The following is a 288,358-nucleotide window of genomic DNA, read 5'->3' as shown; positions in this document are numbered from 1 at the left end:
CTTTTTGAAATAGGTCTTTATCTTTTAACGGCTTTGAAAACACCCTGAAAATGAAACTGGAGGAGTGGGGAGAAAAAAAAAGAAGAATTTGTGCAGTCCGTTCCATTGTTCAGCCATAGAAGACTTGGTGAGACTGTATCTGTTTTGTTCATGCAATTCTAATTATGAACCAATAATGTGGACTAGAACTAATTTTATTAAAACCACTAGTCTGCAATAAAGCAAGCACAAAATAATTTGTTGAGTCACGAGGCCCAGATACAGATTAACTCAAGTGCTCATGTGGGCGGAGAGAGGAAGGCCCATCGCTTCGCATTTCCACTCACTTGCGGGCGGGAGCATGTCTGCGCTGTTCGGTTAGCAAATTGCGAGTAGATGGAAATGTCATCCTAATTGGATTCTGGATAGTGTGAGAGGCAGGCCCATGGGGATGACCGAGCAATAGACACAGCACGCCTCCTTGCCTTGTATCACACACGGGGCGCACGCCCCATATGCCTCCTAGGGATAAGCCCTGGCTTTAGGGAAAGGAATAGTGGCGTTTTTCAATGATATGGGTTTGGTTGCACTTGAGCAAAACAGAGCGGTGTCTTGTCACTCCTGGTGGCATTTGATGCCCAGTTTAAGGCAGGCATGGGTTTTTTAATCTATCCCCATCGTGACTACCTCAGCGGCAAATGTGGAACCAGCATCCCCCAGTTATAGGCAGAGAACCCAGGTGCATCATCGCCTGGCCAGCTCCACTTTGTCCTCCAGACAAAGGCCTAGAACATTCCAGGAAGCCTTCTCTGATAGCTCCCCTCCATTATCCGCACCCCCAACCGGAGTCTCCCCACAATAAGCACTTAGAGCATGCAAAACTGTTGCACAGAGTTTCCACATCCTGCTGGGCACATTTCTGCCATAGCACTTCACACCCTCCATGGCAACTGTTTACTCCCCGGTCTCCTCTTCCAGAGCCTTCGATTTTTGAAGGCAGGGACATTGTTCTTCTCTGGAGCTCCCAGCCTAGCCCAGTGTCTTGCATATGGGCACTTGGTCCTTATTTGTGGGATGAATGTATGGGCAGGGTGAGACCCACTCCAAAACAAAAATAAATAGTATAATAATTGGGATAGTATATTTATCAAGCACTCCGTACATGGCATGGGAATGCAATCAAACTCATCCAGTCTCTTGTTGATTTCATGTTTTTATAAAAATTTTTTATATTTACATTTCTATATAGAGAAATGCATTAATTTCTTTATTTCATGAAAATACACACACACAAATATATATTCAAAGAATGCTATGTGAAATTTGAAAAGGGCACATGATAAACATTGACTAATTACAACTATCTATAGCTTTCATCTATATACACTGACAAGTTTTGATGTGAATTTAATGATGCCAGAGGAGTTATTGGTTTTTTTTTGATTTGACAAAAATAAATAACTATATTAACTGAAACATCCATTTATGCTCAGTTTTAACTTAAGTTTTTACAAACATACTGTCAGTTTTTTAAAATTTTATTTATTTGTTTAATGGAAAGCAATTTTATTTTAAATAGTGTTTTTTAAAATTGAGGTATAATTGACATATAACATTATACTATATAATATAATGTACAGGTGTACAACATAATGATTCAGTATTTGTATCTATTGCCAAGTGATCTGTTGTTGTGTTTTCATATTTTATGCGTTAAAATAGTATACTTTTTGTTATAAAAAATTTCCTAGTTTATATGCTGAAATAAATCTCTGTTTCATGAGATCCATGAAATAAGAAATAGCATCCAATGTTGTGTTAATTTCTGCTGCACAGCAAAGTGATTCAGTTATGCATATATATATTATTTTTCATATGCTTTTCCATGATGGTTTATCACAGGATGTTGAATATAGTTCCCTGTCTGTACAGTCAGACCTTGGTGGTTATCCATCCTATATGTACTAGTTTGCATCTGTGAATCCCGAACTCTCAATCCTTCCCTCCCCCACTCCCCTCCCCCTTGGCAGCCACAAGTCTGTTCTCTCTGTCTGTGAGTCTGTTTCTGTTTCGTAGATAAGTTCCTTTGTGTCCTGTTTTATTTATTTTATTTTATTTTATTTTATTTTTTATTTAATTTTATTTTTTTTCTAAACTTTTTAACATCTTTATTTGAGTATAACTGTTTTACAATAGTGTGTTAGTTTCTCCTTTACAACAAAGTGAATCAGTTATACATATACATATGTTCCCATAACTCTTCCCTCTTGTGTCACCCTCTGTCCCACCCTCCCTATCCCACCCCTCTAGGTGGTCACAAAGCACAGAGGTGAACTCCCTGTGCTATGCTGCAGCTTCCCACTAGCTATCTAAATTACATTTGGTAGTGTGTATATGTCCCTGCCACTCTCTCACATCGTCACAGCTTACCCTTCCCCCTCCCCATATCCTCAAGTCCATGCTCTAGTAGGTCTGTGTTTTATTCCCATCCTACCACTAATCTCTTCATGACTTTTTTTTTTTTTTTTTAGATTCCATATATATGTGTTAGCATACGGTATTTGTTTTTCTCCTTCTGACTTACTTCACTCTGTATGACAGACTCCAGGTCTATCCACCTCATTACAAATAACTCAGTTTCATTTCTTTTTATGGCTGAGTAATATTCCATTGTATATATGTGCCACATCTTCCTTATCCATTCATCTGTTGATGGACACTTAGGTTGCTTCCATGTCCTGGCTATCGTAAATAGAGCTGCAATAAACATTTTGGTAAATGACTCTTTTTGAATTATGGTTTTCTCAGGGTATATGCCCAGTAGTGGGATTGCGGGGTCATATGGTAGTTCTATTTGTAGTTTTTTAAGGAACCTCCATACTGTTCTCCATAGTGGCTGTATCAGTTTACATTCCCACCAACAGTGCAAGAGGGTTCCCTTTTCTCCACACCCTCTCCAGCATTTATTGTTTCTAGAGTTTTTGATGATGGCCAATCTGACCGGTGTGAGATGATATCTCATTGTAGTTTTGATTTGCATTTCTCTAATGATTAATGATGTTGAGCATTCTTTCATGTGTTTGTTGGCAATCTGTATATCTTCTTTGGAGAAATGTCTATTTAGTTCTTCTGCCCATTTTTGGATTGGGTTGTTTGTATTTTTGTTATTGAGCTGCCTGAGTTGCTTATAAATTTTGGATATTAATCCTTTGTCAGTTGCTTCATTTGCAAATATTTTTTGATCATGGTGTATGATCCTTTTAATGTGCTGTTGGATTCTGTGTGCTAGTATTTTGTTGAGGATTTTTGCATCTATGTTCATCAGTGATATTGGCCTATAGTTTTCTTTCTTTGTGACGTCTTTGTCTGGTTTTGGTATCAGGGTGATGGTGGCCTCATAGAATGAGTTTGGGAGTGTTCCTCCCTCTGCTATCTTTTGGAAGAGTTTGAGAAGGATAGGTGTTAGCTCTTCTCTAAATGTTTGATAGAATTCGCCTGTTAAGCCATCTGGTCCTGGGCTTTTGTTTGTTGGAAGATTTTGAATCACAGTTTCAATTTCAGTGCTTGTGATTGGTCTGTTCATATTTTCTATTTCTTCCTAGTTCAGTCTTGGCAGGTTGTGCATTTCTAAGAATTTGTCCATTTCTTCCAGGTTGTCCATTTTATTGGCATAGAGTTGCTTGTAGTAATCTCTAATAATCTTTTGTATTTCTGTAGAGTCAGTTGTTACATCTCCTTTTTCATTTCTAATTCTATTGATTTGAGTCTTCTCCCTTTTTTTCTTGATGAGTCTGGCTAATGGTTTATCAATTTTATTTATCTTCTCAAAGAACCAGCTTTTACTTTTATTGATCTTTGCTATTGTTTCCTTCATTTCTTTTTCATTTATTTCTGATCTGATCTTTATGATTTCTTTCCTTCTGCTAAATTTGGGGTTTTTTTTGTTCTTCCTTCTCTAATTGCTTTAGGTGCAAAGTTAGGTTGTTTATTCGAGATGCTTCCTGTTTCTTAAGGTATGATTGTATTGCTATAAACTTCCCTCTTAGAACTGCTTTTGCTGTATCCCATAGGTTTTGGGTCGTCGTGTCTCCATTGTCATTTGTTTCTAAGTACTTTTTGATTTCCTCTTTGATTTCTTCAGTGATCACTTCGTTATTAAGTAGTGTATTGTTTAGCCTCCATGTGTTTGTATTTTTTACAGATCTCTTCCTGTAATTGATATCTAGTCTCATAGCACTGTGGTCAGAAAAGATACTTGATACGATTTCAATTTTCTTAAATTTGCCAAGGCTAGATTTGTGACCCAAGATATGATCTATCCTGGAGAATGTTCCATGGGCACTTGAGAAAAATGTGTATTCTGTTGTTTTTGGATGGAATGTCCTATAAATATCAAGTAAATCCATCTTGTATAATGTATCATTTAAAGCTTGTGTTTCCTTACTTATTTTCATTTTGGATGATCTGTCCATTGGTGACAGTGGGGTGTTAAAGTCCCCTACTATGATTGTGTTACTGTTGATTTCCCCTTTTATGGCTGTTAGTATTTGCCATATGTATTGAGGTGCGCCTATATTGGGTGCATAAATATTTACAATTGTTGTATCTTCTTCATGGATCGATCCCTTGATCATTATGTAGTGTCCTTCTTTGTCTCTTGTAATAGTTTTTATTTTAAAGTCTATTTTGTCTGATATGAGAATTGCTACTCCAGCTTTCTTCTGATTTCCATTTGCATGGAATATCTTTTTCCATCCCCTCACTTTCAGCCTGTAAGTGTCCCTAGGTCTGAAGTGGGTCTCTTGTAGACAGCATATATATGGGTCCTGTTTTTGTATCCATTCAGCCAGTCTGTGTCTTTTGGTGGGAGCATTTAATCCATTTACATTTAAGGTAATTATCAATATGTATGTTCCTATTACCATTTACTTAATTGTTTTGGGTTGTTCTTATAGGTCTTTTCCTTCTCTTATGTTTCTTGCTTAGAGAAGTTCCTTTAGCATTTGCTGTAAAGCTGGTTTGGTGGTGCTGAATTCTCTTAGCCTTCGCTTGTCTCTAAAGGTTTTAATTTCTCCATCAAATCTGAATGAGATCCTTGCTGGATAGAGTAATCTTGGTTGTAGGTTTTTTTCCTTCATCACTTTAAATATGTCCTGCCACTCCCTTCTGGCTTGTAGAGTTTCTGCTGAAAGATCAGATGTTAGCCTTATGGGGATTCCCTTGTGTATTATTTTTCCCTTGCTGCTTTTAATATGTTTTCTTTGTATTTAATTTTTGACAGTTTGATTATTATGTGTCTCGGCGTGTTTATCCTTGGGTTTATCCTGTATGGGACTCTCTGTGCTTCCTGGACTTGATTGACTATTTCCTTTCCTATATTAGGGAAGTTTTCAACTATAATCTCTTCAAATATTTTCTCAGTCCCTTTCTTTTTCTCTTCTTCTTCTGGGACCCCTATGATTCGAATGTTGGTGCGTTTAATGTTGTCCCAGAGATCTCTGAGACTGTCCTCAGTTCTTTTCATTCTTTTTTTCTTTCTTCTGCTCTGCAGTAGTTATTTCCACTATTTTATCTTCCAGGTCACTTATCTGTCCTTCTGCCTCAGTTATTCTGCTACTGATCCCATCTAGAGTATTTTTCATTTCATTTATTGTGTTGCTCATCGTTACTTGCTTCCTCTTTATTTCTTCTAGGTCCTTGTTAACTGTTTCTTGCAATTTGTCTATTCTATTTCCAAGATTTTGAATCAACTTCACCATCATTATTCTGAATTCTCTTTCAGGTAGACTGGCTATTACCTCTTCATTTGTTAGGTCTGGTGTGTTTTTATCTTGCTCCTTCATCTGCTGTGTGTTTTTCTGTCTTCTCATTTTGCTTATCTTACTGTGTTTGGGGTCTCCCTTTTGCAGGCTGCAGGTTCGTAGTTCTATCTATTTTTGGTGGCTGTCCCCAGTGGCTGAGGTTGGTTCAGTGGGTTGAGCAGGTTTCCTGGTTAGGGGGACCAGTGCCCCTGTTCTGGTGGATGAGGCTGGATCCCGTCTCCCTGGCAGGCAGGTCCACGTCTGGTGGCGTGTATGGGGATGTCGGTAGCCTTACTATGATTCTAGGCAGCCTCTCTGCTAATGGATGGGGCTGTAGACCTGTCTCGCTCTTTGTTGGGTATAGGGTGTCCAGCACTGTTTGTTGCTGGTCCTTGAGAGAAGCTGGGTCTTGGTGTTGAGATGGAGATCTCTGGGAGATTTTCGCCGTTTGATATTACGTGGAGCTGAGAGGTCTCTGTGGACCAGTGTCCTGAGGTTAGTTCTCCCACCTCAGAGACACAGCCTTGACACCTGGCTGGAGTGCCAAGAGCCTTTAATCCACACGGCTGTTCGGCAGCTCCAGACTTCAACCGGAGTCCCTCCCGGCCAGCCGTGGCGCACTAACCCCTTCAGGCTGTGTTCACGCCGCCAGTCCTCTCCCGGCTTCCGTAGCCCGGGCCTCAGCTCCCAGCCCCGCCCGCCGCGGCGGGTGAGCAGACGAGCCTCTCGGCCTGGTGAGTGCTGGTTGGCACCGATCCTCTGCGGAATCTCTCCGCTTTGCCCTCCGCACCCTGTTGCTGCGCTCCCCTCCGCGGCTCTGAAGCTTCCCCCTCTGCCACCCGCAGTCTCCGCCCGCGAAGGGACTTCTAGTGTGTGAGAACCTTTCCTCCTTCACGGCTCCGTCCCGCTGGTGCAGGTACTGTCCCTATTCTTTTGTCTTTGTTTTTTCTTTTTTCTTTTGCCCTACCAAGGTACGTGGGGAGTTTCTTGCCTTTTGGGAGGTCTGAGGTCTTCTGCCAGCGTTCGGTGGGTGTTCTATAGGAGAAGTTCCACGTGTAGATGTATTTCTGATGTATCTGTGAGGAGGAAGGTGATGCCCGCGTCTTACTCTTCCGCCATCTTCTCGCTCCCCCCTGTGTCCTGTTTTAGATTCCACCTATAAGTGATATCATATGGTATTTGTCTTTCAACTATACTTTAATAAAATCTATTAAAAATGGAAACAAAAGCGCATCCAGATTCCCTCGGCCCAGCTGAGGTTCTCCTGGTCTCTCGGCGTCTCCCTCACTTTGCTCCCAGCTCCCGTTCCAGGAGGTGGTGTCTTCAAGTCACCGGAGTTATTGTTTTTAAGGTTTCTTTGAAAGGTAAAGCTGAATATAGGATACTTTGTCTCTATTGCAGAGAATAAATGTGGGTACTGCTATTACATGACAGTGAACCAGAGCCAGAGATTTTTTTTGTCAGTAAATTCAATAATTAATAACAGATGTGAATGTGTGCTAAGGGTTTTAAATGGATTATCTCATTTAATCCTCAGAAAGATTCTTCTAATAAAGCATGTTATCCCCATTCTGCAAATGAGCAGATAGAGGCTGGGAGAAGTTGGTGATGAGATTGGAACTCCAAGCCAGGTCTTCCTGCCCCAGAAGCCAGACCTCTCAGCCACTGCTCTGTCCTCACACTTGGCTACAATGAGGATGCTGATTCCTCTAATTCAACTGCACTTTCCAAAACAAGTTATCAGTCCCAGAATCATAGGGCTATGGGAAATATTGCCCCCCAAATGGAGGGTTCCTTTACCAGTTTTTAGTTTTGTCATCACCCTAGCAAGATGAGATGTTGGCAGAACTGTCCTCAGATATTGTCCTTCATCCATCGTTTGACGGCTATTTTTTTTAAGACAATTTTTCTAGAGTAGTTTTAGGTTCACAGCAAAATATAGAGGATGGTACAGAGATTTCCTCTATTTCCCCTGCCCCCAGACAGCCTCTCCCACTATCAACATCCTGCACCAGAGCAGTGCCTTGTTACGATCGATGAACCTCTTGTACATTGACACATCATTACCACTCTACCTCCATGGTTTATATTAGGGTTCACTCTTGGTATTGTACATTCTATGAGTTGGGACAAAAGTATAATGACGTGTCCACCATCATAGTATCAGACAGAGCAGTTTCACTGCCTAAAATCCTCTGTGATGCACCTATTCATGTCCCCCACTAGCACCCCCAACCCCTGGCAACAACTGATCTTTTCACTGTGTTCACAGTCTTGACTTTTCCAGAATGTCATATAGTTTGCATCGTACAGTATGTATTCTTTTCAGATTGGCTTCTTTCACCTATAGCAATGTACAGTTAAGGTTATCCATGTCTTTTCACCGCCTCATAGCTCATTTCTTTTCAGCACTGATAATATTCCATTGTCTGAATGTCTAAATAAACCACAGTTTATTTATCCATTCACTTACTGAAGGGAATCTTGATTGCTTCCAAGTTTTGGCAATTATCGATAAAATTGTGATAAACATCCCTGTGTAGGTTTTTGTGCGGACATGACTTCAACTTCTTTGGGTAAATACTAAGGAATGCATTGCTGGATCGTGTAGTAAGAGTATGTTTAGCTTTTTATTTATTTATTTATGGCTGTGTTGGGTCTTCGTTTCTGTGCGAGAGCTTTCTCTAGTTGTGGCAAGCGGGGGCCACTCCTCATCATGGTGCACGGGCCTCTCACTATCCCGGCCTCTCCTGTTGCGGAGCACAGGCTCCAGACGCGCAGGCTCAGTAATTGTGGCTCACGGGCCTAGTTGCTCCGCGGCATGTGGGATCTTCCCAGACCAGGTCTCGAACCTGTGTCCCCTGCATTGGCAGGCAGATTCTCAACCACTGAGCCACCACGGAAGCCCTACGTTTAGCTTTATAAAAAGCCGCCAAACTGTCTTCCCAAGTGACTACCGCTTTGCATTACCACGAGCATTGAATGAGAGTTTCTGATGCTCCACAATGCTGCCAGCCTTTGGTGGTGTCAGTGTTCTGGATTTTGATTGACGGCAATTTTTAGCACCTGTGGTACACCTGAACCATGGTGACAAAATAGATACAGCCCCTGACCTCATGGGGCTTACAGGCTAGAAGAAGGAGCAGACCTTAATGGTATAATCATATAATTACATAACCACACACTATGGATGGTTTCAGGATGCTGTGAGAGCACACAGGGGCCTGGCTTGGTCTGGAGCATTTATGATGTGAATCGTTTTCACTTTAATCAAAGTTAAGTACCATTTACAAAGGACACCTGCAATGTGCCAGCTCCTCTGCCAATCACATCCCAATCCTGTAAAGTAGGTATTATCGTGCCCAGTATACTGGTAAGAAAAACTGAGGCTGAGAGCAGCCAGGAAACCTGCCTGGGGTTCGCAGAGGCCAAGCCAGGGTTTGAATGAGAAACAACAGCTCCATACCTCCTGTTTTTTTCTTTATCCTGAACTCCCTCCTCATATTTCAAGGATCTCCGGTGACTATTCACAAAGCCAGGAGAGAGAGTTGGAGATGCCACACTGTCATTGCTCTGAAAATCTGTAGTCGGCCTCTGCCGATCCCTCTCCAACCCAGCCTCCAGGGGCTACCAGGCTGCTCATGTCCCTCTCCTGCCAAACCCTCTGGAGCATCCCAGGCCTCGGTTTAGTACAGCATGCTGGGGACCCTCTCAAGGCTTGGTCCTCTTCCCTTTGCACAGGCTTGCTAGACAAAAGTGCTATGCTGGCTCCTTTGCCTGGGCCAGTGCCTATTTCTTATAACACCCTTGACTCTCTTTCCCCCCTGGCTAATTCTTGTCTCTCAAGGTCATGTCCTCCAGGGAAGCACTCCCTGATTCCTCCATCCTTCAAGGGTCAGCCTGCATGCTCCCCCTGTAGCCCAGCCTCCATCCCACAGACTGGGAATTGTGGGAATTGCCACAATTGTGGGAATTGTCTCCCTCCTGGGCTTGGAGCTCCCGAAGGTCAGGGGCCCCACTATTCCTCGGCCAAGTGCAGTACCTGGCACCCAGAGCTGCACATTAAACATCTGCAAAATGAGGGAATTCCCTGGCCGTCCAGTGGTTAGTACTCCGTGCTTTCACTGCTGAGGGCGCGGGTTCAATCCCTGGTCAGGAAAATAAGATCCCACAAGCCGCGTGGCACGGCCAAAAAAGAAAAAAAAAAATCTACAAACTGAATTAAACTGACTTGTGTTCATGGAGGGAGTAGAAGAAGAAAAGGCCCTTCATTTTTCATCGTATTTCGTAATTTTGGCTGCAGCATGTAGAGTTAAGCCATATTCATCCACAGATACCCAATAACCTCAAATTCTTGACAACTACTTTTCACCATTTTCACTTGCTAAATAGGTGTGATTTAACTGGTTTCCCTTTCCTGGGAATATGATAGGTGTGATTTAACTGGTTTCCCTTTCCTGGGAATATGAATATCCTAATTGCAATAAATTTCAACAACACTTTTTTAATGGCAAAATACTGTCTTTTACATTTTGTCCACAATCTTCATTCTCATTTCATAGACTAGCTCTGTATGTCTTTTATTTAAATGAATAGGTCTCAAGAAAAACATAGAGAATGGCTCAATTATTATGTGTGATAATTAATCTCTGAAATTAAAAACTGTCCTCTGTCCAACTGATTTACAAAGAACCTCTTAACGGGCAAACGAAACTGCTTAATAATCCACCTTCTGACAAATTTTAAAAAGCCAATAATTTTTAGGAGGTGAAAGCTTTTTTTCAAGATAACACATGGCTTCACTTTTTAAATCTTATACCAATGTTCATGTATTAATTATTTTGACATTGTGGTAGTAACCCATTTGAAAAAGTGTTGGAAGAAAGGATTTTCCCAGCCTCCTGTGTATCCCACTCCCCGTCTAAGTAAGCCCGGCCCCCAAAGTCCCAGACTCATAAACAAATCAAGAATCAGGCTAATAACCGAATCCGGGCACAATTACAGGCTTTGGCAGTTCCATAGAAGAGGCACCAGGGGGCACTACAGGACCACATTTTGTAATTCTAGGCGCCATTTTACCCTTGGACTTGGGAAAATAATTTCTTGGAAAAAATATTAACCTTCTGAGCCCCGGACGTCGTTTTATTTATTACTTTCAATATGCTATTGCCACTCATCTTAACTAACCGGGCTTGGAAGGTTATTTTAAAGGACAGTGCCATAAAAAGAAAACACAATCAGGCTTTTTGGCTTTACCTCCCTGTAGAATGTTGTCCCGCGGTGTGTGTGTGTTTGTGTGTGTGTGTTTGTGTGTGTGTGTGTGTATCCAAAATTACAATGTAGGGAGTTCCCCACCCCCAAATCGTGATGTTTCAGGCAAACGGGTTGTTCTCATTAGTACCTGCCTTCATTCATTTATTAATTCAATATCAGCAAATATTTATTAAGTCCGTAATGTGCCGGCTCTGGGCATACCATGAGACTTGAGCCACGTCCCTCCCCCCAGGGTATTATCCAGGGTGAGAAAGCAGTTCTCTTCCCTCCTGGAAGCCAGATTTGTTCTTAGAGCATCAAAATCCCTAAGTGAAAGGTGACACTGCTGTTTTAGATCATTTCTCTTTTCACTGCTCTCCAGAAATTTATATTTTTCAAAAGAAAATAGTTAAATCATTGCTCTCTAGATATGACAGTCTCAGCCTGAGCATGAGAGCTTACAATTTTCATGCAGGAAGTACATGCTAAGTGACTGAATTTTTATTAATCAAATAAAATAGATGCTTGTGAGTTATTGTTTTTATTTTCCTTTCAAAGTTATATGTCGATTAGAATGAATTATGTTGAAATTTAGCAAAAGACACAGGAACATGCCACCACTCTTGCCATCTGATGAGGCATGCTTTCTGGACTCAGCTGGGCCCTGCTTGGCAGTCCTGGCACCCAGGGTTGGTCAAAATAAGATGTAGCCAGTCTGTTTCCTCCTCCTCCCCACTCCATCTAGTCCCAATGGTTTGTAAAATCAAGGTGAGAGTGTACCGTTGACATAGACATTGTACAACCATTAACATTTAATCCTCACAGTGACCCCACAAGCTGCCCCTATTTCCCAGCTGAGCAAACTGAGGCTGGAAGAGGTTAGTTCTTTGCCCAAGGACACACAACCAGTATCCAAACCCAAGTCCATCTACCTGCAAAGATCACGTGCCCTCTGCTGCTCAACATAAACCTCCCAAAGCCTGAAAATGATGGTGCTTGCCCAGACCCATCCCGTCTTCTTCCTGGGCACACAACTGGCCTACATTTCCCAGCTTCCCTTGCAGGAAGGCAGCCTTGTAAGTGGCTTCCAGCCAGTGGAATGTGAGTAGAAGTGAGGTACCCCACTTCCAGGCCTGCCCATCTCCTACACAATCCTTCACTCCCCCTCTCTGCCTGTCTCAGTCCAACAACTAATTTCGAGGCCCTTGGGGATGGGGGAGCCACGGAACAAAAGATGTTTGCATCCCTGAATCACTGCACGGAAGGTACCCACTAGACACTGACTTTAAATGATTCCACAAGCAAGATGTAACTTCTGTTGTGTTAAGCCACTCTGATTTGGGGTTGTGTGTTAGTTAAGCTTCGATACATAATAATATGTATTATTATGATGGCATCCGTGAAGGCTTCCATTCACCCACCCAGGGGCCTGGGGGCCTTGCTCTAATTCTCTGATCATGAACTTGTTACAACCTTCCTGGGTGTCAGTAAAAAAAAGAGCATGGCCACGCCCCACGGCTTGCAGGGTCTTAGTTCCCAGACCAGGGATCAAACCCATGCCTCCTGCAGTGGAAGCGCAGACTCCTAAGCACTGCACCACCAGAGAATTCCTGAACCAAATGATCTTTAAGGTCCTTCCGTGACCTGAGAAAGTCCTGTAATTGTGTGGTGCCCCTCCCTCACCTACTGCAGCCCTACCCACCCCCAACTACACATCCTTATATGCAGGAGCAAAGTTGCCTGGACCAGGAAGGACTTGGCCCAAACTCTCACCCACCCAGGTTTCCTTTTCGTGTGACACCTTTCCTCCATCTGCTGGGCACCCCCTCAGCTGTGCCGGCCACGTGAGATGTAAGATGTACCGTCAGTAGGATGGGTGTCTCCGAATGGCTCACGCCAGGCACTTCATAACCTCCCACTCTTGCCTCCTCCATGGTCTGCATGGGACAGAAGCATCTTCCTCCAAGAGTAGGGCTGACTGTAGACCAAGACCTTGAAAACGGTTGGGCATCAGAATAAAGAGAAGGAATTCTGCTCTTTGAAAGCACTGATTCTTCAAATAGTGTCACTTTGACATCTATAAAACACTATACTTAAGATATTTAAGAGTATCTTCAGTGGCTCCTGTGATATCGCTTTCTGTCACTGAATACGACGTGTGCAAAATGAAGATAATGTTAATAGAGAGAAAGGCAGAACCAAGGATTTTAACCGCACAGACTCCAGGCCAAATCAGGAGAGGAATGTGTTGCTTGCTGCACCTGTGATTCCAGCTGGGTCCCCTATGCTGAGATGAATCTCGCCCTCTTCTGGCCTCGCTTGGCACTTCCAGAGACAAGATGTGAACACTTGCAAATCACTCCTGCCGCTGCCTACCTGTTTCACGAGTTCCACACCTAAGGGCAGGGAGCTCAGCGCCCCTGGGGCTCTCAGTGCCCACGGCAGGGTGTCTTGAATTGGATACCACTGGGGTTTCTAGAAAAACCAGTGAGGGTTGAAACCTGGGTTTTTGAGAGTTGTGATAAATGGGGATGCAGATGTAAAAATCCAGGACTCATGTGCTGGGGGTACTTGCTGTGTGGATGTGTCAGAAAAGAAAAGAGCAAAAAAAAAAAAAGGAGCAGAGGAGGGAAAGTTGTCAGATCAGCAGGGACACAGTAGATGCTCTTAATATTAAAACGTTAAATATTAACCTAAATCTGACTAACAATTATGGTGGACACTGTTTTAGGGCTGGCCACTGATTTTCCTCCTTCCCCTCTGTCTATAACAGATTCTACCTTCTCTGATCTCAGGAGGAAGTGGTGTAGACAGAGGGGGGATGTCTGACCCAGGTTAGGCCATTCATAATCTCTCCTCCCCCACCAAAATCACTGGCCAAATAAAATCCATCCCTGGGGATTTTCTGCTGAAACATGCCCCCCACTGCTTCTACCCTTCCATGCTGTATCTCTGTCCCCTGTAAACTCAAGCTATTGACAGGACCCACAATATGTATTGTTCTAATGCACTAGCACCTGACTCAACCCAAATTATAAATTACCATAATTACCAAGGGTAAAATCCAAGGTTAATGATGAAACAAATTAATGCATACTTAAAATATATAAATGTGTTCTATAACTACTACGAGATGAAATAAGGTTAATTAAAGCAATTTTCAAAATATTAACAGAACCATAGTTCCAGCAAGTGCAGGAACATTATCAGCACATTTGAATCATTAAAGAATTTAAACAATTTATAGAGCCATGGAGAGAGCACTTGTATTTGTGAAGGTCAAAAAAAGGATGAACTCTTAAGCTTTCTTTTGTTGTGTGTGAGCCTATTTTGGTTTTCACATACTGTGACATTATTATAAGATTTAAACTGCTCTAATATTACTTGTAGATTTCTATTTATGAAAGAGGTTATCTTGCTTATAGGAAAAATAATTAAGTTTAACCATTCACAAATGGACAGTTATTTGTAGGTCCTTAAACATGAAGATCTATCCAAGCATGATAATTTGTCATTTTTAGTGCTTATTTGACTGCCGATAAGAGCAAAATTGAGCACAAAATGGCGATTGTTTCTGTAGTGCTGCTGCTGCTTTGATTGATAATGAGAAGATACAGCCACCATTTTTAATTTTTAAAATGCAAGATTATTCTCGAGTAAATTAACCTAATCACACAGCGCAAGTAAATTAATGTCAGTTCATTCCCTAATAGCAAAAATAATATTAACCTAAAGAATCTAAATCCACTTCTGACACATATTCAATTTTTATAATGTTACGTTGACAGTTTTTTCTGGATTGTATGTGGTGGTTTTCAGCATTAGCTGCTCTGCTAATTGGAAATGTCGGGAGTGAGAACACAAATATCCCCGTGGTGTGGAAAAAGGTTGCTTCAGGAATTGATTCAGCTGTATCACAGCTCAGACACCACTTCACTAAAACACCATTGGGTATTTTGCACGGCCAGCCTACCATAAATTCAGCGAGAAAGTCTCAGGGCTTTCGCTCCTGTGGCCTAAGTGGATATTTTTCCTAAGCAGCCCAGCAGCTCTCATTTGGAGAATTCAGGTTCTCCAGCCCTCGATTCCCCCAACACTGTCTGCCCCAGGAGAGTCCAACAGTGCCTGTACCCTCTCTCCCAGCACCCTGAGGGCTGGGGCCTAGATCTTCCCAAAACGGGGCTCCACCTGGGTCACACAGTCTGGAGGAAAGGCCCTGAACTCACAGAGTGTCTCCTCAACCTTAACAGCTTGAGAAGTTGGGACATTTATGTTGCAACCTTGAGAAAGGCAAAGTAAATACAGAGCATGCCAGCTATTTGTTTTCCTGTTGATGAATTCTCCAAGTTCAGACTGGAAGCCCTCCAAGGACTAAAGTCTCCTCCAAAAGCGGAATGTTAACCCTGAGTCCTTTGGCTGCTTTTCCCTCCGGGTCTCTACTTCTTTTTCTCCCACCTAGAAAGTTCCAAAATATCTCCGGTTTTCGCTTGCTGTGGATGCTGCTCAGGGATGAGTCTGCTTCTCTTGATCCCGCAGAACAAGCCAAGGCCAAAGACAGTGAAGGAAGAAGCCAAATGACTACGTGGTAGAGGAACTTTCAAGAACTTCTTGTAGCAAGGCTTCCTAGAGCCCAGCTCCTGCACATTTAGTGAAACTGGCTTGGCTCATGGAAGAGAGTCAGCTGTTTAGAGCCAAACTTCTCGAGCTTTAAACATTTGCCACATGCTCTATTGCAAATCTTATATTATAAATCCATCATCTTCTCCTTGGAAACATAACAAATCAGCCCTACATTTGTTGGTTTGTTTTTCTCTTTACATGAGACATACACAGTTAATAGACCAGTCTAGGTAAGATGATGCTTTTCAATCCCTTAATCACTATTGATTTTTAGCATTTACTCTGTTTTTACCATGTTTAAAAAGTTAAATATAATCTTTTTCTAACCATAAAATTACTACATTCTTTATAGGGAACATGAGAAATGAGTATAAAATTTTTTAAATATTATTTGTAATTTCATCACCCACAGTTAAGTGTTGTTAACATTTCCATATATTCGTTTTTTCCTCTGGTAGCTACACTGTCTGGATGCTGAATTTTTTTTCATTCCATCTTATATCATAAATATCTTCTCAATATTTATTTACTATCAATAATCTTCAAAAATGAGATTTTTAATGACTTCAATACTATTCCATCATTGGAATGTATCCTAATGTTTTTAACTGATCTCCTATTGTTGGATATTATAAGTAGCATTCCAGTAATCATATTTCTATGTAAATCTTTGGCCACATATCCTAAGTATTAATTCCTTAGGATAGATTCCTAGAAGTAAAATTACTGGGTCAAAGTGTAGGAGCAGTGTTAATACATTTTGCCAAACTCTTTTTTCCAAGGAATGCTTATCCATTTGTGCTTCTACCAGCAGTGACTGAGATGCCCCGTTTAGCCGTGTTCTCATCCGCGTGGAGGATTGCTATTTTCCTACCTCGGTCAATACAATAGATACTTCTGGTGTTGAAACAGGTGGTGTGGCCCAGGGGTGAGGAGGGCTGTAGGCTGGGAGTCAGGAGACCTGGGCTTGAATTTAGGCTCTTCCATTAGTTAGTTCTGCAACTCCGTGGAAAACCCTTAGCAGGAAGGATGAAAAGTTTGAACAGTAATGACTGCCCACATGAGATAATGAACATGAAAATGCTTTGTAAATGTAAAACGTTAAGGATTTTTTATTACTTACTGCAAGGCACCTACCCATTGCTAATAGTACCTAAGAAAACTTAGGACTTGAGTATACAAATTATAAATAAAAGATGAAATACTGATTTAAGGTTCCTTTTTAAAACTAAGAGAAGGTGACTTTATTAGCATAATTTCTCACATCTCTTTCTGAGCTCACACATACAAAAATTAGGCGGTATCTGAAATTTCAGATGAGCCTACTGTAATGTGTGAAATAAAGTTGGAATTGTCTTGGGTTATGCAAATAAATGCAATAGTTAACACTTCTATGGAAAGTGGATTCAAATGTAATTGCCATTTAGTTGGAGGTGGCAGAAACTCAAGAAATTTTTCAATGTTAACTGCCGCAACACGGTTGAAAGCAATCCGTCTGATCAGGCTGCTCTGTTCCCATTATTCCAACGCGTCCATATTCTTTCCTCCTCCCCATCCATCTGTAGCTGTATTTCCTTTAAGGTTTACCCAGGATCGCCTTTCTCCTGAAGTCTTTTCCAGGTGCCCCAGAGTGAAAGCTTACCCTTCGCAGGTTTCTTACCTGTGAACCCCACAAGCCAGCTCTGGATTACCCACTGCTTTGTGAGGTCCTTTCATCATTTCTAGTGTGTAAATATTTCCTCCCCAGAGATGCCTTAAACGATTTGAGGAGGGAGATTCTTCCTCTGCATTTGCAGCTCTGTGCACACTCTCGACCCTAAATTAACTTGCCCCTGAGGTTGATAAAGAGAGAAGGTTTTACCCAGGGCCAAGGAGTCACTTTCTCAGTAACTCCACTGGGGAAACTTTCTCTAGACTTTTGTCCCTCTTGGCATGAGGGGGATGGAGGGCAGGTCAGTACCTCCTGCTACATTTCTTCTGGGGATTATTTTTCCCTCATTAATTGCGCCGACAGGATAAGAATAGCTCACAGCCCAGCGGCAAAGGCTAATGTGGACAGTTTCGTTCTTTCATTTTTTTCCTCACCCTATTCTTCCTGAGTCACCCTTCACCTTCCTTGCTAAATATATATCTCCTTTCTGATTAAACATCACTTTTTTTTTCTTTTTAAACAAAACTAAAGAAAAGGGTGCATTTCGGTATAATCATTATGATTCCCAAAGAAATATTAATGTTCTGAGGACAACAATATCCTACTCACATTTTGGAGAGATGAAACTTGATGATGTTTTATTGACAATTCTAGATACATTCCAATTTCCAGAGGCTTAGTTAAGCAATGTGTGATTGCAAGAAACAGAAAACTACCCAAATTATTCAAGTCAAAGGACAGAATGGAGGTAAGGGAGCTGTACCAGCCTTTCCAGCACATCAAGCTTGAAATCTTGTGTGAGTTACAAGAGAGAATACTGGTTTTCAAAGCACCGAAAAGGACTGTGCAGGAGTTGGGTGTTGTTACCATAATAGAGAAGTAAAATTCTTCGCCTCCCTTCAAGCAACGGGTGGAGTTCAGAAAACCTTCCTAGTTATTGAGAAGTGTGGAAGGAAGCTGGTGATGCCTGGTTGCAGCTCTAATGGAATATAAAGATTGCAACCATGTATGTCTACAATTGGGGCATTAGGTCCTGGGCAATGACCCAAGACAACTTTCCTCAGACTTTACAACACAGTTTAAAAAGAGCTGTTGGCAACTGTCCAGAGAGGAGGTTCTGAGAAAGAGCTCAGCAACCCAGCCAAATATAATCGCCTCCCAAAATTAGGTCAAAATTGTCAACGTTAATGGAGGACCTAGACGCTAAAGTCAGAATACTGACCAGTCAGTCTGTAAACAAATTCATTACTGACCTTCTTCAGAAACCAGTCCATGGGCTCTATCTGCTCTACTGGCAATAATGTTCTTAGAAAACATATTAGGAGCAAAAGTTGAACTCTAAGTTTGCCCTCACCACTGCCAAAGGCAATCATTCCACAACCCAGAACTTTCAATTACTTGTGTAATTGTGTACATGCCATTTCACACTTCATTTCCATTTTAGTTCTCTTTTAATTTTAGAATCACCTCAGAACATTTTTCATAATTACTGAAACAGAGATACTAGGTAGGGCTGTAAACAGCTTCCAACCCCTGTACACTGTTCGGGGAACAGTGTACATTTACCCTGGCTTCCAGCCTCAGTCGCACCATCCCATCCCTCCACCTCCCTCCAGTCCTTCCTTCCATCGTCTCAGCTTCCAAAGACACAAGCTGGGTGAGGCTGAGCCCGTCACGTATGTCACTAATAGTGAACAAAAGACGAGGTAACAGTCTACCAAGATTTAGTTCCAGTCATGAAAGAAGTACTGCTTCTGACTATAATCCTGTGTGATAGACCAGTTCCAGAGGTTGAGCTAACAAGATATACCCTCCGTAAGCTTGTAGACGTTGCTTCCCAGGTACCACAGTTGTTGAACCTGAGAAAATGAAAAGGAAGTCCAGAAGTCCCCTTGACTATCAGAAATTCTGCTGCAATCAAATGAGATGAAACATGGGAAAGGACTTTGAAAGTGATAAAGTGTGAGAAAATGTGAGGCCATAGCTCCGCAACAAGAGAGGCCGCAATAGTGAGAGGCCTTCGCACCGCGATGAAGAGTGGCCCCCACTTGCCGCAACTAGAGAAAGCTCTCGCACAGAAACGAAGACCCAACACAGCCAAAAATAAAATTAAATAAATAAATAAATAATGATAATAAAAATAAAGGAATTCCTTTAAAAAATAATAACAATTTTTAAAATGTGAGGCCATAAAAGAAGTATTACAAGAAGTGTCATGTCACTGATTTCGGGCAAAAGTTGAATAAATGCTATCAATAACATTTTGAATTCAAAGTTCAAAAGAGAGAATTAGAATCCAATCAAAATCAGTCTGCAAAAGAGGCATTAGTGCTCTGCAAATGGTCCACGTGCTCCCCGACGTTTCCAACCTCTGTTGCTGTTAGCAGGGGCTGTGTGACTGCCTCTGACCAAAAGACTACAAGCAGAAGGGGTGATGGACTGTGTAGCACTTTGGTCCAGACTTAGTAACAGAAATGAGTCCCCCGACATTTGCCTACTTCTTGCTTCAGTGACCCTGGAAACCAGGCATTGAGATGGAGGGAGCCTGGATCCCTGAGTCACTTGATGAAGGAGTGCCCTCCAACCTGGAAGGCAAACATTAGTATAAGGGCTAAGTCACAAAGAGTCCAGTGTTCACTTAATGCCAGAGCATAATAAAGCCTATCTTTTAAAATACACTGATTTTTCTTTTCTTTTTAATTAAATCTCTTCCAGAACATAGCGTCAGTGCTCTTCAGAGATGCTCATGATGGAAGGAAGTGATTGTAAATTGAGTGATCAATGACTACATCATTGATGATCTAGGTATTAAAGAAAAAACAGTCAACCCCAAATCAGATAATGCTTTATACAGTGAATAAACTTCTAACAGAGTGGTTTAGTGGATTAAATAACACAGCTGACTTTGGCACTCAGAGGTCTCATTCTGATTCAGGCATTTTTTTCTCTCTCAGACCCTAAGTAATTTTTTTTTTTTTTTTTTTTTTTTTTTCGGTACACGGGCCTCTCACTGCTGTGGTCTCTCCCATTGCAGAGCACAGGCTCCGGACGCGCAGGCTCAGTGACCATGGCTCACGGGCCCAGCCGCTCCGTGACACGTGAGACCCTAAGTAATTTAATCTCTTCTCTCTGCTTTGGTTTACATAGAGAAGGACCTTCCTCAGAGGGATTTGGTGAGCAATAAAAATAACTGTAAGGCACTTTTCTGGCACAAAGTGCTGCATAAATGCTTAATGATTTCCCTTAATGATATCATGGAAAGGGACACTATACTTTTAGGTGAAATATTTTCATTTGAATTATAGCATGCAATACTCTAGATGTCAAGGCCTGGTGGATGGCTGAAATAAAGATCTTTTGTTTTTCTGGAGTCTGGATAATTTAATCATTTTTCCTTCATCTCCAAAAATTAAATCTAATTAGACACATCAGGATTCGGATCCAACAGAAGCTAATTATGGCCTATATAAAAAGAGGGGACATGAATGATACAGCCTTCAGGCCATCAGTTTTGCTCATGAATTCTGCTTTAGAGGAAAAACACTCAGTTGGGCTTCTTTTCGTTTTTCTTTCTTCCTTTCTTTCTTTCTTTTTTTTTTTTAATAACTTACTTTGCCATAGAAAATCATAGCCTTATATTACCGAGCTCAGGTCAGAGTCTCAAGGGGCATGTATTCACTTTCCAATGCAGATGGGCATTGTGTTCTCTAGGGCGGGAAAGGGAGCCTTCAGTCAAATATATCCATCCACCATGGAGAGGCCACATTCTTCTCCATAATTATGACATAAGAAGGGAAAAGGCAGTGGCAATTTTTTTTTTTGTACAAAATGTAGTTATAGGACTCTTCTGTCATTTTCTATGTGTGTCATAAAATAAATGTGTTTGAGAAACTCCGCCCTTCAGGTCAGTTTGCAAACCCCTCAAACTCTATTCACGAGAGGCTCCCACCTCTGAGTTATTCCACTTCTCACATGCCAGATGTGCCCTCTGTCCTTCCCACGCACCCCCTCACACAGCTACCATTTACCCAATGCTTCCTTTGTGCCAGACTTTGTACAGTGCAGTGAACATCATCTCCTATAATACATACGATACAATCCAGTAAGGCAGGAGGTATTCGTCCCATTTTCCAGGTGAGGAAAAGACGCTCAGCAAAGTTAAATAATTTCCCCCAAGTCATTCAGCTGGTAGGAAGGGGATCCTGGGTTCAAACCTGGTCCAGCGAATCCAGCACTAATATGTCTTTTTTAATAGCCTCATCCTTTAGCTGGTGAGGAAGGGAACGGGAAGGATGGAAGAAGGAAGGAAAGGGAAGTGAACAAAAGTTACTGCTGCTTCTTTTTCTTAGAAAGAAAGAATGTTTAGAGCTGGAAACAACTCTCCAGATTTTCCAGCCATGTTCCACACTTTTTAGAAAAGGAACGAGATACTCAGACAAGTGAAATGGCATTCACAATGTTATGTAGTACTTTGAATAAGTAAAACCCAAACACGGTGTGTTGGGACCGGAACCTGTATCCAGGATTTCGAACTCCGAAGTCTACCTCTTCCACCATAACATCCCCCTACCCTACCCCACCCCTCCTCTCTTTTTTTTTTAGCGGTACACGGGCCTCTCACTGTTGTGGCCTCTCCCGTTGCGGAGCACAGGCTCCGGACGCGCAGGCTTAGCGGCCATGGCTCACGGGCACGTGGGATCCTCCCGGACCGGGGCACGAACCCATGTTCCCTGCATCGGCAGGCCGACTCTCAACCACTGCGCCACCAGGGAAGCCCCCCCACCCAACCCCTCATTTTAAAAAATAACTCACATTAGTGAATTTACCTCTTAGTAAAAAAAAATAGGTAAATGGTTTAAATTGTTTCAGTGATCTAGAATAGCAGTCCATCATATAACTTTGTGTGGATGGAAAGGCCAAGCCCTAAATTCATTCATTGTTCATTCAACTCACAATTTGGAGCACCTACCAAGTGCAGAGCTCAAGGTCATGGTCAGAATACTGTGCCAGACTGGGCTGATTGGTCCCTGACTACATGAGCAGTGTTCAGCCTGATGAATCTAAAATTTGATGAATTTGACTCTTTCATCATACACCATGGGTGAAGAGAAAAAAAAGTGAAGTTGATTCAAACTGTTGATTTCTATAATAGTACCCTTTCAATACTTGAATCCTTTACCTATTTCTATAGTATCTGGTACATTTTTACATACGGTGAAGGAAGGCGTTTCCTTGTACAGATATTTTTACAAGGAAACTTCTAGGCAGTTGGAATGCACCGCTAAACAAAAAAGTCAGAAATATCTGTCCTCACAGAGATTACATCTTAATTTGGAGAAACAGGCAATGAACAAGTACCACAATGAATAAGGAAATTATATATTATATTAGAAGGTGATGTGGGTTAGAGAAAACAAAAATATCAAAGGATAAGAGGAGTTTGGAATTCGGAGGGGCAGTGGGGCAGACTGCAGTTTTAAAGAGCATGGCCAGAGCAGGCCTCTTGGAGAATATTTGAGTTTGATTGAAAGTGAGTCAGTTAGCCTTGTGGATTTCTGGGGAAACAACATTCCAGCAAGGTCAACAGTCAGTGCAAGGAGATAGCTAGGAGCGTTAAGCAGGCCTGTGTTGCTGAAGCAGAATGAGCAAGAGGGAGAGAGGAGGAAAGATCTCAGAGAGATAAGGCGGTGAGGGTTGCTATCATGCATGGCCTCGTGGTCCACTGGAAGGACCTGGCTTTACTCTAAGTGAGATGGGGCATCCCTAGGGATTGTGGGATGAGGAGTGATATGATGAGACTCAGGTTTTAAAAGGACCGCTCTGGCTGCTGTGTTGAGAAAAACTTCAGGGGCAAGGGTAGAGGCAAGGAGACTGGTTAGGAGACACTAAATATCTCATTGTGATCTTGTGATTTATAATAAGAAATATATATTTGTTTTTCGACCTCTTCCTGGCACAGAGTTCCTAAAACCCTTGGAATTTCTTAAGTGAGGAGAGCAGTACAGGTGTCTTTTGGCAAGTCCCTGGGTCACATAAGGATGGGGGCTGGTCACCAGAGGACCCAACCAGGTGATTAGAGGGTTGGAACTTTTGGAAGTTCCAACCCCCTCTCCCCGCCCCAGACCTCCCAGGAGGGGAAAGGAACTGGAGGTTGAATCAATCACCAATGGCCAATGATTTAATCAATCATGCCTATACTACATGACTTCACTATGAAGCTTCCATAAATGCCCAAAAGGACAGGGTTCAGATTGCTTCTGGATTGGTACACACTTGCAGATTCGGGGAGACTGGTGCACCCAGAGAGGATATGGAAGATCCCTGTGCTTTCTTTATACCTTTGCCCTAAGCATCTCTTCCATCCGTCTGTGCTTGAGTCATATCCTCTTAGAGTAAGCCAGTACCTAGTAAGTAAAACATTTCTCTGAGGTTTATGGGCTGCTCTTACAAATTAATCAAACCCAAGGAGGGCCTCGTTGGAAGCTCCTATCTTTAGGTCGGTCAGAAGCACAGGTGACAACCAGAACTTGAGACTGGCCTCTGAAGGGGGAGGGGGACGGTCTTGTAGGACTGAGCCCATAACCTGTGGAATCTGATGCTATCTCTGGGTAGGCAGTGTCAGAATTGGAATGAATTGTAGGACACCCAGCTGACAAAGCGGAGTTCTTGTTGCATATGTGGAGAAACTCACCCCACCTCACCCCACACACACGTTGGAACTGGGTCCAGAATCTTCACTAACTGAAGTAATCCAGGTGAGAGACAAAGGTGGCCTAGACTTGGGTGGTAGCGGAGGAGGTGGGAGAAATGGTTGGAATCTGGATACATTTTTGAAGGAGTCACAGATTTTCCTAGCAGATTAGACGGTGTGGTGTAGGGGAGGTGAGCAAAAGAAAAGAGTCCGGCATGATGCCAAAGTGTTTTTTTGGTTTGTTTTTTATTGAAGTGTAGTTGATTTAAAATGTTGTGTTAGTTTCAGGTGTACATCAAAGTGATTCAATTTTATATATATATATATATATATATTATTTTTCAGATTCTTTTCCATTATAGGTTATCACAAGATATCCACTATAGTTCCCTGTGCTATACAGTAAATCCTTGTTGTTTATTTTATATATAGTACTGTGTATCTGTTAATCCCAGACTCCTAATTTATCCTGGTTTCCCCTTTGGTAACCATAAGTTTGTTTTCTACATCTGTGAGTCTGTTTCTATTTTATATATAGATTCATTTGTATTATTTTTTTAGATCACATGGGAGTAATATATATATAAAAGATATTCAGCTTTCTCTGTCTGACTTACTTCACTCAGTATGATAATCTCTAGGCCCATCCATGTTGCTGCAAATGGCAATATTTCATTCTTTTTTAACGGATGACAAAGGTTTTAACCTGAGCAGCTGGAAGGCTGAACTTGTCATCTCCTGGGGAAGACCAGGTGGCACACGTTTGCAGCAGTGAAATCAGGAGTTGGGTGTGGTTGTGTTAGAGGCATGAGCCTGTCTTAGGAGGAAAGTCTGGGCTGGAGATGTGAATTTGGCTGTTACATTCTACCAAAACCTCAAGACTGGACGAGATCACTAAGGGGCTTATGCTGTCTGGTAAAGGCTGCTTTACCATTCTTTGGAGAATTTCATTTCTCCAAACTTGTAAGAACAGGGAGAAATGATTAAGAGCAAAAGGATTGTTTGACAATGATTTATTTTTCTGAACAGCCCCACAAAGAAAAACAAAGTCGTGGGAGCACATTTAATTTTTAATTTTATTTTTCTCAGTTATGGTAACAGATTTTGGCCAGGGGACCCAGGCCTCTACAGAAAACTCACAAATGTGAGGGCAAGAAGCAAGCGTGGAATTTCTTGTGTACATGAAAACACTGGCACCAGGCAAAACCAGACAGTGCAGTAGAGTCCCAGAGGCCACACTCTTCAATTACTGGGAGACTAAGGTTCACATCTGCACAGTTTGGCCCAGCATCCAACAGCCCCAGACACGAGGAGAGAGGGGACACACAGGTCCTTGGTGAGTGGGACACCTAGTTAAAGCCCATGTAACTATCACACAGGTGGATATTTATGTTAAAACGTCTGCCCTTCTAAAATCTACCATTGTTACCAATGTAAATAGGAGGCCAAGGCCCTCCCACTATCCTAATCGCCTCCAAATGGTGAAAGTGGCTGGATTGTGGAGTGACCAGTGTAGAGTCATTCATCACTTCATTCGTTCACTAAGTAGCTATGGAAAGCCATTTCAGCTCCATCCACCAACACTGGAGAAGTGAGCCTGCCCTGTAAGAGATAGCTGGCACCTGCCCCTGGACGCCTCGTACAATTATTTGCTCAGCAAAGGAACAACCTTCTCTCAATCGTCTTTCCACTGGTTTCACCTCTGCATCCTGCCATCCCAGGCTGCCGACACAAACAACGGAAACTTTTGGGCAAGGAATTCAGCAATATTCAGTTTACCCTCCTAAAGTAAATGTGCTCTTAGGACCCACTCGATTGCTGCAGTTGGTTAAGAGCCACTGTATGGATTTGCTTTATCCGAAGAGCTGTAAGCCGAGCGGTCAAGGATTCCACGCTGCAGGGCGATGCAATTAGATCCCAGCGTTCTTTGGCTTTGAACCCTTCCCTGGTGAGCACTTGGGTGCTTCCTTCCCTCTATAGTGCTCCAGTTGCTACATATCAAAATGATATCTCTTTTTTTTGGTTAAATTACACAAGCCTAGGTCTACAAGTGTCCAATAACCCAAAGGTTGTGTGCCAGTGAACCAATCTCTTCTCGCTTTGTGAATTTAAATTCCCCTGTAAGCTATAGATGGGAACACCATGTGTCTCTATTTCCACAAGCCAGTCCTCTCTTTCCAAGCAGTCCTCCAAGGAAATTCTTATTCTGCTGGCATCAATGCGGCTGCTGTAATTGCTCATAAAGGCATCCGCGGGACTTTGTGGCTGGCGCCTTTACTAAGCTCTGTAATTAATTCTTGGAAAGCCATAGAAGGAGCTTGTTTAGAGCACCGTTAAATCAAAAGCAGGCTTCCTGTTGGCCCGCTCAGATGGAGCCCTGACAGTTTAAAACAGATAATGAACCAGGCTAAAGAAACCTCCGAACAACCATTCATTCCTCCAGCAGTTGAATCTATGCGCCACCCAAGACATAAACAGGGCACGTGGGTCATAAGCGGATGCAGAGACCACGGTTCTTCCGACGCACAGAGGGACTTCGAAGCATGAACTTTTTTTTTTTTTTTTTTTTTTTTTTTTTGCGGTACGCAGGCCTCTCACTGCCGTGGCCTCTCCCACTGCGGAGCACAGGCTCTGGACGCGCAGGCTCAGCGGCCATGGCTCACAGGCCCAGCCGCTCCGCGGCATGTGGGATCTTCCCGGACCAGGGCATGAACCCGTGTCCCCTGCATCAGCAGGCGGAGTCTCAACCACTGTGCCACCAGGGAAGCCCTGAAGCGTTAACTTTTAACTATTGGCCAAACACTTCGCTGCTTCACATGATTTTTTTTTTTAACGCATTTGTTTGCTTGTTTGTTTTGTTTGCTCATGGATGCTGAGGTTATTTTGGTAAAAACAATTTGGAAAGACGTGTGGGTGTGGCGTGTATCATCAGCTGAAGGGGCAGACTAGTCAAGCTGGTTGATGGCCCTGGTCTATCTGCATGAAGTCAGCCTGAATAATAATAATAGTAAAAGCTGCAATTTGTTGATTGACAGTATGTCCCAGCAGGCTTTGGCCCTTGTGCACAGGTTCTCCCAAGGGCTCTAAGAGGACAGAATTATCGCCTTCTTTGTACGGAGTGAAGCCTGGTGTTACAATGTCCTTGTGCCCCACAGATGGCTTCATGAGAATAAGGCAGACCATAGCTTCCTTTCTCCATGCCTAAATAAAACTGCTTCTGTAAAAGCACCGTGCCTTGTACACATTAAAGACTCGATAAATGTGCTTATTGACTCAGTGAAACTCACACTTAGTCACTAGTTTTAAAAGGGAACTGCCATTTCTCTACAGTAGTGGTTCTCAACTGGGGGTGATTTTGCCCCTTAGGGGATATTTTAAATTGTCACAGCTGGAGAAGGGGGTCTTGCTGCTGGCATCTAGATGGTAGGGGCCAAGGATGCTGCTGGACATTCTCAAAATGTCAGTGGTATTGAAGTTAAGAAATCCTGATCTATAGCCAAGGTCATCCAATAAATTGATCATCATTTTGTTGATTAATATTTCAATTATAAAATATCAAACTGAGAAAAGAAAATGATGAATCCCGTAGGCTCTGAATTGCATACCAAAATTGGCCAAAGATGTGTCTTTATGTTCCAAAATCCAGACAAAAATCTAGCACAAATATTAATACCAGTACCAGGTATTAATACCAGGTACAAATATTAATACCAGAAAGATAAGGGTGCCAAGCCCAGTCTTGTGTATAGAAGTTAATTTTGAGTTATCATGTGAAATGAAAATCCAGCCAATAAAGCAGTATAAAAATTGGCTGCCCTTAAGGCCTGTACCAAATCAGAAGAAAATTTCAACAAATTCCAAAGAACTGATATCATAGAGACAGTGTTGTCTGTCCACAATAATGTAAAAATTATAAACCAATAATAAACATGAGAACAAAAATAAAAGACCTGTTTTTGGAAAGGAAAAAATAGACACCTAAATAATTCTTGGATTAAGGAATAACTCATATGACTTTATCATTTGCTTTTGTCACTTAATAATCTATCATAAACATTTCTCATATACCTTTAAAATATGTTCTAAAATGTGGTTTTTTGGGACAGCATGATATTCTAAAATATGGATGACAGTTTATTTAACTGATCACTTATTTAGGCACTAAATCTAATGTAAATTTAGAATTTACATTATTCTCAATTTTCAACTATTATAACTATTGCTATAATGAACTTGAAACTTGAAACATTACTATTTTTACTTCATTATTCACAGATATATTTTGCACCATTAAGTTCTTCTTATATTTCCTAATTAGAATGTTCCCAATTGGAGACCAGCTATACAACAACTTCATCTGAAGGAAGAATAGCCATAATTTTTTAAAAAGAAAGAAACCCTGCATTGTAGATCTTTCTACAAATACTGGATTGCTCCAGGAAAATATCAAGCCAGGTGATAATGGTTTGTGTCACCATTTTAGAAAGAATTAAGAAAACAGCAGTACTGGGAGTTCCCTGGTGGCCTACTGGTTAGGATCCCAGGTTTTCCCTGCTGGCCTGGGTTCAATCCCTGGTTGGGGAACTGAGATCCCACAAGCCACGTGACACAGCCAATAAAAAAGGGGGCAGTACAGATACTGCATTACCAGATGCCACCCTTACAATTTGTAGATCTCACACGTCAATATATACATGAGATGTAGAGTTATTTCCTCTGCAGGCTGCCTCTAAATTGAAGTAAAAACTGTATTACTGAAGCTGGGCCAGCTAGAACAGCAAGAACAATAAATCAAACAACAACATTAGTTTCATTTAACACTGGGAAAACAAGCGTTTCTAGATAACTACATATCATGTAAGACAATTCTGGAAACAGGAAATAAATGGGTGAAACTAAAACAAAGAAAATTGGACAAGCTTCATCAGGACTGAAAATATTGGCAGTTCCAGAACAGGGATATTAGCTGAATGATGAGGTGAGATGCATGTGAATATTGACACAGTCCACACTGTCTGAACTCAGGGAAGCAGCATGAAGCTCCTGTTAAAAGCCCACACTCCAATCAAAATGCCTTGGCTTCATTTTAGTGGTAGAGCTGGGTGGCCTTGGCCAAGTTCACCAACCCTCGGTCTCTACATCTCTAAAGTGGCTATAATAACATCTTGTACCTCTTAGGGATGCTCTGAGAATTGAATGCAAAAACCAGTGTAAATAAAGGGTTTAGCATAGTGCCTAGCATATTTGTGTGTGCTCAGTGAGTGTTAGCCATTATTACATGAACTTCAAGAGATTAAGAAAAGCCACATGGCTAGTTGAGAAACAGGAGTAGGAACTAGATGTTTTTATTATGCCTCTGTGATAAACTCTGTAGTTCATTTTAACACAAGGATGTAAACTGGGTTCTACAAACCACTTTGAAAACATTCTAAATTCTGAAGTACTATGAATCTGTGTGCAAGTTTCTAGCTTAGATTTTAGTTACTAGAATAGATATTTAATTTGTCATGGCCAGTCTTATCGTGGAGCTGAGACCTTTAGGCATGGATGCAGTTAGGCCAGTGACTTTGAGGGACGTGAGACCAGGTCACCTGGGCCACCCCTGATAGGCTGCCTCTGATTGGAAGTTGACTGCATTCTTTCAAATGGTGAAGATACAGATGCACTCTCTGTGATTTGGCAAAAAGTAATAGAGTTGATTTATACTTGCCAAATGCATTCCCTTGATAATGGCTAGATGCCAAAACAGTGTTTTCTGTTTTGTTTTGTTTTTTTAAGGATTTGACTTTGAAATATGGAAATTCCCATGATGAGAGGCCACTCAGTAAGAACGGATGATCCTGAATAATTACCAACAACTGAGAGTTCCTCTCCACCGAGTCAATAAAACCCCTCCAATTGGAGATGCCTTCAATTTCCTTTTAGTCAGAATTCAGCCTGTCTATAATGGACCATTTTTTACTTCATCATTTCCCCAGTAAGTGTTTTAAAGCATCCTATTTATTTGCAAAACTAACCAATAGGTAATCATCTTTTCATTTTGAAAACAAGTCTGGTTTCTTTGCTCTCAAATCTTAGAAATTATGCATGGGCAAGGTTTATATTTCCAGAGATTTTTACCTTGGGGGGAAAAAACATCTGACCCCAAATGCTGCTTTTGGAGTAACTATCTCCCCCTGAAAAGGGACATCTTTCTGCATGGAAATGAGGGGGAAGTGAAGTGGATGTTCTAGGGCTTTCTCTTTGGCCTCTTCAGTGTGGTTAGGTCCATTTGACACCACTAGCTATCGGCTGGATACTTTGCCTGGGCAGAGAAATGTATTGTCTATTTTAATGCTGACCTATGATGTTTTATTCACATTTTAAATCTTTTATCACCTGAGGCTCCCATGAGATTTTTGCCTTTTGTTAGCATTTTTTCTGATTGGTATTGATTCTCTATTTTGCCAAAGGGTTAGGAAAACTCCTGCCCTGTTGGCATGAATGCAAAAAATCTTGACTGCTGTTTTCCTCCCCACAAGAGAAGTATCTGTATCCATTTAATTATGTAGTTGATTTTTAAAGTAAGAACGAAAGAAGCGAGGATCATCTTTCATTTAAATTCAGCTTAGCATGTTCTCAGAATGTTAAACATTCTCAGTTCCTTCAGTTATTGAAATGGGTGTTCTCATCTAAAAGAAATCAGTGCCTTTGGTTTTACCTAGTCTAATGTCACAAGATTTTATTGTATACTGTTTCCTTTCTACAGACAGAAATAGAGTCCATAACGTCAAATACTGTCAAAAAGAAATAAACGTGCTCTGTGGGAAAAGTAATAACTCCTAGACATTCCAGTGGCAGAATAAATCCCATACGTTCCATCGGACGTCGCCTGCATATAATGGTGACTCCAACTGCCTTAAACACCCAAACAGAAGCAGCTCCTGCATTTTATATCTAGAGGATACCAACGTGTTCTCTAGCAATTGAATTTTAATATAATAAAAAGTGTTATTCACAGGTAAGATCAATAGAGAATAGGCAGGAGTATATCTAACAATTCATGTTGTCAAAGGCCAAAATATATGTATCCAAAGACAGTTGACTAAACTGGACAGAAATGTTTTTTCAATAGGGAATGACCTGCACTGGGCCACCCAGAATTCCAAATCTCATGGTGCTTCCTACCCCAAAACAGCCTTCCCTTCACACATAGGCATCCCCATCTGTGGACTTGGTTTTCCAGGAGCCTCCACTTTTTGGAAGTCCGAAGCTCTGAAACTTCAGTTTACTGGATGGTACTGTGGCAATTTCAAAGGCTTCTTGGGGGGAGGAGTTACAAGGGAGAAGCCTGAAGAATAGAGGCCGAATCCTCCTGCTGACAAAGAGGAGGTTCCTTTGCACACATGGAAGGGAAGTTGCCAGGCTGCTGCTGTCTTTGCTCACCTCCACCCCAAGGAGCAGACTCAGCTCTTAGGCTCTCTGGGAATGGTGAAAGTTTCACAGCGTGGCCTATGGCTCCCAGTTCTTCTGGGTCTCTCCCCAAAAGCTGCAGCAGAGAAGTACAGAGGTGAGGCCTATGTTGGTCCCAGGACAGGCAGTTGACTCCGATGCCTGCTGCTTCTCCAGCCTCTCCTGGAAGCAGGGAATGCCAGGATACTCCCTTCTGGGGGCAACTCCAATGTCTCTGCCAGCTTTGGGGAGCTCTGGCCCTCCCTTCAAGGGAAAAGGTTGAGTCCTCTAATGTATAGTGGAAAGCGGGGCACAGAGATCTGAGCAGAGCTGGGAAAACAGGCATGAATGTTTCTACCCACATCTACCAGACAGATGTGGCTCCAAATGTGTAGATTGAAGCCACAGAAGTACTGGGGGAGACGCATTATGAGTGATGCTTTCCTGCTATTTTGCAAATTATTTTTTTAAAATTATTTTAATTTTGGCGGCGTTGGGTCTTCGTTTCTATGCGAGGGCTTTCTCTAGTTGCGGCGAGTGGGGGCCACTCTTCATCGCAGTGCGCAGGCCTCTCACTGTCACGGCCTCTCTTGTTGCGGAGCACAGGCTCCAGACGCGCAGGCTCAGTAGTTGTGGCTCACGGGCCCAGTTGCTCCGCGGCATGTGGGATCTTCCCAGACCAGGGCTCGAACCCATGTCCCCTGCATCGGCAGGCAGACTCTCAACCACTGCGCCACCAGGGAAGCCCTTGCAAAATTTTTTGATGGTCACTTAACTGCTCCAGCCTTACTAGCTTAACTGCAGGTTACAATTTTTACTGAGCCCAGAAACCCTTGAAAACTTACCTGCCCAACTGAAGGGCCTCACATCCTCCCCTACTTCCATAGTTATTTCTGAAAATCCCCAATTAGTGTCACATTTTCTCAGAAACAAACACACCTGTGTTCTCCAGGGTGTGGCATCCTCGTGGGAGCCCTTGAGCCACTAGAGAGATGAGCTGCCTCCTGGCCTCGGTTGCTGTGCCCCCAAGAGAGCACAGTTTCTCAGCCACACTACTGGGCACCGTTGCCCCTCAGCCCACCAGATGCTGGCCCTGCTTTCCTGACAGAAATCCAGAGATGCCCGTATCCCCAATTTAGGACTTAACCTTCACAAAGATCCACGCTGGAAAACAATCCTTTCCGCATCTGCCTGCATCCACTCTCTCCATAAGAGTCTCTGAAGCTCTTGGACTTTGGCAAGGATGGAATTTGCCTGGGGAGTCTGTTAGAAATGGAGGTTCCTGTCCCCCACCTCCACCCCCGCAGCCCCACGAGAGATCCTAATCCAGTAGCTTTGATGAGCTGATTTTAAACAAGCTCCACAGATGATTCTGAAGCAGGCAGTCTGGATGACACTTTGAAAAACCGGTTGACTAGACAGAAATGGTAGAGAACATGTGATGGTGAGTAACACACACTAGGTTATATATGGAGAGGAAGCCAGAGAGCATTTGGAGAAACTCCATAGTAAAGAATGTGGTGGGTAAAAATGGTTAGTACATATAGGGCTAAGAGAGTAGAAAAGAAATAGAAAGCATTAAGACGGCAACCCTGGGAAGCAATCAGAACTCAGGGATTGTACAGGAAATTAGAGCAGCACCACCAGCCCCAGTTTCTCCCCACTCGCAGACAGGGCACCAGGAAAGAATCCAGCGACCACCCCCTTCCCACTAACCAAGTCCTTCTATGTGCTTTTTCAAGCCAGCCAAACACAGCCAGCAGAAAAGCAGTGTCTGTTGGAATGTTCCGTCACATGAAGGGGGAAATGACAACCTTAGTGCAAAGCAGTTTTAACATGGCATTTCCAATGTGTCTTTTCACCTGTGATGGAACCTTAGCTATTTGTGCAGCTAACCCTCTGCTGCCAGTACCCTCACCCCACCCTCCTCTTCCCGTCACTCTTTAATCCATCTTATCCTCTCTATGACCAGAGTAGGGAATGACTTCCTGTAGACTAGAAAACAGGCCTGAAAGAAGGAAAAGACAAGTTGATTTGGGAGGGTTGGCATTGTTTCACATCCCAGAACACACTCAATGTACTGAAAAGTGGTTTTCCATCTCTGCCAGAACTGGATGAGCACGGAGACACACAGTTGCCCCCCATTCTTCTCTTTGTGCAGGACATTGTGACTGACTCTTCCCAATAGCCACTCACTCCCAGGCCACTCACCCCCTCAGCCACTTAGCACATGGCATTCCTGTCCAGCCCAAATGGTGTCCAAAGTTTGTCCCATAAGACTAGAGCAGTGCAGGAAATTCCCTGTCAGTCCAGTGGTTAGAACTCCGTGCTTTCACTGCCGAGGGCCCGGGTTTGATCCCTGGTCGGGGAACTAAGATCCCACAAGATACGTGGCACAGCCGACAAAAAGAAAGACTAGAGCAGTGCTGTCCGGTAGAAACATAAAGCATGCCACAAATGTAATTTTTTTTTTTTTTTTTTTTTGCGGTACGCGGGCCTCTCACTGTTGTGGCCTCTCCCGTTGTGGAGCACAGGTTCCGGATACGCAGGCCCAGCAGCCATGGCTCACAGGCCCAGCTGCTCTGTGGCATGTGGGATCTTTCTGGACCGGGGCACAAACCCGTGTCCCCTGCATTGGCAAGCAGACTCTCAACCACTGTGCCACCAGGGAAGCCCCACAAATGTAATTTTAAGTTTTCTAGTAGACACATCTTAAAAAGTGAAAAGAAACAGGTGAAATTAATTTTTAAAATATATTTATGTAACCCAATATATCCAAAAATTATCATTCAAACACATAATCAATATAAAAATTATTGAGATACTTTACATTCCTTTATTTCATACAAAGTCTTCAAAATTTAGTGTGCTTTTTACACTTATAGCAAATGTCAATTTGGAATAGTCATATTTCAGGTATTTAATAGCCACATGTGGTTACTTCTACCATAATGGACAGTATAAGGCTAGAGGGTAGGACTTCAATCCCATGTTTTAAAATGGGATGGGCAGAAGGGGGTATTCCAGGCTATGATAAGAAAACATATCACCCCTGTGGTTGCTGGCAGCCATCTTAGGACCATGAGGTAATCCAGACTGTATCCTTGGGTCCTCGATCATGTCACTAAGTTTTGCTGCTTCAGGGCCTGCCTGCCTCTGAACTTCTAGTAATGGGAAAAGATACATTTCCTCTAAACTTAAGTCATTTTGAGTCTGCCTTTCTGTTACATGTAGCAAAAACATGCTAATCTACATACCCCTCCCATCCATGTTCTTGCCACAGAGGAGTGTTCCAGCCCTTGGTGTGATGGATTTACTTGCCATTCCAAGCAATTGGATACAAGCCAAACACATTTCTCCTCCAGGTTATAAATTGGGAGAGCCAATAAAACTCTAAGCCACCTATTTCCCTGAAGAGTTACTATTTTTACTGTTGTTTAAATACTACTGCAGTTGATCTGTTCTTAACGAAGTTAAGATAGCACTTCATATTTAATATTTTAGAAGCAAAAGTAGACTCATTTCCTCTAAGTGCTGTTTCAAACGAAATGAGTCCATTGTTAAATATAGACATGATCACAATAAAATAAAATTACTTAGGTCTAAAATAAAATTGATTAGTGCAAACTTGATGGGGTTATATAGACAGGAAGAGTCCCTCCAAAGTCTTAGATGCAAAAGTTACATGGAAGTCTGAAACTGAAATACAAGTAGTGGGAAAGTGTTTAATGATGGTATCACACCTGGGGTGAAATGATGCCAACAGCTCACTACTTTTTCCTGCAAAATTACCAGAATAAATACATGTCAATAGTGCTATTTAAACATGTACAAAACACTTACATTAAAAGGAAGAAAGATCTAAACAACCTAAATTTATACCAGAAAGAACTATAAAAGAATAAACTAAACTTAAGCTAGCAGAAGGAAGAAAATAATAAAGAGTAGAGATGAACAAAATAAAGAATAGAAAAAAAATAGAAAAATCAACTAAATCAAGTTTGTTCTTCGAAAATTCAACAAAATTGACAAAACTTTAGCCAAAGTGACTAATAAGAGAGATGACTCAACCAAAACCAGAAATGAAACAAGAGACAGTACAACTGATTCTCTAGAAATAAAAAAGCTTATAAGAGAGTACTTTAAACATTTGTAGGCCAACAAATTAGATAACCTAGATGAAATGGATGAATTCCTAGAAACAAAAAAGCTACCAAGACTGAATCATGAAGAAATAGAAAATCTGAACAGATCTATAATTACCAAGGAAATTGAAACTGTAATCAAAAAAACAACCAACAAAGAAAAGTTTGGGACCAGAAACCTATTTTAACTAATAAATAAGTTCCAAAAAATTTTAGGATACAAAATCAACATTCAAAAAACCAGTTGTTTCTAAATGCCTACAGTAAACAACTGGAAAAGGAAATTTTTAAAAAATTCCATTTACAATGGCATCAAAAACAATAAAATACTTAGGAATAAACTTAAGGAGGTAAAAGACTTGTATACTGAAAACTACAAAACATTACTGAAAGGATTTAAAGAAGACACCGATAAATGGAAAGACAAACTATGTTCATGGACTGGAAAACCTAATATTGTTAAGATTCAGTAGTATCCAAAGATAGCTACAGATTCAGTGCAATCCCTATCAAAATTCCAATAGAAATAGAAAAATCCATCCTAAAATTCATATGGAATTTCAAGGGACCCTGAATAGTCAAAACAATCTTTAAAAAAAATTCTTGACTTCAAAACTTACTGCAAAGCGACAGTACTCAAAAAATTGTGGTACTTGCATACAGACATATAGGTCAACAGAATAAAACAGAGAACCCAGAGATAAACTCTAACATTTATGGCCAAATGATTTTCAACAAGGATACCAAGACAGTTCAATGGAGAAAGGGCATTCTTTTCTACAAATGGTGTTGGGAAAACTGGATATTGAAGAGATATTTTTACACCCATGTTCAGAGAAGCATTATACACAATAGCCAAGGAGCAGAAGCAGTCCAAGTGTCCATGGACAGATGAATAGATAAATAAAATATGAAATACACATATAATGGAATATTATTCAGCTTTAAAAAGGAAGGAAACTTGGATGCCTGCTACAATATTGATGAACCTTGAGGACATTATGTTAAGCAAAATAAGCCAATCACAAGGAGACATAAGATTCCACTTATCTGAGTTATTAGAGTAATGAAATTCTATAGACAGAAAGTAGAATGTTGGTTGCCAGGGGCTAGAGGTAGGGGGATGGAGAGTTACTGTTTAATGGATACAGAGTTTCAGTTTTGCAAGAGAAAAAGATTTCTGGAGATGAATAGAGGTGATAGTTGTGCAACTATGTAAATGCCACTGAACTGTATACTTAAAATAGCTAAGATAGTAAATTTTATGTTAGGTGTATTTTATCACAATTTTTTAAAGCTTCAAATCATGTCTTAGTTCCTGTAAGACTCAATCATCGTAATTCAGTAAGTCCATTTCAAATATTTACTTTGCTTTGTTTTTTGTCTTGACCCTTAATCAGAGCTAGTACCCCTTTAAAATATGGAGGGGCCCAAACAAGATGTTTATACAAACTCCGGACAGAAACAATATAGTCCCCAAACCTGGATTATTTTCTCAGGAAAATTCCTGACCTCTAACACATCAACACCTTCCTCTTTATATCCGTGTACCTTGTTCAGTCAACATTTATTGAGCGACAGTTATGAGCTGGGCATCAGGATACAAGGAAAATCAGGGATTGAATCTATCAGGTTTCCTTACAAGAAGCTACACTTGAGCTAGATCTTGAAGGATACGTAGAATTTGCCAAGTTGCAAAAGATGGGGAAAAGCATTCTTAAAAGTAGAGACAGCAGGTGCCAAGGCATTTAGCTGTAAAAGGGCAGGGTCCATCCTGGGAAATGGGAGACATTTCAATGTGGCTGAATCACTAGGTGGATGGCATGGAGTGTGGAGGCATGAAGCCAGTGAGACAGGATTCCTGCTCTCTGCCTTTCCAATATAATGAAGGGTTACCTCTGGGCATCTTGCATGCAGTTCAGCAGTAGTAGAACTAGGTATTCATCTCTCTGGTGTTGGGCAAAGACACGAGGAAAAGCATCTTGGTCCAGGCACAGAAAATGCCTGCACACATGCCACCACTCCCTACTCCCAACTCCACAGCAGGCATGACTAATCAATGATAGCACTCTCCCTCTGAGGCCACACAAGGTCTCAGTACCCTTTTCACAGTTCCCAGGCAGGTATACCAGTGGATCGGGAGGGCACATTAGATAAAACAAGTTTCACATCCCTGTCTGAGGGAACAGCTTTTTTGCATGATTTGGCTAAACCATGTCGAATATACAGCAAACAAAAGCTTTCTCATTGTCAGCTCTCAGGAGTTTACGGTTTAAAGCTAGAATATGTAGATAGATCAAGACTGAATCTTCTCATGCTGAAGCTTACTTCTAGCTTTTACAGACTTACATTTTGAGTACCTTCTATGTGCCAGGTTGACATTAACACCACACATATTTGCCACATGTACTATTCACAACAATCCAGCAAATCGGGTATCTTTATTCCTGTTTAAGATGAGGAAAATGTGACATAAATATCTATATAATCTATCCAAGATCACAAGGTTAGAAAGAAGCAAAGTGAGGATTTGAACACCTATGGCCTTTCTACCACATTGTATTGCCACTGCATTATGCTAATTAATTACAGAATAGGTACTACTTTATTGTCTCATTTTACATTTAGAGTATATTTGGTCAAGAAGTCAAGAAATTGTTCAAAAAAATAAGAATGTTTACAAAGTCAAAAAATAGAAATCAAAGGGATATTGGCCACAAATTCCAAGGCTGTTTTATGCATAAAGCTCAACAAAATTTAGTCAGTAGGAAGGTCACGTATGACACGTAGTTGTTCATCTTGAAAACTTCTGATGGGGTCAGAGAAGTTCTTGTTCTGAGAATCATCATGATATCAACAACTTTTCCCTCTGCAGTCAAGTAGGACATGATGCTCCTTCTGTCGTCAGCATTCAACTGCTGGGTCCCAGGGGACCATTTCTTGTCTAAAAAGAGAAACGCCAGAAGGTTCTTGCTACCAATGGGTAATTGCTGTTATCTGTACTTGAGTCAAATTGATTTGAATTCAGTACCTGTTCATTACTCTGAGGAGAATTTCCTTCTGAGTTGAGGATGTAAAGATGGTTCTTCCCAAAGATCTTACTCTAGGCAAGGTTGACCTTCCCAAGGTGCCTATCCTAACTTGTGCATTTATTGGACAATAACTGTATCTGACTTTTAAAAAATCTTTCTTTTGAAAATAAGTTTTATTGCAGCAGAATTATTTTATAATGCTTGCATTGAATTTTCCATTCTCATGAAAGTATTTGCCATGTACTACTAAAGAGAACACTATTAATATAATTTCTCTAAAAATTTGGATTATTATCCAAGTAGTTTTCAAATTCTCATTTTATATAAACATTCATCACCACAAATAAATAAAGGGATCTCTCAACATTTCTCCTTACTTTGAAGAAGCTAATGAGTATTTGGCAAGAAAGCAGTACAACTCATGTTACTTTCCCGTAGGGCTTCAGGAGTAAATATTTTCCACTATCAATAACTACAGTCACAAATGCAATCCAGAAATCACTAAATCTGCATTGCAGAGCTGATTAAGACACACCAATGAAGCAGTAAGGAGGACTGGTTTTCTTGCAGAGATGATGAGAATGTATGAAATCAAGGAGTTAAAATGATAAATCAGGGGCCACTGGCTCACTCTAAAACCAACCACAGTTAGAGGGGGTCCTCCTGGGGTAATGCAACATGCCATAGACTAGGAAAAGAACATTTGTGTTCACCACCCAGCTCCACCTCTTCTGATCCATCTGATTTTGGACTCTGATCAGTGAAATGGAGATGAAAACATCACCCTGCCTTCTACCCCATAGCATTGCTATGAAGAGCAAATAAGATAATGCATATAATGTGCTCAATTATAAACTGCTCTACTGAAGGCAGAGTTATTTAGACCTTTGCAATAACTGTTAGCATTCACATTACATTAAGGAATGCTAGAACTTTATATATTCAATTAACCTTTCAATAGTTTGCATTCACGCCTCCATCTCTGTACACCACGACACTTTCTAAAGAATGTCTCAACTTTGAAGTTGACAGAGCATGGAGATAAACTCACAAAGGAACTAAAAAACAAACTGCCACATTCCATGGCTAGCCTATAAGTACTATCACCCCTGACTACATTCATTTACACGATAGATACTTCCTCCAAAATTGCCTATAGAAGGGATATTTTGAAAATCAAATCACATGTTAAATATATAGGGTTAGTTCATTTTCAAAGAACCTGCAGCAGTAAATCCTTTGGAAAGTGAATTATTATCCTTAATCTATCTGTTGTGTAAATACAGATTTTTATATTTTGGGTTTGCTTGAACTATATATACACTTGAACTTAAGGGGCCCCAGGAGTGATTTATTCCTCAACTTCAGCTAACAAACTGCTGTTATCAATGCATGATTGCATTGGCAGCAGCAATTGGGATTAAGAAGGAAGGCAGTGGATCAGGCCTCCAGCACCATGTGTGGCAATGACTCACTCAGGATTCTAACACACTCCATTGTGGTCCTCAAGAAGAGGATTTCCACCCGTTTAAATGAAAGACCATCTCAGTTATAACCACCTAATATATTACATTAATTTCAAATAACATAGTTTTCTTAACTACTGGCTCCCAGGGACAGATATTTTATTTCTTATTAAGCATATAACTTACCTGTGTAAAAGTATGACATGCAGCTTATAAGTGCTACATAAATATGAAGTAACAGAACAAATATTCAGACAAAAAAAAAACCAGTAAGCACCTAAAAGATTATGTACTTATTCTAAGGGTTCAATAATATTCCTTTATTAATAACTAATTATGCATCACATCTAAAACACAAATTCTCAGCCAGACTGAATCAACATTTCAGTAAAGCAAATGTTATAAATATGAATGAATGAATGTACATCATTTTATTGAGTCCTCTCCCTCTTGCATCTTTCTCTTTCCAAAACATTTTATCAATGTGTCCTGCTGAAGAATTGTACACTGGTCTTTCAGCGGGGTAAATCGAGGCACACATTGTTTTACAGGCACCTGGGATTTGTCTGAATCAAGTATGGTAAGACAGGCAGACACAGAAAAGACTGCCATAAAGGAAGAAGGTTTTTTTTTTTTTAAATAAATTTATTTTTATTTATTATTTTTGGCTCTGTTGGGTCTTCGTTGCTGCACGCGGGCTTTCTCTAGTTGCGGTGCGCGGGCTTCTCATTGTGGTGGCTTCTCTTGTTGCGGAGCACAGGCTCTAGGCGCGTGGGCTTCAGTAGTCATGGCTCGCAGGCTCTAGAGCGCAGGCTCAGTAGTCATGGGTCACGGGCTCAGTTGCTCCGCGGCATGTGGGATCCTCCCGGACCAGGGCTTGAACCCGTGTCCCCTGCATCGGCAGGCGGACTCCCAACCACTGCGCCACCAGGGAAGACCGGGAAGAAGGTTTTTATACTTACAGAGCCTTAGAAACAGGAGGCATAGCATGCCATACAGGGCCACGTGGGGAAGCCAAGGGTGAGAATGGTGCTATTTCCCCAGTCAAAAAGAAGGTGGAGAACAAGGTCCCTAAAGAGGCTGCTGCCCAGGGGGCCAGGGAGGGGCCAAAAGCCAAGGCCCCTGCTTCTCCTGAGGGTGTTGCATCCAAGATGGAGCCTGTACCACTAGCCAGGAACGCAGAGGCCCTCAAGGGCCTGAGAAGGCCCAGCATTCCCACCAAGTCTTCATCATCCAAGGTGGCCAGTAAGAAGGCAGAAGCCGAGAGCTAGAGGCGTGGTGGAGAGAGATTGAGATGCTAACTTTTTTTATTCCCCTAAACACCATCACTCTATTTATTTCACTATAACCTGTTTATCGATAAAGAATTTCTCCCCCTCCACACACCCACACAAAAAGGTCAGTAGGAAGCACAGAGAGGGAGAAACATGGGCAAGAGCATTTATTGTGGTTTCTGCAGGAAGAAATGGACAAGACAAGGTAAGCAGGTTTAGTATTGGCTAGTTTGAATAATTTCAGTGGTCTCGAGGGTGTAGGGCTATCTCTAGCTGTCTGGCTCTGGGGTGATGAGGGCAGGGGAAGAGTGGTTCAGTGAGTAAGAACTCAGTAGAGGCATTGTTTGGGGATGTGGACTCTGGATTGGTTGGTTTGCGTATGAAAGGCAGGCTCACAGGTGAGGTGTTTGCTGTCGCTACACCAGCGATAGCATTAGCTGGCTCTGGGAAGGGCAGCCTCTCCAGGGTCAGCAAAGCTCCAACATGTCAAAGCACCAAAAATGCAGAATAAAAAGACATGACTAATAGACATACCAACTGTAATTCTCTGGAATTAAACAGGAAGTGAGAGGTAAGGTCCAAACATGCATTTTACCCCCTCACTTCTCCTGAACCCGGGAAGACTCTTTCTGAGAATTTCGTAGAAAGGAAAACTGAAGCATAGAAATGAAATCTTACTTGTCTAAAACTTTTCACTGAATAACAATAAAACCTTTCATTTGAGCTGATAATACATGGAAGTCTTCAAAGTAGAGTATGTATCAGTCATTTCCATAAATGTGTTGTGAATTTTTTTAAATTTTATTTATTTTTTTTATGCAGCAGGTTCTTATTAGTTATCTATTTTATACATATTAGTGTATACATGTCAATACCAATCTCCCAGTTCATACCACCACCACCACCACCACCCCACCCCCGCTTTCCCCCTTGGTTGTGAATTCATTAGAGTTAGGTTTGGCTACATGTGGCTCACAATCAAATTAACAGCGGCCTAAACAATGTAAAAAGCTTTGTCTTTTTCGTGTAAGTGAAATCTAGTAGCAGGCAGTCCGGTCAGCTATGGCACTTTGCTCCACTGAGTTCTCAGGGGGCTCATTTGAGCTGAGGCTGAGCTATCCCAAGATCTTCTTTTGGTCCCCATGTTTCAGGCAGCAGGATGGAGGAGGGAACAAAAAATAAGAGAGTAAGGGACTTCCCTGGTGGCCCAATGGTTTAAAATCCACCTTGTAATGCAGGGGATTTGTGTTTGATCCCTGATCGGAGAACTAAGATCCCACATGCCACAGGGTGCCACAACTAGAGAGAAGTAAATAAATATTTTTTAAAAAGTAATAAGAGATGGGCTTCCCTGGTGGCGCAGTGGTTGAGAGTCTGCCTGCCGATGCAGGGGACGCGGGTTCGTGCCCCGGTCCGAGAAGATCCCACATGCCGCGGAGCGGCTGGGCCCGTGAACCATGGCCACTGAGTCTGCGCGTCCGGAGCCTGTGCTCCGCAATGGGAGAGGCCACAACAGTGAGAGGCCCCTGTACCGCAAAAAAAAAAAAAAAAAAAAAAAGGTGATTCCCAGATTTACCACATGACACTTTAGTTTTATCCTTGTTGGCAAGAACTTAGTCACGTGGCCATACCTAGATACAAAGAAACCTGAAAAATGTAATTATTTAGGTCAACTAAAAATCAGAATCTCTACTGCTCCAAAAGAAGAGAAGATTGAACTTAGGAGAGAACTAATGGTCCCCATCCCAGCATTCTGTATTGAATTTCTGCCACCTATCCTTCCAAATTCCCTTCTCTTTTATGCCATCACCAACACCTCCGAAAGTGGTAGTCCAGAGACTTTTCAAGCCACAAATCTGAGTGTCAGCCTAAGTTTCATTTTTTTTTTCTTTTGTTCTCCACATTCAGGCCAAAACTAAGTTTGGCTTCTCCTACCTCCTAAATGTCTCTTGAGCAGTTTCACATAAGAGTTACTACCATATGAAAATGTAAATTGGTGCAACACTGTGGAAAGGAGGTTCCTCAAAAAACTAAAAATAGAGTTGCCATATGATCCGGCAATCCCACTGCTGGGCATATATCCAGAGAAAACTCTAATTCAGAAAGATACATGCACCCCAGTGTTCGTTGCAGCACTATTTACAACAGCCAAGACATGGAAGCAACCTAAATGTCCATCAACAGATGAATGGATAAAGAAGATGTGGTACATATATACCATGGAATGCTACTCAGCCATAAAAAAGAATGAAATAATGCCACTGGCAGCAACATGGATGGACCAAGAGATTATCATACTCAGTGAAGTAAGTCAGACAGATAAAGACAAATAGCATATGATATCACTTACATATGGAATCTAAAATATGACACAAATGAACTTATCTATGAAACAGAAACAGGCTCACAGAGAGAACAGACTTGTGGTTGCTGTGGGGGAGGGATGAATTGGGAATGCGGGACTAGCAGATGCAAACCATTATGCATAGAATGGATAAACAACAAGGTCCTACTGTATATATAGCACAGGGAACTATATTCCATATCCTGTGATAAACCATAATGGAAAAGAATACGAAAAACAACATATATATGTATAACAATCATTTTCTGTACAGCAGAAATTAGCACAACATTGTAAATCAACTATACTTGAATAAAATAAATTTTTTTTAAAAAGAGTTACTACTACCATAACTTCCTATTCCTATTGTGTCTACCATCCTCCAGACTTACTGCCCATACTCCCTGCTCAATATTCCACAAACCTATTCCAGATCATACTTCTCTCTGCAGCAGGAGCTATTTTTCAAAATGCTCACCATGTCTCTTCCTATCTATAGCCCTTCAGGGGCTCCTCTTGGCTTTCAGCATAAAGTCCAAATATCCTGGCATTGAATATTAGGCCCCCCATGATGTGTGGTCCGTATCTGTCTCTCTTGCCTTGTCGTCTGTCTCCTACACGTACAAGCCCATACTATTGCACAACAGCTACACGAGGTCTCAAACCCACCATGCAGTTCAGTGACTCCATGCATTTCTGCATGTTGTGTTATCAGGAGTGCCCTTCTCCTTTCTCTCCATCTTTGGGCTCCTATTCATCCTTCAAGACCCAGATCTAGAGTATCCATCTGTCTTAGCCTGTTTGGACTGCTATAACAGAATACCATAACTGAGTGGCTTATAAACAACAGACATTTATTCCTCACAATTCTGGAGGCTGGGAAGTCCAAGATTAAGGTACTGGCAGATTCAGTGCCTAGAGAGAGCCACCTTCATGGTTCATAGACAGTCATCCTTTTGCTGTGCCCTCACATGGTCACATTCATGTTGCTCTACCCTCATGACCTAATCTTCTCCCAAAGGCTCTACCTCCTAATACCATCACCTAGAAGGTTAGGTTTCAACATATGAATTTTGAGAGGACACAAACATACAGTCTATAGAATCATCTTTGGGAAGTGTTCCTGGACCCTCACTTCTGGAACTAGATGATGACTGCTCTCTTGTTGCCATCCCAACCTTATAAATACCCATCTGCCACATTATGGCACAGGGATTTGATTACACATTTCTCTCTACTATCAGGTTCTGAGTTTCTGTAGGACAAGAATTGCATCTTACTTATATTTGTAGAACCAGTGCTTGACAGCATCTAGTGAATAACAGGTCTTCAGTAAACATCTATTAACTAAACAAATCCTTTGCTGATGGGGAGACGCTCCCTGAGCTTGGAGCCCCTGCAGCACACAAGCATGCCTGCATTCATGTGTCTTTTTGCTCTTGAGTGCCAGTTGGCTGCTTCTTTGGCCAGAATCTCTACTTGAACTGTGCTGTGCATTACTCAGACAGCCTGACCCAAGAGACAGCTATTTGGGGGGCACAGCCATTTCCTTCTGAGCGCTCATTTGTAAAACAATCCACCATTTCTTACCAGCTATGTCAAAGTCAAATTATGACCCTAGTGGATGCAAGATCCAGGTTTAGTTTTTACCATGAGGTTTAATGGTGACCCCACCCTGAAATGTACCAATGTGAAAACACCAACATACAGAGGTTTGTGACATCAGCTAGTAAGATTCAGATTCTAGGTGAATTCTGAGTCTCCTGCCCTGAGCTAGTCTTTGGCACTCTTTCAATCCATTCAGTAAAGTGACACTAGGGTGAGGCGTTTGAAGTTATTTAAACGGTGTGTTAAGACCCTGTGACAGTTTCTGATGGTGGGTAAGCAATGGGATGAAAGGTGGTCAGGGAGGCTCTCAGGAAGGAGCCCTGAAGTAATGTCATCAAGTACGGAAGCACCCATGGAGACCAGCTGCTATTGAGCTTGACAAAATGGTCTTCGGGGGCTCTGGATTGGAATCCCCATCACGGCTTTGCCATTTGCCAGCTTTGCAGGGTCGGCCAAGTTACTCCACTGCTTTATGCCTCTGTTTCCTTATAATGTGGAGACAATACAGACAATACAGACAATACTTTGTTGTGAATATTAAATTAGATAATTTATGTAAAGTGGCTAGCACAAGGCCTGGTCCACATTAAGTGCTCCATAAATGTTAACTTTTAATTCTTTTATGATTAAGAGAGAAGAGTCAGTATTATGGAGCAGACTGCCTGGGATCAGACCCTAGTTCCACCCTTTCATACCTGTCTGCCCTCGAGCGAGTTATTCAACTTCTCTGTGCCTCAGTTACCACAACTGTAAAAGGGATGTAATATCAGGTTGTTTCAAGGAATAAATGAGGCAAGGCTGTAAAGTGTTTAAAACAATACCTGTCACATGAAAAAGGAAGCCTTCAGGGTGGTGCTCTTTCCAACGGAGCTTTTACAAGTAGGTATACAGGACCTAGGTAGTAATATTGGTGGCAATAACAAGGATTACAGTTAATACTAGTAGTACTAGTAAGCAATAGCAGCAGCATTACTTTTTACTAATTAAAAACAACTGACATTGACTGCATGCTAGCTCTATGCTTGCATTCATGCTAGTCTGGAAGTTTCTCCTTGCCTATCTTTTCCCCAGCAAAGCTCCCTGAATCCTCCCCAGGAAGCTGACACTGAGCCCAGCCAAGGACAGGTCACATCCCTTAACTCACCAGTATATTACTATCCCTTAGCACAATGCCTGGCACGTAATAGGTGCTCAATAAATACTTGTTCCAGGCATGAAGGATAACAGGACCACCATGTTGCACAACATGGGGGGCAGTCCATAACCAGCACACTGTCCCTACAGCAAGGCTCTATGAAATTTAACTTTGTTTGTGCAATAAGCTCCCTGTGAAGGGTACCCTGCATCCACCGATACTAGTGCCTGAGTATGAACTGTTTTAGGATCATGGCCTCAGAGTGGTTCATCAAGCAAGAACAGTATCTTAATTACTTTATCACCACTTTCTGGCCTCTAGAGTTGACAATCCAAAGTGACTGTAAAATGTAAGTATTCATATTTATATGTTGGTCACTTAAAACCAGTGATTATTAAGTCAATATTTTGTCAGTGATCTGAACATTTTTTTCTAGCCCTCCAGGAAAAGTTTTAGTATGATTCTGTGAAGCATCAGTTACAACCAGGCAATATTGTCATGTATATATTGTGCCGTTCCACCTCCAGCTCTCTTTCCAAAAAACATAACCTATAGTTTGGTCTCCACAAGTTTATTTATATATCCCCCCGACCCCCTTTCACCTCAAGAACTTTGAAAAACTATGTGCCCCAAGCACAAATTTAAGTAGATGCTTAACATTTTTCATAAGTCTAAACAACAATTTAAACTTTGTAACTACAAAGGATGTAATTTCTGGTCATTGGAAATACTGAGATTTTTTTTAAGTGTGACATTACTCTTTCATATGTATCCAATGAAACTTAAAAGTCATAGCAATTTGATACCAACAAATTACCCATTTGAAAAATATATGAACAACCTCTTATTTAACAGTTAGAATATTTATACTGTTCTTTTTGAAACTGTAATTCATAACACTTTCCCCACAGAATTTTTCTATGATTTAATTTTTTACATTTTTATTGATTATCCTGTCATACTTTTCAGCAATTAAGATGCATATATGAATTGTGATTTAAATTGGTTTTAATTTCCAATGACCATGACTTTCCAAGTGTTAAATATTTTTTCTAGATTGAGCCTTCATTACAATTATTATGAGTACAAAACTAAGCAAAACTAATGTAAACATAAGTTTTGATTATTAATTATTAAACATAAGAAGCAAAAGTTTTCTGGAAGCCATTTCTTCAATGAGGTTAGTCAGAAAGTTGTAGGGCCTTGCTTAAAGGAAGCAACCCAGGTGACACTTTTGTGCTCCTTTGCCATCTCTTCTTGCTAGAATGGAAACCCCATGAGGAAAGACTCTTTACTGTTTTGTTCCATCTAGAACTGTGCCCGGAACATAGTAGGTATTCAATAAATATATGTTGTCAAAGGAAATTTTTTTTTGTTTGATGTCTCAGAGGCTTTTATACCATAGGCAATGCACTTTAGTAAGATTTGGGGTAAAGGAAAAAGAAAGAAAGTGCCCTTCTTTTGTAGAGTGGGAGAAGGATGCTGGGAATAGGAGATATAGGAGAGGATAAATCACCCAGAACCCAGATGAGCAGGTCAGTTTCAGAAAATCATCAATAGGGAAGCTGAGGACACAGAATCGATTCCATTGACATTTCAGTGCCCAAGTAACCTCTACAAAGTCTTCATATACCTCCCTGGATATGCAGGACCCAGTCTGAAGATCTCTGGGCTTCATAATATTAAAGATGTCATGCTATTGTTTTAAAAGAGAGAAGTGGGTGTGTTGGCATCAAGAAGAATAAGGAGAAAAGCTTCTTTCGATTATAATCATTTCAGGCTGGAAACTTCCCCAAAGAAATGTTGAAAGAAATGTTGGAAGAGAAATGTATGCTTTCACTAATTTCACAAAAGAAAACCTTGGAGAGCAAATATATGGAAGGATGTGGTTATCTCACCTATCATCATATCAAACATCTAAGGAGCCCACATCAGTGAAGATAAACTGAAATTATGTTAACTCTCAAGATACTAAAACACACACATACATATGGTTAAGATGCACAAACTCATTCACACATTCAAATCTTTATGGAGTGGCCAGGGACAGTGATAGGTGTCAGGATGTAGCAACAAATCAAGCACAAATGGCCCCACCCTCATGGAGCTTAGAATCAAAGCCAATGTAGCCAATGTTCTAGGCACTGTGCTATAATTTGTTTTCAATAAATCATATTTCAGAAACAAAAAGAAAACTCATGATTTGCATTGGGGAGGAAGAAATAATATAAGAGAGTAAAAGTTTTCTACTATTTCTTACACTTCTATTCAAATTCAGTTTTTCAAGGTAAATTATTTACAATTCATTATACAGTGAAGTGCCTCAGATAATTTCAAATTCACTGTTTGGAAGCTAGAAAGATGAACTGAATTCAATTTTCAGTTTTCACAGGGTACAGATAAATCTGTTAACATCAGATGGTTTAACAGCCTGAGCTGGTCTTGCTAAACCATCCTCTTCCTTTTCTCTAATCCCCAGACAACATCATGACACTCTAACAAACCAATTCTCAATGGCCTTTCAAAACTGCATTAGTTGTCTTTCCTCTCCCCTAACACACACACACACACACACACACACACACACACACACACACTCTCTCTCTCTCTCTCGCTCTCTCTCTCTCTCTCTCTCTCTCTCTCTCTCTCTCTCTCTCACACACACACACACACACATACAGTTTAGGAAGACTGAAAAAACTGAAGGCGTATTTTCCATAGCACTTCAGCTCATGGTAATAACTTCAATATAAATGTTGACTCACAGGGAAACAGTAGCCAACTGGAATTGTAGCTTAAGAAATGAAATAAAAAGCAAGACCTTATCTGCCGATACTAGTTCTTTTTTGTGCTGCTTACAGGGGTTTATCCTCACCATTGAGATGAACACGTCTTTTTGACAGCATGCAGCATAATCAGGAAAACAATTCTAAAAGTCCTCTAATTAAGGGTGACATTTTCACCAATGAAGGTGAACCCAGGTCCAGCCCAAGAAGTTGTGACAGACACAAGTCCCCTCCCAAATGAAGTGAAAACGACACCTCTAGCCGCTTCTCGTGAGGCTTCATAATAAATGTCTGCATAATCCACGTTCTTTTCTATAGACCTCCTATCCCCAAGCAAGGGATGTGTAACTGAACCTTCAAGCAGACATAGATGATGATTTTAAACTTTGATTAGGAGCTTTTGAAGATAATTGTCTCTTCCTGTTTCATCCTCTAACAAGATCTCCCCTTCTTTAATTTGGTCACAAAGTGGTTTCCTTTTAAAAGAACTGTTTGACTTTCAGAAAACCCACAAGAAGAAACAATATTCACACACCACAGAAAATGGGTACTCAGCTGCTAATAAATTTCACTGTCCTCTCATCTCCAAGCCTTACGCCATCAAAAAAGTAAAAAGAAAAAAAAAAGCTAATCAGAAATCTAAACTCTTATAGTCCTTTGGAATCAGTCAGCTCTTGTTCAGAAAGGGAGAAGGAGGACAGGAGAGGGGCAAGGATGCCAGAGGCAGGGTTAAATACTCAGTCGTCCCCACCCTCTAAAAAGAAGTCATTTACGTATTAAACACCTAGGAGCACAAGCGTTGGTACATGACCTGGTTCAGACTCTGCCCTGCCTCTACTGGATAGACAGGCTAGCTTTACTTCACTTGTCAAACCAGAGTTTTATCCATACAATGATAGTGTGAGGACAGTGCCCAGCACTCAGTAAGCGCTCAATCACTGTGGGTAGAAATGTTCCTAACAACAAATCTCATAAGAATCCATAACCTTATTGATGATTTACCATATACCAGGCACTAAGAATTTTAATCTATTCAACAGTTCTGTGAGGTAAGTACTATTGTTATCCCTGTTTTAATGACTAGAAAGCTAAGGAACAGGGATGTAAAAGAACGTTCCCAGAGCCACAGAACTAAGAGGCTAAGCCTACACTTGAACTCCAGCTGCCAGGCTTCGAGCGGTACAGTCCGATGGACCTTGCTGCGATGATTGAAATGTTCTATAACCCAAGCTGTCCAACACGGCAGCCACTGGCCACGTGTGGCTGCTGAGCACTTGAAATGTGGCTAGTGTGACTGAGGAAGTGAATTTTTAATTTTCTTTCATTTTAATTAATCTAAATTTAAATAGCCACACATGATTAGTTGCTACTGTGTTGGACAGCCCAGCTCAAGAGGCTACACTGTAAACTACCAAAGATTAGGTACATCCAGTGTGGGCATGAGACTTCAAAAAAGATAGTAATAAAATAGTGATTAATTTATTTATACATGTGGCTCTAATGTGGGAGAGTATGATCTCATTACTAGTAATATACTATTGCCATGGTCATATTCTATTTACCTTCTTACCACGTGGCAAATTAATGTTTTATCACAATAGCATTATATTGTGTTTAAAAAGTTAAAAAATCAAAACCTATTAAGTGAAAGTTCCTCTCTCCACCACCTCCACCTATCCCATCCTAATCCCCTTCAGACCAGAACATACCAACTCTATGCCTGTTTTGAGTATATATGTACATGAGTGCACCTAGAAGGATCAAAATAGAATCAATTTCCTTTATTGTTCAATAACATTTTCTTTGCTGAAAATTACATCTCATTGATCCCTCCATGTTGATTGCATGCATATCTACCTTACTCTCTCCTAATAGCTATTTCATTGTACAGCAATACCGTAATTTATCAGGTCCTCTACTGATGGACATTTTGGTTAATTCTAAATTTTTGCCTTTAAAAATAATATTGCAACAAGTGTATACTCACCATGGAGTTGCAGCTTTGTAAGACTGCTCCCTAAAAATGGTTCAACAGACACTTTCATTTGCCTACCCAAAAGACACACCCTCCCCCATCTTTTCTTTGCTAACAGAATAGATTTGGATCAGGGTCCACCTCAACTCCTCCTGAGTCAGAATTAAGTCCTGATTGGTCCAGGCCAGTCACGTGGTCCCATTCCCATTGGCAGTCATTGATTAATGGCTGGGCATCCAACTAGATTCTGCCCAATGGGAAACAGCAGAAGGTGGCTGGGCCTTTGAGAAAACAAGGGGCTCAGGGACATTCTCTGGTCACATCCAGATTTGCTGTAGCCTTCACACAGCCATGAGAGGACCTAGTCTGAGAATGAGGCAAAGGAGCTGAGAATGGCAGAGGGGAAACATGAAAAAACCCAAATCCTTAATGCACTGTTTAGCTGCTGAATTAACCATCCCTGAAGCCTCCCTCCTTCTGGGCTTCTTGTCAAGTGAGAGAAGTTATTTTTCCATTCAGCCACTTGAGTTTGGGTTTGTAATACTTACAGCCCAAACTGTCTTAACCAATGCAAATGTGATTGTTGGTTTGAAAGGATATGAAAGGGGTTTTATTCTGATAAGTACCCTAAAGTCATTTCTGTTTAAACTTTTCATAGCAAAAATATGGAAAGGACCTCATTGGCTTGGATGCATCTTCCATCCTCTAGAAGGGGAGCTTTACTGCTACATTCGTCCAAGCATATTTGAGAAGCTCTTCCATCAGTATCCCCTGCCTTCTGATGCACACAGATGATACTGTAATAAAAATAAAATCAGAAATCTGGCCAGTCTAAAGATAGGAACTTTCCAGAGCTGTGCTTCCTAGCCTTTTTCACATCATATTGCATATAGTAAATGATAATATTTTAGGGCACATGGGGGTAGATGGATAATGCTGCTCACAGCCAACAGTTTCCAGACTAGGGGTTCCAGCTGCCTGGTCTCCCTGAGAGCAGAGGAGAACAATATTTGGCCCACTTGAAACCCACTCATGGAACACTGGTTCTGAGTAATACTCTAGAGAGATTCATCATATTTCATTGATTCTAAGCAACATATTTTTTCACATTTTATCTCTGAAATTAAGATGCATCTTACAACTGGTAACACGTTATAAGTGCTGTCAGCCAAGCAGCAGGCATCATTTCATTGACATTTTCTACCTTTGCACAAATTCAATCTGAAAATCTTCTTTTGGCCCCTTCTGGTAAGGTCAGGAAAACCCCAGCATCATGGGAAGTTATTGCTAACTGGGTAGAGATTTTCAGTTTGGGGTGATGAAAAGTTCTAGAGATGGTTGGTGGTGATAGTGGCAAAACAGTGTGAATGTATTTAATGCCACTGAAGCGTACACTTAAAAATGTGTACTGAAAATGAAATGGTAAATTTTGTGTTATTTAAATGAAAAAAAAAATTTTTTTAAGGCCCAGCATCAACCTTGCACAAAGGGTATCAGCTGCTTGGATGCAGAGACAACAGTGGGGCACTCTTCTAAGAAACACTGCATCTTGATTTGTGCTCTTATTGGCACAGAGGATGAGACTGTGTGAAAACATTAGCCATTAAGAACTCTGAGTGTGAAGTTCCAGGAACATCTTAAGCAATTTATCTGATAGTTTTTCTTGTTATGTATGCACAGGAGGACATGAGACAACAAAACTTTGTTCTGGCAATTCCCTATTTGACCCCGCAGATGCACTCTCCACCCTTTCCTACCCGTGGGAGGCTGAGCTCTATGGACTGACTCCTAATCCTGAGTATTTACTCTCCTGGCTCCCTCCCTGCCGGGCTGTGGGTTGGTAATAGCTGCGTTCCTTCACCAAAGGCCCCAGTTCCTGTGGGGCAGCTGTCTGCTGCAGCCTCAGCCCTCGCCAGGATCTGTCCTTCACCCCTTGCGGCCTGGGAGTGGTTGGTACCTGCTTTCCACCACTACCAGCCCCAGAGCGCTTCACCCTTCCCTACTGGCTTCCCCCAACCCTGCCCACACCCCTTGTAAGTATTCTTTTCATCAAACCCTCTACAGTCCCCCACCTTTTGAGGGTGCTCCTTGTTTCTGGCTGGGGTTGTTTTTTTTTAAATCTATATCTTAATCTAAAAGAGACCTTTAAAATTTCTTTGAAAATCTAAGCGTTACATAAGCACTGTGTCAGTTTAACTGGCAGCACTTTTTCTTTCTTAGTGACCCATAAATGATGGTGCGTCTTGAAATTGTTGACTTCTCAGATTTGCTGAGCTAGGGTAAAATTTCCAATATGCCATAAAGGGTTAAAGAGATGTTTCTAATATTACACTTCCGGAATTTACTTGAGATTATAGCCAAGCAATTCAATATTTCGAAATATCACACACAGTGCAGTTTAGTGCCAATTTTATTCCCTGGGTAAGTACGACCAACAAAATGTATGCAAGGGCCTCAGAGCAGCCTGCCTTGGAAGGTTGCCCCAGGTCAGCTGGCCTTCCTGCCCTCATCCTAAACCCATGCATACCCCTCCTGTGTAACCCACTGGCTCTCACTCTGTCTCCTGCACTACTCTCATAGCTTACTAACTGGCTCATCTACCTCTACACAATCTACCCTCTTCCTTTTGCTTCCAGAATCTGTCTAAGAAAGCAGAGCTCATCAGGCCTAAGATCCTTTAGTTGCTTCATGGTTTTCAGGCTGAAGTTCAAAAATTTAAACATACCACACAAGGCTCTTCATGGTCTACCCCTGCCAATCTCCTTAGCCTCCTTTCCTGTCACTCACACATGACATTTACGCCTGCCACACATAAGGACTTACAGATTCCTAAACACATCATACTGTTGCACATTTCCATGAGTCTGTACTTGCTGTGCCTTTGAAGTAGAATGCCCTTCCCTCCCTTCATTCAGCTACCTCCTACTTATCCTACACCATTCAGCTCAGTTATCACCTCCTCTGGGAGGCCTTCCTGGATGTTCCAGGTTAGTGAGCAGTGGTTCCCAGCACTCTGTGCATTTTGCACTACACTGAAACTGCTCACATCCAGGAGTTGACTCATGGTAGGAACTCAAAGTTGTTAAATGAATGCATTAATATAGTTTAGTTATTTTCAATTTTTTATTTTGTACTGTATCACCCAGCACACTTTGAAGAAACTGCTGTTCTCTTTTTTTCAGCATTCAATTCTGTCCAGTAGCGAAAGTGACCAGAAGACTCAAAATAGTAAAATAATCCTCAAAGCAGTGCTACCACAGAGCCCTGGAAGATTTGCATTGAGCTATAAACCCTGATTATATTCAATGCTTCTAACTTTGAACCTAGACTCCCAGGCTTTGTCCTATGCTGTAACCAATTAGGCAACTGAATGATAGTACAGCACTGCTGCTAAGATTATAGGCTCTGATCTAGACTGCCTGGGCCTGGGCCTTGCTTCAGCCACTGACTTTGTGCCATGGGCATGTTATTTAATCTCTTTGTGCCTTAGTTTCCTTATCTGTAAGATGGGAATGATATTAACAGAATTGACCTCAGAGTAAATGATCTAACATATGCGAATGTTTATAATAGCATCTGGCACAAATGAAGAACTATTTAACTACTAGATTTTTTCCCCTATTAAATGGCAAAAAGAGAGACATGTCTGAGGAGCAAAGCAGACAAATCATTTCAAGAGTGGCTTTTTTGCTGTGCTGAAGTCAAAGCTAGCTCTCCTAGCACCCACTTAATGAAGTCACAGGTCAGAATCATGAGACGTCTAATATTACCAGGGGTCTGCTGAAGACACACCGTCCTCCTTCCATCTGGTTCCACCAAGGTGACCAAAGCGACACAGGTTTTTATTCCTGACACATCACATATAGTAGTGTGAACAATTAGTTCTGCCTTTTTCTTTTCCTGCCCACAGCTTTTGTTTGTGTAAGGTTTCTCTGTGTCTGTAGCAGTTATGCCATGAAAGCACCCTGTATGTACTGCCTGCATGAATAAGAATAATTTAAGTTAAGTAATGAGAAGTTTAGCAAGGGTCATTCCTGAAATCACATGTGGCCTAGATGGTAGACTCCTCTGGCTCCTGGGGATCCCAAAAAACATGTGTCCACCCACCAACCCTCCCCTCCACTCTTTGAAGCATGCTGGGGGAGCACTTAGGAGTTCTTTGGAATAAATATTCTTAGAAATGCAAGGTTACCTAGAATCCTAGACTTCTGCTGCTGGAAGCTGGGGTTAGATACTACATTCAGGTGCGGAATCGTTGTGGCCTAGTGATGTGTTTCCCCAGCTCCTCACGGGAAGATTTTCTAGCACCCTCACATTTCCCAACCTTTGCACTTGAAAATAAAATGCTCTTTTTAAAAAGTGAAAGGTACCAATGTTTAATAATATACAGTTTCTGTTGCACCTCGTTTGGTTCATTCACTTGAAAATTGAAAATAAAGTCAGGAGGCCTGGGCCATGCCAAGTAGGCTGCCAGTGACAGTGTTCTTCAGCCTGGCGAGCCAGGTTCCACTAGCACCCTGCCTCCCCAGCGCTCCCTGTTCTCCCTTGCCTGGCATGCTTTCTCTCGCTTTACTTTATATTTTTATTGTCTGCTTCTGGCACGAGAATAACCTCCAAGAGATCTAGGATTCTGGCTTATTTTGTTCACTGCCCAATCCTTAGCATCTAGAATAACACCTGATACTCAGGAGGTGACAAGACACAGGTTGCTGAATGACCAAGGTCAATGAGAAAACGCCAAGTTTATGGTCAGAACCCCCAGAATGCCAGTTTTCCTGTTCCTACCCCATCAACGTCATCACCAGAGTATACCACAGCCCTCCCGTCTACTCAGTCCTTTAACTCACTGAGAATCACAGGCAGGAGACAAGACAAAAGATTCCTAAGCAAATCATTTAAGCATAAAGTGAAAGCAGACATAATCCCATCAGGGGGCTCAAAACCTTACACTTCTTTGGAGGGGAGACCCTGATCTCATCTCTTTGCTTGGATGACTGCTCTCCCAGTCAACTACTCCACAACCCCACCCTCAAAAAGAGCCACCTGCATTCTCCTGAAAGGTTGGTTTAAGTTTTGTTGGAGGTTAGTACTTTCAGAATATCTCGTGGACATATTCAGACACAAAGACAGGGGCAAGAATCCTTTTTACAAGTAAGCACATATTACATCTCAAATGAATACAAGTACATGAGTTCGAAACACTTTATTTTACTGCACAGATATAATTCAGCCATCTTTTGGGTAAAGGATTGAGAAACTGAAGTAAAATGATGATGGAAAGGTGAGAGAATGGATAAGAGCCATGTAAAAGAGAATCCAGAATGTCTTAGGATCAGGACACATCATTCCTGTGAAAAACAAGTACTAAGTCCTACCATTAAGCTCTGATACCAAGCAACTGAATACTTCCCACCCCCCAACCCCCATTGATCCTCCCTCCATGAACACCCTCTCCTGATGGAATACACACAGGTAAAAAGATGGTGGCTTTTATAAAATCAAGGACCTCTCAGAGACACAAACAGGCAACCCCCCAGGCTTCTGAAGAATCCTACATCAAAAGTGAGTCCTTCCTTCACTTGACTGTCAGCAACAAGGCACAGGAACCGTTTCCTTTTTACTCACCACCCTGTGCCCTGTGCCTGGCACCCAGCAAGCACTTCAAGCATATTTGTTAGATAAATAACTTTGTTGATATAATTTTTGTACTTCTTTGAATCAATCAGCTCTCCAGCCAAAAGCTCATAAAATCAAAATAGGGCAGCGTCAATGGAACAGGACTAGAAACCAATGCCAGTCACTGGCCCATTGCAAGGGGCACGCTATTGATAGGAACTCCCTAAACCAGAGCCCACATTCCAGTAATGAGAAGAGCAGTGTCTCCCATGCAAAGTGTCTCTACAGCCCCAATGAGTAAATATTTCCCCCACTTGCCCCCCACCCAGCTGCCCTTCAAAATTCTTTCTTGAAAAAAGTGCTTCCTTTCCATTAATAAAACCTATTTTTAAAAATAAAAGTGAATTGGACCTGAATCGGAAACAGAATTGAGAATAGATCGCCAAACTCAATCCTTGTAGGATCTCATTTATCTCACAGGTCACTTGAGTAAAAGGACCATTATCCATGGCTTTTGTACAAATACATTTTCTTCTTCAAGGGTAGAGAGTTTAAATTCCTGTAAGGCACTGCGCACCCACAGACTCAGTTATAACCCTGTGGCTCTCCTCTCCTCGCTCAGTAAGTGAAGTCCATCTTTTGAGCACCTTTTAAATAACCTTGAAAAGCCCAAACCTTTTTTTTTTAAACCAAGAACTCTGCAGTCAGAAGTCCACCAGGGCAAGATGAACGAAGGGAGATTCGGATTTTGGTTTAATCCACCAACTTGAAGGGAGTTGGCCACGTTCCCCGAGCAGTACTTGGACACCCCGCTCTGGTGTTGCCCCTCCCCCAAGGGAAAAGCGCTGCGACGTGGCCACCAGAGCTACCCGTCTAGCCCGTCGGGTGTCGGCGGACGCCCTCACGGCGGGTGGTGGTGGTGACGGCAGCGGCGGCGGCGACCACAGTCTCTAGAGACAAAGTTCTGTAGTGCACTGACTTCTATCATATTCAGAGTCGGAGTGTCTCAGAACTTTGCCTCAAAAGACCAAACAGCCTGTCTTCCTCCAGAAGTTTCTTCCTGCAGGTGTGCTTCCCCCTACCCCCAGCTAAGACAAAGAAGAATAACTCGTTAAAAGCAATTTAGCTCAGGATGCGACAGATAATGGAATGGGTCATTAATTATGGAAAGTTACTGCCGCAGTCAGCAGGAGCAAATGCCCAATAGAAATGGTGTTTTAACAGCCCGGTACAACAAATTCTGGTCGCAGTGTCACAGCAAGCGGGCTGCAGGAATCACACACCCTCCCCCGCCTTCCAACCCATCCCAGATTAGAACCTATTCCCGGTCGAACCCCACCTCCTCCTCGGTCCTGCTATTTAAACTTTTGCAAGCAGCTAACTCACTCCATCTAACTTGTGGCAACTTTTTACCTTCCCATCTGGAAAGCTGGTGGGGGAGGGGGGCTGCACGAAGACGAATTCTCGGAGCTGGAAGAGTTAAGGGCGGGGGCGGGGGGGAGATGAATACAGGCCCGGGAAATGCCCCGCGGACGGGACCGCGCAGGAAAGCAAGGCAGTGCGGGGCCTCCACAGCGGCTCCCCTTCCCCCAGCCATTCCCAACACTCTATTCCCGGTCTTCCCGCAGCCCGCGCCCAGCCCCAGAACTCGAGTCTATGCAGTCTTCTCCCCTCCACTCCACCCACCCACTCTGTAGGATTCTCCCTGCCCCAGTAGGCAGCGAGCTCCCCGCGGACCCCGTATGCACACAACCTTCCCCCTTGCACACAGTTCCCAACACCATCCCTCCGTTCTGATCCCCCGCCCTGTACCCCCTGCCCCTGCAGTCTCTGCGGCCACCCTCCCTCCCAACTCCGACAGCCCACTCCCCCTACCTACCGCACCTGAACAGCTGTTGCACCCGTGCAACAGGTCTGGAAAGTGTCTTCCCCACCTTTCCCCCCAACCGCTCGCCACCGTCCCCTACCCTACGACCCCCGAGACTTAGGGCCGGAGGGGCAGTGGGGTGCACAGGCGGCTGCCGAAGTGCGGGGTGCCCAGAGGCGCCGGGGACTGGGGGCGGGTGGTCGGACTCCGGCCTCCCAGGGCCGGGGCGCCCTCCCGCGTGGCCCCTCCTGCGCCCGCCGCAGGCTCCCCAGCCTGCCCCTCCAGCACCGGCAGCCAGGCATTCCCGGGCAGGCTCCCCCCCTCGCGCTCCGCTCCGCTCCCTTCCATCTTGACTTTTGCCGACGTGGAAATTTTGGGTTTGGAGACGACCTGCGCTCTTATTGGCTGCCGGCGGGCGGGGTCGGAGGTCACGGCTGCTCTCGCTATTCCGCGCCAAGGGGAGCCGCACAGCGGCTCGTGTCAAGTCAGCAGGTTCCCTCCGCCTCCCCGGGGTCACGTGCGCCCCGGGCAGGCCCTGGAGCCACCTCCTTATGCAAATAGAGCTGCCGCGCGGGGCTGGGGGCGGGGCGGAGGCGGGAGTGGGCGGGGCGCTCGGGCGGGGGCGGGGCCACGACTCGCCGGCCGGACCGGGGGAGGGGCCGGGAGGGGCCGGGAGGGGCGGGGTGCTCCAGGTGCCCACCTGGCTGGGCGTCCCGGCCCGCCCCCTTTGCCACCCCACTCCACCCCGGCCCCCCTACCCCTTCTACCTCTAGCGAGTCTGCAGGACCTCGTCCCCGGTCAGCCCCACTGGGCCTGAGGAGCCGGGTTTTGTACGGTGCCCCTCACTGCCCGCTTCCTCCGGAGTCCCTTCCACCAGACCCGAGCCGAGCCCGGTTGGGCCTCACGTCTCCTGGGCCGCGAAAGAGGAGGCAGCGAGGCTGCCTGCAGGGCAGAGAACGAAATGGAAACCTCGGGGAGGGCAGTTTCCTCCTTTGGCAGGGAGTTGAGAGAACTAATAGCGAGATTCCCGGTAAGAGAATTCTAGGACAAAGCAAAATCAAGAATTCATCGGGGTTAAAAGTACTCCCTTTTAATTAACTGCCTTCCACCCCACCCCCAATAAAAAAGAGGCCAAAATACTAAAAGTAAAAGTACTCCTCCTGATTTTTTTTTTAATTTTTAACACGTCTATAAGGACTAACCGAAAGGCCGGTCCATCTCCACCCCGTCCTCTGCTGAGTACTGGGCAGCCGAGAGTGGAACACAGGACGCGTTCTCCTCTCTACATCCGGATGGAGATGTGACTTGAGGAGCTCAGAATTTCGTGAGAAGTCACGGGGCACGTAAAAGGAATCAATTCTTAACGTGGTTCCCCAAGCATGCCAAGAAAGGTGCTTTTCTAGAAAGAAAGGGAATCGATGAATGGCCCACATGACCAGGACCTCTTCCTTCCCTCCCCCTTCCCCGAGGAAAAGAAAGTAACAGCAATGCAAAGGTAGAGCCCATTTTATAAATGCTGACTCTGACGGTTATTGTAAGATCTGCCAGCTTTTAGTCACCAAGAAAAAGGAAAGGGGCTGCATTTTTTAAAATATAAATCTTTCTCACAATTGGCCTAGTTATTTTTTCCTTCCGATAATAAAATATCTGTATCATCTTTATCATGTTTCTATCATAAGTCTGACCGAATGATACAGAAAAGCAAAAGATACATTTTCATGGGAAGATTCTTACCTGTAAAATTCTTCCCATCCTCTCTTCTTAATTTACTCTCTCCTCCCCATTTCCCCCATAGAAAGATAAATCATTGCTCCTTCCAACTGTTTTATCCTCAAGGATCTTTTCCACTCTCCTTTCTCTTTGCTCTGCACATTTGGTTTATCTGACCCTTCCCAGGTTTGCAGGGGCCTCTCCCCTGGCATTGTCTCGTCCAGCATCGCCCCCCACCCCTGCCCCCAGCCTCCCATCCTCGGCCAAGGCCTGCCGGCAGTGCTTCCTGGGCCTCGGAGTTGGTCCCGGCTCTGCCGCTTGTTCTGTTGTGTGCACTGGAATATTGATTTTTCAGTGTGTGCGCGCCGGCTCTGTAAAAATCAATATTTCAGTAGCTCGAGCACAGCGCAGGGCAGTGTAATGGAGCCGGCCTGCTGATGTAACGTGCGGGGTCCACCCTCAGCAATTGAGATCAGTCAGAAAATGGCAGTGTGTTTTCCTATTTCATTGTTTGCTTCAGAGAGAAGGAAGGAGTTTGCATATCGTTGTGTACATCAAATTCCAGGACAGAGTAACAGTGCTGTTGGGTGACATGCAAACCAAGTTAGAAAGTTATGTTCTTAGGCAAAAATGTGATGGAAATGTCCGATTATCCGCTCTAAGAACTCCTACAGTAAGACATTAGAGAAGGTGAAGTTATTGTCTGCCTCGATCCTACCAAATTCACAATGAGAAAATAAAAACAGGCTCACTCCAGGAAAGGACTAGAGTTCACCTTTTAATACTGAATATACGGATCATTATTAATCTACAGCCCCTAAAATATGCTTTTGATTAATGAAGACAAGAGATTTCTGGCATGATTTGAAGAAAAAAAATAATAGTTGTACCAACTTGGGGTCCATCCTCATGACATTTGCAGCAGATGTGGAAAGATGCTGGGCTTAGAGTCAGGCCAGTGGGTTCTGGCCAGACATGCCCCACTGGGGAAGCCTTTCTAATCTTTTCACTTCTCTGAGCCTCAGGGACTTTAACTACAAATTAAAGGGTTATGCTAAATGACCTCTAAATACTCTCTAGCTCTAACACCTAAGATTCTACAGAAAAAAAAAAAAAGTATATATATATATATTATAGTTAAAACCTTCAAAAACAAAAATATTTTTCTTATTTCACAGATAAGAAAAATAGACTAATACCAGAAGTGTTACAGAAACAGAAGATAGATACGTTCCTGCTCTTAGTTGTATATTTTACTTTCTTTTAAATCATATTCCAGTGCAATCTTATGAGGGTAATTTGGCCATTTTTAAAAATGCACTTCTTTTGACCTAGCATTTCTAAGAGTTTTTCCTAAAGAAATTATTAATATCACTGGAAAGATGTTTATCACTGCCAATTTTAGAATATTGAAACATTAGAAACAATGTAAGTACCCAATAATAGGGGATGTATTAGATAAAATATGGTATTTATTCAGTGGGACACAACTATTTAATATGATGGTGTTGAATGGATATTAAAATAATATCAAAGATTTGCATTTATTGAAATGCATGTACTGTTTAAATCTCTATCTATGTATATCTCATCATGATAAAGGAGATGGGCTCTGGAGCCAGATGGCTTGAGTTCAAATTGTCGTGGTCCAAGTGTGGGTTGGAAAAGAATTTCCAGACACAAGGCAGAAGATAGAGTTTATTAAAGAGAAGGGTCACTGCAAGAACCGTTCTGCAGGCCGACTTCCTGGTAGCCAGGGAAGGTTGACAGTGAGCTTGGGTTGCTTGTCTGTTTTTATAGCCAGGGAACCTGCAAGTCATCTGCTGACTGGGCAGAGTATATATACTTTCAGTGTGCTGAGCGGGAGAAAAACGGGGCAAATGTCTTTCCTTATATGGGATGGGAAAGGGACAGGGCATGCTGCTTGGGAGGGGTCTCTGGTTCATTTCAATGGTCACATCGTGACAGAGCGATAGGAGTCCTGTAACTATTTGTTCCAGCAATATTGGCCCTTTGAGATTATCTTGTTCTTTGTCCTTGGAGCACACCACACAAATCTCTGTCTATCACTAACTAGCCGTGTGGCTGTGATCAGCTGTAAACTAAGTATATTAGTTTCCTATGGCTGCTGTAACAAGTTACCACAAACTTGGTGGCTTAAGACAACACAGATGTATTATCTAACAGTTCTGGAGATAGTCCCAGAATGGCTTTCACTGAGCCAAAATCTCCCCTGTGGAGGCTCAAGGGGAGAATCTGTCTGCTTGCCTTTTCTAGAGGCTGCCTGCATTCCTTGTCCGGTGGCCCCTTCCTCCATCTTCAAAGCACAGCCCTCCAATATCTGCTTTTGTCATCACATCTCTCGGTGGACTCTCACCCTCCTGCCTCCTTTTGAAAAGGATCTTTGTGATTACACTGGGCCCACCTGGATAATCCAGGATATTCTCTCCATCTCAAGATTCTTAATCATCTGAAAAGTTCCTGCTGCCATGTAAGGTAACAGATTCACAGGTTCCAGAAGTTAGGATGGGGACAACTTTGAAGCCATTATTCTATCTATCACCGAGGGCTAAAATCAAGATGTCAACAGGGTGGTGGCCCTTTCTGGAGACTCTAAGGGAGAATTTGTCTTCTTGCCTTTTCCAGCTTCTAGAGGCTGCCTGCATTTCTTGGCTCATGGTCCCCTTCCTTATTCTTTAAAGCCAGCAACGGCTGGTGGAGTCTTTTTCAGACTGTATCACTCCCACACTGACTTTTCTGTCTCCCTCTTCTACATTTAAGAACCCTTGTGATTACATGGAGCCCAGCCGGGTAACCCAGGATAATCTCCCTATTTTAAGGTCAGCTCGTTAGCAACCTTAATTCCATCTGCTACCTTAATTCTCCTTTGATGTGTAACATAACATTACTATGCATTATTAATGACAATATAGAGTACAACTCTCTTTGCAACATTATTGCAAGCTATTTTTTAAAATCAGTTAAATAAATGAGAGGCCAGAGTTCTTCCCACTTAAGACTACTTTTAACTTCCCAGTGGAGGGCTATCTTGTATCAATTCAAGATACAGGGAATTACTGCAGGACTTTATAGATGGGAGGAGTGGGGAGAGCAATAGAAGGATTTCACTTTTATCAGGTTTTTATTTCTTCATTCTCACCATCAACGGAGTATTGAAAGGGTCAATGAAACAACATCAGGTCTATTACCGTAGCCTTAGCTGGTCTCTATAATCCATCCTACGTACAGTTATCTTCCTAGAGCACAACTTTGTCCACTCCTTTAATAGATGTATCTATTATGTGCAAAGCATTGTACTAGACTTGGGAGGGGATTTAAAAACAACCAGAATAGCTGCTTTTCGGGCTTCCCTGGTGGCACAGTGGTTAAGAATCCGCCTGCCAAAACAGGGGACATGGGATCGAGCCCTGGTTTGGGAAGATCCCACATGATGCAGAGCAACTAAGCCTGTGCACCACAACTACTGAGCCTGTGCTCTAGAGCCTGCGAGCCACATCTACTGAAGGCTGCACGCCTAGAGCCTGTGCTCCACAACAAGAGAAGCCACCACAAGGAGAAGCCCGCGTACTGCATCAAAGAGTAGCCCCCACTCGCCGCAACTAGAGAAAAGCCTGTGCGCAGCAACGAAGATCCAACCAGCCAAAAATAAATAAATAAGTGACAGCCATAAAAAAGAATGAAATATTGCCATTTGCAGCAACATGGACAGACCTAGAGATTATCACAGTAGGTGAAGTAAGTCAGGCAGAGAAAGACAAGTATCATATGATATCACTTCTATGTGGAATCTAAAGAAATGACATAAATGAACTTATTTACAAAATAGAAACAGAATCACAGACATAGGAAACAAACTTATGGTTACCAAAGGAGAAAGGGGAGGGGAGGGATAAATTCGAAGTATGGGATTAATAGACAAACATTATATATAAAATAAACCAAGGTCCTACCATATAGCACAGGGAACTATATTCAGTATCTTATAAACCTATCATGGAAAAGAATCTGAAGCTGTACACCTGAAACTAACACAATATTGTAAATCAACTATAATTTAATAAATAAAAATTTAAAAAGAAAACCTAGTGAGATTTGGACATGCAGAAATTATAATAATAAACATTTAATGAGTGCTTACTCTGCATCAGGCTCTGCTCTAGTACTTTGCATATAATAAATGATGTAGCATACACGGTCCAATGAGGCTTCACTATTATCCCTCTTTTGCAGGAGAGTACACTGAGGTACCCAGGATCAAACAACGTGCCAGAGGTTGCCCAGCTAAGAAGTGGAGACCTGGGATTTGAACCCAGACAATATACATCTAGCGCCCACACCTTTAACCATGACACTCGACTGCGTTTCAGGTGAGAGGAGAGAACCTTCCAGGAGGCAGGAATAGCAGAAACAGATAGGAGAGCAGAAGTACAAACATAAGGGGAAGGGAATAATGCAGGTAGGTACTTTGAATGCCAGAATAAGGGCTCTGAACTTGACTTAGGAGGCTTTGGGGAACCAAAGGTTCTTGAGAATGGGGCTTTGTCATGGGATTCTGTGGACTTCCAGGTACTGCAGGGATGTAGGGAATTACCGTTGAAAGCATGGTCCGTTCCTCCAAGACAGGGTGCTGCTCTTCCCCTCCTAAAGGACAAATCACTTTCTACCTAGTACTCAAGTTGTGGTGTATAGACTAGAGGCTCCAAGGAGGAGCCTCTCATTCTCATTTTCTATCTCCCATGGCAACTGGCGGAATGCACACTTTAGGCACTTGGGTATTTTTGGAATGAGTAGGTATTATACTAGGTTTTACCATATCAAATTGCCAGTATGTAACCCTTTTTGACCTACAAAAATGGCAATTAATTATGGTTTCAACCTATTTTAAGGTATTTAATTACAATTATACACAGAGGTTGACTAATGTTAAAATTCAAGTACACTACTGTTAAAGACATTAAAATAGGCATTAGAAAATGTGTACAGGACTATTGTTTGGTTACAAACAATGTTGTACAGAATTTAAACCAGAATATATGTATATGTATGTAAATATTATACTATATTGTGTATATACACGTGTATTGGGTTGACCAAAAAGTTCATTCGGGTTTTTCCATAAGCTCTTATGGAAAAACTCAAATGAACTTTTTGGCCAACCCAATACATATATTGTATATATATGTATATGTAATATACATATATATTAGCATATTGTAGAATATGTGTAGAGAGAGAGAGAGAAAGAGACATAAAGTCCTGTCTACAGGTTATTTATGGAAGGAATATTATCCAAGCGATCTGATCCTGAGGTCAAATCAGAAGCACAAATTCCATTCAGATCAGGTTTATAAACTTGAGGGAAAGCTCAGTACAGTAGATCAAAAATGAAGGGGAAGAAAGAGAAACAAGAAAATTAGATAAAGTTTATCCAGTAGTTGATGTCTGATACAGTGTTTCATAGAGGATTCTTTCTCCATGGTAAGAAGTCATTTTTAGGGCTTCCCTGGTGGCGCAGTGATTGCGAGTCCGCCTGCCGATGCAGGGGACGCGGGTTCGTGCCCCGCGGAGCGGCTGGGCCCGTGAGCCATGGCCGCTGAGCCTGCGCGTCCGGAGCCTGTGCTCCGCAACAGGAGAGGCCACAACAGTGAGAGGCCCGCGTACGGGAAAAAAAAAAAAAAAAAAGAAGTCATTTTTAGCTACTTTCAACCAAGAAGTTAGGAAATTTTAATAGTTAGGTCTGTGTCACATTAGAGATGACATCACCAATCAGAGGAAAAAGATGAGCTGATGTCAGTGTCCCTCATAAAGCCAAAGAGATATGCCCACCCGAGAACCTTCTTGCTGACAGGGCTGCTTCCACAGAGGGTCAAGCACCAAAGCTAAGCCCCCAAGGGTGGCCGTCATCTGTACAGCTTACATAATGGCAGTGAACAAGTGACTCAGACAGCATGAGTAAAGTGTGTAGCGTGCAGCCCAGACTTTGCAGCCACTGCCAAATTTCCAGCGAGGAGTTTACATGTACACAAGAATCACAGTTCAAGGAGAAGGGGAATTTAAAGTAGATTGAAACACAACTCAAAATCCTGCCCAGCAAGTCTGTCTTATTCCATATGTTTGCTTAGTTAAATTGAACAGGAGTTTGTCAAAGACGATTTATTCCTGAAAGCAGCTCAGACCTGCTTGCTGCTTGCTGACTCTCCTGAAACAGACCTATTAGTGGGAAAGATCTTTCCTAAAGAGTCTTTTCAAAATGAAGTGCTCTGAACTAAATATTCAATAGAGAAAATTATTTCCAAGGTAGAGGAAGTAGAGAAGCTTGAATGGACTGTGAATCACTTAACTTTCTATTTGCACACAAAGAATCCTCGCTCCCAAGGTCTGAAAGTAGAGCCAAATTGAAGGTCAAATGTTCCCCCTAAATTCAAACAACTTTGATCAAATGGCGTCAGGTGTTATCTTGCATTTACAAATCACTGGGAAATTCTGTTACAAATCTCAAACGATTTAACTTTTCTAACACCATAGTCAGAAAAAACTCAGCCTCTAATCTTTAAACTTCATAATCACTATGGATGTTACCCCTCAGATGCTGATCTTATAAAGTGGAATCTACCATGTGCTTCCTAATATAAGCCCCCTTAACAGCACCTTTTGAAGATCAACCTCCCACCCTGACCAAAACCACACATACAAGTACCCTCAACCTTTCTTTAAATCCCTCAATTTTGTGTCTGTGGAAATACAGTACATTCCTAATAGAATTGGTCTTTTTCTCCAGGTTCTCAGGAGTTTTCTTTTCAAGGGAAGAGAGATTTGGGGGATCAGTTCTCTGAGCTGGGGTATCTTGCAGTCTTATCTTCAGTTGCTTGCAATCCTACAAAGCATGGTGGCCCCTACCGGGCACCCCAGTTGCTTACTCTTGTTTTGTTCCCTCCCCTCAATTCAGTTCCTCCTGCTCTAACATGAGAGAGAGACTGTTTTTCCAGAAGCCCTTCTTTCTTGGCGATATCAGAAACCCCAAGGACTCAGGAAAGCCATCGAGCACAGACTCATAAAAGGAGAGGTCAATTCTAAGGTCTTAGAACCCTCTCCCTTGATTTTCAGGCTCCTGGATACATCATTTCCTGTTCAGATTTCCGTTGGGGCTAAGAGATCTGGACAAGTGCCCTTTTCCTGGCCTTTATAACTTTCCTCTTCTCTGTTTCTCTCCGCTCCAAAGAGCTTTTTTTCTCCTTTAGTGATAAAATAATGATATAGCCACCCTTCTGGAAGAATGCCTGGAACTCTATGAAATAACATACCCACCTCTGCACTCAGGCTCCCCACCTCTCTTACCTTCCTTCTGATCATCTAACAATATATGTTTACTCAATGTTTTTTCTCCCCACTCTCCCGAAACTGTAAGCTGCCTGAGGGTGGGGACTTGTCTTTTACTGCTGTGTCCCCAGAGGCCAATACACACATACTGTAGGCAATCTATGAATGAATAAATGTGCCTAGATTGGATGATATAAATAAAGAGAGTGAAGAACAAACTTACATAAAACAACTTTTCCAGTACTTTTTCATGTAACAGTGTAATGAATATCTGGCAAAGGGTTATAGAATTACCCAATAGGTATTAAAACTGTCAAGGACATTCTGGACCCATCCCTCAATAAAGCAGGGAAAAAAGGGACTTTTGCTTTCAGACATATAGTGTAGCCTGACATTCTTTGGGGGATTTTTTATTTTTTAAAGAAATAATCTTTAGACAAATATGTGAAGCATTTTTATTTAAAACAGAGAATACGGAGTAATATCATCAAACAATGAGTTTTTCTTTCTTTGAATACCTCAACCACCAACAACCAGCTATACCTCTTAAAGTCATTTGATTATCTTTCTGGAGAAAAGTCACTTTCACCAAAGATCATATGAAGAGTACATGTGACTTTTTAAGCAATATCCTTTAAACTATTGGCTACAGAATCATACGGTACTTTCTAAAAGGTTCGGAACTAGTCAGAAAGCTTGTTTCTCTAAAAAAATGAAAGAAGAGGAAAGGAAGAAGGATATGTTACAACCTCATTTAAGCTTCCAGAATGAGTCACCTCTTATAATTTTATTTCTCCATATACTGTCAATGCCACACTAAAGTGTTTGATTTACTCAGGATCAAGGAATCTCTTGTTAAATCAAAAGCTGATAAGGGCATTATAAATGTAGCTCCATTCAAATTTACTAACCTATACAGCAGGGATAATTCTGCTCTGGATTCAATTTTGCATATTAAGTATGAGTTGCACTATTGGAGCTGGTAGTGATCCTCAGGCTTATTTCTACCCACTGATGGGATTTTGATTGCAAGATTCAATGACATCAACACTCCAACCAGTGGAAGAAAGCCTTTCACACGAGGCAGAACACACCTGTTCCAGTGTTCTGCTCTTTCCGCCTGGAATTCCAACTTTCTTTTGAATTACCAGGCACCATTCAGTTGCTTTCTCCTTTATGCTTCAGTAACACTTTCACAAATCTCTCTAGAGCACCTATCAAAGTGTTTTTGTTTTGTTTTGTTTTTTTGCGGTACGCGGGCCTCTCACTGTTGTGGCTTCTCCCGTTGCGGAGCAGAGGCTCCGGATGCGCAGGCTCAGCGGCCATGGCTCACGGGCCCAGCCGCTCCGCGGCATGTGGGATCCTCCCGGACCGGGGCACGAACCAGTGTCCCCTACATCGGCAGGAGGACTCTCAACCACTGCACCACCACGGAAGCCCTATCACAGTGTTTTGAGATCAATAATTTACATCCAGGATCACAGCTAGCCCATAGGGCTAGCTTTGTATGAATAAGAAAAAGACACCCATTCCTCCGGGAGAGTCAGATAAAGATGGGATAACAGCAACTATGTATTTTTACAAAGTTCCGGAGAAAAATTAGGGCAGAGAGGACACTCATCTTCCCTATTCCTGTGCCCACATTTCCACCACAAAATAGGAGAGGGATCTGTCAACAACAATATTTTTCATCGCTTAGTTCGATTGCAAGATATATCTTGTTAACAGTAGTGAGAGTTTTCCTGTAAAGACCGAATGTCTTCCAGAATAAATGGAACCTGGTCAACATTTTGCATGAGAGAGATATTTTTAGAGACAAGACATGATTTTCAAGTGTGTGCTCTGCTGGTTGTCAGCTATTCACTGACCTCTCACTGTTTTGGACTTGGTCTTCTATCTTGGGCGTTCCACGAAAACAAGAGGGAAAAATGGAATGGTGCTTTTCTCTTGTGCCTGAGACTGTCTAAAAATACCCTTGATCTATTCTCCCTCCTGCACGCTCTTCGGAAAGTGGAGAGGGAAGGAAGAGAGGAGTGAGAAGGGGCTGAGAGGCATTTCCTACTGGGATCTCAACAATATCCTGACAACACAGTCTGGATGCGTTGGAGCACTGCTTGCTTTTCTCCCTGATCTTGGCCAGTAATGGTGATAGCCGCCAATGTGTACTCTCTCTGGAGAGTCCTCTTCTCGGTAGGCTAAAGGCTTACCGCGACAGAGGGGAGAGCTACACAAGCTCTTCTAGTCCCATTTTCTTAACCAAGCTTGAAGCACTTTGATATATACTGGTATGCATACTAGTATGACCAGGAGTGCCTGTTTCAGGGAATCTTAGGTTTTAACCCTAGAGATAATCTATCTCAGTGTTTTCAAACTTCTTTGACTTCACCTCATAGTAAGAGGTGAAGCATTGCACCTCTCATTGCAACGTTGTACACACGTAAATATATAAATATAAGTTTATATAGTTTATATAAACTATAGGGGCTTCCCTGGTGGCGCAGTGGTTGAGAGTCCGCCTGCCGATGCAGGGGACATGGGTTTGTGCCCCGGCCCGGGAAGATCCCACATGCCACTGAGCGGCTGGGCCCGTGAGCCATGGCCGCTGATCCTGCGCGTCCAGAGCCTGTGCTCCACAGCGGGAGAGGCCACAACAGTGAGAGGCCCGTGTACCACAAAAAAAAAAAAAAAAAAAAAGGTTGACATATATAAACTATAGTTTATGTGTACACACATAACTATATAAACATAGGTTTAACTGAAAAGCTTTTGGAAACAATATTTAGTCATATGGCATGTAATGCACCCTAATATTTTCTATGCTATTATATATATATATATTTTTTAATGCTGATCACAACTCTCTAGATTGATTTCATGATTCACTAATGGGCTGGGGCCGACAGTTTGAGAATCACCGATCTACTTTAATCCCCTGCGTTGCAGAGCAGGAAAATCAAGGTCAAGAAAGGTTAAGCAATCTGGACAAGCTTACACAGCCACTGCCTGCTGGCAGAACCAGGACCAAAACCCAGGTAGCGAAATCATCTAACTTAGCTAATTATTAATGATAAACACTCTTCTTGCAAAAGGATGAGCAAGTGTTGTGCTAGTACTGTGAAGGGTGCGTGCTATTACAAAACACGTAGCTCTTCTTTTTTAACAGTGGAAAATTAAAGTCACTCAAAGAAGAACTAAATAGAATGTCACCCCCCAAATCCTCACACACATATCATTTTCAGTAGCAGACTTCAGTTGTCTAGAGGGCTAAGTCTTTCTACATATTTAAACACACACATCTTTGTGTGTGGTGTCTCTGTGTGTGTGTATGTGTGTGTGTGTAGTGGGTTTGTTTGTTTTACGAATGTTTGAAATTACATCTGCTGCTTGGCTCCAATTTGCTGGCTGATGTACACTTCCTCTCACTGAAATCTATAATGCAATAGAAAAAAACCTGAGCAACCAGTCCTTCCAAAGATCTTTAGTGAAGCCTGCTTGGTCAAAGAAGCGCTGGTGGGCATCTTTGTGATCTCAGTTACACTAGGGGACTCTATGGAGGTATGAATAAGAGGGTGGGCTGCAGCTGGGATCTAGAGACATCTAGTAATAGTACGAGTCTAGAACAGGCTCAGCAAAGCTCAGCAACCTCACAGCCCATCATTCTTGGATGGTTCGCCCTCAAGGGCTGTATGCACAGTAACTGCAGTTGACTCTGACCTCATGACCTCTCTAAGAGTAGTATATCCATTAAGATAAGTTAGTCTTTAAAAACGAAGCCCTAAATTTCAGCAACCAGCATACTTTCCTTCAATAAGGCATGCGTGCTTTCCTGTTCCACTTATTTTTATCCTGGAGTTTTTTCGTTTTTTGTTTTTTTTTAAGAAAGCCTACTCCAGCCAAAGCAAATACTATCTCTCTCTCTCATTACAAGCAAGACTGGTCTTCAGCCTGCCCAGGATACGGAACTGAGGATGCAGCGGGCTGATTTTGCCCATGGCTTTTTTTTTCATTGATATGGTACCTGTTCCTTGGTTCATGTGTCAGCTGATGAAAGCAGCAATGACCTTTTCCAACAATTGGCCTCTGTCTTTACATTGGCTTTCTGCACTTGACTAGGAGCCATGAAGATCACCTTAAGGGCACCTTTCAACCTATTCCTGTGAAATGGCAACAGAACAGAAAACGACACTGAGCAATAGACACAGGTATAGGGACAGGTATAGAGGAACAGAGGTATACAGGTATAGAGGAATAGATACAGAAAGGGACACTGAGGAATAGATACAGGTCCTTTTAGCTTGTGAATGTGAAAATTTCACAGGTCCCTTCTGAGCATGTTCCAGCTGGAAGCAAAAAAACACTCTGGGATAAACATGTGGACCACATATGCAGAAGCACTGAAAATTAGGTATGAAAGTTATCTATGCAAAATTACCACAAAAGTTCCTGCTGTGATCATTATGAAATTACCTTGGAGTGTGGGTTTCTGGCTCACTTTCCAAGCTATGCAATTTCTTTAATAAAACCCCTAGGCAACATTATACCCTCTCCCGTTGGTCTTACCTCAGCAAAGCACAGTAAATGTCATGAATCTTCCAAGCCCTAAATGCTAGGACAACTGTGTAAGAAATGATTCCCTTTTGGCGGGATAGGAAGAATAAATCAGAGGGTTTGATTATAATCTTTAAAACTCAATTTTTAAAAACTGGTATGTTTCTGTACTTTCTAAAGACAGACATCTTAAATAGTGGTTACGTTTGTTTTGGCAGACACATGGGTGACTCTTGCAATGGACAGTCTTCCATATCCGTATTTATGACAAATATGTTGGAATATAATCCATCCCAATGTCTATGAAGGGATCAACATTTACAAGTTATCATTTCCCTCTCATTATGTTGCTTTATTTCTTTTCAAAGACAGACATAGAAATTGTCATGAGATGGAGAATAATCAATACTCAGAAGAAAACATAATACCAACTCTTCTACCTGAAAAAAAGTATGGTATCTGTAATGTTTGTTTCATTTCTCACCTACTCTTTGAGTGATGCAATGTAACTCATCACAACTCAATACAATCAAGGAGGTGGCATTTCACAAGAATGACTACTAGTATGGCGGAGAGGAGGTTCCAGAAGTCAGATCCGCTACTGATGACAGTAGCAATTCAGTAACATTAAAAAAAAATTAAGTACCATTTCCAAAATGATAGTTACCTTTAAAGAAATAATATTATCTTTTTGTTGACTTTCATGCTCTAGTTCATCCCCAACAGATAGATGCAGTGAAGAGCCTATATCCATACTGTGAACAATACACTTCCTTTAATGTCAGTCCCAGGTGAAATGAACCCAACCAGGAAGAGCACAACAATCTGTCCAATTTTAATAATCAACAGTTCTCCAAAAAGCAGACTTGTGATTGTTGTTATCCCGGCAAGTTGGTCATTTACAAATGAATTGTGTCCAAAAATTTCAACTGTATATTTGGATTATAGAGTGTCAAGTATAGGTGCTCATCTAGGCAATATAAAAATGATAGGTTCCCGGAACAGCCCATAGACATCTGTTTCCTTCATGTTTTGCTGATGGTGTTGGGAGAGACAAAGAAGGATGGGGAGGATTCAAAGAGTAGTAGTCAGACCTGGGAAGACAATTTGTGGCACAAGATCCCAGAACAATCTCCTGATGATTTCTACCACTTCCAGAAGGGAAAGCAGGAAGGAGTGAAAGAAGGAAAGATGGAAAGAAGGAAGGAAGGGAGGAAAAGAAAGAGGAGGGAATAACCATACCAGCCACGGTCCAACCAAGAAACAGAAAGCACTCGGAGTATTCTGGTTTCTCAAGAGACAAAAATGCTGAGTAGCTACTAGGAGGTAGTGAGGCAACTCAGAAATTAGGAGCAGCAGGAAGTTACTACCATCCCTGGAATGCAGGGTCAAAAAGAGGAGGTGGAGTTAGCAGAATCCAGAAGCCAGATCACCCTGTGGAAGCTGGAACCACAGTGGGCCTGTCCATTGGGGACTGGAGCCATGGAGGAGCTGCCGTAGCTGCCATCAGAGAAGAATTTATGGATTCAGGGAAGGACAGAAGAAATACCATGGCTTCTCCCTTTCTCCCACCATGATGCCTTCCATTGACCTAACCCAGCCAGAAACCAGCTGACACAGAATCCTAGGAAATTCAGCCTGCAGAGATCAGCCTCCTGTGATGCAGAGCAGGGAAGGGCAAGAAATGGATCTGAGGATTCACAAGCCAGGCCCGACACACTAGCCAATTCACTAAAAAGAAAAGGAAAAAATCGAATCCCAGTCCTAGCAGATTCAACAAGAAGGGGTTGCAAATGTTATTAGCTCTGAGAACAAGGACCACACATGATCTACATAGAAAGCGAAATTAAGATACAACAAAAATAACACTACAAGACATCAATATGAAGGATGCCACAAGAGAAACCATGACACCTGCCAAATGAATGATCATAAGAGGGGAGAGACCATGTTGGCCTGGAAATGACTGGGTTCTTCTTTAGAAAGAAGGAAAATCAGTATGAAATCAAGGCTTCCAGGGCAGAGCGGGTACCATCTATGGAGAAAAACAGGTGTTTTACTGGGTCAAACACCGCATACCTGCAGTCAAAAGATAAGTGAAACCAGGGGAAAGGCACTGGACTCCTTGGAGGGGGAGGAGAGCAGGTGAGTTACTCATGATCTTACCAGGATGGCCCTAGTCTAGGCTAGAGCCATACTGTATTTAATGACTAGGTGCCATCCCATTGTAAAGTTTGACAATGAATGGAAAGACAAAAAGAAGCTCTCAGGGTGGCAGGTTTCCGCAAAGGATCTGGTTGTAAAGCGGAGGAAAGAGATAGTAGAGACCAACACCTGCGACCAAGAAACTGCACAACAAACCGTCTACCAGTCTCCACTCTCCCCCAACCCCCCCCCGCCCGCCCGCCAGCAGGCTGCAAGCTACTCGGGGAGGAACTGCACCTCATTTGTCTTAGTAGTTCCGGGGCCTCAAACAGTGTCTAGCACACAGTAGGTGCTCACCGCATAGTGGTTACACGAATGAATGGGCCGAGGTGCAACCTGGGTACACTGGAATAGCAGATGAACCGCAGAGGACACGTGACCAACGCTCTGAAATGATGTGGCAGCGTGCTGGCCTGCTGGAAAACCCCAGCGGCAGCCAGACCAGTGTGGGCAGCTGCAGTCAGAAAATGAGATGGTTCTTGGGAACAAATATGCAGAGTCATAAATAGCACAGGCCTATGCAAATGGCCACAGCTGCCCAGCAAAGGGCTGGAGCGCATCTGGCACACAACACGTTCCTGCCGCCCAAATTCTGCCTGGCAAATCCCACAGCTCACAGAGGGGCGGGGGCTGCCACCCAGAGGGGAGACCCACTGAGTGGGGAGAGGATGGTCACCACTGTAGTAAGGCTTCATAAGGCTGCCCCTAACAATTGCCCTAAAGAGCCTGTGCTTCCAGTATTACTGCCCGTGGAAGTGTCCCAACCACTGAGCTGGTTTCAAAGACGCATTAAGAAATAACCAGTGTGTACAGTTGTTAGGTACCATACGGCAGCTCTAATGTAGGAATTTTTAGTGTGACCTTCTATGTCTAAGTGTACCAGACCTTCTCCTTTTGAGGGGTGCTTTAGCAGAGAATATGGCAACCTGCGATCGTTTTCTGATTTGTATTGTCTCCCTAAAACCTCTCACCCAGTCCAGGATGCGGGTTAGGCCCTTAACAAAACCAACAAGAAAACAGTGCTATTTATTAGCCTTTTAAGAGAAAGAACCACACCCGATTTGTATTTGTCCCAAGTTCCCTTTCCCATAGTCAAGAATCTAGCCCAGTGCCTGCTTGTCCCAGAGACTCAAATATTTGTTGAATGAAATAGTCCCTTCGGAGAAGTTATAACAATTCTCTAACTTAAATTTTGAAAGAAACTGAAAACTACCAAATACATTTAATTATAATAACAATACTACCACCAACGACAATGAAAATATATTGAACACAGTTTGTTCCAGGAACCATGCTAAGCTATGAAACAGTTGACACACTACCTGGCACACTCTCCAGCCAGGAACAGAAACTGCTGGTGGATGTAATCAAAGCCTCAATCTTATTTTTATTTATTTATTCCCCACCTTCCACAAAAGATTTGAGGTGACCTACAAGATACATACATCAAATAAGATATTTAAAGTGTTCTAGTTTCTGGCGGCTGCCATAACAAAGTACCACCAGTTAGGTGGCTTAAATAACAGAAATTTCTTGTCTCTCAGTTCCAGAGGCTAGAAGTATGAGATCAGGTTTTGGCAAGGTTGGTTCCTTCTGAAGGAGCTTGGGAAGGGTCTGTTCCAGGCTTCTCTCCTTATTTCTGGTAGCCACTTTCCTTTTGACAGCATAATTCCATCTTCACATGGCATTCTTCTGGTGTGCATGTCTATTTCCAAATTTCCCCTTTTATATAAGGACACCAATCATATTGCATTAGGGACCCACCTTACTCTAATATGACTTCATCTTAACTGATTACATCTGCGATGACCTTATTTCCAAATAAGATCACATTCAGAGGTACTGAGGGTTAGGACTTCAACACACGAATTTTGAGGGGATACAATTCAACCCATAACAAAAAAGGAAATGAAGAAATCATGGGGGAATTCTCAGCAGACAGAACACATACAGTTATCTATTCATCCTCCTAAAACCTCACTAAATTAATTAAGTAAAAATAAAAAGTTATTTATCCATGTACAGAAAGAAGCTCCAGGGAAGACAACAGTAGATAGGAGATGGAGGGTAGATAGCAGAAAGAGGAGAGGGAACTGACCTGGCAGAAAAGAATGAAGTTACAATTCAAGGCCAATAAAATGCGAGGCATTTTATCACTCCACAGCATTCCAGAGACCCTGTACTGGGAGGTGCCAGATGCCGGGGAAGGCAAGGGTCAGGCGAGATGCTCGACACAGACATGGGTTTACAGTCTGGATTCAGAGGCACTTGGGCCTCTTCCCCACCCCACACAGCCAGATGACGATGTTTCCCAAGCAGCCTCCTAAAAGAACCAGGAGATTTATTTTTGGAGAGATCGAGATGGAAAGGTCCAACTCAGAGAACACCAGGCTTATCAGAGGGCTGGGATAGGGGGTAGGCACAGAGCTAAAACCAGGGATATTAATGAAAACCCATAGACGCTGTGAACTATCAGCCCCCTTCCCCTACCCAGATCTTAGAACACCTGCAACTGGAAATATAAATACAAAGACAGGAGGCTGGAAGATTCTACACTTGGAGACCCAAACAGCATCAGGGGAATATCTTGTGATGATATTTAAGTTTCCCCAACAAAAGATTGTCTTCATGCCTGGTTATACTGTAGTGATTCCTACCAGTCACCAATTCTTGCCCATGTTTATAGAACTTAAGTGAGCTTTTTAAAAAAAATTTTTTTTTAAATTTTTATTTATTTATTTATTTTTTTTTAAAGTGAGCTTTTAACATCTCACTCTTAAATACGAAAGGACAATCAGACACTAGAAGAAAGTCTATGAAAGCTGGACATGACATGAATAAACAAAGGCACCAGGAGGAAACAGAGAAAATGAAAGGAACCAAAAAGCATTTTTAAAAAATCAGTAATTAATATCCTCAGGGAGATTAAGAACAGAATTTGATAGAAAGGAAACAACTGGAGAATAAGTAAGGCCTCTTGGCAATTAAAAATATGATAAATTAAAACTCATTCAAAACATTAGAAGACAAAGACAAGAAAATCTTTTAGAAAGTAGAACAAAGTGTCGAAGAATTAGAAAGTAGGAAAGAAGAGATAAGGAAATAAAGAGATGAGAAAAGAAAAGGATCAATTTGGAAATTCTAACATCTGCATAATGGGAGTTGCCAAATAGCAATAAAAGAAATGGAGGAAAGAAAATTATCAAATAGCAATAATAACAGTAATAATAATTATGAAGGGAATTTTTCTGGAAGTGAAGGAAACATGTCTCCAGGTAGTAATGATCCATGGAAAACCTAGCACAACAAATGAAATACTCACAACCAAGGCTCATCATTCTGCGATTTGAGACCTCCAGAACTAGAGAAGACCTAAATTTTCCCAGAAAGACAATACAGGCCACATAGAAAGTATTGGAAAGTGAATGACACTGCAGGTAACATAGTGTAGTTAAGAGTATAAACTCTGAAGACAACTACCTGTACATGTAACCCAACTTATTAATTGTGTGACTTTGGGTAAGTTACTTGACCTCTTTTGCCTCTGTTCTCCATGTCTAAAATAGAGACAACAAGAATCCTTCCATATATATGGGCTCTAGAAGACAGACCCCAAGGGGAAAAAATTGAATTGATATAATTGAGTATATAGAAAACATTACTGATAGGCATGCAGTAGAGACAGAGCATTCAGGGGAGTGGTTGATGAAATAAAATTTTTTTTAGGCAGGACAAGAAAATTTTTAAACATAAAATCTCTTTCTGCCCATTTGAGCCACTAACCCCCTCCTCTGCATTATACATTAACTAGCTTCCCTTAGAAGACATAGGAATGCATACACACACACACACACACACACACACACACACACACACACACACACACACACACACAATTTTCTCCTGGCGCCAGCAAGGTAACTCCTTAGGAGATAACATTCCTTTCTCAATCCTGTAAGGGGTCAGAATAATCCACTACTTGCCTTGTTGGACTATGTAAACTGTCAATATGTTACTTTGATGTATAACCCTTTGTCTCAAAAACTTATATAACTGTGCCTTGACCTCAAACAGGCAGAACAGTCCTCAGAGCTTTCTGAAAGACTGTCTCCCGGGTTATAATCCTCAAGTTGGCTCAAATGAAATTTTCCTTTTGTTTCTTAGATTGACTACTGATTAATTTTTCAATGAAGGGAGGGAATGTAAAAACAGAAAACCAGGCAGATTAAAAAGAATAGGCAGCTTTCAACTCCAGGAAAAAAAAAGAGGACAAGTCATAGTCATTGCTTGCTCAGAAGCAAATAAGATTTGTATATAGACAAAATGATGTAAATGCTAACTAAAAATTGTGATATAACTGAGTTAGGGAAATAGGGAGAAGGGAAGGGGTAAGACTAGAGTGGAGAGAGAGAGCTCAGTCCTCATTTACCAAGATGTTAAAGTCAATAGTTCATATATAAAACTGACAATTAAAGAAATAGCAAGCAGAGCAAGTTATTTCTAAACATGGAGATAAACACCTGGGGATGCAGCTAAAAGAGCTGAAGGTGATTTCCTCTGAGAAGTGGGACCGGTGAGCTGCGGAGAGATAAAACAGGAAATTTCTAGTTTTTCATTTAGTACTATTTGACTTTTTAAAACCACATATATCTGTTACTTTGATAAAATATAAATTTTAACTTAAAAAAAGAAAGAATAGAGGGAAATAATTCAAATATTAGTAGCAGTTATATGTGGCTAGTATGATTACGGATGATTCTAATTTCTTTCGGGATCCTTTTCTATATTATCCAATTTTTTAATAAATAATATGTATTACTTTTATAATTTAGAAAGTACATTTTATTTTTGAAATGAAATAAAAATAAGTGAAAAGAAAGTTTGTGTAGTTTGATGTAGCTTAAAAAATGATTTTCCAAAAAAGGTAAAATCATGACTCCTATAAAAATATACAATGACACATGTCAAAGATTAATTAAATGAGGGAACCAGTAAGATATTACAGCTGGTTCAAAGGAGAAGTCAAAGAACTACAAACTACAAATGCAATAAAAACTGTTGAAATGAATTTGCAAAAAGTGGTCTCTCCATAGAGCAAGAATCAATTACATTCTGCAGACAAACTATTTATATTTTTATGGACAAGAATTATTCACATTCCTATCAGTTTTCTATAAATTTTTAAGGAGTTGTAAAATAAGCCTAGTCAAAGATAAACAGGGATATACATTCCTATAGGATCAGATAATCCCAGAGGTTTTAGCGTTCCTTTGAAAGGATATCCAGTATCCTTGCCCATTTGAAAGTCTCAAAATTTTTCCTTACATGTAGTTAAGGGCTAATTAGTCCACAGAATCTTGTGTCATAAAGTCTCATATGATTGTTCAAAAGTGGGATGCAAGATTGGTTTGAGTTCATAGAAGCCAAAGTGAAAAAGAAATGGTTATAAGTTTACTGGGGTGCCCAGAGGGGCTTAAAATGTTTTGAAACTGAAGAAATTTCATTTTATCTATTTAACTGCTGACAAAACTTTTCTCTGAAGAAAAGATCAATTTGCCTTTGTAGCCTGCTTCCTTTGTTTGGGTAAAAATTACCAAAATGATCCCTTTATCCAAAAGTAAAGCATTACCCACTCATTGTTTTAAAACAACAGCCTGTGAGGTTGCTATTAACTCTGAATGCTGTTCGATTAAGTGGTGTGTTTAGTGAGGGAAATTGGATTCTTTTTTTTTTTTTGCGGTACACAGGCCTCTCACTGTTGCGGCCTCTCCCGTTGCAGAGCACAGGCTCCGGATGCGCAGGCTCAGCGGCCATGGCTCACGGGCCTAGCCTCTCTGCGATATGTGGGATCTTCCCGGACCGGGTCACGAACCCATGTCCCCTGCATCAGCAGGCGGACTCTCAACCACTGCACCACCAGAGAAGCCCTGGATTCATTTTAAGTAATATCATGTTATTGGAGAATTTTAAAATTATAATTCCTTTCTATATGGGTTTAGACTAAACTATTTCTGAAAATTGGTTTTGGGAATGGATGTGTGTCTTGTTGTACAAGTCTTTGCTCCTGTGAGACATAAAATTGGATGTTGCCAGGAGGCCTATCCTTCTGACCTCTTTATGCCAGATTGTGAAAAGAGACTAAACTTGTCTAGACTGAATTTACAAGAGACACACACACTGTTCTTAAAATGACCCAGAATTTTATCATTTTAGTCTTCCCCACCTCCCCATCTCCCCTAATTCAGGTATATCACAATTTTTAGATATAATCAATTATTGGGATTTCCTTATTCAAGCCCAAAAAGCAAGACCATATACTGCAGGTGCATATTTCCCTGTTCCTATAGTTGATCATCCTGGGACAGGAAGGGAACACACCTCAGACAATCTTTGTGAGTGTGAGGGGCAGAAAATGATCAAGTCTTCCTCTTCCCAGAACAAACCTCAGAAATTGTGTTCTTTTTCATATGTATAAGGGAAAATTAGAACTTGAATATCTATCAGTGAAGGATTGGTTTAAAAAATTCAATTATAGTAAATCCAAACAGTGAAGTACTAGGTAGACATTAAAACAAATGTAGCAGGTATTGTTGAATTGACGTGGAAAGTATTTTTCTCTCATGCAAAGGGCAGGCAGTACAGAGCTGGTGCAGCTGCTCAAAGAACCAACCACCTTCCATCTCCCCACACCATCATCCTCCATGTAAGGTCACAAGATGACAGCTGTCCTTCCAGGCTTCACACCTAAGCTCCAGGCAGCATGAAGAAGGAAAAGGCAAAGTACAAAAAGCATAGGCCAGCTGAATCTTTTTTTTTCTAACCAGGAAGATGATAGTGTTTCCAGAAGGCCCTCCCCATGTACACTTCTGCTTATACTTCACTGTCAACATTGTGTCCATTACTGTTGTGACATGATTAGCTGCAAGGGAGGCTGTGTGATTTGTTTTTCAGTTGGACACTGTTGTTGTTTTGAATGCAGTCAATGGTACAGACCAGGTACCTGGCAGTGTCTGCCCCAGGAGTGTATCAAAAGAACGTACACCAAATAGTTAACAACGTTTGCCTCTAGGGTTAGTATTCTAAGTGATCCATAACCTTCTCCTTTATGTTCTTTTGTATCATTTGGAGCTTTATCATTCTGTATTATTAGAAATCCAGAACCTCAGGTACCACTACAGACCTACTAAATCAGAAACTCTGGGACTAGTAATCTACTACTAGGTTTACTACTTCTCAAGGTGATTCTGAAACTCTGGGAGGACTGAGAAAGACTGTACTATATCATTAAAAATTAGCAAAAAAAAGAGATATTTGCATTTTGAGAGAAAAAAATTGTGACAAGTCAAGGATATCACTCAAGCAAACAAGTGTTTTTTACAGTAGAGCTACAAATACAACCTAATTAATGAATGTGTCAACTCTTTCTTCCTTCTTTTGAATCATTAACATTTATTCTGGCCTTTAGCAGTAAGAGTTTTTCAAAGCTGACATTCAGAAAAAGAAAAAAAATCAACCTTGTGTTTTGATTAATTCCTCTACATTTTTCGTTTTAATTGTCAGGGGATGTGTAAATGAGTATGTAAAGCTCATAGCACTTCAAATGACACCTCATCAGATTGAAAATAGAAAGTTCCCAGTCACTAGATAGAGAAAAAAAATTTTTTTTCTTGCAAAAGTTTCACATCCTTAAGAAGATCCTGAATTACATCACTGTAGCCACAACATGTAAGAAGTTAATAGACTCAGGCTTCCCTGGTGACACAGTGGTTAAGAATCCACCTGCCAATGCAGGGGACATGGGTTCGATCCCTGGTCCGGGAAGATCCCACATGCCGCAGAGCAACGGGGCCCGTGAGCCACAACTACTGAGCCTGCGCGTCTGGAGCCTGCGCTCTGCAACAAGAGAGGCCACGATAGTGAGAGACCTGCGCACCGCGATGAAGAGTGGCGCCCTTGCACAGAAACAAAGACCCAACACAGCCAAAAATAAATAAATAAAATAATAATAATTTTTAAAAGACTAGAACTTCACATCGAATTTTAATGATTAATTCCTTTTATTGTGAGATTTCACACTCAGAACTAGGATCTGAGTCAAAGCACAAATTTCTAGGTAAGACACCCAGGGCCCGGGGAAAGTCGGCCTGCATAGAGATGTTCCTGACCTCTCTTCCTGTGGTTTATCTTCTGGGTATTAATGAATCTTCAGCCACCTATGTGACCATTACACATACTTCATAAATACAAAGTGCTCTCAAAAAATTCCAGTGTCACAAACATCCTTGTGGAAATTATGCCTTCCAATGTTTGCTTCTTGTCTTCATTTTTCTAAAATGAAATAAAATATTCTTATATGTTCACAGAGATTTAGACTCCTGAGTGGTATGACTGACAGTACTCTTAAATATTTCCAAATTTGAGTGGACAGAGGCAAAACAAGGCAGGAAAGTTGATGTTGGATAAAAACTAAAGATGTCTCACTGTAGAGAACCATTTGAATCTCTCGAGGACCAGCTGACAAATATCTAAATACAAACTAGGCCCTTTTGCCTTGTAAGTTGTTTATACTTTTTTCTATAGTTTGACTGAATGAGGGCATCATTCATGAAGAATAGATTAGTCATAGATTGAGGAAAAGAGAATCACAGTGGCAAATGCTGTCAGATTCACATCACCCCTTTGAGAAACACCATTCCAGGGGCAGCCAATCAAGCTTAATAGTTAAGTATGTGGGCTGTGCCATCAAGCAGCCTTTAGGGGTCAGAGATTTGAACCTCATGTCTACTAACTGCTACTGCAGTGTGACTTTAGGGCATTCCACTGGCCCCTCTATATGTCAGTATCATCATCTGTAAAACAGGAATAACAGGTCAATTCTGGGGATGAAATGAGTCCCATATGCTAAGTTGTGTTGGAATGGTGCTTGGCACATGGTCAGCCCTCGATATCAGCTGTTGTCCTTATTATGTCTGTATAGTTATTTCAATATCAAATAATACTTTTTAATAAATTCAATTTGAATACATTTAAATATTTCATATCATTTAATATTAAATTAAAATCAATTTAATGATAGCTTAATTTTTAAAAATTATGCTCTCCTTTGGGGCCACTGGATTCTCTTAAACATGACCCCTTTCCTCCCCCTATTCCTTAGATTTTTCTAGAATCTGAAGCCTGAAATAAAGCTGAGTAAATCTTCTATGGGCAAGTTGGGGAGACCAAGAAAGAAACACACGAAACACACCTACAGTGGCAGACATACTCTAAGGTGACCTCAATTAGTCACTTCCCTGTATAATCCCCTCCTCTTGAGGGTGGGAGGCACTTGTGACTTGCTTATGATCAATGGAATAGGGTAATAGAATATGTCCCTCTCATAACTGGGGAGAGGAGAGAGAGTGAGAAAGAGAGCATAAGGGAGTGAGTAACTCCATCTGGAGCCACAGAGACTCTCTCCGGCCAGCCTTGAAGAAGCAAACTTCCCCATTGTGAACTGCCTATAGAGAGGACCATGGGCAGGGAACTGCAGACAACCTCCAGGTGATAGCCAGTAAGAAGCCAGGGCCCTCAGTCCTGCAGCCACAAGGAAGTGAATCATGACAACAGCCCAAATGAGCTTGCAGCAGATTCTTTCCCCGAGCCTCCCAAATGAGAACACATCCACCAACACTTTTATTAGAGCCTGTGAGAACAAGCAGGGGCCCAGCTAAGCCATGCCTGGACTCCTGACCCATGGAAACTGTGAGATAAAAGTATGTATTGTTTTAAGTTGCTAAATTTGTGGTAATTTGTTGCAGAGCAATCAAAAATAAATACACCTGGGCTTCCCTGGTGGCGCAGTGGTTGAGAGTCCGCCTGCCAGTGCAGGGGAAACGGGTTCGTGCCCCGGTCCGGGAAGATCCCACATGCCGCGGAGCGGCTGGGCCCGTGAGCCATGGCCGCTGAGCCTGTGCGTCCGGAGCCTGTGCTCCGCAGCGGGAGAGGCCACAGCAGTGAGAGGCCCGCGTACCACAAAAAAAATAAAATAAAAATAAATAAATAAATACACCTGCCTTCACCTGTGACTCTCATTATAGGTTAAATTGTGTCCCACCAAAAGATGTTGAAGTCCTAACCCCCAGTACCTGTGAATGTGACTTTATTTAGAAATAGGATCTTTGCAGATGATCAAGTTAAGATAAGGTCATGAGTGTGGGCCCTTATCCAATTTGCCTGGTGTTCTTATAAGAAGAGAAATTTTGGACACACAGACATCTACAGGGGGAAAATGATATTGAAGACACTGGGAAAAGGTGGCCATCTACAAGCCAAGGGATGCCTGAGGCTACCAGAAATGAGGAAAGAGGCATGGAACAGACTGTCCCTCACAGCCCTCAGAAGGAACCAACCATGCTGACACCTTGATTTTGGACTTCTAACCTCCAGCACTGTAAGACAATACATTTATGTTGTTTGAGCTGCTTAGTTTGTGGTACTTCGTTTTGGCAGCCCTCAGAAACTTGTATGGTTCCCAAAGGCAGGAGGAAGATGGAAAGGGCTGCTTTCCAATCATGGATGAGGAAAGACTGGGAAGGAGAATAGAATTCCTCCACTCATCCATCCATCCATCCCTTCAATAGATGTGGAGGCTTTACTTTGCCAGGTGGCCTGCTGGGCATTCCCTGTGTGCCAGGTGGGCACCATGTGCTATGCAGTGGAGTTCTAGAAATCACAGCACAGCCCCTGCACTCAGGAGCTCACCGTCTAATGGAAAAAGGGCACAGAGAGCACAATTCAGTTTGACATGTGCTAGAGCAGAAAATGAGCATGGCTTTGTGGTGCTTAATCCTACCTGGATGGGGAGGGGTAAGGAAGACTCCCAAGAAGAGGACCCTGGAAGAGGGAGAGGAAGAGGAGAAGGGAGAGGGTGATCTAAAGACAGGGAATCATATAAGAAAAAGGATGAAGGCATAAAAGAGCAAAGACATTCCAAGAATTCTGACACTGCATGGCTGGAGCAGAGGGTACTTGCGAGAATGAGGCCACACGTGCTGTGCTACAGGGTCTGAACCGTGTCCTGAAAGCTTGGGGGCCACTGAGGAGCCTTACTTCTGTAAGAGCCACTTGTGGCTCTTGCTCACTCGAAATGTGGCCAGTCCAAATTGAGATGTGCTGTGAGTGTAAAATAGACACTAGATTTCAAAAACTTCTTCCTAAAAAAAGTTTAATATATAACATTACTCATTTGTTGTATTAATTGTATGTTGAAATAATATTTTAGATATATTGGGGTCAATAAAATATATTATTAGGACTAATATCACCTGTTTCTTTTTTAATAGGACTGCTAGAGAATTTAAAATTATACACGTGGCTTACATATTTCTACTAGACAACATAGGTCTAAGCCAATCATGGTGGTCTCATTTCCTTCCCTAGTAAAGGATCTAGGAGGGTGTGTGCATTTAATGCCATTACGACCAATGAAAATGGGGGAGTCAGTGGCAAGGCTTCTGGGAGGCTCTTCCTCTCTCTTCAGATAGAACATAAGACAGAAAGCAACATTCCTTTTTCTGCCATATACTGTCATCACAGTGTGCAGCCTGGAACAATGGCAACCATTTTGGTACCTTGAGGGCATCTGGCTTAAGAAAATAAGTCAGAATAGAAAGACAGAGAAAAACTGTGTCCCTGATGACACAACTGAGTCTCTGAACCCATAGAGTTTTGTTTTTTGTTGGTTTTTTTTTGCAGTACTCAGGCCTCTCACTGCTGTGGCCTCTCCCATTGCGGAGCACAGGCTCCGGACGCGCAGGCTCAGCGGCCATGGCTCACGGGCCCAGCCGCTCCACGGCATGTGGGATCTTCCCGGACCGGGTCATGAACCCGTGTTCCCTGCATCGGCCGGCGGACTCTCAACCACTGCGCCACCAGGGAAGCCCACCCATAGAGTTTTTATGTTAAAATTATGGTTTAATGTTGAATAAAGAAATATATTGTTAAAGCCAAATATAAATGGATTTCCTGTTGCTTGTAGACAAAAGTATTCTAACTGGTTCATCTAGCGACAACAGTGTCAGAAGGCTGTTATCTCTGTGTATGGTACCTCTCTACTTCATTTATAATCTGAAAAATAAGGGGGACATTTGAGAAATACTTGGATAATTCTTTTCTGATCTATCCCCAAATATCACCGTCCTTCATGTCTGTGGAAAAACAAAAATCCTCAGTGGCTGAAATGGCTTGGTAGGATAATACCTTCCCTGACTAATACTCTATTTTGCTTTTTCTTTCTTTTCTCTTTTTTTTCCAAGATGTAAATAAGGAGTAAGCCTGGTCAGGCAATAGAGGATTGATTCATTTATGTAGTAACACATACGCAGTTACCCTGAGTTCTGTAAATGGTAGGGAGGGAGCCATTTCCCTGGCCAGCCGCCAGTCTCCAAACCATGCAGAACTTGGTAGCCATTGTCTTTGAAAGCAGCTTTCTGTGGCTTCATGGAGAAGGAAGCTTGATGTGATAATCACAGTCTGCTGCATTTTTGGAACCAATATTAAAAATCTAAATTTCACAGATCTTTTCTCTGGTACTTGATTATATACTAATATGAAGATTTTAGTGTACATGATTCTGACCCACCAAGGAAACTGTTTTATTTATCTGCCTCCTCCAAGGTCTAAATATAATAAGCTGCCAACATCAGAAGTTGGAAACTGCTGGAACGCTGGTCAATGCCTGAAGCACGTAAGAGAGGCAAGGAAAAGGAAGAAAGTTTTTAGAACAGTGCTGGCTACAGAGAAATGTGTGAGAGTGAAGCAGGAGAGAGAAAACAGAAAAGGTGTGGGAACACTGTGTTGAAGCTGAAAGAGACCTTTGAGCTCATTTGGTCCAACCCCTTCCCTTAAACATGAGGTAATGGGGCCCAGAGAGGTGCTCTTGGCTCCTTCCTTTTTCCCTTGTACAGGCAGTGAACGCTGGCCTCGGACCATCCTCTACGAAACACAGGGCTGCAAAGGTGGGGAGACGCAGGCAGCCCTGCCCTCCTGGGCTCTCAACACCAGCCATTACAGAGTCATTATCTAATCCAAGTTTGAGTGGTTTTGGTTTTGTTCTCATCTTGTTGTTTTTTTTTTTTTTTCCTGCTAAGTCACTGCCTCCCTCTATCTCAGATATGAATCAGTACTGGCTCTCAGACTGGTTCTGCTTTATGTCTGTGCTGGTGGGGTTTGGTCACCATTAGATTAAGAAAATAAAGCAGTAAATTTTTGCTCAGATATTATTGTGGGAAAACTTGCTCTTACTCTCTTTTTCTCTCCTTCTCTCTCTCTCCCTCTCTCCTTTCCTTTCCCCTTCCTTCCTTCCTCCCTTCTTTCCTCCCTTTTTTCCTTCCTCCATACATTATTTCTCTGGGATATTTACCATTTTTTACCATATTTACCATTCTTCCTGAACCTTGGGAACGGCAAAGAAATTTCTTGGTTGGAATCACGATCCAAACAGAACTACTACAAACTTAGGATTGAAGGGATGAGTGCCAGCCACTGACCCTTTTCTCACTCTTGTCTGGAATTTTTACTTGAAATGTAACTATTCTTCGGAGAAACATGAAACAGGACAAGTTTGCATCTTTTGCCCCTTTCTGGAGCCTGGAATGATAGATGAAGTTACAATAGCTGAAGGGGAGAAAGACCCAATACATTTAGAAGGCCACACAAAGGATGATTCCAGAGGAAGGTCAGCTGTGGTGGAGGCCCCCTTCCTCCTCTCCTTCTCTGACCTTAGAATCCAGCACCTCCCTCTCCCCCAGCTCCAGCCCCGACCAGCAACAAAAGCCAGGTCTGGACCTCAAGCAATGAAAACCTGGCCTGGAGGCCAGCAGAAGAGCAGGATCAGGAGGGTTAAGCCAGGCAGGGACAAACAAAACCAGTGAATAAGGGAAGAAAGGAAGGAATAAAGGGGAGGGGAAAAGGAGAAGAGAGAAAGGGTTTTCCCTTCAAGAAACTTCAGGGAATCATTCTGGATCCTCTGTGTGTCCCACTCACCACACTGTACCCCAGCAAGACAGCTTGGCTCTTCAACATATTCCAAACCCATCAAACTCTTCTCCCCAGTCCAATGCACCATCATCACCCAGTAGAGGCAGAGTCTCCTAAATGGTCTCCCAGCTCCCACTCTTTCCACCTTAAAATGCATTCTCCATGGAGCAGTCACAGTGATCTTTTTTTTTTTTTAAAAATAAATTTTATTTATTTATTTATTTATTTATTGGCTGTGTTGGGTCTTTGTTGCTGCACACGGGCTTTCTCTAGTTGCAGTGAGCCGGAGCTTCTCATTGCAGTGGTTTCTCTTGTTGCAGAGCACGGGCTGTAGGCGTGGACTTCAGTAGTTGTGGCACATGGACTCAGTAGTTGTGGTGCACGGGCTTAGTTGCTCCGCAGCCTGTGGGATCTTCCCGGACCAGGGCTTGAACCGTGTCCCCTGCATTGGCAGGCGGATTCTTAACCACTGCGCCACCATGGAAGTCCCACAGTGAACTTTTAAAACCATAAATCAGCACCAATTTCCCCAGCACTAACAATGCTCTCTGTGATCTGCCCTCCCCCCTCAGACCCAGTTCCTCCCCAACCTTTTTTGTAACCACTTGCTCCCTAGCTCACAAATCCAGCCACATTTGCCTCCTTTCTGTTGTTTGTAAATCAAATCATGTTCTCACCTCAGGGCCTTTCCAATTGCTGTTCTCTCTGCCTGGATTGCTCTCCCTTCAGCTCCAACCATGGCTGTCTCTTCCTCATTCTTCAAGCCTCATGTCAGTGCAAATGCTCCCAGGTGGCCTTCTCTGACCACCTGGGCCAGACTCACTCTTCTTCATTATTTTATATCACTCATCACCATTTGAAGTTATCCTGCTGATTCTTTATTTTCTTTCTTAAAACGTTTTTTTTGGTCTGTTTTCCTACAAGACTGCAAGTTCTAAGACTGTGCAGGGACTCTGCATGTCTTATTTGAAGCTCTCTTCTTGGAGACAAGAACAGAGCCTGGCACAGAGTAAATGCTCCATAAGTGTTTGTGGAATGAATGAGTGAATGAAGAAATGTGTGTGGGGGTCTCTCAAGAGTCCAGAGGTAAGGTCCCAGACTAGGGTGGCCAGATTTTGCAAATACAAATACAGAGCACCCAGTTACACTTGAATTTCAGATAAACAAGGAATGCATGAAATACTAAATTTGTATATGTCCCAAATACTGCATGCATTCCTTGTTTATGTGAAATTCAAATGTAACTGAGTGTTGTGTATTATATCTGGCAGCCCTACGCCAGACCCTCTGCGGAGCTCGTGTGAATTGAGCAAAGCAAAGGAGACCTCAAATCTCTGCCTTGTAGATCCTTATGGGTTGGAGTAGACCTGAGCTGTTTTGTTCCTTCTTCTGAACTTTGTCCATGTGTGTACTATTTGGCTAATAGTAAGATGGTTTGGGTAATGTATTCACCACCCCTCCCTTCCACCCTAAAGGGTGCAGAACAGAATATACAACAGTAGACAACAGAGCTAGGGAACAGATACAGCCACGGACAGGTGTAGCTTGTTTCACATTGATCCAATGAGCCCAGCAGACCCTCTGCTAAAGGAGGGCTGTCCTTGCTGTAATTCGTTCTCTTCTCATAAAGGAAAGAAATCCTGAAGGTGATTGGTTTTTTGAAAAATGGAATAATAAATTAAATGTTTTCTTAAATCTTGTGATTACAAGAAAAGCTCACATATCTCACAAAAAAAAATTTCAGCTCTTTCAGTCTCAAAAATACCAAACTTTATGGGGAAATCAAATTATGTACATTCCAGTATTATTCTCTTGTGTCCATAAAACTGTTTCAGATATGTAAAGTGCATTTTAAAAGTTGCATATATTTTCATTTCCTCCAAAAGTTCAAGTCCAAAGGATAATTTGTTTCCCATAGCTTCAAAATATTAGAAATCATATGGATCTACTGAGAAGTTGTCCAGTCGCAAGGCCTCCAGGAAGCAGTGGAAGGGCCCTCAGGCTGAAAAGGGCTACGTGGACAGGAGACATTTTTGCACCTGGAACAGATTGGGTCAAGTCGCTTCACATGTTGAAGGAAAGCAAAGCATGAAATGCTCTGCTTTGCATTGTTTTAAAGCGCTACAATGCATTGAGTTCATTCCTAGCTGTAAGCACTTAATCCGGAGGGAGCCCAGAGTCTTTTTGTGTCTTAATAAATCTCATATAACCGAAAAATACCTTTAATTAATGCAAAATAGAATATTGTTAAATACATACCTATGGGTGTTTTGTTTCGATTGGGGTTTGAGGCCAAAAGGGCAGCTAATTAACAAGTGTTCCTTGGACCAATCTTGCCATTTCCAAGGACTTCAGAACAATTCATACCTGTTATCTCATTGTCTTCACAGTAACTTTTGGTTTGGGCATTGACATCCCCCCCTTGCAATCCTATGGATGGGGCAAGTGCCTGACAAACCTAGTGATCCGCAGTAAGTTAGAAGCGAAAACCTCCTCTTCCCCATAATCGCCTATTAGCTGGAAACCAACTCAATACTTCAGTTCAGTGGGGAACTGAGGGAGCTACAAGGGTGATAACACTCATTCTATTTACCTATCAACCGCATTGAACATCTTCCCTTTCCCCATTAACAACATTGTTATACGTTTCATATTTATTTTCTTTTATGCATCTTATTTCAAAAAGAATCTGTGGGGCTTCCCTGGTGGCGCAGTGGTTGAGAATCCGCCTGCCGATGCAGGAGACACGGGTTCGTGCCCTGGTCCGGGAAGATCCCACATGCCGCGGAGCAACTAAGCCCGTGAGCCATGGCCGCTGAGCCTGTGCGTCCGGAGCCTGTGCTCCGCAACGGGAGAGGCCACAACAGTGAGAGGCCCGCATACCGCAAAAAAAAAAAAAAAAAAGAATCTGTGATAGTTGTAGAACATGCAAAGAAAAAATACATAATTTTTATTGTAAATATATAAAATATACAAAGATATAAAAAAGCATCTAATACTTTTTTGGTTTTGGATCTGAGTACATAAAACTTTCTACAGCAGAGGTTTAGTGATGGGTTAACCTATAAAATACCAAATTAGTATTCCGTATTGAGAAAAGGGACCTTTGGATGCTGGCTGGTTGAAAGATGGTACAAACAGAGAATGGACACATCCCTCAAAATAAGACTTTACAAATATATGCAAACATGTACTGCTCCTTCATTGCAATAAAGATATGTAGAGCGTCTGGGCAGCTACACAGATAATAGAGCCAGAGCTTTTGTACTGGGATTCCTGGTAAAGCTCAGTTTGTTACCATTAACTCATCTCAGTTTTCTCATAAAATCTAGCATTTTTTCCAGTAAGCCAAAATCTACTTCTGGTTAAATTCCTTAGATAAAAGGTATAGGTATACCACAGAGCAAAAGTCCATTCCTAGAATAATTGTATGTCAACTGAAATTTTATGAATTGACCTGTATTTTAAATGTGTATGATGAAATGAGAAAGAAGGAGTTTGGTAAGGAGTCCACTGTCTAAAGAAGCCCATCAGTGAATCTTTTTTTAATCTACATGTCATATAATTTTAAAATTTTATTTGATAGTATTTTTTTCTTAATTTCATAAGTAACACACACATGTTGTAATAAGCCAGAGAATACAGAGAGGTACAAAAAAAAGCTAATAATCTTCCCAACAGCTCCCATTTCATCCCAGGTGATTAATACAGTCTGGTGTGGATCCTTCCATACTCTACTGATTACAATATATACAAATACACACATATACTTACTGAGGGTTGGTGGAATTTTAGTTCTTGTTTTCACTCCTTTGATTAAAACAAGTTCTATTTTACACTTTACTCCTTTTTTTTTTTCACTTACCTATATAGTACAGTCATCCCTTCATTTCAGTACTCGTGATTCTGTCTTATTGTGTTTGCTAACAGCCATACTTACCAAATATTCCACAGGGAGAACATCTAATGATTTGCTCAACCATGCCCCTTTAGATAGACATTCTGTTTTTTCCTTGTCTTTTTTTATTTTTTTAACCACTGCAAACAATGCTGCGAGAAGCATTCTGATATGCTTTTCCTCAAGGACCAGCAACTCTTGTGCTTACTTTCCAAGTTTAGATTTTTTCATATCAGTTTTCCTTAAAATAATTAGAACTGACTTTAATAGAGCATAGAAATATCTTGGAGCAAACTACCATCCCTCCTTTTTAAAATGCATGTTTTTACGTCCATTGAGCACCAACAGGCTGCCAGCCAGCTTTCCATCTAGAACTGGTGCAGCAGCTACTCCTCCGTGGAGCAGGAAGTGTTTGTCCTGCAAAGCCTTGATCATCCCCTGGCCTCGCCACACTGGGAACAATTTTCCCCATTTGCAGGCTCTATAACTCGTTAGTAAACTTTCAGTATTCTGGAAACTAACAGAGATGTATAAAAGTCTGAATATTCAGCCTCAAGACCACGTTAGTAATGGCGTCCTTTGTAAAACTATCAGCTATTTATTCAAATAGGGAAATGAAACTCCAGCAATGGTTTGTATATTTGTTGTGTGCAAGAATGAAGGGTGTCAGGATACTGGAGAGAGCTATATGGCACCAAAAAACCTGATTTTGAGCCTATTATATATAAACTTTTATTATGATAATACATGGGACACACTTTAAAAGTTATCTGTGGTTTATCTGAAATTCCAACTTAACAGGGTGTCCTATATTTTCTCTGAAAGAAGAAATTTACTGCCTCTCCCCACCTCGAACTTTCTTTGCTTTAGTCTCTGTCAGAACCATACAGCAGAAGGATTCACCTTTCCCCGCAGACTTGGGCGTGTTCATGCCATGACCCCAGCTCCTATTGGTATAGAGGGAGCAACTAGTCCCAAAACGTTTTGCCTAAATGCTAAGCTCACTGATGGTTATCTTACATCTACTATCCTTACTTTCTGGGTTGAGGGATCTCTGTATTCCCAACCGCCTCCCTCTCTTTGACCAGGAAAAATGGCCCAGTCCCTGACTTCTGTCTGACTTCTCTTAATTGCATACCTTCTGTATTCTCCTGCCTCTTCTGCATTTCCAGTGTCTGAATGGTTTTCATCTCCTAAAACTTCAAGCTAAGATCATATAATCAGAAGATCCAAGTTTTGTTACCTGCACTCTATAAACAGGGAAAGTTACCACCTGAGCCTGTTTCCTATCTGAAAAATGGGTGTTGGATTCAGTTAGGAGTTACTCAAGACAATTTCTAGCTCTGATGCTCTGTGGCTCTGAAGGACTTTTCCCCTCCAGATCTAGTTCTCCTGGCCACAGCCCTCATCTGAGCATCCCTCCTGGCCCTGCCACTGCCTGTATCCCAGCTTGACAGAAACCATTTACATGGCTCTGAGGGTAGGGGCATCAATTCCTGCTCTTCTGAACACTGTACTCAGCTAACATCATAGATTGCCAGTCTTTAAAACTAGCACAGTGCCTAACCGAAGAAAACACTCACCTTTTTGTTACAGATGGTCAATGCAGAAATTTCTAACTGTGTAAATTACTGTGTTTTTTTAAATCAAGCTATTTACATATTAACACAGTTCAATACTATATAGCTGTAACAACCCTAAAGTGGGTCGATTTTCACTATGTAAAAATCTTTATAAGAAAATGTGACCATGAACATAAATATATGCTTTAAAAAAATAACCATAAATAACAAGGTCATACTGTATAGCACAGGGAACTATATTCAGTATCTTGTATTAAACCATAATGGAAGAGAAGCTGAAACAGAACAAAAACTTAGGCACAACCATCTAACTTACAGTTTAAAATCTGGAAACCACTAAGTACGTTTTGTGTCCACTATGCTAAAAAAAAACAAAAAAAAAAACAGATAAGATGTGTATGTATACATGAACGATGAGAAGAAAATTGAAAAGAAAGTAAACAAGTTTAAATTTTTTTAAAGAAAATCGCTCGTATAAACTTTTAAAGAAAGTTTCTATGGTTTAATCAGTATTTTAAAATCCAAGTTCTGTGGTGAAAATCTAGAAGAACAAGTCTGATGAAGCACTTCCATTTCTTGCAAACATAACCTTCCAAACCACAAGACTATTTATCTTTTTTATTTACATGTAGAACATTGTTCAGAAGCATGTAGAAATTTATACTATGCAATGATAAAGTGAAACACATTCGCTACAGGAATTAGAGAATCAAAGGAATGGTCCTTACAAATGATCTAATCCAGTGTTTTGTAAACTTGTTTCTCCTGACCCCCCCATAAATATTGGGCTGGCCAAAAATTCATTCGGGTTTTTTTCATAAGATCTTACGGAAAAACCCAAACGAACTTTTTGGCCAACGCAATACTTTCACAAGATAATACTTATTCTTAGTATATGTGAAGCGATCTGATACTTCTATTCTATTCCTTTATTTATTTATTTTTTTGCGGTACACGGGCCTCCCACTGTTGTGGCCTCTCCCGTTGCGGAGCACAGGCTCCAGACGCGCAGGCTCAGCAGCCATGGATCACGGGCCCAGCTGCTCCGCGGCATGTGGGATCTTCCCCGGACCGGGGCACGAACCCATGTCCCCTGCATCGGCAGGCGGACTCTCAACCACTGTGCCACCAGGGAAGCCCTCTATTTCATTTTTTAAAAAATGGTTGTGACCTACCTTATTTGTTTCATGACCCATTAATGGATCATCACCCACTAAAAAAATCCCAGCTCCCTCACCTTAAAAATGGGAAAATCAGAGGACACTGTGGTAAATAACTTGATCAAGGTTAGTTCAAGGTAATCACATAATCATGAGAAGCATAAAATATCCTAGTAAGTACATGATTCTATTCAATCAAAATACTAAATGGGGAATGGCCAATAGGATGTGTTGGATATATTAAATCAATTCCTTAAAACTTAAAAGGAACATCAAAAAAAGGAGAAGAGGTCCACTACATAACCAAGTACCTGTTATGCATTAAGCACAAATCCAAGCAAAAAAGAAGAAACAGAATCAAGGTCAGAATCTATCAAAAATATCATCAGGACATTTTTCGCTTGTTCCCTTATCTCTGCCTATAAAAAAACTATTTTGCCCAACAGAAAACAGAAAAACAATAGAGAAAATCAATGAAACCAAAAGTTTCTTTGAGAAGATCAATAAAATTCACAAACCTATGGCCATATTGGTCAGGACCAAAAGGGAGAAGATACAAGTTGTTAATATCAAGAATGGGAGAAGTGAATATCACAATATATTCTACAGATATTAAAAGGACAATAAGGAATATTACAAACAACTTTATGTCTATAAATTCAACAGTTTAGATGAAATAGAAAATCCTTTGAAAGACATATATTACATAAACTTAGTCAAGAAGAAATAATCTTAGTACCTGTATCTATTTTAAAAATTGAAATTGTAGTTAAAAATCTTCCCACAAAGAAAACTCCAGGCCTAGATGGCTTCATCGGTGAATTCTACCAAACATTTAAGGAAGAAATAAGATCAATCCTACAAATCCTTCCCCAAAAATCAAACAGGAGGGATTAAACAAAAGAATTAAAATTAAAACAAAGAAAACTAAAGACCAAAATCCCTCATGAGCATAGAAGTAAAAATTCTAAACACGTTAGTAAATTTAATTCAACAGTATATTAAAAGGATAATACATCATGACCAAGTGAGTTTATCCTGGGAATACATTACATTCGATATACAAAATCAATTGTACTTTTATATACTAGTGACAATCAGAAACTGAAATTGAAAAATAATACTATTCACAATAGCATAAAAATGTGAAATATTTAGGGATACATCTGACAAAAGATAGGTAAGACCTATACACTAAAAATGTAAAACATTGCTGATAGAATTTTTAAATACCTAAATAAATAGAGAGTTGATGAGAGGATTCAATATTGTTAATATGTCAATTTTCCTCAAATTGTCTATAGATTCAATGCAATTTCTATCAAAATCCCAGCAAGCTTTTTTTGTAGAAACTGACAAACTGATTCTAAATTCATATGAAAATGAAAAGGACCTAGAATGGCCAAAATAAATCTAAAATTTAAAGGGATAACACTCTCTGATTGTAAGAATTGTTATAAAGCTACAGTAATTAAAATAGTGTGTTTGGCATAAAGACAGACAAATAGATCAATGAAAAAGAACAGAATCTAGAAATAGACACACACATATATGGACAACTGATTTTTGACAGGTGCAAAAAGGTAACGCTACAGAAAAAGGATAGACTTTTCAGCAAATGATAGCCATTTCAACAAATGAACAATTAAATATCCATATGAAAAACAAAAGTGAACTTGGATCTATACCTTGCACTACATATAAAAATTAACTCAAAATTTATCATAGACCTAATATAAAATCTAAACCTATAAACCTTCTATTAGTTGAGGCCTGTGCAGGTCCCAACATGTCTATGGTTTGGGGTTGCTATCTGCCTCATAAAGCAAAGTAGAGGGTTTGTCTTCTGGGAAGACAAATTCGCCTTCTCCTCTGAAAAAGCCTCTTACATAGTTGGCTTTGTCATCTTCCAGGAAAAAAAGGGCAGGACTGAGGCCTCATGAGTCTGGGTTTTCAGTTGAGGGAGAGAGAGAAGACAGGGGTTATAACCAGAAAGTCCAGAGTGGGGTGTCATTACCTCCAGAACTTGTCATTGTTAACTCAACCTGGGCTTCATGAGTCATAGAAGTGTATTCCTTAACAAAATAATAATTTCAGAAAAAAAAAAAAACTTCTAGAATAAAACATAGGAGGAAATCTTTGTGACCTTGGGGTAGGCAAAGATTTCTTATGACAACAAAAGTATATTAAAAAAGTATAAAAGAACAAATTCGTCAATTGAACAGCATTAAAATTAAAAACTTCTGCCCTTCTGTTAAGAGAATGAAAAGGCAATCCACAGGCTAGGAGAAATTATTTGCAAAGCACATATCAGACAAAGAACTTATATCCAGAATACATAAAGAACTTTCAAAACTAAACAATAAGGAAAAAGCCAATAAAAAGTGGACAAAAGATTTGACCAGATACTTCATAAAAGAAGATGTACAGATAGCATATAAGCACATGAAAAGTTGATCAACATCATTAGCCACTAGGGAAATGCAAGATAAAATCACAATGAGATATCATTACACGTCTATTAGAATGGCTAACATTAAAAAGACTGACATATCAAGTGTTGGTAAGGATGTGGAGAAACTGGAACTCTCTTGCGCTACAGAGGAAATGTAAAATGGAAGAACCAATTTGGAAAATAATTTGTTTCTTGACAAGTTAAATACCTACTTTTGATCCAGCCATTCTTCTCTTAGGTATTTACCCAAAAGAAAAGGAAATATGTGTCCATACAAAGACTTGTATATGACTGTTCATAGCAATTTTTTCAGTAATAGCCAAAAACTGTAAACAACCTAATTGTCCATTAACGAGAGCCTGGATAAACAAATTGTGCTATATCCATGCAATGGAATACTACTCAGCAATAAAAAGGAATGAACTATGATTCAAGCAATGACATGAAGAAATCTCAAAATAACAGTATAGAGAGGAAAAAAGCCTTATAAAAAGAGTACATATTCTGTGATTCCATGTATATAAAACTAGAGAGAGAAAGAGAGAGATGCAGCCACCAACGAAAGCAATCATCTTCAAGAAAACATTCATTTCTCACTGGTGCCTTATGGTTTTATTTTAGGGGAATCAATAAAAGTACCAAATTCTTTCTCCATGGTGGGCAGAGGCCAAGAACTGAGCCTGCCCTGGAGCCCCAGCTAATACCTGGGTTACTGGAATAGAAGAAAACCAGTGTTCACAACTTATTGCCTTACTAAGACATAGTACATGTCAGGCATTGTGCTAAATGCCTCAGATAATGGATGACTAAGATAAACCTTTTGCCCTTGAGACCTCACAGTCCAGTTACAGGACAGACCAGTAAGCAAATACATAATTATAATAAAATGTTATCACATTACTATTCAGGGGGCAATATTAGAAGTGAGTATAAAATGCCTTAAAAATGTAAAGAAACAATCTAACCATGTAGCAGATTAAAAGTATTAGGACTAAAGGAGCAAATATTAGAATTGAAAGTTAAGAAGATTTTCCAGCTAACTTTAGAGTCTCTGAGCCACCCATGATGAAAACAGCTTCTAAATAAAATCCAGCTAGTATTTCCAGGCCAAACTACAGCCCCTTCTTTTCCCACCTATGCCACTTTTTCCACTTCTGTTTCTTTCCAACCGGGTTGTTTCCCATCATCTGTCAAGTAGAGACACTTTAGATATGCTGGCCTATCAAGGGAGAAAGGGAGCTGTATTAGCAGAAGAATGTTATCTTTACTTCCCCATAGAAGCCTCTGGGATCTTTGCTATTCCTAAAAAAGATCCAGAAAGCACACAAACAGACTAACAAACAAAAAGTAAAATTAGGTGATTTGGGTAATACCAGCATATCTGGTTCTGAGGGCTCTTGGACAAGGGAGGAATCTATTCTCTTGGTTGAATTTGGGCACTCCTGGCTCCTGACACAGAAGTATACTACAAACTCTGACCATAATCATTCTCCTAGTGTTTGTCTGTGTTGCAATGTTTACATGTATAATCTCCAGAATCTTTACTGCTGTTCATTGTCTCATCAAATGAGCTAACAAATGATCACCCAGCAATAAGATCTAGAAAATCTGGCATCTATGAAAGTTGAAACAGCCACCCACAGAAACCTCTGCACAATCAGAACTCAAGCAGTGGTAGAGACTGTGGATCTGTATGGTGTGGGGAGAAGGGAGTGGAGTCAACAAATGGAGAATAACCAGTACACACCACAGTGAATATCTGTTGAATAAATAAATGAACCCAGCAGGGTACATGGTAATTAATGTATGGTAATGAATGAATAAATAAGTTATAATGAATGTACATTCTTTCTACTTATGCTTTTGTTGGAGGCGGGGTGTCATAATTAGTAAATGTCAATTTTGTTCCTTGGCTTATAACTTCATCTTAAGCCAAGACTGATAAGGAACTCAAAAAATAAGGAAAATTGGACATGTTCTGGAGATTTCTTACATATTGTCTCTTGTACAATTTGGCTTTAAGCCTGGACTTAAGAGTTGTGGCACAAATAATTCTTTACCCCACTCCCAAAAATATCACCAAACCAAGGCTTTGTGTCTAGGAAGCTTACCCTAATTCCAAAAGCTACGCAGATCGCATTTTCTGGAAGGAGTTGAAAAGGTTTGCAAATTTGGAAAAACCACCAGGTAGATTGCCAAATAATCCCTTTGTAATGGTCTGTTTTGAATTATACAGCCTAAAAAAAATGTGAGCTGATGAGGGTTAAAGCCAAGGAAGCAAATTAAGTTTTGGAGCTATCTGTCATATGATAGATACTCACCAATATAATTGCTAAATACCTCTAGTACTGAAATCAGATAGACCTGGTTTTGAATCTCATACTCTGGGACTTTGAGCAAGTTACTGACTCCCATGCCTCAGTTCCCTCATCTATAAAATGGGAATAACATCCACATTTCTTTTGTCTATTATTGTTTGGCAACCAACATTCATCCCCACCCCTTACATGCTCTTCCCCATATCCCAGGACTGAAAGGCTTGTAATTATATGTCTCAGACTCCATTTGTTTCATGGTTCTCAAAAAGAAATACATTCTGACAGTGAGTTGTAGGACCTTCTGTAAGATTTGGAAGTTCGGGGATTAGCAGATGTGAAGTCCCGCAGCAACTTCTAAGTTTTCCTTTCTACTTATCAGCCTGGGTGCTGCGGGACCGCTATGACCAGGTGTGACCACAGGCAGCATGTTCTTGTACTTTCCTGATCTGGGTGGTACCAGAAGCTTCTTGTGGTAAGACTGCTGTGACGAAGCTGAAAGCTAGCAGTTGCCTCTCCTGACTTCATTTGCAATGTCAGCCTTCCAACTTCTTTTTATAAGCATCTTATTCCTTCTGTTAAATCCTTTCCTACTTGAAATACCTAAGGTGGTTTCTGTTTTTCTAACTGAACCCTGAATGATATCTACTAGAGTGTAAGTTTCATACCCAAAGAGTGCCTTTTGCGTAAATGATCCTTGAATTAAATCACTTCCCTTGGCATGTATATAACTGTGAATGTCCTATAAAATTGAAGACTTCAGAATTCTTCACAGCAATGAATAAATTTGTTCATTATCCTGTTGGCACCTTAATTAAAATCATTTATTTGTTTAACATAACCATTTCTAACACCTTAGTTATAGAATCGTATCATATAAAAAATAAGCTGAACTAGGTTTCTTGGTAAGAAAAGTACAATTTATAAAATTCAAACATATATTTAGAAACCAAATGAAATTTTTATTTACCAAAAGCCACTAATAGCCCATTCCTTAAGACAGAAACTTTTACTTTAAATGATTGGTTCTCTTGATGGGAACGTAAATACTTCACATGTTTATTGTTCTCCCATCTAGTTTGATATGCTGTATGTAAAGTAACAGAAATGTATTAATAACTTTTACATTATTTTCATTAAAAACGGAAGAAAGTCAGACAATTTGTTAGAAACACAGTCATTCTTTGCTGACTCCGCTAAACTGTAGTGGGATTGAAGATGGCCTCTCCAATACCAAATCCCTCATTCCTGGTCTCCAGCACTTTCCATGAGTATTGAATAGTATATTTGAAAATACTCCATGCTGTATTAATTCAGCATTCCCACCTCTCCTGGATAAGATTGTAACCTTCTTGAAGGCAGGTTTATCCCTTTGGGGAAACTCTTGGCATGGTGTTCTGCATACTAAAAAATATTATTGAGATCACATCTCGTAGATTTGCAGAGAGAACCACCCACTGAGCCTCCAGTACCACTTCCTTTAGTGCTTGAGCTTTTCAAAGCCAAGTCCAGTCCTTGCTTGCCTCAAAAATCTAATTAATCTTACCTCTTAACTAAATGCAACTGATTACATGGCACTTTGTAAACATCCAAGGTACTCCCCAAAAGGTAAACAGCAGTAATATTCAAGATCAAAGTCTCAGGTATGGGGTGCTGCTATTATGGTCTGAGGGTCTTGCCTACCTGAAAGAACAATAAACACAGGCAGTTCCCCCAAAAATTAAACATAGAATTTCCATATGATCAGCAATTCCACTTCTAGGTATATACCCAAAAGAATTGAAAGCAGGGACTCAAAGAGATATTTGTACACACATGTTCATAGCAGCATTATTCATAATAGCCAAAAGGGAGAAAGAACTCAAATGTCCATCAACAGATAAATGGATAAGCAAAATGTGGTGTATATATATATATATATATATATATATATATATATATATATATATATATGTACATGGAATATTATTCAGCCTTAAAAAGGAATGAAATTCTTATACATGCTACAACATGGATGAATGTTGAGGGCATCATATTAAGTGAAACAAGCCAGTCACAAAAGGACAAATTCTGTATGATTCTACTTATATGACGTACCTAGAGTAGTCAAACTCATAGAGACAGAAAAAAATGTTGGTTGGCAGCAGCTGTGAGGAGGGGTAAGTAGGGAGTTATTATCTACAGAGTTTTTGCCACAGAGTTTCAGTCTGGGATGATGAAAAGTTCTAGAGATGAATAGTGGTAACAGTGTGAATATACTTTATGCCATTGAACTACATACTTTGAAATGGTTAAAGTGATCCATTTTATGTATATTATACCACAGTAAAAAAATAATTTATGGAAATGCTTTTATATCATGTATTTGTTCTCAAATATCCTGTGGGGAAGCAGAGGAGATATTAGGATCCTCCATTGCTAAGATACGGAAAGTAAGGCTCGGAGGGATCCACTGACTTGCTCTAGATGTACCTAGAATCCCCTGGGAATCTTGTCACAATGCAGAAGTCGGATTCAGTGGGTCTGCATGGGGCCCAAGACTTGGCATTTCTAAGCTCTCCCAGGTGATGCTGGGAGTCAACAGACCACAGCCCTGGGTCGGGACCAGGAAGCAGCAGGACTGAGACTCAGAACCTGATTCTTTAGACTCATGATCAAGAATTCTTTAAGCTCTTTCAGGGAGTCCCTCAGAAATCACTCCACCCTCACAAGGAGCAAAAGAAGAAAGGGCCCACTGAGAACCAGATAGATTCTCATCATCCCCATGGACTGATTAACTCAGAGATTTCCAGATGATCATAATCAGACTCACCTGTTTTTGTGAATGCTCTGGAAACACGGGGAAAACCTAAGTTACACCCTCCTTTGATCTTACACACATTATTTTTCTTAATGCTACTTGAATGTTAGCTAAAATAAAACTGCAATAGAAACTAATTTGATTGTACACTAGTTGAACTACTTACTTAAAGCTTTCCTTAACAAGACTATGTGTCAGGTATATTTCACCTAGGGCAGAAGTTCTAATAGCAAGATGCACATTAAAAATACCTAGCACATATATTTTTAAATATTTTTGCCCAGGATCCACCCCCAGAAAGATGATTTGATTGGTCTGACCGATTTTTGTTTAATTTTTTTAAGTTTCCCAGGTGATTCTAATACCAGTCAAGGCTGGAAACCATTGACTTAGGATGAAATAGCAGCCCAAATTCAAGATATTTAATAAATTGCATTAGTCTCTATTCTTGGTGAGATTACCAGACATCAGAAGAAAGGTCTGGTATATTTTGTTTGCTCACGACAAATGCAAACAAGACATTTCAGACATTTTATTGGGTCTAAATGTACTCCAGGAGCAAACTTTATGTGAAATAATGTAAGATTGTTAGCAATTATAGGTCCCTCGCAACACAAAGGTTAATTTTAGCACAATTAAACTCCCAACTAGACCCGCCATTCTATTTAAAATCATGGTTGAGCTTACCAACTTAACTCAATCAATAGCTACTTTACTTCCCCTCTAAAAGAAGACTTGCCACAATAGCCATATGGATGGTACCCTTCTTGCTGGTTATCAACACTCATATTCAGCCATAGTTTGGATACTGCCAACCAACATTTCCAGCCAAGGACACTTCAGGATAATGTATATAAATTGTGCCTTATTGATCACAGAACATCTGCTGGCACTTAAGCATGTTGACATATAAACATGAACACAAGTTTGCAAGTTTGCAATTCTGATTGTTCATAAAATGATAATTTATAATAAAATGAACACTGTTGTGCTTTTTAAAAATCACCTTCATAAAGATAAAGTGATATAAGCAGGAGTTTTTAATTACAAAAACCATTAAAAGAATGTGAAGTCCTAAGGGTTTTTTGAAAATGATTTATGGAAAGAAAATATTATTTTTCTTTTACACTTGATACCATTTGATTGCATTTTGCCTCTTATACGATGAAAACTAAATTTGCCAAGTCATAATGACTGAAATCAGAAATTATAGTGTAAGGAAACAGTGTTTTCTTAAGATAGGTATGTATATGTATATCTTTTCTTATTTTAAGATTTCAGGAGTCCACAGTAAGATTAGTGCAATTGATTTCTTGGGACACGTTTCCCAAAGATAGATCAGCATCCGCATAGCAGTGGGTGGTTGTTAAATAAAACACATGGTCAAAGTCTCAACCCCTGTCATGAGGTGACTGCAGTTAATATTCTTTTATTAAGACTGAAAAGCTGCAGCTTTTCCCATTAAAAAAAAAAAAAAAAAAAAGATAAACCAGGCAAATAGTGAGCAGGTGTTGACCTGCCCTGCTGCCATTCAAAGTCTAGGAACAAGCCAGGTGACCTCATCAGAGGGCACCTTCCTAAGTCAGGGAAATGAAGAATGAGTTTCAAGAGAAACCTAGGAATGATTTGTTCCCAGGTGAGTGTTAAGGAGAAGCCGTCCTGTCACTCACTGCCTTTGCTCCGTTCCCATAGCGAGGGAAAAGCTGACGCTCAGGGAGGGCCCGGAATGGTCTAGGACTATATGCTAGAAAGAACATATGCCACGTATGTTATATAACATGAATAATATTTTGAACATATTGATGGTGTGGGTTTTTATTCCACTCCCACAGTCACGTTCCCTGCAGACATTCCAGAGCTCCAGGAAAGACAGAAAGGAAATGCCATCTGGGAAGGACAAGAATACAACCCAGAGGGGTGGATGAGCCAGAAAGGATGGGAAAGTAAAAGAGAGACTTCCAGTTCTGAAAGAATGGGGGAAGCAAACGATCGGACCCATGGGTCCTGCCCCTCCTCTCACTCTGGACAGAAATCTTGGCACTAGGTGGAGTGGGCTTTTGATAGTTAGGGTGGGGAGTTGGAAGGCTTCAGAACTTGCTTTTTACAGGGACTCCAGGAAGTGACTCATAGGACTGGGTATCACTATGCCAGCGGAGGGTAGCACAGCAGGGTCAAATTGCCGTCCTGCAAAGCAGAGAAGGGTCCTGAGTCAGTATTCCTGCACCTCCCTTGGTTCCTGTGCAGTGTGGGGAGTGGAGAGAACAGGCCTGCCAACGAGCTGAGGTGTTGAGGGCTGAGTCGACCCCACCAGAGAGGTCATAGCTGACCTTCAGAGAGGTCTGCCAGGCCAGAGAGAGCCAAGGTGGAGAGCTTGTGAGAGCAGAGGCCTGGCAGACCACTGAGCCACAGAAGGCAGCAAGGGGACCCAAGTCATGCTGTCCCGTACACTACCCACTAGACCAGGGTTCCTCACCTCAGCACCATTAACACTGGGACCAGATAACTCTTTATTGAGGGAGGCTGTCCAGTGCACTGCAGGATATGCCAGCAGCATCCTTCGCCTCTACCCACTAGATGCCAGCAGCTCCCCCACTCACGATCATCAAAAGTGTCTGCATATATTGTCAAATGTCCCCAGGGAGACAAAATCACTGCCGATTAAGAACCACTGCACTAGACCTACACACCAGCTTGGAGGGGAGGAGGAGGAAAGAGACTCTGAAAACTGAGCATCCATCCCAGAGCTTGCAGTTTCACACTGAGACCTTACAGCATGAGGAAACTAAGGTACCACCATTGGCAAGTTTAAGGAGCCAGGCCCTCCAAGCCACACACCCATCCCTGAGCTATCCCACAGAGTGGAAGCCCAAGACCAGTAGAAAATACAGGAAAATAGAAAATAGTAACTCTGGAAGTATATGTTATCATTCCATTTTTACAGGTGAGGAAACTGAGTCTCTAAAGTTCAGCAATCTGCCCAAGATCAAATATCCAGTTAGTGGCAAAGCCAGTATGCAACCCCCAGTGAGGCTGCCTCCAAGATCACTCTCTTCCAGGTAAGCCAGGCTACAGCTGCTTCTCGAACACTTAATATATATTTCAGTGTCATTTCCAGAAGACATGAACTCCTGTGGGTAAGGAATGATATATGCCTGGTTCTATACCAAGCATTTAGTTTGTGCTCCATAAATATTCATTAACTGAATGAATGAAACCCTCTCCTGCACCCTTCAGCTAAGTAGGAGTATTTTCCAAGGCCAAGTTACACCTGGGAAAACAAGAACGGAGATAAAGCCTCAGCAAAAGTTGACAATTGCAGGACCAGTGTTCTTTCTCAGGAGGTCCTTGAAAGAGGCAAGAAAATGTATGCTGGCTTCCAATCAACAGCACTCATGCGTGTGCCAAGAGATAAGCTCCACAAGCTTGCGGAGAAGGGAGAGATGGGAGGGGAGGGGAGGAGCCAGGCAGGGTATGATGGAGCCTAAGTGGGGATTGGGGTTCAGTTTGGAAGGACTGAGAATATGAAGGAGGAAGAAAAGTCCAGGGTTGAGTTGGTATAAGAAGTAAGAACAAAGGGGAAAAGGCACAAATGAGTAAAACAAGGAGAGTCTAGGCTAAGGGGAAATGTGGGAGAGATGGGTCTGGCATAATGAAGAGCTGATACCGGGAAATAAGGTTGTGAGGGAGGGCAAACTGATGGGGAACTTGAATTTCAGGCAAAGACATTATACAGTGGACTCCTGAATAACAACAGCAATGACCATGAACATGGACTGGGGAGTCAGCAAAGGTAGGCACTGCTCTGAGCACTTGATGGAGATCAACTCATAAAAGGGAGGCTGATTTCCCACCTGAGGAAATCTGCGGGAGCTCAGCAGGCCCTCCAAGGGGCCGCAAGCCCCATAATTTGTAAGTGATGCGGCTGGAGGAGAATCCAGGCTATATTTCCCAAGAACCCGCACTCTTAGCCACCAGGCTACACCACTCCCCGACATGTGATGAAGGCAAAATTAGCCACTAAAGAGCAGACGAGCACATCCAAGCCCCTCTTTCATTTCTCCCCCCGTGTAGTGCCTGCCCAAAGTCGTTCTAAAAATAGTTAATGGGGTCAGAGTAAACTAGCAAAGCAAACTCTTCATGATGAGTCAGCACCGGGGAAACCAATGCTGGGGAAGACGTGACACATTGTCATACACGGCACAAATAGCGACAAAACGAAGAATCAGTCACTCAGAACCACCCAGTTATGAAAAACAGTGCCCCACCACCCAGACCACATGGCACACAAAGCATTAACACCTGCATTATTGAAACTTCAGTCCTTTCGCCCTACTGTGGAAGCAATCAGCTTTGTCTATTCACGGTCCTGGGATCTTTCCATTGGCATATGGGTTGTGTCCAATCCTTCCCCAGACCATGCAAAATGTCTTGGTTCCCGGTAACCTGTCTTAATCTGGGGAAATTCACTTTGTTCTAACAGGTTGCTTTAACTAAATACCTAAGGTATAGTCTCACTAAACCACTCGGGAAGTATTTTGCATTTGTATTGTATTTTTTGCCTTAGAAGTCACTGCAAGTGGTTCTTTGCATTTTCTTGTTCCCTGAAGCAATTTCCTCTGCTAGTGTAGCAGTCACAAAACATTTTGTTAATTTTAAAGCTCGATTCTTTTGTGAAACTGCGGATGCCCCTTGTGTTAAAATACTGACTGTTAAAAAAGGGCATTACCTGGTAATGGGAACATATTAGTTTTAAAAGAAAAGTCCACTTGGTTCTTGCTTACATAGATCACCTACAACCTACAAAGCTGAGCATGGAGAAATGTACATGAAACACTTTTCATTTCCCACCTGTTTTTGTGCTCAATGATTTCTCATTCTTAGATTATTCAGAATTCATTTGATTTGACTGTTTCTTGTGAGTTAAAGGGCCTATAGTCCTCTTCCTCTAGGCTTTAGAGGAAAAGAAGGGATAATCCTGGCTCTTCAGGACCTTTTCAGGATCTCCACTCTAGTTCTTCACCCAGCTTTCTGCTCAGGTGAAGCTGGCTCTTCGGTGGGAGTTTGGGAACTCAGTCCTTTGAGGTCAACCTGGCTCTGCACGTCCATCCTCAAGGACCTCACCTTACCAATGCAGGCTCCAGAGAGCATCCTGTTACTCCTCCAATGGGCCAGCCAATAACCCTCATTTCCAGGAAGGGAGTTTGGGGAACGGGTAAGGTCAGAAAAGCAGTTCATCATTTATCAATATTTATTTATTATTTTTAATAGATCTTTATTAGAGTATAATTGCTTCACAATACTGTGTTAGTCTCTGTTGTTCCACAAAGTGAATCAGCCATATGCATACCTATATCCCCATATCCCCTCCCTCTTGCGTCTCCCTCCCACCCCTGTAGGTGGTCACAAAGCACCGAGCTGATCTCCCTGTGCTATGCAGCTGCTTCCCACTAGCTACCTATTTTACATTTGGTAGTGTATATATGTCGATGCTACTCTCACTTTGCCCCAGCTTCCCCCTCCCCCTCCCTTGTCTTCACGTCCATTCTCTATGTCTATGTCCTGCCCTGCCACTAGGTTCATCAGTACCATTTTTCTTTTTTTAAGATTCCATATATATGTGTTAGCATGTGGTATTTGTTTTTCTCTTTCTGATTTACTTCACTCTGTATGACAGACTCTAGGTCCATCCACCTCACTACAAATAGTTCAATTTCTTTTCTTTTTATGGCTAATATTCCATTGTATACATGTGCCACATCTTTTTTATCCATTCATCTGTCGATGGACATTTAGGTTGGTGCCATGTCCTGGCTATTGTAAATAGTGCTGCAATGAACATTGTGGTAGATGTCTCTTTTTCAATTATGGTTTTCTCAGGGTATATGCCCAGTAGTGGGATTGCTGGGTCATATGGTAGTTCTATTTTTAGTTTTTTAAGGAACCTCCATACTGTTCTCCATAGTAGTTGTAACAATTTACATTCCCACCAACAGTACAGGAGGTTTCCCTTTTCACCACACCCTTTCCAGCACTTATGGCTTCTAGATTTTTTGATAATGGCCATTCTGACCTCTGTGATGTGATACCTAATTGTAGTTTTCATTTTCATTTCTCTAATAAGATGTTGGGCTTCTTTTCATGTGCCTCTTGGCCATCCATATGTCTTCTTTGGTGAAATGTCTATTTAGGTCTTCTGCCCTTTTTTTTTTTTTTTTTTTTTTTTTTTTTGAGGTATGTGGGTCTCTCACTGTTGTGGCCTCTCCCGTTGCGGAGCACAGGCTCCGGATGCGCAGGCCCAGCGGCCATGGCTCATGGGCCTAGCTGCTCCATGGCATGTGGGATCTTCCCGGACCTGGGCACAAACCTGTGTCCCCTGCATTGGCAGGCGGACTCTCAACCACTGTGCCACCAGGGACTCCCCTTCTGCCCATTTTTTAATTGGATTGTTTTTTTTTTGATGTTGAGCTCCATTAGTTGTTTGTATATTTTGGAGATTAATCCTTTGTCCATTGTTTCATTTGCAAATATTTTCTCCCATTCTGAGGGTTGTCTTTTCATCCTGTTTATGGTTTCCTTTGCTGTGCAAATGATTATAAGTTTCATTAGGTCCCATTTGTTTATTTTTGTTTTTATTTCCATGACTCTAGGAGGTGGATCAAAAAAGATCTTGCTGTGATTTATGTCAAAGAGTGTTCCTCCTATGTTTTCCTCTAAGAGTTTTATAGTGTCCAGTCTTACATTTAGGTCTCTAATCCATTTTGAGTTTATTTTTGTGTATGGTGTTAGGTAGTGTTCTAATTTAATTCTTTTACATGTAGCTGTCTGGTTTTCCCAGCACCACTTATTGAAGAGGCCATCTTTTCTTCATTTGTATGTTCTTGCCTCCTCTGTTGTAAATTAGGTGATGATATGTGCGTGGGTTTATCTCTGGGCTTTCGATCCTGTACCATTGATCTATATTTCTGGTTTTGTGCCAGTACCATACTGTCTTGACTACTGTAGCTTTCTGGTATGGTTTAAGGTCAGGGAGCCTGATTCCTCCAGCTCTGTTTTTCTTTGTCAAGATTGCTTTGGCTATTTGGGGGTCTTTTGTGTTTCCATATGAATTGTAAAATTTTTTGTTCTAATTCTGTGAAGAATGCCATTGGTAGTTTGATAGGGATTGCACTGAATCTGTAGATTGCTTGGGGTAGTATAGTCATTTTCACAATATTGATTCTTCTAATCCAAGAACATGGTATATTTCTCCATCTGTTTATGTCATCTTTGATTTCTTTCATCAGTGTTTCATAGTTTTCTGAGTAAAAGTCTTTCACCTCCTTAGGTAGGTTTATTCGTAGGTATTTTACTCTTTTTGTTGTGATGGTAAATGGGATTGTTTCCTTAATTTCTCTTTCTGATTTTTCACTGTTAGTGTATAGGAATGCTAGAGATTTCTGTGCATTAATTTTGTACCCTGCAACCTTACCAAATTCAATGATTAATTCCAGTAGTTTTCTGGTGGCAGCTTTAGGATTTTCTGTGTATAGCATCATGTCATCTGCAAACAGTGACGGTTTTACGTCTTCTTTTCCAATCTGTATTCTTTTTATTTCTTTTTCTTCTCTGATTGCCATGGCTAGGACTTCCGAAACTATGTTGAATAAGAGTGGCAATAGAGGACGTCTTTGACTTATTCCTGATCTTAGTGGAAATGCTTTCAGTTTTTCACCATTGAGTATGATGTTTGCTGTGGGTTTGTCATACATGGCCTTTATGTGTTGAGGTAGGTTCCCTCTATTGCCCATTTTCTGGAGAGTCTTTATCATAAATTGGTGTTGAATTTTGTCAATAGCTTTTTCTGCATCTATTGAGACGATCATATGGTTTTTATTCCTTAATTTGTTAATATGGTGTATCACATTGATTGACTTACATATATTGAAGAATCCTTGCATTCTTGGGATAAATCCCACTTGATCATGGTGTATGATCCTTTTAATATGTTGTTGCATTCTGTTTGCTAGTATTTTGTTGAGGATTTTTGCATCTATGTTCATCAGTGATATTCGTCTATAATTTTCTTTTTTTGTGATATCTTTTTCTGGTTTTGGTATCAGGGTGATGTTGGCTTCATAGAATGAATTTAGGAGTGTTCCTCCCTCTGCAGTTTTTTGGAAGAGTTTGAAAAGGATCAGTGTTAACTCTTCTCTAAATGTTTGATAGAATTTGCCTGTGAAGCCATCTGGTCCTGGACTTTTGTTTGTTGGAAGATTTTTAATCACAGTTTCAATTTCATTACTTGTGATAGGTCTGTTTATATTTTCTAATTCTTCGAATTTGTCCATTTCTTCATGGTTGTCCATTTTATTTGCATATAGTTATTTGTAGTAGTCTCTTATAATCCTTTGTATTTCTACAGTGTCAGTTGTGATTTCTCCTTTTTTCATTTCTAATTTTATTGATTTGCATCCTCTCCCTTTTTTTCTTGATGTGTCTGGCTAAGAGTTTATCAATTTTGTTTATCTTCTCAAAGAATCAACTTTTAGTTGTATTGATCTTTGCTATTGTCTTCTTCATTTCTGTTTCATTTATTTCTGCTCTGGTCTTTATGAGTTCTTTCATTCCACTAACTTTGGGTTTTGTTTGTTCTTCTTTCTCTAGTTGCTTTAGGTGTAGGGTTAGATTGTTTATTTGAGATTTTTCTTGTTTCTTGAGGTGAGATTGAATTGCTATAAACTTCCCTCTTAGAACTGCTTTAGCTGCATCCCATAGGTTTTGTGTCATTGTGTTTTTGTTGTCATTGGTTTCTATGTATTTTTTTTATTTCTTCTTTGATTTCTTCAGTAATCTCTTGGTTATTTAGTATTGCACTGTTTAGCCTCCATGTATTTGTGTTTTTTTACAGTTTTTTTCTGCAGTTGGTTTCCAATCTCATCGCGTTGTGGTCTGAAAAGATGCTTGATACAATTTCAATTTTCTTAAATTTTCCAAGGCTTGATTTGTGACCCAAGATGTGAGCTATCCTGGAGAATGTTCTATGTGCATTTGAGAAGAAAGTGTATTCTGCCACTTTTGGGTGGAATGTTCTATAAATATCAATTAAATCTATCTGGTCTATTGTGTCATTTAAAGCTGTGTTTCCTTATTTATTTTCTGTTTAGATGATCTGTCCATTGGTGTAATTGGGGTGTTAAATTCCCTTACTATTATTGTGCTACGGTCGATCCCCTTTCATGGTTGTTAGCATTTGCCTTATGTATTGAGGTACTCTTATGTTGGGTGCATAAACATTTCTAATTGTTATATCTTCTTCTTGGACTGATCCCTTGATCATTATGTAGTGTTCTTCCTTATCTCTTGTAACAGTCTTTATTTTAAAGTCTATTTTATCTGATATGAGTATTGCTACTCCAGCTTTCTTTTGATTTCCATTTGCATGGAATATCTTTTTCCATCCCCTCACTTTCAGTCTGTAAGTGTCCCTAGGTCTGAAGTGGGTCTCTTGTAGACAGCATATAAATGGGTCTTGTTTTTGTATCCATTCAGCCAGTCTGTGTCTTTTGGTTGGAGCAGTTAATCCATTTATATTCAAAGTTATTATGAACATGTATGTTCATAATACCATTTTCTTAATTGTTTTGGGTTTGTGTTTGTGGGTCTTTTCCTTCTCTTGTGTTACCTGTCTAGAGAAGCTTCTTTAGCATTTGTAAAGCTGGTTTGGTGGTGCTGAATTCTCTTAGCTTTTGCTTGTCTGAAAAGATTTTGATTTCTCCATCAAATGTGAATACGATCCTTGCTGTGTAGAGTTAATCTTTGTTGTCAGTTTTTCTCTTTCATCACTTTAAGTATATCCTGCCACTCCCTTCTGGCCTGCAGAGTTTCTGCTGAAAAATCAGCTCATAACCTTATGGGGATTCCTTTGTATGTTATTTTTTGTTTTTCCCTTGCTGCTTTTAATATTTTTTCTCTGAATTTTTAGTTTTGGCTGCATTGGGTCTTTGTTGCTGTGCACGGGCTTTCTCTAGTTGTGGCAAGCGGCGGCTACTCTTTGTTGTGATGCGCAGGCTTCTCATTGTGATGGCTTCTCTTGTTGCAGAGCACAGGCTCTAGGAGGTGGGTTTCAGTAGTTGTGGTACACAGGCCCAGTAGTTGTGGCTCTTGGGCTCTAGAGCACAGGCTCAGTTGTTGTGGCACTTGGGCTTAGTTGCTCTGCAGCATGTGGGATCTTCCTGGACCAGGGATCGAACCCACGTCCCCTGCATTGGCAGGTGGATTCTTAACCACTGCACCAGCAGGGAAGTCCCTATCAATATTTATTAAGCATCTACTACATGCCTGGACCCTGCCTTCAAGGATCCACTATCCAGCAGCTCTGAAATCCTGCAGCAGATCAGCCTTCCCTACTGGGCAGATCCTCAGAGGCTCTCTCTGTAAATTGAGCTATGGGACCACCATGGACATGGGGACCCACCCCCGCAGTGCTGCCTACATGGCAGAAATGCCCAGCATGCAATGCTGCATGACCTCAGGCAAGTCACCTCACCTCCCTGAGCATTGGTATCCTCATCTGCAAGGTTGGGTTGGTAAGAGTACCAACTTCACAAGCTTGTTGGAAAGGTTCAATGAATCCTCACACTTTGTTCAAGGCCTGGTACATAATACTAGATGCTCAGGTGACACTCGTTGTTATATTGGTTATCCATTCAATTTACTGCATGGTAGTGAGCACCATCTGTGGCTGCTTATTGGTTGCTAATTAGCAGAACATGGGACTAGTGATGTTTTAAGACATGAAACCTGCGAGATCCTCCAGGAACCAGATTTGCTCTGCCTACCCACAACAGTACCAGACTCACGGGCCTGTAAGCACGAATGTCTGAATTGAGAGCTGGGACCACATAGGTCACTGTTGAATGCCACTGTTGCTGCTACTGCTGTTGTTGCTTTGAATTGACCTTGAGGGTTGTAAGGCAGGACCCACCTGTATGCTCCAAGTCCCACACCCCTGTTGCCTCACCCTAGCAGCTTCCACATTACCTTTACACCCTGTGCTGAAGACTTTGGAAGTCTGGCAACACTCACTTCACTGAACATCCAAATGTGCCCATTCAGTGGCAGGCAACCTCTAAAGGTCAGATTGTTAACACCATCAGGATTCTTTAAAATCCCACCACTTTGTTTCCAAGGCAGAAGTGGCATGGTGGGAGGGATGGATTGGGAGTTTGGGATTAGCAGATGCAAACTATTACATATAGAATGGATAAACCACAAGGTCCTACTCTATAGCACAGGGAACTATATTCAATATCCTGTGATAAACCATAATGGAAAAGAATATGAAAAAGATTGTCTATATATGTATAACTGAATCACTTTGCTGTACAGCAGGAATTAACACAACATTGTAAATCAACAATACTTCAATAAAATAAATTTTTTAAAAAATCCCACCACTGGGCTTCCCTGGTGGCGCAGTGGTTGAGAATCCGCCTGCCGATGCAGGAGACACCGGTTCGTGCCCTCGTCCGGGAAGATCCCACATGCCGCGGAGCGGCTGAGCCCGTGAGCCATGGCCGCTGAGCCTGCGCGTCCGGAGCCTGTGCTCTGCAATGGGAGAGGCCACAACAGTGAGAGGCCCGCATACCGCAAAAAAAAAAAAAAAATCCCACCACTTTGGCCACAAATGAGGAACTGCTCACCTACCTACTTCTCACCTCTGAGCGAAGGCTTTGGCTTGTTCTACAGTGTGCATGACATTTGGACTGAGGGGACAATGCTATAAGAATGACGGGAAGGCTCCCTTACCTACCGATAAGGTGTTTTCTCTGTGGTTCACAGCAGACCTCAAATCTGGGGAGGGATTTTTCTCCAGACGTGGATAAGAGGCCATTCTTGTTGTTCACTTTCCTGTAAACTCTGGCTGATATCTTGCCAATGTATCAGGATGCTTCCCTGCTCCAGATGGGCAGGAAGCCAAGAACTGCAGTTTTGTGTTTGTGCAGGCACAGATAGTTGAGGAAAAGCCCTGAAGCAAATGTACAGCAGAGATCTCTCCAGCGCCTGTTGCAGAGTGTTTTATTTCTGAGCAACAGGACAAGCCCAAGGCAAAATTCAGTTCAACATAAGAAATGTGCTTTTCCAAAAACCATAGTCCTGCTAGGCAACAGGCTCATCCAGAAAATGATGTGGTTGGTCCCCACTGGGCAGTGGTGTTTCCTCAAGTTGTGCCATATGTCCCCTCTCCTGCCTGTGACCTGGGTGACCCTGGAAAAGCAAAATGATTTTTAACATCAGCTTATGTCCAACATAATCTGGAGGGCAAATCTTCTGCTAACAACAACATGACAGAAAGGTCACTTGACTCCTTCCAAAGTCCAACAGAAACAACATTTGCATCATCAGAGCTCTCTCCTATGTGAGCCCACATGCAAAAGAAAACACTTCTTGTTCATCAAATAAGACTTTGGTGAGTCAACTGGAGTTGATCGCTTTGCCTGTGAATTTAGATTGTAGTTAGTGTTTTTTTTCCTTCAAGCCGCTAAGCTTGAATTGGATGAAAAGTGTGACTCATGAAATAGGTTTTACTCAAGGGATTTGGGGTCTTGATTTCAAATGTATGCTTATGTGTATGGGAACGTTGTGAGGAAAAAATAAAAGTACAATCACGGGTAAATATTCAGATTAGAAATCCAGAATACATTCCAGCTGTAGGATTCTTGTTGTTGTTGGCTGGTTTTGTTCTGGGGGTGAGGGAAGTGGTGCAGTCTATCCAAACCAGCCCCATGTAACGACAGTTCCCACAGGATTTGTTTTTTTAACATAACAACAAATACTCATACATTTTGAAGTGAGAGTTAAATACTGTGTCTTTATTTTGTTTAGCCAAGCTGTAGTTTAACTCTGCCTTTTTTCAACTCTGGTCTTCTAACCTTACCAGTGGTCAGAGTTGAAGGGAAACCCTTTGTTTTTGCTGGGAACCACATAACTTACATCTGCTTCAGGAACATTCAAGGGTTTCTTCTGACAAACACATCTATACTCCACCCTGCCCCACCCTGGCCAGGACACATAGATTTGGTTGGTTTACATTGGTTAGCCTGATGGAGAAATGGAAATACGGGTTAGGATGAAGACACCAGGCAAGGACCATGTTTGATTCCACCTTAGTCCTCAGAGTCTGGATGGAAACTTCAGAGCTACCAGCCTCTGCAAATGTCCGGGATCTGATAGCACTCCCTATGGCCCTCTGTCTGCCACAACTTCAACCCAAAAGCAGTGGGGAGAAGCCAGGATGAGAGAGACCCAGGGCATTGGAAGCTTTTCTGGAAATGTCTCCTCCCATTCCCTGATTTGGGACCCTGGCTCCAGTCCTCATTTGAATGCGGGTGAATTAGACCACCTCTCACATTCCTTCCAATGCTAAAATTTGTTCAAGCTTGAGTTATTTTTCTAGACTCTGAGGCCTCAGAGACCAAGCAGGATGATGATAACTGCTCCAGGGTTCAGAGCTCAGGATCCCTGTGAATGAAGTCTGGAGGCTGAAAGGTGCAATTGCCAAGGAGGACACAGAAATGTGATTTTTCTTCAAGTACAAAATTATAAATTGGGAAGATGCCTATCTACTCTAGAGAGGTGTCATGCTGATTAAGTGAGATAATGTATAAAGTACATAGTGCAGTCCCTGGCATACAATAGGTTCTCAATGATGGATGGTTGAAATAATGAGTGAGTGAATGAAACTCTCAAGCAAGCAACTTGCCCCAAGGCCTCAGTTAGCAAGGGACAGATGGAGGCTGTGACCCTACATTCTCTGATTTCAAGTCTAGTTATCATTCCACCGATCATCATACCTACTGATATGTCCCCCAAGTTGGTTGCCTGGTACTTCATCGTGGTCATTCCAAAGTACGAGTTCTGCTTAGACATTCATTACAAATTACCTGATTCAAGGTAAGGACTTTAATCATAATGTTGGATTCACTCAGGTGATTGGCAAAAATTGATGATATCCAAATTGAACACAAGACACTTGCACCTTCCTACTGTATTAGGCCCAGCATTCATACCTTCACTTATTCCCATTAAGCATTTATTGAAAGCTTCCTTTGAGTTAGCACCATGCTCTAAAGATAAGAAATCTTGCATTAGGGCTTAATAAAGAGTAAGGCAGGATCCACAGACAGCTGGGCAGATGAGACAGGCAGACACACACAAGAATTAAGGAGCATTGCAAACATGTAATGGGCCAAAGAGAATTCTACAAATCAGGCCGGCACCGTGGAACACCAGTAAGAGGGAGCTCCATGGGGACTGAAATATGGGCTACTACTGTGTCTTGAAGGACTTTAGCGAAGAGGAGGGAAGGACATAATAAGGGAGGGAGAAGCCTACATCAAAAAGAGAATTCTCTGCCTACCAAAATGGTGCTGATACTTAGAGTTTTCAAGTGTTATCAATATCTTCTTACACAATGGTTCTCAACATGTGAGAATCACCGGCATCAGAATCACGTGGGGGCAGGGAGGGGTGGTGGAGTATAACAAAAAAATATATTGTTCTTTGTCCCTGGTTCTTGGCACAGAGATCCTAAAAAATCTTGGAATTTTCTGAGTGCTATCATGTTTGATATTCATAACAAACCCCTTTTGAACCATACTTGAGTATGTGCTGGCAACACCACTCTTCATGGGCCCTGAGTTTCTGGGGAGGGGCTGGCCTCAACAGAAAGACTAAACGTGTTTAGAGGACTGGAACTTGCAGTGCCACCCTTGACCCCCTGGAAGGGAGAGGGGCTGTAGATCAAGTTCAATCACATACAGCCAATGATTTAATCGATTGTGCCCACTGACGAAGCCTGGAGAAGAACTCTTGAATAATGAGGTTCTGGGAGCTTCTAGATTTGTGAACATTTCATGTGCTGAGAGGGTGGCACACCCAGAGAGGGCACAGAAGTTCTGTGACCCCCACTTCCTATTTACCCTATATATCTATTTGTCTGATCCCGAGCTGTGTCATTTATAATAAAGCAGTGCAGTCGACCCTCCATAACCGCAGGTTTCACATCAGCAGATTCGACCTGCTACTAATTGAAGGTCAGTGGTTGGTTGAATCTGCAGATGCGAAACCCCGCACATAGGGAAGGCTTACTGTAGTCACTGCCCCCGCGCCATTTTATGTCGGGGGCCTGCACGTCGGTGGCTTTTGGTACCTGTGGGGTCTCCTGAAACCAGTCGTCTGAGAATACTGAAGGACGACAGTAATCGTAAGTACAGGGCTTTCCAGAGTTTTATGAGTCATTTCAGTGAATTATCGAAAATGGTGGGGGGAGGGGTTTGGTATGAGAACCTTTGAAATTGTAGCCAAATCGTACAGAAGTGTGGGTGGCCTGGGGACCTGGACTGCCAACTGGCATCTGAAGTGAGGGCGTCTTGTGAGACCAATTCCTTAAACTTGTGGAGTCTGACGCTAAGGGCAAGTAATTTATGCAGAATAGGAGGAACCTGTCTGAGAGCCCGTGTTGAAAAACAGTATATGGGTATTTATTCAAATTCTAATTCCTATGCCCAGAGTACTATCGACGAAAATTTCAATCTAAGAGAGAAATGAGAAGTTTTATTCGCACCAAATTGAGGATTATAACCTGGGAACAGCCTTTCAGAAATCTCGGAGAACTGTTCTGCTCATTTGAGGTCAAAGCACAGTATTATAGGTTTTTGAGACAGAGGGCTGTAGATGTAGATAGTTTGTACAATCCAGATCTGCAAGTACCAAGTGATGGGTGGTCATGACCTCTTGCAAGATTAAGAAGGAATGTTATCTTTAAGGAGCTGTCTTGTTGGTGGTAGGAGAATGTTCTTTATGGTTGAGCAGGTATTTTTGCCAATGGGAAGTTTGGTTGATGCTTAATGCAGATACACAATGCACAGCAGAGGGGGGAGAGAAAGCCAAAGAGCAGAGAAAACTTTTTATGTTTAAATTTTCCTTGACTTGCCTTAGAGTATGAATTTTTATTTCATGAGTGCGAACTGCTTAATCAGACTGTGGGTGGGGCAGGGGAAGCTCCCGGGGTAATGGCGAGGCACGCTAGCCTTTGAGAAGCGCTGTCACAACTTCTGCTTTGGCAACCTCCATATCAAGCCCAGAGTTCATTTTGCCAGAGACACTAGGCTCTGGACTCTGGCAGTTAACCAGCTTGCCAGGTGTACTGCCTTGCTGGAATTGGAGAGGCTGAACAATGGACACTTCTAGAGTTTGGGCCCTGTCATTTCAAGAATCACCTTGCTCAGGGAGCTCACGTGGCCCACTTCTATAATACATGACTCCTTTGGGGTTGGGGGGTGGTTGTGAACCCAACAGGAAGAGAGGTGGGTTCCTCAATTTAGTCCCTTTCCCAAATCCTCTCTGGGCTAGGAAGCAGCCCTGAGATTGCAGAACTGGGGGCTTGTGTCTGGAGCCTTAAAGTGGCTTCTCCTCCCAGAAGGAATGCCCAGGGGTGAATCTGCTGTGTGGGAGCCCATGAACGCAGACCCTCATCTCCATGTGGCAGGAAAGGATTTCCTTGGGCCCAGGAGTTGGGGGGGGCACCAAGACATTCCTATCCCTGGTCAACATCATCTACGTGGATGCATGTTTTTAATACAGTAAAAAATAAAAATAAAAGCAAAATACTCAACAAAAAAATCAACTGCAATCCCACCACACCACGATGACCAGTTGGTACTGATATCTCCTTGCTGTCTTTCAGTACACATTTTAAAGACATGGCTGAGTGCTGTATTCATGTTTATGATTGGCTTCCAGGGCAGTAAATAGAAAAGCACAAAGTTTCTTCCTCAGCTTTCCTCATGGAAGAATATGCTGTGTTCAGTATCCAACAGCTTTGTTCCTTCTGCCATGGAAAACTCACTCTCTTGAGGAAGGCTTTTTTTGATTTTTATTGGCCTCTTAATCTTTTTACTACCACAGTAATACCTATTCATTTTTTATTAAAAATCCAAACAATATAAAAATGTATAAAGTCTCTCCCTATCCCACGTTTGATGTGTATGGTTCCAGACTCTTTCCTTTTCATATTAAAACATATATGATCTATACCTACATTGTTTTTAACCTGCAAAAATGGAATAATAATGTAGATTCTGTCTGATGACTTGCTTTTTTAACCTACCAATATATTGTGGATACCATAGATGTTTTTAGTGAGAAAAAGAGAAAGCAGAAATAAAAACTGGGCTAGAAAGTGAAAACAGCCTCTTTAATCTAGATGCCAGGAAGAAAGTATGTACTGGGTTTGCTATGCTAATTGAAACCACAACCCAAGACTATTATATATTTTGTCCTAAGTATGGGATTGAGAAATGTAAGTACGTGGATTGCCATTTCTTAAAGCACCCAGAACAAATAATAAATATATGGAAAAGGGCCTAAGAAAAGGTTCACATAAGTCTTAATCGCATACTGTGCTTCAATATGGCATCAACCCGAAATTTAACTTTCTCTTAAATAGACTATACTGCTAGAAAACAGTGAACCTCCAAAATTACAGATATACATTTTCCTTTTAAAAAATACAAAAGCAGTCAGTTAGTTCTACAGATATGTATTGAGTGTCTATGTGCCAGGCACCGTGATAGGAGATGGGATATATGAGTGAATAACAGCCAAAGATGATCTCCTCCACTCCTCACTCCTCAAGATCAGAGGAGTGGTGGTGTTGGGACAGACAGCTAACTATGAGCATACTCAACAGGTAAATGACCTTGTACGTTAAAAGATAATATATGTGATGGGAGGAAAAAAGAGCAGCGCAAAAGGTATTGGAAGTTGGTGCAGAGAGGTGGGGCAGATTGGAGTATTAAAAGGGGTCATTGGAAGAGGCTTCATTGAAAGATACTCTTATGAGAAGATGATGTGTGAGCAAAACCCTGAAGAAGTTGAAGGAGTGGGCCAAGCAGATAAGTGGGGGGAGCGGAAGGTGCCTGGTGTTTGTTTGTTACACGTTGAATTGTGTCATCCTCTCCACCCACCCCCCACCCCCTCCACAAAAAAAAGATCTGTTGTGACCTATTTGGAAATAGGGTCTTTGCTAATGTAATCAAGTTAAGATGAAGTCATTAGGATGTGCTCTAATGCAATGACTGATGCCTTTGTAAGAAGAGGGAAATTTGGACACAGATGCTCAAGGAGAACACCATGTGTAGACACACAGACATGGAGGGAAGATGGCCACGTGAAGATGGAGGCAGAGATTGAAGGGATGCTGCCACAGCCAAGGGACGTCTGGGCCACCAGAATCTGAAAGAGGCAAAGGAAGAATCCTCCCCTAGAGGTTTCGGAGGGAGCATGGTCCTACTAACACCTTGATTTAGCACCTTTGGCCTCTGGTCGGGGAAGCAAGTGGAGGGGTCATTCAGAACCCAGTCAGTCTAGAGAAGGACTTGGATTTTCTTCTAGTGAAATGGGATTGTGGGCAAAGGAGTGGCAAGATCTGACCTGTGTTTTCAGAGGTCTGTGTTGCCACTGTACCCAGAATAGACTAGGTGGCCACAAGGAGACACGTTAGGAGGGTTTTGCAGTGATCTTTGTAAAAGGGTCTGTGGTCACAGTGAAAGGGACAGGAAATGGCCAGACTCCCCAGGTACTTTGAGGATAGGATTTCCTGATGGGTTGAATGTGGGGTGTGAGAGGAAAAGAAGGCCAAGGATGAATGACATTTCCTGAGAACGACATAATAAGGACAGTAGCTCACCTGGGCCGACCTGGCACTGTTATCACTCAGGCAGCACCAAAAACCAAACCAACAAACAAACAAAAGACTACAGACACTGAAGAAGTAATTACCATTGTTTACACTGCCCAAGTGAAGCTTTGAGCAACTTTAGACCTAACCCTCGGAAACCCTATTGGGCATAAGGGTGCTAATTTTTAAATAATTCTGATTTATTGAGAACTCATTGAAAAACCACCTTTTTTGGTACTTTTGATTTTTTCTGGAAAACGAAAGTGCAAATACATGGTTGTCCTTATATCTTTTCATGCCTTGATGAGGAAAATTCATCTCAAATGTACATGGTGACTTCTCTGAATTTAACAGAGAATGGTGAAATCTTTTCTGTCATTTTATGACGATGCTAATGAGGAAGTAAATCCAGATGTGCATGAGTCAGTTAAGGTATAGGGCACCTGAATTCAGGAAACGGCTATGAGCCCCTCCTGCTGCTGCTGGGAAAGGTTTGGAGGGTACAGAGATAAGCAGGATGTGCCCCCATTTGGGGGAGGGAAGGTGGAGAAGTCAACGCACAGAGACATGCAAGCAGGATGTATGAAGTATAAATAAAAATTGTGGTGGCCCCAGAGGAAGAAATAATTCATTTTGAATTGAGATTTTTGGTTATGTTACATATTAGAGATGATACTTAAACTAGGTCTGAGTGTATGAGGTGCCTTGAGAGAGGCAAAGAATGTGGGAAGAGTATGTCAGGCTTTGGGGACACCTTGAGCAAAGGCAAAGAGGCTTGAGAATAAATTAAGTGTTTGAGGATGATCAGAGATCTGAATGGAAAATAAGTTAAAGGATGTGGTGGGGGAAGAGGCATGAGATATGCCAGACATGGTGGACAATTGTCTACCTGCTGGTGCCCTTTCTCGGAAGCTAACTCATGGGCTGGCCAGCAACCAATCAGGTGCTTGGTCCTGTGGTCTTGAACTAAGAGACTCAGAAGCTACAGCCTAGAGATGCTGGCATTGACCTTTGAGATGTCATGTGACGTCAGAGGAGCCATGGCAAGCCAGTGGTGGAGAGGGAGAGAGATAATGAAAGAAGGAAAAAAATAAGCAGATATGAAAGACACCAGGGTGGCCCCCATGCAGACAAGTTGTCTGACCATTTTTCAATGCCTAGGAGGCCCACTTGTACTTCCTGCAACTAGATTTGATGAGATTGTCCTATGCTTTTATAATGGATCCTTTTTTCACCTGAGATCATTTGAATGAGCTTTTGCTTCTTGCTACCAAATAATCCTTAAGACAGGCATTGTAAGGGTAGTGAAGTGAGAAGAGGGGCATTGAATGCTGCACTTCAGAGTAAAGATTTCATTTCTGTAAAATTCTCCCCATGCCTCTTCACAGTAGAAATCAGGGTGCCACCACCCATCCAGCCCCTTCCCCAAGTCCTCTCCACATCTGTTCCTTGCCTTGTCTCTCACAATAAGTGCTGTAGTTTCAGAAACTATGTCTGTAAGCTGAGCAACTCATCTGTTGGGCCTTGGAACCAATCAGACAAGTTTCTCCCAACATGAAAGTAACACGATTGGCCCTTATGGGCATTGGCAACCCACAATGCTACTATACCACTTCACCCCTTTAATAATATATGGCCTCACCTTAATCACCCCAAATCATATCCCTTCCCAGTTTTTTTTCCCCTCTCTTTAGATCAAAGCCTTCTAAATTTGCATGGCTTATCCTATCATCCAAAGTACCCACTTTAGATTTATACTTGTGAACTTGACATCCACAAGCTATTAGAATAAAAACCACTTGTAAGCAAAGATTTACAAGGAACAAGAAATTCATGTTGCATTTTTCTCTCAATGCATATATTATACTTATATTCTAATTTAAAATTAAGCCTTTCCATGATTAATTTTTGCTATAACATGCTCATTGAAACAAATCAATCAACACAAAAGTGGTTTATAAGAAAATGAATAGACTTCTTTCCAGCTCTGCTCCCACAGCCACCACAAGAGAAAATCAGAGTTAAAGGCTGGTGTGTATCTTTTTGTCACTAGGTTCACACAAACATATATTCACAATGTGGGATTTGCACCTTAAAAAAAACAACAGCGTCATATCATACAAAGCACTCTGCAAACTTTTTTTTCTCATAGCAACATTATAAACATCTTCTCGGGCAATATACATAGATCAAACTTGTCTTCTTAATAGTTGTGTAATATTGCATTGCATGGATGAATCATAATTTATTCAGCTGTTCTCTATCAATAGATGTTGATATTTCATTTTCATATTTTTGCTATCTTTCATACATCTATTCTCATTTACTGGGACATTTTCTGTCTGTAGAATAGATTCAGAGTAATATGCTTTTTAAATAAAAATATGTTGCCGTTAAAGATTTATGACCACTGTAAAGTAAATTACTCATTTTTATCTTCTAGAAATAACTTCATTACATCTCTAAGCCTCATACTATATCATAGAGATTGGTAGCTGGGAGAAACTCACTTTTTTTCCTCTTTTTTTTTTTTAACATCTTTATTGGAGTATAATTGCTTTACAGTGGTGTGTTAGTTTCTGCTGTACAACGAAGTGAATCAGCTATACGTATACATATATCCCCATATCCCCTCCCTCTTGCGTCTCCCTACCACCCTCCCTATTCCACCCCTCTAGGTGGTTACAAACGAGCTGATCTCCCTGTGCTATGCGGCTGCTTCCCACTAGCTATCTATTTTACATTTGGTAGTGTATATATGTCCATGCCACTCTCTCACTTCGTCCCAGCTTACCCTTCCCCATCCCCGTGTCCTCAAGTCCATTCTCTGCATCTGTGTCTTTATTCCTGTCCTGCCCCTAGGTTCTTCAGAATCTTTTTTTTTTTTTAGATTCCATATACATGTGTTAGCATACAGTATTTGTTTTTCTCTTTCTGACTTACTTCACTCTGTATGACAGACCCTAGGTCCATCCACCTCATTACAAATAACTCAATTTCATTTCTCTTTATGGCTGAGTAATATTCCATTGTATATATGTGCCACATCTTCTTTGTCCATTCATCTGTCGACGGACACTTAGGTTGCTTCCATGTCCTGGCTATTGTAAATAGTGCTGCAGTGAACATTGTGGTACATGACTCTTTTGAATTATGGTTTTCTCAGGGTATATGTCCAGTAGTGGGATTGCTGGGTCATATGGTAGTTCTATTTTTAGTTTTTTAAGGAGCCTCCATACTGTTCTCCATAGTGGCTGTATCAGTTTACATTCCCAACAACAGTGCAAGAGGGTTCCCTTTTCTCCACACCCTCTCCAGCATTTATTGTTTGTAGATTTTTTGATGATGCCCATTCTGACTGGTGTGAGGTGATACCTCATTGTAGTTTTGATTTGCATTTCTCTAACGATTAGTGATGTTGAGCATACTTTCATGTGTTTGTTGGCAATCTGTATATCTTCTTTGGGGAAATGTCTATTTAGGTCTTCTGCCCATTTTTGGATTGGGTTGTTTGTTTTTTTGATATTGAGCTGCTTATAAATTTTGGAGATTAATCCACTGTCAGTTGCTTCATTTGCAAATATTTTCTCCCATTCTGAGGGTTGTCTTTTTATCTTGTTTATGTTTTCCTTTGCTGTGCAAAAGCTTTGAAGTTTCATTAGGTCCCATTTGTTTATTTTTGTTTTTATTTCCATTTCTCTAAGAGGTGGGTCAAAAAGGATCTTGCTGTGATTTATGTCATAGAGTGTTCTGCCTATGTTTTCCTCTAAGAGTTTTATAGTGTCTGGCCTTACATTTAGGTCTTTAATCCATTTTTGAGTTTATTTTCGTGTATGGTGTTAGGGAGTGTTCTAATTTCATTCTTTTACATGTAGCTTTCCAGTTTTCCCAGCACCACTTATTGAAAAGGTTGTCTTTTCTCCATTGTATAGTCTTGCCTCCTTTATCAAAAATAAGGTGACCATATGTGCGTGGGTTTACCTCTGGACTTTCTATCCTGTTTCACTGATCTATATGTCTGTTTTTGTGCCAGTACCATTGTATCTTGATTACAGTAGCTTTGTAGTATAGTCTGAAGTCCGGGAGCCTGATTCTTCCAGCTCTGTTTTTTCTCAAGATTGCTTTGGCTATTCAGGGTCTTTTGTGTTTCTATACAAATTGTGAAATTTTTTGTTCTAGTTCTGTGAAAAATGTCATTGGTAGTTTGATAGGGATTGCATTGAATCTGTAGATTGCTTTGGGTAGTAGAGTCATTTTCACAATGTTGATTCTTCTAATCCAAGAACATGGTATATCTCTCCACCTGTTTGTATCACCTTTAATTTCTTTCATCAGTGTCTTATAGTTTTCTGCATACAGGTCTTTCATCTCCTTAGGTAGGTTTATTCCTAGGTATTTTATTCTTTTTGTTGCAATGGTAAATGGGAGTATTTCCTTAATTTCTCTTTCAGATTTTTCATCATTAGTGTATAGGAATGCAAGAGATTTCTGTGCATTAAATGTGTATCCTGCTACTTTACCAAATTCATTGATTAACTCTAGTAGTTTTCTGGTAGCATCATTAGGATTCTCTGTGTATAGTATCATGTCATCTGCAAATAGTGACAGGTTTACTTCTTCTTTTCCGATTTGGATTCCTTTTATTTCTTTTTCTTCTCTGATTGCTGTGGCTAAAACTTCCAAAACTATATTGAATAATCGTGGTGAGAGTGGACAATCTTGTCTTGTTCCTGATCTTAGAGGAAATAGTTTCAGTTTTTCACTATTGAGAATGATGTTTGCTGTGGGTTTGTCATATATGACCTTTATTATGTTGAGGTAAGTTCCCTCTATGCCTTCTTTCTAGAGGGTTTTTATCGTAAATGAGTGTTGAACTTTGTCAAAAGCTTTTTCTGCATCTATTGAGATGATCATATGGTTTTTCTCCTTCAGTTTGTTAATATGGTTTATCACATTGATTGATTTGCATATATTGAAGAATCCTTGCATTCCTGGAATAAATCCCACTTGATCATGTTGTATGATCCTTGTAATTTGTTGTTGGATTCTGTTTGCTAGTATTTTGTTTAGGATTTTTGCATCTATATTCATCAGTGATATTGGCCTGTAGTTTTCTTTCTTTGTGACATCTTTGTCTGGTTTTGGTATCAGGGTGACGGTAGCCTAGAGAAACTCACTTCTGAAAAATGTTTGCCTTTTCCACCGAGTGTTCACTGCTGCTCTGTGCTGTGTACTATGGCAGAATCAACATCACAGTAACAACTATTTTTAAAAAAGAGTAGGCGTTCCCTCCTTCTGGAAATTCTCTCTCTGTGGGGGAATGAAGCTGAGATCCATCACTGGATTTAAATGAGCAAAGCAAAGGAGGAGTCGGGGAGGAATATCCCTGTAATTTCTCCCACATCCCTCAACATAATAGGCCTTTTCTCCCAAACATGGGCCAAATGCAAAAGTGGGTTCTTTAAAAGTGTTCCTACTTTTGCCAAGGATGACCAGAAGATGGTTTCTTTTAAAGGCCACCTAGTTCCTAGCATTTGCTAAATTAAGCTTCTAGCTTTAGCCACAGGGAATGGGCCAGCTTAGAAGAAAAAGGTGCCACATCGTCAGATAAAGCCCAGCCTGGTACCAAACTCTTCAACGCCCCATCTAGGATGAGGCTCCCAGCTGTTCAGACCCATCCTCACATGCTGAAGGGGTCAAGCTAAAGCTAATGGGAGCTGCAGGATATTGCAAACCACATTGCAGTGATAAAATTTTAAACCCTCTCCTAACACCAAACCTAGCTAGGTAACTGCTGAAACCAGCTTTAAGAGATTACCTGCAGTGCTCCGTGGACACAGACACTTTCTGGAGCTATGTGGTCATCTTTTCTAGATGAGCCAAAAAGAAGACTGGGAAATTCTATCATTACTAAGTTTTTGGTGAAATATGTACGAGGATGGGAAATGAAGATGACACAGTGGTTACGATGGAAACTTCCTCCCTTCCTGTCTCCCAGCAATTCCCTTTCCAGGCACAGGGGTAGTAACATCAGGTTTGGTTCCCTGAATCCCTGCAGAGCGCAGCTGCCTTCCAGCACATTGATGGCTGTTGATACCACACATGCACACACCATCCCTGGAAGCACATCTCCCAGCGATCTGTAGCAAATGCTGGGAACTAGACTGTGAAATTTTCACCAGATACACTTGGTGTGATCATCTGTTGCCCTGCAGGTGCAGGAGGAAGTACACAAAGTACCACTTAGGTTTTAGGAGAAAAACCTAAGTAGAGAGGAGGGCAAGGAGGAATAGAAGAGGTGAGACAGTCGGATACCGGAGACACAAGAAGGCACTGACGATGCAACCCTGACCCTGACTAGCTTCTACTCCAGGATGTGCTGGAGATGCTTTCTCCAGAAAGCCCTCCCTCTTACCCCAAGATAAGTTGGGGTCCCTCCAGTGCACCCACAGCACTGTCATGCCATTCACTAGAGGACAAGGCCCGTGCCTTTTCTTGCTCACTCCTACATTGCAGCATCTGGAACCTGTCTGGAACAGAGGAGGTATGCATTGAGCCAGGGTACCAGAGAGGCAAATGAAGGGCTGAGGGTGGTGCCAATGAGCACAAGAAGATACAAACAAAGTCCCCAAATGTAGGAATATAGCACTGATGAGACACTTAACTTGTAAATCTTAGTTTTGTATATGTATCGGTCGGCAAAACAAAGCAATAGTATAAGATATACTTCTAAGGATAGGGCTTCAGAAAACTTCTGAAAGAGAGCTCTATGGGTGGGTGGGTGGGTTGGTTGGTTGGTTGGTTGGTTCGTTGGTTTTTACTACTATCATCCCCAAAGAGTCAGAAATTTTGAACTCATATATTTAATCTTGGCACTTCCGAGCAAGCTAGCTTACTTGCTTGCTTCTCTTCTTTCTTTTCATCCTTTCTTTTTTTCTTCCTTCACTCCTTCTTTTTAATCTTTCCCACCTGTCCAGCATTTAATGAGAACCTACTATGTGCCAAGCACAATGAGACATACCAAGGATATAGTAATGGAGAACATAGCCCCTGACCTAGAGGAAGTTTCAGTCTAATTTGTATTAGTGAGGATAGGCTATCTTATGCTGAAATTAATAAATATACCCTGAAACATCAGTGGCTTAGCACAGCAGAATTTCATTTCTCACTCCTACAAAGTCCTGTGTAGGCCAGTAAGACTCCTGTCCATCCAGTGACACAGGGATTTGGGCTCCCTCCATATTGGAACACCACCATCTCACACATGGCTTCCAGGGCCACGAGAAAGGAAGAACAAGCATAGAGGTGGAACACTGGTTTTTCAAGGTTTGGATGCAAAATGGCCTATTAGTCCCACTTACAGGGCATTGGCCTGAAGTGGTCACATGGCCCCAACCTAACTCCAGAGGAGGCTGGGAAATGTGGGGAGCGCGTGGATTTTTACTGAGTATTAAATATCAGTGTCACACTAGCAAAGACACAGACAAGGAAACAATCATTTCTACACAGTGTGTTGGGGGCAGTGATCCAAGTATGCACAGGGCACCAAGAAAGCACAGATGAAGGACCTTCACCTCAGCCTAGGAAGGAGCAGGTAAAGCCTTTCTGAGGAGATGATACTTTCCCTTCTCTTCAGCATGTTTTCAGATCTACAGTGTTATTTTAGAGCATAGCTCTGCACTACACAAAGACCCGAAATTCAAATTATAGTCTATGTCATTTTAGAGATACATACTGAAATATACACAAATGAAATAATAAATTGTCTGGAATTTGCTTCAAAATGACTGGAGAATTGAGTAGGTGTGGGGAGAGCTGAAACAAAATAGGCCATTTATTAAAAAGTGGTGAAACTGGGTGATGAGTACATTAGGTTCTTTATACTATCCTTTCTACTTTTATTTATGTTTCAGATTTTCCGTAATAATTTGTTTAATTACATAGCCATTGGGTAGATTACAAGTATAGAGTGTCTTGTTACAAACCACACTGATGTCACCTAAATTTTTTGATTTAAACAAGCTATTACTCTAGTTCCCCTCCACCCTGGATCTCAAACCTCAGCTTCTCACTCCTTCTTTGCTGACTTGCTTTTATTCACATCTGCCTTGCTGTCTGCAGCCATTTCCATTTATACAGCTTGAGGCTTGAACCACTTTTTAGCTGAGGGAACTTAATTCACAAAGAGGCACCGACCCGTCCCATCATGCTTCCTTTACAAGAAAAAGCCCTTTTGATAAACTTCTGACAGCCTCTGCCTAGATGCAGTCTCAATTGATTATGTTGATACAACCTAGTTGAAGAAAAGCAGCTCTAAAATTTCTGCACTGGCCCTAAATTTCAAGAGCAGGCAACTTCCTGTTTAGGAAAGTAAAGAAGTGGCCCCAGACTCAGCGAACTCTATGGCTTCCTCCACTTAACAAAAACCTGATTCATCTTTGTGCCCCTGACACCCAGCCCTGCACAAAGTCTGCCACAGACTGGGAGCTCAGGAAGTTCTTGGTGAGGAAATGTGTCTGGTCCCCTCAATACTCCACTTTCTCCAAGATACTCCGGAGCAGCAGGGCGCTCACTGGGTCTACCTCTCTCTGTAACCACACTCGTCCGCTCACACTCAGTTACTTTTCAGCTGCTGCCAGACACAGAGTCCCCGTGTACACTCAGCCACCCACTTTCCTGTATTCCCACGCGGCCAGAACGTCACTCAGAGACACTCCCAAGTTGGTGCCGCATTGTCTCTAGCTTTATACTCCACAGAAGGGCTTCTCTCCTTTCACAGGTTATTATTTTAACATCTCACTATTTTAGAAGCCTTCCATTTAAAAAATAGCCAATAGCCAGCCTCCTCCTCCTACTGAAGCCCCATGGTCTACTGCTAACGCGTTCTCACATTCCAGCAGCTCACTGGGAAGCGGGAGGCCACGGAGTTTCCTACACCTATGGCAAGGTTCTTGGCTCTGCATTTTTGGTGGCATTTCATATCTAGAAATACATCTGGAATCAGTCCAGTGCATTAAAGAAAGAGCTTTAGTCCTTATTTGTAACTTTGCTTTTCCCTCCTACTAGCCCATAAACACTTGGGCCAACTTGCTTCAATTCATTGCATTTTACAAAAAAACAAGAATAAATATTTTGCTTCTAAGTTTTACTGGGAATGAGAAAGGATTCAAATTATTCTTGACATATCTTTAAGAAAAAAAAGTTTTAACCTTAGCAGAAAATGTACTTTTGTGAGATTTCAAGAGGTTTACATTTTTCTTTTGAGCTTGTCTTATTTTAAATGTTTTCCATAAGGATCGTGCATTATTTTGTAATTTTTAAAAATGTAATTATCTCTTTCTTTTAAAGAAGCTTTCTCAACCTTAGCACTGTCGATATTTTGGACTTAATGATTCTTTGTCAGGGGTGTGGGGGCATGTCTACTGCACTGTAGGATATTTGGTGGTATCCCGGGCCTCTACCCACTAGATACCACTAGCAGCCACCCAGTTGTGACAATAACAAATGTCTCCAGACATTGCCAAATGCCGCCTGTGGGGGAACGAAGCTGAATCACTTATTTACACATCTACTGTTTTAAAGTAAAGATTCGGGGTCTTGGAGGGGTTTGGGAATCTATTTAGGTAAATGAGTATTCACTAGGAAAAATGTCATCAAGCTGCTAAGATTAAATACGTTAAAGATGACAAAGCATTTCTGAACTACACACAGATTGCTGAAAGCCCGGCAAGACAGTCAGGGGTTAATGAAATGACCCACTGGGGACAAGCAGAACTGGCTGAGAAGCACCAGCAGGCCCAGTTTTCCTACAGAAGTTGGAAAAACGTCAGAAGTAGTGGAACTGGGCTCCTGTGCTCACCAATTGGATGCCATTGCTTCCCAGAAAAGGATAAGCCGGAGGGAGAGAAGAGGAGGCAGTTTTATTTGAGGGGTGCAATTTAAGCAGCAGCATGGTAAAATTGGTATCATCAGAATGGAGTGCTTTGCTCTTAACCCAAGCTGAGCTGGAAACCCCTGTAATTCAACATCAACCATTCTCAGACTCACCAGTCTGTTCTCCAGTCTCCAAATGCAGCACAGCTGTTGACTCAGCGTCTTCCGATGGCAAAAGCCCATCACAGTTTTCCCTGTACAGGGGCAGTGAATATATGTTGCAAGGATGAGTTAGAAAGAGAAATTCATCCTCTGACTCTCACCCCCGCGGGGAGAAAGAGAGCAAGAGTATCTGCAAGCACCTTGAGAGACTGGCCAGGAGAGGAATGGAGTGTGGGAAAGGCAGAGAAGACAGTGGATTCCCCTAAGACAGAGAACAGGATAGAGTTTGGCCATTTTAGGAAGAGCAGATGTGACTGAATGCAAGTTTGTGTGCCCAACGCACAGTGAGGCCAAACCAAAACCTCGGAGTTTGGAGCAGAGAAAAGGTTATTGCGGGGCCATGCAAACCATGGGGTTTGCTCGTGCCCCCAAAACCCCAAACTCGCTGAAGGATTTCAGGAAAACATTTTTAAAGGCAAGGTTGAGGGAGGGGCGCTGTTGGTTGTTGCAGACTTCTTGGAGTAGGAATCCTTTATTCTTGTAGCAGTCCACGTAGCTAGGTCAGGTCACAGTGTTCCTGTAAACCTCCAACAAGACAAGTGTTATTCTCTGTTCTGCAGCTGATTATATAAATGGAAAAGTGTTGTATGTACCCTGAAAGGTCAGAGCTTTGAGAATGGGCTATCCTATATATTTCAGGCTATAGGCAATATTCTTAACTCAAAGCAAAAGCAATAGAATACACAGGTTAAAGTAAAAGAAACAGATCTAATATGGAGTCAGATTTATTCTTCCGTATTACACAGACACTGGCCTCACCCTTGCAGCAGACTTTGGAGGCACCACCTCAGTAGTGTGTGCCTGGTTACCTGGCAACCTTAAGGTAGCACCTGGAATTGAGCACTGGGGTTCCTCTGAGCTGCAGCAAAGGCCTCTGTACCCACCTAGTCCAGAAACAGTAAAGCTTCCTGCCTTTCAACAAGCATAGCAGTGGTGGCCAGCGTGGAGTAAAGATCTCCACATTTGGGGGCAACCTAGGATGAGTATCAGGAAAAACTGTGAAAGACTGAAATGGGCAAAAAACAGTTACTAGGTGTCATGTCTTTCATTACCTTTGAGCTATTTTACAATTCTGTACTTGTAGAAAACGAGTAGTATTAGGGGTTGATTTGTGTTGCCTCAAAAGATACGTTGTAAGTCCTAACCCTCAATACCTCAGGGTCACTGCAGGTATTATTAATTAAGATAAGGTCATACTGGAGTACGGTGGGCCCTTAATCTAATATGACTGATGGCCTTATAAAAAGAGAAAAGACATAGAAATAGAGACACATAAAGGGAGAACGACATGTTGTGATGGAGGCAGAGATTGAAATGCTACAGCTGCAAGCCATGGAATGCCAAGAATTGTCAGCAAACCATCAGAAGCTGGGGAAGACAGGAAGGATTCTCCCCTACAGTATCAGAGGGAGCTTGGTCCAGCCAACATCTTCATTTTGGACCTCTAACCTCCAGACTGTGAGACAATAAATTTCTTTAAGTCACCTAGTTTGTGGTACTTCTTGTGCAGCCCTAGGAAACTAATATAGGTTGTAATGCAGATGACTCTTGTCCACTGAAATGCAAATGAATTTTGTCCAGTGAAACACAGCTGATTATCCCTCAGTGGATATTGACCAGTTTTATATCTATTTGTAAATCCATTTCATCATTCCTGATGGCCTGTATCTGTGTGTGGTTTTTAAAATTCTCCTTTGAACCTGTGGTAACATGTTATTTCCTCATTAATTAATGAGTTAAATAAAATCTTTCAAATTGTTCATTTCATATTTACTGAATCATGATTTTACCTTTATTTAAAAACTCTCTTAACAAGGGGAAAGGCTCCTCAAAACGTTCCCAAGATGAAGCTTCTTTTAACCATGGTCACAGGGAGACAGAATCATTTAATTTCACTTAGAAAATAGGAGCAATGAGACAATGATTGCACCCAAAGTAGAGGAATAGATTCAAACCCACAACATGGAGAAATTGGGTCCAGTGGCCAGAGAGTTACCTGAAAGCCTAACTCAGAAGCTGTTGGTTTGTTTTATTTAGTTTTGATTCCCAAAGAACAGTTTCATTAGTTATTATTGGCCTAACTTTAAATCTGTCTTTTTCATCCAAAGCTTCATTAAATCTCTACTGGGCCAGGCCCAGAGAGTCTTTTTTTTTTTTTTTTTTTTTTGCGTTATGTGGGCCTCTCACTGTTGTGGCTTCTCCCGTTGCGGAGCACAGGCTCCGGACGCGCAGGCTCAGCGGCCATGGCTCACGGGCCCAGCCGCTTCGCGGCACATGGGTTCCTCCCAGACCAGGGCACGAACCCGCGTCCCCTGCATCAGCAGGCAGACTCTCAACCACTGCCCCACCAGGGAAGCCCCTCAGAGAGTCTTTGAGACTAAGCCCACTTGCCATCCTCAAGGAACTCAGAACTAAGTGCTAAATACAATACCTGTCACCAAGTGAGAATTCAGTGCTTATTGAAGATTTCCTCAAAAAGTGAGATGAAACATACATCACTAGCTATGGAGGACTAGTAAGTCAGGTTTTAATTATATTATTATACAACAATGTTACCAAGCAAGCAAAACATTTTACGAATCTCTGTAGGTAGAAATTCTATACAATGTTTAAAAAATCATAATGCAGCTATGCAATAGAACATTTTACTAGAATAAAGAGACTAAACTGGAAATAGATAAAATTAGTGGTTTTTTTAAAACAAGCCAGACAGCAATTATATATTTGAAAGAGACTGTACCTTCTGAAAATGAAGAAACTATAGCAGGCCTAGGCAAAATTCTATTTCTATAATTTGTGTTTTCTTGCCTTTTCTTTAGTACTTTTCCTCCTCTCCCTCCTGAGGATACCCATAATGCTCAGCCTGTATCCTCAAAGGAGTCTATTGCTCCTACAGTCCATTATCCCTTTTTAAACAGCAGCTTTTAAATAATTGTTATAAAATAAACATGTAAATTCATACTAAGGTGAGAATGACTAACAATACACAATGAATGATCACTTTGGAGGGATATATACATTTTACTGAGGACAGTTTAATCCAGTAAGCACGTGGGAAATATCCTCCATGTCCAGCATTATGTTATTGCTATGAGCTCTGTGTGATAGAGTCTTGCTTCTGGCATAAGTGACCTAAAGTTAGGCTGAGTTTATAGCCTACTTGATCTGTCTGACCTAAACAAAACTCAGTCTTCTCCCCACAAGCAGTTCATCATCCTCCATCTCAATAAATAATATCCAGCATCATTCAGGCACTCAAACCAAAAATCTAGGGTGGTGTTCATGATTCTTCCCGTGACTCACCCTCTACATCTAATCCATCAGTGTCTTCTCTGCCTCCAAAATATATTCCAAGCCCATACACTTCTCTCCATCTCCTAGTCTAAGCCACCATCATCTTATAACTGGACTAGAAATGTCCTTGCAACCGGTCCCTGTTTCCCTGCTTGCCCCTCTACAATCTGTTCTCAGCAGCCAGAGCAGCCTCCTGAAAACTAAAATTATGTCATGGTGCTCTCCTCTGATGACTTCCCATTGCACTGGACATAAAATCCAGACTGATTACCTTGACCTCAAGGCCCTGCACGATCAGGCCCTACCACCTCTCTGACCTCATCGTCTGTCTTTCTTGCCCTTGTTAACTCTGCTCCAGCCACACTGTTTTACTTTCATTTATCTGAATAAGGCAAATTGTCCTGCCTCAGAGCCTTTGCACTTGCTCTTCCCTTTGCCTGGAAAGACCTTACCTGGGCTTGCCACACGATTGGCTTCTTGTATCATTTAAGTGTCAGCCTAAATGTCACCTCCTCAGAGAGTACCCTCATAATGTAAAGAGCCCCTCCTAACTGTGCTCTGCTGCACCACCTTTTTTAGTTACTCATCACACTTGGCATCATTTAGGCCCCCTTGCTTGCTTATCCGTCTCCCCACATGCCCACTCTCCTATAAACTCCCACTAGAATGCAAGCTCTGTGCAAGCAATGATATTGCCTCTGTTGTTCCTTGTTACATCCCAGTTTATATCAAGCACAGAGAAAGTGCTCAATAAATACTCATTGAATGAAAATGCAAGATAGAAGATTTCAGGAGGGAAGTCCTTCATGGCACCTTTTAAATTACACCTGTCTCTGCAGTCAGTTCCTTTAGTGGGCAAGCTCAGCCAGCCCTATGTGGAAGAGAGATTTAAATGGTATCTTCCAAGTACAGGTAGTTTTAGAAACTACAAGGAAAGAAAATACAATAGACATAGTTCCAGGTAATAAACAAAGTCATGCAGGAAGTGTTGTGTGAAAGGATGGTCAGAGTCACCATTCTGGATAGAGAAGGAAAGAAAAACATCACCAGGACCTCACTCAATTCAAGAAGAACATTCAATTGTTACCCATCAATTGATGGGTAACAATTTTTTATTCTTAAAAAGAGTCTCCTTATAAACAATATGAAGCATACACAAAAGTGTAGAAAGATAGATCGATGATAGATATACACACACATATACAGTATACCTATAAACTCTAATGGCCCTGTGTCTGTTTTTGTATGACTCACAGGCTAATGGCTTTACATTTTTTGATGGTTGAAAAAAATCTAAAGAATAATATCTCATGACATTTAAAAATTATATATAAGTTAAGTTTATGTCCCTAAATAAAGTTTTATTGGAACAAAGTCATGCACATTCAACGAGCATGACTCCAGTGGTAGTTGTGACAGGGATTATACAGCCCTCAAAGTCTAAAATATCTACTATCTGGCCCTGGGAAATTGGAAATTTGTAGACCTCTGACTTAAGAAATGGAAAGATACCATTATCTTTGAAGCCTTGGGGTATCCATCCCTCCTGATTGCCTCTCCCTCCCTCCTTCCTTCCCCACAAAGAAGTCACCCTTCCTGAATCATGTCTTGTTACTTTTTCATTTTCAGTTTTAATGTCTGTTTGCTAAACAAAATATCACTTGGTTTTTTTGCCTGTTTTTGACCTTTGATGAAAGAATTCATGGTTGCCTTTTTTCTCTGTTCATTGTTACACCCCAGTTTATATCAAGCACAGAGAAAGTGCTCAATAAATACTCATTGAATGAAGATGCAAGATAGAAGATTTGGGGGAGAAGTCCATTTTTCACTCAATAATGTGTTTTTGAGATGCATCCATATTGACCTGTGTAGCTGTAGTTCATTCATTCCATTCCACTGCCAAATGGTCTTCTATTGTATGAGTATACCACAACTTAAGTATTTATCCTTTATCCTATTGGTGGTCATTTGAATTATTTCCAGATCTTTGCTGTGAACATTCTTCTGCATGGCTTCTGGTGCACAGGTGCAAGAGTTTCTCAGGATTTATCTAGGAGTAGAATTCCTGGGTATGCAAACTTAGGTAATGGCAACATGTTTTCTGAAGTAGTTGTACCAATCTGTTCTCTCATCCATATATCAGAGTCCCTATTGTGCTGCCACAGTAAACATTGTGAGACTTTCAAATTTTTGCTAACTTAGTGGATGTAAATAGTATCTCACTGTGGTTGTAATTTCCATCTCACTGATTATTAAGAAGATTAAACATCTGTTTATACTTCTTCTATAGAATTCCTATTTGTGTCCTGTACCTATTTTTCTATTTGCAATTTATCTTTTTCTGTTTTCCTCTTAGGCACACAGTGTATATTCTAGATGCTAACCTTATGTCAGTTGTATGTGTACAAATATCTTCTCCCAATTTGTGACATATATTTCCAGTCTTTTTATAGAATCTTTTGATGAGCATAAGTTCTTAATTTCAGTGCAGTAAAATGCATTCATCTTTTCCATTATGGCATGCTTTTTTAGTCAAAACTCCTGATGCATCTTTTGTAATTGGTAAGCCGTTCCTTTTCCTTCAGCCTATGTACCATCAAGGCTAAGACATGAGGTTTAGTGTCCCAGGGAAGAAAAGGGCAAATCCCATTTAGAGTAAAGAAGGAAAGCAGAAGGAAATGATATAAGGACATAAGGGAAGGTTCCCAGCAGGCAGAATGAGGAACCTGAAGTCCTTCCAGAAGTGATGATAATAGAGATTTGGAAAGAAACAGGTAAAGAGAAGACTCTACCTGAATCTCTCAAAGACTAAGCACTGCCTCTCCCTGACCTCACACTGGCCATATATTATTGTACAGAATAAGAGGAAAGCTGAAAGTAGATGAGGCTTGTGTCACTGCTTCTGCAGGACTGTGGGAGAAAGCCACTTCACAGGGTATCCCTTTGCCAAAATGGGGCAGAAAGCATCCTGAGCCTCTCCTTGCTCCCTTGTAGCCTGAAAGGAATTCATATGATACGGTGGGCTCTGCATTGGTTGATACAGAAGCTAGTTGACCGCTGAGCTCCAAAAGGACTGCCATAGTGCTGGCATGGCTGGTGTCAAAGTGATCCATAGCAGAGACCACAGAATAGACACTCCAGGCCAGTATTTGATGAAGAACAAGGAAGAGAATCAGAGTATCTGCAGAGCCAGCTAGGGCCAGTGTGAAGCTTAGTCAGCAAAAAGTCTACCAGCTCGTGATCAAGCTGAGATTGGCCATGAGTTATGTCAGCTGCAGCCTTCAACATCCTGCAGATACCAGCAGGATGCCTGGCAACAAGGTGGAATAATGTGCAATTCTGAGGAGGCCAGTGCAGGTGCAGACAACAGCACAGGACCATCACGTGAACTAGCCATTTTCCCCAATGGCCATGAGACACATAAGCCTTCCCTATACCTGACACAGTTTTGGAGAGAGAAGGGAGGAAAGCTTTGAAAAGAGAGAAACAGCTCTGATAAGGGAATTGATTCTTGAATTTGACTGACTAAAGACCAAGCCAACATAAAGAGTTATGTTTCATTAGCAAGTTTAAGGAACTCCTTCTCACCCATGCACACAGCCATCAGCAAAATGGGACCTTGAGACTGAGATGAGGGCAGTTAGAGAAAACAACAGAAAGCTACTTTTTCAAAAAAGAAAAAAAAAAAGCTACTTTTTCTTTTCTACACACTTGAGTGCTACAATGTACAATTCTACTCCGCTTCAGTGATTATTAGTATTATTGTGGTCCTTATTGTTTATGGGGAATCCAGGCATGCAAAGAAAGATTATAGTGCAGTCTAAATACAGTTATAGAGCTATGTACTACAGAGTCCACAGAGGAGGGGGAAATTAGCTACATGTCTTGGTTTTCTATTGTTGTGAAACAATATTACAACAAACTAAGCAGATTAAAACACACATTTATTATCTCACAGGTTCTGTAGGTCAGGAGTCAGGACACGGCTTCATTGGGTCCTCTCTAAGGCCTCAATCAACGTATTGGCCAGGGATGGGTCCTCATTCAAACATTCAACTGGGGAAGGATCTGTGTCTAAGCTTATGTGGTTGATGGCAGTGTTCCATTCCTTGTTGGGTGTTGGACTGAGGGCTTCAAATCCTTTTAGGCTGTCAGCCAGAGGCCGCCCTCCGTTCCGCACCACACACAGCTTCCCAGCATGGCTGCTTGCTTCCTCAAAGCCAGCAAGGGAGATGTGACAATCTCCCATGCAAAACAGATGTGACAGACAATCTTATGTAACATCATGCAAGTGACTTCCCATCACCTTTGCTGTATTTTATTTGGTTAATCAAGTCACAGGATCTCCCTACACTCAAGGGGAAGGAATTTCAGAAGGGCATAAATACCAGGAGACAGGATCAGGGGAGCTACCTTAGAGTCTGTCTGCCATACTACAAGGCGAGTGGGTGGGAGAGATCATGCTAGATGTAACCTCTCAGAGGAGACACAATCTGAGCTGGCTTTTGAAGAAGGTTAAGGGCCCAGAAATTGCTTGGCAGACCCAGAACCTAGCAGTATATCTAGCCCCAGAGGAGACAACAATAAACGTTTGTGAATGAATATCGACATCAGGAGAAAAGTCTGGTCACCCTGGTAAGAAAGAAGACTGTGTTCTGCATAAGACAAAAGGAAGAAAAATATTTGTCAACTGTCGTCTCAATAGCAATAAGTAACATTAAAGGCTTTCCAAAGGTTTTAAAATAGGAGGGGCCACTGCATTAATGGCTCAGCAAGCCTCACCAGGAGAATGCAATGAACTTCAAGGGCACTAAAAGGACGGGAGATGATCTAATGCAGGAAGCTCCCCAAATACTATATTTATACAAATAATAAATAGGTTTCAAGAAAGGGGAAACCAACTAATGTTGATGACTAGAGAAATAATATTACAACTTCCCACTGCAGTAGCATCTTTCATCTGGGATCCTAAAAAGCTTTAAGAGTAATTAAATTTGGGTGCTGCGTAAAATTAGATCCATTTTTTAAAACAAAAATATGGATTGTATGCCCTTAATCAGAATTAGCACATAACGCTCTCAAAGATAACAAAGTGCAACCTGGATGGCAGTTTATTTTGAAGAGTGTTTTGTAATTGTTTCCAAGTTTCTAAATTCACAATTAGCTGAGTCTAAAGAAATGCAGGGTGTGGCCATATTTTTTTCTGCACATCCAAAAAGAGGCATCAGTTTTAGTGCAGGCAGAGTATGGAGGAATTGATGGTTAGAAATAATCCAGGTGGAAAACTGCCGTGCTTGACAGGAAGCAGCCTGCTGGTGGAGAGGAGGCTTCAGCAAAGCTCCATAGAAGTAGTAGTTACAGGTTTACCAGCGGGGGCGAGCCCAAGTCGGTCTGTTACTCTACACCTAAGAAGCATATTTTGGAAGAACTCAAGCATGAGAATGACTCATGGCAGCACAACTGATGGACGATGAAAGCGAGTGGGTATTCTCATAAATGTAGAAATAATCAGAATTGTGCAGTAGTCATGTTGTTCGGTGGTGTCTAAAATCTACTGGCAATCAGCAAAGTTGGCTGTTTCCATTTTCCAGCAAATAGTTAGGAAGATTCTGGAAGGATTCCAAATACATGAAATGGGTACAAAACCATAGGGACTTGGGAACAGCTGAGTTAGTGTTATGTTGAAGTGTGGTCACAGCTTGATTTATTTGAAAATATTGATACCAGTCATTGAAGGGCATCTGTCAGTAGGTGGACAGTAGCCTCAAGCTCTCTGTAAAGTCATGCTTTCCATTTGAAGATAACACTAATTGCATTCGTAAAGCATCTGGTATGTGTCTAACCCTTCTTGGCTTTGAAGTATTATTATTCAGGTGCTCCTGCGTCTTAAAAGCTCTATGTTTATCATGTCATTTCTACATCCAAAACATGTAATTCCAGTTTTAGTTGTGTTGGAGCAAGCCCTGTTCCTAGCTGGTGATCCCAATATGCTTCAGTATTTTGCCATCTTACCATTTTATGTAAAATGAGGTTCCCGAGGCAATGTTGAATCCACTCAAAACTGGGGTTTCTTTGGGCAGTCTCTCAGGGAAGCTGACACCCCTGCTGGGTTGCTTAGTGGTTGAGACAGGCAGTTTCATTCCCCCAAAGTCAAGTATAATTCACTCCCTTCCATTTTCTACTTTTCTTTCAAAAGGTGTCCATCAGTTTTGCTATTTCGGCAACAGGAGGTGGAGACAGCTTTCAGGCCCCAGTTTTCTAGATGATGGCACAGGACCATCATGTAAATAAGTGGTACGAAAGCACAGAGCACCTTGACCATCATTCTGTTCAGAACAGAGCTCTGCCACATCTGTAAAAAGGCCCATCATCTTGTGAGCTTGAGTGACAACTGTCCTTGTATATAAAGAGGATATGAAAGGATTAGGAAAATAGACACCATTTATTCATTCCCTCCGACCAGAAGAAATGGCTTCTGAGAGTGAACTAGAATAATCTGAAGAAATAGAACTAAAGGTTAGACAGGGAGACAGTTATGACTGGGGGAAGATACTAAGTGAAGTTTCAATCAAGTCCCAGATTTGATTTATCAATGTGGAGTTCTGGATGGGCATCTGATACCGAAAGACAGAGAACCATAGCTTCAGAACCTGTTACTGATCTGGACTTAGCCCTAGGGCCATGCCTGTCTCCAAAGTGTTCAAGTCCTATTTGTTCTATAAGATCCACCTGCCACTGATACCTTCACGAGGTTTCTCATCTATGAGTAGTCCACCTTTCTCTGAACTCCAACAGTTTATATGTACCTCCCTTGAGACACTCAACCCTATGTCCATGCTATTTTAGCAGTTTATGCACATGTCATATCTTCTTTCCAATTAACTTGAGGCCCCTAGCACTGTGCGTTACACATAGTAGGTGCTCAGTAAATACCTTGGAATAAATTAACTTTTTGATACTGATTAAAATACACTGGCCTTTCATCCCACCACCTCCAGTTCTAACTTATGAGGTGATACCTTTGTGCTTGGGAGAGCTGCCACACAGCTAAATACTTTTGGATATATTGTGATGTTCTTTCTGGAGACCAGATATACCCAGGTTTCAGCCCAATTTCAGTTTTTAAAAATGGGATCAAGACCACTCATCTTTCCAGAAATAGATGAGTCTCAGTCACAGCCACTGGTATCCTGCTTTGTAATGATCTTAAGCCTCTTTCAGGTGTGCCTATTCTATATGCACAGTTTCATAAGCTCTCCAAGGACAGGACTGTGTCTATTTCGTTGGTGTAATTGTTGCTCACACATACTACCTTCCTGGTAAGGATCTCTGCCCACACTAGGCAAACACTATCAATTGACAAAGAATATCATTTTATTTTAACACAGATATGAAGCACTCCATTCCAAGAAATCCCTTGAAACAAAAGCTGCTGAGTTAGTTAGACTCAACACACACGCCTTTACCTGCGTCCTCAGTCCATACAAGTCATAGGCTTCATTTCCCCCCTGCCTAGAGTCAACAGTTTCAATCATTTTTTTTCCAGAAAGGAAAAAAGAAGACACACACACACATGCAAAAATTGGTTTGCCATTTGCAAGCTGAAGATGGCAATGAGGGGATTTTCTTTGTTAAAAATAAGCTGATAAGCAGCTTTCTCCATCTAGGTAAGCTATCCATTCCCATGAGTTCTTCTTTGCTCCTTCCTCTACAAGAATCCATTTACTCTGGTTCATTTATAGAAGGTTACTGTGGTTTTTCCAGGAAACTACTGCCTGACAGAAGAGGTGAATTTTCTTGTGTACAAAATTAAGGACGATTTTTACAGAAAAGACATAAGAGTCTATTAGCCATATTAATATCTTTATGATACCTGGGCTTTCCCAACAACAGTTAAGTGTTGCCAAACTAGCTTTACTTTGTGTTGGCAGAGCACACACCATAATATATAGTTCTTCTTGTCTTGGCAATAAGGCTGGCGCTCTCCTGCCAGAATCGACTCTAAAGGAAATGGCCAAGAGACAATAAACCCATTCAAGTGCATTAGCAGTGTCTCCAGTGGGGATTTTTCAATTTTTAAATTGATAACAAACTTTAAAACCACCCTATTTTAAGTAGGGGAAGATTTATTTTCCAAAAGAAGATGTTATATTTACCAATATATTTCTGACATCTGTTTTCAACAAGATGTATTATATTGCCAGGTTATTGGGGCGAAGGAGGTTAGAAAAAAGAGAGAGGCATCTTCCTTTCAAAAGGATATAAATGCATGTTGTTGTAATTGATTGGCTTCATTCAGTCAGCAGTTTAATTTGTGGGGCTTAAGCACTTACATAAACTTACATTACTGCTAAGGTATTGTCCCCCTGGTTACACACATTTTGTTTATGACAACAACATGTCTGTGAGTGAATTAAAAATTACAATTTCTAGCAGCAAACCTTATACCCTTCAAAAACCAAAACCAAAAAATCCTTGAAGAACCACCCATAAAAAGCAAAAACCTGTTTGCTAACACAAAGTTTAATATTGGCCAGAGTTGGAAAAATCCTACTTAGAGGGGGAAAAAAAGGAGGAGATGAGTATTTCTGGTTGCAGGAGGCTGTAGAATTTCAGGTAAACTCACCAGGTACTTGTAGACTATACTGAATTCTAGAGAGAGTCGAAGAGCCCCCTGCTGGCTGAAAAAGGAAGAGCCATGAATGAGCACCAAGGCAGTCATTTTGAGACACCCCCGTTTTCCCGTTTCATTCATGCAGCAAATATGTGTTGAGGCTTGCTATGTGCCAGACACTGTTCTAGGCTCTGGGCATAACATGTTAAACAAGACAGACAAAGTCTTTGCCTTCTTGGAGGCCTTACATTGTAAAAGGGGAGACAGAAAAATAAATATGCAATATCATGTCAAGTAGGGAAAAATACTATCAGAAGAGCTGTGCGTTACAACACAGCAGGGAGAGGAAGTAGAGAGTGATGGGAGGAGGATGCTATTTTGGACAGAAGACTGAACATCTGAACTGAATGAAGCTAAGGAGGAAGTGGGAGGAAGATCTGTGGGAGGAGCATTCCAGACAAGGCGCCAAGCCAGGTGGGCTGCTCTGGGCCTGTTAGCAATCCAGCGAGAAGGCCACGCGGCTAGCGAGTGGGTTAGGAGATGAGCCCAATGATACAGAGCCTTGCATGGTAGGATATTTGGATTTCACAGGAATACACTGCAGAGTGTTGAACAGAGAATTAAGTGAATCTGCTTCTCACTTTAAATAGGTCATTCTGTGTACAACAAGGAGAATTAACTGCACCTGTGAAATCTGAGTGGCCCATTAAGAGGCTATTTACACGCTATTTCAAACAATTCAGTCCATGAATTTTACCAGATTCCTGCTATTTACAATGAAGTTCAAAGAATAAGAGATGATCTCTGCCCTCAGAGAGCTTTCAACCAACTTGGGAAAGTAAGATAGACACACATTAAATTAAATTCACAAGAGCTAGGAGGCAGTGAGTGTTTGCTGAGTGGTGTAGGCAAAAATGATGATGATGAAGATGATGAAGCTGATACCCTCAGCAGCCAAGCACCAGCTTGAGGCAGTTTAGCCTAATGGGTAAGAGCCCAAGCCCTGGAGCTGGGCTGCTGGAGTTCTTCATGCTGGCACTACCACTTACTAGCTGTGTGACCTCGGGCATGTTACTAACTTCTCTGTTCTTCAGTTTTCTCATCTGTAGAATGGGTCTAATAATGGTACCTATTTCATAGGATTGGTACAAGAAATAAATATCTTAATGTTATGTATAAAGTGCTTAGACCAATGCCAGGCAATTTATAAATACTACATAAATGGCAGTAATGTCTTTAAAATCACACTTTTATTATCTTTATTGCTGCAGTAGTCCAGCTGTGATGTGATGACTTGGACAAATATCAGCTGTGGCAATGGAATAAAAAGGGCAGCTAGTTTAATGACAATAAGATGGTAAATGAGCTGTATGAAGGGGTTCAAAACGAGTGTAGATTTCAAGCATGACAATTAGGAAAAGAGTAAAATGGGGAGAAAATGAGAAGTCAGGAAGGGGAATTGGTTTGAGAGACAGGCACGTTTGATTTGAGGCATGCTGAGTTTGAAGTGGACAGGCAATTAGGGCTGGCAGACTGGAGCTCAGGAGAGAGAGAAGGGCATCCAGATGGGTTTGGAATCCCTTGCTATGAGGACTATCCTTGAAGCCATGACTGACATAACCAAGAGAGAAGGGGCTGAAAGAAGAGCTCTAAGAAGGAATCTCAGGAGACATGAGCATAGTTGTGGACAGGAAAGAGGCCAGTGGAAGAGAGGGAAGAATTAGAAGGTCAGCAAGAGAAGCAAATTATTGAGAAAGACGGAGAAGCCACTGCCAAATACTACTACAAGGTAACGAATGACTAAACATGCCTTTGGATGAGGTATCAATGAAGTTATTGATAAGAGTCATGGAAACGTGCAGGTCATCCTGAAGGCATCTGTTAAGTGTCAGTCAGGAATGCTATGCCACCCAATTTCCCCTTCAGGACCCAGGGTTTTATTCCCCAGAGAAAGCTGCAGGCTGACAGCTCCCAGCTGCCTCGCTGAGGAAAGCCATCTTGTCTAAGGTCATGCCCCTTCCTGGGGCAGCTGACTCGTCGACCTGGAGTTATGAAAACCCAGTCCTTTCGCACAAATACGGACAACTCGGAAGAGTCATCCCAGTTTCAGAGCTCGCCGTGGAATCAGCTGAGACCAGCGTTGTGACTGCATCGTGGCCCAGCCTCTCCCTCACCCAGTCTTTCTGCCTTCCCTTCGCCACACAGGTGTTGCTGCTGGGAACACCCCCAGTAAACTTCCCACAAGCTGCTCTCCATCTCACAGTCTGCTTCCCTGGGAACCCAACAGCTGCGCTGTATTATGAAAGCCAGTAAAAATTAAAAAAGGAAGAGTTGGACACAAGGAAATCAGTATATAAATAGTATTTAACAGATGAATGAAAATAGCTTCTTCTAAATAGAAATTCTGAAATTTAAAGGAGTTAAATCTGAGGAAAGTTCGTAGGAATGGGCTTTTCTCCAGAACCACAAACCCATCCAACTTGCAAAAATGAGATGGTACCATTTGCCTTTGGTGAGAACAAAGTGCTGGCTTTCATAACCCGATTGATGGTGCTGTCACGTGTACAACCTCACAACCTCTTTTCATCTCCACACCCTTGTCACTTTGCTGCCATCTGGAGAGAGGATTAATTTCAGTTGTCCCCCAAGGAGATTAATGTATCGCATTGGATTCCCACACGCAAAGGGATACCACTTCCTAACCCATCAGCACTAATCTGGCTTCAGCAACTGCTGAAAGACTTCCCTGCCCTCATCCACCATCAGGAATGCAGTGATCTTCGAAAGTCACCCTCATTCTCTTCATAGCTGGGGAACATGGATGGGGTGCAAAAGCCCTTCCTGCTGCTCCCAAGAAGGAAGAACCTCTGAGAATCCTGAGACACTGTCAATGTTACACCTTGCAAAGTTCCCTCTCGTATCGGGCTGTCCCACTAGACTTGCTAGGGCTGAGAGGTCTCTCCGTGAGCCTAGTGGGTCTTCCCAGAAAACAATAGAGGTGGGGTCTAGGGGAGTGAATTCCCCTTTTTATGTAAGAGAATGTGCTTTCACACAACTGGGTACACTGTCCAACCTCAGAGATGCTGTGAAAGGCTGCGGTCGAGCCTGTTTGCTCCCCACTGTACCCCCGAGAACCCAGCGAGATGCCTAAACACATAGTAGGTGTTGACTGAATGAATGAATGAATGGAAAACTGGTACAAGGTGAATTACGAATGAAGTAAACAAAATAACCAGCAAATGTAGATTATAAAGGCTGCCAAAGACAGCTTGACTGTATGTAAATCCTGACTAAATTGGGCCCCTTCCTATCACCTCAGTGTACATCAGTCCCTATAGCTCTCTCAGTGATCCAGTTGCCCTTGGTAGATACTTAACAAAAACCCTTTGGACTGAGTTAAATTACAATGAGACCTTATTAGTGGTGTCCCAAATGCCTAGGCTCTTATTTAAAAAAAAAAAGCATATTTATTGGTGCCAGTACCTCGGAAGAAGGGGATTTATTCTGCACAGAGGATATGAGAATTACAGGCAAAGAAAAACAGGGACATTTTCTAATAATGAGAAGAAAGGAATCCAAATGGTAAGATTTTAAGAAACACAAGCAGTGTTCCACTTTAATGGAACTAGTCTGTTTAAAGCTTCAAGACATGGCCTGAGGGACCTCCATGAGTACCTCAGATATTTGAACCTAGGCAGTTTGACTCCAGGGTCCATGCTTTTAACCTCTGCACTCTGACACCTCCTGGAAGGACGAACGTTCCACCTTCTTCCCCCTTTCAACACACAGGTACATCCAGTATTATCTAGTTTTTATACTCTTTAGAGAGAATGCTCCTGGACAAAACCATATGACATGTTTTTAAGTGCGATTGGTGTCTAAGACTACACCTCAGCATTGAGGTTCTAAGGAACAGTACTGTAAACATGTGGGTGTTTAAAACAAAACAAAACAGAAAGTGGACCGTATCAGAGGACGGCAGTTTTTGTCTGTTTAGTTCACAGCTAAACCCCAAGAGCCTAGAATAGTGCCTGGGATATGGCAGGCACTCAGAAATATTTGTTGAACTTCTGGTTGAACCAAGATGAGATACGCAGCCTCTTTTATACAGGTACCACATAAACTTTATAACACGTTTAAGATCTAGCCCGCAGGACACAGTTCCTTGGAAGAATCCAAATTGCTGTCTCACTTCCTATTTGTCTTATATTTTATATTAGAATCATTCTGTGAGATGATCAAGGCAGCTTTATGATGGTTAAGGAGTATCTCCAAAATCACACAACTTGCTAGAGGAAGAAATAAGTAGCACTAGAACAGAGATCTTCTCGATTGACCTGATCTGGGTGTAACTGATGTTTTCTTAGCCCCATAAGCCCAAGTTCAAGCAGATATGTTAGTCACCCGATGACTTTTCATTTACATATCGAGGCAGGACTGTCTCGTGGTTAATAGGCATGGGCTGAATGACCAGACTTAGGTATGTTTCTTAATGCCTCTGAGCCTTGTTTTCCTTATATGGAGAAAGTGGGTACTATGATATTTGCCTCTGTCAGGTTCTGGTCAGGAGAGAAAACCACTCCAGAAACTTCAAAGAGAGGGCACTTCCCATGGAGAATTGATTACCTGGATGATGGAAGGGCTAAGAAGCCAAATAGGACGGGGAGGCAACCCAGACATTAGCTGCTTCAGGAAGCCACTTGCACCCCCTTGTAGATGTTAGAGCAGGTAGTGATACCAGCTGAGAAGCCAGGGCTAGAGGGAACTGGATCCATGGAGGAGACCCAGCTGTTCCCAGAGCCACCACCTGCATCAGAGCAAGAAAGGAGAAATTCCCTCACTTCTTCTCCCTTCCTGCCCATCAGCCTTTACCATTGCCTATTATTGGCTGAACCCAAGAAGCTAAGGAGCCTGAGAAATGTGACACAGAGCAGAGCAGGAAAAGGGCAGAGACTGGGTCTGGGAGCAGCAACCAGCTCAGGACCTCATGGAGCTGCTGTGAGATTTAAATGAGATATAAGTAAAGTACGTAGCACTGTGCCTGATATGTAACAGTGCTTAATGAAAGTTATCGTTGTTATTATATATTATAGGCCTTGGACTAGGCATGGGTAATAGAAAAGATATAGATTCTTCCACCCACAGCAAGTAGCCCATTTTTTAAGCCATGACAGATACTTTGGGCCTCTGGAATGAAATCCTCTAGTGGGTGTTATCCCACCATGATGGTTCAAGTGCCAACATCAGAGCATGAATATCATCCCCTCAGGCATCAATGATTAGGGAGAAAAACAGGCTGATATTGGCTTATAAATGTTTTACTTTCCTAGAATAAAAGGGGTCATTAACAATGCACAGCATTCTTACATGAGACACAAAATGATCTGTCAATAAAATAGGCATCAGCTCAATCTTCTTCCCTGATAAGAGGGTGAGTCAATGAATGTACTGTTTATACAGCTGGCTGCATGTCTGATTTTAAAGTATTTGATACTTTCCTAAAAAGGCAGTGGTGTTACTGTTAGAAGTTTATTTTAAAGAAGAGTTTTCTCAAATAACGCATGCTCCCCACACTGCTGACATGGAACCTTGGATGAAGGGGTTCATGTCCCTGATAACGAGCAGAGCCCATGGATGGTGCTAATTAGAGGCCAAGGAATCTTGTCTCTCTATCTCTTCCTTTTTATTCCAGGCCTTGGCATCACAGAATATCAGTGCTGGAACTCAGAAAACACATTAGCATGTCTCACTAAGATGTGGAGACCCCTCTGAAAACAACAATGCCAAGTACTGCCAATATTCGTTGTTAGTAGAAAGATAAGGCAGAGATTGAGATAGTGACTTGACCACGGCAAGGGGGCCCAACTCCACCAAGGAAGCATCTGATACTCCCCGCCATCTCGTCCTGTCTCCATCTACTGTGGGACGTGTAGAAAATAGGCTGTGGGGAAGATTCATACTCTTTGTGTTTGAAGTAATAATGCCATCTTAAATATCAGGCATCCTGGAGCATTTTAAGTAGGTAGGAAGGTACCAGAAGGTATCATCTGTATGTTCCATACAATGACTAAATGAAATAGCTGAGAGCTTTAAATTCATCTCTAAAAGAGCACGAATGAAAATGCTATTTTATACAGAGAAATAAAGGGAAAGATGCAGTGAGGTTCCCAAAATTACAGGTAAAATTGAGCTAAATTAATAACCTCTTTCCTATACAAAGTGAATTGGCTTGACGACTCAATGACTCAGAAGTCACCATAGGTTTAAGACAATGGAATGGCTTTGCCATTCTCAATGCTAATCAGAAACCTCTCAAAAAGGAGAGTTCCTGAACACAACAGATTTCATTCTGGTATTGTTTTCTGGTTCTGTCTTTTTGGTCCCCATTATAAGTGATATCACTGTTCCCACTAGTTAGGCATGAGGTACTGCCAACCCATAATTACAAATCCCCCCACAACAAGCCCCTGGGCCAGCACTCTGTTACATCGAGCTGTCAGTGGGTTTCATCTCCGAATTGTAATGGCATTGTTTGCTTTATTTAGGCTTGGGTGATACAGGATGGATGCCCTTCTAGAAAAGCATGTGCATTAAAGATGGCAGAGCAAGAGTGATTTATATGGGGTATAACTCCTTAGTCTGTCAAAGACTTGGCAGAACCTTTCTGGGAAAACTAATTGCAGCCAGTTCCTTCCAGTGCTTGGAGATGAACTATAGGCATCTCTGCCAGCTATCATAAGATACAATCTGCCAACCATAAGAGGACAGGAAACCAGATTCCTCATTCTCAGCATTTGTACATGCCTGACAATGCTAAGTTTCTCGTGAACCAGTTATTCAGATTTGAAAGTCCCCTTGACAAACACTCACCATTTTCCTTTGATCGCTACAAAATCACATGACCTTTCTGAACCATTTAAGATGCATTACAAAAATAATTTGTATCCCACAGCCATGCTGATACAGATGCTGTGATGTCAGGTCTGTGATGCCCTTGAGTTCCCATCAAGGGTAGAGATGCAGGCTGCTAATTCGATGGGAAAGGTGAGGAAAGGGTCTGCCCCAACATGGGAGACGTTTTGCCTGAGTTCGAGAGTTGTCCTGTCATTGACTGTTCTCCCTACTCTCCTTGTTGGGCTTCTTTCTCCCCTGTCCCCTCTCCCTGATCCTCCTCCCATTAATCTGAGGACTGTACTGGACTCACTGCTCATCCACCAAAGTTGGCAGCACCAATGTTAAGGAAAGTGGTACGGTGTGGAGCATGTCTCCCTATGAAACCCAGAGTCCTCAGAACATCCCTGGGTTCTCCCTGGAAGAGGCCCCAATTCAATCCTGTTGGATCATCAAGGCCAGTAGTTATCAATAAGGATGACTTTTCCCACAGGGGAAATTTGAGAATGTCTGGAGAAATTTTTGATCATCACGACTGGGGGTAGGGAGTGTTACTGGCATCTAGTGGGCAGAGACCAGGGATGCTGTTAAACGTCCCACTATGCACAGGACAGACTCCCACAAGAAAGACTGGCATGACCCAAAATGTCAATAGTGCCAAGGTTGAGAAATTGTGATCTAGATCTTAATCAAGGGGTGCAAATGAGGCAGTTCAGGCAAGTATCTCTCTCTTCCAATTGGTACAAGCCCTGCACAGAAGCTTCACCCCATGCAGGAGCTCTGTTTAGGCCCTGCATTTGCCTGATTCAGCAGATCACACTTTAATAATGTAATTCAGTTCTTCCTCATTTTTTTAATGTTATTTGGGCCCTTTAATATAATTTGGCAAGCTATTATAGTTGTTACAGCTGCTGGTTTTGCCCTCAATACTGATTTCACTTATGACCTCAGCTGGAATAAGATTTAAAGTTTGAGATGATGTAAGTGAATAAGGATTATTAGATTTATTCATATGGCAATTTAAATAAGAAACTGCCTGGCTTAGAATAAGTGGTAAATGAAAAATGCTAGTGATTTATAGACCTGTCCACTTTAAAGATTTATATGATGTGTGGGATGATTAAGTAAGAGACAGGCCTGATTATATGAAATATGTAATTTTTGTAAATGCAATATTGGAAGCAAGCTGCTAAACAGTGCTGCATAGCAATTTTTATTACACGATTATCATAAACTGGGATGCAGAGTCATGTGCGATTTACGCATGGAGTCCTTGCTCTAATTCTTTATAGCTGAATAGAAGTGTGTTCATAGGCAATGCATCTAACTTCAGCCCCAAAACATCAGTCAAGTCGGTACCCCAAAAGGTGAGGCAGGCTGGTGATTTCAGACCTGACTCAGTGACTGCCCGGCCTGAGTGATTCTCTCTTTTGTAAGGAGCTCTGCTACGTTGTTCAGGTAGCAGCAGCCAAACTTATGAGATGGAGTTTGTCCTATTTTATTGAGACACTTTGGTGAAAATACTCATGACTCCCAAGTTCTACAATCAGAAAGAGAAAGGTTTCAAGAGCCCTTGAAAACTCTGAGGGCTCAGAGGTGATTCACCCACATCTCAGGTTACTTCCCCTTCCAGGAGCCCCAGGACCCTGTGGAGAGAGTTGAGGTCCAGTGCTTCTCCGAGGCTTTGTACACAGCTCCAGAGTCAGCCAAGGGATTGCTCTGGAGGAATGAACAATGGTTTGAGTCTTCTTTCTCAGGAGTGGGGAATATGTACGAAATATTATTCATATTTAAATTATTTTCACAGCTGCTTGGTACAAACAAAAACAAAATAAAACCAAACACCTATCCTAGGAGAACACAGAGTCCTGACTAGCAGTCATATTTCTTCCACAAATTGATGTTGGACCTTGGGTAAACTGTCCACCTCTGTAAACTCAGGGCTACAGCTTCTATATCCACTTCTCAGGGTGGGTATGAGGTGCTAAAGGGGGTAACTGAAAGGAATGCCCTGTGTGAAGCAAAGGGCAACCTACAAATGCAAATAGAAAAGGAGGCTCAGAAGACAAAGTGGGGGCTTCCCTGGTGGTGCAGTGGTTAAGAATCCGCCTGCCAATGCAGGGGACACGGATTCGAGCCCTGGTCCGGGAAGATCCCACATGTCACGGAGCAACTAAGCCTGTGCGCCACAACTACTGAGCCTGAGCTCTGGAGCCCACAAGCCACAAGCCACAACTACTGAAGCCTGCGTGCCTAGAGCCCATGCTCCATCACAAGAGAAGCCACCACAATGAGAAGCCTGTGCACCGCAACGAAGAGTAGCCCCCGCTCGCCACAACTCGAGAAAGCCCGCGCGCAGCAACAAAGACCCAACGCAGCCAAAAATAAATAAATAAATTTATTTTTTTTTAAAAAAAAGACAAAATGGAGGCCAAAGCCAAACAGGAAACACCTTCATTCAATAAATATCCATGGGGGCCCTTCGAGTAACCAAGAGGAGCAACCCAACCTGGGGGGAGCTCAGGGCTGAGTTTGGGGGTTATCTAAACTCCGCAGTGTTTACACAACAGATTAAGTGCTGAGGAGGAGTATAATTCAGCTGGGGAGGTGGGAAGTGTGGGGTAGCAAAGTAGAAAACTTCACAGAATAAATAGCATTGAAACCAGCTCTTGCAGAATGTAGAAGAATTAGACAAACAGAGAAAGGAGACTCCTAGTCCATCCAGATGTGTGACCACGCTGGCCCTGAGACCACTGAAAGGAGGTGGAGAAAATGACCAACATGCAGTTGATTTGCTATCAGGAACCAGGAACACATGTATAGTCAAGCTTTGTGGAGGAGAGTGACACAATGTTCTGCAGATCTAGAAACTTCAAAGCTGGCAGGGATCAGAAATTCTTAAAGTCCAACCTCATGTTGAAATTTAATATCCTTCATTAAAAATGTGGAATTTGGGGGCTTCCCTGGTGGTGCAGTGGTTGGGAATTCTCCTGCCTATGCAGGGGACACAGGTTCGAGCCCTGGTCTGGGAAGATCCCACATGCCGCGGAGCAGCATGTGGCAGCCTGTGCGCCACAACTACTGAGCCTGCGCTCTAGAGCCCATGAGTCACACTACTGAACCGGTGTGCCACAAGTACTGAAGCCCACGAGCCACAGCTACTGAGCCCGCGTGCCACAACTACTGAAGCCCGCACACCTAGAGCCTGTGCTCCACAACGAGAAGCCACCGCAATGAGAAGCCCGCACACCACAACGAAGAGTAGCCCCTGCTCGCTGCAACTAGAGAAAGCCCGCGCGCAGCAACAAATACCCAACACAGCCAAAAATAAATAAATAAATTAAATAAATATATTTTTTAATGTGGAATTTTTAACAGATTATAACAACTGTACTCACACCACTCTTTCTCTGATATAATGTTTGTACCATTTACTGATCAAGTATAATTCTTTTCAACTTTTAATGTGGCCATGGATTTTTAATAAGTAATCAGAATTCCCCAATATTGTGATTTTTTTAAAAAATTTATTTATTTATTTATTTTTGGCTGTGTTGGGTCTTCGTTTCTGTGCGAGGGCTTCCTCCAGTTGTGGCAGGCGGGGGCCATTCTTCATCGCCGTGCGCGGGCCTCTCAGTATCGCAGCCTCTCCCATTGCGGAGCACAGGCTCCAGACGCGCAGGCTCAGTAGTTGTGGCTCATGGGCCTAGTTGCTCCGCGGCATGTGGGATCCTCCCAAACCAAGGCTCGAGCCCGTGTCCCCTGCATTGACAGGCGGATTCTCAACCACTGCGCCACCAGGGAAGCCCTCTATAGTGATTTTTAGTAAGTATTTTTCTTTCATTTAGACAGTAAATGTTTTGGTCCAGGATCCTGATAAACTGATTATTATTTCTGAAAGACTCACGTTGCCCATCTTGATTAAATGTGATGGCATAAAGAAAGACAGGATCTTATTTATGCCAAATGAATTGATTTTTTTAATTCAAAAAAATGTATCTAATCTTTTAGCTCTGGATTTCTTTTAATAACCTTGGAATCTTATGCCCAGTTTCTCTAAGATAGGAAAATAACAGCAAAAGGAACCCAGGCTGTCAAATTATGGCTATTCTCACTCAGAAAAGAGAATTATTTTTAGTTGCTAACTGGAGACATTGTCGTGGAGCAAAAAGTATAGGTCAAGAGAGAGAACAAATTAAATAGTAAAGTGCATTTGTTTCTTGGAACTTTATCACCACTCCTTTTTTCAAAGCCAACTTATCCAACAAAGGTAGGCTTTAGATTTATTTCCTAATTACTACATTAACAGATTCCCTAACATTTTCCTGATGAGTTTTATGAGTTGATTAATAAGGCAGTCATGGTTTGGGAAAGCTTTTCTGTACCACTTGATATTGATGTCATCTATAAAAAGATGGCCAGCCAAGCACCTGATATCCAGTAAAGTCAGATTCAAAAACTGCAGTCTTAGAAAGATAATGGAATGACCATGACCTCAAGTACTTTGAGCCAAATAGCAACTGTCAACCCCTGATAGCAGTATTTGACCTCAGAGGTAGGTGACAGAAACCAACCTGAAACAGCCATTTTCTCAAATTCTGTTAAGGATAGTAAACCATGTTGGGAGAGAATCACCCACTTGAGTAAGAAAGCCTCTTGTAATCAATGACCTAGAAACAGGCACCATGATTTGGGTAGAAAGTATCAAAGTCCCAGGGATTCTGGGATGCTGGAAGTTTGTTACTCTGGATCGAGTGCCTACTAAATTATCACAGAATTTTTGCTTTTGGTGGTTGAGATTGTTTTGCTTTATTTTGATTTATTTTTAATTCTTCTCAAGGAAATGGTAACATACATAAAAGTAGAGAAAACATTATTAAATATCCCTACCTACCCATCATGGAGCTTCAATAATTACTGACTCAGGGCTACTTTTGTTTCATCTATAGCCAGACATAATATCATTTCACCCACAAATTTTAACTAAATATTTATGTGCATGTCTCTAAAATACTTAAGTACACATTTCTAAAAATAAACTTTAAAAACCCCACAAATCCAAAACCATTATCACCACTGAAACATTAACAATAATTATTTAATTTCATCAAATATCCACTCAGTGTTCATTTTTTCCAGTTGTCTCCTAAATGCTTTTTACAGTTTGTTCGAATTGTCCAAATAAGGTCCATATGTTGCAGTTGGTTGCCATGACTCTTGTGTCTTCTTTAGTCTATAGGTCCCTGTCTCCCCACTTTGATTTTCCTGGCCATTCACTTATTGAAGACACAGTCATTTGTCCTAGAGTTTCCCACATTCTGGGTTTTGCCCTCTGTGCCCTATTATTTTCTGAGAAGTGGTGGTTAGATTGAGCCTGATTAGATTCAGGTTTGATTTTTTGACGAGACCACTTTATTAGACGTGTCATGTACTTCCATCAGAATCGTCATGGTATCTGGTTGTCTTTTTCTGTGATGTTAGTGGTCACTGATGATCGATGGTCTCTGTTAATATAGGGTGTTTAGAGAAAAGCACTGAACCAAAACATTCAGAAGGTTTTGTTTAAAAAAAAACAATAAAAATAATTTTACTCTGTGCCAGGCACTGTGTTTTGCAGCACACAGTGCCTCATTTAATCACTAGGACACCCCTATGAGGTGGTGCTGGGGGAGGATTTGAATCCCAGTTGGTCTTCCTCCAAAGCCCATTCTCTTAGCTGCTACAGAAACAAATCACCTTGCAGGTCCCATGGGCTACAAAAGGAGAAACCCTTGCACCTTAGGTAGTACAAATAATTAAAAGAAGTGGGGGTAAACCGCAACCCCAAAACGGTTGAATCTTTAAAAACACACTATACATTTGTTCTTTTAAAGATAGATCATAGCACCAAGTAACTTTATTAACTGGCAAACACAATCATTGAAGGGGCATATCATCTGATGGTAGATGAGAGTTCAGCTAGAGTCACAGTGTCATCATGGTACCGACACAAAAGAGGCAGAGGGGTTTTGGACAGCCTTCCTTGAATAGGGCTGAAATAGCAGTTTGAATGTCACCAAAATGACTAGATGCTATGATGTGCTGTTTAAAGTCAGCTCCACCCTTTACACAAATCAACTTAGAGTTTTGTTACCCACTCTCAGTGCACAAGTATTGCCAAAATTGGAGTCATTTCATTAATCTCCCATGCCAGGGAGAGGCGGCTATATATCACTCCAGGTTACATTGACAGGAAGACAATAACATTACATTTCCACCGTGCATCAAATAGCATTTCTCTCAATTCATTTGCTATCAGAGTCTCTATAAAAATGCCTTATAACTAAAGTATGTCTATCTTTTAGTCTTCAGTAAGACTGGCTTCCAGATAAACATTTTATTTTTTTAATATAAAGGAAGAAAAGTATGGAAGCTTCACTTCAAATGACATCTGTAAACAAATAAAAAGATTAATATATATTTTTTAAATGCTTGTCTCATTCCCATCAGGGAGAAGAGAAGGAAAGGGGGGGGGAGGAAGGAAGGAAGAGAGGAAGGTGAGGGAGGGAGGAAGTCTTAACAGTATTTAGGATGCTGGCTATTTTTTTTTTTTTTAAAGTATTTAGGAAATGTAGATAGGTGTCAAAAACAAAGCTAGGTAACAAGATAAAAAGTGATGCTTTATCATTTCAATTTATTTTTGAAAATAAAATGACCAAGCAAATTCAAAATTCCTTCTCCTTCCTATGTCTTCGTTTCTCACAGCTCACATTAAATCAGCAGTGCACTTGTTTAGGATTCTAATTTGAGACCCTGGGTAACTTACAAGCTCTAATGAGTGCCCCCAAGTTCCCGAATAGCGGTTATTAACAAGCAACTGTCATGGTAGAGATTTCTGTAAACTATTCTCTGAAACAGTATTCCTTCCCAGTTATTCTTAAAAGTAATTTAAAATCAATCATGTTTGATAGGAGAAGGATTGTTTTCTAATAGAGTAAGGCATTATTAGAAATAGGAACGGGATCTCAAAGAATGCATTTGTAAAATAAAAATCGGAGGCAAGAGATCAGCATCATGGGCTTGTGCTATCACCATTTTACTGTTGTTTCTACAGCCCAGAAGTCTTTACATTACCCAGATCCACGTATTTGGTTCTTTCATCTCACATAACTCATTATGCTACCAGGTGTTTCTGTAACAATTTATTAAATGTTACTCTTTGCCAACAGTTCTGGTGCTCTGTGAGCCAGTTTTTTGTGTCTTAACCCCAAGAACCATTTAATGTCACAAGATTGTGAACATACACTTCAATAAAGTTAAATGTCTCTTAACTGTGCGCTGAAGATACCATTCAGAGAGTAAAGGGCTCGCAAACAACACAACGGACAAGAAAACAAAGCCGGGCTGGTTCAGACCGCGGGGCGCAGACCAGTCGCTGCAGACAAAGGAGGGCCGACGCTCCCCTGGCGCATGCGCTGTGCCAGCAGGATCAGGTGGCGCCCGTCAATGAAGTTGAAACAGCACCGCCAGGCTGTAGCCCGCCAGTCCTGGGTACAAATGCTGCTCTGCTACTCACTAGCTGTGTGGTTTGGGGCAAGTGGCGTAATCTCTCAGCCTCAGGTGCCACCTGGTAAAGTTATTGTGAGGGCTATAGAGAAACAGCAAACAGTATAGCTTCTTGTTATGTGGTAGATGCCCAATAAATGGTATTCGTTATTACCACACACCTTCATAGCTCTAATCATCATCCCAAATATGTAAGGGACATCACCATGCAACATTGCTGTCTGTAGACTGATCATGTAGAAAACTAAATTGAAAGACAAATTTAAATAATACCCATCCCTCTTTCAGAAATTCTTTTAGAATTTGGAACGTCTAAAAATGGAGTCGCGTAAGTGGGTTGTCCGCTCTTGTGCTTTACCATGCCTGTGTATTCACTGCTCTCTTCCTCTGTTCAAATAAGAACAGAAATTCAAATCTGTGGGTGTACTAAAAGAGCACAGGTCTTTAAAAAGCAGCATGGGTGAGTGGAGCAAACTATTCAGCAGCCAAAAAAATCTATATATAGAGCTCTGAACTCAGAGCCACCCAAAATTTCATTCTAACCTTAACATTCTGAATTAATCCATCCTAAATCAACACTTCAGAGGCAGACATAGAAGCCAAATATAATACTTCCCACATACCATCCGCTTTGGAATGTTGTTCAAATATTGATGAGTTTCTAACTCAGTGTGTCAGTATAAAGATATTATAGGCTACATCCGAAAGCCAGACTTGATGGGGGTGGGGGGAGGAAGGGTCAAAGACAGATATTTTCTATACACATTTCCTTTCTGAAGCTATATGGGAATGTCAAATAATATCACAGATTATTCATTTTACTTTTTTTCCTCCCCAGGAAAGGATATTTCTGGGACTGTAAAAGTCTGTCTGCAAACTGACCTACCCTGAAGACAGCAAAAAAATCTAAGAAAATTAAAATACAACAGTGCATTCCAAGTCCAAAAATACACACAGACATTTAGCTAGCCCCAAAAAAGAAAGGAAAAACACCAAAAAACGAAACAGCCTATTGCAAAGAAAGGTATTTTCCTGGGAAAATTCTGCATCTGTGAGGATAATGGTCAGGCATTTTTCCCTATCTTGCTATTCCTTAAACATGGGCCTGCCAAATACTGTCCTTCCCCTGCTGCAGTTACTAACACACACACACACACACACACACACACACACACACACACACACACACACTCTCTCTCTCTCTCTCTCTCTCTCTCTCTCTCTCTCTCTCTCTCTCTCTCTCTCTCTCTCTCTCCCTCTCTCTCTCCGTCTCTCCCTCTCTCCCTCTCCCTCTCCCTCTCTCCCTCTCTCCCTCTCTCCCTCTCTCCCTCTCTCCCTCTCTCCCTCTCTCCCTCTCTCCCTCTCTCCCTCTCTCCCTCTCTCTCTCTCTCTCTCTCTCTCTCTCTCTCCCTCTCTGCCCTGGACAGAATTAGTCTTAGCTGGACCCTTAACAAAAGGAATCATGTATCCTACCGCCTTCCCAGGAAGGCTAATGACAAGGACCTGTATTTATGCTTGGTGAGGTTGGCATGGGCTAAAAGAGGAAACATCCAGGCATGGATGGTCTGGTGGGCTCAGAAACATTTGTAATTAACACAAGATTAAGTGTCAGTAGTTTATATTTGGAGAGGAGGTGGGTAGGAGGGAGAAAACAACCACAAGATGTAGGAAAGTTCAGGAAATGTAAAACAACCGGGGAAGCACATACCCCTTTTAGAAGACGGACATAGTCCTCCTCTGCTGTGTCCAGGGTTTCAACAAGCCTCCACCACATACAGTACTTAAGAACCGCCAGATGGAACTAAAAGAACGGTGGAGCTGTTGCAGCATTTTCCCATGGGCTGCGTGGATGCCGAGGTAAGTGCCTGGAGTGGTTGTTACCTCTGGGAAATCTGCCTACATGGGCCCAGGAAGTCACCACCTCCTACATCAGCTCATCCGTCCTTAGTTGTTAGTTCTGTACAAAGTTGTCGTCTTCAGCCTGCCTGGTAAAGAGCCCCTGAGGTTTCTCACAGCACGCCTGCAGTAGCCCATCACTTACCCACATCCAAGCTTAGTCCAGGGGCCTTAAGGAAGCCCTTGGTTCTCTGGTCAGGACCAGCCTCACCTATAGGTCTGTCCAGGTATGATTTTAAGGTAATATGAGTAGTTTCCTCCCCCACCTTCAGTGCACCTCACTCATCTGCCCCAGCTAAATGCTTCATAAAGTCGTATCTTTGAATCGCCCTGTCCAGAAGCTTCCTTTAAGATGAAAATACATTAAGGCAAATTTTTAAAAAGCATTTTAGCTATGTCAGTTCTCTGAGGAAATGGGAGGCTGGGGGAGAGGGAGGAAGGAAAGCTGCCTACGGAGGCGTGGGCAAAGTGGGGCACCCAGGAGAGGCTCTGGGCAGCCCAGGAGAGTGGGGAGCTCAGAGCTGAAAGAATGGGTTTAGGTGACAGGTGATTAAAAGGAACTGCAAGTGTGAGAATTAGGGCAGACAGGGGAGGCTGCATTTCTCCTGTCTCTTCATTTTAGGCCCTAGCTAAAGTCCAGAAGGCTCTGGAATAGGTTGGACAAGCGTCTTATAGAGATTTTCCATTCTCCCACAACTGGTCTGTTTTCAGTGATCGAAAACAGGGGTTGGTAAACTATGGCCCACAGGCCAAATCTGGTTCAACACCTGTTTTGCCCCTATGAGCTAAGAATGTTTTTTTTTTTTTCATTTTTTAATGATGGGGGATAAAATCAAAAGAATAATGCTTCATGACACATAAAAACTATATGAAATTCAGATTTCACTACTCATTAAGTTTTATTGGAATACAGACACTCTCATTTGTTTACATATTTTCCATTCTCAAAACCTAATATATTTATTATCTAGCGCTTTACAGAAAAGGGTTTTGGATCCCTGATCTAGATCATGGTTAAGGGCATGAGCTCTGTGGCCAGTGGTCCAGGTGGATTCACTGACACTGATTAAATTCTCAGGCAAGTCATTTACTTTCCTTTTCTGAAAAATGGGGACCAATTCTTGGCGAGTGAGGGTAAGAACCAAACTAAGTGCTTAGCCCAGAGTCTGGTGTATGGTAAGCATTCAATAAATGTTAGCTACTTTTGTTTTAATGTGATTAGACACTAGCACATAATAGTATTCTTCCACACCTGCCTGTCCTCCATTCCAGGTTTAGAATACATCTTGTTCTTGCACAAGACTCTGGAAAGTCATTCAATTCAGTATAGCCGCCACTACCAAAAGATTTCAGGAAAAGCAACTGCATAACAGGAGTTGACAGTCATTTTGCACCAACAAGTAACCCCTAGAAATTCAACCTTCTACTTATTTCCCATTACTTAAGTAAAAGCAAATAAATCATCTTATAACCACTTTAACAGAAAAAGTTAATTAGGGCAGAGAAGTGATATGACTCACAAATAATTCTAACAAAGTTACACCGACTCGGGCAACGTGAGCTGAAATGAATCACTGCTTAAGGAGCTCGCTCATCTTGGCAGAAGCAACCAGCTGGAATTTAGGCACCTTGGGGTAGAAGCTCATTGCTTCAATTCAAGAATTTCCAGTTTTTTAAGATGCTCATTGGTGTCATCTGAGGCATATGTGAAGGATTAAAGAACAAACGTTGGAAGAAACAAAGCTGAGAGTACTTGAGGGTGAAAAGGAAACGGGAGACTTATTGAGGGGACGAAATGAAGAGCGGGTCAGCCCCTGATGCAGGCAGATGGGTTACATTGCCCTCTGCCAAATGCTGACCTCGTAGGAACCACCAAACACTGCGATGGAGGTGGAATGGCCTTAACTTTCCAGGCTTCTAGGCTTTGGGTTAAAATAGGAGAGCGTGGAACAGAATTCTAAGGACCTGGGTCAGTTAACCATTTTTGTAAATTCTAACAAGAAATGTGCCAGGCCGTCTGCTCAGTATTTTGTATGCATTATCATATTTAACCCGTGCAATCCATTTAGATAGGCTGCCTTGGCTACATTTTACAGATGAAGAAACTGAGGATTAGGAAAATCAAACAGCTTTCTAAAAATCACACCCCCAAGCAGCAAAACCGGAAATTTTTTAATTTAAACTTTTTGACTTAGCAGTACATACATGTGTAACTATAAGGTGTATAGTGAAAAATAAGCAAATAAATCTCTTTTCTTCCCTCCCCCAATGGAGGAAACTGCTACTGCTTAGTTTCTTTTGGATTCATCCAAAGAAATTTCACACAAATGTGTGCACACATGATCTTTCACTCATACGGGGTAGAAGAGTAAACACACTGCCCTATAGCTGTTTCTCCCCCTCAACCCTGAATAATATTTTTTAGAGAACTTTCTGTGTCTGTGTATGTAGAGCTGAAACTTGAACCACACTACCCAGCGCCCAAATATGTGCTGATGACCATTTTGCCAGATCGCCTCTGGGCACCAGTGAGGAGGTAAGCTGAAGGCATGGGTGCCAACCTCAGTGTCTGGGCTTGTAGGGGGAAATTCTCATTGAGCATTTGCTGTTTCTAGGATGTGGCGGTAAATCCAAACATAAAAAGGAGCAAGACCTAGTCTTTTTGTCCATTCATTTGAGGTTAAGAAGCATGTATCTGCTATCATTCAGGGAGTTACCCAGCACAGACAGTCACTGAGGTTCAACGGGAGAAATCTGGGAAGGTGAGAACCATTCAGAAAGAAAGGGAGGAAATGCAGGTGGGAAAGGGAATGGCATGAGGAAAGGGAAGGCCGGTGGCTAGGAGGCAGGTTTGAAGGCCCACGGGGAAGGTAGAGCCAGGGCAGGTGGAACCAGCTTTTTGGCCGTGGTGTGACCACACACTGTTGCTTGTGGGATGTACTGGAAGTACTTTGTTATTAATAGCAGAAAGGGTCTCAGCTTTGTCTCCACTTAAAACACTAAGCCGGCTTCCAACTGCAGTGATTTTATAGGAGGTTTATACCCCACTCCCAGTTCAGGTAGAAATCATTTGAGAAGCTTTTCCACTACTCTTCCTAAGGCTGAGAGCCCCACCTTGCCCCAGATATTCTGAAGGTGTATTGGGGGAGTGGCATACTGATATTCCACATCTAGCTTGGAGAGGCCTACCCCAGTGTTTCCCTTCTTCACTAGAAGTGTGGTGAGCTTCCTTGAGTGCAAGCGAGAGACTGTGATCCATAGACAGTTTGGGGAGATTGTGGACCCCGAAATCATTTGCAGATAATGAAAGTCAGAGCTACAGCTTCCATCAGATTTTTGACAGAGACTCTAGATCCGCCTGGATTTTGCACCTAAAGACTCTTTTTGATGAAATAGAATAGAAAATATCAAACCCACATAAAATGGGTTTCTCATACTGAGTCATGGTCTAAAAAGTTTGAAATCCAGAATCTGCTCTAGAATATATGCTACTTTCCAGAATACAGCAACCTATTCCTGAGAAATCCAAGCAACCGGACCATGCCCAGGTATACAGACCTCACATTCAAAGGAAGTTAAACCTCTTTAGGAGAGCCACACGTCATGAAGGCCAAGAATAGAAGGAAAAGCCACGATTGGTGACTAAGAGCACTGAGGGAGTGCGTGGGGACACCATACTTCAGGACTGGATGACAGAGAGTTGGCATCTAACAAGGCAGCATTGGTAATTCAGGCAATCCAACAAGAGAGAAATAAATGGGGCCCCTATCCACATCTAGCTTATGTGCAGCTATAGTTGACTTGAATTTGACACAGGTGGGCCGGCCTTCCTGGGCTTCCAGCTCTAACGTGCAGAGGAGTCACCTGCATGACTGTCAAACATGGACTCCCGAGCCCTATCTCCAGAAATTCTGACTCACACAGGGAAGGGAGAGAGGGAGATGGTAATAGTTCACAGCCCACCCATACCTGGAAACCACTGGAAAAACAAAACATTCCATTTCCATGATGACAGGGCAATTTCCGTCTATCAGTAAGTATGCATTAAGCAACAGTAAGGAACTAGGAGGGCACTGGGCACTGATAGTTTTTTAAAAATATATCTTAGGGCCTTGTGTTAAGGAGCATGTAAATGAACTCGTGTGTGTGTGTGTGAGGACCACTGTCTGCCTAACTAATATGTGTCTTAAACCATAGTTGGTTCTTTTGACAGATGAAGTGTGTATGTGTGTGCGCATGTGTGTAATTTAATTAGGAAAGGCAGGGAAATGGGGAACTTGGGAGAGGGAGATGACGAATGGATAAAAGCACACACGTCCTTTCCTCTCCTATAACATTTCTGGAGCAAGATTAGATTTCCTCTATGCTTCTACAATTAAAAAAGGATAGTGGGGCTTCCCTGGTGGCGCAGTGGTTGAGAGTCCGCCTGCCGATGCAGGGGACATGGGTTCGTGCCCCAGTCTGGGAAGATCCCAAATGCCGTGGAGCGGCTGGGCCCGTGAGCCATGGCTGCTGAGCCTGCGCGTCTGGAGCCTGTGCTCCACAGCAGGAGAGGCCACAACAGTGAGAGGCCCGCATACCAGGGGAAAAAAAAAAAAAAAAAAAAGGATAGTGATGTGAATGAGGTCAGGGAGTTCCTCAGAGGCCCTTTCTTAAATAGTAGCAGGTGGAGTAACAGGCACAGAGCAAGATAGTGGAGTGTCAGATCAGGACAAGGAGGTCACATATCCAGGGCTGCCATGAACAAGAGCAGAGAGATGGCCATTACCTGCCTGGAAATATGTGACTTAAACTATAGTTGGTTCTTTTGACGTATCACGAAACAGAGAAACTTTAGGATTCATTTTACAGTAGAGGAACTAAAGGTCAGCTATGGTAAATTATTTGTTTAAGGCCATATGTGTGGAGCCAAGACTTGAACTCAAATCCTCTTTGATGACTATATTTGACCTATACTGTTAATTACAAGTGTGAATGGCTGGCTGGCCACATATGTAAAAATAAACAAAGCTAAGACCAGCACTTACAGTACAGTGCATACCTGGAGCATGGTAGGCACTCAATTATCTCAAATATATTACTGTCTTCTTTAAAAGATACACAGTGTTGGGTCAGATGGCTGTGAAGGGCCCAAGTCTAGCACCTGATGGCTTCTTAGTGAAACATGGCTGGTAATCAAACAAGCTGTATTGATCCCTTATTTATGTACTCAGAACAATAATAATAAAGCTAACAGTTACTGAACACTTTCAAGGTGCTGGACACTTGCTTTACATATATTAACTTAATCATTACAACAAGTCGATGAGGCAGGAACTGTCATTATCACCATTTTACAGAGGAGGAAACTGAGGCCCAGAGAGGTGAAATAACACAGGCCCTTTCTTCACAGAACTTGTAATAAAATTTTGAGAACAAGTAAATTCTAACTTATGGCTGTTGGGTGGGATTTCTTAGTTCAATAGGAATTAAGGATTATTAGGGTAATAGGAGTTAGCCCTTCGGAAAAATCATTATAAGCTGCAGAACTGGAGAAAACCTCATGGTGGGAGTGAGATTATTTGCATCTTAAAATACAGGCAAGACTAAGAGGTAGGAGAGGGAAGCATAAGGGATAAGGGAAACAGCATAAAGGAAGGCATAGGGGCCTGGATGCAGAAGGGGATGGTCAGGGAGCCTTCCTGCCTGGGATGGAGTCTGTACATCAGGGATTAGTGAGGAGTTAGTTTGGATAATAGTTGGTGGAGTCAGGTGATAAAGGACTTACACCAGGCAAGGGAGTTTGGCTGATTATTTAAGAAGCATGTCTGTCTTCTTGAGTAGGAAATAGCCCAGCAAGGGCTATAGAGGACATTAGCTTGGCAACATCCTGTAAAAAGAATGAAAGAGGGACTTCTCCGGTGGCACAGTGGTTAAGAATCCGCCTGCCGATGCAGGGGACACGGGTTTGAGCCCTGGTCCAGGAAAATCCCACATGCCATGGAGCAACTAAGCCCGTGCACCACAACTACTGAGCCTGAGCTCTAGAGCCCGTGAGCCACAACTACTGAAGCCCATGTGCCTAGAGCCCGTGCTCCACAACGAAGAGTAGCCCCCACTCGCTGCAACTAGAGAAAGCCCGCGCGCAGCAACGAAGACCCAACACAGCCAAAAATAAAAACAAATAAACAAATAAGTTTATTTTTTTAAAAAAAAAGAAGAATGGAAGAGGGCAGCAGCTTGAATGCCAGGAGATCAATATGGCAGCAGCTGCATTAAGCCAGGCCTGGAAGCAGTAGAAATGGAGAAAAGAAGACACATCTGTGAGACTGTTATTAAAAAGTGAATAACCATGCTGAGTTCACCCGTCAGCCAGGCCCTGTGCTAAGAACCTGAGAGCTCATCTTGTGGCATTGGCACAGCAACCCTGACATCAGGGGTGTTATTGTCCCCATTCTGAAGAAGAGAAAACCAAGGTCCTGACTCCGGAGCTTGTGCTTCTAGCGACATGAACAGGCTCTGGCAGCAAATAGTTGCCTCAACTTCTTAGCAGGAATGACTGCTTTGAATGGCTTCAAAGCCGGTTGAGGGCAGGGAGGCAGGTGGAAGTGATGGATTCTGTTTGGGGTTAGTTGGGTCTGAGCATACAGTGCATTTGTGCAGAGAGTTTAAAATACTAGATGAAGAACAGGGCTCATCTCTGAGCATTGAGTCCAGCTTAAAGATGGTGACTGTGCCTAGGACAGCCCTGCGAGCCTTCCTTGACCATGCTTAACCTTCGCATCCAAAAATCTCATTTGATGTATATGACAGTCCTAGAAGTGAGTATTGCTTAGTCCCTGTGAAAGGTAACACACTGCAACTTCAGAAGCTAGCCGGTAGAAAAGCTGGGTTAGACCCCAGTCAAACACTTCCTATTCCAGAAACTGCACACATCAGGACACAGGCTGGCTGGACTAGAAATGAGCGATCCTTTCTCTGCTCCCTTCAGGGACTTTTCACTGCAGGCTGCGGATTAAAAGGAGTCAGAAAACAGAGTAGACAAAAACACACCTTTTCTGGAAGAATTCTGGCTTTCTGATCCGGGTGTAGTCAAGAGAAAGTCTTACTAAAGCAGCATAGCGCAGAAAACCGTATGTGTAAATTTTCTTCCCTTTTATTGAACATTCTCATTCCATGATTAAACAACAGCTCTTTTAAAATGTAGACAGCATAAACTGTGACAGATTTGTCCCTGTCTTGCAAGTATTACCCCTTCAGGAGCCTTTGGATCATCTGGAAAAGTAAGTTTGCCAATCCACCAGCAGATGTCTCTGTTTTTCCTAAATGAGTAGCGCTTGCTCTGTTCTCAGCCACTACATTTCAGGTCCAATTAAAGAAAACCCTTTCTCAACTTGTCCCCAGAGATCGCAACACGCTTTTGTCTAAAAGCAAAGAATTTCCTTCCTCCTTAATTTTTAAATGAGAAATACAATGAGTTAGTGTCTATATCTCCTAAAAAGTCAGCATTCAAGTCTCATTTGCGCATATCTAGTAAATCTTATAAAACCAAGCTTATACTAAAGAATATGCTATCCTCAACTTTAGTCCTTACTATAAATCCTACTCATTGGCAAATTTTGCTACAACTGGCAGAAGTAGCTTAAGGAACGTAGATTCATCCCAAAGATAAAAGTTGAAATTCTGGGCTCTCAAAGTAAAAGTTTCTGAATGGACCACCTTTTGTTCATAATTTTAAAAACCCAGCTTGAGTAGAGATGGAACACCCTCTTTCGAAAGTCCCTATAGTAGAAGAGCTGCCGAAAAAGAATTTAACCTTATGATGGAAGTAATTTTTCATTTAAAATATTCCCAAAGTGCCATTCAGAGGTTCTGTTACTTCCTTCCTGCTATGCCTTTTCCCCTCAAGAAATCTGAATTTTAAAATTAAATAAAAATAATAATATTTGCTGAGGCTTTTCTCCCTGAACAAATTGGGGTCCCATCTTTAATAAATCCACATGGGCTTTGAGAAATGGCTTCATCGTGTCAAAGAAGGTCAGTCCTGCTGGAACTCTTTTCGGTAAGCGTGACCCTCATGAGACAGGGAAACCTTCTCAACCAGAACCTCTGAATGTCAAGTGCCAAATACTCAAAACCTGCCCCAGGCAAACTGTTCCCGTCAAGATTCAGGTTTCTATGGTGACACATTCTTACATCCTGACCACTAAGGCAAACTCATCGATTCCTATTTCATCACTTAAAAACACACGTCCACATAAAAAGGGGCACGTTAGGAAGAGACTGACCCTAATGGAAATAAAGCCTCAAGAACTTCCAATAATTATTCAGATCTCACAATTCCACTTAAAATTCTGATTCAGTTCAATGAGTCAACTTATATTGAAAAACACATTTTCAAGTGAAAGGCACATCAGCCCAAACACAGCTCTTTTTCCAGCAGAATCCTGGCCTGAGCCTCTCATTACTTACCTCTCCGGGATGTAAAAGAGATTCATCCTTGGATGCGGCATTGATGCAATTATCCTATGCTAAGCATATCTAAATTTCACTTTTTCACAATGTATCATTCTCCTTTGTATTCAAAGGAGACATAGAATACCCTCATTCTGGCTCAAACTGTACTAATGAGTGACCAGAATTCACTGCCATGTTGGATGACAGGGCCAGCTGTGCATTAGATATTTCCTTTCACTGGAAATAACAATGAGAATGTGTCAATCAGCTGGTATTATGCCACCAATGGCATCTCACTATCACCTCCCCTTTTTTATTTTTAGCTGTTATGTGACAGGTGAATACCATCCATCTATTTCAAATGCTGCTCCCCTTGTTGAAGCTTTTAGGGGAATTTAGAGCTGGTAAAAGGTGCTAGCAATAGAGAGGGTCACAGCTCACACGGCAGAGCTGCTCCCAAAGTCAGGACAGGCCTAAGAAGACTTGGGGGGAATGGAATGGAAGGCCTTCTAGCTCTGTAGCTGTTATATAAAAGGAATGCATTTCTTCATAGCAATCTCCACTCATGGCCAAAGGGCAAAGGGGCTGGAGACCTAGCAGGGAGGAGCCCAGGGGAAGGATATGAAGTTGTGTTCCCGGTAGCCAGGCAGGCCCCCTTAGAACCTGACTCTAATAATACTTGTAGCAGCGTGGCCTTCAGCAAGGCACTTAAACCCTTGGACCTCAGTTTCTTCATTTGTTAAATGGGAATAACAAAATCCATCTTGCAGGTATAACTGATACTTTTCTGCAAACAGTAAATGGATACATTTTTCAGTAAAGGTTTTAATGAAGTATAACATATATTGCTACATAGAAAAGTTGCACAAATCATAAACTCAATGGATTTTTTTTAACACACCCAGGTTAAAAAAGAAAAAACATAGCCAGCATCTCCCTCCCTCCCAAGAATAACCATTTTTTAAATTTAATTTTTAAATTTCTTATACAATTTTAAGATTACTTTCCCAATAGTTATTACAGAATATTGGCTCTATTCCCCATGTTGTACAATACATCCCTGAACCTATCTAACACCCAATAGCTTGTACCTTCCACTCTCCCACCCCTATATTGCCCCTCCCCACCGCCACACTGGTAACTACTAGTTTGTTCTCTATATTTGTGAGACTGCTTCTTTTTTGTTTTATTCACCAATTTGTTGTATTTTTTAGATTCCACATATAAGTGATAGCATACAGTATTTTTTCTCTCTGACTTATTTCACTTAACATAGAGTCCTTAGAGTCCATCCATGTTGCTGCAAATGGCAAAATTTCTTTCTTTTTTATGGCTGAGTGGTATTCCATTGCATATACATACTACATCCTCTTCATCCATTCATCTCTTGATGGACACTTCGGTTACTTCCATGTCTTGGCTATTGTAAAGAATGGTGTTATGAACATTGGGGCACATGTATCTTTTTGAATTAATGTTTTTGATTTTTTCAGATATATGCCCAGGAGTGGGATTGCTGGGTCGTATGGTATTTCTATTTTTAGTGTTTTGAGGAGCCTCCACACTGTTTTCCACAGTGGCTGTACCAACTTACACTCCCATCAACAGTGCACAAGGGGAATAACCACTATCTTGAAAAATAACACCATAGACTAGTTTTGCCCGAGTTTGAACTTTATATAAATGGAATCATACGTGATGTATCCCTTGTATATGGCTCTTTGCACTCAGCATGACATTACCTGAGAAACAGCTGTGTTGCTGTGACAAGCAGTAGAGGCTGTCCCTCCTCACTGTTGCAGACTTTTCCATTGTATGAATAGACCACAGTTGTTCAAATCATATTCCCTTGCAGTCTGCTTCCTCCAAGGCCAAGCCAGGTGGTGTGCTTGTTCGGTTTTTTTAAAATAACAGCTTTATGAAGGTATCATTCACATACCATATAGTTCATCTGTCTAAAGTGGCTTTGAATATATTCACAGAGTTGTGCAACAATCATCACAATTTTTGAACATTTTCATCACCTCAAAAAGAAATCTAGGGCTTCCCTGGTGGTGCAGTGGTTGAGAGTCCGCCTGCCGATGCAGGGGACATGGGTTCGTGCCCCGGTCCGGGAAGATCCCACGTGCGGCTGAGCGGCTGGGCCCGTGAGCCATGGCCGCTAAGGCTGCGCGTCCGGAGCCTGTGCTCTGCAACTGTAGAGGCCACAACAGTGAGAGGCCTGCGTACCGCAAAAAAAAAAAAAAAATCTAACCCTAACCCTTTAGCAGTCTCTGCCCACCTCACCCCCCACCCCACCCCCGCTACCCATCCCAGCCCTCAGCAATCACTAACCTACTTTCTGTCTCCATAGATTTGCCTTTTCTGGACATTTCACCATGGCTTTATACTGTGGCAAACATGGCAGGGACTGCCTAGAACACAGAAGCCAGGGAGCAACTTTGAATTTTAAATCTGTCTTATCTTTATGTTCATGAAATAAGACAGTGTTCATGAAAGCCAGATATAGTTGAGAGATGAAAATTTCTAAACTCCTTTAGCTCCTATTTAATATACCAAGAAGGATTAAAGGGGTGACAGAGGAGGGAAGAGAGGCAATCCATTCTGTGTCCCAACCTTCCCGCCTCTCTGGGCTCAAGTTGCAAAGGGCAGAGGGGACTCTGTGAAAGGGGACATTGAAGGGAAGGGGGGTGTCGCATGGCATCCTCCCCCTTCCTGCTAACGGACAGTCTCCCCAGGCCACCTTCCTAATGCGAGTGCACATCAAAATAAATTCATGCTGTAGCAGGGTTAGCCTGACATTTGCTTCCCCAGCTGCCCTGTTACCCTGGAGCTCAGACAGTATCCAGAGGTTCTCAAATGTCCTTGAGGTGAGTGTGGAGGATGCAGGAGGGAGCCGAGGGTCTGGCTAAGGAGCTTGGCATTTGTGGCCCCCATGGTAGGAGTGAGGAGACGCTATAGCTATGGGTCAGAGGGTAGACTCTAGAGTTGTTCCAAGTGGGAATCACAGCCCAGATATCAATGGGATCCATACCACTCCCCAAAAGAGACAGGGTCTGCTCAGCAGAGACGGTCACCATGCCCTGAAGGAGGTACAGTTCCAGCAGTGGGTACCAGCAGATTGGGGTATGGGACTGGACCAGCCAAACATCACTGGACACCCAAGGGTCAACACCAGGCCACGGCCCCTTGCCTCCTCTCATGCCATGAGGTTTCGTAAGCCATCTGTCCCCCACAGAGATGGCACCTTGGAGAGTTGTTGAGGTGATGTAGAACTCTGACCATTTTATCTAATAGATAATGGGATTTATTTTTTAAAAAATAAAAAAGATTGATTCACTTATTGAATTGGACTCAGGTTGGCCTTAAATATAGGAGTTTTCATATACTTGGTAAAATGGGGATAATAAGATCAGATTAGTTATAAAGAAACAAAGATACTACGTTTTCTTGCATATATGAGTGTTAATAGTGTGAAGTCTGCAACCTTGATGTAAAAGATGTTTTTGGAATTAAAGTGTTGAAAATGCCCAACATGTAAGTACTCAGTAAAAAGTAGGTATCACTATTAGTATTATTTCACCGTCCTCATCATCATTACCACAATAACTCACATAACCCAAAGCAATTCTGTTCTCTTGGGCATATTAGAATACCACCTCCCAGCATGTTTTTTTAAGAGTTTGTGTTTGCTCCCCTTCAAGGAGCAATTGATGATGGCTGTGTTAACCCTACAACCTTCCCAGGCTCCACCTTTACCCACACCCCTTCTTCCTTTGCCTTCCACACCTCTAACTCCTCAGCCCAAAGCATCTTGGCTTTCTTCTGGGGAATGTGGTGGTCTACAGCTAGGGCACTTCACTCAGTTAAAGAAAGAAACCAGAGGGCTCCAAGAAAGGGGAGCTAGAGAGAGATGTTCCTTTAAGGTATGTGTGTGTATGTGTGTGTCTGTGTGTGTCATTACCAAGGCTTCTAAAACGTCAGCAAGTGCAGAAAAAATGATGTTAAGTTACTTTTAAGCATTAATGATAGCTGAAACCCAGAAAATCTTTAATCATCTGCAACTACATTGAGCTTAATGTATATATTTGCTTAAATAAGTCATTGCATACATTACCTGGACTATCATGCCCTCCTTTCGACTCCATCTTTGAGCATCATAAATTTGTAATCCTTCTCTCTTTTTTTTTAATTGCAATATAGTTGATTTACAATGTTGTGTCAGTTTCTGGTGTACAGCAAAGTGATTCAGTTATACATATATATACATATTCTTTTTTATATTATTTTCCATTATGGTTTATTATAGGATATTGAATATAGTTCCCTGGGCTATTCAGTAGGACCTTGTTGTTTATCTAGTTTATATATAGCAGTTTGTATCTGCTGATCCCAAACTCCTAATTTATCCCTCCCCCACCCCCTTACTTCTTTGCTAACCATGTTTGTTTTCCATGTCTGTGCAAACTCTTTCTCTTTTGCCTGACCTTTGAAGGTTACCAAATTTCTATTCCCCATTCCTCTTTACCACCACATTTGCTGGGATGCAATATAATTCACCTTGGCAGATCCAAAATCATCTATTCCCTATATCCCTCTTAAAGACGCTTCCACTTCCTGTGCCTAGGGTTGCCATATGCTCAGGATTTTCCAGTACAACCCCAGTGTGGAATCTCTCTTCCATCAGTCTTGTGAATTCACTCATATTTTCCATACTACCCCAATTTGGGGTTCTGAAAACATGGTCCATACTCATTCCAAAAGAGGCCAGAGCAAGTTTCCCATACAAAGAAAAGGGATGGATTTACAGAACCTCATCACAGTTCCCTGCTATTCCCTAGGGTGGATGTTGAAAAGCCCACTTTGTGAACCCAGCTGGTCAGAAAATCAAACCAAGAAACCAGAGCATTTAATTTACTGGGGTGTGAACTGGAGCATAATGAGTTACTTGGTGCTTTTCGGTTACCCACAGACAGAGCCGGACTCAGCAGACAAGGCATCATCCCTCGCTAGTAGCTCCTCTGTGAGCAATGGAATATTGCACCAGCTGACTTTTCTTTTCCATCAAATGGGGCCAACACGGCTGTTATAAGACATAATTGCTATTTACAGAGAACCTCAGCATCTTCGATGAAAGGTGTCGGAGCTGGGTAAAGCTTGTCCAAGACGAGCTACCGCCTTGATTAGTGGAGCCCAAGGAGGAAAACTATACCCCATGTCATCTGAGAATTATCCTGCCTGCTGGGAGAAGCAAGGTTTCACTTTACAGAGGACTTGCAGGGATTTTTTGTCCTTATTTGAATAGTATTTACAATCCTGGAAGTTCACTCCAGGTCTGAGGTTAGAGGAAATCCTCCAACACAAAGGGAAATCCAACTCATTAGAACTGTAAGGCATTCAAATCATTCTTTCCATGTAGCCAAGCACAGAGTAAGTGCTCAGTAAATATTTACTACATGGCCCAATAAATTACTTTATTTACTCAAATCTGTCCTAACATCCATGAAACAGGTCCCAAGAACCAGCTTGGCATAAGTTTCAAAGCACAAAAAGATGAAGAATCCTACAAAATTACATGATTATTTTGAGTTACAGAAAATGTTCATGCTCCATTAAGAATAATTTAGAGAGCCACACATTCCTTCAGGCTGAAGACGGCATGCAAACAACAAGCTGATACATGGTTCAGATTATATTATTTGTGTCTAGAGACGCTAAGTCATGGGACAGATGTTTAAACAAATCCATCCAAACTTACACATCCTCATGAGTGCAAACCTGAGGAGTCTACCCTCTTCTTCTAACAGCAACACCATTGCTCAAAGCATTTAAAAGTTCCTCTTTAGAAACTTTATATGGAGCCTGAGGCCTAGTCTTTTTAATATCTGTTACTGTGACAAATCTTCATATTTGGAGGGTAAATTTGATTCTTTTAGACAGGTAAAAGGCATTAGGAACAGATGGGTGATTGAGTATTCTAGGTTTAAAGCCAAAAGGAGGATGTGATTACCATGTAACGAGACAGTTTTCTAACGTAGCTGATAAACTGGCCCTAAAAGCAAATCACAAGGAGCAGGTCCAGAAATGGTTTTTGAGGGTTGATTTAGTCAGTCTACTGACTTCCAGAGAGGAGACAAAACCAGAACAAAGAACACATCATAAGTGTCATTACACCAAATACTCATGTTTTAGGATTTATCATTTACCATGAGCTTCAGCATAACCCTCCTTCACCCTTCTTAACTCCCACTGTCCCAGGTCTCAGTACAGGTCTGTGATGTGTACAACCTTGAAAAGCATCTAGGAAATATAATATTGATACCATTTTTTGTAACGTTCTACAATTAGTAAAGTATATTTTTAAATACTTAACAATGAAAATGTATCAATAGTCCTCAGTTTTGGTAAGTGTCTCTAGCAGTTAAGCAAGTCTCCCCAAATCCACAAGAGCCTCAAGGTAAAGTATGCAATTTAGAGGTAAATGTGACAACTCAGTATCAGGAACAGGGATGTGATCTTTCAACTAGGTTACATAGGCGTGAGTGAAACCTCCTTATCCCACACAAATGCTAGGCCAACAGAACAAAAGGGGAAAACAGGAAGTTAATATACCACAAGAAATGTAAAACCCTAATTCCAAATTATCTTTGTTACTATCATTAGAGTCATCATTTCTTTCTTTTAAAAAAAATATATATATATATTTATTTATTTATTTGGCTGCACCAGGTCTTAGCTGCGGTATGCGGGATCTTTCAGTTGCGGCATGCGGGATCTAGTTCCCTGACCATGGATCGAACCCGGGCTCCCTGCATTGGTAGCTTGGAGTCTTACCCACTGGACCACCAGGGAAGTCCCAAGTCATCATTTCTTAACAGTTCTTACCTCCCATCCTTTTCACCCAGACATAATTGTGGCATCAAATATCTACAACCTACAAGATACCTGTGAGCAACCAGAAGAACTTCTAGGCCACCAACACTCCCCGAGGACAATTTTGGAAACTATTGGAGGTGAGGATTTAAGTAGTGTTTTCTGGTGGCACCAGGTAGAGTGGTGCACATGGGAAAGTCTATGGCACTGGGTTAGTATTACCTTGAAGAGACAAGTCATTCCCCAGTGGTTGTCAAAATATATACCAAAGATCAAAATAATAGCTCTCTTCATGCATATAGCTGTTTGCACGTGGAATTTAAATGGCACCCATTCCTTTTCCATAAGTGATAGGACATAAATGTCTCCTAGTGTGACTAACTGTCCCTGTTTGCCTGAAACTGTTCTGGTTTTAGCACTGGAAGTCTCACATCCCAAGAAATCCCTCAATTCCAGGCAAATTAGAGCAAATCATTGATCACAGGAAATAGGTGCCTGTCTGAGGCCATAAGATATATTACAGCTGCCCATGAGGAATGGAAGACAGTTCTCCTGACATCATCTGTCAGGTCATCTTGTCTATTTAGCTGGTGCTCACCTCCAAAATCTAATCTTCCCAAGCTTGTGACCTAGCAGGTTAAGAGAAGAAAACAAAGGCAAGTTCTAGGCCCCAACTTCACCATGATGCCTGGGCCATACTGCGCTTGCCACCCTGGGCCTCAGAGCCATCAAGTGTAACTAAGGAACTTACACATCATAGTTTTCAAACACCAGACGATAATTTGATTTTCATGGGTCATGAAATCAATTTATTGGATTACGAATAGCATTTTTTTTCTTTTCTGGAACTATTTTTTTTTTTAACTTTATTGAAGTATAGTTGATTTACAATGTTGTGTTAATTTCTTCTGTACAGCAAAGTGACTCAGTTATACATATATATATTCTTTTCCATTATGGCTTGTCATAGGATATTGAATATAGTTCCCTGTGCTATACCGTAGGACCTTGTTGTTTATCCTTCCTATATGTAATAGTTTGCCTCTAGTAATCCCAAACTCCCATTCCTTCCCTTCCCCACCCCCCTCCCCCTTGGAAACCACAAGTCTGTCCTCTATGAGTCTGTTTTTGTTTCATAGATATGTTGATTTGTATCATATTTTAGATTCCACATATAAGTGATATCATATGGTATTTGTCTTTCTCTTTCTGACTTATTCAGTTAGTATGATAATCTCTAGGTCCATCCATGTTGCTGCAAATGGCATTATTTCATTCTTTTTGATGGCTGCATAATATTCCATTGTATATATGTACTACATCTTCTTTATCCATTCATCTGTCAATGGACAGATTGTTTCTATGTCTTGGCTATTATAAATAGTGCTGCTATAAACCTAGGGGTACATGTATCTTTTTGAATTATACTTTTGTCTGGGTATATGCCCAGGAGTGGGATTGCTGGATCATACGGCAACTTTATTTTTAGTTTTTTGAGGAACCTCCATACTGTTTTCCATAGTGGCTGCACCAATTTACATTTCCCACCAGCAGTGTAAGAGGGTTCTCTTTTCTCCACACCTTCTCCAGCATTTACTTATAGACTTTTTAATGATGGCCATTCTGACCAGTGTGAGGTGGTACCTCATTGTAGTTTTGATTTGCATTTCTCTAATAATTAACGATGTTGAACATCTTTTCATGTGCCTATTGGCCATCTGTATGTCTTCTTTGGAGAAATGTCTATTTAGGTCTCTGCCCATTTTTCGATTGGGTTGTTTGTTTTTTTATTGTTGAGTTGTATGAACTATTTGTATATTTTATAAATTAAGCCCTTGTCCATCACATCATTTGCAAATATTTTCTCCCATTCTGTAGATTGTCTTTTCATTTTGTGGTTTATGGCTTCCTTTGCTGTGCAAAAGCTTGTAAATTTGATTAGGTCCCATTTGTTTATTTTTGTTTTTATTTCTGTTGCCTTGGGAGACTGACCTAAGAAAACATCAGTACGATTTATGTCAGAGAATGTTTAGCCTGTGATCTCTTCTAGGAGTTTTATGGTACGAACAGCACTTTTAATTTTTTAAAATAAAACAGAACAAAACAAGTATTGGATTGGCCAAAAAGTTCATTCGGGTTTTTCTGTAAGATGTTACAGAAAACCACAAACAAACATTTTGGCCAACCCAATAGAAACTACTAGAGGACATTGCACATGGCAAGGAAGTGTTGTTTGTAAAGCGTGTTTCAGTTATATGTGTCCATGTCTAACAGGTCTATGTCGAATTTATTGCTTGATGTGGGTTGCAGGCAAACATTTAAAGCCAACAGGTAGATCATCTCCAACTTTCCTGCTGGCTCTAGAATTTTGCAGTCCTACAGAAGTCATTTTTTTTAATGTGTATACATATTTATTGGATCTCATTATCTTTTTTATCACAAGTCTTTTTTTAATATTATTTTACAATCTACTTTTTAAAAAAAATTTATTTATTTATTTTTATTTTTGGCTGCGTTGGGTCTTCATTGCTGCTCATGGGCTTTCTCTAATTGTGGCGAGGCGGGGGCTATTCTTCGTTGTGGTGCATGGACTTCTCATTGTGGCAGCTTCTCTTGTTGCAGCGAACGGGCTCTAGGTGCGCAGGCTTCAGTAGTTGTGGCACATGGGCTCAGTAGTTGTGGCTCACGGGCTTAGTTGCTCTGTGGCATGTGGAATCTTCCTGGACCAGGGCTTGAACCCACATCCCCTGCATTGGCAGGCAGATCCTTAACCACTGCACCACCCGGGAAGCCCCAGAAGTCATTTTTGTAAGTGGTTTTTCTCTTTTATTATTGTAAAAGATCCTAGAATAAAAGTTATTGTTGCCCTATTCATAGCACCCAGCATGGGGCCTTACAGTTAGTTCACTCCCAATAAATGTTTCTTATATTCCAGCACACTCAACAAGAACACACTCCAACATGAACTTTGGTGCTATCTTTCATCTCCAACAGAAGCGGAAGTCCCAGAGCTGGGTGATTGTACCAACCAGCAGGAAAATAGCCTCTTGAATATCATTGCCTTTCAGCTTGAGAGAATTCAGAGAGCTCCATAAATGACACAACCATGGTGGCAGCAGCCTCTGCAGATGCAGACTTTGACACTGAGATACAGTCCTGGTTTTGGGAACAATCTGGTTCAATTTCTGGAGGGATGAGCACTCTAGCAAGGGAAGAGAGGAGGAGGGGAAAAATGGGGAACAGATACATTCTAGAATCAAAAACAGGTACGCACTAACTACACATCAGCAATCACTTCTAGGAGCATGAAACTTGACAGGTACCTGCAAACTGCTAAGGAAAAGAACAAGTATAATTTTATGGATTGTCACTTTGCAATAGCAGGATATAGAAAGCATGAAATTTAGCAATTTTTACATCAGAAATCACAATTAGGGAACCATTTTGTTTTCTAGTCCCCCCTACAAAAAAAAAAAAAAAAAAGCTGTGCCAGAATTTTTACATAATTAGGGCTTCAAGTAAAATTTTCGGCCTCCTGAAAGAAAAATGTCATTTCCTTTTTTGTTGTTTTGGGGTTTTTTTGCGGTACACGGGCCTCTTACTGTCGTGGCCTCGCCCGTTGCGGAGCACAGACTCCAGACGCGCAGGCCCAGTGGCCATGGCTCACGGGCCCAGCCGCCCTGCGGCATGTGGGATCTTCCTGGACTGGGGCACGAACCCGTGTCCCCTGCATCGGCAGGCAGACTCTCAACCACTGTGCCACCAGGGAAGCCCTCATTTCCTTTTACGTCACATTTCTTTCCTCAGTTAATTCTGATGTTAGTTGAAAAGATGGAAATAGAGAAGGTCCAGTCTTTAAAAAATTAGGAAGTGATATTTCTTTTCTAAAAAGCAAGAATGGATCAGAAATTAAAACTTAACATTTTACTCTGAAGTCTAAACATAGGCTACATCAGGAGCACGGCTGGTCATGGGAGAGGCTCCTCAAATGAGGCCCTGGGACCACGCCCCACACAGGTGAGGGCAGTCCATCTGAGTAAGAGCAATAAAGTAATACGGAGTGTGCTGACCAAGGTTGGGGGTCGTCCATGCAGGTAGGGAGGGACCCGCAGTATAGACACAGGTGAGATGCATTGGCTCAGGGCGGCAGGCAGATGGGCTAAGCTAGTCAGGACTTGTGGTCCTGTCCACAACAAGGCATATGGACAGGACACACATGCCCAGGGTACCAGTCAAGTCAGCCAGAACTCAGGACGTTTGGAATTGCCACAGCTGAGAACTGGCCACTCTTCTTTCTACTGTCGGTCCTTTCGATTATGTTCCTCAAATCTAGGCATAAATTAAACAACTTCAAAATTAATCCAACAAATCTACAAAACTGGCACCGAAGTTCCTCATGGTCTGTGATGACACTAGACTCCAAATTCCCAAGAAAAGAACCAGCTCGTCTCTCCCAGCAACACACACCTCCAGCCCAAGCAGAATGGTGTCCTGAGTCACTTATCCAGTGGGCCGTGGCTGAAGAGGGAACGGAACCCGTGGGACTGGCGTGGCTCCTTAGCCAGCGGGGCTCAGGACAGGCAGGTTCCCCAAACCTGAGTGACTCTTGCTGCTTCAGGAAATTCAATCCCAGAGGAACAAAGAGATTCTGGCGCAGGGGAACAATACAGGTAGCAAGTGAATAAAACCAGGGCACAAGAGGGAGGCTTAATTACAGGGAAAAGACGGCAGTAGCCCAGTGTGAGGGGTACAGTGAGGGGAGGACTGGGGAACACAGTTGAACAATCGCCTCGTGCAGAGACACAGCCCCAGAGCCCTGCGTGGGGTAGCCAATCAATAAAGATTGGCTGGCTGTTTAATTAACTCAGGAGCTTATTTAGCTAAACCAGGTCCTCCTGTGCCTTCAAGGAAATGGCCCTCCTGCATCAGAATCACGTGAGAGTGTGTTTAAAATGCAGATACCAGGCTCCAGAGGAGCCAGAAAGAATCCTGAGCTCTAGGGTTGGGCCCAGGAATCACCCTTTGGGCTGCACTGCTGTGGATGTGGGCCATCTTGATCTACTTCAGAAACTGTTGCATCTTGGATCCTGTTTGCAGGGAACGTCAGGTTAAAATGAATTCTTCTCCAGTTGAACAAAATAGAGGCACTGACAGTCTTCATATAAAGGTATCTATCTGGTGTGGTTTGTCTGCTGTTCAGTGAGATGTGGTCCATGTGTGGAGGTTCTCTCGCTCCCTGCCTGTACCCTGGACGGGTTTTCCCAGACTCTGTCTTACACACGGGCCCCAGCTGCAGGGCTAGCAGTCCCAGTTTCTGCCGTAATCCCAACGGCAGGATCTCAGCCCCACCTTCTACCCATGGTGGCTGATAATTAGGTCATCCTTTCCAGACCTGACATCCTGGGCCCAACCAGCCCAGCTCCTACTTGTTCCCTGAAGATGCCCCGAGCCAGAGTGCCAGAAGTGAGCCCTGTGGGTCCACCGATCTCTTAAGTCCCAGCATCTTACCCACCTTGCCATATCGACCCAGACCACAGAAATGGCTATTGCCTTCATTTCCCTTACTAGTTTCTTCCTCTATCAAATATTTATTGAGTACTCACTGTATACCAGGCACTGAGGAACCAAAGTGAGAAAGTCCTTGGACTCCCAAGAGTCTTCAGTTCTCCAAATGAGTATTGGTTGTGGTTGTTTTTTTCAATTTTCTGTTTTCATTTTGATAATCTTTTTAAAATTGATATTCTGCCATATAGAGTTTATATTTATATTCATAAATATATTCTCATCAAGTGAATGCCGAATGATACCATGTTATGATGAACAATGAAGGATCCAAAATAATTTAAATAATCTAAGTAGTTAGAATGCCCAGTGTTTTGGTGTCCAAACTGAAAGAAAGCTTGTAGTAGTGAGAACCACATTCTCATTCTGTTCATAGAGTCTGTTTTGCACCTACGAGCTTGTAAAAGTTCATTTATTGTGAATGTAGCAGTAAACGAACAATGAAGAACTTTTCTGTTCCTCACTGTGGCTATAATGCAATTAGATATTCACTTAATGCAGATTCCCAGGATGTGGCAGTGCTAACCTTACTTATGAATGAATGAGATGATTCCACAGAGTGATCAAGTGGCATTTCATTAAAATTGGCATTTCAGGAATGCTCAAGGGTAGAATTTTAATTAACTATGAGGTCTAATTATTCTGCACTAGCAAATAAGGCCTGGTTAACTGGCATTCTCTGCTTTAGCATTGAACCCAAAGGCCAAAATAAATACAGAACTGGACCTCAGACCACATGTTCCTACTGTTAAACCCAGCACAACCAGTTAGTTTCAGAACAATAGCAGCATCTGTTATATTAAATGACCATGGCTTACTTGAATAATATTGGTTTTGCAGATGTGTTTGTGCTTCACTCATATATGGGCTCTTTTTTTGTGATAATATAATAGCTAGTACTTATGGAGAGCTTACTGCAGGCCAGGCACTGTGCTGAGCACTTTACATGGATTAGCTCATTTAAGCCTCACAACAACTCTGAGATGGGTCCTATTACCCACATTTTACCAACAAGTTAACTGAGGCACAGAGAGATTGACTTGCCTGAGGTTACCACCAAGGAAATGGTGGCTCTTGGATTTGAATCCAAGTGGGTCTGGCTCCAGAGCCTGTGTTCTTAACCACAGCAGTGTACTGTTTTACAATTATATCATAGAGGGATTAGCATATGGCATGGAACATACAGTTGACCCTTGAACAATGTTGGGGTTAGGGGGTGCCAACCCCCTGCAGAGTCGAAAATCCACTTATAACTTTATAGTCAGCCCTCTGTAGATTCAACCAACCTCTGATCATGTACTGAATAATAATAAGTACTGAAGTGGGTATTTATTGAAAAATAGCTGCATAGTGGGCCGGCACAGTTCAAACCCATGTTGCTCAAGGATCACCCATATATATTACATACATAAATAGAAATATGGAATTATGTAAACACTATGTGCAAAAGTTTACATAGCTTCGTATTTTTACATACTTAGTAGTTACAATAAAAACCATTTAATCCAATACTCAACTTCTGAGAATTTCTTTTTTTATTGAGGAACAATTGACATATAACATTATATCACTTTCAGGTGTAGAACATAATGATTTGTTATTTGTATATATTGCAAAATGATCACCACAATAAGTCTAGTTAACATAGAATTTCCTTCTTGATTGGCAAAAAAAAAAAAAAAAAAAAGGTCTGTAGTCTATCCAAGTGAAAGAAATCCTGGTCTAATGGTTTCTGCTCAGGCTAACTGGCGCCCAGCCTAAATCTCAGTGGTGACTTTACATGAGGAAGGGGCTCTGATATCCAGCTTAGCTCTGCAAGTCCCCCTGTTCCCCACATGTCCCTCTCCTCACACTCCGGCCCCCAGTCCTCCCCAGGGAGGTCCTGCTATGCACAGACAGACCCCCGAACTCATCTACTTCACCAAGGTCCCGAACATTCCCAGTGCCTGGACTCCTGTGAAGGATTCTGCTCTTAGGTCAGACCTCCTGGTGTAAATGGAAGCCGGAGTCACAGCTGACTTGGCAGTCTTTGAACCCGATGTGTTGCCCAGCCCTGCCCCAACCACTTCTGCAGTGCCAGTGAGTCCCCCCACTGTCCCCCACAGCTGACCCCTGACCGCGGGTTGTCTAGCAGGATCAGCTTCCTCACCCTCCTCTCTCCTTCCTGCCACGTTCACAATGCTGCAGTCCAGGTGTTTCTCCTCAGGCTCAGTCGAAGCCTCAACCGCACCTGCTATTGCACCCCCGAAGTCTCCAGTTCACCAGGCCACTCCTACAAAAGGGAACTACGCTATTAGAACTGCCTTTTAAGGGAGTCAGGAAGAGGCAAGCGATAAATGCTTCTGTTCTGCCCAAAGCCCCATGAATTACCATCCTCCCTCTTTGCAGTGCAGAAGATATGAAGCATAATTACAAGTTAATGAGACTGACTTTTGCATGTGACCTGGGAATTATGAAATTACAGAGATGAAAGTGTCCTCAAAGTTAGATCATTCGGTTACAAGTGACACACTTGTTTACAAATGCAAGCACTTGGGCTTCCCTGGTGGCACAGTGGTTGAGAGTCTGCCTACCGATGCAGGGGACATGGGTTCGTGCCCCGGTCCGGGAGGATTCCACATGCCGCGGAGCGGCTGGGCCCGTGAGCCATGGCTGCTGAGCCTGTGTGTCCGGAGCCTGTGCTCAGCAACAGCAGAGGCCACAACAGAGAGGCCCGTGTACCGCAAAAAAAAAAAAAAAAAAAAAAAGCAAGCACTTTTACTAGAAGCCATCGTTTCAGACTTAAACCTTGGAAACCTTGGTGATCTTCATGCACTCGGTAGAGTCCTATTCACTGTCCAGTCCCCAACTTCCTGAGTGACGAGAGGTGGGCACAGTAACAGCCAAGTGCCGTCCTGGTCCCTGGGTCACAGCTGCGGGACTGAGTTCTTGAAGTCAGCAGTCCTTGTGATGGTCCAGTGGTCCGCCTTCCTGATTGTGGCACAAAAGGTGGCTCCCTGACAGGCCAGTTTGTAAGTGTGTTCCAGAAGCCATTCGTGCAGCCTGGAGCCTGCTGCTCTAGCCTTTCGTTGATTTTTAAAAATTATTTTTATTTTTATTTTTTTTTTGTGGTAAGCAGGCCTCTCACCGCTGCGGCCTCTCCCGTTGCAGAGCACAGGCTCTGGACGCGCAGGCTCAGCGGCCATGGTTCACGGGCCCGGCCGCTCCGCGGCACGTGGGATCCTCCCGGACTGGGGCACGAACCCGTGTCCCCTGCATTGGCAGGTGGACTCTCAACCATTGTGCCACCAGGGAAGCCCCCTCTTTTTATTTTTGCAAAGTTAAAATCATATTGTATATGCGCTCTGTTTGTCTGCTGTCTTCACTTATCATTATGGCAGGCATCTTCCCGTTTCAAATTTCATAATCATAATTTTTGCAAAAGCATATGTCATCATATTGTTGGCCCTAACTTAGTAATTCATTTTCCTTTTGTTAATTCAGGTTGAAAGAGCCCCTGTTAGCACAAAGCCAAAGAAGCTTCCATTTGCTATTAAGAATGGAATTGGGAGTTCTATTTGGAGGACATTTACTATAAAAGCTCTACATGACTCCCCGAGAGTGAGGCCAACTCAGCTGGAATAAGCACCCACTGCAGAAGGCTTAGGGGCTTGTGGAAAATTCCAGAAGCTGGAGCTCCATCCTAGAACTGGGACTAAGGTAAGAGGAGAGAGGTGCCCACCTCACGTGCAAAAACAAAATAAAACAACAACCGAAAAGCACGAAAGCAGAAACCTCTACATGACAAATTTGACCCGTAATGAGTTATGTTTAATATTGCTTATCCTTCACCTCTTAGTTGCTAGCATTTAAACCTTTCACATGAACAAAACTTTTTTTCTTTTTTTTTGGCCACACTGCATGGCTTGCGGGATATTAGTTCCCCAACCAGGGATTGAACCCGGGCCTGTGGCAGTGAAAGCAGCAAGTCCTAACCACTGGACTACCAGGGAACTCCTTTTTTTCTTTTAAAATAACTTTAATCATTACTTTTTTGTTATTGTTTTTTTTCATTGATAAAGGAATAATGCTTGTGGTTGTTTTTAAAAAATTGAAACAGAGCATATTATCTCAGATCCCCAGAGATGTGTCCTTTATCAAAAGCAGACATTTCTAATAGTTCCTTCCACGTCCTTCCAGAATTTTCCTTTGTATATACATGCATATTGATATGTGCATGTCCCTTTTTCTTGTTTACATGAATGAGGACACACACTATATTGTGCTTGCTATTTTTACTTGATTTCAGATGGCAGATTGATCCATCTTGGCATATATAGTCTACTTCATTATTTTTTTAAGAGGTAAATCATTTTCCACTATATGAAAGTGGTATAATATATTTAACCATTTCCCCATTGAGAGATATTGTCACAGTTTCTAGATTTTTGTTTTTGTGGTGTATGACAAGTAATGTTGTCACCATAACATTTTTTTGATAGATTCAGAGCAATCAGAAGTCTTAGATTTCCTGGGCAATCTTAATTTAATATAAAAAGTTATTTTTAATAAATAATTTATATAGATTCCCAAAAGGCATTTGACAAAACCTAACATTTTATATCCAATTTTTAAAATTCTCAGTAAAGAAAATAAAGTTTCAAAATTTTCATATTTAATAAGGAAATAATAGTTTTCCCATTAGAGTCAGGAAAAAGACAAAGACACCCACTCTCCCCATTATGGTTTAGTATTGCTCTAAAATTAGTAGTCACTGCAAAAGAAAGAAATAGAGGTATTAACACTGGAAATAAGGAGGTAAAATTATCCTTATCTGGGATGATGAACTATATAACTGGAAAAACAGAAACAGAAAATCAACAGAAAAACTATTACAGACAATAAGAGCATTCAGTAAGGTGGCTCTTATATGCTCTCAGTGACTGGTAAACTGGCACAGCCCCTGGAGGCGAGGGGGTGACATTTTGGACCATTTCTAGTAGATACACTTATTTTCATGAAATCCTTGATCAAATAGATGGATGAGCTTTGTTCAGTGAAGAAAAGCCTATTGATCGACAGGAGGGGGGAAAGAAACAACACTGTAGTTTTTTTAGTGTTTTTGTTGTCACTGTTGTGCTTGCTCTTGTTGTGTTTTTCTTTTTAAGTGTATAATTCAGGAGTTTTTCTTCACAAGGTTGTGCAGACATCACCACTATCTAATTCCAGAACATTTCTTTTTTTTTTTTTAAATACAGCAGATTCTTGTTAGTCATCGATTTTATACACAATCAGTGTATACATGTCAATCCAATCTCCCAATTCATCACACCACCACAACCACCCCCCTGCCGCTTTCCCCCATTGGTGTCCATACATTTGTTCTCTACATCTGTGTCTCAACTTCTGCCCTACAAACCGGTTCATCTGTACCATTTTTCTAGGTTCCACATATATGCGTTAATATACGGGTTTTTTTTTTTTCTCTTTTGGACATACTTCACTCTGTATGACAGTCTCTAGATCCATCCACGTCTCTACAAATGACCCAATTTTGTTCCATTTTATGGCTGAATAATACTCCATTGTATATATGTACCACATCTTCTTTATCCATTCGTCTGTTGATGGGCATTCAGGTTGCTTCCATGACCTGGCTATTGTAAATAGATCTGCAGTGAACATTGGGGTGCATGTGTCTTTTTTTTTTTTTTTTTTTTTTGGCTGTACGCGGGCCTCTCACTGTTGTGGCCTCTCCCCATTACAGAGCACAGGCTCCGGACGCGCAGGCTCAGAGGCCATGGCTCATATGGCTCATAGGCCCAGCCGCTCCGCGGCATGTGGGATCCTCCCGGACCGGGGCACGAGCCCGTGTCCTCTGCATCGGCAGGTGGACTCTCAACCACTGTGCCACCAGAAAAGCCCACATGTGTCTTTTTGAATTATGGTTTTCTCTGGGTATATTCCCAGTAGTGGGATTGCTGGGTCATATGGTAATTCTATTTTTAGTTTTTTTAAGGAACCTCCATACTGTTCTCCATAGTGGCTGTATCAGTTTACATTCCCACCAACAGTGCAAGAGGGTTCCCTTTTCTCCACACCATTTCCAGCAATTTTTGTTTGTAGATTTTCTGATGATGCCCATTCTAACTGGTGTGAGGTGATACCTCATTGTAGTTTTGATTTGCATTGCTCTAATAATTAGTGATGTTGTGCAGCTTTTCATGTGCTTCTTGCCCATCTGCTTGTCTTCTTTGGAGAAATGTCTATTTAGATCATCTCTGCATTTTTGGATTGGGTTGTTTGTTTTTTTAATATTGAGCTGCATGAGCTGTTTATATATTTTGGAGATTAATCCTTTGTCCATTGATTCATTTGCATATATTTTCTCTGATTCTGAGGGTTGTATTTTCATCTTGTTTATGGTTTCCTTTGCTGTGCAAAAGCTTTGAAGTTTCATTAGGTCCCATTGTTTATTTTTGTTTTTATTTCCATGACTCTAGGAGGTGGATCAAAAAGGATCTTGCTGTGATTTATGTCAAAGAGTGTTCCTCCTATGTTTTCCTCTAAGAGTTTTATAGTGTCTGGTCTTACATTTATGTCTCTAATCCATTTTGAGTTTATTTTTGTGTATGGTGTTAGGGAGTGTCCTAATTTCATTCTTTTATATGTAGCTGTCCAGTTTTCCCAGCACCACTTATTGAAGAGACTGTCTTTTCTCCATTGTATATCCTTGCCTCCTTTTTCATAGATTAGTTGACCATAGGTGTGTGGGTTTATCTCTGGGCTTTCTATCTTGTTCCATTGATCTATGTTTCTGTTTTTGTGCAGTACCATATTGTCTTGATTACTGTAGCTTTGTAGTATAGTCTAAAGTCAGAGAGTCTGATTCCTCCAGCTCCATTTTTTTCCCTCAAGACTGCTTTGGCTATTTGAGGTCTTTTGTGTCTCCATACAAATTTTAAGATTTTTTGTTCTACTTCTGTAAAAAATGCCATTGGTAATTTGATAGGGATTGCATTGAATCTGTAGATTGCTTTGGGTAGTATAGTCATTTTCACAATATTGATTCTTCCAATCCAAGAACATGGTATATCTCTCCATCAGTTTGTATCATCTTTAATTTCTTTCATCAGTGTCTTATAGTTTTCTGCATAAAGTTCTTTTGTCTCCCTAGGTAGGTTTATTCCTAGGTATTTGATTCTTTTTGTTGCAGTGGTACATGGGAGTGTTTCCTTAATTTCTCTTTCAGATTTTTCATCATTAGTGTATAGGAATGCAAGAGATTTCTGTGCATTAATTTTGTATCCTACAACTTTACCAAATTCATTGATTAGCTCTAGTAGTTTTCTGGTGGCATCTTTAGGACTCTCTATGTATAGTATCATGTCATCTGCAAACAGTGACAGTTTTACTTCTTCTTTTCCGATTTGTATTCCTTTTATTTCTTTTTCTTCTCTGATTGCCATAGCTAGGACTTCCAAAACTATGTTGCATAATAGTGATGAGAGTGGACATCCTTGTCTTGTTCCTGATCTTAGAGGAAATGCTTTCAGTTTTTCACCATTGAGAATGATGTTTGCTGTGGGTTTGTCATATATGGCCTTTATTATGTTCAGGTAGGTTCCCTCTTTGCCCACTTTCTGGAGAGTTTTTATCATAAATGGGCGTTGAATTTTGTCAAAAGCTTTTTCTGCATCTATTGAGATGATCATACGGTTTTAATTCTTCAGTTTGTTAATATGGTGTATCACATTGATTGATTTGCGTGTATTGAAGAATCCTTGCATCCCTTGGATAAATCCCACTTGATCATGGTGTATGATCCTTGTAATATGTTATTGGATTCTGTTTGCTAGTATTTTGTTGAGGACTTTTGCATCTATATTCATCAGTGATATTGGTCTGCAATTTTCTTTTTTTGTAGTATCTTTGTCTGGTTTTGGTATCAGGGTGATGGTGGCCTTGTAGAATGATTTTGGCAATGTTCCTTGCTGTGCAATTTTTTGGAGGAGTTTGAGAAGGATGGGTGTTAGCTCTTCTCTAAATGTTTGATAGAATTCACCTGTGAAGCCATCTGGTCCTGGACTTTTGTTTGTTGGAAGATTTTTTTATCACAGTTTCAATTTAATTACTTGTGATTGGTCTGTTCATATTTTCTATTTCTTCCTCGTTCAGTCTTGGAAGGTTACACCTCTCTAAGAATTTGTCCATTTCTTCCATGTTGTCCATTTTACTGGCATAGAGTTGCTTGTAGTAGTCTCTTAGGATGCTTTGTATTTCTGCGGTGGCTGTTGTAACTTCTCCTTTTTCATTTCTAATTTTATTGATTTGGGCCCTCTCCCTCTTTTTCTTGATGAGTCTGGCTAATGGTTTATCTATTTTGTTTATCTTCTCAAAGAACCAGCTTTTAGTTTTATTGATCTTTGCTATTGTTTTCTTTGTTTCTATTTCATTTATTTCTGCTCTAATCTTTATGATTTCTTTCCTTCTGCTAAGTTTGGGTTTTGTCTGTTCTTCTTTCTCTAGTTCCTTCAGGTGCAAGGGTAGATTGTTTATTTGAGATTTTTCTTGTTTCCTGAGGTAGGCTTGTATAGCTATCAACTTCCCTCGTAGGACTGCTTTTGCTGCATCCCATAGGTTTTGGACCATCATGTTTTCATTGTCATTGGTATCTAAGTATTTTTTGATTTTGTCTTTGATTTCTTCAATGATCTCTTGGTTAATTAGTAACATATTTTTTAGCTTCCATGTGTTTGTGTTTTTTACGTTTTTTTCCCTGTAATTGATTTCTAATCTCATAGCGTTGTGGTCAGAAAAGATGCTTGATATGATTTCAACTTTCTTAAATTTACTGAGGCTTGATTTGTGACCCAAGATGTGATCGATCCTGGAGAATGTTCCATGCACACTTGAGAAGAAAGTGTAATCTGCTGTTTTTGGATGGAATGTCCTATTAATATCAATTAAATCTATGTGGTCTATTGTGTCATTTAAAGCTTGTGTTTCCTTATTAATTTTCATTTTGGATGATCTGTTCATCGATGTAATTGAGGTATTAAAGTCCCCCACTGTTATTGTGTTACTGTCAATTTCCTCTTTTATAGCTGTTAGCAGTTGCCTTATGTATTGAGGTGCTCCTATGTTGGGTGCATATATATTTATAATTGTTATATCTTCTTCTTGGATTGATCCCTTGATCATTATGTAGTATCCTTCCTTGTCTCTTGTAACATTCTTTATTTTAAAGTCTATTTTATATATTTTATTTTATATGAGTACTGCTACTCCAGCTCTCTTTTCATTTCCATTTGCATGGAATATCTTTTTCCATCCCCTCACTTTCAGTCTGTATGTGTCCCTAGGTCTGAAGTGGGTCTCTTATAGACAGCATATATATGGGTCTTGTTTTTGTATCCATTCAGCAAGCCTGTGTCTTTTGGTTGGAGCATTCAATCCATTCACGTTTAAGGTAATTATCAATATGTATGTTCCTATGACCATTTTTTTAATTGTTTTGTGTTTGGTTTTGTAGGTTCTTTTCTTCTCTTGTGTTTCCCACTTAGAGAAATTCCTTTAGCATTTGTTGTAGAGGTGGTTTGGTGGTGCTGAATTCTCTTAGCTTTTGCATGTTTGTAAAGCTTTTGATTTCTCCTTCGAATCTGAATGAGATCCTTGCTGGGTAGAATAATCTTGGTTGTAGGTTCTTCCCTTTCATCACTTTAAGTATATCATGCCACTCCCTTCTGGCTTGTAGAGTTTCTGCTGAGAAATCAGCTGTTAACCTTATGGGGATTCCCTTGTATGTTATTTGTCGTTTTTCCTTTGCTGCTTTCAATAATTTTTCTTCGTCTTTAATTTTTGCCAGTTTGATTACTATGTGTTTCGGCATGTTTCTCCTTGGGTTTATCCTGTATAGGACTCTCTTTGCTTCCTGGACTTGGGTGGCTATTTCCTTTCCCATGTTAGGGAAGTTTTCGACTATAATCCCTTCAAATATTTTCTTGGGTCCTTTCTCTCTCTCTTCTCCTTCTGGGACCCCTATAATGCAAATGTTGTTGTGTTTAATGTTGTCCCAGAGGTCTCTTAGGCTGTCTTCATTTCGTCACTTTCTTTTTTCTTTATTCTGTTCTGCAGCAGTGAATTCCATCATTCTGTCTTCCAGGTCACTTGTCCGGTCTTCTGCCTCAGTTATTCTGCTATTGATTCCTTCTAGTGTATTTTTAATTTCAGTTATTGTATTGTTCATCTGTTTGTTTGTTCTTTAATTCTTGTAGGTCTTTGTTAAACATTTCTTGCATCTTCTCGATCTTTGACTCCATTCTTTTTTTTTTTTTTTTTTTGGTGGTACGCGGGCCTCTCACTGTTGTGACCCCTCCCATTGCGGAGCACAGCCTCCGGACGCACAGGCTCAGCAGCCATGGCTCATGGGCCCAGCCTCTCCGCGGCTTGTGGGATTGGACTGGGGCACCAACCCGTGTTCCCTGCATCGGCAGGTGGACTCTCAACCACTGTGCCACCAGAGAAGCCCTGCCTCCATTCTTTTTCCGAGGTCCTGGAACATCTTCACTATCATTATTCTGAATTATTTTTCTGGAAGCTTGCCTATCTCCACTTCATTTACTTGTTTTTCTGGGGTGTTATCTTCTTCCTTCATCTGGTACATAGCCCTCTGCCTTTTCATCTTGTCTCTCTTTCTATGAGTGTGGTTTTTGTTCCACAGGTTGCAGGATTGTAGTCCTTCTTGCTTCTGCTATCTGCCCTCTGGTGGATGAGGCTATCTAAGACGCTTGTGCAGATTTCCTGATTGGGGGGGACTGGTGGTGGGTAGAACTGGCTTTTGCTCTGGTGAGCCAACTTCAGTAAAACTTTAATCCACTTGTCTGCTGATGAGTGGGGCTGGGTTCCCTCCCTGTTGGTTGTTTGGCCTGAGGTGGCCCAACACTGGAGCCTACCTGGGCTCTTTGGTGGGGCTAATGGTGGACTCTGTGAGGGCTTCTGCCACAGAGTACTTCCCAGAACTTCTGCTGCCAGTGTCCTTGTCCTCTCAGTGAGTCAGAGCCACCCCCTGCCTCTGCAGGAGACCCTCCAACACCAGCAGGTAGGTCTGGTTCAGTCTCCTACAGGGTCACTGCTCCTTTCCCTGGGTCCTGATGCTCACACTGCTTTGTGTGTGCCCTCCAAGAATTGAGTCTCTGTTTCCCCCAGTCCTGTTGATGTCCTGCAATCAAATCCCACTAGCCTTCAAATTCTGATTCTCTAGGAATTCCTCCTCCCGTTGCTGGATGCCCAGGTTTGAAAGCCTGACGCGAGGCTCAGAACCTTCACTCCAGTGGGTGGACTTCTGTGGTATAAGTGTTCTCCAGTCTGTGAGTCACCCACCCAGCAGTTATGGGATTTGATTTTACTGTGATTGTGCCCCTCCTACTGTCTCATTGTGGCTTCTCCTTTGTCTTTGGATATGGGGTGTCTTTTTTGGTGAATTCCAGTGTCTTCCTGTCGATGATTGTTCAGCAGTCAGTTTTGATTCTGGTGTTCTCGCAAGAGGGGTTGAGAGCACATCCTTCTAATCCGCCATCTTGAACCCGTCTCTTCTTGTTGTGTTTTAATGTGGGTTTTTTTTTTTTTTGGCTGTGTTGGGTGTTCACTGCTGCACACGGGCTTTCTCTAGTTGTGGCGAGCAGGGGCTACTCTTCGTTGCAGTGTGGGGGCTTCTCATTGCGGTGGCTTCTTTTGTTGTGGAGCACAGGCTCTAGGTGTGCAGGCTTCAGTAGTTGTGGCACATGGGCTCAGTCGTTGTGGCTTACAGACTCTAGAGCGCAGGCTCAGTAGTTGTGGCTCACAGGTTTAGTTGCTCCGTGGCATGTGGGATCTTACCGGATGAGGGATCGAACCTGTGTCCCCTGCTTTGGCAGGTGGATTCTTAACCACTGCACCACCAGGGAAGCCCTTTTTTAAAAAATTGAGATATAATTGAGTGTTTTAGTCTTGAGAGCTTTGAAATGGTCTGACTGTGTCTCTACTCATCAGGTGACTTTACAGGTCAGTATTCTTCAAGTCCTGTGTCCAGGTACCAGTTCACATCACTGAACATGGTGAATTCCCCTGGCACATAACCTGGGACCCACCTAGCTTTCCCGAGGATCTTTAGGGATCCAGTCTAATGGAGCGACACTGACCCAAAGAGCTTAGTTCAGCAGGAAGGAGAGAGAGAGCCCATGAAGTGGCTGTTCCACTTGTTTGGGCTGTCTCCTCACCCACACTGACTACTGCCCATGACAACACGGTTCCACTCTGAACCTCATTCACCTCTCCTTTATGCTCCTCCTCTGAAGTTCACTTCTAATATACTGAGGGGTGCTTGAGTAATTCCAGTGAACGGGAAAATGCAAAGAAATAAGGACATGTGTGCTACCAGCAGAAAATTCTACATTTAAAGTCAGTAACATTTTAACCTTAAAATTACCCAAGACTAAACTGTATTGAACAATTCCCAAACCCTAGTCTATCAAGAGGGGCTCAGCTACTGCTCCTGAATCACTGGGGAGCATCTTTAAATGGAAGAAATTCTGATTCACTCCCAGAAATTCTGATTCACTGGCTCTGGGGTAAGACCTGGGAATCTCTATTTTTAAGATATTCCCCAAGGGACTTCCATGGTGGCACAGTGGTTAAGAATCCGTCTGCCAACGCAGGGGACACGGGTTCGATCCCTGGTCCGGGAAGATCCCACATGCCGCGGAGCAGCTAAGCCCGTGCACCATAACTACTGAGCCTGCGCTCTAGAGCCTGCGAGCCACAACTACTGAGCCTGAGAGCCTCAACTACTGAAGCCCACACACCTAGAGCCCATGCTCTGCAACAAGAGAAGCCACCTCAGTGAGAAGCCTGCGTACCACAATGAAGAGTAGCCTCCGCTCACTGCAACTAGAGAAAACCCACACGCAGCAACAAAGACCCAACGCAGCCAAAAAAAAAACAAAAACGTTATAAGATACTCTCCAGGAGGGACTTCCCTGGTAGTCCAGTGACTACGACTCCACACTCCCAATGCAGGGGGCCCAGGTTCTATCCCTGGTCAGGGAACTAGATCCCATATGCCACAACTAAGAATTCGCCTGCCACAAGTAAAGATCCTGCGTGGAGCAATGAAGATCCCACGTGCCGCAACTAAGCCCTGGCACAGCCAAATAAATACATAAAAATGAATATTTTTTTAAAAAAGATATTCCTCAAGATAATTCTGATGGGCAGCCAGGTTTGGCAAACACAGGCATAAATTATTCAGTTACGCCTATATTATTGTGAACCATGTAACAGTCTAATAAATTTGGATGTGACCCTTTGGGTGAAAAAAAAGTCCCAGGAAAAATTGCCATCATAAAAGAATTAAATTAATCCTCAAGAGTGAGTAAATTAATCCCAGTAAACACATTTCAGTCACTGCATTAAGTAAAAATTTTGTCTGCCTAGTCAATAATAAAATAAGCAGAGAGAGCACATTTTAAACCCTGCAGGAGACATTATAATTCAAACAGTAGCCTAGATCTGATAGATTTTTTTTTTTTTTTTTTTTTTTTTTTTTTTTTTTGCGGTATGCAGGCCTCTCACTGTTGTGGCCTCTCCCGTTGCGGAGCACAGGCTCCGGACGCACAGGCCCAGCGGCCATGGCTCACGGGCCCAGCCGCTCCGCGGCATGTGGGATCTTCCCGGACCAGGGCACAAACCCGTGTCTCCTGCATCGGCAGGCGGACTCTCAACCACTGCGCCACCAGGGAAGCCCTGATAGATATTTTATAGACAATCAATTTTATTTCATTCTGCTTGAGAAATGAATAAGGGCCTACGTTCCTATTTGGCAACATCAGGTTTTTTTAATTGAATTGGAAGCATACAAGGTTGGTTAAACTGATGTGAATTTCTCCCTCCAGGTGAGTATTAGCAACCTCTTAACTAAAAACACCAGGGCACGTTTTCTCCCTGGGGTAGGCCACTTCACGTGGTCTTCCGGCTCTGGCTCCCATGCGCAGTTCTGCAAGTATCTTTTGCTGAGTCTTGGTCCTGTGAAAAGTCCGGCTCTCCAGAAAAGGCCACGTCTGTAGATCTCGGGTGCAGGCAGGACGGAGTTCAGGTCCTTCGCAATTTCCTCCTGGAGAAAATCTTGCAAAACCTCAGGTTCTTCTCTTTCATCAGCTCATCAAGACCACAACAAAAACTATCTGCAGACAGTAGGTGAGTTTGTGAAAACGCATCCATGCAGTGTGGATGTTTTTCATGTTTGTTTGTTTTTTCTCCCATCCTAAATTGAGTAAGATTTTTTGTAAAGGATAAAATCAAGTCAGCCTAGAGAACCTGGATTTGACAAACGTATGGAGAGATTCATACGAAGAAGGAATCTAGACTGAAAATTAGGCATTTGGGAGTCTCAGAAAGTTTCGGGACAGGGCAGACCAACTTCACGCGAAAATGTACTAAAGAAACTGGGAGCTGTCCAGAGAAACTGGTTGTCAGAGTTAAGGCCAAGATTTTTCTTCTAAGAGAAACAGAGACTTTAAAACGTTTTCCCCATTTCCCTGACCCATTTCACCGCGGGCTCCTTACACTGCGTTTTTCATTTGGCATCAAGATGTAGTGAGAACCTCCGTGGGATTTAACTGGCATGCCACAGCTGGCCTCTAGAGGGCGCAGTGCATTAAAGACCTTGGGCTTCCCGGGAGGAAAGGGAAGAGTGTTGGGGATTAAAGATCAAGCCCCCAGACCCAAGGTTCGGCCCCTGAAAGCCACTCTTTTGGAGAGAGTGTCTCCAGAAGAGAGAAAACTAAGATACAGGAAATTTGAAATCTGTGTGCTCTATTTCAAGACAAAACAGAAAGAGAAAGATACCTGCATGGGGTGTGTCCTACCGCTGCCCCCAGCCCAGCCCCTTGGAACAGTGATCAGTGCAGTGATCAGTGCAGTGATCAGTTCAGTGCAGACTGTCCACTGCTGGCTGAGAGCACTGTTGCTTGAAAAGAGTGCCCTACTGTTTTGGGGTGGAAAGAGAAGGGTCTCTGAGCAGGCTCTATCTCGGAGTGGAGCCACAGAGGGGCAGTGACACCGACATGACAGCTGACCTGCCCAGGGAATTGTGCTCGGGACCCGCAGCTGACGATGAGGCAGGGGAAGGGGGAATGGAAAAGAAAGAGCAATTCTTGAGACTCTTCTAAAGAAGAATTTGCAATCAAAGACAAAAAAAGGGGAAAAGTTTAAGATGCTAAAACTACAAGGTTTTTCAAAGGGTGTCCTCAAGCATCAGAATCTTCTCTAGAGCTTGTTAAAAATACGAAGCCCAGGGAACACCTACTGAGCCTTGGGAGTGGCCAGGGAGTCTAAATTATTTTTTACAGCCCGAGAAGTTTATTAGAAATGTTTTTATTCAGTGTTTATAGATTGTGTCACAAATGGACCTAGCACCTGCTGATCCTCTCCCCCAACCCCCCCCCCTTTTTTTTTTTTTCGCGGTACGCGGGCCTCTCACTGCTGTGGCCTCTCCCGTTGCGGAGCACAGGCTCCGGACGTGCAGGCTCAGCGGCCGTGGCTCACGGGCCCAGCTGCTTCGCGGCATGTGGGATCCTCCCGGACCGGGGCATGAACCCATATCCCCTGCATCAGCAGGCGGACTCTCAACCACTGCACCACCAGGGAAGCCTTCTCCTTTTTTAAAAAATTGAATTATAGTAGATTTATAAGATTGTGTTAGTTTCAAGTGTACAGCAAAGTGATTCAGTTATTTTTTCTGATTATATTCCATTATAGGTTATTACAAGATATTGAGTACTTCCCTGTGCTATACAGTAAATCCTTGTTGCTTTTCTGTTTTATATATATAGTGTGTATCTGTTAATCCCATACTCATTTATCCCTCCCCCGCCTTCCCTCTCCCCTTTGGTAACCTTAAGTTTGTTTTCTATGTCTATGAGTCTGTTTCTGTTTTGTATATAAATTCATTTGTATTATTTTTTAGATTCCACATATAAGTGATATATTATTTGTCTTTCTCTGATTGACCTACTTAGTATGATATTCTCTAGGTCCATCCATGTTGCTGCAAATGGCAATATTTCATTCTTTTATGGCTGAGTAATAGTCCATATATACATATATATACCACATCTTCCTAAAGCAACCATCTGTTGATAGACACTGGGTTGTTTCCATGTCATGGCTATTGTAATAGTGCTACTGTGAACACTAGGGTGCATGTATCTTTTCAAATTAGAGTTTTTGTTTTTTCCAGATATATACCAAGGAGTAGGATTGCTGAATCATATTGTAGGTCTATTTTTGTTTTTTTAAAGAACCTCCATGCTGTTTTTCATAGTGGTTGCATCAATTTACATTCTCACCAATGGTATATGAGAGTTCCCTTTTCTCCACATCCTCTCCAGCATTTATTATCTGTAGACTTTTTGATGAAAGCCTTTCTGACTGGTGTGGATGATACCTCACTGTGGTTTTGATTTGCATTTCTCTGATGATTAGCAATATTGAGCATCTTTTCATGTGCCTATTGGCCTTCTGTATGTCTTTGGAAAAATGTCTATTTAGGTCTTCTGCCCATTTTTCGATTGGGTTGTTTGGTTTTTTTGATATTGAGTTGTATGAGCTGTTTGCATATGTTGGATATTAACCCCTTGTCAGTCACGTTGTTTGCAAATATTTTCTCCTATTCTGTAAGTTGTCTTTTTGTTTTGGGATGGTTTCCTTTGCTGTGCAAAAGCTTTTAACTTTGATTAGGTTCCATTTGTTTATTTTTGCTTTTATTTCTTTTGCCTTGGGTGACTGATCTAAGAAAATATTGCTACAATTTATGTCAGAGAATGTTTTGCCTGTGTTCTCTTCTAGGAGTTTTATAGTGTCATGTCTTATATTTAGGTCTTTAAGCCATTTTGAGTTTATTCTTGAATGTGGTGTGAGGGAATGTTCTAATTTCATTGATTTACATGTGACTGTCCAGCTTTCCCAACATCACTTGCTGAAGAAACTCTCTTTCCCATTGTATATTCTTGCCTCCTTTGTCATAGATTAATTGATCCTAGATGTGTGGGTTTATTTGGGGCTCTCTATTCTATTCCATTGATCCATATGTCTGTTTTTGTGCTGATATCACATTGTTTTGATTACTGTATCTTTGTAGTATAGTCCAAAGTCTGGAAGAGTTATACCCCCAGCTTTGTTCTTTTCCCTCAGGATTGCTTTGGCAATTCTGGGTCTTTTGTGGTCTTTCTGATTTTTCTTGTTTCTTGAGGAAGGTCTGTATCACTATGAACTTCCCTCTTAGAACTGCTTTTGCTGCAAACCATAGATTTTGTAAGGTGGTGTTTTCATTTTCATTTGTCTGGAGGTATTTTCTGATTTTTTTGGTTTCACTGCTGACCTGTTGGTTTCTTTTAGTAGCATGTTGTTTAGTCTCCACTTGTTTGTTCTTTTCCCATTTTTCTTTCTGTGGTTGATTTGCAGTTTCATTCCATTGTGGTCAGAAAAGATGCTTGAAATAATTTCTGCCCTCTTAAATTTGTTGAGGCTTATTTTGTGACCTAGTATGTGGTCTATCCTAGAGAATGTTCCATGAGCAATTGAAAAGAATGTGTATTCTGTGTTTTTTGAATGTAGTGTCTTGTAGATATCAATTAATTCCAACAGGTTTATTGTGTCTTTTAGGACCTCTGTTGCCTTGTTGATTTTCTGTGTGGATGATCTGTCCATTGATGTTAGTGGGGAGTTAAAGTCTCCTATTGTTATTGTATCATTGTCAGTTTCTCCCTTTATGTCTGTTAGTATTTGTTGTATATATTTAGATGCTCCTATATTGGGTGCATATATGTTAACGAGTGTAATATCCTCTTTTAGTATTGATCGCTTTATCATTATATAATGCCTTTTTTGTCTTCCTTTATGGCCTTTGTTTTAAAGTCTATTTTGTCTGATATGAGTTTTGCTACTCCCACTTTCTTCTCATTTCCATTTGCATGAAATATATTTTTCTATGCCCTTATTTTCAGTCTGTGTGTAACTTTTGCCCTGAAGTGAGTCTCTTATAGGCAGCATATTGTAGGTTCTTGTTTTTTATCCAATCTGCCACTCTGTGTCTTTTTATTGGAGCATTTAGTCCATTGACATTTAAAGTAATTATTGATAGGTATATACTTACTGCCATTTTAATCCTTGTTTTCCAGTTGTTTTGTAGTTCTTCTTTGTTCATTTCTTCTTCTTTTTGTTTTTCTTTTTGTGATTTGATGATTTTCTTTTGTATACTTAAGTTCCTTTCTTTTTTGGTTTTTGTGAATCTGTTGTCTGTTTTTCATTTGTATTTACCATAGATTTCAAGTATGTTGACCCATAACTACATCTACTTGCTTTAAACGGATAGTCATTTAAGTTCAGACACATTCTAAAAGATCTACATTTTATATTCCCCTCTCCTACATTTTGTGATTTTGACATCCTATTTTACATCTTCATGCTTATCCTTTTACTGTTTATTGTGGTTATAACCTCTTTTATCATTTTAATTATTTTTTAACCTTGGTACTGACTTATTTAAGTGATCTTCAATCCTTTCATATATTGCCTTTTCTATTGTGATTTTCCTTTTCTTATAGAGTCTTGCTTCTTTCCTTTTTTTTTTTTTAGGACTGATTTGTAGGTTTAATGAGATTATATCAAGATACTTTATAATCTACAAAGCATAAATGTATATAATGATAGCTACTTTGTATTGAGCATCCTCAAATTCTACTACCCTACAATTCTAGGAATAGTAGTGGAAGCTTTACGTATATAATTAATACTATCTTTTAATCCACAACACAACCCCCCACTGTTGTTATGATTATATTCAATATATAAATCAGTTAATAATCAGCTCAGAGAGGTTGGTTGGATTGGTTTGCTAAGATCAAACAAATAGAAAGGGGAAGAGAGTCAGAATTCAACTTAATATTACTTCCAAATAGAGGCCTACCTTTCCTTTTAGCATAGAGCTAGGAAAACATCTTATGTCCTTAAGAATAGCAGGTGTGATTAAGAAAAAGGGGAACTGGGGTTGGTGGAGGGTGGGTAGGGGGTGGGGGAAGAACCACTGAATAACCTGCCCCTAGAGCAAAGCTAACAAAGAAAACACCCTGCTAAAACTTGTGCCTGAGTTTTACAAGAGACTACCTGAAAATCCCTGGACTTCATAATACATCGTTTTTTTTATGTATCAAATATAAGGTGCAAAGTAAAAAATAGATGTTTTTGAAGCTAGAAGAGCCATCCCAGCCAGATCCAAACTTAGTTATCATGCACATACATAAATCAAAAATGACATGAAACAGGAAAAACCGGACTTCCTTTGCATTCAGAAAAGCCAAGAAGCAAAGAAAATTCTTTTTAGAAATTCAGAAAAAAAAATTTTCATAGTAGCTAATATACCTTCCTTACGCATTAAGACATATTTCTGTTCATAACCTTGATATAGCCATATTTTTACTCTTTATAAAAATCAAGTCTCCCAGTAAAAATGGTATTTTACCACACTAATCTTTAAATTCCATCACTGAAAATGTAATTGGTGTGTACCAATTTCTAACCTCTTGGAACATTCTGCAAAATGGATTTTAGTCACTAGAATGAATAATTGCTCAGAAGAGCAGCACTGCCTCAACTGTGTTATGATTTGGTAGGCAATATTCTTATTTGCCAGTAAAAAGGAAATCTCATAAGCAGAAACACTGGACTCCTTGTGGTTCCATCGATCGAGAGAACGTTTCTGAGCAGCTTCTAAGCAAACATTTCTTAACAGGTTTATCACAGATCTGGGGTCTTCACTCCTCATAATGACACTGCCAGTTACAATCACGTTAGCTCCTGCCTCTGCGCATTTATGGATGGTGTCAGGACTTACTTCACCATCAACCTCAGTGTCCAAAGATGGGAACTGGGCCCTCAACCAGTGAACCTTTGGCATCATATCTTCCATGAATTTCTGCCCTCCAAACCAGGTTCCACTGTCATAACCAAGGCCATATCTATCTGATCAGCCCATGGTGCCAAATACTCAGCTGTAGTTCCTGGTTTGATAGCAAGGCCAACCTTCATTCCATTCTCCCAAATGTCTTTGATCAAAGCCCCCGGGTTCTCAGTAGCTTTGAGATGAAAAGTATATTGATTGGCTCCTGCTACAGCCGTTGGTTTCACCCACTGTTCCGGCCTGGACACCATCATGTGCATGTCAAAGAAAGGGTCCTGGCCTAGCTGATTTCGGAGGCTTTCTACCACAGGGTGACCAAAGGTGATGTTGGGAACAAAATGCATCCAGGTGCAGATAATCGGCCCCAGAGTCCAGCATCCAGAGGCACTTGGCCCCTAAACTGGCCAGGTCGCTGTTGAGGATGGATGGGCCAGTCTTGCAGCCGGATGCCCTTCTTTCCTATTTAGAGAAAACCCTTCAATATTTCTTTTAGTGTAGATTTAGTATTGCTGAATTATTATAGTTTTTTCTTGTCTGAGAAACTCTTTACCTCTCCTTCTATTCTAAATGCTAATCTTGATGGGTAGAATATCCTATGTTGCAGGTTTTTTGAATATATCATGCCAGTCCCTTCTGGCCTGCAAAGTTTCTGCAGAGAAATCAACTGATAGCCTTATGGGGGTTCCCTTGTAACTGACTCTTTGTTTTTCTCTTGCTGTCTTTAGAATCCTCTCTTTAACATTTGCCATTTTAATTATAATATGTCTTGGTCTTTTTGGGTTCATCTTGTTTGTGACCCTCTGTGCTTCCTGTACCTGGATATTTGTTTCCTTCTTTAGGTTTGAGGAGTTTTCAGCCATAATTTCTTCAAATACATTTTTTGATCCCCTTCTCTCTCTCTTCTCCTTCTGGAACCCCTATTATGCATAGGTTGGCATGTTTTATATTATCCCATAGATCTTATATGTTGCTTACTTTCTTTTTTTTTTTTTCATTTGTCTTTCTGTCTGCTGTTCTGATTGGGTGATTTGCATTATCCTATCTTCCAGATCACTTATTCATTCTTCTGTGTCATTTAGTCTGCTATTCATTGCTTCTAGGTTGGTTTTTATCTCAGCAATGGAACTGTATATTTTTTATTGGTTCATGTTTATAGTTTCTAGTTCCTGTTACAGTGATCTGTGTTTTCTATTGATAATCTTTCTTAATTCAGTTAGCATTTTTATTACCACCTTTTTGAACTTGGGGTCTAGTAGACAGGTGAGCTCTGTTTCATAATTTGTTCTTTCAGAGGATTTCTCTTGTTCTTTTGATTGGGTGTAGTTCCTCTGCCTTTTCATTTTACTTAACTTTCTCTGTCTCTATGAATTTAAGAGAAACAGTTATCTACTGTGGTCTTGAAGGGGTGTTTTTATGTGAGAACATCCCTGTGTAGACTACGTATGTCCCGCGTTTTTCATGCAAGGGCTGGTTTTGGTATGGACACCAGTCACGTCTTTCCTCAGGGTGTGCTGGCTGTTATCCCCTGGACAGGGGGTGTGGTAGGTGTTGTAGTATCTAAGGCCTGTGCAGGATATGAGATGGGGCTTCCTCTCTTGACACCCTGGCAGGGGTGGGGTCTGTCCCCTCAGTTGTTGGATTAGAAGCCCTGAGGGTTGGGTTCAGTCAGGATCCATTGCCCTTGAGTGTGAGCCCTGCCTCAAAGGAGGTGATGCTGAAGCAAGTGAGGACCTATGCACTGCCTACACAGGCAGCTGCAGTTCTGCTCAGAAGCTGCCCAAGGTCACAACCCTTTCTTTGTTGTGTTTGTCCCAGATCTAGTTCAAGGCTCTGGTGTGGAGTAGCCTGGGGCTGGGGGTCGGGGCATAGTGGCTGCAGGAACTGAGGTGGCTGTGCTGCCCCCTGGGATCTGGGCTGCCTCTGTGGCAAACTTCTCCCAGGATGCATCTGCCCCAGACCTAGCACTAAGCTGCGGTGTGGAGTGGGCAGAGCCAGGGCTCTCTGGCTGGGAGAGAACCCATGCAGACTCCTGAGCACGCTGACAATGGCCATCACTGCTGAGGGAGTCTAAATTTGTAACAGGCTCCTGGAGGGACTCTGATATACACTGCAATTTGAGAACTATTGAATTGTACTTGTTCCAGAAAAACTCCTCACAAACACCTGTATTTCCCTTCTTGCAAATATAACTCTTTGTCCCATCTGCTCTAAATGGCAAAGCAGTATTCACTGTTAGCTTGTAAACATACTTCACATACGTCTTGGAAAATCTTTTAATCACTTTACTTTCTTTTCTCTGAGCACCTCTTTTTTCTTTGAGCTTTGGAGTGCCAAACTGAGGTCAGTCCTAAATACATTTTTGACCAACATTAACATCAAAAGGACTTCACTGTAATCCAGCATCTAAGCCATTTTCACCATTTATCTTCAGCCCAGTATTACCAAGGAGCTGGTCAGTGGATTGAGAACAGTTTACCACACTGACAAAAAGATCAGGGTTCACTGAGGCACCAGACCTGCTTGTGGGCCACAGGCACTCAACTTCTTCTCCTGCCTGTTCCCTGGGAAAGGTGGACATGAGGAATCCCTCTAAGTCTTTGGGCAGTGAGGGGGGCCCAGGCACTTGCCCCTGACCTAGAGAAAAGCTTTCGCATCTCATGCCTTTTCCTCTGAAGTTCAGTCTGCCTGGAATGGCCATCCCCGCTTGCCGTGCCCATAAACTCCTATCCACCCTTCAAGTCCCAGCTCAGAAATGTGTAGTGATAATAAAAACAATCATCATCAATCAGGTTTCCCTCTTCTGTTCTATCCTAGCATGGTATAATTTCCCTTTATAGCACTCATCAAATCTGTAATGATATAGTTGTGTGAATATTTTATAAGCATATGTGTATCCTGGTTGACCAAAAGCTACATGAGAGCAAAGACCATTTGCCTTCTCACACTTGTACTTATAGCCTATTACCATGTCTGGCACATAGTAGGTACTCAGTTAATATTATTGGATGAATGAATTGATAGGTGTACATGTATTGAGGACTTCCACGGTGTCAGGCCCTGGGCTAAGTGCTCCTGATATATGGTTTGTTTTAATCTTGCCAGCAACCTTCTGAGGTAAGTAGTAGTATTACCTCTGTTGAATAGATAGGAAGTTGAGGCTCAACGATGTCTTGAGAATTTTTCAGGGTCACACAGCTAATAAGTAGGAGCACTGGGATTTGATAATAAGTTTGTGTACCTCTAGACCTCAGCTCATCTGAAATGGTCACCCCCCTGTTACCTTCTTGGACACCCAAATACTAGTTAGTTGTTTCTTTGCTGTTTTTTTCTCATATCGTGTCAGCTATTCCTCTATTACCACACTTACCACGTTACATCATCGGGATTTAAATATGTGTATCTTTGAACTCCATGAGTGCATGGACTTTATTCAACCAGCAGGCCAATTCCAACCACCTCGTCCATAGCCAGGTACAATTACAATGCCGGACAGTAAGTGCCCAATTAACCCAGGATCAGTCTCTGTCAATACCTCATTGTCCCCTCCTGATAAAGAGAACAGATGCCATTAACGTAGGTTGACAAAGTAACCAAATGAACAAACAGCTCAGAGGCAAACCAACCATATATGGAAACTTGACATATGAGATAGTGGCTATGGGAAAAGGATGGAACCAGGACACTTGGTTATCCACATAAAAAGGAGTGAAGGGCTTCCCTGGTGGCGCAGTGGTTAAGAATCTGCCCAGCAATGTAGGGAACACGGGTTCGAGCGCTGGTCCGGGAAGATGATGCTGCGGAGCAACTAAGCCTGTGCGCCACAACTGCTGAGCCCACAAGCCACAACTACTGAAGCCCGCATGCCTAGAGCCCGTGCTCCGCAACAAGAGAAAACACCACAATAAGAAGCCTGCACACTGCAATGAAGAGTAGCCACTGCTCACCTCAACTAGAGAAAGCCTGTGTGCAGCAACAAAAACCCAATACAGCCAAAAATAAAATAAATCAATTTTTTTAAAAAAAAGTAAAATTAGATTTCTATCATACACCATACACAAAAATTAATTCTTAATGGATTAAAGACTTCCATATGAAAAACTAAACTTAAAAACATGTAAAATGAGTAATTGCAGTGGTAATTAGGGAAATAAAAATTAAGACCATGATAAAATAATCATTTTAAAACCACTAAATTTGCAAAAATTAAGAAATCTGATAATAGTGTTGGTAAAGATTTGGGTCACTGCTGGTAGGGATGTGTGTGTGTGTGTGTGTGTGTGTGTGTGTGTGTGTGTGTGTGTATAATTTTAGAAAAAAGTTTGGCAATATCTAATAAATTGTTATAGTTATACTATAGCATATGCAGTTTAAAAAAAAATGATCATGTGCAGTTCCTGTGGAAAACAGCATTACAGTTCCTCAAAATGTGGGATTACCATATGATCCAGCAATTCCACTTCTGGGTATATACCCCACGGAAAGGAAAGCAGGGACTTGAGCAAATATTTGTACAGCCATGTTCATAGCAGCATTATTCACCAGAGTCAAAGGTGGAAGCAGTCCCAGCATGCATCAATGGACGAACAGATGCACCAAACGCTGTGTGTATATATGTATACATACAATGGAGTATTATTATCCCTTTTAAGACCATTGGTTAATCGATGCCAGCTAGTGCTGGACCTCCAGGATGGTGAAAGTTCTGGAAACTCTGAATGGGAGGAAAGGCTGAATGAGATGGGATGCTGGTCTAGAAAATGCTCATGGGCTTTTGGGACAGTCTCGTTTAGAAGCACAGCTACTACTCTTTGCTTGGCTGAAGCACTGTTCTCTTCTCTCCAGGAAGTTCATTCTCTTCGATTAACTGGGCCACCTCAGAAGGATCCAGATCCACAGAATCAGCCTGAAAAAGGAAAAGCCAAGTTGGAAGACACATGAGACCTAACTTCAGGTATTAGAAAACCTGTCTTATAGACATGCATTCACTCTGGGCCATTCAGAGAGGAAGCTGGGTATTTCGAGGCCACGGGGAAACCGTATAAGCTTAGATCTGGGCAAGCATCCACGAGGTAGGCTGCCTGTGAGGTCCTGGGCAAGGTCAACCATATAGGCTGTCAGAGGTTCCAGGACTGGAGGCTGGGGAAAAGAGAGAAGATGACGGCTAAGGTCCTCTCTCACTCAGTGACGATAATTCAGATGCATCCAAATGTTAGACACCCCACCCGCCAGTAACAGCGCTCAGTCCTAGAACCACTCAGTCGACATTTTTTTTAAATTTATTTATTTATTTTTGGCTGTGTTGGGTCGTCGTTTCGGTGCAAGGGCTTTCTCTAGTTACGGCAAGTGGGTGCCACTCTTCATCATGGTGCGCAGGCCTCTCACTATCGCAGACTCTCTTGTTGCGGAGCACAGGCTCCAGACACGCAGGCTCAGCAGTTGTGGCTCACGGGCCCAGTTGCTCCGCGGCATGTGGGATCTTCCCAGACCAGGGCTCGAACCCGTGTCCCTTACATTGGCAGGTGGATTCTCAACCACTGCGCCACCGGGGAAGCCCCTCGACATTTATTTCGAGTTGAATTTTCTAATTGTTCCGTAACCCATTCTGATCTAACCATGAACCATTTTAGCCCTTTGAACATAATCTGTGCTCCGTGGAGAATTAAAACTGCTACCAAGGCTTAGGTTTTACTATTTATAAAGCAAGCCGTGCATTTCGCTAATAAAAAGCTGCTTAAAGCAGATGCATACATTTTGTTTTCTATGTTCCAGAAAGGTCATTGTTTGCTACCTCTTCTATAAACGAGCCTACCATCTTTTCAAGGTTCTCTCCCACATGCATTTATAAAGCACTACCATGTTCTGCCAACAAAAGTTCTGGAAGCTCACAAGATACTGAACTTGAAGATTTATATAAACAGCCACAGGCAGGTCTTTTTTGATACTGTCCAAGACACAGTAATGAAGAGGGGATCACAAATAAGTCAGCTAAGTACAGTCACTTTAAAACCACAGATGGGGGCTTCCCTGGTGGCGCAGTGGTTGAGAGTCCGCCTGCCGATGCAGGGGACGCGGGTTCGTGTCCCGGTCCGGGAGGATCCCACATGCTACGGAGCGGCTGGGCCCGTGAGCCATGGCCGCTGAGCCTGTGCGTCCGGAGCCTGTGCTCTGTAATGGGAGAGGCCACAGCAGTGAGAGGCCCGCGTACCGCAAAAAAAAAAAAAAAAACATGGATGGTTTGGATTGGCATCCTGTCAAATCCTGGCCCAATACTTCTAGTGTGTATATGTATAGCTGATTCACTTTGTTATACAGCAGAAACTAACACAACATTGCAAACCAATAATATTCCAATAAAGATGTTAAAATAAATAAATAAATAAAAATAAAAACAAATACTTCAAGCGTGTGCTCAGTCAGAACAGGTACAAGAATTAAGTAACCACTTTGTACCCACATTTGCATATTGCAGCCCGTGAGCAAGTTGGCTCAGGTTTGCTTCCTCCTCTCTTTGGCCATTGGTTTCCCCTGCCCAGGATCAGTTGGCTGCCAGGCATGACCTGAAGGGTTACTTCATCGCTGTCATTTGATGAGTTACTGACAGCATGTTTGAAGTTGTCCTTTCATTCTTGTGAGGCCACTTCTTTCTGTTGTGGAATCACTTCTCCCCTCAGAACATACAAACCTACACTACCTACACATGCCCCTGAACCCGTGTGTGGAGACCCTCAGGAAAGGGGAGCAATCATGACTTTGGTCTTAGGAGCATCTCACTACCTTTTTCCTCACCCAGAGTGTGAAGCCAGGAAAAGAAGCAGAGGCCATCTTTAGAGACGGAGAAAGTAAGGAGCTGACTGAAACTCACAAAGAACTTAGCAGTGAATAGTGCAGACTTTAGCACCTCGTTCTGAGTGGGCAGTGCCAAATATGGACCTACTTTTTAAAGTTAATAGTGACTATGAGATAGGGGCTGGCTCTCAGTGTGACATAGGGACTGAGGCTGCTGCTAACGAGGGAGCATCAAAGCAGTGTATGGGGAACCTAGATGCCAGTGAGCTTTGCCCTTAACACACCAGGCTGCCGTGTGACCCCCAAACAGAAAGGTCTGAACCAAGGGCTGGGGTCCACCGAACTGGTCCAGAGGTGGTGCTGAGAGAAGACAGAGGGACACAAGTGGAGGTGAGAGGGGGGAAGACCTAGGTGCCCAACGTCCAGGATGCTTTCATACCCAAGCACAGGGCTGAGGACACGACCTAGAGAGGAAATGGCACAGGTAAGAAAAAGAGGCAGGAGGGTGCTGGCAGAGTTAGAGAGTAGGGCGGTCGCATTGATATTCTTAGAAAACAATTTTTAAACAAAACCAAGTATATATTTCTGGACCCTGAAGTGGAAAGGAAGATCCTCCCAAAACAAAAATGGGAGTGGGTAAGATCAGGAGGCAAAAGGGCTGTTAAAAGCAGTGACTTGGTCTAGTTTTAGCTAATTATATACTGAGATGAAACAGATCCCACGTCACCATGGGGGGGATGGAGCTGGAGCCCCCCACCGGGCTGGCTGGTGGTGGCCTGGTTCTGAAAGCTGGGCCAGTGAGCACGCAAAGCCCCCTGGAGCCGGTACTGACAGGCCAGGTAGCAGGGGACACGGGGACACGGAAGCCTCTGGACACTGTGACATGTGGACAGTCAGCTCTACTTGCCTGGCAGTTTCCGGGCACTACCCCCTCCCCACCTTCAGCAAGCTATTATCAAGAGAAAGGAAGGCTGTGTTCAGTGATCCTAGGGAAGGTTTTCCCTTTTCTCATGCAGAAAATGAAAAGGAAAAACAAGCTGAGTCATCAGGAAAAAGAATTATAACCTGATACTAAGTTTAGTTGAAACTTTTTTTTTTTTTTTTTTTTTTTTTTTGCGGTATGCGGGCCTCTCACTGTTGTGGCCTCTCCCGTTGCGGAGCACAGGCTCCGGACGCGCAGGCCTAGCGGCCATGGCTCACGGGCTTAGTTGCTCCGTGGCATGTGGGATCTTCCCGGACCGGGGCACGAACCCGTGTCTCCTGCATCGGCAGGCGGATTCTCAACCACTGCGCCACCAGGGAAGCCCTAGTTGAAACTTTTGTGAGTGTTCTAAAGAGAACAGATGAGAGACACATGGGAACCACTGGAGAAGGAGGCCAGGAGGGGAACTCAGGTAACCTAGGGACAGGGATGTGAACATGGCCATGACCCCCTTTTTCCTAGGGAGACAGGAGCAAACTGTGATCTGGGCCTATTGGCACGGAACGGGGCTCTGCAACCTTCCCTGTTCCAAAAATGGTGGGGTGTCTGGTGAGTTCAAGATCCAGCTCTCCCCCCCGCCCTTGGCTTGTCCACAGGCAGAGTCCCTTCCCTCTCTCCTTTGCTCCTGCCCACCTGCCCTGGAGCCCCCCTCCTCCCCACTGCTTACCCAGCACCCCAGCAGCTCTCAGTGCCCAGCAGCTCACGGATCTGTCCTCTAAGCCCACCATTTAATCATAACAGGTAAATCTCAACACTTTACTAGGTGCCAGGAATGGTTCTAAGTGCTTTTGCATATCTTAGCTCCTTTAATCTTCATAAACAATCCTATAAGATAGGTATTACTTTTATTCCTCCCTGGGAAGACAGAGGCACAGAGAGGTGGAGTGACTTGCCCAAGGTCACACAGCTAGTGAGCAGCAGAGCTAGCATTTGAACCCTGGAAGTCTGGCACCGACATCTGTGCTCTCAACTGCTCCATTATCCTGCCTCTCAATGCCAGCCTGTCCTAGGATGCTGGATGTTAGGTTGTATAAGTTAATTTTTAGGTTAGGCCAGTGAGGCCTTTCACAAGCATACTCGGCCCTGCTTAACTCCTGAGCCCATCAGGACCAAGGCAGATGACCTCCAGGGTCCTGGGACCCTGCCCAACTCTGGCCAGGCCCCTTCCCCTGTATCCCCAGCAAATCTCTGACCTGGAACCACGATATACTCTGGCTGACCTTCATTACTGCCTCTACCTAGAAGCTCCAATTACAGCACACACTTCATAGAGCTGGGTCCTCTCTTTAACAGTGAAATGGCCCAGGGTTTCCACTTTCCCCACACTGGATTGCTAACTACTCTTCCTCCTACCAGCCTCCTCCCACTCCCCACAAGTCCCTGCTACCCTGCTGAGTCCACCTAAATGGTGAGGGCAGGCACCACCTTTGTGCCATGCTTCTGGCCTCAAAGGTGCATATCACACAGCATTTTGCATGGCTGGTTGACTGGTTAAAAACTTAAAAAGCAAACTAGTAAGTGAAATGCATTAAAGTGGCCACAGGAAAGGAGTTCTGTCAAATCCCTGACCTTAGAAAGTCAACCAAGGAGTCTGCTAGACCCTCTCTCCACGTGACCTCTGTGTTTAGCATTATCTAACCACGCTGACATGTGGGTGGTGGGACAGAGCCTTCAGCAGTGTGACCCAGGGAAACATGAAGGGGGACCTCGACATGGTTTGGGGGCCATGCGGAGTAAAGCAATGAAGAGCAGAGAGGAATGATAAGCAGCTCTGGCTTACACAGCAGTATGGTGCTTCTCTAAGGTTTCTCACAGGTGTCCATCAAACACTTAAGATTGAGGTGATGGGTGAAATTGATATTTGCTTCTTTGACTCAAGCATTCATTCCCAAGGACGTAATCTCAACTCAGAGTTTCCAGGTGAAGCTTTGCCAGAAATATTGCCAACTCTGCTGTCCAGGGATTTTGCAAGAATATGGTTAACTTATGGCCACTAAGTGATAATAGAAGCTTCTGGGGACTGTCAGGTCAGTTCCAAACAGCTAGGAAACACATAGGTATAAATTAATTAGTAGTATTTTAAGTAACCTAGACACTAAACAATATTCTCCAAAGCATGTTCTAATAGATAATTAGAATAAGTATAAAGAAAAAAAATATTCATAGTCAAATAAACTTGGGAAATACAGAGTTAAAGCTAAACAGGCTTTTTGACTACACAGCTTCCCAGGGGCCTTAGCACGTGAGTGAGCACTGCAGTCTGCAGCAAGGGCATCCATCATATGCAGCTTTTCTCACACTTTTTGGTCACCAGCCCCTCTGCCCCCCATTTTCTTCCCCTCATAGGAATGCATGAACTTGGTTGCCCAGAACAGTGCTGCTTTAATGTTAACTGAAAGTAAAATGGTTAGACCACCTCGACCTCTATGAGAAGTGTGCTGTTGGAACCCTATTGGAATAGGCAGTGGTCATCAACAGTGGCTAAAATCAATAGATGAAGGGCCCACAGGGAACATTATCATATATGGATCAGGCTGAGGCCAACTGAACCCACCGATGAGTCTGAACACCACAAAAAGAGAGGCACTCCTAGTGATTAGAACAGGTGTTGCAGCAAAACAGTACATGAATGTTCATAGCATCACTATTCACAGAAGTCAAAAGGTGGAAAAAACCCAAATGTCTATCAACTGAGGAATAGATAAATAAAATTCCATACAATGGAATATTATTTAGCCATTAAAAGGAAAGCAGGGGACTTCCCTGGTGGCACAGTGGTTAGGAATCCACCTGCCAATGCAAGGGACACGGGTTCAAGCCCTGGTCTAGGAAGATCCCACATGCCGTGGAGCAACTAGGCCCATGTGCCACAACTACTGAGCCTGTGCTCTAGAGCCCACGAGCTGCAACTACTGAGCCCATGTGCCACAGCTACTGAAGCCCGTGTACCTAGAGCCCATGCTCCGCAACAAGAAAAGCCACTGCAATGAGAAGCCCGCGCACCATAACAAGGAGGAGCCCACGCTCACCGCAACTAGAGAAAGCCCACATGCAGCAACAAAGACCCAACACAACCAAAAATTAATTAATTAATTAATTTTTTTTTTACAAAGGAATGTAGTACTGACACATGCTACAAACATGCATGAACCTTGAAAACATTATACTAAGTGAAAGAAGCCAGATACAAAAGGCCACGTATTACATGATTACATTTATATGAAAAATTCAGAGAGACAAAAAGTAGATTCATGGCTGCCAGGGGCTGGGGAGAGGGAGATGGGGAGTGACTACTTAATGGGTACAGAGTTTCTTTTTGAGGTGACGGAAAAGTTCCAGAATTAGATAGTGGTGGTAGTTGCACAACATGGTGAATGTATTAAATACCACTGAATTGTACACTTTAATGTGGCTAAAAGGGTAAATTTGATGTTATGTGTATTTTACCAAATATAAGAGAAAGAGAAAGCGAGGCAGGACATACCTCCTGATGGGGTGTAACAGGAAGTTCACAGCACCTCCCATGAGGTAGTCTTGCCAAAAAAATCCAACTTGGTTATGCCTCTAGAGCCAACTACCAGTTTACAGGAAAAACAAGGGGAAAGAGGAACATATTCACAACTCCATAGGGAGGCATTCAGCAAAATCCAAAATGAGGGACATCTAGGGAACAAAAGACCAAGTTTTTTCACAAATAAATGAAAACAAACAGGAAGGACGAATAGTCAGATTTTAAAAGATTTACAAGACCTAACACCCAAATGCAACATGCATGTTTGGATCCCACTTTAACAAATCAACTATTCTTTAAAAGCATTAATGAGACAACCAAGAAAATCTGATGAATGACTGGATTTTTTATGATCTTAAGGAATTACCATTAAATTTGTAGGTGTGATAAGGGTCTTATGGTAAAGCAAAACAGAAAGATTTTATTTTCAGAGCTATATACTGAGGCCTTTACAGATGAAAAGATATGTCTGGGATTTGCTATAAAGTAATTCTATGTGGAGTGGGAGGAAAATGGTAATACAGAAGAAACAACATTAACCATTAATTGATAATTGCTTGAAACTGGGTATTCTATCTAATTTTGTATTAAGTTTGAAAATGTCCATAATAAGAAGTTTTTTAGAAAATAAATTGCCAGGGAGACTTCCCTGGTGGCACAGTGGTTAAGAATCTGCCTGCCCACACAAAGGAGTGTACGTATCAGGACCCAGGGGAAGGAGAAGTGAACCCAGGGGAGACTGAACCAGACCTACCTGCTACTGTTGGAAGGTCTCCTGCAGAGGCAGGGGGTGGCTGTGGCTCACAGTGGGGACAAGGACACTGGCAGCAGAAGTTCTGGTAAGTACTCCTTGGCGTGAGCTCTCCCAGAGTCTGCCATTAGCTCCACCAAAGAGCCCAGGTAGGCTCCAGCCTTGGGTTGCCACAGGCCAAACAACCAACAGGGAGGGAATCCAGCCCCACCCATCAGTAGTCAAGTGGATTAAAGTTTTACTGAGCTCTGCCCACCAGAGCAACAGCCAGCTCTACCCACCACCGGTCTCTCCCATCAGGAAATCTGCACAAGCCTCTTAGATAGCCTCACCACCAGAGGGCACACAGCAGAAGCAAGAAAAACTACAATCCTGCAGCCTGTGGAACAAAAACCACATTCACAGAAAGACAGACCAGATGAAAAGGCTATGTACCAGATGAAGGAACAAGGTAAAACCCCAGAAAAACAACTAAATGAAGTGGAGATAGGCAAGCTTCCAGAAAAAGAATTCAGAATAATGATAGAGAAGATGATCCAGGACCTCAGAAAAAGAATGGAGGCAAAGATCAAGAAGATGCAAGAAATGTTTAACAAAGACCTACAAGAATTAAAGAACAAACAGAGATGAACAATACAATAACCGAAATTAAAAATACACTAGAAGGAATCAATAGCAGAATAACTGAGGCAGAAGAACGTATAAGTGACCTGCAAGACAAAATGATGGAATTCACTGCTGTGGAACAGAGTAAGAAAAAAGAATGAAAAGAAAAGAAGACAGCTTAAGAGACCTCTGGGACAACATTAAACACAACAACATTTGCATTATAGGGGTCCCAGAGGAAAAGAGAGTGAGAAAGGACCCGAGAAAACATTTGAAGAGATTATAGTCGAAAACTTCCCTAACATGGGAAAGGAAATAGCCACCCAAGTCCAGGAAGTGCAGTGACTCCCATACAGGATAAACCCAAGGAGAAACACACTGAGACACATAGTAATCAAACTGGCAAAAATTAAAGACGAAGAAAAATTATTGAAAGCAGCAAGGGAAAAATGACAAATAACATACAAGGGAACTCCCATAAGGTTAACAGCTGATTTCTCAGCAGAAACTCTACAAGACAGAAGGGAGTGGCATGATATACTTAAAGTGATAAAAGGGAAGAACCTACAACCAACATTACCCAGCAAGGATCTCATTCAGATTCAATGGAGAAATCAAAAGCTTTACAGACAAGCAAAAGCTAAGAGAATTCAGCACCACCAAACCAGCTCTACAACAAATGCTGAAGGAACTTCTCTAAGTGGGAAACACAAGAGAAGAAAAGGACCTACAAAACCAAACCCAAAACAATTAAGAAAATGGTAATAGGAGCATACATATCAATAATTACCTTAAATGTGAATGGATTAAATGCTCCAACCAAAAGACACAAGCTTGCTGAATGGATACAAAAACAAGACCCATATATATGCTGTCTACAAGAGACCCACTTCAGACCTAGGGATACATACAGACTGAAAGTGAGGGGATGGAAAAAGATATTCCATGCAAATGGAAATCAAAAGAAAGCTGGAGTAGCAATACTCATATCAGATAAAATAGACTTTACAATAAAGAATGTTACTTCAACACCCATTTATGATAAAAACTCTCCAGAAAGTGGGCATAGAGGGAACCTACCTCAGCATAATAAAGGCCATATATGACAAACCCACAGCAAACATCATTCTCAATGGTGAAAAACAAAGCATTTCTTCTAAAATCAGGAACAAGACAAGGATGTCCACTTTCACCACTATTATTCAACATAGTCTTGGAAGTCCTAGCTATGGCAATCAGAGAAGAAAAAGAAATAAAAGGAATACAAATCGGAAAAGAAGAAGTAAAACTGTCACTGTTTGCAGATGACATGATACTATACATAGAGAGTCCTAAAGATGCCACCAGAAAACTACTAGAGCTAATCAATGAATTTGGTAAAGTTGTAGGATACAAAATTAATGCACAGAAATCTCTTGCATTCCTATACACTAATGATGAAAAATCTGAAAGAGAAATTAAGGAAACACTCCCATTTACCATTGCAACAAAAAGAATCAAATACCTAGGAATAAACCTACCTAGGGAGACAAAAGACCTGTATGCAGAAAACTATAAAACACTGAAGAAAGAAATTAAAGATGATACCAACAGATGGAGAGATATACCATGTTCTTGGATTGGAAGAATCAATACTGTGAAAATAACTATACTACCCAAAGCAATGTACAGATTCATGCAATCCCTATCAAATTACCAATGGCATATTTTACGGAACTAGAACAAAAAATCTTAAAATTTGTATGGAGACACAAAAGTCCCCAAATAGCCAAAGCAGTCTTGAGGGGAAAAAACAGAGCTGGAGGAATCAGACTCCCTGACTTCAGACTATAGTACAAAGCTACAGTAATCAAGACAATATGGTACTGGCACAAAAACAGAAACATAGATCAATGGAACAAGATTGAAAGCCCAGAGGTAAACCCACACACCTATGGTCAACTAATCTATGACAAAGGAGGCAAGGATATACAATGGAGAAAAGACAGTCCTTCAATAAGTAGTGCTGGGAAAACTGGATTCCTACATGTAAAAGAATGAAATTAGAACACTCCCTAACACCATATACAAAAATAAACTCAAAATGGATTAGAGACATAAATGTAAGACCAGACTATAAGACTCTTAGAGAAAACCATAAGAAGAACACTCTGACATAAATCACAGCAAGATTTTTTTTGATCCACCTCCTAGAGTAATGGAAATAAAAACAAAAATAAACAAGTGGGACCTAATGAAACTTCAAAGCTTTTGCACAGCAAAGGAAACCATAAACAAGATGAAAAGACAACCCTCAGAATGGGAGAAAATATTTGCAAATGAATCAATGGACAAAGGATTAATCTCCAAAGTATATAAACAGCTCATGCAGCTCAAAATTAAAAAAAACAAACAACCCAATCCAAAAATGGGCAAAAGACCTAAATAGACATTTTTCCAAAGAAGACATACAGGTGGCCAAGAAGCACATGAAAAGCTGCTCAACATCACTAATTATTAGAGAAATGCAAATCAAAACTACAGTGAGGTCACCTTACACCATTTAGTATGGGCTTCATCAGAAAATCTACAAACAACAAATGCTGGAGAAGGTGTGGAGAAAAGGGAACCCTCCTGCACTGTTGGTGGGAAATTAAACTGATACAGCCACTATGGAGAACAGTATGGACGCTCCTTAAAAAACTAAAAATAGAATTACCATATGACCCAGCAATCCCACTACTGGGCATATACCCAGAGAAAACCACAATTCAAAAAGACACATGCACCCTAATGTTCATTGCAGCACTATTTACAATAGCCAGGTCATGGAGGCAACCCAAATGCCCATCGAAAGACGAATGGATAAAGAAGATGTGGTACATGTACACAATGGAATATTACTCAGCCATGAAAAGGAACGAAATTGGGTCATTTGTTGAGACATGGATGGATCTAGAGACTGTCATGCAGAGTTAAGTAAGTCCAAAAGAGAAAAACAAATATTGTATATTAACACATATATGTGGAACCTAGAAAAATGGTACAGATGAACCGATTTGCAGGGCAGAAATAGAGACACAGATGTAGAGAACAAACGTATGTACACCAACGGGGGAAAGCGGCAGGGCTGGGTTGTGGTGGGATGAATTGAGAGATTGGGATTGACATGTGTACACTGATGTGTGTAAAATGGATGACTAATAACAGCCTGCTGTATATTAAAAAAAAAGATACTAATAGGGAAGGACTCTAAGACACATCAATAAGTAAGAAAAACAAGGTGTAGAACAGAGAGTTATAATATGCTGCATTTGCATAAAAAATAAGAATGATTTTTCTGCTTTTTGAAAAAAAAAAAAAAAATTCACCTGCCAATGCAGGGAACGCAGGTTCAGTCCCTGTCTGGGAAGATCCCACATGCTGCAGAGCAAGTAAACCCGTCTGCCACAACTACTGAGCCTGTGCTCTAGAGCCCACAAGCCCCAACTACTGAGCCCACATTCCACAACTGCTGAAGCCCACACCCCTAGAGGCTGTGCTCCGCAAGAAGAGAAGCCACTGCAATGAGAAGCCCACGCACTGCCATGAAGAGTGGCCCCTGCTTGCCCCAACTAGAGAAAGCCTGTGCGCAGCAACAAAGACCCAACGCAGCCAAAAATAAATAAATTAATAAATTAATTTTAAAAAAGAAAGAAAGAAAATAATTGCCAAGCAGCAGATGAAAAGAACTTAGTCTTGGACATGAGGTAATTATCTAATCATCAATCCTCTTTGTAAATGTAGGATGTTAATATTGGACCTAAAGTTTGTAAGATCAGGATTTTTCAATATTAATGAGGTTTTTTCTTCCAGTTTTATTGAGATATAAGTGACATACAGCACTTATACAGATAAGCTTAAGATACATAGCATAATGATTTGATTTACTTACATGGTGAAGTGATTATCACAACGTTTAGTAAACATCTCATATGGATACAAAATTAAAGAAATAGAAAAAAAGTTTTTCCTTGTGATGAGAACTCGTAGGCTTTACTCCCTTAACAACTTTCATCTATAACACACAGCAGTGCTCATTATATTGATCATGTTGCACATTACATCCCTAGTGCTTATTTATCTTATAACTGGAAGTTTGTACCTTTTGACCATCTTCCTCCAATTCCTCCTCCCCTCACCCCTGGCCACTGGTAACCACAAATCTGATCTGTCAGATCAGGACTTTTATCCTTTGTGCCATATTTTAGGCTAAAAATTATCATTCTCAAAATGCAGAATGGAGGTTATTTACCTTTAGAGTCAAGAAAAGTAAAAACAAAAACTAGAATTTTCAGTACTTACTGTGCACAGTGTTTGAAGTGTGCTACATGTATTAATTTCTTGTTCACAATCTTCTGCTGGCTTCCCATCCCACTCAGAGTAAAATACAGAATCTTCAGCATGCTATGATGTCCAGCGTGAGCTGGCACCGGATACTGCTCTCCCTACTACCGCATGGCCTCCCCTTATTCCTTGAACACAGTTGGTGCTCTTCTGCCTCAGGGCCTTTGAACTTGCTATTCTCACTAGCTGTGTTATGCATTTCCCCACACTGAACTGCGTGGTGCTCTCCCTCACCTCCTGCAGGTCAAACTTCCCATGTCTCCCTCCTTATGTAACGTGGCTGTGTGCACCGTACACCCACCATCACTCTCCTCCCCTTCAATCCTTTTTCCCTGCTTTATTTATTTATTTTTCTTAGCATGTATCACCCTCTGATAAATTACTTATTGTCTGTCTGCCCCCAGTGGATTACAGACTCCATTAAACCTGGGGCTTTGTTTTATTCACAGAAACATGTTCTCAGAACAATGCCTGACACATAGTAATGTTCACTAAGAATTTATTGAATGAATGCATAAATTTAGTCCATATAAAAAGCCATTAGAGAAACATACCCATGTATCTTTGGGGGCTGAAATATATGTGTCCATAGTGGCCAAGACCCTCTGGTTTATCTGGATCTAGTTAACCTGGGCCAAGATGTCCAAGATGCAGAGCAGTGTGGGAAGATCTGCCCTCCTGGTTCATTCCAGCAGGGACAGCTAGAGGAGGTGGCCTGCAGCCCTCTTGAGGCTGGGATGACTGCTCTTTTCCTGAGAAGAATGAGATTAGGTGAAGGTCCCACTGAGGGCTGGCAGCATCTGCTGGAAATAAACTTGGAAGAAGTGACATAGCTGGATAAAGTGGCGAGTCATAAGAATGTTATGGAATGTTCGAGGTTCCCAAATGAATGTGTCTTCAGGGGAGATCTGGACAATACACAGATGGACTGAAATTCTAAGTGGCAAACTTCCCACTGAGCAGTACTCTGGAGGAGGAGGACTGGGCCCTGAAAGCCATCGAATGTATTTTGAAGAATTTCACTCCGACCTGAGATGATCTCTTCAATTATTCTTCAGGTTGCTGTTCAAAGAAATCTGGGTTTTCTCCAAAGGAAGCCAGGTGACCAGGTTTCCTTTCGAACCCAAGTCAGGCAACTAACCATACTTCAGAAGCTGGACTCTGTGTCTTATGCCTCCACCCTAAAACTGCAACAGAACTGAGCTTCCATATGTCGTAGAACAGAGTAGGGAGCTTATCTGCTTAAGAAACAGCATGGTTGAAATAATGAGACTGAGAAGGAAGCTGTGTCTCATCTTACCAGCTGCTTACTTCCTGAAAAGCTGTACAAGAAAATAACATGTTCATGATCGGAATGTTTAAATCAGCTAGGTGATCCTGCTGATTAAAAGATTCCTATGGGAAATATTTTGGTAAAGTAAATAATCCTTAGTTTATAGATTCAAAAATGAAACACATTTCTAAACTTCCCGTTTTCACACAGCCAAGTCTCTCTTTACATCAGCCTGTTTCACCTTTGAGAGCCACCTGGCTGAATTTCAGTATCAGTTATGCCAAATAACCATCTCTTGGCTGTGAAAGGATTTTCCTGCAGCCTCTCAAAGACAAGGACAGATGGCGTTCCATTGGGGGTAGTCCCAGCTCTTTGTTTTAGCAAATATTGACACTTCTGTAGGAAACAGATCCAGATACTGTTTCTTCCTAACTCATTCTGGCAGTCCTGAAGGTTTGGAGATATGTAGTGCAACGGAATTGGTAAAGTGCACTTACCACTGAATTAAGAAAGACATACATCAGGGTGAGTCATGTTCATGGTTAATTGATGCTTGTAAGAGTCACAAAGTAGTAAATAACACACTGTGATCACAAAGCACTTTCAAACAGAAATAAGACAGAAAGGGAGAAAGGAGACAACTGAAGGAAAATGCACTTCAAAAAAATTCCAATTACGGCATGAAACTTTTTTTTTAAGATCCTTTCTAATCTAGATGTTAGTAACAGCAAGGTTATGAGAGTTTTATTCAGAAAATTAGGGAATATTTACTGTAATTCAAAATTAGGACATACTGATGAAAAGGACTGAAAGTCATCATACCTGGTCCTTTCTGGAGAGTAATTGGCTGACTATATCTAACTCCACCAAAAGTTTATATTCTTTCACTCAAAAATTTTGGGGAATTTATGCTATATAAATAATCAGATGTGTGCCCAAAATTATGTCTAAAAGAAGTTTATTGTAAAGTTGTTTATAATAGTGAAAATACATGACAACAACCTAAACGTTCATCAGTAGTAAACTCTTTAACTAAATCAAGGCACATCTGTGTTCTGGGATATTTTGCAGCTTATAAAGATGACAATGTGGAACTATATTTGCTTATAGTGGTTTTTAAAAAGCAGTTACAAAAACAATTTGTTACAAAAACAAATTATTTTTATAAAAATTGTTATATAACTTACATATGGTATTATATAAATTCTCAAAATTATTTTTATAAAAATAATATAAATACAGGTGGGTATACTCCATTAGAAAAGTAGTTATCTTGGGTGGGGAAATTCTAGGTGATTTCAAGTTCCTATTTCCTTTCTCTCTTATCTGTTGGTGTTCTTTTACAAGGAGCACATATTACTTCTATCGTCAGGAGGAAAACTGAAAATTAATTTCAAGTTTGTAGGAAGGAAGTCACAGATAAGTTTTTATTAACTTCTCTTATAAAAGCCTGATGCAGTGTTTTGCTGGGGCCTCCCAGCAGGTGAGAGGTGGGGGACAGGACAAGAGTCAGTACAGATGGAGCCTTGAAGGTAAGACATAAGGACGAGGCCCAGGGTTCAGGTGGTTTCCAAGACGAGCCACCCACCATCTGCCCTTTCCTGAACAGGCCTCCTGAGTGCTAATGTCGTAACTCCTGTTTCAGCGACACTCCTTCCTCTGTCCTGCCTCTGAGGCTGCTATGAACATGACAGTACCCAGAGTATCCCAGTCTTTACGCAGGGACAAAAATCGTTCTTCTATAATAACAAGAACAAAACAAAAAGAGAAGGAAAATTGTAAAATATGTGTATTACATTCCTAGAAATGCCATAACAAATTACCACACAAAAACTTGGTGGCTTAAAACAACAGAAATGTGTTGTCTCACAGTCCCAGGGACCAGAAAGTCTGAAATCAAACTGCGGGCGGGGCTGTGCTGCCTCTGAAGGCTCAAGGGGAGAATCCTTCCTGGCTTCTTTCAGCTTCTGGTGGCTTGTTCAGCATTAACTCCAATCTCTGCTTCTGTCTTCTCATCACCTCCTTCTCTATAGGTGTGTGTGTCCTTGTCTGTCTCTTGAAAGGACACTCGCATTGGATTCAGGGCTCATCCTAATTCAGTATGATGTCACCTCAATCCTTACCTTAGTTACATCTGCAAAGACCCTATTTCCAAAAAAGGTCACAGTCTGAGGTTTGGTGTGGTGACACGAAATCGGCGGGGGTGGGGGGGTCTATCCAACCTACTACAATATAGACAACATTTGGTCAGCAAGCAGAAACTATGACTAGTATATACCTTTTTAAAAGGTGGGTGAAGGCAGGCAGAGGTTGGCAGGGGCTCAGAAGCAGATCTAGAATGGTCCAGGAAACCCTGACTTCTGTTCTTGTATCAATAGTTTGGCAGTCAGAAAGCTGCTGCTGAGTTAAGATCAGATAGAGATTCCAGAATTCTAGAAGATAAAACTAGGAATTACAGAAAACCAGCAGGGACAAAGAAACGGTTAGGCAGGAATTGGTTAATGATGTGAATTAGTAAAGAGAACATTATAGCTGCTATCAAAAATACAAATATGCTTAAGGGAGATGATTAAGCACATGAGAGAGTTCAGGTGCTAAACTAAACCTTTAAATAATTTTTAAAAACCGTCAACATTATTAAATAATGATCAGGGTCACTGGCCTCAAAACGAGTTTCTTATAGCAAAGGAGCAATACATCAGTCCTCTGTAAACTGCACTTATATTAATTCTCAATGGTGGTTGCTTGGGTTTTCTGCTTTGTGAATGATCAGTGACTTACCCCACAACCCAACTTAGGTGCTGCTTCCCTATCATCAAATAGTGTAAAGTTGGAGAGTGAAGATCAATGGGAGTGTTAGACTTTCAAAATGTCATCAGACAGGGGCATGTGCAAAAAAAGTAAGGAAGATGCATCACAAAGATGCAAACTTGTCAGAGACAGATGCCTTTCAGATTCTTCTTCTAGTTGGAGATGGTTAAGAGTGGAGTGTATCGTCTTGCTTTCTTTTCTAAAGTTGTGTGGTTGTGCTTTAGGTCTGATAGCCTCATAGGTGAGAACATAGACCTGGTAGTAATTTTTTTTTTCAGGTTTTAAAACTTTTTATTTGCATATTTTAAAAAATTGTGCATTCCAATAATTAAAATCATTTGAACAATGACAACAAATGGCACTCTAATTAAACTGCATTTTACAGCCCGCAGGACACTGTGGACCAGCTTGCTCTTTACTCTAGATTTCACTGTCATCCCACCCAGCCTCCTCCTTCACCAACATGCAAGTTCTTTTCCTTCCCTGACAGCCAGACAGGCAGGTGGACGGGAGAGGCAGGCGCGGCCTTTGTTGTTAGTAGTTCTCCATTCTTTGATGTGAAAAGGGGCAGCACAGTCATTTAAACTTGATCCAACCTCTTTGCATCTTACAAAGTTAAACAGCTAAAAGAAATAAAATAAGGAGGCAATGCTTGTGGAATGTACAGTGCGTATTGGCAGTGCACGCCTCATTTACGTCTCACCTGCTTGCTTCTCCTGTTCAATCGTTTTTTTTGAAGGCACTGGATTTTTCTCCTGTGTTTCTGTTTTCTTCAACTTCGACTTACTGAATTTCTCAATCTCACCCATGTCGGGTTTGTCAGACACGGTTGCAGAGGAAGCAGAGAGAGTTGTGAGCGAGTCAAAGTCTGGTCTGCGCAGTGGTCACCGCTGAGGGCCCGAATTTGGTAGCAATCTAACATAAGTCATCAGTGGTCACCAAGACTTTCAGGGACACTCAAGGTGAGAAGGGAACTTAGAAACCTGTCCAGTTCAAGTTCTGACTGTGCAGGTGAGAGGCGCAGCATCCAGAGATGTAGGTGCCCTTCCCAAAATGACTTGCTTGGGTCAAGCTGGGATTAGACTGTGGACTCCCAAGCTCTCACCACATATGTACCATCGGCTTTGACCATTCTCATCAGGCATCATTTCTGTTTTCTTTTTAATTTAATTTTATTGAAGTATAGTTGATTTATAATGTTGTGTTAATTTCTGCTATACGGCAAAGTGATTCATACATATGTATGCATTCTTTTTCATATTCTTTTCCATGATGGTTTGTCACAGGATATTGAATGTCGTTCCCTGTGCTATACAGTAGGACCTTGTTGTTTATCCATGCTATATATAATATTGATAGTTTGCATCTGCTAACCCCAAACCCCCTCCCCCTTGGCAACCAAAAGTGTGTTCTCTGTGTCGGTGAGTCTGTTTCTGTTTCCTAGATAAGTTCATTTGTGTCATATTTTAGGTTCCACATATAAGAAATATAATATAATATTTGTCTTTCTCTGTCTGACTTACTTCACTTAGTTTGATAATCTCTAGGTCCATCCATGTTGTTTCAGTCAGCGTTTCTTTTTTTTTAAACACTTTGGCAGTTTCTTTTATTTATTTTTAATTTTTATTAATTTATTTTTAAATTAATTAATGTATTTATTTATTTTTGGCTGTGTTGGGTGTTCTTTTCTGTGCAAAGGCTTTCTCTAGTTGTGGCAAGCGGGGGCCACTCTTCATTGCGGTGCACGGACCTCTCACTATCGCGGCCTCTCTTGTTGGGAGCACAGGCTCCAGATGCGCAGGCTCAGTAGTTGTGGCTCACGGGCTTAGTTGCTCCGCGGCATGTGGGATCTTCCCAGACCAGGGCTCGAACCCGTGTCCTCTGCATTGGCAGGCAGATTCTCAACCACTGCGCTACCAGGGAAGCCCAGTCAGCGTTTCTTAAACACTCAGACTGTCAGTGTGAAGTGCTGCTCTACCGTGAACAAGCCATTCTAGTTTTGCATTTGTGTGCTAATTGCCTGTGAGTGGCTAAAATAATATTTTTAGTCAAAAAGAGCTATATACCCAGTAGTGCTGAATAAATGGTTTCTGAATGAATAGAATGAAAAATAAGACCAAGGGACAGATGTGCCAAAGACAGGTATCCACCCTTTTCCTTTGGTCTTGAGAGGACATTTAGGCCCACCTTCCAAGCCCTCATTGCACTTAGGTGAGGCCACATGGCCAAGTTCTGGCCAATGGAATGTGAGTGGAAGTCATGGGGGCCACTTCTGGGTTTGGCCCATAAAATCCTCCTCTGCTTGCTCTTTACTCTCTTCTCCATATGCCAGCTGAATGGAGAGGATGCTGAGGACCCAGAGGAGGACAGAGCCACATAAGAAGAGGGCCTGTGTCCTCAAATGACCCCAAAGAGCACAGACTCCCCTTATCCTAAACCCTCTTCTGGACAGTGAAATAAGAAAGTAAACTTTCATTGGGTTAAGCCACTGAGTCTGGGAGTTGTTTATTATAGTCGTTCGCCACACTGACTAGGTTTGTGGTTAAACGGAACAGGCCCACGATAGCTTAGGGGTCCGGCATTCTGGATGTGATAGACAGGACAAGGGTTGACAATGGCAGTTCCCCTTTGCTCCCAAATGTCTCTACTGCAAACTTGTTGTAGATTTCTCATTCCCTGCCGACCGGCCTCACTCCAATGTCCCCTAGACCTCTCTTCCTAATTTCCTTTCTGTCCCTGCAATCCCCTTACACACACACACACACACACACACACACACACACACACACACACACACACACACACACACACACACACACACACACACACACACACACACACACACACACACACACACACACACACACACACAGCAAACTTTGGAACCTTGACCTGAATGTAAGAATTCACACCACAGAGACTAGGTGGGGGGCAGCAAAGCTGTTTAGGTTGTGAGTTCCCTGGCACAGGCCTGGCCTTAAACATACTTCTCACATGAGGAGTCCTTTGCCCCCAGATCAGTGGCATGCATTTCACCCTGTGCACATCCTGCTTCCCTAATAAGACTGTAAGCTCTTGTCTTACATGTCTTTGTATCCCAATGACTGTCACCAGATGGGTGCCTGCTTTGTCACTGATGGTAATTGAGGCTGACATGGATCAATAGGAGCCAAAACTGTGCAGGGATCACCAAAGAGCCAAACCACACAGGGTGCTCTAAATCCAGAGATGGTTATTTTTGTGTAAAAATCAAGAAGGTGGAGCATCGTACAGAGAGACAAAACCAATACTTCATTTCCCCTGAAGCTCTGCAGAGAAGATAAACTGTGAGCAGATTTTACACTTTCAAAAGCTGTGGGGGGCTTCCCTGGTGGCGCAGTGGTTGAGAATCCGCCTGCCGATGCAGGAGACACGGGTTCGTGCCCTGGTCCGGGAAGATCCCACATGCCGCGGAGCAACTAAGCCCGTGAGCCATGGCCGCTAGGCCTGCGCGTCCGGAGCCTGTGCTCCGCAACGGGAGAGACCACAACAGTGAGAGGCCCGCATACCGCAAAAAAAAAAAAAAAAAAAAAAAAAAAAAGCTGTGGGAACATGCCGCAGAGCGGCTGGGCCCGTGAGCCATGGCCGCTGAGCCTGCGCGTCCGGAGCCTGTGCGTCTGGAGCCTGTGCTCTGCAGCGGGAGAGGCCACAGCAGTGAGAGGCCCGCGTACCACCAAATAAAAAAAAAAAAAAAAAAAAAGCTGTGGGAAGGATGCAGTGATTGAGGAAGGGCATTCTCTCCTGCAGGAACAGGGGGTTGAGTCATGAATAAACAAGCCAGACAGCACAGAGGAGGTGTGAACTGCAGTGGAAAGTGGAGATATTGTGCATTTGACTTCTGACTCTGCCATTTACCACCGGCATGTCTGTGGGCACAGGGTATCATGACCCTGAACCTCAGTGTCCTTATCTAGACAATACAAAATGGAGGTAATACGTACTTCATAGAGTTGCTGTGAGTAGGAAATGAGATTGTGCCTGGAAAGGTCCCAGCACAGAGCAGCGTTCAGTACATCGCAGCTCCTCCAATGAATGCCATGTGTGACCATACAGATGGTGATCATCACCATCCCAAAGTCCAGAGCAACTTTCAGAAGATTATAGACTAATAAGAGAATGAGGATAAACTCTTCTTCTTCATGAAGTATCAGTTGATTCATCATCACCAAGACTGGTAGATATTAGATTGCAAATGAGGCCATTCATGAACCTATTTTGCAGAAACATTTGGCAAAATGTCTCAACAGTTGCAGAGTCATTTAAATTCTAGTGACTATGGCTGTTTTGAAGTGACTATGCCTGCTTAATTCTTCCTCCTAGATAATATGACTTATATCTTAATTTATGTCTTAGATTTTTAATACGCTATTAATCCTGGAATTTTTTTTTTTGCTTAACCCTGGAATTTCTACCACGAATTTAAATTTCTTGTAGCTAATATTAGCAGAAACTTTCTAAAAGAAGGATGCCAATGTTCGGACCTGTTTTCTTTCTTGCTTATTTTGGATAGATAAAAGAAATTGCCATGGGAGAAGATATTGATACTTCTGCTTACCTCACACCAGCAGACAGTGCCAATGTTTTAGTGATATCTTTCATGCCAAGTTACAATCTTATATTTATAGGGGTAAGCCAGATTATTGCATGAAGGGCCCAGAATGTACTACTGTAATGTTTTCAGTTATAAATTATTCATGGAGAATATCACTAACCATACTACACAACTGCAGTTGCATTTTTAGTTTTTCCTTCCACGTGTCTGATGTCCACTTCTGACACAGGTTGTGTTAGTTAACTAGGCTGTGTAACAAATTAACTCCACAACTTAGTGTCTTGAAACATTTATTATCTTAGAGTCATTTCTGGGTCAGGAATCCATGTGCAGCTTAGATACACCCTTTGGCTTGGGTCTTTCACAAGGCTGCGATCAAGGAGTTGGCTAGGGCTACCATCATCTCAAACCTCAGCCAGGGAAGGATCTGCTTTAAGCTCACTCAAATGGCTGTGGCAGGCCTCAGGTTCTCACTGGCTGTTGGCTGAAGACACCAGTGCCTTGCCACATGAGCTTCTAGATAGGGATCCTCACAACATGGCAGCCCTCTCCAAGAGAGAGAGAGCAAGAGATGGAGAGAGAAGGTAGTGCTATGGTCTGAATGCTTTTATCCCCACAAAATTCATGTGTTGACACCTAACCTCCAAGGTGATGGTGTTACAAAGTGGGGCCTTTGGAAGGTGATTAGGTGATGAGTACAGAGCCATCATGAATGGGATAAGTGCCCTTAAGAAAGCAGCTGAGAAAGCTCCCTTGCCCCCTCCGCTCCGTGAGGATACAATCAGAAGCCAGCAGTCTACAAACCAGACAAGGGCTCTCACCAGAACCTAACCATGCTGGCACCCTGACCTTGGACTTCCAGCCTTCAGAACTATAAGCAATAAATTTCTGCTGTTTATAAGCCACCCAGTTCTATGGTATTTTGTTATAGCAGCCCAACTAGGATAGTAAGCAAGACAGAAGACACTGAGTCTTTTTGTAACCTAATCTTGGAAATGACATCCCATCACTTTTGCCATATTCTATTTGTTAGAAGCAAGTCACCAGGTTCAGCCCACACTTGAGGAAAGGGGAGGATTAGAAGTCATCTTGGAACCTGCCTACCTCACAAGAATGCATTTAAGGCAGTGCTTCTCAAACTAATCCTGGTGAAGGACCAGCCTTTTCCCCCCAATTTGTTATAGGTCAGTACTTCCTTACAATTAAAAAAAAATTCATTTCTAGAAAAATTAAGTAACAAAAGTATACAAAAGCAAACCCACTGATTGATCATGGCTTGGTTGTTACAACAATGTCAAATTACTATAAACATTTCTAAACACTCTCAATTCTATTACTCTCCTCATCTGGACCAGAAACAAACAGTTTGTGGACTGATCCCAGTTTTGGACTACCCTTTGAGTAGCACTAATTTAAGGATTTTAATAAACATAGATGACTTTTCAAGACTTTTACAAGGCAATGGTGGAGGTATTCTAAAAAAAAAGAAACCCCAACCAAACAAAAAAACCCATTCTCACTCCACTCTCTCTGGCTTCCTAAAAATGGGACCTTTTGTTATGTTGAAGGTCAAAGGTGTGTAGGACTGATTATGAGTCTCCTGTTTCATATTTGGCCTCAAGGTCCTTTCTGTGCCCCCCTTCTCACCAGTCCATAATCCACACATTTGAATTGAGCAGTCTGATACTATGATTATCAGCTTACATTTTAAAGGTGGAGGGTCAGCCTCTTCGCCAACTACGTTAGGAAGGAAGTTTGAAGGTCCTTCCTGTTCCTAGTCTATTTGGATCCCTCAAAATGCATCTCAAGTGTAAATGCCTCAATTCAGCTGAAAAAAAAATGTCTTGAGCTCCGACTGTGAGCGAGGTTCTAGGAGATACCACCTTAAAGAAGGTACCATCTCTATTCTCACCTGGTTTACAGCACTTCCTATATAGTCATTTATATCTCCAAAATATTTAGGCATTTGAGAACATTCTTTCCATCCCTAATGAAATCATGTCCTATCCTTCACAGTGTCAGGCAGTTCAGTGGGTCCTCAGTAAAAACTGAGGTCCTCAGTAAATATCTGAATTCAGCAGACGTTAACCGAGCCCAGAACCTGAATCCCTGTCCAGGGACTAAATGCTGCGAACAGGGCTACTGTCCCAGATCTCACTAACCCTGCGAGTGTCTCTCTTCCAGCCTCTTCACCACCCCCATAATCCCACCCCCAAGGCTTAAAGCAGAAGCAACTTTTAAGAAGTCTGCTTCAGCTCCCCTGGTTCTCACGGAGCAAACTGACATCTGGTGTGAAGTTCTCATTACAGTAGGCCCAAGACAGAGGAGAAAACCAGGTGAAGGAAGGGGCCTTTAAAAACAAGTCTTGCTCAACTTCTTACACAACTGCCAACCCTCAGGTAGGCATCACCACCTTCTCCCTCTCTGCCCTCCCCACCCCACCCTGGAAGGAAATGAGAGTTAGTAAAACCTACAATGGCAAGGCCCAGTGCTGGGTACCACGCGGGCACAAAGGTGAGCCAAACAGGTTTTTTGCCCTCAAGAATTCATAATGGGCAAATCAGAACAATTTCAACTACAATGCAAAGTGAAAAGTGCCAAGTGTTGTAATGTAGGCATATGGAGAAATCACTGGGAGAACAGATGGGGGAAGAGAATCACAAATGGTGAAAATTCAGAGGATGTATCTTTGGGTTAAGCCTTGGAGAATAGGTAATACAAACAATGGGTAACACTCAGAGACTGCTTCCTACCTACCAGGTACTGTGGTTGGTGGTATACACAGCTCATTTGGGGCTCACAACAGGTGTGCTGAGGGGGTGCTCTTATTAGTCCCATTTCACAGTGAGGAAACTGAGGCACAGAGAGTGACCAGTTTGTCCAAGGTTCCAGGCTAGTAAGAAATGGAGGGGGATTTGAAGTCATGCATGATAACTCTTAGCCCTGCTGCTCTTAACCCTCACTTCAGGAGCAAAGGAGACCATGAAGGAAGGCATAGCCTTGTGCAGGGGTTGCCCAGGACACAGGGGGGAGTCTGTGAGGCTGGAGCACAGGGTCGGGAGTCGGGGGAGGCGGGAGGGAACAGAGAGCAGTGCTGTTTGATCCTTACCGTAGCAGTGGAATCTATATGTCAAACTCTGGGCTTCACATATAATATTTCCTCTGACTTCACCACATCCCTATTGGACAGGTACTACTATCCCCATTTTACAGATAAGAGAACTGAGGCACAGAGAAGTAACTTATTCAAGGTCACGAGACTGGTAGTGGCGCTGGGATGTGAACCCACTGTGCCAGCTCAGTGTTCTCCTGTGTGTGGAAGCCCTTTGCGTGCTGCCCAGTGCCTCGACTCCCCCCCCCCCCGCCCCCGCCCCAAGTCTACACATCCTGTCCATTCCCACCCACCTTTACCCCGGACCCCTACTCCCACTCCGCGCATTCAGTCACAACCGCCCCGCCCACGGCCACAGGGTTGGGGGCCACTTGGCGCCCAGAACAACTTCTGCTCCCAGAAAGCTTTGCGTTCCCCCCGAATAAAGAGCCTTTGAGCCCGGGAGCCACGCCCCGCGCGGGCCTTGGGCGGCAGTGGGCGTGTCCCCGGCGGCGGCGCCCGTGGCCCGGGGCGGGGCCTGGTTGCTGCGGCGCGTGCTGCGGGGCAGCTGGGCGGCTAAGCTGGCGATCTCTGCGCGCAGGTGACTCCTCCTCCGCCTCTCCGGAGCCGCAGGCACCTGGGCGGCTGCGGTGAGAGTGTTTCTGTGCCTGGCTCCGGGGGCCCGCGACGGCCGCTGCACGCCCGGGTCCATTGTTTCTGTCTCTTCCGGGCAGGTGCCGGCGGCGCGCAGGGGCCGCACGTGCCCAAGCGGCGGCCGGCGCGCAGGGACCCGCGGGCGCCGGCAGGGGATGAAGTACCTGAAGCCGTGGTGGTCGGACGGCGGTAGCCTCCTGCACCTCACCATCCTGCTGAGCTTGGCGGGGCTTCGCCTGGACCTGGACCTCTACCTGCTGCTCCCGCCGCGGACCCTGCTCGGAGATGTGCGTCTGCTCCCGGGCGGCCCGACGAGCCCTGCCTACGCGCTCAGCCCCTTCCCGGCCTCGGGAGGGTGGATGCGCGCCGAGCTCCTGCACCGCAAGGGCCGGGAGCGGGACCCCGTGGCGCCGCCGGAGGGCCAGCTGCTCCGGGAGGTGCGCGCGCTGGGGGTCCCTTTCATCCCCTGCACCCGAGTGGACGCGTGGCTGGTGCACAGCGTGGCTGCCGGGGACGCCGACGGAGCCCACGCGCTGCTTGGCGCCGCCGCCGCCTCTTCGGCCGGAGGAGTGGGCGCCGGCGTGAACGGCGTTAGCCAGGCGGCGCCGGGTAGCGGCGGGAATCCCAGAGCGGCTCCGAGTAGCCCCTTGGCCGCCGGGGAGGAGGAGAAGGCTCCCGCGGAACCGACGGCTCAAGTGTCGGACGCCGGCGGACACGCGAGCGAGGTAAGAGGAGAGCGGGACGCGAGCGGGGTGCTGGGGGACCTGGCCGGGAGCCCTGAAGGGTAGCGAGGGACCTGGGGGGGCACCCCTGCGTTCTTCCACCCTACGACCCCGGGAGGTTGCGGGTTTTGCGGACGACTGTGCGCCTCTCTTTTTTGTGAATCCGAACGAAGCCTCTTAGTGCTGTCGCTGTGGCTCTTAAGCTTTTGGGAGTGAAGTGCGTGAAATCATCCGTTAGGTTTTAGAGAACACCTTTCCTGTGTTTGGCGGCGATCAAGAGTAGTTCGGGGGTGGGGAGGGGAGACGGTATGCTGGAAATTTTCTGGCCCACTCTCTTCCTTCGGTACCTCGTGTAAGCTGAGATGTCTTTTTCTGGAACCGAAGGAGGCCTTGGCCTCCGGGAGGATGCACGTTTCTCTTAAGAACCACGCGCCCGGCCCAACATGGTGGCCCCCTCCGGATTTTAACCCATTGCAGTTCGTTTTTTGATGCGTCCCTGGATTCAGCAGCTGTGGTCAGTGTCAGCTCCGAGGCTAGCACACAAACGGACCTGCTCGTACCTAACCATCCCCCACGCCTAACAATCCTCCTCCCCCCAGAACTTGTGTAACCCCTTTTTAGCATAAAGAAAACAGGTACCCTGACAGTCACCTAGTGACTGACAAGTCCCCTTTGGTTTGTAGGTTCAAACCTTTCAGTTTAATTTTCTTTTAAAACAGTTCACCGAGATATGTTGACTGAAGCATCTGGTGCTCCCGATGGCGAGTAGGAGTCTAAAGACGCAGCACAGCAATTTCCACAAAATGGCCTTATCCAAAGTTCCCCCCAAGGGGCCTTTTTCATTCTCTCTTGGCCCAAACCTTAGTGTTAACAATCCGTAGTGATCAACAAGAGTTTCTTGGACGTTGTTTTTTGTGGACTGCAATCTTATGCAAAATGGGAATTGGGGCCAGACTGGTTTGTTTGCTGCTCTTCAGAATTGATTTGTTTGTATAGGCAGTTGCCAGACGAGCTTCTCCACCCTCTCCTGGAGGGGTCATTGTGCCGAAGTGCTGGGTGATTCAGTGTTATGCAGATCTGATCCCTTCCTCTTCCTGGGGCCGGAACTAATGGCGAGGGGGTTGGTGAGAGTCTCGGTGGGCTCCTGTCTGTTCAGAACACCGGGAGGGGAAGATTCTTTCAGCTCACTCGTCCAGTCTCTCTCTACCCTGTCGGGTGGTCTCACCTGAATCCCCTGCCCCTGCAGGAGTGGTAAACGCTGCACTGCTACCTTTCCCGATCCTGCGACATACATGGATGAAAGCCAGTGCGGGCTGCCGGCCCAGGTGGCACCCTGCCCTTATCATAGCTGAATGCCAGCCCGCCTGCAAAATGTGCAGGGAGGGAGATGAGGCTGTTCGCTCTTCAAGGACTTCCCTCCCCGGCCCAGCCTCTCCTGGTTGATACCTAGTTAGACCAACAAGCCTGCCTTGGGGGAAGCTCTGAGGACCTAGGCCCAGCCAGACCTTGGATGCCCTGAGCCCAGATTTCCTAGGGGAGAGGGTGAGGTTCACACCGGGCCATTCCTCTGGTGTTGCCTTCCCCAGCTGGCATGTGTGGACCTGCTGGACCGTGGTAGCTGCTGGGATGACCTGATTTAATTCATTCTGACGATGATCAGCTGTCGAGCACCTTACAGTTTTCACAGCCAATTCACCTTATTGGTAACACCTGTTACATGCCCTTATGAGGTCTACAGGCCAGGCATCCTTATATCCAATTTGTATTTAAGGAAAATAGAGGCCCAGCGAGGATTGGTGGCTTGGCTAAACCAACACAGTTAATGAGTGCCAGAAGTGGGTCTAGACCCTGAGCTTCCTGACTCCCCGGCTGGCACATTAAGCATCTACGCTGTACTCAGGTTTTCTGTGCAGGCTTGCAACTGGAATGGGGCAATGCACCCCACTCCTGACCCCAGCACCACTGCTCTCCAATGCTGGATTGACTTTGAAAAGCAGATTGTACCATCCATAATGCCAAAGTTACAATTTGAAACCATGACTCTGGAGAAAATGAGCTGAAAAAACAGCACTGGTTTTTGCAGTCAGCAAAGCTGCATGTTGGGGCATCACATAATAATCTGCCCTCATATAGGTTACTTTAATCTCCCCAAGTCATCTGCTGAGTGGGAAAGTAATGCTTACCCTCAAGGGTGTTGTGCCAGTTAAGTAGGAAAAGCACGTGTGAAGTGCCAGCCCAGTGCCTGGGATGTAATTGTTCTCTTCTTTTGCTCCCATCCTCAACCCACCCTCTTTAACCTGTCCCCACTCACATTATTCCCTTTTGTCTTGTTTGTCTATATGTCTGGCTTGGTTGTTTGTCTGTTAAGGGGTGGGGTGTGTTGGAGCCAGACTGCCTGGTTTGGGATCCCAGCTCTACCACGCATTGCTGTGTGACCTCGGGCCATTTCTTAACCAGTCTGTGCTTCAATCCCACCTGCACAATGGGAATAATGTGCCTGCCACAGGGAGTTGTTGTGAGAATTAAACAATTCATTCCATACAACAGGCTTAGAACTGTGCCTGTCCTGTCTTAAATGCTCAATAAATGTTAACTTCGAAGAGAGTGAGTGCTGTGCCCCATAGGAACATCATAGGTTTGTTTTGTTTTAAAATAGATAATTCTGGTGGCTTACATTTGAGTTGTAGGAGATTCCAGTTTTATAGTGTAACTTTCCATAATTTTTGTACATGTGCAAAAATATTTTGGAGTAGGGGATTTTCCAAGTATCAAAAGAAGTACTGCTTTGGTTTCACTTCTTAGTGGGGCTAATCATTAGCTGCAAACAGTATGTGGAATTCCCCAGGGTAGACAAGCTTCCCTTCTTAACCACAGCCATTCACTCCCAACCCATGAAGCGCATGTTCTTCAAAGTCTTGCATGGGTTAAACAAAGTAATGAACAGTTGTTGCAGAATTGTGTGTGTGAGCATATTTGAAGATGGGGTGACTGCTAAAAGCCAGCATCTGTTGCCACTTTAAAACTGAGAGGGGTTGTGGTCATCTTGATGTGGTTTCATGCCCTGGGACAGACGGGGACCCTCTGCTGGGAGAGGGGTACAGCAGGACCTCAGATTTACTGTCCTTTGGACTTGGTTTCTTCAGGTCACAGGAAGAATCTGATACAGTCAATATTTGCTTCTAAAAGTAAAGGGAAGGGAAAGAAGGTCCTTGATTGATAAAGTAAAAGTTGTTTTTTGTTTCAAAATCAAAGATAGTCCCTGATGCCCGGGCAATTGGAGATAGATGAAATATCAAACACTTGCCAGGGCTTCCCTGGTGGCGCAGTGGTTGAGAGTCCGCCGCCGATGCAGGGGATATGGGTTCGTGCCCCGGTCCGGGAGGATCCCACGTGCCGCGGAGCGGCTGGGTCCGTGAGCCATGGCCGCTGGGCCTGTGCGTCCGGAGCCTGTGCTCCGCAACGGGAGAGGCCACGGCAGTGACAGGCCCGCGTACCACCAAAAAAAACACTTGCCAGTTTTCAGCTCACAGCCATGGTACAGAGATAGTCTTATATGTAATTACATCGTTGCAGTACAAGGTTTCACAATAGACTTTGTTTTACTTACTAAAATATGCAGTGAAGATGCACCTATGGTCTTCTTATTGGAAAGAATGGCATGGGTCACTGCATAAGTGTCCTAGGGCTGCTGCGACAAAGTACCACAAACCAGGTGGCTTAAACAACAGAAATATGTTGTCTCAAAGTTCTGGGGGCAAAAAGTTGGAGCTAAGGTCTCAGCAGGGTTCCTTCGCTCCTAGCTTCTGGTAGTTTGCTGGCAATCTTTGGCAACGCTTGGTTTCTACTGCATCACCCCAGTCTCTGCCGTCTGCACATGGCATTGTCCCTGTACGCATGTCTGTAGCCAGATTTCCCTCTTTATAGGACACCGGTCATATAGGATTAGGGGCCTACCCTACTCATCCTAACTAATCACGTCAGCAACGACCCAGTTTCCAAATAAGGTCACATTCTGGGGTACTGAGGGCTATGACTTCAACATATGAATTTCAAGGGACTCAATCCAATCTGTTATGCAGTCACCATCTCTCTTTCCTGGCACCTCTTGGGGTGTTTAGCTTGCTTATCAAGTGTGCTCCAGTTGTTGAAAACTAAGTCAGCTGTCCTGGAAGCAGCTAGGCTATGCGTAGTGGCATTTGCAGAAGGACTTGGTATAAGTTCATGAGAAAATTGGGGTTTTTTGCTGGCTCGATGTGCCACAACCCCCAGGAACCTTATTCCAGACTTCTTCCAGTCAGCCCCCTTCACCTGAAGTGGTAGGTTACAGAGAGGTCATCTCTGCGGTGTATGTGTCTCCTCTTTGCTCCCCGCTACTTCTCAGCTCAACTCAGAATGTGCACCGGCGAGCAGACCCAGGCAGACGTCTAGTGGTCAGTGTGCCGGGCCTGGAGTAGGACCAGCTTGGGTAGCTGTAGGTCTCAGCTCACCGCTGCCTCGTCATATGACCCAGAGCACAGTTCTTGACCTCCCCGTGCCTTGGTTCTCATATCTGTAAAATGGGATGGTAAGAGTACCTTCAGGAGCTGTTGTGAGGGTTAAAAGAGATCACGCAGGTTCAACAGGGTTGGTACATGGTAAGCCCTCGATAATGTTAGCAGCCGCTGTTAATTCAGCGGTGCCCCTTCCCAACTTATGCCTGTGCGTTCCGTTGCCACGTGCAGGTTTCCAAAGCATGCCTTGGTCCTTACCATTTTCATCTGGGGAGCTTCCACTAGCTCCTCACTACCTACCAATTTGATATTTTGTCATTCAAGGCTCCCTGTTTGGCCAGTGTGGCTCCCCTAGCTGAGCTCATCTACCTCTGGTCCTCCACCTGTAGCCTACTTTCCTGCTATAACTTTCTCCCTTCCTTTTCCCCAGGCAGCCCAGTGCTTTCCTGCCTTTTACTTTGTTGCCTTTGCCCAGAATGCCTCCTTTCATTCCTCTCAAGTCTTTTCCTGTTAAATTCTGACTTCTCTCCACTGTCACCTCATCTACAAGCATTTCCTGTTCTTTCCTTTGAGCCCTATTGCACTTTGTGATATTTCTTCTGTGGGACTTGCATCCTCTACTTTGAACCGCAGTGTCTTGAGTGTGGAAACTGGATCTTTGCTTTTAACCTGCAAGTGGCGCCCAGGGACGGGGTTGGGAGCAGAGGCCAGTTCAGCCAGTGTCTGTTGAGCGCTCCTCATCCATTCTCCACGTTGGCTCTGCAGAACTTCAAGATGCTGTGAGCTTGAATATGTCTTGGGACCTTCAAGGCCAGAGTCCCAACCGAAAAGTAGGTCATATCCGAAATCCTGATGGGCCATCTGACCACTTAATGCCAATTTGAGTGGATGAGGCAGTGGCAAGCAGACTTGCGGGTTGGCATCATAATTAATCAGGTGGTGAAACTCAGGATTGCCTAAAGTGGTATAGCAAGTTAGTGACCTTGCCCAGAATACACAGGTCACTGTTCTTAAGCACTGAGTAAACCATACCTCCCTCCCACCCACTACAAAACTTAAAACGTAAAAACAAGCTTCTCCCATTTGTGGCAGCCTTTCGATATGAATAATTTATTCTCAAAATCTAGTTAAGGATCTGCATTAATATTCAAATACACTTCTGGAGAGTTGGAGCAGGCTGAGGCTCAGGTACATAGCTGGCTGGTTTTTGGTTGAGCTGCAGGTGGTGGTTGGCAGAGTATGGGCAGTGGCTAGAAGCAAGGCACAGCCTTTGGAGATTGGGTGCACCTGGGTTCCCCTTGGCATCAGCCAGTGTTCTCTAGAGAACATAGCCAGTATGAGAGAGAGGGAGAGAGAGGGGGAGAGGGGGAGAGGGAGGGAGAGAGAGAGAGACAGAGAGAGACACACACAGAGAGAGAGAGAGAGAGAGAGAGAGAGAGAGAGAGAGAGAGAGAGAGAGAGTGAGAGTGAGAGAGAGTGTGTGTGTGTGTGTGTTTAAGAGACTTATTTCAAGGAATTGGCTAGCGTATTTGTGGAGGCTGGACACATCCAGACTCTAGGGCAGCTGGAAACCACCAGCAGGAGCTAATGCTGCAGGCTTGAGGCAGAATTTCTTCCTCAGGGAAACCTCACTTTTGCCCTTAAAGGCTTTCTTTCAACTGATTGGATGAGATAAGGCCCACTCACATTACAGAAGTTAATCTCTTTTACTGAAAGTCACCTGGTTGGTTGCAGCTGTTAGCCACATCTACAAAATACCTTCACAGCAACACCTAGGTTACTGTTTGATTGACTTCTAGGTACGATAGCCTGGCCACGCTGACACCTAAAACTAGTCGTCACCCCATCCCAGCTCTGTCTCTTCCTGGGCAACCTCCATGAGCTGTGGCATCCAAATTGTAAAAGGAGAATATTAACCTCTTTCTGGGAGAGTTTAACATAATGCTGTATGTTAAAGGACTAGGACCCTTCCTGACATGTTAATAAATATTCAACTGATGACTTGCTCTCAGTGCCCCTGAGCTGGGGGTTGAATCCCCAGGAAAGTCCTGTCTTCCAGTGGACATAACAGAAGACTGCTAGGTCATGAAGGAGGCCTTGGGCGTGTTGGGGAGGCAGAAGCCTGAAGGCTCATCTGAAGGAAGAGCTTCTCAGCCTTTGTTTAGAGCTGAGTTTGTCATCCCAGTGACTGTATCAATTACCTGGTTGCTTGTTACAATGTAGATTTCAGGGCCCACCTCTGACTGGCTGAATCAGAGCCTCTCTGGTGGGGCCTGGGTTGGGTTCTGCAGTTAAGAAGACCTCCAGCTGATTCTTGTGCCGCCCAAGCTTGACCTCAGCCATGGCGTTCCTCCCCCAGGGCCTTTGACTACCCAGTGCCTGGCTGAAAAGCGCCTTTCTATGAATTGAAGGCCCAGAAGAGCTCATGGACTGGGCCAGAGTTACCTGCTTGGGCAGCAGGACCTGGGCTAGTGCCCTGGTTTGCCAGCTGTTGTTTGCTTTTATTACTTTTTTAACATCTTTATTGGAATATAATTGCTTTACAGTGTTCTGTTAGTTTCTGCTGTACAACAAAGTGAATCAGCTATACGTACACATATATCCCCATATCCCCTCCGTCTTGCGTCTCCCTACCACCCTCCCTATTCCACCCCTCTAGGTGGTTACAAACGAGCTGATCTCCCTGTGCTATGCGGCTGCTTCCCACTAGCTATCTATTTTACATTTGGTATCGTATATATGTCCATGCCACTCTCTCACTTCGTCCCAGCTTACCCTTCCCCATCCCCGTGTCCTCAAGTCCATTCTCTGCGTCTGTGTCTTTATTCCTGTCCTGCCCCTAGATTCTTCAGAATCATTTTTTTTTTTTTTTAGATTCCATATATATGTGTTAGCATACGGTATTTGTTTTTCTCTTTCTGACTTACTTCACTCTGTATGACAGTGTCTAGATTCATCCAGGTCTCTAAAAATGACCCAATTTCATTTCTTTTTATGGCTGAGTAGTATTCCATTGTATATATGTACCACATCTTTATCCATTCATCTGTCAATGGGCATTTAGGTTGCTTCCATCACCTGGCTATTGTAAATACAGCTGAAATGAACATTGTGCTACATGACTCTTTTTGAATTATGGTTTTCTCTGGGTATACGCCCGGTAGTGGGATTGCTGGGTCATATGGTAATTCTATTAGTTTTTAAAGGAACCTCCATACTGTTCTCCATAGTGGCTGTATCAGTTTACATTCCCACCAACAGTGCAAGAGGGTTCCCTTTTCTCCACACCCTTTCCAGCATTTGTTGTTTGTAGATTTTCTGATGATGCCCATTCTAACTGGTGTGAGGTGATACCTCACTGTAGTTATGATTTGCATTTCTCTAATAATTAGTGATGTTGAGCAGTTTTTCATGTGCTTCTTGGCTATCTGTATGTCTTCTTTGGAAGAATGTCTATTTTGGTCTTCTGCCCATTTTTGGATTGGGTTGTTTGGTTTTTTAATATTGAGCTGCATGAGCTGTTTATGTACTTTGGAGATTAATCCTTTGTCCATTTATTCCTTTGCAAATATTTTCTCCCATTCTGAGGGTTGTCTTTTCGTCTTGTTAATGGTTTCTTTTGCTGTGCAAAAACTTCTAAATTTTTTTAGGTGCCATTTGTTTATATTTGTTTTTATTTCCATTTCTTTAGGAAGTGGGTCAAAAAGGATCTTGCTGTGATTTATGTCATAGAGTGTTTTGCCTGTGTTTTCCTCTAAGAGTTTGATAGTGTCTGGCCTTACATTTAGGTCTTTAATCCATTTTGAGTTTATTTTTGTGTATGGTGTTAGGGAGTGTTCTAATTACATTCTTTTACATGTAGCTGTCCAGTTTTCCCAGCACCACTTATTGAAGAGACTGTCTTTTCTCCATTGTGTACCCTTGCTTCCTTTATCAAAGATAAGGTGACTGTATGTGCATGGGTTTATCTCTGGGCTTTCTATCCTGTTCCATTGATCTGTATTTCTCTTTTTGTGCCAGTACCATACTGTCTTGATTACTGTAGCTTTGTAGTATAGTCTGAAATCAGGGCGTCTGATTCCTCCAGCTCCGTTTTTCTTTTTCAAGATAGGTTGGAGTCTTTTGTGTTCCTATACAAATTGTGAAACTTTTTTTTGTAGTTCTGTGAAAAATGCCATTGGTACTTTGATACGGATTGCACTGAATTTGTAGATTGCTTTGGGTAGCATAGTCATTTTCACAATGTTGATTCTTCCAATCCAAGAACATAGTATATCTCTCCATCTGTTTGTATCATCTTTAATTTCTTTCATCAGTGTCTTATAGTTTTCTGCATAAAGTTCTTTTGTCTCCCTAGGAAGGTTTATTCCTAAGTATTTTATTCTTTTTGTTGTAATGGTGAATGGGAGTGTTTCCTTAATTTCTCTTTCAGATTTTTCATCATTAGTGTATAGCAATGCAAGAGATTTCTGTGCATTAATTTTATATCCTACAACTTTACCAGATTCATTGATTAGCTCTAGTAGTTTTCTGATGGCATCTTTAGGATTCTCTATGTATAGTATCGTGTCATCTGCAAACAGTGACAGTTTTACTTCTTTTCCAATTTGTATTCCTTTTATTTCTTTTTCTTCTCTGATTGCCATGGCTAGGACTTCCAAAACTATGTTGAATAATAGTGGTGATAGTGGACACCCTTATCTTGTTCCTGATCTTAGAGGAAATGGTTTCAGTTTTTCACCACTGAGAACCATGTTGGCTGTGGGTTTGTCATACATGGCCTTTATTATGTTGAGGTAGATTCCCTCTATGCCTGCTTTCTGGAGAGTTTTTAATCATAAATGGGTGTTGCATTTTGTCAAAAGCTTTTTCTGCGTCTGTTGAGATTATCATACGGTTTTTTTTGTTTGTTTGTTTTGTTTTGTTTTGTTTTTTTGCGGTACGCGGGCCTCTCACTGCTGTGGCCTCTCCCTTTGCGGAGCACAGGCTCCGGACGCGCAGGCTCAGCAGCCATGGCTCACGGGCCCAGCCGCTCCACGGCATGTGGGATCTTCCCGGACCGGGGCACGAACCCGTGTCCCCCGCATCGGCAGGCGGATTCTCAACCACTGTGCCACCAGGGAAGCCCTATCATACGGTTTTTATCCTTCAGTTTTTAAATATGGTGTTTCACATTGACTGATTTGCATATATTGAAGAATCCTTGCATTCCTGGGATAAATCCCACTTGATTATGGTGTATGATCCTTTTCATGTGCTGCTGGATTCTGTTTGCTAGTATTTTGTTGAGGATTTTTGCATCTATGTTCATCAGAGATATTGGCCTGTAGTTTTCTTTTTTTGTGACATCTTTGGTTTTGGTATCAGGGTGATGGTGGCCTCATAGAATGAGTTGGGAAGTATTCCTCCCTCTGCTGTATTTTTGAAGAGTTTGAGAAGGACACATGTTAGCTCTTCTCTAAATGTTTGATAGTATTCGCCTGTGAAGCCATCTGGTCCTGGGCTTTTTTTTTTTTTTTTTTTTTTGCGGTATGCGGGCCTCTCACTGCTGTGGCCTCTCCCGTTGCGGAGCACAGGCTCCGGACGCGCAGGCCCAGCGGCCATGGCTCACGGGCCCAGCCGCTCCGCGGCACGCGGGATCTTCCCGGACCAGGGCACGAACCCGCGTCCCCTGCATCGGCAGGCGGATTCTCAACCACTGCGCCACCAGGGAAGCCCTGGTCCTGGGCTTTTGTTTGTTGGAAGATTTTTAATCACATTTTCAATTTCAGTGCTTGTGATTGGTCTGTTTAAGTTTTCTGTTTCTTCCTGGTTCAGTCTCAGAAGGTTGTGCTTTTCTAAGAATTTGTCCATTTCTTCCAGGTTGTCCATTTTATTGGGATAGAGTTGCTTGTAGTAATCTCTCATGATCCTTTGTATTTCTGAAGTGTCAGTTGTTACTTTTTTTTCATTTCTAATTCTGTTGATTTGAGTCTTCTCCCTTTTTTTCTTGGTGACTCTGGCTGATGGTTTATCAGTTTTGTTTATCTTCTCGAAGAACCAGCTTTTAGTTTTATTGATCTTTGCTATTCTTTCTTTCATTTCTTTTTCATTTATTTCTGATCTTATCTTTATGATTTCTTTCCTTCGGCAAACTTTGGGGGATTTTTTGTTCTTTCTCTAATTGCTTTAGGTGTACGGTTAGGTTGTTTATTTGAGATTTTTCTTGTGTCTTGAGGTAGGATTGTATTGCTTTAAACTTCCCTCTTAGAACTGCCATTTCTGCATCCCATAGGTTTTGGGTCATCATGTTTTCATTGTCATTTGTATCTAGGTATGTTTTGATTTCCTTTTTGATTTCTTCAGTGATCTCGGTTATTTAGTAGCATATTGTTTAGCCTCCATGTGTTTGTATTTTTTTTTTTTCTTTTTACAGTTTTTTTCCTGTAATTGATATCTAGTCTCATAGCATTGTGGTCGGAAAAGATACTTGATATGATTTCAGTTTTCTTAAATTTACCAAGGCTTGATTTGTGATCCAGGATATGGTGTATCCTGGAGAATGTTCCATGAGCACTTGAGAAGAAAGTATTCTGTTGTTTTTGGATGGCATGTCTTATAAATATCAATTAAGTCCATCTTGTTTAATGTGTTATTTAAAGCTAGTGTTTGTGTATTTATTTTCATTTTGGATGATCTGTCCATTGGTGTAGGTAGGGTGTTAAAGTCCCCTACTATGGGGCTTCCCTGGTGGCGCAGTGGTTGGGAATATGCCTGCCAATGCAGGGGACACGGGTTCGACCCCTGGTCTGGGAAGATCGCACAGGCCGCGGAGCAACTGGGCCCGTGAGCCACAACTGCTGAGCCTGCGCTTCTGGAGCCAGTGCTCTGCAACAAGAGAGGCCATGATAGTGAGAGGCCCGCGCACCGCGATGAAGAGTGGCCCCTGCTCGCCGCAACTGGAGAAAGCCCTTGCACAGCAACTTAGACCCAACACAGCCAAAAATAAAATTTTTTTTTTAATTTTTAAAAATAAAATTTATTAAAAAAAAAAAAGTCCCCTACTACGATTGTGTTTCTGTCAATTTCCCCTTTTATGTCTGTTAGCAGTTGCCTTATATATTGAGGTGCTCCTATGTTGGGTGCATAAATATTTACAATTGTCATATCTTCTTGGATTGATCTCTTGATCATTATGTAGTGTCCTTCTTTGTCTCTTGTAATAGTTTTTATTTTACAGTCTTTTGTCTGTTATGAGAATTGCTACTCCAGCTTTCTTTTGAGTTCCATTTGCATGGAATATCTTTTTCCATCCCCTCACTTCAATCTGTATGTGTCCCTAGGTCTGAAGTGGGTCTCTTGTAGACAGCATATGTATGGGGCTTGTTTTTGTATCCATTCAGCCAGTCTGTGTCTTTTGGTTGGAGCATTTAATCCATTTACATTTAGGGTAGTTATCGATATGTATGTTCCTATTACCATTTTCTTAATTGTTTTGGGTTTGTTATTGTAAGTCTTCCTTCTCTTGTGTTTCCTGCCTAGAGAAGTTCCTTAGCATTTGTTGTATAGCTTGTTTGTTGGTGCTGAATTCTCTTAACTTTTGCTTATCTGTAAAGGTTTTGATTTCTCTGTGGAATCTGAATGAGATCCTTGCTGGGTAGAGTAATCTTGGTTGTACATTTTTCCCTTTCATCACTTTAGATATGTCCTGCCACTCCCTTCTGGCTTGCAGAGATTCTGCTGAAAAGTCAGCTGTTAACCTTATGGGGATTCCCTTGTATGTTATTTGTTGCTTTTCCCTTACTGATTTCAATATTTTTTCTTTGTATTTAATTTTTGATAGTTTGATTAATACATGTCTCAGTGTGTTTCTCTTTGGGTTTATCCTGTATGGTATTCTCTGTGCTTCCTGGACTTGATGGACTATTTCCTTTCCCATGTTAGGGACGTTTTCAACTATAATCTCTTCAAATATTTTCTCAGACCCTATCTTTTTCTCTTCTTCTGGGACCCCTATAATTTGAATGTTGGTGCATTTAATGTTGTCCCAGAGGTCTCTGAGACTGTCCTCAATTATTTTCATTCTTTTTTCTTTATTCTGCTCCCTGGCAGTTATTTCCACCATTTTATCTTCCAGCTCTTTTATCTGTTCTTCTGCCTCAGTTATTCTATTATTGATTCCTTCTAGAGTATTTTTAATTTCAGTAATTCTGTTGTTCATCACGGTTCATTTGCTCTTTAGTTCTTGTAGATCCTTGTTAAATGTTTCTTGTATTTTCTCCATTCTGTTTCTGAGATTTTGGATCATCTTTACTACCATTACTCTGAATTCTTTTTCAGGTAGGTTGCCTATTTTGTCTTCATTTATTTGGTCTTATAGGTTTTTACCTTGTTCTTTCATCTGTGACAAATTTTTTTGTCATTTCTTTCTTTTTTTTTTTTTCGACGGTAGTGCTGTATTCCTGTCTTACTGGTTGTTTTGCCTGAGACATCCAGCACTGGAGTTTATAGGCAGTTGGACAGAGCTGGGTCTTGGTGCTGAGTTGACGACCTCTGAGAGGTGTCCCTCCGACTGATATTCCCTGGGGTCTGAGGTTCTCTGTTAGTCCAGCAGTTTGGACTCAGAGTTCCCACCACAGGAGCTTGGGCCCGACCTCCGGCCTGGGAACCAAGATTCCCTCAAGCGCACAGTCCAGCAGCAGCTCCAGCCTCCTCGCTCAGTCTCTCACTGCGGGACGCCAGCTGTCGTTTTAAAGTTAAAGCCAGATCTCTCTAGTTCCTTGCTGGGGGTGGGGAACTAGCTTGCCTCCAAAACTAATTATGAATGCAGAACTGACTTGCAAATAAGTGCAATTTAAAATTAACTCATGCTTAAGTTCTAGAACAGGCAATGCTAAGGTAAAAATATAAGAACATCAGAGACCTTTCTGGGGAGGTAGAAATGTTCTACCTCACAGTTGAGGTGGGAGTTAAATGGGTGCCTGCACTTGTCAGAATTGTACAGCTAAAGTTTATGCATTTCTGGCGGGTGTAAATCCTACCTACAAACTGAAAGAATAATTGAGTGATGGGAACGGGGTGGCAGTATTAGTGATATAAGAATGGCAGGTAATTGTTGCAACTGGGTGTGATGGCACCTGGAGGGCTTACTGTATTCTGCTTTCTGTTTATTTTATGTGCTTGAAATTTTCCATTATACAGAAAATACAAAAACATCATGCATTTTGAAAGCCAGTAGGCCTGTCCTGCGTGCTGGAGTAATCTAGCATTAAATGAATCATAAATGCATCTCTGTTGCTCCCCTGCCCCACCCTCTCCCGGTCCCTCAGCCTGCACCAGGGGTGACTTGCAGGAGAAGCAGCTCCTTTTAAAATCCAAGCTTGCAGGTTGGCGTTCATGCCCTTGTGTCCTAGGTGTTGAGGCTCCTGTTTAGAAACACTGGTTATTTTCATACCCAGCTTCTGCTGATGGGCAGTCACATTGCATGGCTATTTCGGCCACGTGGAGGATGCCTGCCAGTTTTCTAGCTGCCTCCCTATCTTCTCCAGGGGTCTTCAGAAGTGAGTTTAGTCTATATCACGTTATGGTGGAAAGTTTCCAGCACAGACAACAAGGGGAGAGAATGGAGATTGGATAATGGAGTCCCATCCCTGTCACCAGCTTAACAGCCACCAGTGCAGGGTCCGTCTTAGCTCATCTGTCCCTGCCCCATGCCCCATTATTTTGAAACAAGTCCCAGACATCATTTCTTGTGATTCTTGTCCCAGCTCTTTGCAGGCACTTAGCCAAGAGAAGAGGAAAGCCTGGTTTTGTTCCTCTCACTCTTCCCACAACCTCATCAACTCCCCAAATCTTCTATAAATATTTTAGTGTATATCCCTAAAATATAAGGACTCTTCTACACATCACCACAGTGCCATTACCACATCTAAAAAAGACAACAAAAAATTGTTATCACCAAATATCCAGTCGGTATTCAACCCCAATTATCTCATGATAAGTCTTTTCTCAACTGGTTTGTTGGACTCGCAATCCAAATAAGATCAGCGCCTTGCACTGTCGCTAGCTGTTCTGCCTGGTAAGGTGCTATTCAGACAGAGAGGAACTTGCTTTATTTGGGCGGCATGAGCTCTTCCCACCTCTGCTGTTCTCAACTGGGTGAAGCAAGTGGGAGCCAGCATGGGTGGCTGTGCAGTCGGCATCCCCGCCGAAGGCACGCTTCACCCCAGTGGCTCAAATGAAGAGTCTTCAGTGAATGACTCCTCACAGGAGTGGACCGGGATGTTGGGACACCCAGTGGCTACCGGAGCCCGGCATAGGGGGAGAAATGCCCGGGCTTCTCCTCCCTCTCCCCAGCCCCCTCCAGTGTCCTGCTGCAGCCTCCCACTGGTGAAACTTGCTGGGAGCCCCGGAGTTTACAGGGGTCAGCTTCTGGGGTACACGCGGGGACCTGGAGGGGCAAACAAGAATCAGCGCAGTGTCCATGAGCTGGCTATCAAGTAAAAACACCTGCAGCCAAACCCTGGTCCTGTCACTTACTACTAACTCTGTGACTTAAAGCAAGTTGCTTAACCTCTCTGTCCCTCAGTTTCCTCCTTTGTAAGAGGAGACAACAACAGTACCTACCTTACAGGGATGCCAAGCAACTTAAGTGACATCATGTATGTGTTGCCTGGCCCACAGTGAGTGCTCAGTAAATGTGAGCTCAAATTATTATAAGCTGCTGCTAAAAACCACCTGGGCCAAACAGGTCGCAGTCTCTCTTTATCTGGCTCCTCGCTTCTCTCTAGACCTGACGACTCCAGCTTGCCTCCAGCCTAGAGATGGGCCTGAGAATTCTTTGGCCTTCACCCCTGGCCCTCTGATGTCATCATTCTCATAGGCCCCGCACTGTTGTTGGTCTTTGAAGGTTCATCCAGCCCTGAAGGTCGCAGCAGGTCTCAGTCCTTCCTACCCCAGGTGACTAAATGAAAGGCCCAGCTAAGCCAGCTGGGACCGTTCACAAAGAGTGTCTTTAGGGTCATTCTCCATCATACTATTCAGGTCCCAATACAGTGGAGTAAGTACAGACTCAGAAATCATGTTTCCAGTTGTCAGGAGCTTCAGAGACTTAGCAAAGAGCAGAAAAGCCCAGCTTTGCTTCTTTCTTCCCCTTCCCACTACCTTCATTGTCTCAGAAAACCTTCATGCCAGGCTCAGCTCTGCTCCCTATGTTGGTGGCAAAGGTGAGTTAACAGCTGCAGGACAGGTGTCAGAAGTTTACAGCCCTGGTTACCAGGGGGGAAGGGTGGGGGTGGCATAGTTAGGGAGTTTGCGATTGACATCTGCACCCTGCTATATTTTAAATAGATGACCAACAAGGACCTACTGTATAGCACAGGGAGCTCTGCTTAATATTCTGTAGTAACCTAAGTGGGAAAAGAATTTGAAAAAGAATAGATACATGTATATGTATAACTGAATCACTCTGCTGCTGTACACGTGAAACGAACACAACATTGTTAATCAACTATAATATATTGGGTTGGCCAAAAAATTCGTTTGGTTAATGAATACATTCGATAAAGTTCTTGGTAAAAATGAAGTGTGTTTTAGTTTTACCTAAAACCAAATGAACTTTATGGCCAACCCAATAAAATAAAAAAAATTTTTTTTAAAGCTGTTTACACCCTAGTAGGAAAGAAGAGACCCAAATAATTGTAATTTTACATAGAGTAGAAGAAATGTCATAGGAGAAACCCTAGAAGCCACGGGATTTTAGAGACAGAAGAACCCAGTTTTAGCTAAGGGGCCCAAACTGAGAAGGTTCTGGATCCTGCAGAGGATGGGGTGGGTCAGCTCCCAACAGCCAGGGCTGTGGTGGGCAGGGCCTGCCTTACCAGCAGCTGCCAGTTCAGTACAAGTCCCTGGGTGTTTAGTTGGGATGAAGCACCCCAGCCCACAAGTTTACGATGGCTTCCTGTGGTGAGCGTGGGAACTTTCTTCTTCTCCTTTTTTTAAAATTGAGTCCCAGCCCCACTACAGTAAAAATCACCTACCTATCCACAAATGAAAAGTAACTTAATAATGGGTTTAGCTAACCCACTCTTTAAGGGCATGGGCCATAAATCTCCAGTATATACAACAGTGCTTATAAAACACATGTACCGTCTATTTCAGCTCCATGTCATTGAGTTGAAGAAGACAGGAAAAGAAGAGAGCAAAGAGGTAGTAATTACTGGCTACTAGGGGCTGGACTCACTTTCTCTTGGGGTTTTGATTGAGTCGTCACCAGTTAGTCATTAATTGCAACTCTTCAGAATCAAAAAGCAGTAGAAAGGAGTAGTGATTAATGTCTATACAGCATCTTAAAATGTATAAAGTGCTTTTTCTCAACTAATTCCTTAAAATGTGAATTAGAAATATTACCCTTTCACATCACAGACATGGAAACTGAGGGTCAAAATGGCCCAAGTTCACATAGCTGGTAGGAGTAGGATGGGCCTCTTTTACTCAGCCTGTTTTGGACCTGAGCCTTCCTAGCCACAAGGCTTTTGTGGGGCCTTGCAGACTGTGCAAATTATGCTATAAGTGCAATAGGCCGTTTTCAGTTTCTAAATAGAAATATTATAATGTTGGACCCTCCACCCCTCCCCGCCTTGAGATCCTGGTGTCTGCACCCCCTCCTCTGCTGCAGATTGCTAACTGTCACAAATTGGGTTCTCTGGGAAGGGGACTCTGAGCCCAAGTTTAGTGGGCAGGCTGTTTCTAAGGGAATACCTTTGGGATTTGCAGCACGTTGGACAGAAGCAGAAGTGAAGCTATGGAGCAGGCTGACAAAGCCAGGAGCTCTGGGGCTGAAGTGGCATATCACAGTTATCCCATGATGGGCCTAGGTGGCCAGGCCTTTGGGCCCTCCCTGCTCAGTCCTGGGATGTGGGTGCCCTGAGAAGTGTGTGGCCCTAGGTGAGGCAGCCCTGGGTAGGCGAGGCGTTCCATAAAGGCTCAGCTGGAGGCTGTCTGCCCGCACGTCCCCAGCAGCCATCAAGAGTCCATCCTCGAGGGCTGTCTGGGTTGCACAGCACCATGTGCGTTACAGTGACCTGGGGAAATTCTTGTCCATCACTTCTTACTACACCTGTTTCTGTTAGCTTTATAGTAGGCTCTCAGTAAATGATCGTTGAATGAATAAGTGAAGTACTAGCTAAAAAAAATACTCACTGAATAACTAAGGCTGTGCGAGTTAAAGTATCGGTCTTCCCCAGGGCTTTGAAATTCAGTCAGTGCTTTTTATTCTGCCATCAAGATTCTTGATAGTCACGCGGTCTCCTTCCCCTGTGCCCTCGTAGATAGGGTGGCCATTGGGACAGTCTTGGTTTTTATGCCTTTTGTCCAGCTTAATTGTTAATAGCCCCCTCTTACCTTCTCAGAAATGGACTGGTTTGGGTGATATATCATATAGCCACTTATTCACAGACCCCTGGAGTGTCAGAAAGGGCCCTCTTCTGAAACCAGGCTTTCAGCACTGGGGTGACTTGCCCCAGCTCTCACGCTGCCTCTTCTGCCCCTTGCTGTGTGGCTGCAGAGGAAGCTCAGATTCCTGCTGTGACCCTGACTTTCCTCCCTTGGCCCTTTTGCTCCTCATGCCTCCATCCTTAGGCGTACTCAGGCATTCTCTCCCCTACTGTCTTCATAGTCACCACTTGTTTCATATGTGCATCAATTGGAGACTGAATGGGAGAAGGTGAGTAAAAATTTTATGCTACTACTGATCAAGACTAAGACCCGGATAGAAAAATGGACAAAGACCACAAATAGTTCACAGAAAAGGAAATAAAAATGCTTTCAAACTTGTGAAAGATGTTCAACCTCATACATAATGAGAAATAGAAATTAAAACTATGAGATGCCAGTTTTCATCTATCACATTGGCGCTTTTGTTGGTAGGATTATTGTAAATTACCACAAACATGTTTGGAGGGCCATTGGGTAGAGTCCATCAAATGAAAAATACAGGTTATCTGTTGACCTAGCATACATTAGGAATTTATTCTACTCGCACATGAGTGCAAAGAAGTATGTGTGAGGACATTTTAATATCTTTTTTTTTTAAAGAAATGATTGGAAACATCTCAATATCCATCATTAACAAACTAATCAAATACATTATGGTAACAGGAATGTATTCATTTCTCTCCTCTGTACACAGCTCTTTCTCTTTTTTTAGATCTCAGCTAAAATGCCATCTCCCCTGAGAGGCCTTCCTTAACCAGTCTTTCTAAAGGAGGGCCCCCTCTTCTCTCTTTCACTTGCCATAACTTGTAGTAATTTTCTTAGTTCACTTGTATTTTGGGCTCCCTTTCTCCCTTTAGGCAGTCTAGCATTTTTTCACTATTGTATCCCCAGCATCTATCAATAGCATAGTATTGGGTTGGCCAAAAAGTTTGTTTGGATTTTTCCATAACATCATACAGAAAAACCCGAACAAACTTTTTGGCCAACCCAATATTTGGCACTTAATATGCATTGATTGAATGAACGACTTTAAAAAAGACTGTTGAATCTCAAGTAAAACTGCATATTATCCTTATTGGTGAAACATTAAAATAAAAATAAAGAATGTCAGGTGTGGTAATGTGATTTAGTGTGTATTTGGTCCTCATCTCCCCCCCAATCCCCATTTGGCAGAGCGACCAAAGACCTTGGAATTTCCTAAGCATTAAGAGCAATGGGAGCAACTTTTGTTACAATATTTGGTCTTTCAGTCCTCAGTTCCTGAAATAGCTCCAGAGCCATAAAAGTGAAAGGAGTGTCTTCCTATTCATAACATGCCCCTTCTAACCACACCTGACTTATGTTAATGAGGTGACTTTTGGAGAGCCCCCTAAGGATGGGGGCTGGTTACCAGGGGGAGCCAACCAAGTGATGAGAGGGTTGGAATTTTCAACCCCACCTCCCAGACCTCTGGGGAAGCAACTGAAGATTGAGTTAAGTCACTAATAGCCAATGATTTGATTAGCCATACCTGTGTAATGAAGCCTTCATAAAAAACCAGAAGGGTGGGGTTTGGAGAACTTTCAGGTTGGGGAACACATGGAGGTGCTGGAAGAATTGTGCAAGGTATGGAGGCTCTGTGCCCCTTCCCACGATCCTTGCTCTTAGGCATCTGTTTGTTTCTGAGTTTTGTCCTTTTGTAATAAGATGGTAATCTAGTAAGTAAACTGTTTTCCTGAGATCTGTGGGCCACTCTAACATATTAAACTGGAGGAGGAGGGATTGTGGGGACCTTCTATTTATAGGCACTTGGTGGGAGGCACAGGTGACAACCTGGACTTGGAATTGGCCTCTGAAGGGGGAGGCGGCGTCTTTGAGACCGAGCCCTTACGCTGTGGGATCTGATACTATCTCCAATTAGATGGTGTCAGAACTGAGTTAAATTATAGGACACCCAGCTGGTGTCACAGAATTGCTGGGTGTATGGAAAACCCACACATCCGGTGTCAGAAGTGAAGTAGTGAAGTAGTAGACTATTGAGAATAGAGAGGCGACAGAGTGTTCTCTTTTACGTCAGGTATCACCATTGTTATTGAAGAGTATTCTGGAAGCATGATCAAAGCAACTAGACAAGAAAGTGAAATAAATTTAAATGTTGGGAAGGAAGAGGTGAAAATAATTAGTAAAGCAGTTGATATGACTGTATATACTTTGGGGGGAAAATACAGATTAACAGAAATTATAATGGAAGAATAGTTTTCCTGAGTCTGCCTTTTACTGTTGCTCTGGCCAAAGTGATTTTGCTATGTAGGGATTTGGGGGATAGCTTTAATGAGATATAATTTCAGACTTTAAAGTTGCAAGAATAGTATATATCCCTTACTTAGATTTACCTATTGTTTACATTTTGCCCTGTTTGAGTTACCTATTTATAATTACATCTATATACACATATAATTTTCATTCTGAAACATTTAAGGATGAATTGAAGCTATTGCGTATAGTATTTCCTACAAAATGATTTTTTTCTATAACCAATTAATCAAAATCAGGAAAACTTAACATAAGTTTAAGACTATAATCCGTTGTCCATATTCAGATTTTATCTATTGCCCCAGTAACGTCCTGTGTAACTACTTTTTCTCCTGGGTCTGCATCTAACCCAGGATCACACATTGCATTTAGTTCTCAAATCTCATAAGTCATCTTTAATTTGGAAAAGGTATTTCAGTTCTTGACCTTTAAGTTTTGGAAGAGCATCAATCAGCTATTTTGTAAAGTGGCCCCCAATTTTGAGTTTTCTGATGTTTCCTCATTACATTGAGATTATGAATACCACAGACGTGGTATTGTATCCTTCATATCGTATCAGGAGGCATCTTGGTTTATCGCCATATTGTGATGATAGCTTTGAACACTTCGTTTAGATGGTGTTTGCCAGGTTTCTCCTAAAGTGTTACTATTTTTCTCTTTGTGTTTAAAAAGTAATCTGTGGAGTGACAGTTTGAGACCATTTATCTTATTTTCATCAAATTTTTATTCCCTAGTTTTAGCGTTCATTTATGATTTTCTTTTTTTTTTTTTTTTTTTTTTTAAATTTATTTTTTGGCTGTGTTGGGCCTTCGTTGCTGCACTCCGGCTTTTCTCTCTAGTTGTGGTGAGCGGGGGCTGCTACTGTTCATTGTGGTGTGTGGGCTTCTCATTTTGCAGTGGCTTCTCTTGTTGTGGAGCATGGGCTGTAGGCATGTTGGCTTCAGCAGTTGCGGTGCATGGGCTCACTAGTTGCGGCGTGCAGGCTCTAGGGTGTGCGGGCTTCAGTAGGTGTGGCACATGGCCTCAATAGTTGTGGCTCACGGGCTCTAGAGCGCAGGCTCAGTAGTTGTGGCGCACAGTCTTAGTTGTTCCGCGGCATGTGGGATCTTCCTGGACCAGGGCTCGAACCCATGTCCCCTGCATTGTCAGGCGGATTCTTTACCACTGTGCCACCAGGCAAGTCCTTTAACCTATTTTCTGCTTCTTGCCATGTGCTTTGTAGTCGTACAGTACAGAATTTCTCTACCTTCCATTCTCCTCTTGCAGAGTTTTTAGGCAGGCCCATCTTACATACTTTTATTACCAAACTCTCATATGCTCTAAAAATTTGATCGGTTTCCTTGTGGGCTTGATCTAGTTGTTTATTAGCCACCTGTTCCGTTATTGTTTATGTATGTATTGTTATAGATAACATTATGTTTGCAAGTTCATGTATGTATCCACGTGTTGTTAACTCAAATATTACAGATTAAGGGGACCCTGCTTCATGGTTCTAAAACAGATCATGTGATTTAGAGATAAGAAGCTCCAGTGCCCACCAGCAGCGAACTTATTTGAAAACAAAGTTAGCTGCCTCAGGAATCTAGAATTTTGAATTAGATTCTCTTAAAGTTTAACAAAAGAAACCTTCCCTTGGCAAAAGACTGAGGTTAAAAGAGTGATGACTAGTCTACCTTTTCCTTTCTTCCCTGAATTTAGATAGGAATCAAGTGTTTTAATTGCAGGAATCAAGTGTTTTAATTGGTATCTCACCCATCAGAAATCAGATCCCTACCAAAGTCTTAGGGTGTTGAGTTTGGGAGTTCATCTATTCAACAACTATTATTAAGGGTCTACTATGTGCCAGGCTCAGGGGTAGGCAGTGGGCATACAGCAGGAACCAAGCAGACAAGAGTCCCTGCCCTCAGGGAATTTGCATACTAGTCGGATAGACAACAAACAAATAAATATATCAGCTGGTGCTAAATGCTATGGGGAAAAAAATAAAGCAAGATAAAAGAGACTGATATTAATGATATTAATGCTTTTTTATGAGAGTACTTAGGAAAGAAAAGTGAGATGGTGATATTTGAATAGGGACCTGAAGGAAGGGGGGCGGGGATGCTGGGAGGGGTGGAGCTGGGGGGAGGTGAGCAGAGGAGGCGCCTTACAAGCAGCAGGAATGGGGAAATGGGGGAGGAAGTTGAGAGTGTGCTTGCTGTGCCTGAGGCTGAGCGTTGGAGCATTGCCATGTTTATATGGTGAAGATGAAGAATCAGCAAAGGAGTAGTAGTCGGTGAGGCAGGAGAGTAGAGAGAAGGTACTTGGATGCCAGGTGAAGAACCTGTTTCCAGAAAAAGGGAGTAAACTCAGTGAAATGTTGCTGATGGGTCAAACAGGTTGAAGATGGAGAACTGTAGCCTTGGGGGACCCTGATGTGCTGCTTCAGTGCAGGAGTGGAGACAAACCTCATTGAAATAGGTTCAAGAGAGAATGCACTGAGTCCGGATGACTCTCGAGAGGATTTTGCTCTCCAGAGGAGCAGAAAAATGTGATGGGATCTAAAGAGTAATATGTGGGACCAAGGGAGGGACTTTTCAAGATGGGAGGTGTTATTGTGTGTTAGTAGGCTAATGGGAATTAGCCGATAGACAAGAAACAATTGTTGACGCAGCAAAGACGATAGGGTAGCAGAAGCAATGTGCCTGAGCACACGAGCTCCTTGTGATCAAGTACTTGAACGGAGAGATCATTTGAGGTAGGAAGAAGACTAGCGTCCACAGTGTCAAGAGGGAGGCTGAGTTTGTGGTATAGTTTGGTACAGTGAAAAGAGAAGCAAGTAAAACCAAGTGAGCCACCAGCACATCAGCTTCCTTTTCTGCTCCTGCTTTAATTTCTCTCCTAGTTTCTGGCATCTGTTGATTTCCATTTCTTTGAACTACACTTTTTTTTTTTTTTTTTTAAAGATGAACATTTCTGCGGTTTAGAGTGGGGGCAGTGGTGCTGTCCTTGAGTTAGTCCAGTGTGTTTTGTTGCTGGAAGAGAGAATTTAAAAATAGATCCTTTGAAAGGATTTAAGAGGCCTTGATGGTATGTTACAGGGGAAACATTATACAGAGAACTTTTAATATCATAATTGAAAGTATCAGAATATACAGTATATGCTAAATGATAACTATTTGAATGTTCAGAAAAATTCTCTTGCCTTTTGTCTCCTCAGTTAAAGGTGGAAGGACTCATCTGTGTAAATAAGCATAGTTGAAAATATCAGAGATGTTAGTTTAAGCTTTATTGTTAACTTTATTCTTTCAAAATAAAAATATATTTACCTTTTTCCTGATTGTAAAAGAAATACATGTTTGTTGTAAAATATTCAAACAGTACAGACATGTATAAAGTGAAGTCAGCTCTTCTAACCCACCCTGAAGTCCAGGGGCTTTATAAATGCATATAATTTAAATTATCCAGATCAGAACAGCCTGTCTCACAGTGAGTTCTTAAAAAGGACAGGACACAAAACTGACCTTTGTTTCAGAATGAAATGTTTGATAATGAAATGCCAGTCTTAGATTTGACTTGTGGGTTTTCCTGATCACTGAGCAGTTAAGCACAAAACAGTTTTAAAGATTTGACTTATTTGATGAAACGTGGATTTGTACTTAGCACATTTTGTGGTCCTTTTATAGGAGAATGAGGTACTAAGAGCTGTGGATCACAGTTCCCAGCATGAGGAAAATGAGCAAAGATCATCAACCCAGAGGGAGAAATCACTACAGCAGAATGAAGATGAAAATAAAGTAGCAGATAAACCTGCCTGGGAGGCAGAAAAGACCACTGAACCTCGAAACGAGGTAAGCAAGTCAGAATATCCTGGCTGTACCATTTTGGCTTCAAGGTAGATTTTATGGCTTTTGATAGTTTGTATTGAGAATGAATTTTGTATATGCGTGCCTTACCGTCAAGTAAATCTGATATATGAAAATACATGTTTTTTTAAAATTGTGGATGTGGTTATTTGGTTGATAAAGGAATCAGCCCACAGAACATTATATCTGGTTAAACTCAGACACCCATCCAGGAACTTGCTAGCAGGTTTTGTGGTGTTTGCAAGGGATAAAGAGATGGCTGGCATTCTGAACCCAGGAATCTTCAATCAACCAGCCACTTGTAGAAGCAACCAGGTTGGCTAGGTCTAGCAGGGTAAGCCAGAGGACCCGACCCTGCAGGCATATCACCCTCAGTCCAGCTGGGACTCGGGCACAAGTCCTCATTAAGTCTCCTGGTACACCATGATGAAGGGGCAATCCAGGAGCCCACTGTGCATCTTTGACCAGGCCGAGTAGGATAACCTCCTTGGCTCCTCTGTATAACCACACTCATCAGCAGTGAAAAGGGTATGTAGAAAGATGAACTCCAGAAGCTAGGCTGAAGGGATGGATTCTTCCTGTAGCCTGTGCTTCCTCCCTTCTTTCACTTGGAACATAATTCTGCTCAGCCCTGCTGAGGTCCTAGCCCACAAGCCTGGCAAACAAATGCTCCAGATGGGTCTGGAGGTTCCACAGACCTTTAACCACTTGACACTTCCCCTGGAAGGTGGCACCCTTGCAGGGCTTGCCCTGATGGGTCTCTCAGCCCTGAACTGCCTCAGGTGGCATTTGCAGCTGGGCCTTGAACACTGTTTGGGAGGATAGAGAGTACCATGCCTTGGCCCTTTTCTCAGACAGCACACCATCATTGTAGCCTATGTAACATCACACCGAACATCACATGACTGAAGTCAAAACAGCTCTGCTCCTTTTCCCACCCACCACGCCCCCACCCCCTCTAGCCTGTTCTAGGGAATTAGTTCTTCCCTACACGCTGGGTAAAATCTGGGACAGACCCTGTGACTTCTATATAAATCAGACAAAAATGTCTCCCCGGTCATCCCAGTGCAGCAGTTGATAAATATAGCCAGTGTAATTCTCAAAAACTGAACTGAAATGTTTTTCCCCTCCTATCCCTGCTGCAGTCTCAAAGCCTGGCCGAGTGGAAAGGGGTGTGTGTGGCCAGCTTCTCGTTTCCCCAGTTCTTCCTCCCTTGCTTGTACAGCCAAGCTGTCTTCTCTGGAGCTGAGGGTGTGATCGGTGGTAGAGCTCAGGAAAGGTGTTCCTTGACTGGTGCCAGCCTGTAATTGGACCGTAGGATGTTACTTAAAACTGCTTCTCTGTTGGATGGACTTTCATTTCAGTTTCTTTGGAGTCCCCACCGCCCAGCTGGGAGTCCTTCATCTGCCCTTCTCTCCACAAGGAAAACATGCACCTCCACCTTTAGGTGGCTTCTCAACCACGTGCTGGTCCTGGAAACCTGCACCTCACCTCCTTTGTCAGTCCAATCACTTCTCTAACAATCCCTTGCTTGGTCTCTTGCCCTTATTTTTCAGGCAAGCTCCGGATGCATATCTGCTGTGTTCCCTAAACGCACCATGTTTCTATGTGGTTTCTAAGTCCCTTTTTGCTAGTCTCACAGTGGGGAGCTCACCCCAAGGAACCCTCCCATTTTCACTTTACCTCTCAGACTGTTCAACACTTTTATGACCCACAGTTGAGGATCCCATTGCAGCCTGGCATTTCACTGTGAAATGCATGTGTCTCCACCTGCCTCTGCTCTTACCCACTGTTGTTCTCCCCAGGCCTTTTGTGTTTTCCTTGTAATTCATGTACCTTCCTATGGCTTTACCACCTGCTTAAACACACACATCAGCCAGTGAACACTGAAAGAACCGTATTTGTTTTGAAGGAGACATTTCAGCTCACTTTCCTGAGTGCCTCCCAAGTCATCTGTTTTGAGGCAAAAGATGTTTTTACCAGTCTCTTTACCACTTCATTTTGTATAGATTTATGCTCTTGGTTCATTTTTCTCCTGGGTATGTCTTTGCAATTACACCCCTTCACCAGACTTCCCAGAAAAGTAGCAACTTTGTTTTCTACTTTTTTGAATTACCTATAGTAACTAAGGTAGTTACTATCACTGCTAGAAAACAGGCACTCGTTAAATAATGAAGTGATAGATGAAGTAGGGAGCTTTCCTCCACGAATTTAAAATTTGACTTGAGACAATTTGAACAAAACCTTCTAGAAACATTAATCATTTATGACATGACAATTATACATTTCTTGTAGGAGCATCTAACAATGCATATGCTCTTACTGAGGTATGTTACTTAGTAGGGAGTTTGTGACCAAAGTGAATCACTGGCATTTGGAAATACCTAGGAAGACTGACATAATTTACTCTTTAACAGTAAGTTCTTTCTAGCTCCACTGCAAGCCTGGACTTGGCTAGCTGTTAATGAAGACTAAATACACATATATATAGGTGTATATATATTGCTGTGAAGATACTTTCTTCTCACTAAAGACAAGTTGAATTTATATATTGTTTCATCTTTTAAAAGGTATTAAGTGTCCACCATATTTTTTGAATACTCCTAGTGATCTCTGTTCAAAACGCAGTGAATTCTTGACGAAAAATACAACTGTTTGTATTTTATGTGAAGATTTAAGAAGCAGGATGACTGCTAACAGAACGCTGTCCACAGTTAAAGCCCTCAAGTAGAAGGCATCAGCCCATGAGATTCTGACCAGAAGTGAATGAGGGGATTTTTTTTAAGAGGTGAAGGCAGGTTTAAGGGAAACACGAAGGAAGAGGGAGGCCCCGCCATGGACTAGCAGTTACCTGAAGCCAACACCACCACCCTCAAGAGCAGAAAGGAACCTGGGGAGAAATACAGCTTGCACCCTCCTATCTCTTGCCTCTGTCTCCTGTGGATCACCCAGGGGGCTAGCTCCTCAGACCTCTATCTCCAGGGGCACTGAAAACAGGTACCTAATGAAACACATCTTTGACTAGCTTGAAGGATCAGTCCATAATTCATTTTAAGCAGAATGATCTTCATACATAATAACATATTATTTCTATGTTCTACATATTAAGGGTTTCTTTTCTGCAAAGTGTTATTTACCCACAGTTAAGGATTGTTTTTGCAGGAATGCAGATTTTGGTCAATGGTTGGCCAGGACTGATGAATCAAGTTTCTGAAATTTCTTAACTAGGAATCATTTAAAATCCAACTGGTGAAGAAGTTACCCACTAAGAATGCATCGTTTGCCAGTTAAAGAAGAACAAGAAATCCTATTATTCACCAGTTTACCTTAAATAAGTTCTATAGCATCCATAGAAATAGACAGAAAGCCTTGAAAACATGGCTCCATAGTATTTTGCAGAAAAAGAAACCAAGTATTTATACCCACATATAATATACAAAATCAGTCCAGCTGATCTGAATCTTCAAAAAAGAAAAGTAAAAAGTTGGGGGTGGGAGTTATACACAGCACGAGTCAGGAATGTTAACTTGCTAACATGTAAAGACATCCCTTTGACACATCAGATACAGAAATCCTGGAGAAGACAGAATGGATAATATCTTCAAATGTATAACTGATCTCAAAAGCAAGACACAGAACTCTACAGATACAAGCAGCAAAGAGGGAACTCAAAATCCAGAATTTAAGACAATCAGGCACCAAGGCTGAAGAGTCCCCAAGAAGAACTCTATCCAGATGCCATGACAGAGGCTGGAGTTAAAGAGTTCCCTGCTTTAAAGTTTAAAGGCTCTTCTGGTTCAGGAAATGAGGAATACAACAATTCAAGCCACCAGTGAGGAGACACAGTAAGGAAGCTGTCCATCCAACCTTTAGAAATCAGAATACTAAATGGTGTGGATTCAGACTACCATCACCATCAGGAATCCTGAGTCAAGAAAAGGTCTTTCTAGAAAATGATACAAAAACTGGTCCTTGCAGAGAAAAGTATAAAACCTAGTTCGTAAACCCTTGGTATGTGTCATTCCTATAGAAACTGTTCTCAACAAAGACAAGCTCACCTTTACATATAAAAAGACAGTGATAGAATATGAAAATCTAAATTATTTCTAATAGGAGTCCCAGGAGAGGCTGGGAAGTATGAAGGAGAAGCAGTATCAAAGAGTTTATGGCAGAATATGTCCAAAATTAAAATGATCTTATGGCTCAGATTAGAGGAATACAGAGTCCAAAGTAGAGTAAATAAGTTAAATCCCAGACATATATATCACAGTGAAATGGCAGGGCAACAAAGACTAAGAAAAAAATCTTTAAAACTACCCAAGGGAAAAAAAGATTAGCTGTTAATGACAGACGATAGCAAACATATCAGTAGTAATAAATGACGTGGCTGAAGGAAAACATTAAGCTTGATAAACTTGAGATAAACTATCAACAAACTAAACCCTTAAGGCAGGAGACAAAGCAATAACAAGTGAAGTTGATAAAACTTTGGTAAATCAATTTGGTAAGCTGGCTGGAGAGGGACAAAATAAGGTGGAACTAAGAATATAAGCTAAAAACATAAGATGAAGAACGGTTAGGGCAAGAATGGAGGAGTCGTCAAGTTAAAGGTTGTTTAAAGCAGGATGTTAAAATACTGAGTACTAAAAAAGAACGTCAAATTTCAAACTAGAGATAAAAATCCAGCATAGATGTAACACCTGGTTACCCTTTCCAGATTAAGCCTAAAAACCCCAGTCAACCACTTCAGTCTTTTAATTTAAATGAATGATGCACTTTTTCTAGAGACATCGAAACGGAACAGACACATCTTTCTCTCTGGAAGACTTACTTCAGTTGCTTTCATCACAGCCTGAAAATCCACTGGAGGTAATGGGAATCTTGGCTTTTATCCTTGCAGGAAAAATATCTGCAGTGACCTCTCTGTGCATAAACACAACCTTATTACCTGGGATACACAGCAGTTTAAACTAATACTTAGATAACAGTTTCTAGTGCATTATTTAAGCACAGACTTAGGATTTACTTTTTATAGAAACACTTCTTTGGAGAATTAGCCAAATATGTATAGTCCCCCCTTCCAAATAATCACAAACATGTAATCAAATTCATAAAATCCATATTGAATCAAAATGGCAGTACATAACTTGACAAACTAAGGCACTTTATAGCAGTCCAATTTGCTGTAAGACACCTCTCCCCCCACAGTAAGACTGTTTCACTATTGCTGTGACTATCCATGACAGTCCACAAGGTGGACTTAGACTGCCAACAGCTAGGGTAAGAAAGATACTAAAATTTTTCAAGCCTGCTTTCATACTAACAATCTAATTTCCCATGATGTTCAAAGAACAAATCTTTCCCTGACATAGCATAGACTCACCTGGGCTCACATGTATTATATTGCCTGTGTTATTTAACTAAGGGAAGTTATTTGTAGCCAACAGCATATCCTTACATAGAGAAATTAACACGAGAGAGGAACAAGTAGTATTGTATTAGGTACTAGAACTGCTATTGAAAATAGTTTTATTTATAGTGCTTTTTTTCCTTTCCTTTTCCAGGGCATCTCACTGGGAGACAGTCCTCTCCCAGGAAGTATCAATGATGGCATGAATTCTCCTACACATTATAATGCAAACTTTAGCCAGGCTGTAAGTCACGATGTAAATCTCCATGAGGCCATGTTGTTGTGTCCTGACAATACATTTAGAAGGGATCCAGTAGCAAGGACTTCACAGCCACAAGAACTGTTTCTGCAATTAAATTCTCCTCTTACCAATCCTGAACAGACCCTTTCTGGAACTAATTTGACAGGATTTCTGAATCTAACAAACCAAGACCTTCTGTATGACCTTGATATAAACATACTTGATGAGATAAATTTAATGTCTTTGGCCACAGAAGGTTTTGATCCAATGGAAGTTTCTCAGCTTTTTGAAGAACCAGATTCTGATTCTGGGCTTTCCTTAAATTCAAGCCACAATAGCACCTCTGTCACCAAGTCTAACTCCTCACGCTCTACATGTGAAGGTGCTTCACGTTCTAGTAGTGACCTTGAATCTCTTTCCCACCGTGACTTAGAAGGGGCTGTAGGAGGCTGCTACCTAGAGTCCACTAAACTTTGTCACATGGATCACAGGACCAACTCTCATTTTCACGGGGACCTTGCATTTCAACCCATATTACATAATCACACTTACCACTTACAGCCAAGTGCACTAGAATCCACTTATGGACCTTTTTCATGGCCTGGGAAGTCACAGAAAATAAGGCGTGGGTACCTCAATGACACAGACAGAAACTTAAGCCGTGATGAACTGCGTGCTAAAGCTCTGCACATCCCTTTTTCTGTGGATGAAATTGTCCAGATGCCTGTAGATTCTTTCAACAGCATGCTAAGCAGGTACTATCTGACAGATTTTCAAGTGTCACTCATCCGTGATATTAGACGAAGAGGGAAAAATAAAGTTGCTGCTCAAAACTGCCGTAGGCGCAAATTGGATGTAATTTTGAATCTGGAAGATGATGTATGTAACTTGCAAGCAAAGAAGGAAACCCTTAAGAGAGAGCGATCCCAGTGTCACAAAGCTATAAATATAATGAAACAGAAACTGCATGATCTCTATCATGATGTTTTTAGTAGGTTAAGAGATGATGAAGGTAGGCCAGTCAATCCAAACCAGTATGCTCTTCAGTGCAGCCGTGATGGAAGTGTTTTGATTGTACCCAAGGAATTGGTGATCCCAGGCCAAAAAAAGGAAAATCAAAAAGGAAAACGAAAAAGTGAGAGAAGAAATTGAAGATGGATTCCATCCATATGCATAAAGTCGTAATGTTCAGAAACTGATCAAAAACCATTTGAAATCTGCTTCAAAGTTTAGCTCAAGTGTTCTCTGCTACTTGAATCACACAGTTAAGGCTACATTTTTGAAGCTTATACTGACCAGTTTAGGACTTCAATATCAGACTTGGGGGGCCGAAGCCACAATGTTTCATGAACTCCTTAGTATACAGAAACAGAGTGACGTGAAAACTTGGTAACTGTCTGTCACTAGCCATTTCTTAGTAAGATGGTCGCTTCAAAGAGAGCAAACACATTTCAAAACATGCTTTTAAAATACAAGTAGCCTTAACATTTTCATTTAGAGTTTTCAAGAACTGTTTTAGCTTAATTTTGATGATAACTTATGTAGCTTTTTCTGTGGAAATAAATTTTGTATTTGATTTTATAAAGTACTAACTTTACCCTTTTATACAGAAATCTCAAGAAAACTTCTCTTCCAAAATACCCACATTTAAAAACACAGGTGAATATCTAGCAAATCGGGCAGCATAGTGTTAAATTTTAAAAATTACACAAATTGATCAGACTGAAGTCAAACTGAATATAGTCAACACTGAACTGACAAGCGAATTCCCCCCCTTAGACCTAACACACAAAACATGACATGAAATAGACCAAGCTCTACACCAGGACGCCCAAACAAACAAACTGGAGCTTTAAAATATTACTGCATTAGGCTTTAACACCTGAGGACAAACAGCCTCCCTCCTTCCCATAACTAGAACTGCCTGCATATACAGAAATAGGACTAATTCCCTGGCAGTAAAGCCAGCCTGCAGGGATAGCTCCACATCTGGAACACTAACAGCTCACGCCAAAAAAAAAAAAAAAAAAAACCCAACTTGCTTAAATATGGAAAGATTTAATCAAGCATGTACAGGTCATTCAGGAACGCAGACCACCACTAAGGGATGATAAGCACAGACTTTAAATGAAAATACTACAGCAAAACGAAAGATATTCAAAGAGGCAAAAAGATAGCCATTTGATAAAAAGGACAACAGAAATAATGGCACTTGAAATAAAACCTCAGGAATTTTCTGAAGACAACTGCGCTGTCAAGGTTTGCGAACATATACTGTTAGTCTAATTTCAAAATTTGAAGAATCAAGGTTGTCAGATGTTTTCTGCAGTTAGAATAATTGCCTAATAACATAAATGTTACAAGTCAAAGTTATTTTGGGTTACAGAAATGCAGAGTGTGGGTTTTTATAGTAAGCCTTTATACTTTAAATTGGAGCTAGGAATTTGTTTCAAGCCCCACGTAGTAGCAAAATGCTTCTAGATGCAAGTTTCGCTCTACTGACCAGTTTTGTGCAATAACCACTTGTTCAATGGTGACAGGCTGGCTTTTTCCAAGGGAGCCCACCTCAAATGTCTTAGCTTCTTAAACAGAGCTTCAAGGCACATTCTTTCAAGTCTACGTACAATGTAAAATGCCACAACCAATTCTAAGTTTTGAAACTGCAGGTATCCCGATCTGCTCAATTAAAGTGCTTGCTCTTGTCGGGCTCGGCATTCTCCCCAATCCCTGAAAATATCAAGAACATCAAATGGGCAAAAAAGAGGCACACAGCGGAGACAGCTGGGATTCAAAACATGCACAGCAACTGAAATTTTGAGCTCCATGAGGTATTTGGTACATTGTGACCAAAGGTCAACAAATGCAGCTTTCACCAGCCAGTTTCATCTCATTTGCCATGGGCTAGTTTCCGGACAGTCACTTTGTATAAATACCACACTGCTCTTCAGTAGTGCTGAAGCTGCTTACTCTCCATTATTGATATGTCAGCAGTGAAAATTTCACACCACCATTTTAGCCTAAGCTCTCTACTTACAGGTTAAGATACACCAAGACTGACGATTCTGCTAGGTTTTTTTTGTTTTTTGTGGTATGCAGGCCTCTCACTGTTGTGGCCTCTCCCATTGCAGAGCACAGGCTCCGGACGCGCAGGCTCAGCGGCCATGGCTCATGGGCCCAGCCGCTCTGCAGCATGCGGGATCTTCCCGGACCGGGGCACGAACCCGCGTCCCCTGCATCGGCAGGCAGACTCTCAACCACTGTGCCACCAGGGAAGCCCTAGTTGAGTCTTTCCTAAAAAAAATGCCAGGTTTTATCAGTTGAAAGGAATAGTTGAGAAAATTTGATTCTCAAGCTTTTATAAACAGATCAAAATGTCAAGTCCTAATGGAAGCCATATGCATTTTAATTTTACTGTGACCGTTAGCTACCTGACCCATTCCTTAGTGAAATCAGTCTTCAGCTAATCTGAACAAGACATGGATGAACAGTCAAGACTTAACTTGAATTGAGAAAAAGTTCCATCAATCAAAGTTAGGGGATGATAAACAAGTTCCCAAATGTCTCCAAGTATTTGGGGGTTTAATTACAGACTCTAGCCGCAAAAGGACCCATAGAACTAGGTAAGATCAGCAGTGTTTACACCTATAAATCTGGTAATCTGTATAATTGGCCTTCGGCCTCTTTGAAGCATGTTTTTTGCTAGGCATCATTTTCCCTCCTGATTTCAGTCGACTGGCCCAAACTTACATTTTTAACTGCTCCCAACATAAAAGTAGTCTTACCTTCCTTACCTATAGAAAATACTGTTATTCCTGAAATCATCCCTTCATCATAGAATTATCATCAGTTGAAAATCAAAAGTGAAATTAAAAGTGAAATCTAGTTCCGACCAGCGCTCAGCATCTCATTTGTCCTTTTCCTATTAAAACCTTATTTCCTTTTGATAGCTAACAGGCCATGATGAAATCCTCACACGGAAATTAGAACTATTGCAAGATTTGGATATCTGGGTTCCATTTCTAGGCTGGCTCCAGTTCAGCACTGACCTTTAGAATACAATATAGGAGCAGTTAGAAGTCAGCCCAGCTGCCAGAACAACAAAGTCATCCTATGGAGTACATATTAGTGCTTAATAATTTAAATATTTTTCACTTAAATACTTTAGTTGCAGTAATAGAGCAGCATCAAAATCACTGGGTATACCACCTGAAAATATTTGTTCCAAACTTTAGACTGATTTCAAATATAACTAAGCCACAAAATGTACACACGCACTTTGGGTATACTGAGATTAGTGATGTTTTCTACCTTCTGCAAAAGCACCACATATCCATACACGTTTGAACTAGTAATTGTCATTACTAAGGAACCAAGACACGATTCTTTTAAAGCCTCCCTTAATTGCCTCTCAGTACTTTTAAATATTAAGAATCACTTCAGACCAACTTTAACATACTCATGCACTTAATCAGAATATTGAAAACCACACAGAAGATCCAGTTTCAAAAGCTTTTACCAAAGAGGAAAACACTCCAGGTATGGAAGCCATCCACCAAGATGACTCCCAATAACTCTTGCTTTTTGGTCGTCATGTGAGTAAGACCCTCCCCTCCCACGCTGATCACAAGATAACTTACAGAAACACTGGTTGTATTTTGAGGATTCTTTCGTTGCTTCGCTATGGGTAAAGGAAATGGCCAGTACCAACCTTCAGTCCTGTCAGAAGGCCATTTTGGATTCAAATATTCCAGCCCCAGTCGTTTTCCCTGACTTACATACAACCCTGAGCTTCAGCTATAAATCGCACAGCTAAGCTGCTTCCAAATTGCTGACTTCCAAACACACTGTGAGGTGAAAATGTAACAGGTCTCAAATATTTCCTTTTAGAACAAAAAGGTCCTTAAATCTCAATTTCTAAAAGAAAATTAGCAGCTCAACACAATATACACACACACATAATACTCAACATTACCTATTGCACATTTCAATAAAGCTAGGTCATTTCACCCCATTAATACATAATACAGATGTCTTCCCCTATTTGTGCTGGTGTTAAACGCTGAGTATTTTAGGGTTGTATTATACCAACTTGATTTATCTTCAAAAGTTAACTTCTTTGTAGAGCTAGACATTTTTAAGACATTAAGAATTATTTTTCCCTAGTAAATCCACGGCCAAACGTAAACAAATTTATAGCTGACAATGGATGCAAAGCTCATCTTCCGTTAGCCATCATTTGTTTGACTTACCTGTGATACCTCATATCAAAACCAAAAGAAATAGTTAGAACAAGTCAACTTTACTCTTTGTCCCCTACTATTTTTCTGGTTTTTCATCATTTCAAGTGAACATCCAAGTAAGAAATTCACTGCCTATTAAATTTTATCCACCATGTTTCACCCTTTAAGACAACCACCTGATACTAAGTGTATAACGAAACAGAGCTAATTCACATTTCAAACTAATGACAGATTTTGTCTCAATGCCTTTGCATAGCCACCAAACTTGGTTGGACCACTTTAGCTGGTTAGAATCTGTAATGACTAAAAACACCACCAGCAATGTTAAACATACAAGGCAAAGCCAGAAATGTGTAGCATTATTCAAACGCTGAATATACAGTGTATAAAGAATGGCATTTTATTAGGGACAGCCAATAATGTCCACAATGCTTTTCTCGTTTGTCTATCCATATTGAAAGGAAAATGGCAATATGCATTGCTTTGTGAAACTGCTTTAGAAATCTAGTGGATGGCAATCCTTTAGACAACTTAATGTTCATAGAACAAGATTCACATTTTATGTGTAAACATTACACCAAGTATTTGAATACAAAAGTATTTATTTTAATAAACTTTATATTTAAAATAGAATTTTAATCTGTCTACTCACAAAACCTAATTCAAAACACGATACATTTCTCTCTCTAGCTGATTTGATGTTACTCCATTACAAACAATACTCAATTTGTAATTGTTATATATTAAGAACCTGTACTAAATGAAGTCTTATTTTATCAGAAAACATTTCCCTTTAATCTTAAGAGTGCTTTTTAAAATGAAGGCACCAACAAGAACTACTTTCAGATGGTACAGAATTTCTTATTTCTTGAAGATTCTGTGGTTGACCACTTCTTCATTAGTTACCTGCAGCAAGACACCTTCCTGCCAAAGGAAAAAAAAAGTATCTGAAGAAGTTTATCATGTTTGTCCAAAGAACCTAAATAATTTCAGTGGTGGTCTTAGGATCAAAGAAGACTCACAGGTGCATACAGTAGAATATGCCCTGATTATCACATTCCTGGAAAGGCAATAAAGCCAGGCAATCAATCTCTGATGACATCTAAGAAATGAAACTTCAGCAGCCAACCTACGTCTCTCCTATAGGTTAGGAATTGGGAAAGAATTACCACATTTAAACCTAAGTATTTAGAATTGGATACATACAAGATTTATAATGTAGACACTTTTATTCATAAATATAAATTATCTGAAAGTAGATTTAACCATCTTGCCCTACCTTCTCCTTAGCCTGATCCTGATAAGCATGTAAAGCTAGAACCGTATCAAAATAACAGAAGAACAAAACGTCTTTATTTTTAATAAAAAAAAAATCCCTAGTTCACTCAAAATGCTTGATCCAAGAAATGTGAATACACAAGGGTGTAACGATGGGAAATTTCATGATTTATTCAACTTGCAGCCTAACTTTTACCTACCATTTCACTACCAACACCACTGAAGGAACCAAGAAAAGCTTTATTAATGATCACTTGGCTTGCCTCAGCTGTTGAAATGAAGCACTTTACAGTCTTTGTGGCAGCAGAATATACTTGTCCATGGTTCATATCAATGCTAAAATTCCAGCAGGGAAAAAAATGATATGTTAAGCACCTGAATCTTCATAGAGGGGGAGGGGGATGGGAAAGAAGGAAAAAAAGGGGAAAAAAAACAACCAAAATAATTTAATGACAGATTGGAAAACAGGGTTTATAAAATTATTCTCTTGAGTTTATAAATTGTTAAACTCAATTTATAGCTATGTTAAACTACATGAGAACCACTATACTGAAAGACCATTGAAGAGTATTAGTTTATCTTTTGGGGAGGAAAATTAAGAAAGGAAAAGTAAATGAGATCTTACCTAAAGAAGTTTAACTGAAGCTTAGAACTATTTTGCTCTACACCCTCAGCTTTCGTTGGCATCCTTATAAACTACTGTAGTTAAAGCTTTGTAGAAACAGCACAGTTCCTTAAGACTGGCTGAACTTAGTAGCCGTCAAGAGTTCTCTTGTACTAGACCTGTATCCCTGAAGAGTACCTCGCTGGGGTTATTTCCTTTCCTTGCATTGAAGAAGCAGCATCTAAAAGATCTAAAAAGGTGTTTCTCCTTGCAGAGATATCCCTTAAGTTATCTAGATACTTTAATCCTGATGAATTGCAGACAACACACTTATATCTGACCAGCATTTATCTTACACAAATATAACAACAGCTTTGCAATGGACCTTAATTATACTACCCACTCCTTAACTTATTTAAAATAAAAAGTCTATAATTACACAATTTCCTTTAGAATTATTTTATTAAATCATAAATGTACAACAGCTTCTTAACTCTACACACGCACTTAAATTTTTTTTAAAGGAAAAACGTTATGTCTTATTACACCATGATCCTGGCTAATAGCTTTTCAAAACTTTGAGAAAAATCTTAAAAAAGGTTTCACATGTCACCTGAAACTTACAAATTTAACATTATCAAAGAAGGAATGCTTCTACACTCTTACAAAGACCACTAGAAAGAAACAACAATTAAAAAGCTAAGAAACTGTCTCAAAGGCATTTTTTTTTTTTTTTTTTACAATCCTTCCTCCACAGTAAGGTAATGTTATTAAATAATCCAATCCATTCACAAAATGGCTCTCTGCATCTGCTCTGGTGTCTTCTGCCATATCACTGCATATTTATGCATGACTGAGATAAGAGTTTCCTTAACATTGTTATTTCGATAACCTGAAGCTGTTCTGTTACCTCTGGGCTCTCATCCTCTCCTATTTATACAGTGAAGCCTGTTTCAACAGAAGTAAAGAGTAAAAAAAAATAGGTTATGAAATTATCCATCTAACCAGGTTTTAAGGAAAGATAACATGATCCTAAAAAGCTTTTAACTCCTGGCAGCTAGGTCTCCCAAGATATTAATAAAGTGAAACTTAAAAGCTACTTACCCATGGTAAATAGGAAGAAGCTCAATATCGGCTTCTCCCTCCATAACCCCCACTTCCTCCACTGCCTCCTGGACCATAGTTTCCTAGAATTATCGGAACAAGAGAAAGCAAACTTATTTTGATTTCCCAAGTTCTACAGCTGATTTTATTTTACAGCCATACACTCCTTAAAACATGCAGATCAGAGACCGTTTCTAGTTAGCCTCTTTAACGCAGAAGATTAAATTATCCAGATTCACAGATTTTTCTATTTTTTCCTTTAAACTTGAAAACATTTTACTACTGCTACTCCTTTAGAGGGCTCTCTTCCACCATCATTTCAAAGATTTTTTAAGAAAGTATACCCAGCATAAGAAACATAAGGAATCTATTTCTGTCCCACTAACAACTCTCAACAATGATGTGAACGAAAAGTTCAGATTTACTAAATTAGCTTCTAAGAGTCATACAAAATTTATACCACTTGCAATATGCTCAGCAATTTTATTTGGCTTTTTCTTAATCAGCCAAAGCCACTGAAAACATCTAATCCACTTCACTAACCCCAAAATATTTTATATCACTGAACATCCCACTCCCACCATAATCCCCCCCCAGTAATGTTATTTTTGTTTTCCCAAAATTTTACTCTCAATAACACTGTGTATTTGATGGGAAGTGTTACCCAAGCATAAACTTGAAAGTTATCTTTCTTCAAAGTCATGAAACACAGTATTTCCATCACAAATTTGAAAAATCTAATAAATTACCTCCACCATATGGTCCCCCCATGTTTCTGCTACCACCAAAGTTTCCACTCTTCATTGGACCGTAGTTAGAAGGTTGCTGGTTATAATTTCCAAAATCATTGTAATTTCCACTTCCATAATTTCCTGTAAAAAATTTGGAAATTTCTGTACAATAAACCCCACAACACAACCAAATATTAAACCAGTGATACATGCTAAGTACTTAAGACAAAATTCCCACAATAACAGATCAGAATAAATGCAAAACACCTATCTACAATTCTACATTTTTTTTTAAAAGACAACCATCAACAACAATGAAATGAAAAATCTCATGTGTTGAAAATCATTAATTCCAATCCAAATTCCCACATAAAGATGCAGGTGAATTTATTACCTCCTCCATAGTTGTCATAACCACCTCCGTAGCCCCCACCCTGGTTGCCATATCCAGGTCCTCCACCACCATATCCTCCTCTTCCTCCTCCATAACCAGGGCTACCTCCAAAATTGCCACCTATTATAAAATAAGCCTTTAAGTAATTACTTAATATTTTCAATGCCATTTGAACACCCACTTACAGCTTTCCAAAACACGTATTTTTTTAAGTAAGATATTTATTCTACAAAATCTCTAAAATCCTCAAGGGCAGATTCTGATATCCATCCTTGGTAAACGCTTGGGGGTGGGGAGTGCCTACCCACTAAAAACTGGATAAAACCTTTAGAAATAAATACCTGTGATGCCACAGGTCTCCCCTAAAACTAAAGACACATCATGGATTCTCTGGAAGGTATCCTGAAATCCTATTTATGTTTTGTGTAAGGTTGTAGGTGGGGTGGGGCAGACAAGATGTGCAGACTAATGGAACAAAGTAGAAGAACCACATCTTCCTGCTGGTCCAAAAGATTAAGTTCCTAACTCATGTTTCTTTGTGAATTACCATGTCTCTTAAATAAAATGCCCACCACCCTTCTCCTGAGTAGAAATGGGGGGAGGACCAGAAATTAGCAAACTTGCATGTAATTAAACTTAAATTGGTATTCTCAGATTGCTTGCAGTAAATACAAAAACTCATCTTTCTCAAGCCAAAATATTTGTTCAAAGCAATATTGGAAATAGTGAGACTTATGTGACTCCTGAGTCATGCCTAATGAGGGCAAAACCAGAAATAAGGCCTATTACTTAGATCAGTTTTAAATGTCTTGTTCCTTTCTATTAAGACATTTGTCAGCAAGTATCACTCTTTTCTGTACTTCAACAAAACACATCACTTGATATTTAACAGTGGTTCACCACCTTAGCTGGACACAGGAGCACACTTGTGTATGTTCTGGAAAAGTTCCTTTGGGGACTTTTGGAACATTATCCTCCTGGACTCATCTTGGTAAGAGCTAAGACAACACAGGGCTCTTACATACATTCCCCTTACATGTTGATCTTGCTCAGAACCACTTTTCTATACTTTTTCAGAAAAACAGTACACAAAATATCACATCTATCTCCAATTCTCTTGCTTGAAAAACAACAGGGCAGCTTTCTTTAAACGGCATTTTAAAATTCTCATTTAAAAGCTACCCAATTGATTTTGCAAAAGTACACAAAACACCTACAACTACATTTTTCCTTTTATAATTTACAAGATGCAAATCAATAAAAATCCAAATAACTGAACCATTATTACCTAATCCCTTTACAAAAGATAAAACATTAAGAAAAATCTCATGTATACACTCAAAAACGGACAACACACGGTGTGATTAAATCTTAAGATGCGTAGAAGAAACTGACCTCCAGGTCCTCCTCCATACCCATTATAGCCATCCCCAAATCCACGACCACTTCCATATCCATCTGTTAAGGGCAGAACAAAAAAAATTATTATTTTCCTGTGGTTCATGCCACTCAATTCCTTACCCTCCCTTCCTGTGTTATCTATTAGTATCTATGGATTCGTTATTAGGAACCCATTCCCCTTATGCCGTACAGTGGTCTTACTGTGTATTTTAGTGTTAAAAATACACTAAAGTATTTGAATTCAATTTCATCATCAGGATAACTGCCTGATTTGGGGTTTGGACTTGGCAAACCTCCACTTAAGATATTCATTTACAAAAAGGAATGACAATGGACAGCGGCAGTTTTTCTGTTGGCACCACACTACATTAATTCAGATTAACCTACATATAAAACCCAAAGCAAAAAACAAAGACACAGACCTCTTCAAACCTATACATATAAGCCTTTACTGTACTTCCACCAAACTATTCAGAAATACCTCATAAATTTAAGATGGCTGCACTACCTTAACTCTTCCAGAACTGAAAACCATAAAGGATCTATGCAATTATTTGTCCTTGACTATAACTATAAGACTTTTAAAATGTTACCTCTTGCCTAGCCAAATCAGAATATCCCATCAGGACAGAATCTACATTAGATCTTAAGAATAACTTTTTAAAAATTAGGCTGGATTTCCTAGATTCTAATTAAAACTCATAGTTTTCAAGCACATTCACCCTTCTAAACTTAGAAGGTGGACTTACCAGATCCTCCTCTGAAGTTACTTCCTGGTCCTGGTCCAAAATTTCCACCACCACCGCGAGAATCTCCAAAACCAAAGTTGCCTACAATAAATACCCTGGTTAGTTAACAAACATTTCTACAAATAAATCTTAAGAAAAAAATGGAATTGAAGTTACCTCCTCTTCCACTTCTAGAACTTTGGACTTCCTGCATTTCTTGTCTAGATAAAGCCTTCCTTACTTCTGCATTATGACCATTGATAGTATGGTATTTCTGCACTGGAATGAAAAATTCAGAGTCCATTAAGTCATCATCCTATAATATTAGCTAGGTTACAAGTTAAACTTTACTTTTTAACAGTTTTAGGTGTTAACATACCCAAAACTTAAAATGTGAAAGAGCTACACCCTCAGCACTTATGGACACTTACACACAATCTTATCCACAGGATCATGGTCATCAAAAGTAACAAACCCAAAGCCTCTTTTCTTTCCAGACTGCCTATCGGTAATTATCTCAATGGTATCAATTTTTCCATATTCCTCAAAGTAATCTCTAAGATGATGTTCCTCAGTATCTTCTTTAATTCCACCTACAAACAGCTTCTTCACAGTTACATGAGCCCCTGGCTTTCCAGATTCCTGAAACAGAAAAAATCATCCTGACTGAAGAAACCACAAACATGAACTAAGGCACACTATCTGAGTAACACACATGGCTTCTATCCTATGACCAATACTAAGGCACCTTATGAATAAGAACCTAGTCTTGGAAATAACTTAGTCTAGGAAATTAGAAGTACAAAAACCCAACGAAGCTCTACTAAAAAAAAAAAACACTTTGAGCTAAATACAGATAACTTTGTTCTTTCAAAAGTCACTTTCTAATCTTGAGCAAGAGCAAAATGGAATTTTCCTCAAAATTGTTTGAACCAACAAGTTATGTATTTGCTCACCTCTCTTGCAACAGCACGTTTTGGCTCAACCACTCTCCCATCAATTGAATGAGGTCTTGCAGCCATGGCAGCATCAACCTCAGCCATGGATGAAAAAGTTACAAAACCAAATCCTCTTGATCTTTTGCTTGCAGGATCCCTCATTACCTTTAAATCCAAAGGAATGATGTTACCATTTAATATCAACACTTACAGCATTTTAAAATAATGAACATGAATTTAAAAGTGATTTTCTCCATGATTCACTAATTTTAAACAGAGAAACCCAACTCTTGAAGTACTATCCCTAAGCACTTCCACACTTAACGTACCACACAGTCTGTAAGTTTTCCCCATTGCTCGTAGTAGTTCCTCAAACTTTCTTCTGTAGTTTCAAAGCTCAAGCCACCAATAAAGAGTTTACGGAATTGTTCCTTTTCTCTCTGCAAAGGAAAACATCATTTCAATTTTTATTTACATTTTCTCTTTGTATGCAGGAAATTAAATTCTTAAATATGAGGTGACCTGCTGGCAGAGTACCTTTTTCCTCTCCAAAGGAACAGTTTCTAAAGTTTTCTGGGGGGGAAAAAAAAAACTTACATCAAATTTAAACCATATGTTAAACTGCATTAGTTGTGTTACACCAAAAAAATTGCCTCAGCTGAACTACACAAGTTTCAAAATCATTAACGCTTGATCTAAGTTTACTTCACATTAAATTATTTTAAACAAATCTAGCATAACTTAGTTAAAAAAACTTTCTGAAGAAAAAGGAGCAAATCTACTCCCTGGTGACTGTAAAGTTAAGATTCTTATCAAAATCTGCAGCATTCAATCCTATAACCCAGAACAGAGAACGTTTAAATAAATTTTTTAAATATAAAAACTGTTGCCTTCTTATAACCAACAGTTGCCATTTATTTGAGAATTCAGTTATTTGAAAAGCGAGTTTCCCTTCATTGCTCCCTCTGGTGGTGATTCTAATATAACACAATTTTCAAAAACCTAGTATTGTTCTCTCCCCATATACCAGCTCTCGGTTACAGAAAATTTTAAGCGTTCAATATATGTACCAAAATACCCTTAAAATTTACCTCTCTTCTGACCAAGGCAGGATAACTTTCATAATTAACTGTGTCTAAAACTTTAAAAAGTTTTAACATAGTTTTTGACATGTAGGCAACACAATCTGAACCATTACTGAGCGTAAAGGCAGAAACATAGTTAAGACACTGTAATCATCTCACTTTTCAAAACCATAAATATATTTAAATGACCACTGTGACTATCGCGTAGCTAAAGTACTACAATTTACACTTCACCATGTTGAACTTAGTGGTCTTCTGGCAAATTACACAGCATTAACAACTTTCACATGTGAAAAGAAAAAGAGCCTGGGCTGAAAAAATCCTTACAAACCAGCAAGCAAATAAGTTGCATTAACAGCTCTGTATTTTGGGCTATGAGTTAAGGCAGGCTGGGTCATTGTTTTCAGTTAACTAGGTTAAAAAACTAAGAACATTCAGAAACGAAAGTTAGTCACAATGTCGGTGACCAACTGTTATCAAACAGCATTACAACTCTCAACCCATAGTTCTTCTATGAAGTTCCTCTCTCCATGCATGACATTCTCCCAACAGCTCATAAATTACAGCAATAAGCAATTCTGTTTTTTCCCTATATAGTTAACTTTTTCAGGACTCTGAAAACTGTGAAAACAAATAATCAAACTAGCTCCTGAGACACTTAAAATATTATAGGTTACTTAGCATACTAGTATTTGGACTCTTAAGCAAATTTTATTTACTCCAAATATTGTCAGTTAATAGGCCTTTAAAAACCCAAATAAATTTAATAGATCAAAAAATAACGTCTACAACAACTTTTACAAATCACCAAAGGCAAAAACTCATTACTTACCTCATTTTCCAAACTTACCCGCTGTCCACTATCGATTACAAACAAAGTTATTTTATAAGCGTGCTTAGGGTCAAGGAAAATACCCAGGTAGACCCCCTTCGCTTGAGACCTTATGCTTATCAATGTAATCATCAATCATGATTGCAAACATAAACGAGAAAAGTGACAAAGTTCAAAAACATAGCGGCCCAGCCTAAAAGTTTTGTATATAGCAACACACGCATTGAAGGACTGAGCCATGCTTTAACCAGAGTACAACTATAAAATCATTTTTACTTCATTTTCATGATTTCTAACTTATCACTAATAAATAAATACCTGTGGTCTTGCCCAGTAAAGATTAAATTTCCCAGTAAAAATATTTAAAATACAAATACTACGTTTCAAACAGAATCCTTCAGAAAAATAAGGGATTCTGAACAGGAAAATCCGCCCGCACAGCCCTCCTTCCCCCACGGCCTCCCACATAGTCGGTAGTAAGCTGATGGCTCTAAATCTGATTCTTCATTTCTAAAGTTTCCTACGATTCAACTGTCTTTTTAATTACCGCAGACCCAAGTAAAACCGTTACTCAAATAAACAAGGGCTGGAAAACAAAATGTGGTCTTCATACTACCGCTCGCCTTAAACCGGGCCCGACACCCTATATGGTTTTACCTCCTCCTAAGCCGTGCGAACGCGCCCTGGAGAACGCCGCCCCCTCCCCCCGCCCTTTGGTGCGGCTCCTGAACGCAATGGCGCCATTTCATCGAGGGGAAGGGAGCGAGCCTTTAATGAGGTGCGCAAGACTTAAAAAACCCAAGCTCACAAGACACTCGGAGTCCACCTCGAAACGGCATGAAAACAGTCCGACCAAAAAAAAAAAACTCAAGCACTTCTATTCTTTGTTAAAAGAGTCAAACTAGTTGAACTTAGAGAGTTAAAAGGAAAACACTGCGAGGAAGGAGAGAAATGAAAATGGCGGCCGCCAAATCCGGTTCCCGGGAGGGGGGAGGGGAAGCTCCGCAGTCCAACTCGCGAGGACCCGAAGCCCGCCGAAACGCTCAAGCGCGGAGACGCCGGGGCCCCCAAACCAGCGTGCTGTAAAAAGGGAGTAAAAATTCCTGCCTCCGCGCCCCATTTTCACTAAACTGGAGCTGCGTCCGCCATGTGGAAGCTCCCCATCCCCCACCCCCAGCAAAGGGAAATGGCGCCGGGAGACTGAGGGTGGGGAAAGCGCTGTACAATCAGGCCTCCACTAACGACCCCTCTTCAAAAATATCCTGAGGCCAGCCGCTTCTGAAGTGGCCCAATTTCGCTGCCGCTTTCCCACGGAGGCGGATGGCCGACTTCCAATGAGGCGCCAACGGCCTCGCCATGCCCTTTCCAACAACTCATTGATTTCAAACCCGTTACCTCCATCGCGGACTCAGTCGCTTCAGCCCGATTTCCCGCAGCCGAGCGAGATGAGAGAGATCTCCGCGGACGAACACGAACCGGACTCGTCCTGGCGCTGTAGTGAGAACTGCCGCTCCTCGAGAAACAACACCGCTAGGAGCACCTCCACTCTGGACCCGGCGCTGCTGCTACTGCCGCTAGAGCCGCTGCCGCCGCTTTTCTAGAACCTTCCCCCCGACTAACGCGTCCTCCCCTACGTCAGGCCGTTGCGTAAACGCCCTAACCGCCGCCAATGGCGGGAACGCTCTACGACCTCCTTGCGCCAAGTACGTGCCCCTCCCCCTTGCGGCCAGTAGTGGTGCTTGACGTCAGTTGCGTAAAAGGGCTCTGTGAATTGTGGCAGGCTCGAGTACTGCGTATTTGACTCTCGGAACTGGGTCCAGCCCCCGCCTTGGCGCAGGGCAGGTGAGAAACGGTCGCGCATTTTGAAATTAACGTTGTTGGGAGGAGCTTAATCTTCAGCCCAGAGGTCCAGCCCCCTCAACCCCGGAGGTGGTCCTTATAGCAACGCTTTGATAATCTCCCCCACCCCAGTGTTTAAAAAAAAACCTAATAGCCTATTCTACTGCGTTTTCCCTCCCCCACCCTTCCTCTGCGCGGAGGACCGACTCGGCCCCTTCCGGAAACACCCGAAACGACTTATGGTAAAAAAATTACACTTCATGCTCCACCAGCCTAACCCTGGCCAACGCTTTCGGTGTCGACCTCGCGGGTAGTCGAAAGGGGCGCTCGTTTTTATTTTCCGATTTCCCTCCCCCCCCCACCTACCCCCAGCGTTCGGAGGCACCCAACCCCAGGAGCAAGGAAGTGGGCGGAGTCCTGTTTTGGCGCCAGGCACTACTGCTGCAAAGCAGGAAAAACCTCCGACGAGGAGACTTCGGTCACGGCCCTCACCCCCCCCCCTTCCCTCTCCCTCCCCTCCGGGGACCACCAGGCGCCACGCCACGAACGGTAAGCGCTACTGTCGCCGCCCCCTCCCCTTCTCCCTCCGGGGCTCGGGCTCCCGGCGGGCACTGCGCGGCGCACGGCCCCACCCCGCCCCTCGCTGCCGCTGGGCGTGGGCGGTGCCACCTTCCCCTCCCCCCGGCGGCGGCCCCGCGCGCAGCTCCCCAGCCCCCTCCCCTTCGGATGTGGCTGGAGCTTGAGGCGCGCAGGGCTGGAGACGTTGCAGACCCGGGACCCGGAGCAGCTCGGAGGTGGTGAAGTCGGTGTCTTTCTTTTTCTCTAGCTTTCACTCAGTGGTGTTGCTTAAGATACCACATGCGCTCCAGAGACCCCCAGTTCCCCGCTTCCCATCCCTTCCCCGCCCGACCCTGAATCAGGAGCTGGTGGGAAGGAAAGGAGAGGCGAACAGAGACCCCGCGGCGGGCCTGGCGCTAGGCCGGCGTCTGTAGTTGGTTTAGGGGACGAGACTCTTCTCCCCAAGGTTGAAAGCTGTGGCGACAACTGCCTTATTTCTAGACAAAGCGCATTTCTTTCTCCCCTCCCCCATCCCGAATCAAGAAGAGGGGCTCTCCTTCCCCTCCCGGCCTCGGTTGGCGACTTGGGCCTCCAGGGAGGGCGGTGCATTCTCCCGTATCCGCGCGGCCGATGTCCGGAGGCTGCGGCGGGTGCTCCGTTACGTGGCCGCCGCCTGGTCGGGGGAGGCGCGGGCCCCGTGGCGCAGTGCCCTTGAGCCCCCGCGGTGCGGCCTTTGTTTCTCCCCGCGGATGCGCTGACCACGAGGCCCGCTCTCCCGTGGGGGGGAGGGGGCGGGGCGGGGGCCGGGCGCTGAGGCCTTGTTAAGCCGGGTGGGGCAGGGGCTTAAGGGGAGCGGATGAAAGTGCAGAAAGAGGTGATTTGGTTTCAACAGTGGCACGAAATGGGACTGGAATATCTCGGTGTGTTTCTCGTTTAGTTTTTTAACTAGTGATTGGAAAGGGAGGGTTGCTAAGAAGAAAGAAACCAGGTTGGGATTACATTACATAGGCGACTCTTTGGACTGTTAAGTGTAGAGGAGAAATTCACAGTAATTGGTTATTGTGATCGTTTGGGCAGTCGTTTGATTTTGAACCATATTATTTGGCCATTAAAAAAAAATTCTGACAATGGTTATAAGTGGGATTTGGATTGGGAAAAAAAATTGTCTATTTTTTAACCCTGTAAAGCTTTCTCGGGTACTAACGTGCCCGGTAAGGTTATCTAGGTACACTTGGTTACAACACTGATACACTCAGGCTCGTATCACTAGTTTGTGCAGAATCTTAAAACTGCTTCTCTGTGGATTTGTATACATGTTTGATACCGTAAGTTACCTAGGTGGGGGTTGGAATCCAAACAAAACTTATGTTTAGCTACTTTTTTGTGTCTTGCAAACTTTTTTAACTGTCATGCATTTTTCTAGTAATAGCTCTTCAAGTCTGCAATAAAAAATGGCGTCCAATAAAACTACATTGGTAAGTTAATGACAACCTAAAATATTTAAGGATCTAATGCAAACTTTTTTCTCCAAAAATTATAACTTTGTATCTCTGTGGTTGAGAAATTTACATCCATATATAGTTTCCAGTCCCTTCCCGCCCCACTTTATTATGGTGAGAGTTAGGAACTTTTAAAAAGGAAATTACTACATTGAGATATTTATTGACTTGGCTTAATAGTGTCTTGATTCGTTTAGAGAAACCTAATCTTGGGAGAGTAGCACGAAATAAATTTTTACCAAGTATTCTTATTTTGAAATAAAGATACAAAAACTTATGTGATCTGGAAGAATGTTACAAGCATACACAGACAAAGCAATAAAGCCCTTGTTGATTGGCATACTATTCTCTAAATCACTCTACTGAATTCCAGAGAAAGCAAGTATTTTCAGCGTTGCCCTGTTTAAAGAATGGTTACCTTGTACACTTAGCTGGAGACAAAAGTCATTGAATGTTTCGAATTATTTTGGTCACTGTCATATTTCAAACTTGGTTATTCTAAAATACAGACGGGTCTTAAATTTAAATCATTGCAGTGCGGTTTTTTTAATACACTACATGAAAAAACATCACAGATAAGTCCAGGAAAGAGAGGAAACTAGATCTTCTGGATCTTTTGAGCAATTAAGTTTTTTCTCTCCAGCAGTTTTTTAAACCCACAGTTTGCATTCTTAGGCTTCATTAAAACTTCTATAAATATGTAGACATGTATGTATTCAGCCATGTCAACTTTGGAGTTTTAACATAGCCATTGGAATGTTCACATAAAAATCACGAAATTCAAAGTTATGGTTCTCAACAGTATTTAATTCTAACGCATTGCGTTAATAACAGTTGCAAGTATATAAAGGTGAGTTAACATTTAAATAAAGCAAAACGGTTTTGGTTTGTGTGTTCTCCCCTTGGGTTTTGCAATATAAAGGGCACGTTGGTGATTTTTAATTTGTTTCATCATTAGATTGCACTTTTAAGTCAAACATCCTGAGAAACATTTAAATATAAAGCCTGTTTGGTGGCATAATTTATTCCCATCAAAGCCATCAATGGAAAAAGCACAAAGCATAATCTGTGCTTCCTCAGGATTGAACTGTCCTTCAAATTTCATAATCAATAAACCAAAATGTAGATAATTAAATTGGCTTACAATCATCGGTATCAAAAGTATTGGATGGGAAACGAAATAGCTGTGCCTGAGACTGTGAGGATGAGTATAGATACAGAAAGCAAATAGATGCTTCTATTAAAATTAAATTGCTTTGCATGTAGTTTGATAGTCTTGAGAATCTACCTAACTTTGCATTTTAAAATAATTTTGTTAGTGTTGTGAGATAATGTGTGCTGTAATTTAAATGGGAAAGTGGGTGGATTTTCTTTTAAAAAGAAAAAGAGCATTTGAAACTAGTTTATGGGTGCCATAGTAAATACTTCATTTCTTTTACCAATTTTTTTTAATCTTTCATTTTCTGTGTTTATTTTTGTTTTCCTGTTTACTCTGTTAGCCTCTTAGTTTTATGGACATACTTTTTGTTTTTCATTTACGATCAGTGTCTGATAAGCTTTGGTATATACCAGTTTTTCTTCACTCTTTCCTCTACCACCATCATTACCTTCCTTGTACTGTATGGAGGCAGAAGGGTTTTTGACTGGGTGCCATAACCAAGTATCTTGACTAATGAAAGTTATAAGACCTGACATGGGGAATGGTATCCAACAAAATCAGGTGTTTGCTGCATTATTTAAGTTTCAGAGGATTTTTATTTCTTATATGTGTGTACACCTCTAAATGATTACGTATTTTTAAATGTTCTTTGCAGTCTTGAGGCACTGCTGTTAATTTTTCTGCTTACATGCTTTAGGAGGGATGACTTTAGTGACTAAGCAATTAATTTTTTTTTTTAATAGCACCTGTTTTAAGGTGAAATGATTCCAAGACGAACGTAACATGTGGGATTTCCGTCCTTAGTCTCTTAATAACCATTTCCGGGTTTTTTTGAAAGTTTATCCATTTTCAGTAACAAATCTGTTTTGAGTTATTGGTCTGTTGAGCTTGGTCTCCTGCTTCTCTCAGAGTGTTATACCAAAAAAAAAAAAAAAAATCTAACCTAAAAACTAGTAAGTTAGTTTCATTGGCTACCAGTTTAGTCTTTCTCTTGAGAAGCCAAGAGAAGGATTTTTTCACATTAGATAATTAAAATGATCCAGCATTTTTGGCCTCTTGAAGTGACAGCATTATAGGTTTGTTCTGAGTGGTCAGTGACATTATATACAGAGATGATGGGGAAATGATCTTGTCCTTTTTAACCTATTCATGGTCTCATTGGTTGACCCTGCAATTGATATCAGGGTTCTGAAACATGTTTATGTTCTGCAGTCAGTTTTTCTCTTAAATTGTTGAGGATTTTAACATTGGTGTTTCATTTGGGAAAGGGGGTCTTAGTGTTTGGGGGCTGTAGTTTTAATGGGTCTATATAGGTTCACTAATAAGACCTGTCACTACTAGTTATTCTCCTTTGTATCATTCTCTAATAGTTTCTAATAGTTGTTTGTTGCTGTCCTGTGGTTAAAATGAGTGAAAACTCTACTAAATTTGGTCTTGTAGACTACATAGAAATAAGACCAGGAAAAGATAAAACTGCTTTCAAAGAATGTTTTTGATTGTATCATTTCAGTGAAGGGTGGTGGGTGATAGTTTTGAGCTAAACCCACAGAATCAAGAATTCCTTTATTTTATTATCTGTTAACTTTTACCTTCTCAGAAGGTATCTGCTCTGGGATATAGAAGTGGAAATTTAGGTGTTAAATGCAACGATAATATAAGTAGTCTAGCCTTTAAAATGTATTAAATCAAAAAAAGACATTTCTTAAATCTGTCTTTTGTTTTGTTTTAGCAAAAAATGGGAAAGAAACAGAATGGAAAGAGTAAAAAAGTCGAAGAGGCAGAACCTGAAGAATTTGTGGTAGAAAAAGTACTGGACCGACGTGTAGTCAATGGGAAGGTGGAGTATTTCCTGAAGTGGAAGGGATTTACAGAGTAAGAAATCTCAGTGCTTTTATTATATGTTTAACTGCACTTAAATAACATTTAAAATTTGGTTTTAGTCTAAGATCTTTTATCCATTTTCTGTAAGTTTCTTTAAATTTAAAAGCATCTTTAATCCAGGGTATCTTGTTTGAGGTATGTTTAAAAAGAGCCATGTCTTTTGCCTACGGTGGTAACCTAGCAGATTTGAGTCTAGTTGATTACCTTGGAGAGTCATATTTATATAATATAGAGCACAGTTTGCTTTTTAATGTAGTTGGATATTGTACTACCTAGAATACCTGACCTACACGGTTTTCCGTGTAGGCCAAAAAAATAGTGAAGCTATGCAAGGTATACTAGTGGGTCTTAAACAGAAGTGCTCATCATAATTCAGGTCCTACACTAGGTTTACTGTATCCTAATCTCTAAGAAGTAGAGTCTGGGCATCAACAGACCAAATTGTAACCAAAGGTTAAAAGCATCTCTAAAATGATTAATTTCATTCTGTCTAGTTCTGTAAAGGCTTTCTGGGTCAGAGCACACAAAGTTAGCAATCTTATAACTAGTGGTGTAGGGTGATCTTACTTTCACATTTGGTAATTGATACTCATTTTCTTTCCAGCCCTTCTGAAAAACACATGGAAATGGTCGTCTCTGCTGTATATCAGGGATTGGCAGACTTTAAGAGTCAACATAGTAGATAATCTAGGCTTTGTGGGCTTCTGTCACAGCTATTCAACTCTGAGAATGTAGGACAAAAGCAGCAATAGGCAATACATTAAACAGATGAACATGGCTGTGTTCTAATAATGCTTTTGTTTATGGGCCCCCAAATTCAATTCCATATGACTTTTATTGTGACATTTTTTTCCCTCAACCAGTTAAAAATGTAAAAAACAGTCTTAGTTTGCCAGCCATACAAGAGGCTGGATTTGACTTGTGAGTTGCCAACCCCTGTTTTATATCACTTCCCAATTTGAGTACCCAGCAGAAATTGAAAATACTGTCTTACATTTGAGAGCGCCTCTGAATTGCTGTGTTTTGAAACACAGTATTGGAGACCTCAACCCTAGGCACAATCTGATAAAGTAATTTGAGGTGGGAACCAGGAATCCACCTTTTTTAAAGGCTCTTCAGAGGAATTCTAAAGTGAGTTGTCTGCATAACTTGGAAAAATATTGGTTCCAGTTATTCTGCTAGAGTCAGGTTCAGTTACCTTGGAGGTAATAACATTGCCCACTTAGTACGGACTGTGAAAGTAGACACAAAAGAAAGTATAGATTCCCTCAAAAGAATGTGAGGGGAGGGGGGAAATGATTAATATCTGCAGTACAGAGGACTTTGTCAGGTATGTATTAAATGGATTTGGATGATGGTGATGAACCATGTTTAACTGAATGAATTTTTTTTTTTAACTGAACACAGTGCAGACAATACTTGGGAACCCGAAGAAAATTTAGATTGTCCAGAGTTAATTGAAGCATTTCTTAATTCTCAAAAAGCTGGTAAAGAAAAAGATGGAACAAAAAGAAAATCTTTATCTGACAGTGAATCTGATGATAGCAAATCAAAGAAGAAAAGAGATGCTGTACGTATAAAACATTGGCCAGCAAACTGGCTTTTTGTAAAAGGATGACTTGATTTTTTAAATACTTCTCAAAACTCAAGTACTTTAAAAATATCATTTAAAGGCCTTTTTTAAATACTCAGTGTTTAATATTTGGGACAGAAATGATAGGCATGTTTACCCTACATTGTGTAAATGTCTAGTAAGTGCTTACACCACTTAAAATTGTGCTAGTGTTATTTTGGATAGATTGATGAATTTGACTTCAGATCAGATGGTTGCCTCTGATCGAGACCAGCTGTCTTAAGTAAAAACAATACAGTGAAAACAATCTACATAGCACATTTTGATGATAGATCATTAGTGAGTGGTAGTGACCACAACTTTGGCACATGATCCTTGTATTGCCAAACAGTACTTTGATTTTGAAGTATATAATCTTGGATAATAATTTTTCAATTAATTTTTATTGGCATAAAATGAGATAATTGGTTCATCCACTGCATGTGTATTTTGAGCCAATCTTTGCTTCATTGATTTCTTTGTGGCTTTGAGCAAATTACATAAATCCTTGCTTCTACCCTCAACTTTAAAACATACTTGCCCTGCCTTTTGGCCTAACATGGCAATTTGGGAAAAGGTCTTGGGTCTGAATTATATCTAGGCTTGGGGACTAAGCATACAATACAGATTTATTGATAAGAACTTTAGATTTAAAATTTGATCGTTTGAACTAGATGCTAAGTACCTCACAGTCCATTAACTTTTTTTTTTTTTTTGGCTGTGTTGGGTCTTCGTTGCTGCATGCGGGCTTTTCTCTAGTTGCGGCGAATGGGGACTACTCTTCATTGCAGTGCGTGAGATTCTCATTGCAGTGGCTTCTCTTGTTGCGGAGCATGGGCTCTAGGCGCGTGGGCTCAGTAGTTGTGGCACATAGGCTCTAGAGCACAGGCTCAGTAGTTGTGGTGCACGGGCTTAGTTGCGCCGAGGCATGTGGAATCTTCCTGGCCCAGGACTCAAACCCGTGTCCCCTGCATCAGCAGGCAGGTTCTTAACCACTGCACCACCAGGGAAGTCCCAGTCCATTAACTCTTAATGACAGTTCTGTCAAGATCATAGGTATTACCCTCATTTTTTACAGAAGGGAAACAGGTGGGCTACAAATTTGGTTCTGAACACTTTAGCAGCCAAGGCAAAAAAGGTAACAAGAATCTTAAGAATCAGTTGTAAGGAAATTGGAAGTCAACCACATGCTCAACAGAAGCACTGTTTAATAACAATAGTTATCCTGTATTGAGCCCGTGATGTGGCAAGCAGTGTTCTAAATGACTTAATTTGCTTTTCGAAAATACTTTAAAATTTCTATGAAACAGATAGTATTAATTATATGTATTTTATAGAAAATGAACCTGAATCACAAAGAGGTTAACTTGCCCAAAGCCACACAGCAAGTGAAGGTTAGAGTCATCATTATAACCTAGGCAGTCTGACTCCAGAGCTCGAGATAATGATGTAAAGTCTCATGGGGAGAAAGGATTTGTTATGTAAGCACTTCTCTTTTTTGGTCTCAAGTCCCCTTTACACTCTAGAAAATTATTGAGGATCCCAAAAAACTTATGTATATGGATTATAACTATCAGTACTAACTGCATTAGAGATTAAAGTAGAAACTTATACAGTTTTGTATATTCAGTTAAGAATGACGAAGACTATTACATGTTACTTATAACTTTTCATGAAAAATAACTTTAAATGAAAAGAGTGGCATTTTACATTTTTGCAAATCTTGTCAGTGTCTGTCTTAACAAGGCATTAGTCCTGTATTCGATTTGCTGTTTGATGGAGATATGCAAAGACAATCTAAAGTCACAGATACATGAAAAGAGGAGATCTTGCAGATAAACAGATACTCCAGGTCTCAGGCATCCCCGGGAGACCCTCAGACCATAGTTTTGGTTTATACTAAGTACTTTATGAGCTTTACTGTAATTCAGATTGATTACAATACTGATTAGTCTCATTTTAAAGTTATTATTTTGCTGTTTATAGTTTCTGTGTGCTTTAAAAATAACGTGGATAATTTAGACGATTCCTAGAAGTAATTTGAAATACTGACTTCGGGCTTCCCTGGTGGCGCAGTGGTTGAGAGTCCGCCTGCCGATGCAGGGGACGCGGGTTCGTGACCCGATCCGGGAAAATACCACATGCCGCGGAGCGGCTGGGCCCGTGAGCCATGGCCGCTGAGCCTGCACGTCCGGAGCCTGTGCTCTGCAGGGGGGGAGGCCACAGCAGTGAGAGGCCCGTGTACCGCCAAAAAAAAAGAAATACTGACTTTCAATAATTTATAATTATTAATTGATTAGAATTAACAGAAAAAAAGAGATTGGGTTTTTTTCCTGCCTTTTGGTGTCTTTGAATGAAGAAAGTTTTGTCTGTTTTCTTGATTTATGATTTAGAATATTTTAGACATCCAGATTTGTTTTTTCTGCTTGTTTAATAGAAATTAATATGTGTTTTAGTACTAAATATGGGCTCTTGCTCTGGTCGTTTGTTTCACCATCAGAAGGTTTTTATTTAAAAGTTACATATCATGAAAACAAATTAGAAGTTAATATTGTTAGTTTGCTCTCTGAAAAAAATGTGTGGGAACATTTATGTAAATAATCATTTAACCTCTTTTAAACAGGCTGATAAACCAAGAGGTTTTGCCAGAGGTCTTGACCCAGAGCGAATAATTGGTGCCACAGACAGCAGTGGAGAATTAATGTTTCTCATGAAATGGTAAGTGTGTGGGTAATTTCTGTTATATTTTAAAGTAAGAATAGATAATGTTTTTTAAAAACTTGCAAATTTTTAAAAAACGTATCTACCTAGGTTTTATAAATAGTTGACCATCATTAGGTAGAGAGTAATTATCTACTAAAAGGATGGTTCTAGTTACTTTGCTAAAGCAGTGAGTGGCAAACTGTGGCCTGTTTTGGAAAATTAAGTTTTATTGGAACACAGCCACAAGTAACCACATAACCCTGAAACAATACCTTTTGATTGAGTTATGATCTTTAAGTAAATGGTTATCAGTTGACAAAAAAACAGTTTAGACTTTTTAATTGAATATTTTTTTTCTTCACAACAGGAAAGATTCAGATGAGGCGGACTTGGTGCTCGCAAAAGAGGCAAATATGAAGTGTCCTCAAATTGTAATTGCTTTTTATGAGGAGAGACTAACTTGGCATTCTTGTCCAGAAGATGAAGCTCAATAATTGTTTGCATTGCTTTTTATATATATTTATATATATATATAAAATCTGGGTCTTGGTTTTTTGATTTATTAGTGTGAAGAAATAACTACATTCTAACGAAAATCAAGTTTGATATGTTCGTTTTGAAGTAGTATTGGGGAAGCTGTTGGGTTTTGGGGGGGGTTTGGGGGGTTTTGTTTTTGTTTTTTTTGCATCTGTAGCACTGGTTACTTTGAACAAATAAAAGCTTTCTGTAGTTGCTTCCTTTAGCAGAAGAGAACATTTGATACCATGGTATATTATTTCCTCTGCATTAGAGAACAGCTTTTCTAAATGTTGGGGAAAATCTCCATAGTCATTACTCAATCAGAATTTAGAATTTGCATTTAACTCATATATGCCTAAGGACCATTCTGGGTTTTCTGTATGTGTATACATAAAATACATATGTAAGTGGTTTGGGGGTTTTTTGGTTATTGTTTAAACACATTTACCAAAACAACAGCCTTTCACAACCATGGATGAGCCCATGTTTCTGGGATTCTTATCATTTTGAGCAATATAAGAAATCACTCCAACTTAAATTGAAAATTTAAGTCTTAACTTTTCAAATTAAATAATTTTGTAATTAATGAGACAAATTAAACAATTTAAGTTGGATAATTTTTTAAAGCAGCCCTATCAGAATCTGCATCCATATCTACCATCATATAAATGCAGTTTTATATGTAAAACCCCCCGAGAGGAAAATTTTATCTGTCAACCCAAATGAAAAAAATAGAAAAATTCTGGTATGTTTTAATTAGCCAAGCAACACTTAGTTAAATGGACACTTAAAGCTTCCTTTTGGCAAACCATTCTTTTATAAGAAGTTGAAATCCGTGTGCAGTATTTATTGAAAGACTGTGATACATGGAGTGTCTCAGACTTGTTAATGGAAACCTAATCAGATGGTTAGAGATGTTGGCAGTTTAGGATCTGCAGGAATAAATGAGTGAACAAAGTTTTCTAAACTTGACCTGCACATTTTTTCAAACTTTACCCCAACCCATTCCTTACATGTAGGCTCAATCTCAGTATTTTGGGTTACTGGTTCAGCAGAAGCCAGGGAAAACAATAACTTTGTAGTAATCAGAATGTTATTCAACTGTATATTGTTTACTTTATTGTAAATACTGGTGAACAGTGGTCAATAAATAGTTTTATATTCCTTTATGTGGTTAGACTTTTTTTTAATCTGATGACCTTTATAGTGGGAGTAGAAAACACGTTCACTGTATTAACTTCACATTTGTAAATAGTGTGATATCACTAAGGCATTAGAGTACCCGTTTTAGATCCTTTGAGTTTAGGAATTTCAAGTAGAATATATATTAACACAAAGGTTTTCTTGTTAAAATGAGTTCCAGGGAACTTCCCTGGTGGCTTAGTGGTTAAGAATCCGCCTGCCAGTGCAGGGGACACGGGTGTGGGCTCTGGTCCAGGAAGATCCCACATGCTGTGGAGCAAATAAGCCCATGTGCCACAACTACTGAGCCTGCACTGTAGAACCGGGAGCCACAACTACTGAGCCCGTGTGCCTAGAGCCTGTGCTCCTCAGCAAGAGAAGCCACCACAATGAGAAGCCCACACACTGCTACGAAGAGTAGCCCCTGCTCACCGCAACTAGAGAAAGCCCGTGTGCAGCAATGAAGACCCAACACAGCCAAAAATAAATTTATTTTAAAAAATAACTTGCAGGTCATGCAAGAGGAACTTGTTTCATTCAAGTGAAATTTTGATACTCAGACTCTAGTTTGTT

At 41.8% G+C, this 288,358-nt stretch overlaps 4 protein-coding genes and 1 pseudogene across 22 annotated transcripts; 2 read left to right on the top strand and 3 right to left on the bottom strand.

Annotated features, from left to right (window-relative positions):
• Positions 1-58,791: 58,791 nt before the first annotated feature.
• Positions 58,792-203,182, bottom strand: LOC131762407 (uncharacterized). Its single transcript, XM_067041635.1, is given in 6 exon segments — positions 58,792-59,117; positions 59,877-59,956; positions 200,225-200,636; positions 200,639-200,946; positions 200,948-201,063; positions 203,081-203,182. Coding segments are annotated over 6 exon segments (1,344 nt in total).
• A 19,199-nt stretch (positions 203,183-222,381) lies between these two features.
• On the bottom strand, positions 222,382-222,821 carry LOC131762406 (thymosin beta-4-like; annotated as a pseudogene).
• Positions 222,822-230,180: 7,359 nt separating this feature from the next.
• Positions 230,181-261,650, top strand: NFE2L3 (NFE2 like bZIP transcription factor 3). The gene is made up of 4 exons (XM_059073685.2): positions 230,181-230,750; positions 254,668-254,832; positions 259,633-259,716; positions 260,412-261,650. Exons 1-4 carry the CDS (start codon positions 230,181-230,183, stop codon positions 261,648-261,650), a joined length of 2,058 nt encoding a protein of 685 aa, XP_058929668.1.
• Positions 261,651-266,115: 4,465 nt separating this feature from the next.
• On the bottom strand, positions 266,116-276,684 carry HNRNPA2B1 (heterogeneous nuclear ribonucleoprotein A2/B1). Of its 16 annotated transcripts, none has more exons than XR_010842197.1 (13): positions 276,229-276,520; positions 273,246-273,356; positions 272,935-273,081; positions 272,410-272,620; positions 272,156-272,257; positions 272,000-272,080; positions 271,245-271,307; positions 269,850-269,969; positions 269,474-269,596; positions 268,725-268,807; positions 267,642-268,568; positions 267,217-267,352; positions 266,116-266,662 (listed from the first exon to the last, which is right to left on the bottom strand). XR_010842197.1 is itself a non-coding variant. In XM_059073688.2 (12 exons), exons 1-11 carry the CDS (start codon positions 276,232-276,234, stop codon positions 268,746-268,748), a joined length of 1,062 nt encoding a protein of 353 aa, XP_058929671.1. In that variant the 5' UTR covers positions 276,235-276,453; the 3' UTR covers positions 266,116-266,662; positions 268,725-268,745. The 16 variants fall into 16 exon arrangements, 7 of the variants coding, with proteins under 7 accessions (XP_058929671.1, XP_066898546.1, XP_066898548.1 ...); XR_010842200.1 differs by lacking the exon at positions 267,642-268,568 and adding an exon at positions 266,761-266,878 and having other exon boundaries at positions 267,280-267,352; XR_009337239.2 differs by lacking the exon at positions 267,642-268,568 and adding an exon at positions 273,454-273,489 and having other exon boundaries at positions 276,229-276,453.
• Positions 276,581-287,772, top strand: CBX3 (chromobox 3). 4 transcript variants are annotated; one of them, XM_067042450.1, is made up of 7 exons: positions 276,581-276,675; positions 277,045-277,221; positions 278,654-278,705; positions 281,618-281,760; positions 283,177-283,339; positions 286,005-286,099; positions 286,452-287,772. In XM_067042450.1, exons 3-7 carry the CDS (start codon positions 278,682-278,684, stop codon positions 286,576-286,578), a joined length of 552 nt encoding a protein of 183 aa, XP_066898551.1. In that variant the 5' UTR covers positions 276,581-276,675; positions 277,045-277,221; positions 278,654-278,681; the 3' UTR covers positions 286,579-287,772. The 4 variants fall into 4 exon arrangements, with proteins under 4 accessions (XP_066898551.1, XP_058929677.1, XP_058929676.1 ...); XM_059073694.2 differs by lacking the exon at positions 276,581-276,675 and adding an exon at positions 276,760-276,914; XM_059073693.2 differs by lacking the exons at positions 276,581-276,675; positions 277,045-277,221 and adding an exon at positions 277,328-277,474.
• Positions 287,773-288,358: the final 586 nt, after the last annotated feature.

Source organism: Kogia breviceps, chromosome 9 (genome assembly GCF_026419965.1).
Source record: "Kogia breviceps isolate mKogBre1 chromosome 9, mKogBre1 haplotype 1, whole genome shotgun sequence".
Lineage (NCBI taxonomy): Eukaryota > Metazoa > Chordata > Mammalia > Artiodactyla > Physeteridae > Kogia > Kogia breviceps.
The sequence above is the reverse complement of the archived record's forward strand: the minus strand, read 5'-3'. Positions and strand labels throughout refer to the sequence as shown.

Excerpts from the sequence above, each read along its gene's own strand:
- HNRNPA2B1 (XM_059073686.2), bottom strand. Across the intron at positions 272,621-272,934 it reads AACGTGCTGTTGCAAGAGAG|GAATCTGGAAAGCCAGGGGC; the intron begins GTGAGCAAATAC and ends TTTCTGTTTCAG. Across the intron at positions 268,808-269,473 it reads GGGGGGACCATATGGTGGAG|GAAACTATGGTCCAGGAGGC; the intron begins GTAATTTATTAG and ends CGATAATTCTAG.
- CBX3 (XM_067042450.1), top strand. The coding sequence starts at position 278,682 with ATGGCGTCCAATAAAACTACATTG. Across the intron at positions 283,340-286,004 it reads CAAAGAAGAAAAGAGATGCT|GCTGATAAACCAAGAGGTTT; the intron begins GTACGTATAAAA and ends TCTTTTAAACAG. Across the intron at positions 286,100-286,451 it reads TTAATGTTTCTCATGAAATG|GAAAGATTCAGATGAGGCGG; the intron begins GTAAGTGTGTGG and ends TCTTCACAACAG.
- NFE2L3 (XM_059073685.2), top strand. The coding sequence starts at position 230,181 with ATGAAGTACCTGAAGCCGTGGTGGTCGGACGGCGGTAGCCTCCTGCAC. Across the intron at positions 230,751-254,667 it reads CCGGCGGACACGCGAGCGAG|GAGAATGAGGTACTAAGAGC; the intron begins GTAAGAGGAGAG and ends GTCCTTTTATAG. Across the intron at positions 259,717-260,411 it reads AGCCTGAAAATCCACTGGAG|GGCATCTCACTGGGAGACAG; the intron begins GTAATGGGAATC and ends TTCCTTTTCCAG.